Here is a 285,646-nt window from a genome sequence, read left to right on the forward strand (position 1 = left end):
CCGAAAAAAAGAAAAAAGAAAAAAAGAAAAAAAAAGAGTACTCTCACTAAGTCTGCTTAAAATAACCACAGCCTGGCTTATTAAATGTTAACATTCTTTCAAAAATGCAGGAGCTACACAAGGGCATTGGACTTTCACCTGAATATCCAGTCACTCCTTCCATTTGCTGGTATGCAATTAGGCCTTAATTGCATCAAACCTCAAGGTTTTTGTAGAAACTATGCTGTACAGGCTAAAACCTATTAACAGAGGAAGTGAGTTCACCTGTACAGCCTTGAGAAGGCTGTTAAAGGTACTGAGTATAGACCAATAAAAGTAGACTTGCCTACAGCCCCCTTAAGAAAAATGTTTTACCCCAGGATAGCTAAAACTATCCTCAACAATAAAAGGACTTCAGTGGGAGTCACTATCCCTGAACTCAAGCAGTATTACAGAGCAATAGTGATAAAAACTGCATGGTATTGGTACAGAGACAGACAGACAGACCAATGGGACAGAATTGAAGACCCAGAAATGAACCCACACACCTATGGACACGTGATTTTTGACAAAGGAGCCAAAACCATCCAATGGAAAAAAGATAGCATTTTCAGCAAATGGTGCTGGTTCAGCTGGAGGGCAACATGTAGAAGAATGCAGATCAATCCATGCTTATCACCCTGTACAAAGCTTCAGTCCAAGTGGATCAAGAACCTCCACATCAAACCACATACACTCAAACTAATAGAAGAAAAACTAGGGAAGCATCTGGAACACATGGGCACTGGAAAAAAATTTCCTGAACAAAACACCAATGGCTTATGCTCTAAGATCAAGAATCGACAAATGGGATCTCATAAAACTGCAAAGCTTCTGTAAGGCAAAGGACACTGTGGTTAGGACAAAACGCCAACCAACAGATTGGGAAAAGATCTTTACCAATCCTACAACAGATAGAGGCCTTATATCCAAAATATACAAAGAACTCAAGAAGTTAGACCGCAGGGAGACAAATAACCCTAGTAAAAAATGGGGTTCAGAGCTAAACAAAGAATTCACAGCTGAGGAATGCCGAATGACTGAGAAACACCTAAAGAAATGTTCAACATCTTTAGTCATAAGGGAAATGCAAATCAAAACAACCCTGAGATTTCACCTCACACCAGTGAGAATGGCTAAGATCAAAAACTCAGGTGACAGCAAATGCTGGCGAGGATGTGGAGAAAGAGGAACACTCCTCCATTGTTGGTGGGATTGCAGACTGGTACAACCATTCTGGAAATCAGTCTGGAGGTTCCTCAGAAAATTGGACATTGAACTACCTGAGGATCCAGCTATACCTCTCTTGGGCATATACCCAAAAGATGCCCCAACATATAAAAAAGACACGTGCTTCACTATGTTCATAGCAGCCTTATTTATAATAGCCAGAAGCTGGAAAGAACCCAGATGCCCTTCAACAGAGGAATGGATACAGAAAATGTGGTACATCTACACAATGGAATATTACTCAGCTATCAAAACAATGACTTTATGAAATTCGTAGGCAAATGGTTGGAACTGGAAAATATCATCCTGAGTGAGGTAACCCAATCACAGAAAAACACACATGGTATGCACTCATTGATAAGTGGCTATTAGCCCAAATGCTTGAATTACCCTAGATGCCTAGAACAAATGAAACTCAAGACGGATGATCAAAATGTGAATGCTTCACTCCTTCTTTAAAAGGGGAACAAGAATACCCTTGGCAGGGAAGAGAGAGGCAAAGATTAAAACAGACACAGAAGGAACACCCATTCAGAGCCTGCCCCACATGTGTCCCATACATATACAGCCATCCAATTAGACAAGATGGATGAAGCAAAGAAGTGCAGGCCGACAGGAGCCGGATGTAGATCTCTCCTGAGAGACATAGCCAGAATACAGCAAATACAGAGGCGAATGCCAGCAGCAAACCACTGAACTGAGAACAGGATCCCCGTTGAAGGAATCAGAGAAAGAACTGGAAGAGCTTGAAGGGGCTCGAGACCCCATATGAACAACAATGCCAAGCAACCAGAGCTTCCAGGGACTAAGCCACTACCTAAAGACTATACATGGACTGACCCTGGACTCTGACCTCATAGGTAGCAATGAATATCCTAGTAAGAGCACCAGTGGAAGGGGAAGCCCTGGGTCCTGCTAAGACTGAACTCCCAGTGAACTAGATTGTTGGGGGGAGGGCGGCAATGGGGAGAGGATGGGGAGGGGAACACCCATAAAGAAGGGGAGGGGGAGGGACTAGGGGGATGTTTGCCCGGAAACTGGGAAAGGGAATAACACTCGAACCGTAAATAAGAAATACTCAAGTTAATTAAAAAAAAGAAAAAAAAGAAAAATGTTTTACAAAAATGATAGATTTACCTGTTAGTACTTTTTTAAAGATTTATTTATTTATTTCATGTATATGAGTACACTGTAGCTGTCTTCAGACACAGCAGAAGAGGGCATCAGATCCCGTTACAGATGGTTGTGAGCCACCATGTGGTTGCTGGGATTTGAACTCAGGACCTCTGGAAGAGCAGCCAGTGCTCTTAACCCCTGAGCCATCTCTCTAGCCCTTGTTAGAATTTTTATGTGTAATGGTATTTAAAACTTTTAATCAAGAGAGATTTGTATATAAACATAAAGATGGCTAGATACAGTTACAGATGTTTAGCTCTCTGAATGCACACCCCACCCCTGCCTTTAGGTCTTGTTTACAAAAGATGTCCCTCATTCAAGGCCATTAATATCTTTGAGGCTCTTGTAAAAATGAAAACTTTCTTATTTTCAGGATCTGTAAGGCCATTGGAGTTGAGTGCTTAAAAACTGTACATTTCTCTGCCTGCACTCGGACCTGAACCAGTCCCACAGCTCTCTATACCCAAATCTCCTGTAGGAGAGAGCTGGACTTTCGGAAGAAGACATTCCTGAGAACTCAGGAGAGACCTCCATGTCTGCTCACATTCCTAGCCCAAGAGGAACCTCCCTCTGGGCACAGGAAGCTAGAAGCAGTCAGGGGCAGGCCCTGTCCACTCTCTGCCTGCACCGAGAGCTGAAAGCCAGTCCCCAAGGAGTGCTGACCTACCTGAGAGCAGACGTAAGATCAACACTTCTGCTACAACCAATCTGCCCGCAGGCCTCAGGACACACAAACCAAGAAGCAGTCTGGGAAAGGACTCTTCTTCCAGTTTGTGCCTGCACCCAAATCCAGCCATAAGAAAACAGGTCTATAGGAGAGCTGACACACAGGCTTATAGGAGAGTCAAGCCACTGTCAGAGACAGCAAGACAAGCTAACATCAGAGACAACCTGATGGCAAGAGGCAAGTGCAGGAACCTAAGCAACAGAAACCAAGACTACATGGCATCATCAGAGCCCAGTTCTCCCATGAAGCATATACTGGATATCCAAACACACTGGAAAAGCAAGATTTGGATTAAAAATCAGATCTCATGATGATGATAGAGGACTTTAAGAAGGACATAAATAACTCCCTCAGGAAATACAGGAAAACACAGGTAAACAAGTAGAAGCCCTTAAAGAGGAAACACAAAAATCCCTTAAAGAATTATAGGAAAACACAACCAAACAGGTGAAGGAATTGAACAAAACCATCCAGGATTTAAAAATGTAAACAGAAACAATAAAGAAATCACAAAGGGAGACATCTTTGGAGATAGAAAACCTAGGAAAGACATCAGGAGTGATAGATGCAAGCATCACCAACAGAATACACGAGATAGAAGAGAGAATCTCAGGGATATCAGGTATCTCAGAAGATACCATAGAAAATATTGACACAACCATCAAAGAAACTAAAACACAAAAGGCTCCCAACCCAAATCATCCAGGAAATCCAGACACAATGAGAAGGTCAAACTTAAGGAAAATAGGTATAGAAGACAGCGAAGACTCTCAACTTAAAGGACCAGTGAATATCTTCAACAAAATTATAGAAGAAAACTTCCCTAGCCTAAAGAAAGAGATGCCCATAATCATACAAGAAGCCTGCAGATCTCCAAATAGATTGGAATAGAAAAGAAATTCCTCCTGTCACGTAATAGTTAAAACACCAAACACACAAAACAAAGAAAGAATATTAAAAGTAGTAAGGAAAAGGTCAAGTATAAAGGCAGACCTATCAGAATTACACCAGACTTCTCACCATAGACTATGAAAGCCAGAAGATCCTGGACAGATGTCATACAGACCCTAAGAGAACACAAATGCCAGCCCAGGCTACTATATCCAGTAAAACTCTCAATTAACATAGATGGAGAAACCAAGATATTCCACAACAAAACCAAATTTACACAATATCTTTCAACAAATCCAGCCCTACAAAGGATAATAGATAGAAAACTCTAATGCAAGGAGGGAAACTACACCCTAGAAAAAGCAAGAAAGTAATCTTGCAACAAACTCAAAAGAAGAGAGGCACACAAACATAATTCCAACTCTAACAACAAAAATAACAGGAAACAACAATCACTATTCCTTATTATCTCTTAATATCAATGGACTCAATTCCCTAATAAAAAGACATAGACTAACAGACTGGATACGTAAAGAGGACCCAGCATTTTGCTGCATACAGGAAACACAAAGACAAAGACAGACACTACCCCAGAGTAAAAGCCTGGAAAACAATTTTCTAAGCAAATGGTCCCAAGAAACAAGCTGGAGTAGCCATTCTAATTGAATAAAATCAACCTTCAACCAAAAGTTATCAAAAAAGATAAGGAAGGACACTTCATATTCATCAAAGGAAAAATCCAAGATGAACTCTCAAACCTGAATATCTATGCTCCAAATGAAAGGCACCCACATTCAAAAAGAAAAAAACCTTACTAAGTTCAAAGCACACATTGCACCTCACACAATAATAGTGGGAGACATCAATATGCCACTCTCATCAATGAACACAACATGGAAACAGAAACTAAACAAAGACATTGAGAAACTAACAGAAGTTATGAACCAAATGGATTTAACAGATATCTATAGAACATTTCATCCTAAAACAAAAGAATATACCTTCCTCGCAGAACCACATGGAACCTTCTCCAAAACTGACCATATTAATAGGTCACAAAACAGGCCTCAACAGACACAAGAAGATTGAAATAATCCCATACATACTATCCAATCACCCTGGACTAAGGCTGCTCTTCAATAACAACATAAACAATAGAAAGTCCATATACACATGGAAGTTGAACAATGTTCTACTCAGTGATAACTTGGTCAAGGAAGAAAGAAAGAAAGAAATTAAACACTTTAGAATTTAATGAAAATGAAGGCACAGCATACCCAAACTTACAGGATACAATGAAAGCAGTGCTAAGAGGAAAACTCATAATCTGAGTGCCTGCAAAAAGAAACTGGAGAGAGCACACATTAGCAGCTTGACAGCACACCTAAAAGCTCTAGAACAAAAAGAAGCAAATACATCTGATAATAGAAAATAATAGGAAATAATCAAACTCTGGTCTGAAATCAACCAAGTAGAAACAAAAAGAACTATACAAAGACTCAACAAAACCAAGAGCTGGTTCTTTGAGAAAATCAACAAGATAGATAAACCCTTAGCCAGACTAACCAGAGGGCACAGAGACAGTATCCAAATTAACCAGATCAGAAAAGAAAAGGGAGACATAACAACAGAATCAGAGGAAATTCAAAAAATCATCAGATCCTACTACACAAGCCTATATTCAACAAAACTGGAAAATCTGGATGAAGTTGACAATTTTCTAGACAGATACCTCATAGCAAAGTTAAATCAGGATCCGATAAACCATCTAAACAGTCCCCTAACTCCTAAAGAAATAGAAGCAGTTATTAAAAGTCTCCCCCCCCCCAAAAAAAGAGCCCAGGTCCAGATATGGAGAATTCAGACCTTCATAGAAGACCTCATACCAATACTGTCCAAACTATTCCACAAAATAGAAACAGAAGGAGCACTACCCAATTCCTTCTATGAAGCCACAATTATGCTTATACCTAAACCACACAAAGACCCAACAAAGAAAGAGAACTTCAGACCAATTTCCCTTATGAATATCGATGCAAAAATACTCAATAAAATTCTGGCAAACCGAATCCAAGAACACATCAACACAATCATCCATCATGATCAAGTAGGCTTCATCCCAGGCATGCAGGGATGGCTGAATATACGAAAATCCATCAACGTAATCCATTATATAAACAAACTCCAAAAAAAAAAAAAAACCATAATCATCTCATTAGATGCCAAGAAAGCATTTGACAAAATTCAACACCCCTTCATTTTAAAAGTCTTGGCAAGATCAGGAATTTAAGGCCCACACCTAAACATAGTAAAAGCCATATACAGCAAACCAGTAGCCAACATTAAACTAAATGAAGAGAAATTTGAAGCAATCCCACTAAAATGAGGGACTAGACAAGGCTGCCCACTCTCTCCCTACTTATTCAATATAGTTCTTGAAGTTCTAGCCAGAGCAATCAGACAGAGAAAGGACGACAAAGGGATACAAATTAGAAGGGAAGAAGTCAAAATATCACTGTTTGCAGATGATATGATAGTATACTTAAGTGACCCCAAAAGTTCCACCAGAGAACTGATCAACAACTTCGGCAAAGTGTCTGGATATAAAATTAACTCAAACAAATCAGTAGCCTTCCTCTACTCAAAGGATAAACAGGCTGAGAAAAAAATTAGGGAAATGACACCCTTCACAATAGTCACGAATAACATAAAATACCTCAGTATGACTCTAACCAAGCAAGTGAAAAATCTGTATGACAAGAACTTCAAGTCTCTGAAGAGAGAAATTGAAGATCTCAGAAGATGGAAAGATTTCCCATGCTCATGGATTGGCAGGATTAATATAGTAAAAATGGCCATTTTCCAAAAGCAATCTACAGATTCCATGCAATCCCCATCAAAATTCCAACTCAATTCTTCATAGAGTTTGAAAGAGTAATTTGCAAATTCACTTGGAAAAACAAAAACCCAGGATAGTGAAAACTATACTCAACAATAAAAGAACTTCTGGGGGAATCACCATCCCTGACCTCAAGCAGTATTACAGAGCAATAGTGATTAAAAAAAACTTTATGTTATTGGTACAAAAACAGGCAGGTAGATCAATGGAATAGAATTGAAAACCCAGAAATGAACCCACACACCTATAGTCACTTGATCTTTGACAAAGGAGCTAAAACCATCCAATGGAAAAAAGATAATAATTTTCAACAAATGGTGCAGCTTTAACTGGAGGTCAGCATGTAGAAGAATGCAAATTGATTCATTCTTATCACCATGTCCAAAGCTTAAGTCCAAGTGGATCAAGGACCTCCACATCAAACCAGATACACTCAAACTAATAGAAAAAGTGGGGAAGAGACTCAATCACATGGGCACTGGGGAAAATTTCCTGAACAGAACACCAATGGCTTATTCTCTAAAACCAAGAATCGACAAACAGGACCTCGTAAAACTGCAAAGCTTCTGTAAGGCAAAGGACACTGCCATTAGGACAAAACGGCAACCAGCAGATTTGGAAAACAGCTTTATCAATTCTACATCTGAAAGAGGGCTAATATCCAATATATACAAAGAACTCAATAAGTTAGACTCCAGAGAGTCAAATAACCCTATTAAAAATGGGGTACAGAGCTAAACAAAAAATTCTCAGCTGAGGAATATCGAATGGCTGAGAAACACCTAAAGAAATGTTCAACATCTTTAGTCATAAGGGAAATGCAAATCAAAACAACCCTGAGATTTCACCTCACACCAGTGAGAATGGCTAAGATCAAAAACTCAGGTGACAGCAAATGCTGGCGAGGATGTGGAGAAAGAGGAACACTCCTCCATTGTTGGTGGGATTGCAGACTGGTACAACCATTCTGGAAATCAGTCTGGAGGTTCCTCAGAAAATTGGACATTGAACTACCTGAGGCCCCAGCTATACCTCTCTTGGGCATATACCCAAATGATGTTCCAACATATAACAAAGACGCATGCTCCACTATGTTCATAGCAGCCTTATTTATAATAGCCAGAACCTTGAAAGAACCCAGATGTCCTTCAACAGAGGAATGGATACAGAAAATGTGGTACATCTACACAATGGAATATTACTCAGCTATCAAAACAGTGACTTTATGAAATTCGTAGGCAAATGGAGGGAACTGGAAAATGTCATCCTGAGTGAGTAACCCAATCACAGAAAAACACTCATGGTATGCACTCATTGATAAGTGGATAAGCCCAAATGCTTGAATTACCCTAGATGCACAGAACACATGAAACTCAAGAAGGATGACCAAAATGCGAATGCTTCACTCCTTCTTTAAAAGGGGAACAAGAATACCCTTGGGAGGGAATAGGGAGACAAAGTTTAGAACAGAGACAGAAGGAACACCACTCAGAGCCTGCCCCACATGTGGCCCATACATATACAGCCACCAAACTAGATAAGATGGATGAAGCAAAGAAGTGCAGGCTGACAGGAACCGGATGTAGATCTCTCCTGAGAGACACAGCCAGAATACAGCAAATACATAGGCGAGTGCCAACAGCAAACCACTGAGAGTGGGACCCCCGTTGAAGGATTCAGAGAAAGGACTGAAAGAGCTTGAAGGGGCTTGAGACCCCATATGAACAACAATGCCAACCAACCAGAGCTTCCAGGGACTAAGCCACTACCCAAAGACTATACATGGACTGAGCCTGGGCTCCAACCTCATAGGTAGCAATGAATAGTCTAGTAAGAGCACCAGTGGAAGGAGAAGCCCTTGGTTCTGCAAAGACTGAACTCCCAGTGAATGTGATTGTTGGGGGGAGGGCGGTAATGGGGGGGAGGATGGGGAGGGGAACACCCATAAAGAAAGGGGGGGAGGGGCTAGGGGGATGTTGGCCCAGAAACCGGGAAGGGGAATAACAATCGAAATGTAAATAAGAAATACTCAAGTTAATAAAGATGAAAAAAAAAACACTTGCAAATAGAACACAAGCATACATTTAATAGAGCAATCTAGAGGGATTGCTTTGCAATTATGAGCACTTTTTGCTCTTGCAGAGGACTCGGGTTCAATTCCCAGCATGTTCTGGCTCACAACCATCTGTAACTCCATTTCCAGCATATCTGATGCCCTCTTCTGACCTCCAGGTGCACCAAACATGCCTGTGGTTCACAGACATATATGTCAGCAAAATACATATAAAATAAAATTAATTAGTCTAATAACAACTCTAAAAACATTTTCAAAAGATTATAATCTGAGTACATTGGCTTTATCCCTCAAATGTATCCAACACACACAAGTCAATAAATGTGATAAACACATAAATAGACTTACAGTCAAAAATCACATGATCATCTCAATAGGCACAAAAGAAAAAAAGTCTTTGACAAAATCCAACAGTCTTGAGTACTCTTAGGAGCCCTTTCTTGCCCTGTGTGTGAACTATCATCTTCGTGATTATTAGGTCTATACAAACAGCATTAATTTCCGCTGAACCACAGGCTAAGATTACATCTGATGTGTACAGTGGAGATTCTCTCCTTTTTCTGGAACAGACTTACCCGATGCTTCTACCAATGCATTTGAAGTGTTGTGCTTGTAGTGTGGTATCCACCCGAAAAGACTGCTCAGACATGACTTTAAGCCAATAAAGAGTGTTTATTAGCCGAGTTTTTATTACACTGGGTGTTCGGGATCCTAGTGTAGCGCTGAGCCTTCCTCAGGGTGCGCTTTTAGACACAAAAAACATATCCTGGCAACATACTTCAGTTAACAATCACAGTTAGCCAGGAGAGCTACAGAAGCCAAAAGGCAAGGTTAGTACATTTAAAGACTTTCCCAGAACTATGGACTTTGATGGATTAAGCCTTCGTTTTCATTTTGGCTGGCGGATCTGTCTATGTGCTGAGTTTTGTGGCATGAATGGTCCTTCCACCGTGAAGTCAGTTGTTCTAAGGTCTTGGAACATGTTTATGTTCTTCTTTGTTACTGTAATAACCTCATGAAGCAGTTACCATATTTGCATATGAAACTTGCAGTTCTAATCTGTATTCGTGGGCCACAGTCACTCATTTTGGCTCGAAAATATTCTCAATCTCTCTCCGACACAAATTCAGGCTAGCCCTGAATGCAGAGATCTGCCTGCCTCTGCCTTCTGAACGCTGAGACTAACGGCAGAGTGGCCCCACGCCTGCGCTAAGGCTAAAACAAGAAGGGTGAGGGAGGAAAGGAGGGAGAAATGGGAGAGAGGGATGAAAGGAGAGATAAATGGGAGGGAGAGAGGGAGGAATGGGAGGGAGGGGTGGGGTGAAGAAGACGGAGGATTAAGATTTAGGTCAGGCTTTGTGGACAACTGTGTGCAGCCATGCGGGTGCTGGGATCCAACCTAGGTCCTCTACAAGAACAACCACAGAGCCCTTTCTCCAGCTCCTAGGATTTTTCTCTCTGTCCCAGGTGGCTGGGACCCAAATCTCCCGGGCTTCACGCCAGGACGGAAGCGGAAGTGACGCCTACATAGGCCCGATTCTTTTCTTGCGATGCCTGCAGTTTTGTAGTTCGCAGTGCCTTTCTTCACCAGCGGTCCATCCTTACGTCTAGGGAGTCGCTGAGGCGGGGCTGGAGATGACGGCGGCCGCGGAGGGTCAGTTTAAGGCGTGGCTGTGTGAGCAGCTCGCTGAGAGGCGGTCCCTGTAGGCCCGAAGCCTGGGACGGGCGGGTCTCACGGGCACCCCGCCTCTCTCCGGCCGCTGTGAATGCTCTCTGAGCTCCCATCTGCTCGATCGCCCTCTGCAGAAGCCTCTCTAGCCGCCTTCCAGATTCCTTTTCCAGCACAGAACCCCGCCACGGGCCATCGCCCTGCAGCCGCCGCCTCCACTGCACAACCCAGCGATTGTGGAGCTCGGGTGAGCGCCCCAGGCTGTGATTTGTTCCTTGCAGAGTGTGGCTTTGTCTTTGACATCGTCTCATTAATTCCGCCACATGACATTCGGGTAAAAAAAAAAAAAAAGTATTCTTAAGTGTCCAGGAGTAAACATTTCTATTTGGAGGTGAATCTTCATTATTTGGCTCTTCCAGAACTCGCTATGTAGACCAGGCTGACCTCAACTTCTGGAGATCCGCCTGCCTCTGCTAGAATTGAAAAAGACTTTTGCCATCGCCACACCCTGCGAGACACACACACACACACACACACACACACACACACACACACACACACACACGCTTATTTCTTTAATCTTTCCTTTTTTCCTCTCTTTTCCGTGCCTTTCCTTTCTCTCTTTCTTCACCTCTCCTCTTGACTTTACTGCCAGTAAAACTGCTCATTCCGTAAGCTACTCACCCTTCCTCTAAACACTTTGTACATAAATGTACAGATACTGTGTGACTGTGGCTTTCTACAGGTGAAAAGAGTACCCTGCTCTCTTCATTTGAAGTTTCTAGGTCTGTACATCCTTAGAGATTCAACAACAACAACAACAACAAAAAAGGAATTTCCTGGCTCAGAGATCAGAGACCAATTTTCAGGAGTTGGTTCTCACTTTTCACCATCTGGGTGCTGGAGATCAGACTTTCTGGCTTGGCCTTTACTCACTGGTTCATCTCCATTGCCTCTGTTTGTTCTCTGAAGTAGGGTCTCATGTAGCCCAGGCTGGCCTATACCTTGCTATGTAATTGAGGCTGAGCCTGAACTCCTAATCCCCCAGCCTTTACCTCCCATGGGTTGGGATTTCTATTGTCTAGCATCATGACTGGCTCTATCGTAACTTTTGAAGAGTCTCAAATTCTTTAAGAAAGTCATATGTTTTGCTATTTCTGATTGAAATCAAATGGTATATTTAAACATTAGTATGTTTCTTTCCACTTCTGCCCCCATGAACTTAGAGAGCTCCCAAGGGGAGGTTTGAGAACTGCAGTCTGAGTTGACAGTAAGTACCGTATGCTTCCTGGCCACATGGTCCAGGCTTACTCAGTTACTTTAGTGACTTTGTCCATGGTTGTCCTGTGATGTCATGGTCACGAGTCAGCTCTTTCCAAAAGCAGAATACCTATCTTAAAAAGAGAGCATAGTGCCTTGAGTGTGTCGGGTAGCTCAGTGGCCGTGGACTTACTTGTCACGCATGAGGCTCTGAGTTTAGCTTCCGGTGGCAGATACACAAATGGCTTAGGTTTGCTTTAAAATACCAAGAAAGCTAAGCCGTTGTCTGGCACTTGGATTTCTTTGGATCTGCTGAATGATTCAGCAAGTGCTTGAAGACTTTATATTATATGCTTTAAAATGTTTTATTTACTATCTCTGTCTAGACATGTATGGTGGGTGTGGCTGTGCGTGTGCCACAGCCACACATATGAAGGCCAGAGGACAAGTTTGTGGACTCCATTCCTTCCTTCCGTGGCTTCTGGGGGGGGTGAATGCAGGTCTCTAGGCTTCTGGGACAAGTTCCTTTGCTTTCTGAACTCCCTTCTACCATAACTGTAACATTTCTGGCCCACACTTGACTGGAGATGGCCCTGTAGATGATTGTGTAGAAAAAGCACATTCAAATCTTAAAAATGTGGCATTCAAAATTCAAAAATAACTGTTAAGCATTATGCCCCGTTTTGGTTGGCGTAGAGAGCAGTGACCTGAATCAAGTCATGTGAATGTCTTTACATGGCCATCATGTCAATCTCAGCCCTACATCTCCACTATATATTTTTTAACTATACTTTCAGATTTGTGTGTGCACACAAAGATGCCACAACAGACATATGGAGGTCAGAGGACGACTTGCAGTTCCCTCCTGCTGTTTGAGTCCTGGGGAATGGAACTCAAGACAGCTATTTCACCAGTCTGTCTCCCACGGGGTGAGGGAGAAGGGGGCGATGCGATTGATTGGTTTTAGTTTTTTAGTAAGGTCTCTTTATCTAGCTTAGAGAGGTCTTGAATTCATAATCTTCCTCCTGTGGTTTCTTTAGTACTGAGATTACAGATGTGAATTACAGTGCTGGCAGGTTTTGTGTGTCAACTTGACACAAACTGGAGTTATCACAGAGAAAGGAGCCTCCTTTGAGGAAATGCCTCCATGAGATCCAGCTGTAAGGCATTTTCTCAGTTAGTGATCAAGGGTGGGAGGGCCCCTTGTGGGTGGTACCATCCCTGGGCTGGTGGTCTTGGTTCTATAAGAGAGCAAGCTGAGCAAGCCAGGGGAAGCAAGCCAGTAAGTAACATCCCTCCATGGCCTCTGCGTCAGCTCCTGCTTCCTGACCTGAATTCCAGTTCTGACTTCCTTTGGTGATGACCAGCAATGTGGAAGTGTAAGCTGAATAAACCCTTTCCTCCCCAGCTTCTTCTTGGTCATGATGTTTTGTGCAGGAATACAAACCTGACCAAGACAGTTACTCAGATTTTTTTTTTAAGTCAGGGTCTCACAGCATATCCCTGCCTGGCTCAGAACTGGATAGGTAGATAATGATTGCCTGAAACTCACAAAGATCTGCCTGCCTTTTCCTCCCCAGTCACAAAAAGGTTTTAGAGAATTTTGAAGACTTGAGTCCAGTCAATGCAAGGTTAACATAGTTTACCTGTAGCTGTTTTACAGTCCGTCAGGTCCTCTGGGGACTGTGTCATGGTATAGAAAGGGGAGGAGACAGATAAGAGGGGTAGTCCTTTCTCTGTCAGGTGAGCGCGGACTGCTTTCTGTTCCTTACAAACTAGAATGGAGACAGTGACACTAACTTTGTCAGTACATACCATATGGAAGACCAGTTGAAGCTGTGTGTGGTAACAGAGGCCAATAATTACAGCAACTCAGAAAGTGAGGCAGAGAGAACCATGAGGCTAGCCTGGGCTACATAATGATGTCTCAAAACAAAACAATTGTTGCGACCACCTGCCTGTGTTCGTTGCTGGTCATTTTACTTCAAGACTTAGGGAAGTTTGCACTGGCCAGTGAAACGTTCTGAAGTGTCAGTGCGGTAGGTCAGGGAAAGGCAGTGGTAAATTGTGTCAGATGCGTTAAGTGGCACGGTGGTTATACCAAGTTGGGGTTCATGTTTAAACTTCTCAGGAGCACTTTTGTTATGTGAATACAGACTTCCAAGACTCTGAAAGTGTTTCTTTTTGGTTCAATTTTTCTCTTTTATTTTTGAGATTATAATTACATCATTTCTCCTTTCTTTTTCCTCCCTCCAAACTCCCTGACATGCCACATCCTTGCTCTCTTTCAAATGCATCGCCTCTTGTTACATGGGTATCTAAAATTGTGTGGTGTCTCAGCAATAGGGACTTCCTGCCACCTCTGAGGGGCAAGCAAGGTGGATAGCAATAGCCTGTAAGTTTGGACAGCCCAACCAACATCAAAAGAAGGTTCTCATGCCTTGTCTTAGGTGGTCTTTGGTTCTCAGACGGAGCCTTGTCAGCCCAGATGAGAAATGTAGTACGGCCAATTTAAACTTACCTCCCACTAGCTTACAAATAAATGAGACTCAGATTATGGTTACTTTGGCTTTGACCCCTAATCTGTAACAAATACTAGCTGTTTTTCCTGGCCATGTGCTCACCGTCCATCTCCTCTCATGGTGCGTTCTCCTCTCTCTTCCTTGTTCTTCTTCCTTCTCCTTCTGTCACCCACCACCAGGTCACTCAAAACCGCCTGCCTCTCAAGCCTCCAGTAATTGGCTGTATCCATTTTTATTTAACCGATAGTTTTAAATTAAGGAACAAGGTGTACACAACGAAAGCTGGTAAATGTGAGAACTCACATGTAGGCCTAGATCTTTGGGTACAGAATTTGGCACTACAGTCCGTAGCAACAGATCAGATTTTTTGAGATCTCAAGAGAGAAATTTTCATTTTAACCATATATGTACATGTGAATACAGACTTACGTGTATTACAGGATCTTGTAGGTAAGTAGTTAATAGTATGATTCCTTATAACTTCTTTAGGCATCCTTTCTGCTATTTTGCCCTCCCTCCTTGTATATTTTCTCCCTCCCTCCTCCTGATTAAAGCCCTCCCCCATTTCTCCGTTTCCCATCTCCGATCACTCACACCCTGCGGTTCTCGTCTCTGTTACTGCCCCACGCTCCTGACTGTGGCAATGGTCCGTTCTCCGTTCCTGCTCTCTGCAGTTTCTCCGGGTTGTGTATTCACGTCTGGATGAGGTGTGGAGCGAGGAGCCTCAGGGAAGAGAGATCATGTGACCGCTGTCTTTCCGGGTCTTGTGCACCTCACTCCCTGTGACCCATCCTTCCCCTCCAAACGTCACGATTTCGTTTCTTTCTCCACAGCTGACTGGTATTACATAAGTCACGTGCACCACACTTTCGCCGTGCATTTGTTGGTTGAAGGACGTGTAGGGTGTTTCCAGTCCCCACAGTAGTGGGTAGAGCAGCAGTGAACATGGCTGAGCAGGTGTCTGGGGTAGGATTTTTAGGCACGTGCCAGGGAGTGGCGCAGCTGGGTCATGTGGGAGGTTAACGTTAGCTTTTGGAGAGTTCTCCATGCTTGAGCCTGCCAATGATGGCACACACCTTTAATCCCAGCACTTGGGTACCAGAGGTCAGCCTGGTCTACAGAGCACATTTTAGGATAGCCAGGACTATGCACAAAAGCCTTATCTCCAAAGGGGGAGCAAAACAGAGAGGGGGTGGATTCTCCACACTGATTCCATAGTGGCTCTACCAATTTGCAATCCCACCAACAGTCAAGGAGGGTCCCTCCTCCCACCTTCCTCCTTCCCCCTCCCCGCCTCAGCCTGTTCAGCGTTTGTTGTTGGTTGATCTTAGCCATCAAAGATGTTTTGATTTACTTTTCCCTAATTGCTAGTGATGATTAAAATTTTTGAGATGTTCCTTTCTTTTTTTCTTTCGAGAATACTGTTCAGATCTCAGATTCAGTTTTTGAATGGTGTCATTTGTTTCTTGTTTTGTTTTATTTGGTTTTTTTTTTTGGTTGTTGTTTTTCTTTTTATTTTAGTTCTTTATATATTCTGAATATTAATCCTTTGTCAGTTGTACAGCAGGCAAAGATTCTCTCCCATTCTGTGGACCATCTGGAGATAGTTTTGGGGCAGGTGGTAGATATGGATCTAATTTTATGATTCTGCATGTGGGCATGTAGTTTTCCCAGTACCATTTGTCGAAGATGCCTTCTTTCTCCTGCTTGTCAGTGGTTTTTTTTGTTTTTTGTTTTTGTTTTTTTTTTTACATTTTTATCAAATATTAAGTGGCTGAAGTTACTTGTGCTCATGTTCAGGTCTTTGCTTTTGTCCCACTGGTCTGAGTGCCTGTTTTTGGGCTGGTACCATATTATTTTTATGACAACCTCTGTAATATATCTTAAGATCTGGAATGGTAATCCCTCTTCTGTTCTTTATATTTAGAATTTCTTGGCTATCTTGGGTCTTTTGTGGTTTCATATAAACTTTAAGATAGCTTTTTTCTATTTCTGTGAAGAATGAAATGGGGATTCTTCTTCAGTTTTTGGGGCAGGCGCTTGCTGTTACCTCTAGTGTAACAGTCATACAATCGCCGAAGGACGACCCCAGGCTCAGACAGTACACAAAGACAAAGAGCGTTTATTCTGCAGAAACAACCAATATACAAGGGTCAACCATTACTTGAAATGGTGACCCTAGACAAAGGCAAAAAGGCCTTCTTAAAGAAAATTTGGGGAAATTTTTTAAAAGGATTAAGTAATCTAAAATTTCGTTGGTGGATGCGAGGGGGTCACAGGTGGTCAGTGGTCACATTCGTGTGTCATGAACATTCAGCCACAGGACGAGACGGGCTGTCCAGCATGGATGGCCCACTCTGAGATAAGGTATTTTCCCCAGGATGTTCTTTGGAGGGGAGCTGGTGTCTTATGGCCTTCTTTTCATAATCAGGCCTGGTCCTTAAATGGAGACAGAGGGGTTTATGTCGTCCTTTCACTGGTTGGCTTGGAACCTGTAGCAGTCCTTCTGCCTTTACCTCCCAAGTGTGTGGGTAGTATAGGCTACCATGCCCAGTTCTATTTGCTGCTTCTGCTTTCCATGCCAGACAGCAAATTGAAGGGATTCTGCCAATTGTCAAGAATGTCTATATTCTATTTACACATATAAAAAAATAGGAAAATGACCACAGAGTTGGCCTGCTCTTTAGTTAGTCCCTCTGTGAGTGAAGACTTGTTAAAGGTCAAGTGGAGACTGGTGCTAAAGTGCTCTCTCACACTCACATCCTTGGACTGCCTCACCCTCAGCTCCTGAACCAGCTATTGTGCTTCCTGGGCAAGACGCAGGGCTCTCTCCTGAGTACTACAGCTGGTGAGAGGTGGGGCCAGCTATGCACCACCCTTAGACATCAACATGGCCCCCAGCAGCAGTCCAGACCAGGGTGGTAACAGACCCCTGCTGCTGCAGGGCTACAGACCCAGGCCTCGCCCTTGATGGCAGCATGGGCCAGGACCTCACAATGGCCACAGGTGATTTCACAAGCTACACACATCAGGTTGACTCTCCGGTTCTGCCTCTTCTCGTTGTGCACACATCCTTCTGCTTCTCTTTCTCTTCCATCTCTCCACCACTCACTTGCTCCTCTCAGTGGCACCTGGGGCCTCTGAGTATCTGGGGTCATCTTAGGAAGGGGCACCAGGCAGGTGTTGTACATAGTCAGTCTGCTCACCTGGACCTATGTGGCCCCTGCTTAGGAGCTGTCTCCCATTCTGTCTTATAGCAAGTCCAAAGCCAGACTGGGCTACTTGAGTCTTTGTCTCTAAATAAATAAATAAATAAATAAATAACAGTACAGGTCTAGGCTGACTTCTGATCATGTTGGGGCATGAATTACAATCACAGAACATCAAAGGTATGGCTGCACATTCCTTTATCCCAGCACTTGGAAAACTGAGGCAGGAGAATCTCTGGTTGCAGTTTGAGAAATCAAAGTGTGACAGAAGATTAGAACTTTGCAACAACTTCCTGCATTCAATCTAAATTCACCGCTATGTAACTATCATATTGAAACAGTTACTTGGGAACTGGGGAGATGGCTCATCAGTTAAGAGCACCGACTGCCCTTCCAGAGGTCCTGAGTTCAATTCCCAGCAACCACATGGTGGCTCACAACCATCTGTAATGGGATCTGATGCCCTCTTCCGGTGTGTCTGAAGACAGCTACAGTGTACTCATATACATAAAATAAATAAATCTTTAAAAAAAGAGAGAGAGAGAGAGATTTACTTGTAGTGTCTAGACCTGTTTTTCTATCGTCTACTCTGGAGGGTTGGTAGGGTAATTAAATAGTTTTATATAGGATCATCAAGATGATTCAGCAGGTAAAGGGCATTTGCCCCAAACTAGCTAACCTGGGTTTAATCCCCAAATCCTTATGGTTGAAGGAAAGAACCAAGTTATTCTTTGAACTCTACATATATAAGGTGATCACCCCTCTATACACAAAATAAGATGTTTTAAGACATAAGAATGGGACTCAAGCATTTGTTCTCTCGTTCTCTCTCCTTTCCCTCCCCCTTCCCCTCTCTCATTCTCTCCCCCTCTTCTCTGTCCATCCCTCCTCCCCCTCCTCTCTCTCTCCCTCCCTCCCTCCCTCCATCTTCCTTCTTTCTCCCCCTCTCTTTTCTCTTCATCTCCATTTTCTCTCTTTTGCTCGCTCCCTATCCCTGTCTCTCTTCCTCCACCTTTCCTTTCTCGCTAGTAAACCTTCTGTATATTAAAAAAAATAAGAATGGGTTTATATATAAACAAATATATTGCATATTCATGCATTGGTCTTCAGTAAATGAGTGTTATTAGTAATGCCCCTATTACAAGGCCACTGTCTTTAGTGCGCTCTTCACTGAGCTCATGTGTGATAATGAACTGTTGCTTCTTGATGGTTCGGAGGAAGAGCCTCCTATAAACTCCTCATAGACGTGTAGTGTCTCTGTCCCTTGAGATACCTAAGCAAGGTTGCCTTAGCATGGAGAAAGGAGCATATGGGCAATTCCACCGTCAGCATGGCAACTGCTAGTGCTCTCCATGGCCAGACCTGCCCTTCCTTTTCAGAGACTCTGATCCAGTCCTGAACAGTCACACTTCCTGCTTGGTTTACTTTAGGGGCACATAGTACATTAATGAATTCGTGGGTTAGTTTTCTGTCTGTAATAAAGTGCCTGGCATTGGAGTTGGGGCTAGGGTCAGCTGGTAGGCTGGCTGCCTAGCACACCCAAAGACCCTGTTTCTGTCCAGCGCCACGTAAGCCAGGTAAAGTAGCACACACCTGTAATTCTATGACTTGGGAGGTAGAGGCAGGAAGATTAGGAATTCAGGTTTATCCTTGGCTACATATCAAGCTTGGGACCAGCCTAGACTACATGAGATCTTGTCTCAAAACGAAGAAAAACTTAACACCAGCATCTTTTTTTTTTTAACCCCAACCCCCAACACCAGCATCTTTAAAGGAAAAAAATATATTGCTCTGTGTTCCAGAGGTTTTAACCTAGGTTCCGCTGGCCATGTTTCTGGGCCTGTGGTGAGGCAGAACATCATTGTAGAAAAGGTACCACAAGGCAGAGCTGCTCACCCCACAGCAGCCAGGAAGCAGGAACACAGCAAGAGGAAGAACATAAGAAAAAACCACCTTCAGAGACCTACTTCCTCCATCTAGATCCCACACCCTGAACTGTGTCACCTCATAATAGCATATTAATGTCCTTCTTTGGTTTGATTAATTGCTGACAGACCTCTCAGTGTCACCTCCCAAAGGCTGCATCTCTCAACACTGCTGCATTACCAAGCTGTCAGCACATGAGTGTGAGAACATTCCAATATGCAAAGCTCAATAGTGTGGATTGTACATGAGGCCCCGGCATGTGTGTTTGAAAAAGTACCATTTAAGCCTCATGAGATATATTACTAGGACAAATAAAGAAAAAAGCGTCACCTCTCCGACTTGAAGACATTATAAATACAATACAATGAGACAGTTTCCCAGAGGGTAGCGTGGTTCGCCAGCTTGTCTCCTGGTCCTAGGCGAGACAGACTGCTCTAGCATCACACGTCTGTGTACGTGGGTGAGTTTTCTCTGGCGTGCAGGATTACATGGGTTCCACATTAGGGCCATGTGGTGGTGGTTATCCATTGTCAACCGGTTCTAATGTCACCTAGGGACACAGATCTCTGGGCACACCTTTAAGGTGCTATCTAGATTAAGGCTAGCCTCTGAGAATGCCCGAGAGGGATTATCTGGATTAGGTTACTTTATGGGAGAAGACCCATCTTAACTTTGGCTAGGATCCCGACTGTATAAAAGGGGGAGTGAGCTGAGCAATTATCCACTGCCTTTCTGCTTTCTGACTGGCTGTCATGTGACCTTAAGCTCCTTTGCTTCCCCACCATGATGCACTGTCACCTGAATCTGTGAACCAGAGTGAGCCCTTTCTCCTTCAGTTGCTTTTGTCAGAGTATTTTATCACAACAACAGGAAAGGAAATTATGGAGGGCAGAATGACATCACGGCAGAAGGACGTCACGCGAGTAGGAATTAATGGCAACTCTGACTTCTCTTGACTTCTGTCTTTTCCAGGAGCTCTGTGTCAGGACTCAGACCCCATTCTTGAAGAAAAGAGAAAGGTAGAAAAGATGGTGGCTGATTGCCTGACAAATTGTTACCAGGTATGAACTGCGTCTCCTTAGTGACGCACTTGCCTCTGCCTTGTAGATACACCTTCAGGACAGGCTCGATGTCCACAGCTTCTAAAACAAGTAGCAGCCCCTCAGGAACTCAGTACCCAGCCGGACTTCTGAGAGTGGGACCTCTGATATGGTTGAGGCATTGCCAGAAAATCATCCCAGGATTTCCGTAATCCTAATCTCGATACTCTTAATGTCAAAGGCACATGAATTCTGTCCAGTTCCGTCCTGTTGTTCTGACAGATGGTAAGGAAGACCTAGTGTTCTTGCAGTGTTCATCTGTTACTGTTGAGACAGTGTATGCAGCTTGGAAGTATATGTCAAAACACTGAGGGAGGGCTCCCAGCCTGGCTCTAACAAGGTCTGCTCACCTGTCAGAAGGGTTATTAGTAGTAAATGATGGAGCAGATTGACAAGTTGAGTGTAGATGGGGTTAGGGGGACCTCTCAGCTCTGGGGCAGTCACTGGAAGCTCTCAGATTTCTGTATGGGTATTGGTCCTCACCTCTTAAACTGTAGAGAACATTGGTGTGTATGACATTGTTACTCAAACAGTGTGTGTGTGTGTGTGTGTGTGTGTGTGTGTGTGTGTGTGTGTGTGTGTGACTTAGGTCTCAGTAACTTTTGATGATGTGGCTGTGGACTTCACCCAAGAAGAATGGATTTTATTGGATCAAGCTCACAGAGACCTCTACAGAGAGGTGATGCTGGAGAATTACCAGAACCTGGCCTCAGCAGGTAGGACTGCCACTACTCCTTATGGCTTCTGAGGGAGGAGAGGGATGGGATATTCTGGTATGCTGAGGGAATCAAAATACAAGTAAGAGGCACACAGACTTTGTCCTAATCCCATAACCCGTTTATGGAAAGTTCAAGAGATTCAAGATTTCCAGTGGATACCTAAACGTAGAAAGGACTGAACTATATACACAGTAGTAACTTTCTGAGTTACAACAAAACCTGCATGAATTCCTTTTTCATGATTTCACAGATTGGAGGTTTGTTTGTTTGTATTTTGGGATACAAAATCCAATCATAGTTATGGTTGACCTTGAATTCCCAATCCTCCTGTCCCCACCTCCCAAGTGCTGGGATTAAAGACATATACTACAATGTCTGGCTGGAGGCTGCTTGAGAGGGGAGATTAGCACTGGACTGGAGAAGTGGCCCAGCAATGGAGAGCACTTGCTGGTCATGCAAAGGACCCGGGCTTGGTTCCCTGGTCCAGGTGTGGCAGCTCGTAACTGCCTGTCATTCTGGTTGGAGAGAATGGCTCCCTCTCCTGGTCTCCGAGGCACTGTGTGCACATAGTACACATATCCATGAAGGCAAACACTCAAATAAGAAATGAAACGTCTCACATAAAATATCAAACAAAGAGAAAGAAAGAAATGAAACGTCTAAAAGTAGAGGTTAGCAACCTCAGCCTATAGGTTTCCCTCCCACGCCTCTCCTTATTGTCTAGAACTATCAACTTTTTGCTAAGTGAAGCACTTTATGACTTCTCTTTCCATATCTAACTTGCTGTCAGGACTACCCTGTTTGGGGCCATTAGTAACTGAGGGCAATATGAGCACACCTGTTGCCACTTTGGTTTTGTTTTGAGACAGGGTCTCTTATGTAGCCATAGCTTACGTACACATAACTCATTGTATAGATCAAGCTCCCCGAGTTCCCTGAAATCTGCTTCCCACATGCAAATGCTGGGATTAAAGGCTTTTGCCACCATGCCTGGCAAGTCTTGTGTATTGCGGCAAGCTGAGATGTAAGGGACCAGCGAGCAGGCAGCACGGCTAAGCCGGACGCGCAAAGGATGGTCAGCACCCAGGGAAGAGCAAAGGGTAGTGTGAGAGTCTGCGATTCCACTCAAAATGCTGTGCAATTGTAAATGAAACATTTCTGGAAATTTGCACTTACTATTTTCAGGATAGGGTAGGTAATATGTAACTAACCACAGACAGCAAAACCATGAATAAGTGGGGCTGTTGTGCATTTTAATTTTCTGTGGCAGTTCATAAAATACCATTCTGCATGAATGCCAGTCACCCTGTTGGAAACATAGATTACTGACTGGGCATGGTGGCGCATAGCTCTAAGCCTTGCACTTGGGAGGCAGAGGCAGATGTGCCTCTGCGAGTTTAAGGCCAGCTACATAGTGAGGTCCAGGATAGCTAGAGCTACATAGTAAGACCCTGTCTCAAAATAAATAAAAATTTTAAAACATATTTATTTATTTAACACATATGAGTATGCTGTCACTGACACACCAGGAGATAGCATTGAATCCCACTACAGATGGTTGTGAGCCACCATGTGGTTGCTGGGAATTGAACTCATGACCTCTGGAAGAGCAGACAATGTTCTTAACCACTGAGCCATCTCTCCAGCCCCCAAAATAAGTGAATTTTAAAAATTAAATTTATTGAGTTGGGATGTAGCTGGGTGTTCTTTGCAGGTTCCTATGTTTGATCTCCAGCGCTGCTGAGGGGCGGGGTGGTCCTTCTCTTCCTTTGGCCTACTGATTGGAAACTCAGAGAGCTAACTTTGACCCGGATGAGTCTAACACAGTGGCCTGCTGTTTGAGGGCGAAATCGTCTTTGTTTTGCTGTCCTTTCCATCTGACTTGAGTATTGGCGGTTTCTTAGAGTGTATATAATTATCAGACAGAGCGTCTCAAGACAGCAGTAACTCTTCACCAGCGCATAGTGGGCACGTCTTTAATTGAAGCATTCAGCGGCAGAAGGAGCTTTTTGTGAGTTTGAGACCAGGGTGGTCTACATATTGTGTTCCACAACAGCCAGCTACATGCGATGCCCTGTCCAAACCAAAATAAAACAACGAAAAAAACCAAGCAGCTGCTAAATTATACTGATTGTTTTTTTTCCCAGAGCTGGGGACCGAACCCAGGGCCTTGCGCTTGCTAGGCAAGCGCTCTACCACTGAGCTAAATCCCCAACCCCTATACTGATTGTTTTTTATACTCTTTTGCATGAATTCCTCCATGAATATACTTTGCCATGGATAAGGATGTGAGGTCATCAAACCCAGTCTGATCTCCTGGTTGGAGGAAGAGGATTTGCACAGAGAAGATCTCCAAGGTGAGTGTTTGTGGAGAATATGTTTGCAATTGGTATATGGACTCTTTGATGGCTCTTAAGTGCGGACCATGCACTGGAGGAGGAAGGAAATCCTCTGCTCTTACTCTTTGCCTTCTCAGGTTTCCGTGTAATTTTGCAGAATGGCCTATTGGGTTTTATGGTTATTGTCTGTTATGTATTTGTTTGTATCTTTGCTACCTTGCTGCCCTAATACGATTTTCATTCACTATGAGTTTTAATTTTCAAAGAGTCAGTTTGAAATAAAACACTGAAAACCACATCCTTAGTGTAGTCAATTTATTGACCTTGTCAAAATGGTCACACTTTACTTTCTTCCTAATGAGCTTCAGAAGAGCGATCAAAAAAAGCCCATGGTTGTTAACTTTGTAACTGACCATTTATTTTTCTCCAACCCTTAATTTTGCTTTTCTGTTTATCTTCAGAATGGGAAATGCCACTTGGCACCCAAGAGTCAACATTGCATCAGGATTTTTTGAGGGGACAGACTTCCAGTGGAGTACAAACAGTAAGACTGACCAGAGACACTTGTCATTTCCCTCACTCACAGAAACTTATGAATTCCATTGTAGGAAAGCAAATGGCACACAGGAGGGATAAGCAGTGTACCTGAGAAGTGTTTTGAATATAATAAATTTTGAGGTGTCCCAAACCTATCACAAAACCTGTTCTTTAAGAGATTCTTCTGCCCAGATGTCTTGGTGGGTAAAGACTCTTGATGCAAGGCCTGACAGCATGAGTTTGGCCCACAGTAGCCACACTGTAGAAGAGAGAGCTGACTGACCGGCTATTCTCTGACCTCTACACGCACACTCCCCTCCCAAGTAAATAAATGCAATCTTATTCGTGTATTGTATTTATTTGAGACAGGGTCTTACTTAAGTAGCCTTGGCTGGCCCAGTACTTGTTATCTAAATCAGAAAGACATCTAACTCAGTGAGTTCTGCCTACCTCACTCAGCATAAATTTTTTAAGAAAGGATATCACAAGTACATGGCCCCACCTATGTAACTAGATACTAGCTTTTACGGCAGTTTTGGATATATCTTAGTGATTCTTTGGAGCTTAGATCAAATAGCAACTACTATTACATCATTCAGTTTGAAAGAAAACATGGCAGAAAATCTAAACACACTACAAAAAAGTTAAACATACTTTATCATTCGTTCATTCATCAGCAGGAGAGAAAGAATAGTCTTAATAAATTATGAGATTACCCAGGAGATTTCTTATTTACTACACTCAGGAAAGGTTGGGAATTTTGTAGACAAATCAATATAAATGATAAATACATAAGAGAAGTAATATATACCTAACTAAGAGAAATGTCTTAAGAGTCTAGGTCAAACCTTGGGGTGATAAAGCCCTCCTGAGTACACATTCCTGCATAAATCACTGGTTTCTGAGATTCTTAAAATAATTTCATTAAAATACTGAAGCAAGCCCAGGTATGGTAGTGCATGCCTTTAATCCAGGCACTTGGGATGTATAACATACATACATACATACATACATACATACATACATACACACACACACACACACACACACACACACACACACACACACACACACACATGCACGCGGATAGATAGGAGGCTGAGGCAAGGGGCCAGGATTGGTGGCACACACCTTTATCCCAGCATACAGATTACAGGTGGATCTCTAGATTTGAAGCCAGCCTTCTCTACATAGAGCTTCAGACCAGCCATAGCTGCATAGTAAAACCCTTTTCAAAAACTAAAAAAAACTACTAAAATACTGAGACATCTTTCCAAGATTAGAACTCATGGTTCTGGACTTTAAAGAAGGAGTCTTGCATGTAGTCAAAATGGCAAAAATCGTTTTTGTGCCCTCACATAAGTGGAATCCTTTAATAAGTCTGAAAAACTGTCTAACCCCGACTCATCCCTTTATCAACAGGGCAGAAGCCACAGTGCACGAGAACTCTGTTACTATACACAATGTGGAGAAATTTTCAGTGAACACTCATATTTCAAGACACATGTGAAAACTCACAGTGCGTGGAACACCGGCCATCTCACCCACTCAGATCATGATGCCTCTGCTCAAGTACACACCATAAAAACGTACCCGTGTAAGATTTGTGGAAAAGCCTTTGGACGGTCTTCAAATCTCAACAGACACCTGCGAAGCCACACTGGAGAGAAACCCTATGAATGTAAGGAGTGTGGGAAAGCCTTCACTACCTACTCAAGGCTAGTGGAACACTTTAGAACTCACACTGGAGAGAAACCGTATAAATGCAAGGATTGTGGGAAAGCCTTTGCTAAGCGGTCAGGCCTTATAACACATATATCAACCCATGCTTCAGAGAAACCCTTTGCATGTAAAGAGTGTGGGAAAGCCTTTGCTTCATCCCCACGCCTTAGTCAGCATATAAGAATTCACAGTGGGGAGAGACCCTACATATGTAAGGAATGTGGGCGAGCCTTCCTCACTTCCTCATACCTGCGGAACCATGTAGGAAGAACTCACAGTGGAGAGAGACCCTATATATGTGGAGAATGTGGAAAAGCCTTCCATTCTTACTCAAATCTACGTAGACATGTAAGAACTCACAGTGGAGAAAGACCCTATATATGCAAGGAATGTGGAAAGGCCTTCCTCAATTCCTCATACCTACATAACCATATAAGAAAGACGCACAGTGGAGAGATGCCCCATATATGTGGTGAATGCGGGAAAGTCTTCCATGCTTCCTCGTACCTGCGCAGACACTTAAGAACTCACAGTGGAGAGAGACCATGCATATGTAAGGAATGTGGAAAAGCCTTCCTCAACTCCTCCTACTTACGTAAGCATCTAACCATTCACACTGGAGACAAACCCTACGAGTGTAAGGACTGTGGGAAAGCCTACCGGAGGTACAATCTGCTACACGACCATTTAAAAACTCATGAGGTTGAAAAGCCATTTGAATGTGATGTATGTGGAAAATCCTTTCAGTATTTCTCATACCTTACTAAACACATTCGTATTCACACTGGAACAAAACCGTATAAGTGTAAGTACTGTGGGAAAGATTTCACTACTTCCTCAAGCCGAACTGAACATATCCGAACTCACACTGGCGAGAGGCCCTATGAGTGTATGGAATGTGAGAAAACCTTCACTTCTTCATCCAACCTCATTCACCACGTAAAAATTCACGCTAGAGAGAAACCTTTTGTTGAGACTGTAGGGAAGGAAGCCTACGATAGATTTTCCCTACTAACTGAACACCAGTAACTCACGGTGAGCAGTCACTTCAGATAGACGGAATGCCAGAAACCCTTCATCCCCCACGTCTTGGTTTTGTCAGACTGGGACTTATACTACTAAGAAGCCAAGGAATGTGCAAAAGCCCCCAACTGTAACAGTTTACTCTGAAAACATGAAAAGAGCTCATACTCAAGATGTCCCATGAATTTAAGGAAATATTAAAGCCCTCGCTACTTACCAGGACCTTACTAAATGTGTGAGGCTTCACAGTGAGGGAATCACTGAGTAAGAGTGATTTACTACATAAAAGGTTGTAGTTCTCTTAAGTATTTTAAAATCACTTGTCCCAACACTTGAGAAAACCTTTATGAAGGTAAAGAATGTTAGAAAGTAACATGAACTTAATTCTCGGTGTTTAGTAGCATTATAATCCATACCCAAGGGAAATTAGCTATATGGAAATTGTATCCATGTGTCCGGAAGTGTGGTGTGCTGGCAGCAGTGAGGCCTGTTGGGTGATACTTATTTTGAACTTTTGTCCTGATTCCTGTCCTGATAGTCCTGGAGTTATGATACATTTTCTTTCCTTCAAACACCACCATTTCATCTTGGTTGCTACAGCTTCTGGGTAGTAAGCTGTGTTACGAGGACTTTTGGACTATAAACATTGTTTAAGTGGTGTAGAGTCTGTTCTTGGCTTGCCAACTATGAAACATGCTGCCCTCTAGTAGCTTGCAGAGCTGAGTTTCATAATACAGTCCCCACGGTCGTTAAGATGTCCTTGTTCCCTTTTCACAACATTTAGATGAAAGGTGACATAAATAAATAAGCAAATGAGCTAGCAGAGTCCTTCCCACAAACACAGTGAGCCAGGAATCCATAAATGCATCAGTCCTTGATGGAGCCGGAGCCCTCAAGATGCAGATAGCTCTCTCATCCTACCCTGTGAACGCTACAGCCCTAGGGGCCAAGCTTCCGTATGTGAGCTTTTGGGGTACCTTTCATATATAAATCATAATACAACCCCTCCTGGCTTCTGGTAATTCCTCAAAATTACAAATAACTCGAATGCTTGGGGACATGTTTTATAATCATAACTGGTGTGCGTGCGTGCGTGCGTGTGTGTGTTGGGAGTGGGTTAGGTGTCATGATGCATCTGAGATTAGACCATGTGCTGGAGTCTGACCCCTCCTCTCACCGTCTGGGTTCCATGGATAAAACTCGGGTTGTCAGGCACGGCCTGGCAGACCTTAACTCACTGAGACGTCTCGCTGACCCATACACTTCAGAGTCAGAACAATTAAGCGGGGACCAGAGAGATGGCTCTGTGGTTAAGAGCACTTTCCATCTCCGAGGACCAGAGTTTACTTCCAGCACTCACACTGAGGTATGCATAACTGCCTTTCCTCAAGCTCCAGGAGATCCGACTCCCTCTTCTAGTCTCTGGGTACCCACAGGCAAGTGCACATGCACTCACACAAATAAGTCAGCTAATAAGGAGACAGTTAATACGGAGTCCCAAACCCTGTCCTTTTCTGGGAACCCACTAAGCATTTATGTCCCATGTCCTTGATCAATCTAGACCAAAACTGAAGAGAAATAGAGACATCACCTATACACATATGCTCTTGCTTACTACAAATATTCAAAATTATTGATCTTAAATTTTTTTCCAGTCATACATTTCCTTCTTGGCAGAAATTTCAATAACCATTGTGGCTAAGGCTTTTCTTGCTTACATCCCAGCTTCCTGTCCCTGTGTTTTGCCTCTGGTAGACCTGGATGGTACGCCATACTGTGCCTTTTCTCAGTACTGTGCATAAGAAACTTCTTTTAGGCACTATTATGACTTCCCACAGAAACGCATAGCAGCCATTTCTTGGGAAGTGCCTAGGGTACAGTTGCCACTCTACTATGTTTTTGTTTTGTTGAAGGCAGAAAATGCAGGATTCACAGCAGAGGACAACTTGCAGTAGGCCATATGGATTCCAGGGACCCAACTCAGGCTGTCTGGCTTAGCAGCAAGTTCCCTTTCATGCTGAGCCATCTTGGGGTCCCCTTAGGTTTTTAATTGGTTTTTAAGACTCAGACATCCTAAGTTACTTCTTAACTGTAGGGTTTGGTTCTGTTTTATGTAGTTTTCATTTGTTCTGTTGGGTTTTGTTGTTGTTGTTTGCTTTTTGCTTTCTTTCCTTTTATTGGTAATCAGTAAGCTATGTCCCCACACAGCTCTCTGATAATATGGTTTTACTGTGTAGTCCCAGCTGCCCCAGAGCTCATGGTATCCAGATGGACGTGGTGGTGCACACCTTTAATCCCAGCACTCAGGAGGCAGAGGCAGGTGGATCTCTGAGTTGGAGACCAGCCTGGTCTACAGAGTAGTTGCAGGACAGCCAAGGCTACACAGAGAAACTCTGTCAAAGAGAGAGGGGGGTTAATAAAATCAAATAAGATATAAGAAAACATTCAGAAGAAAAAGTCAAAGGAGAAAACACAAGAAACAGACATAGAGAGACATGTTTGCACATATATAAATCCAATAAAACACAAAATCAGAAATTAATATAAATACAAAGACCTGTGAGGTGGGGAAACCCCCAATAATGCCATTAAATTTATTTTGTGTTGGCCATCTATCGCTGAGCATGGGAATCTGTTCTGAGAGTGGTTTGTATGCCCAGTGAGACCCCATTGGAGAAAACTAATTTTTCCTTTGGAAGTTGTCAATTGGAAATAGCTTCTGGGTTAGAGATGGGAACTTATGTCCACTTCCTCTTTAACCACTGGGCCAGACCCATCTGGCTTAGACCTGTGCAGGCCCTGTGAATGGTGCCACAGTCTGAGTTTATGTGTGTCATTCCTGCTGCCTTTAGAAGGCCTTGTTTCCTTGGTCTTCAATATCCTTAGGAGGAATTTGTTTAAGACTGAGCGTTCCAGGGTCTCTCCCCCTCTGCACATGGTACAGTTGTGGGTCTTTGTGTTTGTTCCCATCCACTGCAGGAGGGAGCTTCTCTGATGATGACTGAGCAAGACACTGGTCTGTGAGTGTAGCAGAATGTTGTTAGGAGTCTTTTATTGCTACATCCCTTTAGCAGAACAGTGGTATTTGGTTTTCCTCCAAGTCCATGGCCTATCTTGTCTCAGGTTCTTGGCCACCTGAGCAGTGCTGGGGCTGAGTCCCATCTCATGGAGTGGGCCTTACATCCAGTCAGATGTTGGTTGGTATCCCCACAGCTTTGTGCCACTCTTACACCAGTGTATCTTGCCGTAAGTCACCATTGTGCACTAAAAAGGGTTAGTAGCTGGGTCTCCTCTGATAGTGTGCATAGTATCTTCCAGCATCATGAACTAAGTAGGCACCAGCTCAACTTCTCCATGTCCAAGGAGTCATGTAGGTGTTGTCTGCAGCAATAAGTCCTTCCCATCAACTTGTGAAGATATATATATATATATATATATATATATATATATATATATATATGCTTCTACTGTACTAGGTTTCCATATTTTTTCCTTCAGTTTTCCTGTCTCATTGCAGTGGCTCCTCTCTCCTCCATCTACTCTATTTCCCCATCCCAGGGAGATCCATGTGCCCTACCTAATCTCTTCCTCCATATCTAAACTCTCTGGCTCTATAGATTGTAGCTTAATGTCCACATATAAGAGAAAACATAGCATATTTATCTTTCTGGGTTGACTCAGGATTTTTTTCTAGTTTTATCCATTTATTTACAAATTTCATGATTTATTTTTAGCAGCTGGGTATACTCCATTGTGTAAATGTTACACATTTATTTCTTTCTAGATGTTGAGAGACATCTAGATTGTTTCCAGTTTCTGGCTCTTATGGGTAGAGCAGCAGTGAACATGGTTGAGCAGGTGTCTCTGTAGTAGGGTAAGGCATCCTTTGGCTTCATGCCCAAGAGTGGTAAGGCTGAGTCTTGAAGTACTTATTTCCAGCTTCCTGAGGAAATGCCACCCTGATTTCCACGCAGCTATACAAGTTTGCATGTGACGGTATCTCAAGGATTTCTTAATTTTGGCATCCCAAGTTTCTCTAACTATTTCTGTGATTTCAGAAGCTTTCTCAATATCCTTAATTGTAAAGGTGTTTGTCTTCAAGCCTGTGAACCAGCGTTTAGTCTCTGAGACTCACATGGTGGAAAGAGAGCACCAACATCCTCAAGTGGTCCTCTGTCTCCCACATATGTGCTCCCTACCCTGGAAACAAAAACAAAAACCAGTAACAAAATGATGGGTTTTGTGGGGTATTTTCACACATGCTCACTGTGTGCTGAGCTCATACTTACTGTCACTCCTGTCTTCTCCCATCTCCCCTGCTTCTGGTTCCTGTCTTCTCCAAAATATTGCCCTAAAAAGGCTTTGAAGTTAGAGTTTACATCAAACCACAGCTCATAGAAAGTTCATTAAACTTGCATACTGAGGGATAGCTTAGTGCAGAGTTCCCAATCTTCCTAACGCTGCAACCCTTAAATACAGTTCCTCATGTTGTCGTGGCCCCAGCCATAACATTATTTTTGTTGCCATTTCATAACTAATGTTTCCACTGTTATGAATAGTAATGTAAATGTCTGAGGTGTAGGATATCTGATATGTGACCTCTGTGAAAGCCACCCCCAAAGGGGATACAACCACAGGTTGAGAACTAATGACTAAGTGGTTGAAGATCCATGCTGCCGAATCAGGAAGACGGAGTCCACTCCCAGAATCCACAAAATGGCAGAAGAGAATTGCCATGGCAATAAACAAGCATAATTTTAAAAATGAGAGAAACTTGCATAATGGATCCATAATTTCAAATTGGGGGTTGGGAGTCTCAGTCTCTCATGTTTGCTAACTCCTTCAAATGCCCTAGCTAAACTGATCTGCCTCAGTTTCATGATTAGGTAGAAGTATGTATGCACATCGACATTTTCATCTCCAAAACAGGATCCATAGCTCTGCATTGTGCCATACACCCATAATACTGGTGCTTGGGAAGCTGAGGCAGGGCATCCAGGTCAGCCTATGTGTGTACATGTATATATAATATGTATTATATATATACATACGTACATACATACATACATACATAATGTATACACACACACACACACACACACACACACACACACACACACACACACACACACACACACGATAGTAGCCAGGCCATTGCCTCACACCTGTAATCCTAACACTCAGGATGTGAGAGGAGGAGAGGTTATTTTTGGCTATATAGAGAGTTCAGTACCAGGAAGACAGGAGGCCCTTTCAAAAGTAAGAAGTGAGGGAGAAAATAAATACAGAAGCATGTATCAATTTTATCAATTAAAAGGATGGAGTCCACATCCCTTGTGCCTACCTAGGGCAAGGATTCTACATGTATCTCCGTCCAGCAAAATTCACTGTGCATCTGTAGAGACAGGCAGGACCTTGTGGTCTGAGTGGGGCTGCTCTGCAGTCTTATTCAAGTGTGTCTGGTGTCACACTCAAATAACTATTCAGAATATTTCTGTTGCCCAGAATCCAACCCAAACTGTCAGCTTCCTCATGATCTCCCTGTATAATCTGTACTGAAACACAACTTTATACCCCATCCTCTAAGTCTAAGACAGAGTTCACTGTGGCAGAGAACAAACAGCTATGTCAAATTTTTGAATTCTACACTTTATTTTGTTGACATAGAAAATGGTGAGAATCCAACTTTGGTTTGGAGAAAGGATAGGGAAAGGTTTGACCTATGATAAATTCTGTCACTGAATCTGCTAGAGTTAATTACAAAATGAGAGGCTTTGACAATCAAACATTCCTCAACTGTTTAAGAAAGGTGGACAATAAAAACTACCTGCCCAGGTGCCGTGTCACACAACTTTACTTCCTGCTCTGGAAGGCAGCAGAGGGTGAGTTTGAGGCCAGCCTGGCCCATGTAGGAAGTTCCAGACCAGCCAGGGCTGGAGAAATCCTACCTCAAAAACAAAACCAAACTCTATCTTGAATGTAAAAGGCTTTAGAGAATGAAGGGGCTATAAAGTCATGAAACAAGCAACAGACAAAGCTTCCAGGGCAAGTTAGATGATCATTGGGGAAAGGTGCTTGCCATCAAACCTGACTATCCAAGTTTGATCTTCTAAGACTTACAAGGTGGAAACAGCAAACCAGCTACCTAAGATTGTCCTCTGAACTCCACACAGGTACCATGGAAACACAATAAATAAAAAATAAAAAGCCTGTGAGCAGTGGTGGAGTACACCTTTAATTCCAGCACTGGGGAAGCAGCAGCAGGTAAATCTCTTGAGTTCCAGACAACCAGAGCTGTACAGTAGTGAGACCTTGTCTCAGAGAAAAAGAAAAACACCAGCAAGAACATCAAAACCAGCCATAATTACATGTATGTTAGAAGGGACTTTGAGGAGTTACTATAAAGCTTTATTTTTAAGATTTATTTTTTTTATTATATATGAGTTCACTTTAGCTGTCTTCAGACACACCAGAAGAGGGCATCAGATCTCTCACTACAGATGGTTGTGAGCCACCATGTGGTTGCTGGGAATTGAACTCAGGACCTCTGGAAGAGCAGTCAGTGCTCTTAACCACTGAGCCATCTCTCCAGCCCACTATAAAGCTTTAATTTGTTGTTTTCCTGGTACTAATTTAGTGTGGACAGCTTCTGCATAAAGTTACACATTGTTAAGCCATCACCGTTGTCTTGGAAACTGAACTCCTTTCCTCCGCAGGTCTGGATTTAACATTAACATTTGATCTTTACATTTTTTATGTGTATGCCTAGTTCTCATGGAGCCCAACCAGAAGAGGGTGTTGGATCCCCTGGAACTGGAATTACAAATGTTTGTGAGCCACCATATGGGTTCTGGGAATCAAACTCAGGGGTAGGGCTAAGTTAAGGAGGTTAAGTAGTCAGTGCTCTTAACCATTGAGCCAGCTCTCCAGCTCCTACATTTGACATTTTATGTAGTATTTGATATGTATCAGGCAATAATTGATTGAAATCTACTCTCAGATCTAAGCACCATGAATAAGTCTTAGCTTATAAAGTGAAGAGTAGGGCTGGGAGATGGCTCAGTGGATAAAGCACTTACCTCACAAATGTGGGGACCAAAGTTTGGATCTCCAGAATCCAAGTAAATGAGGCATGGGTATGTCTGCCCTCTATGTAATTTCAACACAGGTAGGATCTACAAAGCAATCTGGCTAGCAAGACCACTGAACACACCCTGCCTCAGTGAAAAGGGTAGAGAGTGAGTGCAAAGGACTCTGTATGCTAGCCTTGGACCTCCACATGCCCATTCAAACACGTACGTCATACACAACTATCACCTGATTTCATTAAACAAAAGGCGCAGCCCTCCTGAGACTCCAAAGAGTAGAAATGCATTGACTTCAGCTAACTTTAAAACTTTTAAATTTTCTGAATGTGTCAGATAGTTTCTCACTTAAAAAGTATAGCCCAACTTGGAAGTAAAATTACACATTTTGAAATTTGCAAAGGAGATATGTGGACGAAACTACTGGAGTTTGGTTATGTTGAACCCTGTAGGTCAGAGTAACTTCATTTGGAACCCTTTCTGTTAGGAATACTTTCAGGGGAAAAAGCCTAATGCAGAGTTTAAGAAGTGGGTTTCACTCTCCATTAGATATTTTGGGGTTTAGTTTTTTTGTTGTTTTATTCTTTTTTGTTTTTTGAGACAGGGTCTTACTATGTAGCTCTGGATGGCCTGGAACTCAACATTGTAGACCTGGCTGGCCTTGAACTCAGAGATCCACCTGCCTTTGCCTTCTGAGGGCCAGAATTAGTGTGTACGCCGCCACCCATGATTGCAGTAAATCTTTTTTTTTTTTTTTTGGTTTGGTTTTACTGTTTTTTGTTTTGTTTTGATTTTTGTTGACAGGATTTCTCTGTGTAGCCTTGGCTGTCCCAAAACTCACTCTGTAGACGAGGCTGGTTTTGAACTCAGAGATGCACTTGTCTCTGCCTACTTAGTGCTGGGATTAAAGGCATTGCCTCCACTGCCCAGCAGACTGGAGTAGATCTTTTCAAATTGCTTTGATACACTCAAAGCTGAGCACACTGCACAAGCCTAGAGTCCAGACTACTGTGGAGGCAGGAATATTACTTTAGCCCAGGAGTTCAAGTCAGCACAGGCAACATGGTGAGATTCCCATCTCAAAAAACCAGACTGCTCTGAAATCTTATTTTGCATGACCATGCATTGAACTTCCTCCATCTTTAAAATCAAATGTAGGCTGGGCATGGTGGCACGTGCCTTAAATCTTTCTTAGCATTTAGGAGGCAGAGGCAAGCAGATCTCTGTGCTTTCCAAGCCATCCAGGACTACCTTGCCTCTAAAAATAAAGAAAGGAAGGAAGGGAGGGGATGGAGGAGAGGGGAGGGGAGGAAGGAAGAGGAAAGGAAGGGAAGAGAGGAAAGAGGGAAGAAAGGAAGGAAAAAACCATAGGAGGTGCGTATGGTGATCAGTCCCTTATTCCTAGCACTCAGGAGGACAGGAGTTTGAGGCAATCCTAAAGTACATAGCAAGACTCAGAGACAGAAAAGCTAGGGATGGCTTAGTAGTAGAAGTGGTAGAAGGCCTCTAGCAAGCACAAGGCCCTGGCTTTGATCTCCAGCAGTGCCCAAAATCCACACAGGAGTAAACCAGGAGGTACCTCGTGTGTGAATGAGCACTGCCTTCAGCTTCATACTCGAAGGCCCTGCATCTGTTTGGAACAATCCAAACAGATTCTATTTGTGTTTATGCTCTGAGTCGTGGCAACTTCTCATGGAATGGATTTGCCTTGAACAAACTAAATAAAAAGATAAATGGCTGAAAGATGAAAGGATGAATACCATTTATCACTGAGAAGTATCTGTGACACAATTTTTGTTTGTTTTTTCAAGACAGGTTCCTCTGTATAGTCCTGGCTGACCCAGACTGTCCTTGCTTTGTAGACCAGAGATCTGCCTACTTTTGCCACTTGAGTGCTGGGATTAAAGGCCTGCACTACCATGCCAGGCTTGCGCACACACTTTATAACCGAGCCTCAGTGTACATGCAGTAGAAGAATGGCTGCACCCATCCACACCCACTCAGATTAAACCTCACCGATAATAAGAACTTGGGCTGATGAGAGGGCTCAAGGTGAGATGGATAAAGGTGCTTTCCAGAACTAATAGGAAGGAAAAGGGATTCCCACAGGCTGTTCTTGGATCTCCACATGGAAACTGGCACGGCATGCATGCATGTTGTGTGAGCATGGGCACATACAGACCACACATACAACAAAGCCTATAGAAATTTTAAAATAATTGAAGATGGAATTAGAAATCAAGAAGAGAACAAAAGAACAGACAAAATACTTACAAACTAACTTCAAAATAACTTACAGAGAACTTAAAATGGTGGACCAGAGAGAAGGTATGAGAAGAAATTGTGAAAATACTTTGAAGTAAACAAAAGGTGGGCAAAGCTAAGTGTATATGTAAGCTGTCAATCCTTATACCAGGAAGGCTGCTTGTGGGCGGGCTGTTGAGGCAGCTCAGTAGGTAAAAGAGTGCTTGCCACTAAGTCTGACAACCTGAGTTCCATTCCTGGAACCCACACAGTGAAAGGAAAGGACCATCTCCCAAAAGTTGTCCTCTAACCTGTAAGTGAGAAGCATGGCTTATATGGGCACGCAGATACATGCACACACATACAAACACAAATTTAAAGAAGAAGAAAAGTCATCCTCACAGCCAGACTCTGCCTCAAAACAGAACTGAGTTCAGATCCCCAGAACTCATGAAAAGCTAGATGTGGATGCCTGGCTCCATGTTCCTCAGAGACACAGTACCCCCGGGAAACTCAGGCCAGCTAGCCTGGTGTCCACAGCTGTGAGCACCAGCAGATCCTGTCTCACATAAAGGGGAAGGGTAAGACTGATACCAGACGTCCCCCCACCTCCCTCCATTTCTCTCTCTCTCTCTCTCTCTCACACACACACACACACACACACACACACACACACACACACACATGCACGGTGGTTATGTAGACACACAAAGATATTTTTAAAGGCCTCAAGTTGATAATCCAACTTGCTACAGCAAGGGACTAGAGAGGCTAAACCCAAAGCACTTAGAAGAAAACAAAGGGAACTGCTCACAACACAACAAATACCTGTAGAACCGGAGAGGTGAGAATAAGTAAATCAGTGCTCCAAATGCCTGTTTCTTTTAACTTTGTGTTAGCCTTTCTTACACATGTACTTTGTGAATGTGTGGCTCTGCCATGGCACACACATGCAGAACAACCCGCAGGAGTCAGTTTGTCCTCTCCACCTGTGGGTCCTGGGATCTATCTACCTCAGTAGTTAAGCTTGGCTGCAAGTCCCTTTCCCACACTGCTCGTCAGGCCAGCCCATTACTTTGTTGGTTTCGGGAGCTTGCTGACAAATCTGACTACCTGAGTCGAATCCCAGGAACCTACGTGGTGGAAGGAGAGAACCACCTCCAGCAAGTTGTCCTCTGACAGCTATGTGTACACACTGACCCACTGCACATACAAACTAAATAAACGTAAAGTAATAATCCCAAAGACCAGTTAAGCTGGTGTAGTAGTGCTCCAGACTAGAGGCAGATAGCTAGAGGCGGGTGGATCTCCATGAGATCCAGGTCAGCAAGGGCGACACACTGAGACAGACCGTGTCTCAAAAAAACAAAACCCATTAACCAAAATATTGTTGAATATTAACAAGCAGTGGAGTATACTTCTGGATGCATAAACACATTACATAATGTACATTAATATTTTTGGCTTTTAAAATATTTCACAGGGCATAGTATATATTATGTAAATATTTCCACACAACTATATAATATATTGATTATATTCTACCCCATAATTCTTTACCCTTCCTTCCCCCATATTCATCCCCTTTGTTTCCCTACACAGTTTCATTTCTACTCCATGTCATATTCTGAGACTACCTTAATTTGCTTGATAAGACTACCCCTGTGGGGGCTGGGGATTTAGCTCAGTGGTAGAGCACTTACCTAGGAAGCGCAAGGCCCTGGGTTCGGTCCCCAGCTCCGAAAAAAAGAACAAAAAAAAAAAAAAAAAGAAGAAGAAGAAGAAGACTACCCCTGTGTGCATCCATTTTCCTACAAATGGCATAACTTTTTTTAAAACATATATTATATGTACGTATTTGTGTGCATGTGTGTTCAGGCATGCATATGTGTACCACAGCATGTCTGTTGAAGTCAGAGGACAACTTGCAAAAGTTACTCTCTCTTTCCACCATGTGAGTCCCACAAATCAAACTCAGGTTGTTAGGATTGGCAGCAAGTGCCTTTACCCACTGAGTCATCTCCTGGCCATCCCTCTTTAATAAAGATTCCATTGTGAAACTGGCCAGCTGGCTCAGAGGTCAAAACTGCTTGCCACCATACCTGATAATCATATGTAAGTCAGTGACACATGCCTTCCTCATCCCCCAACAAAACAAGCACAAAAAAGGATTGTATTTTGTATCTATAGCATATTCTGTACATCCCGGTTGTTAGATACCCAGCATGGTTCTATAACACAGCTATTAATGAACGGTGCTACAATAAACACTGATGTTTAAGTCTCATGAGAAATCGGTTTTTACGAATGATCTTCATTCTCTTATGTGTACAGATATTTGCCTTCATGGATGTGTGTGTACCACATGAATGTCTGATGCCTGTGGAGGTCAGAAGAGGGCACAGGATCCCCTAGAACTGGAGTCCCAGACAGTTGTGAGCCATCATGTGCATTTTGGAAATGGAACCCAGGTCCTCTGGGAGAGCAACCAGTGCCCTTAAGTACTGAGCCATCTCCAGTCGCTCATGAGAATCCTTGATAAAATGTGTTGGTAAATCAGTGTTCAAAAATAATTTTTTGAAGTTAGAGAGATGACTTGGCAGTTAAGAGTTGATGGTTTTGCAGAGAATCAGAGTTTGGTTCCCAGCACCCACAAAGTGGCTTACAACTATCTGTAACTCCAGTTCCAGGGAATTTTGTGCCTTCTTCTGGCCTCTCTGGACATGCGTACAGTGCACATATGTAAAATTCCACAAAATTATGCAAAAGTTAACTAAGAACCTTAACACATGTGAGTGTACTAAGGCCAGAGCAATGGCTGCTCTTCGAGAGGACCTAGGTTTAATTCCTAGCACGCACACATTGGCTCACAAACCATCTTTTAACTCCAGTTCTATGGAATCTAAAACCTTTTTCTGTCCTCAGTGAGTACCCAGTACACAGTTGGTACAGACTTACATGCAAACAACCTCCTCTCAACACACACACAAAGAACCTTAACAAATGTGAATAAATTTGTAATCTTTAATTAATAAAGAATATCAGATGTCAATGCCATTTTACAAGCTACAAGAGGCTCTGAATCATTTGGTAAGAGCCTAAAAATAAAAACATTGATATTTGAAAAAAATGTTTAAAGAGTTGGTGAGATGGCTCAGTGGGCCAAGGTACTTGCCACCAATGACAACCTCAGTTGGATTCCTAAAGCCAACAAGGTGAAAGAGAAGAGCCGGTTTGCACAGGTTACCTTCTGGCCTCCATATATATGTCCCTTTTTAAGGACAGGAACTCATGGTGTAGCACTGCCTGGCCTTAAATTCAAAGACCCACCTGCCTCTGCTTATCAAGTGCCACCGTGAAAGGCCAGTGCTACCACATCCAAAGGGTATACATTGTCTTAACGTCTCAAAATTACACCATTGAGAGCTGGATGTATAGTTCAATAACAGTGTTTATCTAGGATGCACAAAACCCTGAGTTCATGTCTTCACACCTCCAAAACTTTATATATACATTTGCTCAGTCCTGTAATCAGGAAGATCTGGGATTTAAGGCCAGCCTAGGCTATATTGTGAGACACTGTCTCAAAAAAAAAAAATCTACAATAAAGTATTAAAATTGTGTGTAGTTGAAACTATAAAAGGCTGGGGACATACTCAGTAGTTCAACACTTGCCCATCTAACACACACACACACACACACACACACACACACACACACACACACACACTCAAAAAAATGTAAAGAAATCCAAACTAGTTTCTTAGGGCATTCAAATAAGAGGAAATCTACATGTTGGACTGAGTGCATGGAAGGAACGGATCATTTCATGAACTGCCAGATTTATCAACAAAACTGTGACTTAGGGATTTGGACAGAGGCTTAGATTTGTTAGTGGCTGGCTCGCGTGTAATACCAACACTTGAAATGTGGAGGCAAGAGTATCAGATATTCAAGGTTTTTCTCGGGTACAGAGCAAGTTCAAGAGCAGTCTGTGACGTCGTCTCAACACCAAGCAGAGACCTTTGGTAAGCATTTTCAGCATGGTACCCTCCACGCCCACTCCACTCTGGTCCCTTTATCAGCCTCATCTATCCCTGAGCTTGGTCGCGTGTGAATGAATCTCTACCACAGGCCATTCCCTTGAGGCCGTCTTTGGCCCTACCTTCTCTAAATGAGGCAATCTTTACCTATGGCGAGCGACTAAACTACAACCCCTCAGTCTTCTTAGGAGAGGCGCAGGTGAAGCCGGACTTCTGGAAGTCCGCACACCTCCGGAAGCAAAACAGGAAGTAACGTCATGCGGGCCGGCTTTCTAGTTCAATCTCCGCGAGCAATTCCGAGGCTTTATGGTTTCGGGCTGAGGTCCGCACAGGTAGTACGGACTCCTCTTGACAGAGAGGTCCTGAGGTGGACAGGGTCGTGGGAGAACGCGAGTAGCCCTTTACGCCTCGTCGCAGCTCGCCTGGCCCGGTCTGCGAGGAGAGAGAGGTCGGGAGCGTCGTAAAACTGTCGTAAAGTCCGTCTTAGCCGCACGTCAGCTATTGTTTTATCCACAAAGGCCTCCAAACCTTTACCATTTTCCTTTCTTCTTTTTCTTCTTCTCTTTTGAACCACAAAGGAATGATATATTCCCCGTTGGATACATGTTAAAGAGTGTACCCGAGTGTTCTTCCGCCTCATAGACCTGGCAACTGCCACATGCACGGATGAGCTCTGGGAGAAGAGATTAGGCTCAGGAGTGGGGATGTGGACTCTGCCTCTGCTGAGCCGTGAATTCCTCCCACAGCGTTAGGGGGGAAAAAACCTATAAATGTATATTGCATGTATATTTTTTATTTATATTGATTGTATGTACATATATGTACTTAAGTGAGTCAAGAGGACCTCTTCTTAGGCAAATGTTTTTGGTAATTTTTACATTTTAATTGAACCCTTACATGCAAAATACTAATATAGTCAATAGAAATAAGTAATGGGGGACAGAAGAGATAGGCGATGTGTAAGAGAGCTTGCTGCTCTTCCAGAGGGCCTGAAGTCAGTTCCCAGCACACACATTGAGGCTCACAACCAACTAAATCTCTCCTTGGAATCCAAGGACCTCTTTTGGCCCCTGAAAGTATCTGCACACACAGGGTGTATACACACACACACACACACACACACACACACACACACACACACACACACCTAAATAAAAAATTTTAAATGACTTTAAAAAATAGTGGTCCTTTTTTTTATTAATTTTTAAGAATCATATCATACCAAATACTAATTTCTGACTAGCTATACTTCAGTCTCAGTGATTTTTGTATACCTATCACAGTTTTATTTTTTAGTTTGTGTATTTGTGTGTATATGTACAAGATGCCAAGACATACTAGTGAAGGTCAGAGAACAACTTGCAAGTATTGGTTCTCTCCTACCACGTGGGTCCACTGTGTCAAACTCAACTCACCAGGCTTGGCTTTACCAGCTGAGCTGAACTATCTTACTGGTCCCATTTATTGTTTGTTTTGGTTTTCTGCTTTTTGCTCTTTTTTTTTTTCACTATGTAGGCTTGGCTGGCCTGGAACCTGCTATTTGGATGAAGCTGGCCTTGAACGCACAGAAATCTGACTGTATCCCAAATGCTAGGATTAAAGGCATGCACCATCACACATGACCCTATTTATTCTTTTACAATTTCATGCATAATGTACATCTTGCCTTTCTTCTTTGTGTGGTGCTGAGAGTTCATTGAACCTGGGGTGTTGCACATGACGGGCAGGTGCTCTGTCACTTAGCCAAATCATCAGTGCTTTATTTCTTAGTTTTGAGACAGGATCTCATTAAGTTGCCCTGCCTGCACTTGAACTTGTTCTGTAGCCAAAGCAGTCTGTTTTTGTGACTCTCTTGCAGCTGGGTCTACAGGGTTCTACTATTAGGCCCATTTTCTTATTTATTATTTTTGTTTTTATTTATTTTAAATTATATATATATATATGAGAGTGTCCATGTTTTTTGTGTGTGTGCACACATGCATGCACACATGTGCATGCAGGCGCCCATGAAAACCAAAAGAGGCTTCATATATCCTGGAACTGGAATGAGAGGTGGTTACTAGCTCCCCAATATGAGTGCTAGGAACTGAGCACAGCCTCTTCTGAAGTGTATCAAGCACTCTTAACCCCTGAGCCATCTCTCTAGCCCTCTCTTCTAACTTACTCATGTGCTTGATTGTGGGTGGGTGTGATATATGCCTGTGTATATGCATGCAGAGGCCAGAGGACAACCTCAGGTATAATCTATTAGGTGCTGACACCTGGTTTTGGAGTTAGAGCTTCTCCCAGGCCTGGAACTCACTATATAGGTTAGGGTGACTGTCAAAGAACCCCAGGGATCTACCTACCTCTACTTCACAGCACTGCTGTTATAAGCATGTACTGCCACCATACCCAAGTTTTCTTTTTAAAAAAATCTATTTTTTGTATTTTTATTCATATGTATGCCTGTGTTGAGTGTGTGCATCTGAGTACAGACACCTTTGGAGACCAGAGGTGTCTCATTCCCCTGAAGCTGGAGTTACAGGTGGCTGTGAGCCACCCATTGTGGGTGCTGGGGACCAAACCCAGATCTTCCTGTAGACCAGTATCCATTCTCAACCTCTAACCATGTCCCCAGGTTCCATGCCCAACTTTTCTTACCTTGGATCTGAAGATTGAACTTCGGTACTCCTACTTGTAGGCAGACACTTTACAAACAGGAGGTGTAGGGCTAACTCTCCAGCCCCCTTTTTAAGAGGGGAGAAGGAAAGGGAAGATTGGAGGAAGAGCAGAAAGGAGAAGAAACAGCCACCACCATACTAGCTAGTCTTCCTGGACCACAGACCAAGTTAGGTGGTAGCTGGAGGGGGGGTTGGACCAGAGAAATGGCAGGCATGCTTTGAGAGTAGAGTTGAGGAGATAGGCCAGGCAGTACAGTGCTGGCCATGCCAGCTTGAGGACCCAAATTCAGTCTCTGGCATCCACATAAAAGGGGATTCAGAGATAGATGGGTCCTTGGCCTGCTTGACAAGTTCTGTGCCATAAAGAGACCTTGTCAGATAAAACAAGATGGATACTCCTGAGGAACAACTCCTGAGATAGTTCTCTGGCCTTCTCAAGCATTGGAGCATGCGTGCACACAGACACACGGGGACACACACACACACACACACACACACACACACACACACACCACACACACACACACGGGGTGCACAGGGAGGTGAGGTAGGCATAGTTGAAAGTGTGGAGTTAGGGCCAGAGCTCATGATGATTATGTTTTATAGTATTATAAATAATATTGTAGTTACCTATGCTCAGGTCATTGGTAGAGAAAATAATTTTGAGAATCTTGAAGCTCATAAACAGAAAACTCATGTCTTGATGTGTTGATTTACTACAGAAAATAGTGTTCTTCGTAATGCTGAGATGATTGAGCCATAGTGGCCTTAGGATGCAAATGGGTATGCACACCCTCCCACCCTCACACATGTGTACACAGACACACCAACAGTTTTTAAAAGGTGGGGCTGCTGAGATGGTTCATTATGTAAAGGCTTCATAGGCATGAGAGCCTGAGTTCAGTTCCTGGGTCCCATGGTAGAAGGAGAGAAATAACTCCTAAAAGTTGTCCTCTGACCTCTACACAAGCACCAGGGGAAGTACATACCATCTTCTCAACAGACACACACACACACACAAATACATGCTAATTAAAAATTGTTTAATTATATTTTATATTTTATTATACATGTTTATTATATATAAGTACACTGTATCTGTCTTCAGACACACCAGAAGAGGGCATCAGATCTCATAACAGATGGTTGTGAGCCACCATGTGGTTGCTGGGATTTGAACTCAGGACCTCTGGAAGAGCAGTCAGTGCTCTTAACCTCTGAGCCATCTCTCCAGTCCTAATTAAAAAATTTCAAATCTTCACTTCTGACTTTTGTTACATTTGCAAAGTCTGAGAATATTCATCATATCCTATTATCTAGAAATAGGCCAGAGATTTTTTTTGAGCCTTCAAGAGAAAGGGGTTAGGAGGTAAGAGAAAGAGATGAAGAGGAGGGAGAAATTAGAAGGTGGAGCCCAGTGGAGTTACACATCATTCGAATCATAGTCATAGCCCACTCGATGATTGGGGGGTTACTCTGGACCTGAGCTGGCCTCTCTAGTCAGCAGTGAAGCAATGCTCAACTCAGATGTTCAAAATAGAGACCCCTTTCTGGATGGTACCCAGACAAATGGGGTGCTCCACTGGAACCAGACTTCTTTGAAATTATGGTATTTTCTTTGTTTAGAAATTACCTAAGATCTTCCTGGTTGCTGCAGCCGCGGAGAGCTCATAAGCAACACCCCACGAGCAAACTTGAGCCTCAGGACCACAGGTAAGACCAACTTTTCTGCTGCAAGCGACCTGCCTGGTGAACTCAGGACACACAGAGGCAAAATTCCTCTAGGACCAGACACTTCCGGTATTTAGCGGGAGTCCCAAACCGGCGGATCCCTGCCCGCAGCAGGTCTCTGCTCCCAAACCCCGTGGGAGAGAGACCTCACTGCCTGGTCAGGTGGGCACTCCTGAGGCTGCAGAGCGGAAGAGACCACCAACACTGCCCACCCCTGCCCACATCCCTGGCCCAAGAGGAAACTATATACGGCCTCTGGGTTCCCGTAGAGGAGGGCCCAGGAGCAGCAGGTCCGCTGTGTCTGAGACACCGCCAGAACCTGAAGGGACCGACCTGATAAACAGTTCTCTGCACCCAAATCCCGTGGGAGGGAGAGCTAAACCTTCAGAGAGGCAGGCACACCTGGGAAACCAGAAGAGACTGGACTCTGCACACATTACTGATTCCAGAGGAAAACACCAAACACCATCTGGAACCCTGGTGCACGGAAGCTCCCGGAAAGGGCGGTGCAGATCTTCCTGGTTGCTGCCGCCACAGAGAGCTCATAAGCAACACCCCACGAGCAAATTTGAGCCTCGGGACCACAGGTAAGACCAACTTTTATGCTGCAAGCGACCTGCCTGGTGAACTCAAGACACAGGCCCACAGGAACAGCTGAAGACATGTAGATAGGAAAAACTACACGCCCGAAAGCAGAACACTCCGTCCCCATAACTGGCTGAAAGAAAACAGGAAAACAGGTCTACAGCACTCCTGAAACACAGGCTTATAGGACAGTCTAGCCACTGTCAGAAATAGCAGAACACTAGAGATAATCTGATGGTGAGAGGCAAGCGCAGGAACCCAAGCAACAGAAACCAAGACTACATGGCATCATCAGAGCCCAATTCTCCCACCAAAGCAAACACGGAATATCCAAACACATCAGAAAAGCAAGATCTAGTTTCAAAATCACATTTGATCATGATAACGTGAAGAACTCCCTTAGAGAACAGGTAGAAGCCTACAGAGAGGAATGGCAAAAATCCCTAAAAGAATTCCAGGAAAACATAAATAAACAAGTAGAAGCCCATAGAGAGGAGTCACAAAAATCCCTGAAAGAATTCCAGGAAAACACAATCAAACTGAATTAAAAATGGAAAAAGAAGCAATCAAGAAAGAACACATGGAAACAACCCTGGATATAGAAAACCAAAAGAAGAGACAAGGAGCTGTAGATACGAGCGTCACCAACAGAATACAAGAGATGGCAGGGAGAATCTCAGGAGCAGAAGATTCCATAGAAATCATCGACTCAACTGTCAAAGATAATGTAAAGCGGAAAAAGCTACTGGTCCAAATCATACAGGAAATCCAGGACTCAATGAGAAGATCAAACCTAAGGATAATAGATATAGAAGAGAGTGAAGAATCCCAGCTCAAAGGACCAGTATATATCTTCAACGAAATCATAGAAGAAAACTTCCCTAACCTAAAGAAAGAGATACCCATAAGCATACAAGAAGCCTACAGAACTCCAAATAGATTGGACCAGAAAAGAAACTCCTCCCGTCACATAATAGTCAAAAACACCAAACGCACAAAATAAAGAAAGAATATTAAAAGCAGTAAGGGAAAAAGGTCAAGTAACATTTAAAGGCAGACCTATCAGAATAACACCAGACTTTTCGCCAGAAACTATGAAAGCCAGTAGATCCTGGACAGATGTCATACAGACCCTTAAGAGAACACAAATGCCTGCCCAGGTTACTGTATCCTGCAAAACTCTCAATTAACATAGATGGAGAAACCAAGATATTCCATGACAAAACCAAATTTACATAATATCTTTCTACAAATCCAGCACTACAAAGGATAATAAATGGTAAAGCCCAACATAAGGAGGCAAGCTATACCCTAGAAGAAGCAAGAAACTAATCGTCTTGGCAACAAAACAAAGAGAAGAAAAGCACACAATCATAACCTCATATCCAAATATGAATATAACGGGAAGCAATAATCACTATTCCTTAATATCTCTCAACATCAATGGTCTCAACTCCCCAATAAAAAGGCACAGATTAACAAACTGGATACGCAGTGAGGACCCTGCATTCTGCTACCTACAGGAAACACACCTCAGAGACAAAGACAGACATTACCTCAGAGTGAAAGGCTGGAAAACAACTTTCCAAGCAAATGGTTAGAAGAAGCAAGCTGGAGTAGCCATTCTAATATCAAATAAAATCAATTTTCAACTAAAAGTCATCAAAAAGATAAGGAAGGACACTTCATATTCATCAAAGGAAAAATCCACCAAGATGAACTCTCAATCCTAAATATCTATGCCCCAAATACAAGGGCACCTACATACGTAAAAGAAACCTTACTAAAGCTCAAAACACACATTGCACTTCACACAATAATAGTAGGAGATTTCAACACCCCACTCTCATCAATGGACAGATCATGGAAACAGAAATTAAACAGAGACATAGACAGACTAAGAGAAGTCATGAGCCAAATGGACTTAACAGATATTTATAGAACATTCTATCCTAAAGAAAAAGGATATACCTTCTTCTCAGCTCCTCATGGTACTTTCTCCAAAACTGACCATATAATTGGTCAAAAAATGGGCCTCAACAGGTACAGAAAGATAGAAATAATCCCATGCGTGCTATCAGACCACCATGGCCTAAAGCTGGTCTTCAATAACAATAAGGGAAGAATGCCCACGTATACGTGGAAATTGAACAATGCTCTACTCAATGATTACCTGGTCAAGGAAGAAATAAAGAAAGAAATTAAAGACTGTTTAGAATTTAATGAAAATGAAGGTACAACATACCCAAACTTATGAGACACAAGTCTAAAAAAAAAAGCTGTGCTAAGAGGAAAACTCATAGCGCTGAGTGCCTGCAGAAAGAAACAGGAAAGAGCATATGTCACCAGCTTGACAACACACCTAAAAGCTCTAGAACAAAAAGAAGCAAATACACCCAGGAGGAGTAGAAGGCAGGAAATAATCAAACTCAGAGCTGAAATCAACCAAGTAGAAACAAAAAGGGCCATAGAAAGAATCAACAGAATCAAAAGTTGGTTCTTTGAGAAAATCAACAAGATAGATAAACCCTTAGCCAGACTAACGAGAGGACACAGAGAGTGTGTCCAAATTAACAAAATCAGAAATGAAAAGGGAGACATAACTACAGATTCAGAGGAAATTCAAAAAAATCATCAGATCTTACTACAAAAGCCTATATTCAACAAAACTTGAAAATCTTCATGAAATGGACAATTTCCTAGACAGATACCAGGTATCAAAGTTAAATCAGGAACAGATAAACCAGTTAAACAACCCCATAACTCCTAAGGAAATAGAAGCAGTCATTAAAGGTCTCCCAACCAAAAAGAGCCCAGGTCCAGACGGGTTTAGTGCAGAATTCTATCAGACCTTCATAGAAGACCTCATACCAATATTATCCAAACTATTCCACAAAATTGAAACAGATGGAGCAATACCGAATTCCTACTATGAAGCCACAATTACTCTTATACCTAAACCACACAAAGACCCTACAAAGAAAGAGAACTTCAGACCAATTTCCCTTATGAATATCGACGCAAAAATACTCAATAAAATTCTGGCAAACCGAATCCAAGAGCACATCAAAACAATCATCCACCATGATCAAGTAGGCTTCATCCCAGGCATGCAGGGATGGTTTAATATACGGAAAACCATCAACATGATCCATTATATAAACAAACTGAAAGAACAAAACCACATGATCATTTCATTAGATGCTGAGAAAGCATTTGACAAAATTCAACACCCCTTCATGATAAAAGTCCTGGAAAGAATAGGAATTCAAGGCCCATACATAAACATAGTAAAAGCCATATACAGCAAACCAGTTGCTAACATTAAACTAAATGGAGAGAAACTTGAAGCAATCCCACTAAAATCAGGGACTAGACAAGGCTGCCCACTCTCTCCCTACTTATTCAATATACTTCTTGAACTTCTAGCCAGAGCAATCAGACAACAAAAGATCAAGGGGATACAGACTGGAAAAGAAGAAGTCAAAATATCACTATTTGCAGATGATATGATAGTATATTTAAGTGATCCCAAAAGTTCCACCAGAGAACTACTAAAACTGATAAACAACTTCAGCAAAGTGGCTGGGTATAAAATTAACTCAAATAAATCAGTTGCCTTCCTCTACACAAAAGAGAAACAAGCCGAGAAAGAAATTAGGGAAACGACACCCTTCATAATAGACCCAAATAATATAAAATACCTCAGTGTGACTTTAACCAAGCAAGTAAAAGATCTGTACAATAAGAACTTCAAGACTCTGAAGAAAGAAATTGAAGAAGACCTCAGAAGATGGAAAGATCTCCCATGCTCATGGATTGGCAGGATTAATATAGTAAAAATGGCCATTTTACCAAAAGCGATCTACAGATTCAATGCAATCCCCATCAAAATACCAATCCAATTCTTCAAAGAGTTAGACAGAACAATTTGCAAATTCATCTGGAATAACAAAAAACCCAGGATAGCTAAAACTATCCTCAGCAATAAAAGGACTTCAGGGGGAATCACTATCCCTGAACTCAAGCAGTATTACAGAGCAATAGTGATAAAAACTGCATGGTATTGGTACAGAGACAGACAGATAGACCAATGGGACAGAATTGAAGACCCAGAAATGAACCCACACACCTATGGGCACTTGATTTTTGACAAAGGAGCCAAAACCATCAAATGGAAAAAAGATAGCATTTTCAGCAAATGGTGCTGGTTCAACTGGAGGTCAACATGTAGAAGAATGCAGATCGATCCATGCTTATCACCCTGTACAAAGCTTAAGTCCAAGTGGATCAAGAACCTCCACATCAAACCACATACACTCAAACTAATAGAAGAAAAACTAGGGAAGCATCTGGAACACATGGGCACTGGAAAAAATTTCCTGAACAAAACACCAATGGCTTATGCTCTAAGATCAAGAATCGACAAATGGGATCTCATAAAACTGCAAAGCTTCTGTAAGGCAAAGGACACTGTGGTTAGGACAAAACGCCAACCAACAGATTGGGAAAAGATCTTTACCAATCCTACAACAGATAGAGGCCTTATATCCAAAATATACAAAGAACTCAAGAAGTTAGACCGCAGGGAGACAAATAACCCTAGTAAAAAATGGGGTTCAGAGCTAAACAAAGAATTCACAGCTGAGGAATGCCGAATGGCTGAGAAACACCTAAAGAAATGTTCAACATCTTTAGTCATAAGGGAAATGCAAATCAAAACAACCCTGAGATTTCACCTCACACCAGTGAGAATGGCTAAGATCAAAAACTCAGGTGACAGCAAATGCTGGCGAGGATGTGGAGAAAGAGGAACACTCCTCCATTGTTGGTGGGATTGCAGACTGGTACAACCATTCTGGAAATCAGTCTGGAGGTTCCTCAGAAAATTGGACATTGAACTGCCTGAGGATCCAGCTATACCTCTCTTGGGCATATACCCAAAAGATGCCTCAACATATAACAAAGACACATGCTCCACTATGTTCATAGCAGCCTTATTTATAATAGCCAGAAGCTGGAAAGAACCCAGATGCCCTTCAACAGAGGAATGGATACAGAAAATGTGGTACATCTACACAATGGAATATTACTCAGCTATCAAAACAATGACTTTATGAAATTCGTAGGCAAATGGTTGGAACTGGAAAATATCATCCTGAGTGAGGTAACCCAATCACAGAAAAACACACATGGTATGCACTCATTGATAAGTGGCTATTAGCCCAAATGCTTGGATTACCCTAGATCCCTAGAACAAACGAAACTCAAGACGGATGATCAAAATGTGAATGCTTCACTCCTTCTTTAAAAGGGGAACAAGAATACCCTTGGCAGGGAATAGAGAGGCAAAGATTAAAACAGACACAGAAGGAACACCCATTCAGAGCCTGCCCCACATGTGGCCCATACATATACAGCCATCCCATTAGACAAGATGGATGAAGCAAAGAAGTGCAGGCCGACAGGAGCCGGATGTAGATCTCTCCTGAGAGACACAGCCAGAATACAGCAAATACAGAGGCGAATGCCAGCAGCAAACCACTGAACTGAGAACGGGACCCTCGCTGAAGGAATCAGAGAAAGAACTCGAAGAGCTTGAAGGGGCTCGAGACCCCATATGAACAACAATGCCAAGCAACTAGAGCTTCCAGGGACTAAGCCACTACCTAAAGACTATACATGGACTGACCCTGGACTCTGACCTCATAGGTAGCAATGAATATCCTAGTAAGAGCACCAGTGGAAGGGGAAGCCCTGGGTCCTGCTAAGACTGAACCCCCAGTGAACGTGATTGTTGGGGGGAAGGTGGCAATGGGGGGGAGGATGGGGAGGGGAACACCCATGTAGAAGGGGAAAGGGAGGGGTTAAGGGGATATTGGCCCGGAAACCGGGAAAGGGAATAACACTCAAAATGTAAATAAGAAATACTCAATAAAAAAAAAAATCACCCAAAGGGGACACTTTGCTCCATCTGTGACTCGCAGCTTGCTGCCTTAAGATGGCTTCTGCAGGCAGTATCCTGCTGCATGTTTGAACAATGCAACTTGCTGGTGTTTTGCCATGCATTTGATGTTTCTCTCCATCTACTCTATACTAATTATATGTTTGCTTTTGCTTGATATATACTTAATAAACTCATTGGAAAGCAAAAATAGAGCTCTTGTATATCACTCTCTGGATGTAAAAATGGTGTGCTGCCTACTTACCATGAGGAGTGATTTCTCTCGAGAAAGAGAAGCTGGTTTCTCCAGGCTGATACTTGACATGTAAAGTGAGACCATTATAGAGTCTCGGTATGGCTTATGATTCTTTCCTGGCTCCAGGTGAGACAGAGCTGCTCTAATATCTGCCAGTCATGTGTATATCTAGGCAGGCACGGTAGAGTCTGCTTATAATCTCAGCACCAAGGAGATGAGGCAAAAGGATTAGGAGTTCAAGGCTAGCCTAGGCTATATAAGACTCTGTCTGAAAACAGGAAACAAATAGGGCCAGCAGGATGCTCCATGAGTAAAGCACTTGCTGCCAGCCCTGATGATCTTAGTCCAACTACTGAACCCGTGTGGTGGAAGGAGAGAACCAATTCTGCAATTTATCTTCCATGTGTGTATTATAGCACTTCTACACATATATACATACCATCAGTAAATATGAAATACATTGATTTTTTTAGATTTATTTTATGTGAGTGTTTTGCTTACATGAATCTCTGTATCATGTGCATCCTGGAACTGGAGGGATAGGTGGTTATGAACCATCACGTGGGTGCTAAGAATTGAACGCAGGTCTTCTGTAAGAACAGCAAGTGCTCTTAACCAGTGAGCCATGTCTCCAACCCTAACAGTATCATTAACAATAGTGTGCATGTCTGATTTTTCTCAAGTGTATAGGACTTGAGAAATCCTATGGAAATCCATGGATTTGATGCTATGACAGATGACACTGAAGAATGGATGACAAAGATAGGAATCTTTGGCTTCTCCCATCTTTTCTTTCTTGCAGGTGGTCTTTCTGTTGACTCACTCTGTGTGGAGGAAAAGAAGGAGGCAGCGAGCATGGGGGCCACTGGCTAGATGTTCATCAGGTATGCAGAGACTGTCACAAGATGCCCAGTGTGCCCCCTCCAGGAAGAGATGCTTCCACCTAGGTAGATGACACGGCACCGTCATAGAGCCGAGATATCAGACTGATACCCCAGATGAATTTCCACCATACTTACTGGTGAACTGCCTGAACTTCCACTCAGGATTACCTAATGTGAGATACTTCTCAAATAACAAGGGAAAACCCACAGAAGCTAGAGTAATGACTCGTTGCTTAAAAACGCTTGCCGCTCTTAGAGTTCCCAGCACCCAGATTGGGCAGCTCAAAACCACCTGTAACTCTAGTTCCTAGGGATCAGATGTCATCTTCTGGCCTCTAAGGGCACTTGTACAGAGGTGCACACACATAAACTGATACATACACACACATAAATAATAGCAATAAAATATATTTTTTGGTTTCTCAAGACAGGATTTTTCTGTGAAGCCCTGGCTGTCTTGGAATTCACTCTGTAGACCAGGGTAGCCTTGAACTCAGAGGTCTGCGTGCCTCTGCCTCCCAAGTGCTGGGAATAAAGGCATGCACCACCACCACCCAGCAAAAAAATAAAAATAAATAAATAAATAAATAACCGGTGGGGGTGAGGGGAGCGCTAAAGAGATGACTCAGCAGTTAAAAACACTGGCTGAGGGGCTGGAGAGATGGCTCAGTGGTTAAGAGCACTGACCGCTCTTCCAGAGGTCCTGAGTTCAAATCCCAGCAACCACGTGGTGCCTCACAACCATCTGTAATGAAATCTGATGCCCTCTTCTGGTGTGTCTGAAGACAGCTACAGTGTACTCACATCCATTAAATAAATAAATTTAAAAAAAAAAACAAAAACAAAAACAAAAAACACTGGCTGATCTTCCAGAAGACCAGAATTCAATTCCCAGGTAACTCCTGTTCCAGGGGAATCCAATGCCCTCTTCTGGCCTCCAAGGGTACTGCATGAATGTGGTAAACAGACATACATACAAGCAAAACACCATACACAAAATAAACTTTTCTTATCATTATTGAGATTAATTAGTTGCTTAGAGAAACAGCTTAGAGGTTAAGAGCACTTGTTGCTTCTGCCAAGGCCCTTAGTTCAATTCCTAGCACACATACTACAATCAACTATAACTCTAGTTCAGGAGTATGCTATACCCTCTTCTGACCACTGGCATCAAGTACACACATGGTGAACATACATACATACACGTAAAACACATGTAGAATAAAATGAATAAATCTAATAAAGAAATTAGAGGAGAAATGGGGGGATGGGGGCTCAAGTGGTAAAGTGCTTCTTCCCAGGCAAGCCTGAGGGTCTGGGTTCAGATCTCAGTACTATTTAAAATGTCAGGTGTAGCGGCTTCACCTGTAGTTCCTGTGGTGGGGGGAGGGAAATTGGAGGATCCCTGGGGACCTCCTTGGCCAATCTGTCTGAATTAGTGAGCTCCAGGTACAGTGTCAGTGTGTCTCGGAAAACTGGTGCCAGGAAAGTAGTGATTGATGCCTTTAACCTCAGCACGCAGGAGGCATAGTCAGAAGCTCTGTGAGTCTGAGGCCAGCTTGATCTACGTTGTCAGTTCTAGGCCAGCCAGAGATACACAGTGAGACCATCTCAGATTTAAAAACGACAAAAACAAAAAAACTGGAGGTGCCAACATACACTTCTAATCCCAGTGCTTGGAAGGAAGAAACGAGGATCTCAGGGGTCCTAGTCAGCCTAGCCTAGTTCCAGGGAGAGACCTTGTCTAACAAAACCCGGTAGGGGTAGGAGATGCCTCAGTGGATAAAGCACTTGCTTAAAGCACTTGCCTGTACCACCATGAGGATTGCAGTCTGGATCCCCAAAACCCAGGTGAAAAGTGGGCAGGCATAGTGACTGCTTGTAATCCCAAGCACTCGGAAGACAGAGACAGAAGATATCCTGAGAAGTTGTCAGCTACACTAGCTGGAGCGATGAGCCCTGTGTGTAGCAAGAAACCCTGTGTCCTGCTTCAGGACAAAAGGTGCAGAGTTGTTGAGAAAGACACCCGACACATCACATGCATACATACTTACATAACTTACATGGTATGTGCACATAAACACACAAAGGGAGAGGGGTCCTAAATTTATCCTTACCTTTTTTTTCCTGCAGAATGAACCACTTCCATGACTACATTTCCCCTATGTGTGGGATGTGAGATCCCGATCTGATCTCTTGGTTGGAAGAAGAGTTACAGTGGGAAGAGGTTTCCAGGATGAGTATTCACGAGAAATATTTGTGATCTGAAGTTCCTTCAGTCTAGAAATAGAATAAAGTTGTTTGCTTGTTTGTTTTTGTTTTCCCTCCCCTTTGATAGGGCCCTAGTGTGTAGCCCAGGCTGGCCTCTACCTATGTATTTCTGCTTTACCTTATGAGTACTGGGTGCACCCACACACCAAGCCATAATGAAAGTTTTTCTTTTCTTTCCACTACTGGGGATTGAACCTTGAGTTTACTTAGGTAAACACTCTTGCTACTAAGACATATCTTTAGTTCTACAATGAAACTGTAAGACACAGATCTGCCCTCAGTAGGTGCCAGTCCTTTATCTCAGAAGGAATTCTGAGTCCCTTACCCTTTGTGCACACTCTTCTACGATCCCACAAAATGGCCTGCTAAGTTTACTTTTTACATTTTTTCCTATGCTATGTCAAGATCTTTCCTTCTCCTCATCCTTGATAATGTTGTTTCCCATCAGTTTTCATTTTTAAAACGTGATTTAGTCTGGCAGTGGTGGTGCACACTTTAATCCCAGCACTCAGGAGGCAGAGGCAGACAGATAGATCTCTTGAGTTCAAGGCCAGCCTGGTCTACAGAGCCCCAGATCAGCCGAGGCTACACAGACAGACTCTGTCACTGGGGGGAAAAAGGAAAAAGAAAAGAGAGAGGGAGTTGGGAGAGGGAGAGAGAAAAGCAATTTGTAATAAACTGTTTAAAACTATGACTTGTAATTTTACCCTTGACAAGTTTTAACCTAATTAAAATGATCAAGATTTAGTTTCTTCTTTTTTATATTTTTATCTATTTATTTTGGTAGGCTTTCATACTGTGGCCTGGCTGGCCTTGAACTCAGTCATCCTGTTTCAGTCTCCTGCAGCTGTCCTGACACACAGGACTTCTTGCTTTCTACTCCTGCAACCCTCCTCAGTTCTGAACCTTCATTTTGTTATTATGGGGTTTTGTTTGTTTGTCTTTAGAGTGGAAATGCAAGATGCTTTGAGGGAGCAAACTTCCAACGTGGTGCAAATGGTAAGATTAATAACCAAGGATGTTCATTACTTTGCACATTCTGCAAAGATTATAGATTCTGCTGTAGAAAATCAGTAGCACTTACTCAGGATAAGGTACGGGGAGCAGCATTTTAAAACAGAAAAACAGAGTATAATAATGTGAAACCCATCATGAAACCAAATCCTTCAAGATTCCTAAGTACACATTTCCACATGTACACATTTTTTTTTGAATGTATTTCTTTATTTACATTTCAAATGCTATTCCCTTTCCTGGCTTCCTGTCCCTAAGCCCCCTATCCCCTCCCCCAAAAGTGTGCTCCTCCCCACAACCCCCCCACACCCTCCCCAACATTCTCCTGCACTGGGGTTCAACCTTGCCAGGACCAAGGGCTTCCCCCTCCACCGGTACCCAACAAGACCACTCTCTGCTACATATGCAGCTGGAGCCCTGGGTCAGTCCATGTACAGTCTTTTGGTAGTGGTCTAGTCCCTGGAAGCTCTGGTTGGCTGGCATTGTTCCCATGGGGTTGCAAGCCCCCCTCAACTCACCCAATCCCCGCTCCAATTCCCCCAAAGGGAGTCCCATTCTCAGTTTAGTTGTTTGCTGCTAGCGTTAGCCTCTGTATTTGACATAGACATCAAATTTTTAAAGCAATTAATTTATGTGGTGTTTTCTTTCTCTCTCCCTCTCCCTCTCCATGTCCCTCTCTCTTAGGCAAATGTCTGTATGTGTTCAACTAAAATATGCACCAATGGTATGAGCAATAGATTTGTGGATCTCTCAAAGTAAAACCTACAAAATATGATTGAATAATCCTTTAGATAAAATGAGTACAAGGGAATGGAAAACCAGACCATAACTGAAGATTTGGGCTTCAGGATTTCTACATCTATGCATCTACACATGTTTCTCAGTTTCGAGAGTCTTTAAGGAATTTTTATGAAGACATATAGGAACCATTTCAAAGATAGAACAGATGATAGATGATTCCTGCATTAGGGTTTTGTCATTCAATGTGGAAAAACCAGCAGAAGTTACATACATGTAATAAGAATGCCAAGGATCTAATATTTCTGTCTTCATAATAATCGAAACCCTTAATTTTAAATAATCCATTGATTTATTCTTTCTTCAACAGGCAGGAAGCCACAGTGCTTGGGAACTCTGTGATTGTATCAACATAAAGATACCTTCAGAGAGCATTTGTATTTTAAGAGGCATATGCAAATGGAAACTCAACACCGTGATTTCAGTCAGTGTGGAAGCACCTTCCCTCTCTAAGAGACATGAGCTTTCTCTGTTGATCAGCTTGTAGGGGACTTTAAGATGACCCCAAATGTTACTCACCAGAAAACAGGCTTGCAGGACAACTCTGTTGAATGCACCGACTTCCTTAATCAGTCATATTTTAAGGCATACATGAGAATCCATAATGGAAAAAATTCTATATGAATTGACTCAATTTTCAGGAGATTTTTACATGTTCCACAGTGGAGCTCTGCCTATTCAAGTGTACACCATAAAAGTCGAGGAGTGTAAGATTTGAGGGAAAGTTTTTGGGTATTCTTCAAATTTTAAGAGTCACATGCGAACCCACACTGGGGAGAAACTTTATGAATGTAAAATATATAAAGAATCCTTCACTGCTTCTTCAAGTCTAACTGGACATTTCAGAATTCACACTGGAAAAAACCCTATCAGTGTAAGGAGTGTGGAGAAGCTTTTACTAAGCCCTCAGGACTTTCTACACATGTACAAAGGATGTATGCAAGTTATGTGGGAGATCCTTCATGATTTCTTCAAATATGACTGGACGTTTAAGAATTCCCACTGGAGGGCTGGAGAGATGGCTCAGTGGCTAAGAGCACTGACTGCTTTTCCAGAGGTCCTGAGCTCAATTCCCAGCAACCACATGGTGGCTCACAACCACTTGTAATGGGATCTGATGCCCTCTTCTGGTGTGTCTGAAGAGAGCAAGCAACAGCGTACTCATAAAAATAAAAAAATTAAAAAAAAAAAAGAATTCCCATTGGAGAGAAACCCTATCAGTGTAAAATGTGGGAAAGCCTCCCATGCATCTTCCTACCTTCATAAACATCTAAGAACACATTCCAGAGGAAACCTTACATATGTGGTAAGTGTGGGAAGGCCTTTTGCCCCTCCTCCTGCCCTAGGAAGCGGGTAAGAACTCATGGTGCAGAGAAACCTTACAAATGTAGGGAATGTGGCAAAGCCTATAAAAGGTGTTATCTACTGAATGAACATTTAAAAACTCATGGTGGGGAAACCCTTTGATTGCAGGGCATGTAGGAAGTCTGAGAAGCTCTGCATGCCGTAATAAGCACATTCGTCATCACGCTGGAATCAAACCTTATGATGAAAGTACTGTGGGGAAGCCTTCACTGTTTCTTCAGGTCTAACTGAACTCATAAGATCTCACACTGGAGAGAGGCCCTATGAACCTAAGGCATGTGGGAAAGTATGAAGGTGTTACCTACTGATGTACTCAAGTGGGAAAGGCCTTTTGAATGTAAGGTGTGGGAAACTTTGGAAATCTGTCTTGCCTTAATAAGCACATTGGAACTCACACCAGGATAAAACCCTATAAATGTAAACACTGTGGAAAAGACTTCATGGTTTCTTCTAGCCTAGCTGAAGAAGTAAGGAAGCCGTCACACAACATCCTCAAACCTCTATCACCACGCACAGACTCACAATAGAGAGGTTTCCGCTAAGTATCAAGGGTGTGGGGAAAACACAGTGAGTTTTACCAACTGACTGAACATTTAGTAAATCAGTCTGGACAGAAACCCTTTGGTTGGAAAGAATGTCGAAAGCCCTTCAAGAATTCTCCATCATAATGGAATTTACATTGGAGAAGCCTTAATAATGTAAGAAATGTGGGTTAGCCTTCGAACCAGCTTGTTTGAAAACATGAAAGTTCTCTCATTCTCAAGATGCCCACGAATTTGAGAAGCACATGAGAGCCATTGGGATATCATTAAAGTGGACTAATATGTAAGCCCACCCTGGAGCTGTGACGTCATAGATATGAAAGCCCTACTTGCTGAGGACTTGCTAAATACATAAGATTTCACAGTGCAAGAACTGTTGTATGCAATGTGGAAATATTCTTTACATTCACTGTGATCTCACAGTGCATATGAAGGCAAGGAAGGTTGCAAACTCAGTGTTTTCTACATATTGTTCAACCTTTAATAAACATGGCAGTTTATAACCAAGAGAAAATGAGTGGTGACTATATGAGAATTATGGCTACATCATGAAATTAATCCTGACAGAGATAGGACCTTCTGACTTTTGTTGCTGTTTGAAGCAGTCAAAGTTGAACTAAATCTCTGTGTATCAGGGGATGGCCTTGAACTCCTCTTGATCCTGATGTGCAAACACATGCACACACACGCGCACACACACAGACACAGACACAGACACAGACACACACACACACACCTCCTGAGTGTTGTGCTTACAAGCATGTACTACCATCCCAGTTTTTATTCAGTACAAGAGAGTCAACCCAGGCCTTTGGGTATACTCGGTCCTCTACCAGGTACACCCTCAGCCCCTTTTGGGTAGTTCTTATATTTATTTTGAACACGTGTGATTCTGCCCTAAGCATTCCTCAAGTGATGTCTATTTTGCTATATTGCAGCACCATTCCCACTAAGTTACTGTGCCTTCCAGATTGCTCCAAAAAGAAGTAAACTTCCAGAATGTTAACTAATAAATTTGTTGTCTGGAGATTAAAGGACTTAGTATATACTATACTAAGCACGTGTTGTACCCTGGAGCTGTACTCACACCCTCAGATCCTATTTTAATAGTATATACTCTACAGTTGCCACACTTTAAGCATGATCCACCTCCAGTCGAAAACAGAAGCCAAGTTTAAAATTCAATAGTCCTCCTCCTCATCTTCCTCTTCCTCCTCCCCCTCCTTCTCCTCCTCCTCCTCTTCCTTGACTGAGTCTCACTGACCCCCAACCCATAGGGATCCACCTGCTGTTGCCTCCTGAGTGCTGGGATTAAAGATATATACCACCATGCCCAGCTATGACCAGCTCTTAAGTTGTTCAAATATCTTTTGGGTGGCTGGGAATATAGTTCAGCAGTAGATTGCCTGCCTGGCATGCATGAGTCCCTAGGTTTAGTCACAACAACAACAACAACAACAACACACACACACACACACACACACACACACACACACACAAGTTATGCTTTCATAGTTGATTTTTGCAGATAAAAAATGAGAGTTCAAAAGGGTAGGTAAGTGAAGAAAGGTAAGTGAGTGAGTACCAGAAGTGGGAAATGCCTGTTTCACAACCACCAGGCAGTCTTACACTGAGAAAGGAAATTCCTGTACCATCATGCAGTGTAGAGACAGTGAGAACCCTCTTCTTTTTTCTGTTTAGATCTACTCCACAGACTGGCAACAATCAGATTACATTGATAAGTCAAGCAACAATGAGACTGACAGTAGCCCTCTTTGGGATCTGTCCTTCTGTGTCCGTCATACTGTGGAAGCAAACACCTCTGGAACTTAATCACAATGAACATGGCTGACATCGTGTTCTGCTGTGTTGCAAATCCTATCCAGCAATTCCTGGGTATGACCTACAGGTGCACACACCAAGATCAGCACTAGCAGGTTTCAGTCTTGGGGATCCAACTTTGTGTTTTTCTGATGGTTCTACACCTGATGACTGAAACATTGGGGTTTGCCTGTAAGGCCATGAGGGCTGTGCCACCCAATGGCTCTTTCTGTGGTTCATATTCCAGCCAGAGTAGCAGTCATCTCAAACAAACTCAACAATAAGCCTCACACAGAAGAGAGCGTGCACCTGCAGGCTGTGAATTCGTAGTGAGGAGTATGCTATGGAGTCTGCTGGTGTGGTAGAGCCCCAGGGTAGAACTATGCTTAGAATAATATATACGAAGTCCTCTTTTAATCTCCAAACAAATTAATTAGTTAATATTTGAGAAGTTTACCATTTTTTTGGCGGGGGGACTTCCCATAAACATAATCTTCATATGTAAGCCAGACTGATCCCAAACCTGTAATCCTCCTGCCTTACCTCATCAGTGCTGGGAGTGCAAATATGTACCATACTATTCCCGGTTCGTCCCACATTGATTCAACCTGCTGACTGGATTAATAATTAATTTCCAAATGGAAACAACCAGGTCCTAATTCTGCCTAAATGTGATATAACTATCCCTTGTGTAACTGCAAACACATTATTAGAGTAGGTGGTACTGTTCCTTGAGCAACATTCTTTTAGTATCGCAACTTAAATATGATAACCATCGATACTCGATGCTCTCTTAATATCACATAATATGATGGAAAAAAGAAAACCCAAATACCTGTACAAAGGCTTTTTTCTTTCTTTCTTTCTTTCTTTCTTTTTTTTTTTTTGAGAAAGGATTTCTTTATCTAGCCCTGGCTGTCTAGGAACTCACACTGTAGATCAGAATGGCCTCAAACTCACAGAAATCTGCCTGCCTCTGCCTCCTGAGTGTTGTGATTAAAATTGTGCACTACCACCCAGCATTACAAATACATTTTAAATATGACAGAAACACTCATTATCAATTATAATCCTTGTGTCTGCAACTGCTTCCATGGCCTTAGCTAGTATTTATAACTACCTTCCTGCTACCCATTCTTTATTTCCAACCCAGCAAACATCCCAACAGGTCTTTTCCTGGAGGAGTGACCCACACCTTCATACCTGACAAGTGTGTGCTTGTTATCCTGCCTGGAAAGCTACTGTAGTTTCCTACTGCCTTTAATCACAGGACTTGGTAGCTCCAAGAGACTTCCTAAAACTGTGGTTCTCAAACTTTGTGGTGCAGAGGAGTGGAAGGGTCCTTTCACCCGGCATTCATTGCACATCAGATATCTGTATATCAGGCATTTACATTACTATTTATAACCGTAGCAAAATTACAGTCATAAAGTAACAAGGAAATAATTTTATAATTGATGGTCACCACAACATGAGGAAGTGCCACAACATTAGAAAGGTCTAGAGCCATGCCCTGGAGGTTCTCCTGTACTACAGGCATAACCCTCCTTACCTGCACCTGGAGAAGCGATCGATTCATTACCCCTAACACTAGGATTCCTCTCTTAGCCTGTTAAGTTCATCTGAAGACAAAGTGGTCAGGGGGACTCAGAACTTCCAGTTCAATGGAACATTTGCTGTGGTTCCTGGCATGATTGCCCCCCACACACCCCCTGGAACCAAAACTTCGAGGCCAGCAGAATCTAAAAGTTGTGGGAACAAGAAGCAAAATCTCTTCTAGAGGGTCCCCACTGGTGACAATGAGCACGACGATTCGCTTTTCTTCCTAGATTGACTTCTAGATCCCTTCTCCCTCCTGATTCCTAGAACCATGGTAACCGGCTCTCTCTCTCTCTCTCTCTCTCTCTCTCTCTCTCAGATAGATAGATATAGATAGATAGATAGATATATAGATAGATAGATAGATAGATAGATAGACAGACAGACAGACAGACAGACAGACAGACAGACAGACCGACCGACCGTATTATATATTGGGCGCTGATTCAAAGCACATACCTCCTTCTGGAGTACCCTGCCCCAGCCCTCCAGGCTGCTGCCACCTGATTGGTGTTGTAACTGTGTCTTCAAAAGGCTGTTCCTCCTTTCTCTGAGGCCAGCTGCTTCAGGATGGTGGGAAATATGGTGAAAACCAGTGGATTTAACTTTGGTAAGTGGTATCTATCAAGAAAATTGTCCATTTCTTTTAGATTTTCCAAAGTTGTAGAGTACAGGTTTTTGAAGTATAACCTACTGACTCTTTGGATTTCCTTGGTGTCTGTTGTTATGTCCCCCCTTTTTTGTTTCTGGTTTTGTTAATTTGGATTTTCTCTCTTTGCCTTTTAGTCTATCTTGTTAATTTTGTTTCACTGGTTCTATCATTCTCTTTGTTTCTATTTTGTTGATTTCGGCCCTGAGTTGGGTAATTTCCTGCCAGCTACTCCTCTTGGGTGAACTTCTTCATTGTTCTAGAGCTTTCAGGTGCTGTGACGCTGCTAGGATGGGATTCTGTTCTCTTTACGAAGGCCCTCAGTGCTGTGTATGATCTTTCCTTTTAGCACTGGTTTCGTTGTATCCCGTAAGTTTGGGTATGTTATGTCTTCATTTTCATTGAATTCTAGAAAGTATGTATGTATGTATGTATGTATGTATGTATGTATGTATGTATGTATTTATTTATTTATTTGCCTTAACCCAGAGGTTATTCAGTTTCCATGAGTTTGCTGGCTTTCTGTTGTTGTTGAAATCCACCTTTACTCCATGGTGGTCTGATAGGATGCAGGCAGTTATTTCAATTTTCTTGTATCTGTTAGACTTGCTTTGTGACCAAGTATTTTGGAGAAGGTTCCCTGAGGTGCTGAGAAGAGTGTATATTCTTTTATCTTTGGTTAAAATAAATGTCTGTAGAGATATAGAATTTGAGTCATACTAACAGCTCTGGATAACATTTCTCTGTTTAGTTTTTGTCTGGATGACCTATCCATTGGTATGAGTGGGGGGGGGGGTTGAAGTGTACTATGAATGTGTGGGGTTCAACATGTGATTTAAGCTTTAGAAACGTTTAGTGATATAGGTGCTCTTGAGTTTGAGGCATAGATGATCAGAATTTAGATACCGTCTTAGCGGATTTTCCTTTGATGAGTATGAAGTGTCGTCCTTCCCCATCTCTTTTGATGAATTTTGGTTGGAAGTCTATTCTGTTAGATAGTATAGTGCTGGCAGTAGCTTGGAGCTATGTCTCCAGGACCCACCCGACAGCTGCAGACCTCTTCACTTCACCCCAGCAAAATGCTGAAAGAGTTGAGAAAGAAAAAAAATATGAATTTCAAGGCCCAGAGGCAAAAGATGAGTTTCCCTCTGTGATCAGTGTGTAGGTCTGAGCAAGTCAGTAGGACAGAAAGCAATAAAGGTGTGAAGCAGCCATAGGGAGACCCCTCTCAGAAAAAAATAAAATAAGGCATAAGTGGAAGAGCGACACAACTGCACAGAGCTTTCTGGGAACTAGAACTGCAGGCCAAGGAGACAGCTCAGTGGACAAAGGCACCTGCCACCAAGACTGATGCCCAGGTTAGATCTCAGAACCCACAGGCTGAAAGGAGAGCACTGGTCCTCCAACCTCCACAGCCATTGTGACCCCTATGACTCTACACACACACACACACACACACACACACACACTCTTACAAACACTTTTTGTTTGTTTTTGAGTTTTGGTTTTGGAGACAGGGTTTCTCAGTGTAGTCTGGCTGCCCAGGAACTCACTCTGTAGACTAGGCTGGCCTCAAACTCTGATTGGCTTGCTCTGCCTCCTGGATGCGGTTATTAAAGGTGTGTGCCACCACTGGCCAGCCAAAGGTACTTTTAAAAAGAAACAATGTTGAGCCCTACTCAGGGCCTTCTGCACTAGGGAGTCACTAAAGGACCTAGAGCTCCAGAAGCAACATTATCCACACATACTGTTTTGGGGGGTGTATGAGTCAGGGTTCACAGAACTTATGTGTGGTCTCTATACAGTAAGGGCATTTGTTCATGACTTACAGTCTGTAGTCCAACTTCCCAACAATGGTCAGCAGCAACTGTGAATGGAAGCCCAAGGATCTAGCATTTGCTCAGTCCCACAAGGCAAGCAGGCGAAGAAGAGAGTCTTCCCTCTTCCAATGTCCTTATGTAGGTCTCCAGCAGAAGGTGTGGCCCAGATTAAAGGTGTGCACCACCACGCCTGGATCTGGGACCTGCTTTGTCCCAGATAAACTTGAACTTAAAGATTTCCTTGACTGGGATTCATAGCCACTTTGCCTCAAGATCTCCATGCCAAGATCCAGGTCAGGAACTTGTATCTTCCAGCCTCAAGATCAGGATCACAGGTGAGCCTTACAATTCTGGATTGTAGTTCATTGCAGATATAGTCAAGTTGACAAGCAGGAACAGCCACTGCAGGGGGCTGGAGAGATAGCTCAACAATTAAGACCAATTATTGTTTTCCCTGAAGACCAGATCAATTTCCAGCACCCACATCAGTCACCTTATAAGCACCTTAACTCCAGTTCCAGGAGATCCAATACCTTCTTCTAGTCCCCTAGGACTTCAAAGTGCTCACCCACACACACACATACACACATACACACACACACACACACACACACACACACACACACACACACACACACACGCACAAAGATAAATATTGCCCAAGCATGGTGGTGCGTACCTTTAATCCCAGCACAGGGAAAGCTGAATCAAAACATCAAGTTCAAGGCCAGCCTGGCCTATGTTAGTGGTCCTCAATCTATAAGTCTCAACTCCTTTGAGGGTCAAACAATCCTTTCACGGGGTCATCTAAGACCATTGGAAAACATATTTACAATTCAGATCAGTAGTAATATTATAGTTATGAGATAGCAACAGAAATAACTTTATAGTTGGAAGTCACCACAATATGAGGAACTGTATTAGTGGGTCATAGCATTAGGAATCATAGCATTAGGAACGTTGGAATCATAGTGAGTTCCACAACAGCCAGGGCTACATTGAAAGAGCTTGTCTCAGAAAAATTAAACGAAGAGGGATCAGTGGGCGCTCCACAAGCTTGACCACCTGGGTTTGATCCCACAGTGGAAAGATAGAACAGACTTCTAAACACTGGCCTCTGTCACATGCATGGCTGCACTTACAGACCGCCCTGCCCCTCTCCAACTAACCCCAGAAATGTATTGATAACAATCGTGGATGCTTCAGAGTCTAAGATCAAACTGTAGGTGTGGTATCTGCTGAGGATATCACAGGTTACATGTCTTTCCTGTGTCCTCACATGGTAACATAGTGGGATGGAAAGGGTCTTGAAAGCAAATTTTAATTATGTGTGGAAGAGGATTGCACCCATGTGCACATGCTAAGACATGTTGAGTTATGCTGCTCTGTCACTTTCTGCCCTATTTGCTTTTGACTGACCAGGCCTCTCATGGAAACAGGAGCTAGGCTAGCAGCCACCAAGCCCAGCAATCTCCCTGTCTCCACCCACAGTGCTGGGGCCTCACCTGGCTTTCTGATGCTGCTAGGAATTTGAACCCAGGACCTAATGCTCGTGCAAGTGCTCTCCCACACTGACCTAGGTCTCCAGCCTCTCAGAGGTATCTTTGATAGGGAGCACAAATCTCATTCACGAGGGCCCTAAAGTTCCATGTGGTAGAAATAAAAAATACCATGTCCCATGTGAATTGGCCACCTGAGTGGCTCTGAAGTCCCTTTGAAAGCTCACATGAAGGCTTTGTATTCTAAGACAAGAAGCGACCCTTCTGACTTTCTGACGGGTAAACCTGGAATAAGGAACTGAGCCATCTCCAGCTCAGCACCACCCCTCAGGGGGCTCCACCCACAGCAGGTGGAGAGACCACAGATGTGCACTGCCCCCAGCTCAGATCAAAGTGATACATCTGGCACCTGCATGATCAAACTGTCCCCATTCAAAACAGGAAGAGGCACCAGTTCAAGCCCCTTCGCCAGGCCCTGCCCCCACCCCTCTGACCTGACAGTCTCCATCTTTCCCCTTTGTTCACTTTGCTACAGAAATGTTTCTGGAAATGTCCAATTCATTCCCTGGGGTCTTTTTGTTGTTGCATTCGTGTGTGTGTGTGTGTGTGTGTGTGTGTGTGTGTGTGTGTGTGTGTGTGTGTGTGTGTGCAAAATGCAGGCATCCATCCACACAGCATACGTGTGGAGGTCAGAGAATAATTTTCAAGTGTCAGTTCTCTGTTTACTATGGGGATGAGGCTCAGATCAGCCTTGGTAGAAAGCACCTTCACCCACTGAGTCACCCCACCAGCCCCTCTTTATGATATTTTTAGTGCTGAGGACAGAACCTTAGGCATTCAAGGGAAGGGTTTTGCCACTGAGCCACATGCTGGGACCCCATCGCAGTCTGAGCCTTTCCTGCCATCCGTCCCCTAGCTGTTCTCACATTTTGACCCTTCACCTGTCCTACTTCTGAGGTCTATATCCTGTCATAACCATGACTCACCACCTGAGAGGCTCTGAAATGATCCCAAGGGCATGTTTTTGTTTTGGAAATGGAGTCTCCCTCGACTGTAGCCCAGGCTGACAAACCTGAGACTCCTTAGCGTCCTGGATACTGACGGGTCTGTGCCATATCTGACTCATAAATGTGCCTACTGCCTTTTTAGTGCCCTGCCACCCTTTGTTCACCATGCAGCTCAGTACCTAGAAAGGTGCCCTGACTTCCAGCCCTAGCATCCCATAAGGAAGAAGACGTGGTAGATACCAAAGCCTAGCCCTTTGGAGGTAGAGGCAGTTAAAGTAGGAGTTGAAAATCACCCTCAGCTACGAGGATGGCTCAGTGGGTACAGGCACTTGTCACCAAGCCTGACCACTTAAGTTTGATCCCCAGGACACACAGGATAGGAAAGAATGGACTCCCACAGCCACACATGTGCTCTAGCACACACACAGACAAACACAAATGAACAAATGTAAAGAAGATACGCAAATACATAATAAAAACTGCCTATAACAAGGAGAAGCCCTTGTTAAACAAGTTAAATAACACACTTTGAAAAACATCCTTTTTCTTTAATAGTAAAATAGTATATGCTGTAGAAAACATGAAAAAGGCAGGATATAAAACACAGTAAATATGATTGAGAACCTTTTAGAAAACTAGGACAGTCCAGCCACCTGGCTCCCCTGCCCGACCTCCATGCCTCTCAACCATGAAGGGAGAAACCAGACAGACCTTAGAGCCCTGAACCCCCTTCACCCTCACCTGACCATTCCTGAAATGACCCTCTATAAGGGTCTTGTGGGGTCTGTTAAGGCTTCCCAGGGCTCCAGTGTGGCTCAGCAGCACAATACTGCTTGTCTACCATACCTAAGGTCATGGGTTTGATCCTCAGGTACTGGGGGGAAAAAGGAGGGTAAGGACTTAAAAATGAATCATGAGGTAGCTATGATGCCTATTCCTAAATGTGTGAACTGGGCCTTCCAGACTCTTGTAAGACAAGTCTGAGGTCACCCAGATTACAGATAACCCCAGCTCAGGAAGCCCCAAGGTCCTAGCTTCCTTTCCTTGAGACCTCAGTCCCTCATTAATTTACATGCTTCAGTTTGCTTGGAAAGTCACTTTCAATGTTAGGATAGGTCCCAGAGACGGACGGGTGATGCCCTCACATCCACCAGTCCATGGATTCTTTGGGACAAGCTCTGACGATAACTAGGCAGTGGGGCAGGCCCTTGCACAGGACCTTCTCTGCTTCCTGGCCCTCCCAGCCCAGCCCCTGCACCTCAAGCACTCTGAGCTTAGGCATGGTGAGGCAGGAGGACACAATCTGAGCGGGTGTGGGCATTTCTGGGGTGATAAGGGGACCCTGGAAGCACAAACTCTCCAGGACCGGCATTCCCTCCAGGAACACCAGGCCCTGAGCTGAGAGGCCTCCAACGGTCAGCCGAATCTTGCGCACATCTCGGAGGTGGCGGCTGATGGCCAGCAAGGTGCTGTCTGCTGACAGGGTGCAGCCCAGCACCTCCAGCCTTTGCAGGTAGCTCAGCTCCTGCAGGCTGGAATCTAGCCCGGTCTCAGTGACCCGGTAGGTGCCACCCAGAACCAGCGAGCGCAGGGCTCGGAAGCGGGTAAGGCCCTGAAGGTGCTCATCACGGAAGGCCGGCACTCGGTCTAGCACGATGCATTCCAGCAGTGGCAGCACCGTGGGGTCCTGCTCTTTCTGCAACCAGATCATCGAGATTTCGCAGCTGTGCAGCTCCAGGGTCCTCAGTGTGCTAGGCAGGCTGGTGATAGGCACCATACTCAGGTCAGCCACATGCAAGCACAGGCGCTTCAGGTTGGGGCATTTCTGGCCCAGGGCCCGCATCAAGGCAGGGGACAGCTGTGGGGCCTGAGAGCCAGAGAATAGGTAGCCGCCCATGCGCAACGAGTGGAGCCGGGACGCCATGTACCGGCGCAGGAGGTGCCACATGACTTTCGGCCGCATCTGTAAGAGCCAGAGATTGGGATGGCTGGGTAAGAGATACGGGGGCTCCAAGAAGATCCATCTAGCTGGTGACAGGCATGCCTGGGACCTGGGTTCTGGTCTCTCTCTGGGATTTTGCTCTTCTCTGAGCGTTCTTCCCTAGAGCAAAGTGGTTTCTTTTGCTGGGTATCAAGACTTAATCCCAGCCAGCACACAGGGGAGGCTGAGACAAGAGGATCCAGAGTTGTGGCCAGCCTATCTAGTCAAGTGCAAAGCTCCCAAGTTCAGTGGAAGACCCTGTCTCAGGAACAAATAAGGCGGAGTCAGGGACTGCAGTGCACACCTCTGGGTTGGGTGGGGAACAGCACAGAAACAAGAGGATCTCTCTAAATCCCAGGCCAGTCTGATCTACACAGCAAATGAAGGCTACTTAATGAGATCCTGTTCCAAACAAAAGAAAATAAATAATTTACATTTACATATATGGGTACAAGCATGTGTGTGCATGTGCATGTATGTGTGTGTGTGTATGTGTGTGTGAGAGAGAGAGAGAGACAGAGAGACAGAGAGACAGAAAGACAAGGAAGCTGAGGAAGATAGATACCCTACACTGACCTATGGCCTCTACTTGCTCTTTTTTTTTTTTTTTTTTCCCCGAAGCTGGGGACCGAACCCAGGGCCTTGCGCTTCCTAGGCAAGCGCTCTACCACTGAGCTAAATCCCCAACCCCCTCTACTTGCTCTTGTACACATCTGTATTTGCACTCATGCATATACACACACATGTAGATGTAGGTACATGCACACAAAACTATGCAATCAAAAAAACAATACAGTGCATTTCATTGTATGTTCATTTTATCCAAAAGAAAAGAAGAGAAAAGAAAGCTGGGTAGAGCAAACGATTTGTTGCTTATGCTGGGATGGAATCCAGGACCTCGGGTATAGTAAGGACATGGCTGAGAACTCAGTTATAACCCAGTTCACAGCACACCCTTACTTTTAATGACACTGGGGAGTGAAATCCAGGGCCTCGTGCAGCCCAGGAAAACATTCTAGAGCTGAATCACAGTTCCAGGCCTTCTCTGAATTTGTACTTCAAGGCAGGGCAGAGGTAAATTGCCCAGGCTGGCCTTGAACTTATGATCTTCCTCTCTCAACCTCTGTAGTAACAAGTCTTTACTAGGCCCAGTCTTACGGTATAAAATTTCTTGACCACTTTTTAACAGAGAAAATAAATCTTTTAAAAAATAATCTGTTGCTAGAGAAATGGCTAACACTTTTTATGACTTTATTCTATTACTATAAAATTTCGCTGGACAGAGTTAGTGCACACACATCATTAGTCCCAGTAGGTGGAACTGGAGTTCAAGGCCCACCTGGTCTACAGACTGAGCTCCAGGACTGCCAGTGCCACACAGAGAAACCCAGTCTCAATAAAAATAATAATAAAGTAAAAAAAATTGTCATGGAATTATTCTATTTAAACACGTATTTGAGAAAACCCAACTCTGTATTCTCCGTACATGGTTAGTCACTCATATTTGGCTCCAGAGTAAATTCTTATCCACTCTGAGGTAACAGTTATATTTCGCATTGACAGATGCTGTCTCAAAAGACCAAAAAATAGAAATTGGGCACGAGGCTGTGTCAGTGAAGTGCTTGCCTAGCAAACCGGCGTGGATCTGGTTCTCAGCACCACATGGACTGTGTGATGGCACACACCTGTAATCCCAGCCCTCAGGAAAAGGCAAGAGGAGCAGAATCTTTGTCATCCCAGGCTGCATGGCCAGCTGGAAGCTACCGTGGGATACATGAGACCCATCTCAAAAACTAAAACAACAAACCCAGAACACTGAAAAGTTATGAGCTTGCATTTATTGAATGCTGGAGACCACACACTGGTCTAAATCATCTCTCTCTGCAACTGGCTAAGTTCTACAATATGCCAGACATGAAGGCACTTTTTTGTTTTTCTTGGTGCAAGAGATGGAGCCAAGGCTTCACCAGAGTCAAACACTCCGTCACCGATAGCTCCACAAGCATTATCTTTAATCCCCATATCTTGGATGAGAAACTGAGGTCTGAACGTTGCAGAGGAGGAGAAAAGGCTACTGCTAGGATAGACATGCAGAAAATTCCAAGCACGAACTCACTTAAAAACCAAACCAGTGGGGTGGTGGTGCACACCTTTAGTCCCAGCACTGGAGGAGGAGTTCCAGGCCAGCCAGGGCTACAGAGAAATTTTACTTGGAGGAAAAAAACAAATAAACAATACCCAAACACTTCCTGGGCCAGATAAGGTGGCCCACAGCTGTAATTTCAGCACTGAGCAGATTAACGGAGGGGGTGGTTAGTTGGAAACCAGTACATGACTCAGTCAGAAGAGTGCCTTCCTAGCATTCAAGAAACCTAAATTCCATCCCCAGTATTACAGAAATCAGGCATGGAGGCCGACTCTGGTAATCCCAATACTTAGAGGGCGAGGTAGATTAGAAATTCAAGCTCAGCCTCAGCTTCATAGGAAGCTGGAAGCCAGTTTGGGATAGAGATCCTGTCTCAAAACACCCCCCCTCCAAAAAAAATCAACAAAAATACAGAAAAATAAAAGCCTTTAGAAAGTATCAAAAATAAATAAATAAAACCAAGAGCAAACAAACACTAGAAAACAAAATAAAGCACAGGCCCCTCTATCCCAGGGCAGGAGGTTGGCTCTCCCCGCACCGCTCCCGGGTCCCGCGTACCGTGTAGAGCGTCAGGTCGACGTGTCGCCACAGCCACCGGTCATCCACTAGCCTCTTCCAGCGGTGACAGACCCTGGAGGAGTGGACCGGCCGTTAGAACGACCCGGCCCGCTGGGACCGGATCCGCCTCTCCTGCCGAGCCCATGCCCGGCTCTTTCTCCCGAGGAGCGGGGCCGCACCTGGAGATGCGGATCCGGTCCCGGACAGGGAGGTAAGAGAAGATCTCCAAGAGCACCAAGTCTGGGAGGTCAAACAGCGTCGCCATGGTCCAGCCGTCGCGCGCTTCCGTTTCCGGTGGCCGGGAGGCCGCGCTCCCTGGAGGGTGCTGAGGTGGCCGGACTGGCCAAACCGGCGCGACTTTCCGAGGCCTGCCGAGGATCCCTACCTTCCTAGGAAAGTGCCTGAGGCCCCAGGACTGTACTGGCGCGGCCTGACGACCGTTTGGAGGACCAGACTAGAGACTGACTAGGCCTGACTAGCTTGACTAGCGGATGGAACTGGAAATAGGAAAACCTAGATGTGGCTTGGGAGAGGAGGGGGCACGAGGCGTGGCCAGGCCAGGGGAAGACGAACAGCAAACCCGGAAAGCTGGGGGTGATGACCGCCTCGGAGGCGTGGCCATGAGGTGGCGCTAAGGATAAGCAAGCAAAGCCAGAGGGGGTCAGCAGACAAGCCAGGCGTGGCTCTGACAAGGAGGGGACTCAGGACGTAGCCGAGCGGTGAGACGTGACGAGCTCAGGCAGATAGACGCCTTGTAGGCCCGGCTGAGGAAAGCTACACGCCTAGAAGGCGTGGCTCCGGCGGGCAGGGAGTGGTCCTGGGGCGTGGCCAGGGGAGCCAAGGGACCAGGGGACCAGGGGACCAGGGGGCCAGGAGGCCAGGGGGCCAGGCTGAGGAAAAGCAGCAAACTCCCAAAGTTGAACTCCGGGAGAGAGGTAAAGAGACAGAGACTAAGAGCAGCGGGTGTCGCAAGCGAGACCAAAGTACTAGCATTTGAAAAAGCGCCGCCGAGTGGAGGGGTGTGGCCAGGGGCAGAGGAGCAAATTGGAGGCTGTCAGTAACAATGGAAGGCGTGGCTTCAGTAGGAAGAGACCAAGGCGCGCGTCTTTGTGGGACTAGAGCCGAGAAGGCTTGGCTTGAGCTGGAAAAGGTTTAGGGTTGTTGCTAAGCAAACATCATCCAAGGACCAGACCGCATATCCAGAAGAGATGACTTGAGCAGTGAAAAGCTAACAGAGCAGCAAACCCAGAAACCATGACTTGTGTGGGAAGGGGCTCAAGAACCAGGAGTCCTAGCTGGGCCTTAAGACCAAGTTTGTAAAAACCTAGCTTAGGCGTAACAGGGTCCGACATAGGGGATGGGTGGGCGGCAAAGGGAGAAGCTGGGGGACTTAGGACTGGAGTAATGATTAAGAGCAGGAACGAGGTCTAAAAAGCATCGCTGGAGACAGAAACAAGAGCTGAACCAGGAGCTACGTGTGCAGCTCAGTGAGAGAGCCCTTGGCTGCTAACATGCTAGAAGGTCCTAGGTTTGACCTCCGACACTAAAACAAATACCAAAACAAAACAAGAAAAACAAAGCTCACTCTCCAATATGGGAGTCGGGTAGAGCCTGGGAAGTCTTTTCGGAACGGAAACGAGGCATTGGAGAAGAGATATTGGAACAGGACTTCATTCGAAACTGAAAAGTGTGACTGGGATGGGGATGAGGAGCCAGCAGGACAGCCAAGCCAGGGAGGCGTGGCCACAAGCCGCAATAGAAAGCAAAAGTAATGCTTTTTGCTGCCTACGCATAAGGATAAGATTTTGTATAAGTCGTATTAGGTAAGCACAAGGCCCTGGGTAGACTCTTTCTTGAGTCAATATAAGCTTACCTTGCTAAAAGTCCTGTCTGCTCAATAGAGGCGAAACTGGTCAAATTTAAGGGATTCCTCTCCCTTCAGCTCTTGCGAGTCTGTAATCTGGAACAAAGTGTTCCTTGAAGATTAAAAACAAATGCAAAAGATCTTTCCCCGTATGCTGTTTCCAACATTTTCGCAGGCAGGACACGGATACGCGGAGTGGAACGCATCATGGCTTCCTGTCCAGAATACGACTTAGTTTTCATCATGCAGTCTGCACTCCTGAAGTCTCTGAAACGGTCACTACGGTCAGAGGGGAAAGACAAGCACGGGGTTTGAGGCTGAGCTTTGAATGAAAGCAGAAAGCCACAGGCCCTGCATGACTCCATTTCCGCACATCTGCAGCCGGGATTCTGCGGTAGGAGACTTGTCTAGCTTGGAAATGGTCGATCACGCCGCCGCTGAGATCCTTTAGGTCTCTTCCACAATTAAGGAATACCAGTTCTAGCGTCGGCTTAAATCCACTCTTAGCCAGTCTCAGCTCCTCCAGACTGCGCAACAGAATCGCAAATCTTTGCTAGCCCGGAACCCGGAAGCACCTAAGGGCCGGTGTTTCCGTTATATCACTTCCGCTTCCTGTTTCCAGCCCTAAATCCGGTCAGGATTCAGCGTTCGAGCTACAAGTTGTGTCGTCGCTAGGTTCGAGGACATTGGAGGTGAGAAGGCTAAACGGAGAGGCCGGAGATCGCGGGAAGCTGCCAAGACTTGGGAGCCTAGGGGTTGCGGGAGGCAAAGCCGGGTGAGTCTGGGGCTGGGCCTGCCGCAGTTAAGGGGCGGAGTCGCGACTGTCTGTGGTCCCCGCAATTGAAACTGTAGACTGGGGCTGCAGAGGATTTGCGTCGGGTGTTCGGGGAAGTGTGACCAGAGAACTTAACCCAGGAAGGGGCTTTGGGAACCTGGGCGACCCTGGAAGTCCTGACTGCTGCTTTTCATCCCTTTCTCCACCTGGTGTAGCTCCAGCCACAATGATTGAGGTGGTTTGCAACGACCGTCTAGGAAAGAAAGTCCGCGTTAAGTGCAAGTATCCACCGAGGGGTGACTGGCAGGGTCTCTGGGGCAGATGGTGGTATTGGATGATTTCAGTTAAATGACGCTTATGGGGAGGCCTGAAGTCGTCTTCCTCGGTCTATCTTTTCCTTTCATTTACCTTAACTCCTTCGTGCCCAGCACCGATGACACCATCGGCGACCTGAAGAAACTGATAGCGGCTCAAACTGGCACCCGCTGGAATAAGATCGTTCTTAAAAAGTGGTAAGTACGCGCTGGTCAGTATCAGGCTAGAGGGCGTTCGTTGGAGCGAGCACCTCAAGACAATCCCGAAGAGCTTGTTTTCAGGACAAAAAACACCCCACCCCTTATCAGCTTCTCTCTGAAAGCTATCTATCCCGTAGGTACACGATTTTTAAAGACCACGTGTCTCTGGGAGACTGTATCCTTTCAAGAAAGAATTCACGTATTTATCTCAAGTTCTGGTTCTGTGCTGAAACCTGTACAGAAATTAAGCAAGAGGGATGCTTAACTTAGAATATGCCCCATTATGACTACTGAGAAAATGGAAACTGTGGAAATTATTTTGCTGGTGAGAAGGATCGTTGGCGAAATATACTTGGTTCAAAATACTTATTTACTGAATGCCAACTTGAGTGTTGGACAGGAGGAGTGTGACTGTAGTTGAGGAGATGGATGGATGGATGGATTGATGGTTGGGTTTTTTTTTTTTTAATTTGGGGAGGGGAGGTCTGGATCTTTTGTCTGCAATTATGTCTGTGCACCGCATGTATGCCTGCTGCTGGCAGAGACCAGAAGGAAGCTTCAGATTCCCTGGAGCCACCACGGGAGCTCTGGGACGTAAAGCCAGGTCTCTGGGAGAGCAGGCCTGAGAGCTCTTCAGCTGCTGAGCTGTCTCCAGCCTGAATAACCATTGACAATGTATTGTTCTGTGTGTATGATGGGGTGGGGGCACTTGAGGATTTGACTCTGTACACCAGGCTTCAGTGGCAAACAACTTTGCCTTCTCAGTGGTCTTAAGGACCACTGAATATTATTTATAGTTTGGAGTTCTTAGATCAAAGTGTCCATTCCTTAACCCAGGGCTGGGTGTTGAGCCACAGGACCCAGCTGTGAGTAGATGGAAGGTAGATCAGCTCCCAGTGAAAGTTCCTTAATGCTTGCCCTTCAGATGAGATCCACGACGGGATGAACCTGGAGCTTTATTACCAGTAGAGGGGACTCCTCCCTCCTCCCCTCGTCTCCCTGCTCTGCCCTGCCTTCCCCTCCCTCCCTCATTTGACACTGGTATAGATGGTCATTTTTAACAGTTCACATGAATAAAATTTTGCTGCTGCTTTGCTGCTGTCATGCTTGTGTGAGAGCTGTGTCCTGAGGGAGAGCTGGTGTCTGCTGTTAGGTACTGCTCCTGAGGGGAACTCAGGACTGACCGAAAGCTGGTCCTGGCGGTGCACACCTAGCATCTCAACAAGAAAATTTTGTCTTGGAAGTCTTGTATAGACCAGGTTACCCTTGAACTGGCTGTGTACCACCAATGATCTTGACTCCTGCCTCCACTTCGCAAGTGCTGAGACTGAAAAGGGCCTGTACCACCATGGTCTCATTTTTGCTCTTAAGGAATTGCCAGGAGCTATGGGTGCCCCATGCATTATTTTCATCCACCCACTACATCTTCCCATTTCAAAAGACTCAGATTTAGGGTAGTCTTCCCACCTTAAATGATTCAGTGGAGAAAAAAGTCCTTCACAGGTGTGCCCAGCCTGCTTGGCTTTTAGTTAATTCCAGATGTAGTCAACTTGACAACCAAGAGTAGCTATTACACCCACATATATAAATAAGTACATATTTACGTATATACTACTTGGATTTGAATTTTTGTTAAATTTTTACTTATATGCATGTGTGTATGGAGTGGGGCCAGTCATCCATGTACCACAGTGCACATGTGAAAGTTAAAGGACAATTTACAGGAATCAGTTCTCCCCTCCTACTGTGACAGTCTGAAGGTTGGAACTCGGGTCATCAGGCTTGGCAGTAATACTCTTCTTACCCAATGAACCTTTAAGTATATATTGGCACAGTACTCTTGTGACTTTTTCTTTTCAATGCTGAGCTCAAACCCAGAGCCTTGCACAGTCTAAGCTGGTTATGCTCCTGAGCTAGCTTAGATAGCTTATATCTTAGTGTGCACGTTTGAGCTTTATGTGTGCACTCTGCCATGGCCTGCTTATGGAGATCAGAGGTCTACCCTGGATGTCAGTTCTAGCCTTGTTTGAGACATGTCTTTGTTTTCTCTGCTTGTACTTGAGGATATCTAGTCTGGTAGCCATATTAATTAAAGCTATAAGGAACAGAACTGATAGGATGGATATTTTATATGAGATTTATTCAAGTGACTTACAGACTTTGGTTTGAGTAGTCCAACAATGGGACTTCTGGAGGGAAAGAAAGATCAGGATCTGGTGGTTTGGTTCACTGGCTGTCGCAGCAGTCCAGATTGGTGTCAGAGGACTGAGAAGATCTAGAGGGCTGCCCGTTTCCATCTAGGGTGAAGTCCCACGAAGTAGGCACTAGCACCAGCACAAAGGATTCCCTCAGGAACAGGACACACGAACTTGTCAGTGAGGGTGAAGGCAAGCAGGCAAAGAGCAATGGCTTCCTTCTTCCATGTGGGCTGCCACCAGATGTGGCCAAGAGAAGCCTTCACAGGAGCTTTGAGGATTTCTGCTGTTGGCGCCTCCTCCTGGATGTGGAAATTGAGTTGCTGATGTTGGCTTGTTACTGCATGCAGCCTTATGTGGGTTCTTCATATTTAGACTCCGAGTCTCAATTGTGTATCAAGTGCGTTTCCCACTGAGACATCTCTCTAAGCTACATAGTCCCCCCTCCCTTTTTTTTTTTTAAAGAAAAGACAGTTAGGGAAACTGGACTGGTAGAGATGTTTCTACCTGAGCCTCAAGACCTAAGTTCCAGCCCTGCAACCCAATTGGAAAGAAAGAACCAGCTACAAGGTTTCTCCATCTTGTCTCAGGTATAGCTATCTTTGGTTTCTACCCCTTGCCCTGAAAAGTTCCACAGGAAAGCATCCAGTCCTGTTCTACAAATTCAGAGTCAAAATGTCCCAGATAACTGCATGTTCTTAGCTCTCACTGAGCTGCTTGTTTGCTTGCCCCTGCAACTGCTACCAGAATGCAGTTTTTCTGTGTTCTTTTAAGGTTAAAAAAAAAACAAAACAAAAAACAACTCCTTGTAATAACGCATTTGGGGCTGCTCTGGGAGAAGTGTTCCTTTCCAGGCAGTTGCTACATGGCTTAATACAGACTGTCAATTTGAAATTTGGTCAAGTGGAGTGGTCTCATAACAGAGCTGTCCACTGACCTCCACACATGCACTCAGGTTAATAATAAATATTATTTAGTTTTTGAGGTGAATTTTGTTGTTTATGAAACAAGCTCTCTCTATGTAGCCCTGGCCTGCCTGATACTTGAATGTAGATCTGGCTGGCACTGAACCCAGATAGTCACCTGACTATCTCCTGAGTTCTGAGATTAAAGGCAAGACCACCACCCTGCATAAAATAAAGTATTGTTGAGACAAGATTTCTCTGTGTAACAGCCCTATCTCTCCTGGAATTCCTTTTGTAAACCATGCTGGCCTCAAACTCAGATCCCTCTGTCTCTGCCTCCCCAGTGCTGGGATTAAAATCATGTGCTAGCACGTCCAGCAAGGTAGACATTTTTAATGGAACCTTATGTGAATGCATTGAGTGTTTCTGGCTCAGAAGAATGCAGAAGCTTTTTTATCTGGTCTATATACTTCTGTACTGGTTTGAAATAAAGTAGCCTTATTAAATCTGTCATGTAATTCTTTTACTACTATAGCTTGAACTCTAGGTCTGGACTATTCTACCATTCTACCCCACCTTTTTTTCTCTCTCTCTTCCCTTTTTTTTTTTTTAGACTTGTCTTTCTTTGTAGCCTTAGGTATCCTGGAACTCACTGTACAAACCAGGTTGGCTTCAAACTCACAAAGATGTTCGTGTGTCAATTGATCAGGCTTGGTTACCACTGAGCCCTTGGGCCCATGCTTTGCTATTGAAAGGCTATTGAAAATCATTAATTAGCTAGGGCCAGCAAGATGGGTAACTTGCCACCAAGCCTGACAACTTTAGTTTGACCTTCAGAACCCCATGGTGGAAGGAGAGAACAGATTGCCACAAATTGTCCTCTTGATTACACAGCTTTCATGGCGGTATCCCTTATAAATGTAATAGTTTTTTAAAGTGATTTTTTAAAAATTCTTGAAACAGGGATTCTCTGTGTAGCTCTGGCTGTCCTGGAACTCACTTTGTACACCAGGCTGGCCTCAAGCTCAGAGATCTGATTGCCTCTGCCTCCTAAGTGTAGGATTAAAGGCGTTTGCCACCAGCACTAGGCATAAAGTAACATTTTAAAATTCTTATATATATGAATTGCCTGCATGTATGTATGAATGTGTACCACATGCAGGTCTGGTGAATTGAAAGGTCTAATGGAAGGGCAGCTAGTGCTTTAACCACTGAGCCATCTCTCTAGCTGTCTTTTTTTTTTTTTTTTTTTTTTGATTCGTTCATTCGTTTGTTGAGACAAGTTTCCTGTGTAGCCTTAGCTGTGCTGAAATTCACTTTGTAGAGCAGGCTGGTCTCGAACTCAGAACTGCCTGCCTTTGCCTCCTGAGTACTAGGATTGAAGGTATACATTAACACACCGTTTTCCTCAGACTACCAGTTGACTAAAACCGGTCGTTGGAGCCGCCCACCCTCTCCTACCCCCTTTCCTCGGTCTAGTGGTAATGCTCTCACCCATCAGTCACCTGCCTAGAAGTCAGGAGGAGCCCATGGAGAAGGAATAAGTCGAAGTAGGTTCTAAAAAAGACATGGAAAGTGGGTGAATAAACCAGTGAAATGGTTCGCCTTGCAAAAACCGAAAAGGACTGGTTTCGCTTTGGACATCTGGAGGAAAAGGTGGGAAGAAGAACTCAAAAGCCAAATTTAGGCTCTGAATAGTTAGCCTTTTGTCACCAAGGCAACTGCATTGCTATGGCAACGGCAAAGTACAGCAAAAGCACCCATGTACCTTAGTTCCAGCTGGCCACTTCCGCGTGGATTCTGGCGGACCTCCGAGAAAGGCTTGAGAAGGCCGGATTGGCTGCCGCAGGAGCCAGTCAAATAAGCACTATTTTATCGGCTAAGCGCACCAAAAAGGGTGGAGCGCCCTTTTGACGCTTAAAGGGAGCCGCTTGCCGGGTTGGAGCATCCAATAGACGTAGCTTCCAGACGAGCCAATCAGTAGCGGTGTTGGGAAGGTGAGGGTAGTGGGTGGAGGGTGTGTGTAGGGGTGGTCCAGGAGGCCGCGGGAGAGCCCAATAAAAGGCTCGAGAGCTCGAGGCGTTGTGCTGCCGTCCAATTGGCGTCTCGATTGGATGAGCCAATCAACAGCGGCGCTGGTCTGGCGCGGGGTCAGAGCCGCGGAGGCGGAGCAGGCGCTGCGGCAGGAGGGAAGATGGCGGACGAGGAGAAGCTGCCGTCCGGGTGGGAGAAGCGTATGAGTCGCAGCTCAGGTACCTCTTAGGGGTCGCCCAGGGCCCGGGGCGAGGCCTGGAGGTTGCGGAAGTTGGGCTTGAGCTCGCCTGCACAGGCGAGTCGCATCACCGTCCTGCTTCGGGCATGGAGATCTGGCCTCCTCCGCGGCATAACGGGCCCGGAAAGCCAGATACTGAGGTAGGAGGTGGGGCAGGCACAGGCGCGCCCCGGTTCTCGCCCACCACTGGGCCCCGGTGCTCTGAGGCGACGAGTCTGCACCTCGGAGTTCCCTTGAGAGGAAGATCGGGATTCGGTGCAGAGGGCGTGGGCCGCCCTGCTCTGGTTTCTCGGGCAGCATCCGAGACACGTGCCCGCTCATCCCCCTATCGGGACCCAGGGACAGTGATGGCTCCTAACCAGGACAGTTCGTCTCTGGGTCAAGCATGGTGCCAAACTCTTTGAAAGACTTCAGTTCTTTTACAAGTCTACGCCGGTGTGTGCTCCCGCTTCCCCTCCCCCTCTCCCTCCTGCCTTCTCTCACTCTCTCCTTCCACCCCTCCCTCTCTCTCCCACCCACCTCTCCACTCTTCCTCTTCCTCCTATCCCCACCTCCACCTCTGTTCCTCCATCTCCCTCTCCCTCCTCCCTCGCTCCCTCTCTTTTCTTGGTTCATGCTCTCCTCCCCCCCACACCCCGGTTGCTACCATCTTTCAAGAAAGGAATTGCTCTCATATTTCAAGAGGGAGAAACTGAGGCCAGACATGGAAAGAACTCATCTGATAATGCAGTTCAGTCACTGGGAATGCCCTAGATTGCAATGATTTTTTTTTTTTTTTGATCTCAAATGTCCCCTTCCCAGTGTCAGTGGCAACGCCTAGAGTAGCCTACAAGCATTTCAGGTAGCCAGGGTCAATGCAACCTACAGAGCTCACTCAAAATTCTTAGTTATTAAGCATCAAGGTTCTGGACACTGCATATGTTAACTCTCTGAACCCAGCTAGGTTTAATGTCATTCACTTTCCACCTTTTTATCAAGAGTGGATGTGGAAAGGCATTAGACAGAGCCTCATAAAGACAGGTTACTCTTGAATTCCTGATCCCCCTGCTTCAGCTCCCCCAAGTGCTGAGATTACAGGCATGCACCACTTTGCCCAATTTATTTATTGAAACAATCTTTACTAATAATATTAGTAATACTGTATTTAATGTATGTGCATGTGAAGGTCAGACAATCTTAACTTGCAAGAGTTTTCTTCCTTCTACCATGAGTAGATTGTGAACTCCGTCAGATTTGGCTGCAAGCACTTACCCATTGAGCCATTTTCCTTTCTAAGATGTGTGTGTTTGTGTGTGTGTGAGAGAGAGAGAGAGAGAGAGAGAGAGAGAGAGAGAGAGAGAGAGAGAGAGAAAGAAAGAAAGAAAGAGTGCGCAAGAGCGAGCATGAGCGCTCAGACGATACTTATCCAAGGATGACCTTGAACCTCTGGTGTTCTGCTGGGATTACATCACACAGAGGTAAAGTCTTGCTGTGTAGCCCAAGCTTGCTTCCAACTCATGATCCTTGTGCTTCAGCCTCTCACGCACTGGGACTAAAGTTATAAGCCTTTATGCTCTGATGTCCTTATTCTCTTGTCCCAGTCTACAGATGAGAAAGCTGAGGTTCAGGGAAGGTGACCTGACAAAGGTTTTAGTTGGATTTATCCCCAGAGGCTTTGGGCTGCTCCATTCCTAGGGTGGGGTTGTGACCTCTAGCATAAACTTGTCTCTAACTGGGTGTGGTGGCACACAGCTGTATTTCCAGCACTTAGGCAGAAGCAGGAGGAGATCTGGTTCATGGTTGTCCTGGGCTACGTACACTTTTTTAAAAAATACATGTATGGGTATTAGGCTTGCATGTGTATTCCATATGCATGCAGTGCCCACCAAGAAGCCTGAAGAGACAGTTGTGAGCCTCCACATGGGTACTGGAAATTGAACTCCAGTCCAATAGAGGAGCAGATGGTGCTGTTAATCTCCGGGCCATCTATCCAGCCCCCATAGTGAAACTCTTTTACACACACACACCCCTATACCTGCCCCTCTGCTTAGTTATGCTTGTCATTTGTTCTCAGTAGGACTATGAAAAGCCCTTCCTTCATGGGTAACATCCAGCTCTTCTCCTATGCTAGATCAGCTGTGTAACCCAGGTAGACTCAGCCCTTGGAGTGACCCAGAATCTACTGGGTCCTTCCTTCAGGCTTCTGCCATACCCCTTCCTCCTCTTTTACCTTTCACTTTTTTGAGTCCGTCTTGCAAACTTACTTTTACTGGCTTCAATCTGCAGACATCCATCCTCTTGCCTCAGCCTCCCTAGTGCTAGGCAAACAGCATGTTCCACTAAGCCAGAGTTTTCCCTTGAGGTTTTGATTTTCCATCTGTCTCCTTTATGCCCTCACAGCCACTCAGATGACATCAGGCCCTGAGTAATGCTACCCCTTGCTCTCTGACTTAGGCTACCAGTGCAGGGGTTAAGACTGGAGCTTTGAGGGCTGGGGATTTAGCTCAGTGGTAGAGCGCTTACCTAGGAAGCACAAGGCCCTGGGTTCGGTCCCCAGCTCCGAAAAAAAAGAACCAAAAAAAAAAAAAAAAAAAAAAAAAGACTGGAGCTTTGGAGTAACTTTCTCTGTTTATGCACAAGACACAACTGCTGCTGCTGTGAGCAGAGGAGGGGGAGGTGCTGCCTGGGTTTTTGTGGAACGAAGCAATGGGTAAAAACAGTTATACTCTACCTTTTGGTGATATGTGATCCTGGGACTTGAACCTAGAACCTCACAATGCCATGCAAGCACTGATCCTCAGCCCATGCTGTCTGTTTGTTTATCTATGTTTGGAATTGGGTCCAGTGTAGCCAAGGCTATCTCAAACTATAGCTGAGGATGCTTTTGAAAATCTGGTCCTATTATTCTGTAAGGTGGCATTATGCCATGTGGAGGTCAGAGGACATCTTGAGACTGATGGGTTCTCTCCTTCCACTTGGCAAGTTCCTGGAGATCAAACTCAGGTTGTCAGACTTGGCAAGTTCCTTTATTTGCCGAGCCATCTAGAAGGCCTGGAAGCTGTTTTATCTGATTTACTGGTTTAGTGTCTGTCTGGTACCACCTAAAGCATTAGCATAGTCCTGACAGGTCCTATGGGGACAGCATCCTCCCAAGCCTATAGCATGGGGTAGACCAGGAAATGGATCTGTTAAAGAAGATACCTCCCAAGCCAGTCCTCATCCTAGCTTTTGGGATGGAGTCCTCCTCAGACCAGCCCCAGCTGAAGTAGGTGCTGCTCTCCCCCAGGCCGTGTCTACTACTTCAATCACATCACCAACGCCAGCCAGTGGGAGCGGCCCAGCGGAGGCAGCACCGTTGGAGGCGGCAGCAAGAATGGCCAGGGTGAGCCTGCCAGGGTGCGCTGCTCACACCTGCTGGTGAAGCACAGCCAATCTCGGAGGCCCTCATCCTGGCGGCAGGAAAAGATCACCAGGAGCAAAGAGGAGGCCTTGGAGCTGATCAATGGTGAGCAGGGGCAGGGGAGCAGGGGCTTGTTGGAAGGCCTCTTTCAGCTGGGCCAGAGGGCCTATCTCACTTTCTTTTCCTGTTCCTGTGACAAAGTACTCTTGACAAGGGCCAACAAGAGGGTTCAGCAGGCAAAGGCACTTGCTGCTAAAGCTGCGGGCCTAGGTTCCATTCCAGGATGCATGTGGTGGAGAGCCCACTCCTGGGAGTTCTCTCATCCCACCATGGAATGTATGCTTTCCTGCCCCAACAAATCAGTACAGTTTAACTGCTAAGCAGTTTAATAGAGAAAGGTTTGTTTGGGCTCATGTCACACACAGTTCCAGGTCACAGTTCACCACACAGGGAAGTCATAGTGAAGGAGCAGATCCTATCACAACCTTGTCAGGAACAAAGAATGATGTATTTGCTAGTTAGTGCTCAGCTTGCCTTCTCTGGATTTAAAAGAGAACCCCAGCCACTCTGGATTCGTCACGTGGACAATAAGCATTCCTCATCACGGACCGTGTAGAAGTCCCACCAGACCCTCACCCCGTCTGGTCAGCAGTCACTCCTGGAAAAGTGCTATACTGTATTAGGGTTGTGACTCAGTTGTTAACGTGCTTCCCCAACTCTCGGGAAACCTTGGCTTTAGTCCCTAGGACCCTGTGAACCTGGCATGATCATGCAAACCTGTAATCTCTGCATGGAGATAGAGACAGAGAATCAGAGGTTCAGGCTGGGGCTGGGAAGACACTTGCCACTAAACTTGAGGGCCTGAATTCAGTTCCTGGGACCTACATAGTGGAAGAAGAGAACCTACTCCCTCGGGCTGTATTCTGACTCAGTAGCATGTATGCACATATAAATGCATTCTTTTTAAGTCCTAGGTCCCACATACTGAGTTCAAGCCACGTGACGACCTTATCTTGAAAAGAAGTGCCTATATTGGGATGAGCTTGGCCCATGCAGGCCCTCGCTCTTTCTTTTCTGCTTGCCATTTGGAGTGGCCAGGTCTAGAAAGTCAGCACCCTTACTTGATAGTAGCAGTGTTTGATGAGCTCTGTGATCTAGGAGATTTGGAGCTTCACTCAAGACTCAGTTTTCTCTTGTGTGAAATGAGCACGGAGACATCCCAGAGGCCATTGCAGCAGTGCAGTGATAGAAGGCAGCCTTGGACAATGGGAGTCATCCTGAGTGATGATGTCATCAGGGAGAGGCCTGGGCAATAGACCAGGAACTGGTAAGCACAGAGCCGGCCCTGTAGAGTGAGGAGTCTGTTTTGATGAATATGTGTATAGGTGTTTGCCTGCATGTGTGTATGTATATGTAGCATGTGTGTGCCTGGTGTCAGAGGAGTTTAGAAGGCATCGAGTTAAAATTGTGTTAGGTTTTTTCAGCTACTACGTGGGTGCTGTAAACTAAACCCAGGTTTTTTGTAAACTTAGCCTGTGCTACAGGCATCTAATCTATCTTTTCAGCCGTGTGTGTATGGAAGTGTGGAAGTCAAAGGACAATTCTTAGGGGTGGACTTTCGCCCACTGTATGAGTCCCAGGGATTGAACTCAGATCAGTAGGCTTGGCAGCAAGTGCAGTCACCTGTTAGGCCATCTTGCCAGCCTTTTGTGTGATGTGTGTGTTTATTTTTATATACACTACATGAATGCCTGCTGCCCATACAGGCCATACATCAGATGCCCAGGAACTAGAGTTACAGGCACTTGTGAGCCGCCGTGTGTATGCTGTAACCCAAACCTGGGTCCTCAGGAAGAGCCAGCCAGGCTCCTAAGCACTGGCCCAGCTCTCCAGTTTGTGTGGTTTCATTGAGAACACTGGCTCACCTGGAACCTAGAGCTTATCGCAGGGGGATCAGGTGACAGTGTCAGGAGCAGTGTCTACCCCACTGCTAGCCTGGGCCTGGGGTGCCTCGAGGAAACAGACCCTCCGCATTCCTGCACTGGCTCCTCTACAGCTGCTGGACAGCAGCCAGAAGCCTGAGGCCCAGCTGTGTCGTTGCCATGTCCTTGTCTGGGACAGCCAAGCTGTGGACATACCCTGGCTCCCTGTTCCTGTTGCCTTGTCCCTGCTCATCCAGGTCCTGAGAGTCCAGGGAGACCAGAACCAGAGTGTGAGCAGCACCCTTTCCAGGCAGGCTTCCAAGATGAGCCACCTCCTCTGGCCGAGTGACGTCCACCCAGCCTGGGGGCCTGTGGCTGTGTCTCTGGCCCTCCCCAACCACACCCTTCCCCTGTTGGCAGCCTGTGATCTAAACATTTTCAGGTTGAGGAACCACCCTTTTGGTTCCTTATGTACCTTAGTCTGCAGCAACGCAATGCCTTAAGCTCTGTAGCTTAGTTTCCTTCTCACAGTTCCTCAAAAATCTATGCCTCATGTTTCCCCTAGAGTCACTCTCAAAAACCAGCCACCACCTTTCCCACTCTCCCCTGTACATTCCTAGAGAGATTGCTTTTCTGACTTGCAGGTAGCTCCTTCTGTCATGTCCTTTGGTGGCCTTGGCTGTCATTCGGCTTGGCTTGGTTTTTTAAGACAGGGTTTCTCTGTGTGGCCCTGGCTGTCCTGGAGCTCTCTGTGTAGACTATACTAGAGGTCCTCTGCTGCTGCCTCTCAGTGCTGGGATTAAAGGTGTGCACCTTGGCTCTCTTCATCTCCCTTTAAATTTAGAGCCTAGGCAGCCTGGTAATTCCCCATGTAGCCAACAGTGACCTTGAATTCTAACCTGCTCATCTCTGGCTCCTAAGTGCTGGGATTACAGGTTTGCACTGCTGTCCCTGATTTAGAGATGGAACCTGGGGCCTGGTGTAGGAAGAACAATCTACCAGTTGAGCTAAAGCCTGGCTGTACCTCTTCTTATGAATAGGTACTCATCGGATTATTCAGGGCCCACCCTTACAGACTCCTTGTCTCCCAGGATAGTCATACCAGGAACCATGGCTTCTTCATAATGATGTCAGGACACTGGCATGCAGCCCATAGCAGAGGAATAAGCATTTGCATCGTTGTCAAGGGTTTGTTCTACATCAGCCCTGACCATGGCAGTCATTCACTCATCCCTCAGAACAACCCTCTGAAGTGAGAGCTCCCATTAGCCCATTACATTTTTTTTCTTTTACACTTACTTATTTTTGTGTACAGGTATGGCAGGCATGTGCAGGCATGTGGAGGTTAGAGGATAACCTGCAGGAAGAGTTGGTTCTCTGTTCTTGAGCTCAAATAGTTAGGCATGGCACAAGCACCTTTACCCACTGAACCGTCTCCCTGGTTCCCACCCAGTGCATAGGCCGGTCCCTTCCCCGAGGCCATGGATATTGGATACTCAAAAGTCTGGGGAACCACAAAGCAGGGTCAGATCCCAGCAACTGGAGTCTAAAGCTGGGCCTGCCACTCTCCTGAACCTTAAGGACTGTTGAACCCACACATGTCTGCAGAGATTCAACTGTTATGCCTGCTGTGTAGAGGACTCCTGAACATCCTTGTCTTAGTCACTGCTCCATTGTTCCATTGCTGTGAAGAGACAGCATGATCAAGGCAACTCTCTTAAAAGGGGTGCATTTAATTGGGGCTGGCTTACCATTTCAGAGGTTAGTCCATTATCAGCTTATCAGGGAGCGTGGCGCCACAAATGGCACTGGGCAAGGAACCAAGAGCTTTACATCCTGATCCACAGACAGACAGGCAGAGAGAAACACTGGGCTTGGTGTGGCTGTTTGAAATCTCAGCCCATGCCTAGTGCCACGCTTCTTACAAGGCTATGCATACTATGCATTCAAATATATGAGCCTATGGGGCCATTTGTATTCAAGCTACTACAACCCCAAAGCAAGTACAGGGCCCTGTTCCAGTCTGGAAGCTCTGGAGAGGCTGCTTCAAGAGGCAGGCAGAGTTCTTCCCAGAGTCCTGGCTGGGGTGCTGTTGCCAAGGCATTCTCAGAGGAGTTGTTTCTTCCCCACATCCCGTTGAGGCTGCAAGTTGTCCTGTGAAGGCCCAGGGAGTCTGGCCTCAGCCCTGAATACAGAAATCCAGGTAACAAAAGGCGAGAGAGAACAGTGTCTCTTTCTAAAGAGTAGTGATAGTCCCATCTCCTTCCTCATGGATAGTTTCTGCTTCGTTCATCCACTAATCCCATGGCCACCAGGAATTCCTGTCCTGTACCCAGGTCTAGATATAGGAGTGGGAACAGTGGTAAATGAGGGCCCCTGGATAGGTTTATTTTTTGCGACAGTGTCTGTGCCTCGGAGTCCTGAGTGCTGGGATTGATTGTAGGGTTGTCTCGTGCAGCCCAGAGCTTTCTTTTTTTTTTTTTTTTTTTTTTTAAGATTTATTTATTTATTATATATGAGTACACTGTAGCTGTCTTCAGACACACCAGAAGAGGGCATCAGATCTCATTACAGATGGTTGTGAGCCACCATGTGGTTGCTGGGATTTGAACTCAGGACCTCTGGAAGAGCAGGCAGTGCTCTAACCACTGAGCCATCTCTCCAGCCACCAGAGCTTTCTTCATTAAATGGCTAGAGCTTGACTGTAAGAAGCCCTCTGACTATCCCATCTACATTTCCCTGTGGCCAGGCTACATCTGGGTGATACTGCCCTGGCTGGAACTGAACAGGATTCCTGAGTATATCCTTTGATCCCCACAGAAGAACACAACCAGACAGCCAGGGAAATGAGAATCAGGAGTTTACCAGGTCAAGGTCACTAATATGATTCATTCTGTACTAGGGGACTCTTGACACCAAGGCAGAACAGAGGGGAGTTGGGGAGCCCTTGATAGACAGGTATGCCCTAGCAGGTTGTAGACCAAACATCAAGGTAACTACCATGTAATACATTCAGATAGGGGTGACCCTTGGGCTGTCTGTCAAGTCATATGCCTGCCCCATGTGTCAGGCACTGGACCCTACCGAAGCATGAGGTCCAGAGCCCTTGGGAAGGGGCTGGGTCCTGGTCCACAAGGTGTTGGTTGTATCAGCTAGAAACCTCTATCCCCCAACAGCAGCTGTGTCAGGCCACCCTCCTGTCTGCAGAGATCACTGTGGGGCCTAATGCAGAATGCATGGCTGTGACCAGCACACAGTTGAAGCAGAAAGGTGAAGATTCAAGGGTAGCCTGAGCTGCATAGGATGCTCTGTCTCAGAAGTAAAAGGACAAGAGTCCTTTCCAGGCCAGCTGCTCAGGTCAGGGTGGCTACCCTGGGAGCCTCTGTGTGCCAGGGCTACAAGTTAGACAGAAGTTGGGGGCAGGATGGGCTGTCTTATGTCTGTGTCGAGGGCTTTCTTGTCCACCTTGGGTGCTACCTAGACCCAGGTGCCTGTCAATCTCCCCACCTAACACATGACTGAGTGTGCATAACACATGCACGTGCACTGTGCTCCCAAGACGTGAGTTACACATTCATGGTACTGTGGTCTCACTCCTTGGGGCCAGCTCCTTTAAACTTTCTTGTTGTTTGTCTGACTTTGTTTTGTTTTGGTGGGGTTTGGTGGTTGGTTGGTCAGAGTGTTTGAAAGGTCAGAGGACATAACTTGCAGAAGTTGATTCTTTCCTTCTACTGTTGTAAGTCCCAGGGATAGAACTCAGATGGAGACTTTGCGAGAAGTGTTTTTGTTGTGGTTGAGGCTTTGCTTCAGTCACTATTCACCTTTCTCCCAGCAGCCCTGGCTTCCTGACCCTGCAGGAGAGTCATGGCCCAGTATAGCCTCTTTAATGTCTCCTGGGCTCTGCCAATGCAGTGTGGTGCCCTGCCTGTGGGACCATTGTGCGGGCACTCACACACAGCCCTTACAGCCTCACCTCAAGGTCTTTTTAGAGTGTTCTAGTGAGTTCTCTGCTGTGCCTCCCATGTTGCACAGGTGGGGACTCCTGCTGCCCACGGCTGCAGATGCCGCCAGCTCCTGTGCAGAGCTTGGCTGCATGCTAACCCCCTGGGGGTCTCCAGAGCCTTGAGATTGCCCCAGGAATAGGGGCGGGCAGTCACCTGCTGTGGGATTGCAGCTCTGTGTCCAGGCCTGGGAAGAGTCACTGTGTGCGTGTGGGGTGCTAACGTTCTTGTGCACCTACAGATGACTAGCCTGGCTATTGAGGTCATGTGGCCATAGGTGCTTGGGGATGGGCGACGGGTTTGCACCCTAGGGACATGCGTGTAGGAAGACTGTCTTCATGGGTGCACATAACAAGAGCACATGGTAAGGGTGTGATTGCTTAGGCATGAGTGTATGTGGGTGCTGTCAGCATAACTTTGTAGGGAGCACGGTGCACAGGTCGGGCAGGTCTGGCCCAGCTCTTCCTGCAACCTGTCTGGCCTCTATGTATCTAATGTGGGGCTCTCCCCTTGTATCCCTACAGGCTACATCCAGAAGATTAAGTCAGGAGAGGAGGACTTTGAATCTCTGGCCTCACAGTTCAGTGACTGCAGCTCTGCCAAAGCCAGGGGAGACCTGGGTGCCTTCAGCAGAGGTGGGCAAGAGTAGACACCACCGCACTCCACACCTTCCCTACAGCGTCCTGGGTGGAAGGACCCCAAGAAGGGAGGGAAGCTCAGGAGGATTGACTCTCCTTCACAGGCCTTCCGGTCCACCAGGTGGCAGCATAGCTCTCCTCAGGCTTCCTGGCCTGTGTTTTTTGTACTGCAAAAGGAATATAAAACCTTATCTTTCCTCCCAGGATCATTGCCCCCTCACAGGTCCATCAAGGTGACTCTGTCTTGTCATTGGCATCTTCTGGAAGAGCTATAGGATGGGATCCCTGAGAACTCTAGCACCTGTCCCCCAGAATCAGACCCTTCCTGTTTGGCAGAGGGGAAATGGGCAAGGGAAGCAGCCCAGAGCTCAAACCTGTCTGCCAAGGGCAGAGGATGATAGATCCCATCTTCCTCTTTCCACCTTTTCCTCCTCCTCCCTCCTCTTCTCTCCTTCATCTCTTTGGCATGGGCTAGAAGTGTGAGGTTTGGGCACCTGCCTAGGAGAGGGGGTAGCAAACCTCTGCTCTCAGCCCTGGCTACCTCCCTGCAGGGCAGATAAAGTTTAGCTAGGAACCCGGAGAGTTCATCGTGCAGTGTGTCTAAATGTAGAGCACAGCTCTGCCTACTACCCCTCACGCTGTCCTTGGGCTTCCCAGAGCCTCCTTAATGGGCCTGTGGCCCTCAGCTGGGCTGCAGCTCAGCACTGCACAGTGACAGGGCTATAAACCCCGTGATGAATATGCTTGAGACTGAATGCAGGCAGGAGCCCCATCTGCTGTGCGGCCTGCGCCTGACCTCCACTCCTCTGCTGTCTCACAGGTCAGATGCAGAAACCGTTCGAAGATGCATCGTTTGCTCTACGGACCGGGGAAATGAGTGGGCCGGTGTTCACGGATTCAGGCATCCATATCATCCTACGCACAGAATGAGGGCAGGCACCTGGCCAGCCTGCTTGGGCTGCCACACATACAGCCCATGGACGCCCTTCCTGCTACTGTCACACAGTATTTATTGTTCCTAAAATGACTGGGAGGGGGGCTCTGAGAAGGGGACTCTGAGCATCCCGCTCCCTGTTTGCCCCCATTTGGGGCTGTCCTAGCTAGGCTCCTTCTGGAGGAATCGACTTCAGAAGGGCAGTGGAGGTGGGGAGGCCCCCAGGCTCAGGGGGTCAGAGGTGACCTGATCCCCCGGTCTCAGAGGCAGGCAGGAGGGCCTTTTTCTTGTTAGTTGTATGCTCAGTTCTTCTGTTCCGTTGCGAAAAGCAGACGCTCCATACCTGGCGCTGCAGCAGCTCGGCCTCAGGGTGCGAAGCAGCGCACCGTGCACCTTCCATTAAATCTGGAACCGCTGCGTGGTGGTCCTGTGTCACTACCTTCCTGTGAGGTGTGGGGCCCTGTCTCAGGGATGGCACTTTGCCCACCATGCCCTAAGCCCGGGTGTCCAAACTGTTCTCCCGTTCTAAGAAGCCTTCCTTTCCACAGCCTGGGGTGCTGGCAAGAATGCTTTCCACCAGCTCAACTCCCAGGGCAGCAAGCTACCTCCGAGCCCCACCAGTCCAGACCCAGTTGTGTAAGCCCCTGGGGATTGTTGAGGTCTGCGCACACCACCCCATCCCCCGCCCCGCCTCCAACTGTTAGGTCTGAAAGGCCCTGGGGGAGCCTGGCTCAGCATCTGCCTTGGCACACCCCAGTGCCCACCTCCCCCCAGCACAAGGCAGACTGCTTATTGGTGAGAACGAATCATATCCAGCACCTGCCACCCACTTCTGACTGGTTATTCCTGCGTTCAGCCTTCAGACCTAGCACTCTTCAGGTGTTGTTTCCATGGCAACAAAGGCCCCCTCAACTGGAGGAGAGGGGGCTGGGAAATGGAAGAGAAGAAGGGCTCTACCACCTTGGCTAGGGCCCTATGTCTCCTACAACTGCCTGAGCCTACGGACTGAGGACTGTGGGCTCAGATTCAATCAGGGTTTCTGCATATACCCACAGGGGACGGGGGGGGGGGAATCTGGGGTGTGTGTGTCTCTAACCAGCAAAGCTTGGAGACCAGAGCAATATTAAGCCTGTACCCCGAGAGAGCCCTCCCTCCCCTCAGGCTTGAGTCTCATGAGCAGTCACCTGAGCCTGTTCCCATCTGCTGTTTTCTGGAGCAATCGCTCTTTGCCAGCCGCCTGCTGGAGCATTTGTCATTAGGAAGGTTTAATGAGTTTCTCCCCAGCTCAGACTAGCACAGGCTGAGCTGAGTTGGCCATAGCTCCAGCAAGATGTTCTCTGGTGGGCTAGCGGGGACTCAAGGCAGACAGTCACAGTGTTGCTGTCTTGCAACAGTTGTTGGGTGGGCTCGGAAGCAGTGGCACGCTTCCAAGCGGGGCCTTTGGGGGACAGCAGTGGAGGGGAACCCTATCCAAGGACTCTAGAACATTCTCCCCGGGGCCGCTGCCACATCTTATCCACTGCCTGCAAGAAGCAGGTATTACCATAGGTGATTTGTGTATCCCTGTGTGTGGACATGAGACTTGGTGTCTGTGTTTTGTATGATCCCAACCCTGTCTAGGGTCTGTCCTTTGGACCCCTGCCAACTCCTTCTCATGTCTGTACAGTTGTAAAACCCTACAACTGAACATTGCTGTTAGATAAATGAGTCCCAGGAGCCCACTCAGTGTCCCCAGCATATATTATTAACTACCTGTGGTTTCCCTCACCTGCTCCAAGTTCCCACCCAGACCTGCTACTGGGAACTGGCTATAAATCCTGGGCCTTTAGGATGGCAACAGTGTAACAACCCCCTCCCCCAAGGGATGGAAACTTCTCTTTGTGCAGACTCCACTGCTCATTCTTAATGGGCTCTTCTTAGACCAGACACAGGGGATTCTGGGTTATTGCTGCAGTAGGGAATGGCAGCTTCCTGATTATAGCCAACCGTTCATCTATGATTTAGGGCAAGTTGGTTAATTCAGCACCACATAGCTCAAGACAGACAAATGAATGGAAGTGATGGATGGGTGAGGAGGGTAGGACCAATTGCTCATCCTTTGTGGTTGCAGTGTGCGCGCATGTGTTTGTCTGTACATTTAAGTGTATGTGCATCAAGTGTATGTACATGTGCACAGGTGTGCATGTGTTCATTGACTGTATACACTAAGTAATATGTGTAAGAGTGACACAGTGGGTAGGTGTGCTGTCAGATGCTCTGGCCCAAGTTAACACTCAGCACCCACACGTGACAGACATGTTCACATCAGTCCTGTCCTTATGGTAACATGGCTCTAGGCACGAGTGCACTCTGAGCAAAGGCTAGAATTCCACAGTTCAGCCTGGTTCTCTGAGTCTGAGACCATGACTGCCTTGAGCACAAGTCACAGGTAGGAGCCATGCAAACTCCTTTGCCTTATTCGGGATTCTGAAACAAGGTCTCACCCAGACAGCATCACAGCATCAGCCTCCCCTGAACTGGTATGTCTGGTGGGTTCCTCCATGCCAAGCCTTTACTGTCTTTGGTGGCATGAAGCCTGTCATGCTAATCTGGGGGCTCTCTATCTCTCTTTCTCTCTTGCGTGCGTGTGCGGGCACATATACATGCACACACACACACCCCGTGTCATGCTTGTTCACTTACATGGGAATTAATTGCTCTTTTCGAGGATGCCTTTAGAAATTGGTTTTAAATGAGTGCATTAGGCAGCCCCATTCATTATTCATGGGTTTCCTTCCCAATATGGCATCCAAGTCTGAGTTCCCGGAGATGATTTAATCACAGAGGCCATTAATTAGGGATGGGGACAGCAGCCTCCTGGTGGCCTCAGCCGGGTTGGGTCATGGCTGGTGGAGATCTGCACATGCTGTTCCTGCTGTGGGTTCAGTGGGCTGGTGTGGGAAGCAGCATGTGCCACTGCTCCATTTCAGATGAAAACCCCGCACATCTACTGAGTTGCCCCTCATTTTTGTTATGCCTTGGCCTCAGCCTTCCTGATGCTGTGACTTGAATATGGTTCCTCATGTTGTGGTGACCCTCCAACTATAAAACTATTTTGGTTGCTCTTTCATAACTGTAATTTTGCTAGTTATGAACCATAAACATTTTTGGAGATAGAAGTTTGTCAGAGGGATCCTGACCATGGTTGAAAACTACTGTGTCCTTGTACCTGGCTGACATGAAGCCCTCACACTGGCTCAGTTGGCAAAATAGTTGTGTAGCATGAATGAAGCCTTGGGGTCCAGCCTCAGCATCATTAAAAGCCAGGTGTGGTGCGGGGGCCAAGATCAGGAGGATCAAAAACTCAAGGTCACCTTTGCTATATAGAGCCCAGTCTGCTGTTTTGGACCACTTCCTAACCAATCCTTTATCTTAACCGTGCAGTGCCATGGCTGGGAGCAGCAGGCCTCTGATTGCCCAACCCTATCATGCCACCTGGTTTTTGTTAGGTTGTTTTGGTTGGTGCCTGTTTGTTTAGCATAGTGAATGGGAGACAGAAATGACTGCCAGGTGCAAGTTAACTAAGGAGGAGAATTTGATGGCTCCATTTCAGCCTGCCTGCCTCCAGGACTCCTGCCCCTACTACACTGGGCACATCCCTGTCCCAGCCTCTTAGAATGCAGTGGGTTTGCTCAAAACCTGGGTAGGTAAACTTTTTAAGTCGGTTTAGTCTTGCAGTTAACTAGTATGGCTTGTGTAAAAATGATTCCTGCAGTTACAAAACAGAAGAAATTGGGGGCCCTAACCTTTCTCAGAAGCAGCCAAATTGTTAAAAAGCCATTAGAACCAAACAGCAACATGCTGTTGTGATCAGTGAGTGAGTGCACTGGGGAATGGCCACTAAAGGCCAGTTCTTATCATCATAATAGAATTCTATGTTGTTCTGATCCAATTGCTTTTGATTGAAATGCCTTTGGACTGGGTGAGCTTCTCCAGGGGCTAACTAGCTCTGGGAAGGACTGTCACAGGACCCCACCTCAGGTCACACCAAAGCACAGGGAATAGAGACACTCAGTGGAACCAAGTCCAATGCAATTACCACTGGATACAGAGCAACCCAGGCACCAAATGTCAAAGGTCCAGTTTATTCTGGCAACCCGGAAAGAAAATGTGTAAATAATAAATTTAAAAAACAAAATCCATGCACTCAGATCCAGGGATAGGGTAGGAGTGAGGGATAAGGGATGTGGGAAACTAGGAAAGGAGGAGGGAGAGTGGACAGAGGGAGAGGAGAGAGATTCGATCAATAAGGAAGAGAAGAAGCATCCATAAAAAGGCAGAAAGAAGTGGAGTATCAAAAGCAGAGATCGATAAAATGGAGAAAATGCATGGGTACAGACACAGAACAGAAAGCTGGGCTGGGAAAGGGGAGAGAAGGTATCTAGGAAGGCAAGGGCATGACCAAGAGAAGGCTGGGGGAGGGGGGTGCGTCACAGGCGATGTGGGAAGGCTCCCCACAACCCTTGGAGGGTCTCCTAGGGGTCCCCGGCAGTGCTGATGACGTGGAAGAGGGTGACGTTGTACAGCACCTGGTGCCCGTTGTTCCAGGTATACAGGGCCCGCTCCCTGGGGTTGTAATCCAGCATGGAGATGTGCGAGTACTGGTTGTGGAAGGGCACATCCGTGTACTCATAGCTGGACGTGTTGGTGAAGTACGCAAAGTAGACCTTGGCTCCGGCCAGGTGAGAGTTGGTCACGTAGAGGACACCACAGATCATGAAGGCCTCACCGGCGCTGCGCTTAGGGTACCCAGTGTCCCAGGACCTCACGACCTCCAGGGTGTGAGGGTCCAGCCGGCTGACCACAATGTTGCCCGCGTTCTGGTTGGTGGTATACACAGCCCACAGCCCGCTCTCGTCTACCATGAAGTCCATGTCCGAGAAGCCGCCCCAGGAATAGGGGAAGGTGTTATTGTAACCAGCCCCCGGGAGGCTCCTCTGCACCAACACGGAGCGGGACCGGAAGTGGTACTTAACCACCACATTGCTCTGGTACTTGTTGTAGAACAGAGATCCATTGTATACCACATGGCCCGTACCTGCCCATGGCTGCGGCAGCAGGTGCTGGATGAAGTTCTGGCCTTTGATGAAGTCTCCCAAAGTACGGAACTCCAGCACTCGGCGGCCTTTGTAATAACCATCCATGTACCAGACCTGTAAGAGCAGCAGCCAGTCACTGGAGGGACTGGTCAACCAGGCAAGATCGACCTTTGATCATCAGGGTCAGCCATTATCAGCATGTCACTACTCAGACACAGTCCTTCCTATGACCTTTGTGACCCATTATAGTTCAATGATTGTGAGCATTAGTGGGCCTAGGGAGATGGCTCAAGTGCTTGCCACTCAAACATGAGGACCTGAGTTTGGATCCCAGCATCTGTAAAAGAGCTGGGTACAGTGGTGTAACACACTGCAGGGGAAGTCAGACAGATCTTTGGAGTTCATCAGCCAGCCAGCATAGCCATATTGATGAGCTGCAAATTCTGTGAGAGATCCTGACTAGGGGAAAGAAAGGTTTTAAAGGGCCAGGAATGGGATTGGGGATTTAGCTCAGTGGTAGAGCGCTTGCCTAGCAAGCACAAGGCCCTGGGTTCAGTCCCCAGCTCCAAAAAAAAAGAAAAGGAAAAAAAGAAAAAAGAAAAGAAAAGAAAGGGCCAGGAAGATGGCTCAATGGAGAAGTTCACCTGCTTTGCAAGCAGAGAGATTGAACCCAGAGCTAGCCAAGGTTATGTGTGCCTATAGCCCCAGTGCTCTTGAGAGCAGACAGGAGGCTTGCCTGGGGCATGCTGGTTGACAGACTAGCTCAGAGTTAGTGGGAGCCTATGTCAGGACTAAGACTGGGTGTGATAGAACACGGCTCCTGACAGCCCTTGCCTCTGTGAGCACACACACTCTCTCACACAAACCTGTGCACATCAAATCAAACACACACTAAAAGGAAAAGAGACGAGACACTGTGGAGAGCAATAGAGAAAAAACACGTTGACCACATGCAGGGGCCCACACCTGCCTATGAACATGCCTAATGATTGTGAGCATTAGTGGGCCTGGGAAGATGGCTCACTAATGAACACACAACAAAAGGACCCTAAATTAGTAGTGATGACCTGAAGGGAACGTTTTGCCTCTAGGAGACTTACTGGGATCACAGATTCACTGGACACTGGGCTAAGAATGTTCACTGAACACCTATTGGGTAATAAGGGGTTACTTTGATTTCACTATATTTTCTTTGGTTGGTTTGGTTTTAGTTTGTGAGTAGAGTCTAACTACGGTAGCCCGGGCTGATTTGGAACTCATTTTGTAGACCAAACTGGCCTTGAGTTCACTGAGATACACCCACATCTTCCTCTCGGTGCTGGGATTAAAGATTGCCACCTTGCCTAACCCTGATGTGTTGTCAGTGGCTAACTCCTATGAGCATGAGGTTGTCAGGCATGTCACTGAGCCCTCAGCAGTAGCACTGGCAGCACTGTGCTAAAATGCACCTGTGAGTGCCCTCAGTGTGGAGCTAAGGCCTAAGAAGTTCATTGTCGAAGGATAAGAAAATTACAAGAACGATACGAAGGCACCTGCCCAAGTGTTGGCTCAGAATGCACAGGACTGGTTAAGTTCAAATCCAACTCCAAACTAACCAGTTGGTTGGACCATCGTCATCTGTTGAGGTCCGTGATTACAGTGGAGTGGTGTGGAGTTACTGCCCTGCTCTGTGACACCGGATCCATTGTGATGGTTAGCTTTTAAAGATTTCTTTATTGTGCGTTTTATGCAGGAGTGCTCTATCTGCATGAACACCTGCACCCCAGAAGGCAGCATTGGATCCCATTACAGATGGATGTGAGCCACCATGTGGTTGCTGGGAATTGGAACTCAGGAGCTCTGGAAGAGCAGCCAGTGCTCTTAACCGCTGAGCCATCTCTCCAGCTTGTAGTTAGCTTCAGCTTGAAACAACTGGGAATTGCCTAGGAAGTGAGTCTCAATGAGAGATTGTCTACAGACAGTTGGGCTGTGGACATGTCTATAGGGAATTGTCTTAATTGTCCATTAATGTGGGGAGACCCAGCCCTTTGTGGGCAACACTATTCACTAGACAGGGAGTCCCGAACTGTATGAGACAGGAGAGACTGAGCTGAGCACAAGTAAGCAAGAACGCATGGATGCACTTTCTGATCCTGTCTGTGGTTGTGAGGTGACTAGCTGTTTGAAATTCCTGTCTTGACTTCTCTGCAATGATGGACTTTAACCTGGAATTACAAGTTAAACTAAGCCCTTTCTTCTCTAAGTTACTTTTTGTCAGTATTTCATCAACTACAGAAATGGAACAGGCAGAGGCCAGAGGAGGGCATCGGGTGTCCTGCTGTGTCGCCCTCCACCTCATTTCTTTGAGATAGGGTCTCAACCTTCACCTGGCGCTGGAACCAGTGAGCCCCAGTGATCCCGCTGTCTCTGCTCCTCACAGCAGTGGTGCACATGGCCACTTGTGGATCCCTGGGGTTTGAACTCAGGCCCTCATGTTTGTGCTATTTCCCTCCTTAGCCCTGTGCCAACTTAATTTCTGTTAAGTACTATATGATGTCTGCACCATGACCAGATCGCCTAACTGCAGTTCTCAGAACGCACCCCCTGGTGTCAGACACATGCATGCACCCTGCAACCATATTCTCTAGACAGATGACGTAGACTGACAAGGATGGGAGAACCGCAGCCTCCTGGTCACGAGGCAGTCAAGGGAAGGGCCAAAGACCCAGGATGATGATGGAGTAGAAGTCACCGGTGTGAGACTGCTTCCAAGCCCCACATGGTAGAAGGAGAGAAGTGACCCAGCAAGTTGTCCTCTGACCTATACACACATACTGTAGTGCACATATACACACATATCCATGTGCACACACACTAAATAAGTAAATGATAATGTAACTATCTTTAAACAGTGAGTGGCCTGGACATGGTAGTACACACCCTTCATCCCAGCACTGAAGAAGCAGAGACAGGCAGATCATAACTCTAGCTCTAGGGACATCCGGTGGCCTTTTCTCCTTCAAGTGCACTACCCACCTCCCTATATACACCCATTTTATTAGTTTATAAAAGTAATAAAAATGAAACCTAAATAAGAGACCCAAGTGTGGTTTCCCCGGCACCTGCAGGCAGTCACTGGAGTGGGGTCACTCACCCGACTGTCTGCACTGGGGGCCATCGTGTCAGTCATCCAGGAGCCGAAGCGGGATCCCATGGCTCGGATGGTAATGGGGTTACTGACGCCTGTCAGCTTCCCGCAGCCTGGGAAATGGGAACAGTGGGAGTGAGGATAGGATGTAGCGAAGCTCCGAGGAGGCAGGGCAGCACTGGGAAGGGCTGGGGGCCTAGGGTCAGGGAGGAAACCTGGGTGTGATCTCAGGATGTCAACATGGACATAGAGGATTGAAAATGAGCCAAAGCTGCTTCCAGCTTTGGGGCCTGAGGTGACCTCGGCTTGGGGAGATCGCAGAGGGAGGTTTAGCAGTTAGATGCCATGCCAAACTATACCTAGCTTTGGAGCACACGGCAGCATTAGGGTTGGGTGTGGAGATTGGGGTGGGGCAAGCTTCAGGGTCAAGGCATACCCAGCTTCTGCGCGCAGGCATGGAGTCGGGCCTCCAGGGCCATCACGCGCTGCTGCAAGTCCTCGTACCCGTAGGCACCCATTTCCTCCTGGATGGCAGCCAGGTTGCCTGAGAGGTTCCTCACCTCCTCCCGCAGGCGCACAATGGTCCGTGTGTCTGCTTTGTACTGCTCCAGCACTGAACTCAGGGGCAGCAGCTCTGTCATCCTGTCCTTCAGTTCCTGCTCACCAGGAGAAAATGGCCGCCGATCCGACCCCTTACACTTGACCCTTATCTTCATCCTAGCATCTTGGATACAATACTCATCCCTTGCCAATGGATGCCTTCAGGACCCCAGAGCCCAGCCAACTCCTCGTTTCTTCCCAGATACGGCCCCGCCCTTGGAACTCAGGTCCTCTGGCTTTCACAGCAGTCACTGTTACCGCAGCACCTCCCCCAAACCCTCCAACCACTCTCTAGACCCCAGAGCTGAACTCAGAAGAACCCACCTGAAAGCTTTTGGCTGAGACTGACCCATCGGCTGTCCTGAGCCTTGCATCCAGGCTCCGCATGAGGGTCTCCATGCTGCGAACATACTGGAGATCCCGGTATGTCCTTAGCTCAAGGACTTCCATGGACTGAGACACATTCTGGACCTAGAAGGAGAACCATTCAAGAAACAAGTTCCTTCTCCCAGCCACCGACAGAAACAGGTGGCCAGGACCAGCACAGATGGTCCCCTGATCTCACTAGCAGCCTCCAATATCAGGCTCTACAAAGTCCCATCCCTTTGCACCTGTCACCTCCTCCCCGGCGCTTGACTTCCTGACACAGAAAGGCGGAGGTAGGTTTCCCACAATGAAGACTAGAACCATGTGTGGTAGCAAACACCCGTAATTCCAGCACTTGGAGGTGTAGATGAAGGGTCAGAATTTCTAGGGTATCCTCACCTCTGCCTCCTAAGTGCTGGGATTAAAGGCAGGTGGATCTCTGTGAGTTCAAGGCCAGCCTGGTCTACAAAGTGAGTTTCAGGACAGCCAGGACTACACAGAGAAGTCCTGTCTTGAAAAACAAAAGTAGCCAGGAATGGAAGGTCACAGTTGTAATCCCAGCACTTGGGCTAAGACGTTCCAGCTCAGCCAAGGCTACAACGTGAGTTCCAGGTCAGTCTGGGTCAGAGTGTAACCTTGCCTCTAACAAAAACCAAATAAAACCAGCGATGGGAGGATCCTGGGGCTTCAGCTCAGCGAGAGAGTGGTTCTGCAGTACACAAAGCCCTGGATCCATCCCCAGCATAAACTGGGTGGTTCATACTTGTGTGCAAACCACTTGGGAAGTGGACCCAGGAGGATCTGAAGTTCAAGGTCCTCCTTGGATACACAGTGAGTTCAAGAGCAGCCTAGGCTCTACAAGACCCAGAGGTACGCATCAGTAGTCGTGCCATGACCTGTTTTTTCGGCCACTATGAACAATCAAAGGGCACTACGGGGAAGTCCACAGCTTTCGGGGAAAGCAGTTTCAGTAAGGGGTGTGCGCAAAGCAGGCTTCTGAGAGTGGGGGGGGGGGGGTGGGTTGCAGGTTGCCAGGTGCTCCCTGCCGTCAAGCCTCAGCTTCCTCCTCTCTTCTGTGAGGGGGGGGGGTGCAGGCATCACGGCTCACAAATGGGTGGTGACAGGGACTCCAGTCAGCAAAGAATCTGAAACATCCTGGAGACAGATGAAGTGGAGGCAGCCAGGGTGAAAAGGATTCTGCATGCAGGTATGTGTATGTGTATGTGTATGCGTGCGTGTGCGCGTGTAAATAAATATATGTGTGTTTGTACATATCTGTATGAAAGTGTGTATGTGTGTCCATACATATCTATGTATGTGTATGTGTATTGTGTGTACATACATATCCATGTATGTAAGCGTGTACATGTGTGTGCATACACATCTGCATAAGTATGTCTGGAGGCCAGAGATTGATGTTGCTGGTCTACAGAGTGGGTTCCAGGACAAGCAAAGCTACACAGAGAGACCCTATCTCAACAAAACCAAAGAAAAATGTTTTAATAAAAATGTAAATAGAAAAGAAAAGAAAGGGGCTGGAGAGATGGCTCAGTGGTTAAGAGCACTGACTGCTCTTCCAGAGGTCCTGAGTTCAATTCCCAGCAACCACATGGTGGCTCACAACCATCTGTAATGGGATCTGATGCCCTCTTCTGGTGTGTCTGAAGACAGCGACAGTGTACCTACATACATGACATAAATAAATCTTTAAAAAGAAAAGAAAGTTTGAACCTACCTAGATGGCATCTCAGTCATTGGCCACTTTACAACAAGCTACCTGTCTGGATCTTCTGTGGTTAGCCTAGATGGCGACAGGTTTAGTAGGAAGCAAAAAGGAAGGTCAGCCTTTCCCCGGTGCCTGCCAAGTCCCTACCTTCTCCATGAGCTGGCGAAGCTCTCTGCTCCGACCATCTCGGGCACAGGTGCTCTGTGCAGGAATCACAGCTGTGCAGATGCATTTGCCATCCGGCGCCTGCGCTGACGTGTACAGCTGCCAGCCCTCTTCTGGGCTCTGGAAGAGAGTCTGCAGAGGAAAGGGTGTAGTCAGAGAGTAGGAACCCAAAGAGGCTCCCTTCTATCTTGCTGGGAAGGGCAGAAGCCCTTTGCTGGGGAGATGGCCTTGAATGCATGACAGCCTCAGTTCAGATCCCCAGAGACCATGACAAAAGATAGAGATAAAGACTGGCTGGTCCTGGAGGCTCTCTGGCCTGACTGGACAATTGGACAACTTTGGAGGCCAGTGAGAGGCTCTGTCTCCAACAGAAGATGGGAAGTACCTGAGGAACATCACCAGCTGAGATCTGATCTCTGCACACGTGTACAAGTGCACACCAGCACACACATGCACACATACAAACTAGGGGGAAAGCCACAGTGAGGACCCAAGTAAAACCCACATAAAGCAGACCTCGGAGATCGTGTCTGTAACCCTAATGCTACATCAAGGCGGGAAGTGCAGCCAGAGAATCCCCAGAAGCTCTTGGACCTTCTAGACTGGCGTACACAGGAATAAACAAGACACTGTCTCAAACAAGGCGGACAGTGGGCACTGACACCCTAGATTTCTTTGGACTGCCACATGCATACTGTGTCTCATGAAGTCTCCTGACCTTGAGCTAACCATATGACTGAAGGTAACCTTGAACTTGTGATTCACCTACCCCAACCTCTTGTGTGTAACACCACCCCTGATTATTAGGCGATAAGAGTGGAACCCAGGGCCTCCTATATGATAGGCCAGCACTGTACCGACTGAGCCCCAGCCCCAGGAAGGGAAACCTTCAACCCTCTAAATATCAATGTGCAAAGGGACCTAAGAGTAGTCAATGAAAAATCAGAGACTTTGAGCTGGCTGTAGTATTGTATGCCTGATAACCCAGCACTTGGGGGCTGAGGCAGGAGGATTGCTTAACCGCAGGAGTTCTGTGTTGGAGTATGGTTTGCTGATTGTGTATCTACGCTAAGTTCAAATCAATATAGTGATTTCCCAGTAGTGCTTAAGTAAACCCTGTTTCAAAGGAAAGAAGGTACAATGAAGAGAAACAGATCAATTTTGTTCATTAGGTTTTTTTGAGGCAGAGTTTCACTGAATAGCCCTGGCTATCCTGGAATTTGCTCCATAGACTGACCAGGCTAGACTCAAGAGATCTGCCTGCCTCTGCTTCCCGCATGATGGGATTAAACCTATACTTCCCTACCACCTGGTTTAGCAACATCTTTAAAGAACAAACACCAGGGTCAGACAAGATGGCTCAGTGGGTAAAGTGCTTGCTGCATAAGCATGAGGACCCAAGTTCAGATCCCCAGCATGCACATAAAAACCCTGGTTCATGATGCAAGTTCTGGGGGCCATTGTTGCAGGAGGGTGTCTGTAGTGTCTAACCAGCCTAGTCCCTGGTGAGAGACCCGTCTCAAAATAGCTGAATGGCTCCTGATGAGCCATGCCTGAGGCTGTCCACTGGTCTCCACAGGCCTGTCGTGTGTACACATCCACAGACATTTCAAAAGTGGAGGAAACTCGTATACAGACGTAAATAAGTGCAGATCGGGTGTTTTGAGTTGTTTAGTATAGACGTAGAGAGAGCAGGGTCGTTCAGGGTGTGTCTTTGCCTATCTTTGCAGTGCAGACTGAAAGGAGAGGAGGAAGCACCGTGTGTATGGAAAGGTGTTCCAGGCAGGAGGAACAGCAAAGGCAAAGGCCTGAGGCAGGGCTGTGGACCTGGGTGACCAGAGCAGGGTGAGCCAGGCACTAAGTGAAGGGAGACAAGAGTGAGGAGGTGACAGCGTGACAAAGAAGGAGCTGGGGAGCAGCAGCCAGGACTTCGGCTTCTGGTGTGGATGAGGTAGGAGCCATGGCGGATCATCAGCAGAAGAGAGGTGCACACTGACTTGGGTGCTCAGTCCCAGCTCAGAGGGACTGCTGGGGTCCAGGCAAACACAGCGAGTTGAGACCGGAATTCCGGTCCTATCTAGCTTGCTTGTTTTTGTATTGAGACGGGAGCTCATGAAGTACATGCTGGCCTTAAACTCCCTATTGCAGCCACAGATGACAGTGAAATCCTGATCCTCCTGCCTCCACCTCCTGAGCCTAGGCTGACAGCCGTGACTGCCACACTGGTTCACGCAGTGCTGAGGAAGGAACGCAGGTCTTTGTACATGCCAGGAAAGCACTCCAGCCACTGAGCCGCTAATGTTTCTGGAGAGGCAAACCGTGCAAAATCCACTATTTGCACGGCTGTTACTGATCCCCAACAGAGGCCATGCCCAGGAGTGGAGGGTGGAGGTAAGCCAGGCTGAGTCAGAAGCAGCTGCGGAGACTCCTGCCGCACACCCCCGGTCTCTTCCCACTCAATACGTTCTTTTATTGAAATGTGAGCAAATGAGCTAGCTACACAGTGAGCCCCACACCTCCACTAATTTATAAGAAAAATAATCCATTCACAGAGGACAGCCGAGGCCATGGTAATGAGTCAGGCTGTGCTTCTGTACACCCTGCCTAAGCTGGGGACGCCCTCTGTGAGGGCCCATGTGACTTTCCTTGGATGAACTGCTCAAGCCTTTGTTTCCTTCCACAAATTACAACACTTACTTATTTACTTACTTAGAATGTGTGTGTGTGTGTGTGTGTGTGTGTGTGTGTGTGTGTGTGTGTGTGCGCGCGCGTGTACATGGACACAGTGTACCTCAGAGTGCATGTGGAAGCCAGAGGTCAACTGGCAGAAATTGGCTATTTCCACAATGTGGTTCCCAGGATTAGAACTCAGGTCATCAGGTTTGGTGGCCAGTGACTGGGCTGGAGAGATGGCTCAGCAGTTAGGAACACTGGCTGCTCTTCCAAAGGACTCAGGTTCAGTTCCCAGCACCCACATGGCAGTTCACAGCTGTCTGTAACTCCAGTTCTAGGGGATCTGACCCCCTCACACATGGAAGCAGAGAACCAATATACATAAAATATAAAATATAATTTAAAAAAGTTGAAAAAAGGGCTGGGGAGATGGCTCAGTGGTTAAGGGCACTGACTGCTCTTCCAGAGGTCCTGAGTTCAATTCCCAGCAACCACATGGTGGCTCACAACCATCTGTAAAGAGATCCGATGCCCTCTTCTGGTGTATCTGAAGACAGCTACAGTGTACTTATATATAATAAATGAATGAATCTTTAAAAAAAAAGATTCTTAAAAAAAAAGTTAAAAAAAAAAAAAGGATTAGGCAGAGCCAAGGCTCGAACAGCAGAAGCCTCCCTGAGGATTGACAGACAATTGATGGGTGCTGGAGTGTGCTAATGAGACCACAACCATATCTGAGGATTGATGGGCAGTTAATGGTAGCTGGGGGCAGGGGAGGTGCTCAAGGTTCTGTCCCTGCCTTAGGATTAACAGGCAGTAATGGTTGTTCAGGAGGAAGAGACATTTCCTCAGTGGTATGGCCACCGGTAAGGAGCCCACAGACCTTCACCCACACTCTGTAAGCAACCAACCCCCACAAAACCCACTGAGAAAAAGAAAAGAAAAGAAAATAGGGATAGGGGGTTGGGGATTTAGCTCAGTGGTAGAGCGCTTGCCTAGCAAGCACAAGGGTTCGGTCCCCAGCTCCGAAAAAAAGAAAAGAAAAAAAAAAAAGAAAAGAAAAGAAAATAGAAGGGCTGGCTGGGAAGAGGGAGGGGACAAGAGATGGGGACAGGAATACAATTAAGGTTCATCGTGTTCTATGAAAATGCCATAACCTTTATTATGCATATTGTGCTAATAAAAACTTAGGAAAGATCCAGCGCCCTGTATGCCCCCACCCAGGGCCCCAGAAGCTGTCACAATCTTCTCTGTGAACTCAGGAGAGACTCTCCTAAGATCCTCTGGCACACCCAGGTCTTAGTGAGCCATGAGTCACCCGTGCAAGAACTCCTGTCTTGTCTTATTCTGTGTGTGTGGGTGTTTTCAGTCCCCTGAAGCAGCAGACGCAGACAGTTGTTAGGGGCCATTTGGATGCTGGGAATCAAACCAAGGCCCTTTAGAAGAACAACAACCAATGCTCTTAATCCCTCAGACATCTCTCCAGTCCCTGTAAGGGAACTCTTAAAGGTTTGGTTTTGTTCCGTTTGGTTTGGATTTTCCAGAAAATCCTATAACTTGCTCTGTAGACCAGGCTTGCCTTGAACTCACAGAGATCCTACTGCCTTTCTAGGATGGGTACCAAAGGTGTGTGCCACCACAACCAGCAACCTAGTGTAGAAGAATTCCTTGTGTTCGTTCTGCTTAGTTTTGTTTGAGACAGAATTTCACATAGCCCAGGCTGGCCTTAAACGCACTATGTAGCCAAGGATGACCTGGTCAGATACTTCTGCCTACACCGTTGGAGTTCTGGGATGACAAGCGAGTGTCACCATGGCTGGTTTCCATTAGAGAACTCCTGGCTACTCCAGGATGTCTGACAGAGCCAGGAGGTCAGGGGCTGCCTCAACTCTGGGTGCACAGGCTCATTTTTCTGCACTCCCTCAAGTGACTCCAGTAAGCGAAGCCGTTCCACACCAGATTAGTTCCAAGGATGCCTGTGTGCCTGGACACTGCATTCTGTGAAGCCGAGTACAGTGGCCTACATTTGCCTCCATGTATATCTGTACATTAATGCATGCCTGGGAAGATCAGAAGAGGGCGTAGGATCCCATGGAAGGTTACAGTTATGAGCTGCCATGGTGGTGCTGGGAACTGAACCCAGGTCTGAGCAGCCAGTGCTCTTAACTGCTAAGCCATCCCTCACTTTTTCTTTTGAGGTAGAGTCTCGTTAAGTTACCCAGGCTGGTCTTGGACCCTCCCTGTGTCCAGGAAGCTGGTATTACAGGCTTGGTCCACCAGGCTCAGCCAGGAGCTCAGTCTAGCACAGGAAAAATGGCCCACAAGGATTTCCCCTTGCTCCCTGAAGAAAGCACAATTGCTTAAGCCTCCTTTCAGAGCAAATCCAATTCTTTCAAAGCTGAACAATGAACAGGAGCCCAAATGTCCCTGCTTGTATATCCTCCCACTAGCTCAGGTCCCCAAGCAATTAGGCTAGAACTCCCCTCAAAGATTCTTATTATGCAAAAACAAAGCAGCCCGGTCCACATAATTAGCATCTCCGGCCTGTGTTTCCTGGCATGTCCTTTGAAGCAAACAAGACACTTCTCCCAACATATGAAATATTGAATTGTAAAAGAGAAGTGATATCTAAGCACCATGAAGAGACAGCTTCTGTGGCTTTCCTAAAATAATTGTCTGTATGGCATGCGCCCTGCCGGAGCGTTCTCTGCAGCCGTGTAATTAAATGCCTCCGGTTTGTCCTCCAGGTCTCAGCACACTAAGATCTGAGTTTTGCCCTGCAGGGTTAAGTTCTAATGTTCGGTTGAGTTCACTTCTACAGGAGGTGAGGGGATGACCCACAAAGAAGGCTTGACGTTAAACAGTCTAAATGCCATTTCCAGACTGGAGTCTATGTAGCTTGGTACCAAGGTCCCTAACTCCCGGAGGGTCTTAACCTGAGGGGCACAATGGTCTATCTCAGGAAAATGCATAAAGTGACAGTGTGGAGTCAGCAAGATGGTCCGACTGGTAAAAGTGCTTACCACCAAGCCTGGCAATATGAGTTCAACTCCTGGGCACCCACAGAGTGGAGCAAACGAGCTCTCGCAAGTCGTCCTCTGACCTCACACGAGCCAAGTCATTCAATGCCTTCACATTAACACACAAATAAATATATGCAAAAAGAAACTTACAAACAGGGAAATCTTGGGCACATGAGAAGATCGAGGAGCCAGTTGAAGCCTGTCTGGCAGAGTCGAGGGTCCCACACCGCAACCTGTCCGTCCCAGTCCTGCAGTCTTGTAGGAGTCTTGCCAGAAAACCCATTTACAGGAAAGCGTGAGTCCTAAACTCCTGTGCAACCAGTGGCTTCTGGTTCTACCTTACCCAATACAACTCCACCTGAGGCACCCCCTGAGCCACCCCAATCTCACCAAAGGACAGGGAGATTCTTTTCAAATACTCTATTTTAACTGGGGGGGGGGGGGGGGGGGGAGGGGGAAGTGCGCACATGCATGCAGTGCCCTTAGAGGCCAGAAGAGGGCGTTTGTGCCCCTGGAGCTTGAGTTACATGTTCTTGTGGGCTACCTCTCATGGGTGCTGAGCATTGAACTCGGGTTCTCTGTAAAGGAGGGTCATCTCTCCAGCCTCACAGGCACTCTCTTTTCCTGAGTTCTGGTTCCCGTCTTAATACTCCGGCTAATGGGCTCTAAGAGGATAAGCTACGTCCTCAAGTAGCTCTTCTTCAAATCGCATTCTGTGAGCTGGAGCTTTCAAATACTTCCATGGAAGCTGCTGCCCCAATTAAACACAGGTCTCCATAACAGACTCAGGGTTAATTAAACCCGGGACACACAGGGCAATGGTAGAGCTCCTTTCTAGAATCCCCCAGTGAGGGGCTGGGACCTGTCTCAGTGGTAGTGACCCTGCTTAGAATCCCCCAGTGAGAAGCTGGGGACACATTTAAGCTCTGGCCTTAGTAGTCATGGCAGCCTTGAGTTTTATCCCCAACTCTGCTAAAATGAAGAAAAGAAAAAAGCTTCCTGAGACAGAGGGATTGCGGCTGGGTCCCCCGGGGGGGCAGCCACCCCCTGAGCACTGGCTGTGCGGAGGATTAGCCAACTGGTGGAGAGCAAGCAGCTGCCTCTTAATAAAATGAGGATGGAATGAATTTGAGACTGGGTAATTTAATCAGCAAGCTGAGGTGGCTTGGGGCTTATATATTTATTTGGACTTTTCTTCCTTCCAGAAAAGCATCTAAGTGGTTTACAAGGATATGTAAAACACCACACAATGGTTCCAATTAAATTTGAGAGTGGGATCAGACACTCTGGGAGGGCGGGCTGCCAACCCACAGCCGAGGTGGTCAAATGTCTGTTCTTGCACTTTACCCAGCCAATTCGAGACTAAGAATCCAGCCCACACAAATCATAAGGATCATGTGGCCAAGTACCAGGCTGCTGCAGTGATTCTTTCTTAAAAAAGAATTTAAAATTACAGTTTAGGGTGTGTGCGCACAAGCACACAGGCTCACACAGGTGCCATGATATCAGTGTGTCAGTTAGAGGACAGCTTGCAATTCTCTTCTACTGTATGAGTTCTGGGGGTTCTCTCAGTTTACCTACCGAGCCCTCTTACTGGCCCCTAAAAGGATTTTATTAGGCACTGCCTAAAACTAGACAGGTAGGAGTGTTTCCTTTTTAAGTTTCTAATTATATAATAGTTGGTATAATAACTTAGCATTATGGGATGCATCCACAGAAGGGAACATTATACGGCAATAAAAACCAGGGACTCTGGGCCCCAGAGTGCTTACTTAGGCATATGTAGGAATTGGAGTCCATCCTCACATCACACAAAAATATCGCATGTACATATGGAACTCAGAACTTCAGAACTTCTAGAAAACGGCTGTACCAACCAGCCCTACTCGTATCTCTAGGTCAGACATTCTTTTTTTTTTTTTTCCCCCCGGGGCTGGGGACCGAACCCAGGACCTTGCGCTTCCTAGGCAAGCACTCTACCACTGAGCCAAAGCCCCAACCCCAGGTCAGACATTCTTATCACTGGCTTCTCAGTGTGTGTGGTGTGTGTGTGTGTGTGTGTGTGTGTGTGTGTGTGTGTGTGTGTGTACTTGCACACACATATGCACAAAGAATGAATGTGGAGACCAGAGGACAATGTTGGGCTTCAGTCCTCAAGCCCCAAGAGTCAAGTGTTGTCCACCTTGGGTTGTTTTTTGTTGTTTTGTTGTTGTTGTTGTTGTTGTTGTTGTTGTTGTTGTGTCTGACATAGGCTCTCTCTATGTAGCCCTGGCTGTCCTGGAACTCACTGTATAGACTGGTCTGGTCTGGATCTGTCTGCCTCTACATACTACTGGGATGGATTATGGGCATGTAACAGCACACCCAGCCCTCCACCTTGTGTCTTAAGAACCTGCTGCTCATCGATTCCACTGAGCTGGCTGTCCAGGGAGCTGCAGAATAGTCCTGCCTCTTCCTTGCCAGCACTGGGATTAGAACCATGACCACCACACCAGACGTTTTAAAACCGTGAGTGTTCTGGGGGTGGGACTCCAGATTCTATGATTGCAAAGAAGGTGGCAAGCTCTTCAACAGCTATCACCCAACCCAAGCTTAACTTCTTCCCCAAATTTCTTCCCTATTTTAAAACAATGTATGGGTGGGGGGAGCTGTGGGGTGATTAACAGTTCAGAGCTCTAACTTCCCTTCCGGAAGTCTCAGGTTGTATCCCCAGGACCTACATGGTTGCCACTCACAACTCTCTGTAACTCCAGTTCCAGGACATTCGACACCATCTTCTGGCCTCTACAATCATACGTGCAGGCAAATCACCCGCACAAAAACATTATTTTTTAATTTAATGCATTTCATTTTATTTATTTTGTGTGTTTCTCTGTCTCTGTCTCTGTCTCTGTCTCTGTCTCTCTCTCTGTCTCTCTCTCTCTGTCTCTCTCTCTCTCTCTCTCTCTCTCTCTCTCTCTCTCTCTTTCTGTTATGTTGTGTTATTTGGGGGTGGGGGAATAGAAGACAACTTGTAGGAGTTGGTTCTTTCCATCATGGGGATCCCTGAAGTCCATCCCAGGTAGGCAGGCTTGGTAGCAAGAGCAGTCACCTACCGACCACCTCACCATTTAAACAATGCACATAGATCCCTCTGTAAGGAGATGCAGATGGACCAAGTCATGCCCCAGCCCAGGCCTCCTGTAACCCTTCTACCCTAACGCCTTGTTTTGTTTGAGAAAAGGACTCATTGAGCCCAGGCTGGCCTCTAACTTGATGTAGTTAAGGATGACGATGACCCAGTGCTGGGATTACAGGCTTGTGACACCACACCCAGTTTTATGCCCAGGACTTCCTATGTGCTGGACACTCGCTCAACCAACTGGTACCCAGTCCCAGCTCTAAAACCTGTTTAAATTCTTTTTTTTTTTTTTAAATTTTGGCAAAGGAGTAAGAGGAGCATAAGCAGAAAGGAGACCAAGAAAAACGAATGTGTTAAAACCCAGCCCCGACAGCATATGGTTGGCCAAGAACTTGGCTTGTAGTTCCTCAGCACAAAACTCAAAAAGAGAAAGCTGGTCACTTCTGCTGTCCCCAGTGTCCTGAAAGCAAAGTACGCCAGATGCTCCCAAGAAGCAGCGACTATTTTTGGTACTGAGAACAGGCAGGGATTTCTCCCACGGCCTCCCAAAAAGGATTCTGTGATGTCACCCACGTCTTTCCGGGCAAAATCCAAAATCCTAACGGTTAGGAGCTGCCCCTCCCCCTCCCCCCTCGCTGCCCCTCCCCCTCCCCCTTCGCTGCCCCTCCCCCTTCCCTTCGCTGCCCCTCCCTCCCCCTTCGCTGCCCCTCCCCCTCCCCTCTCGCTGCCCCTCCCCCTTCGCTGCCCCTCCCCCTCCCCTTCTCTGCCCCTCCCCTCCCCCTTCGCTGCCCCTCCCCCTCCCCCTCTCTGCCCATCCCCCATCTTGTGCTGCCTCAGGCTTTTCTTTTTCTCATCCCTTTATTTCCACCCTTCCTCTCCTTCTTTCCCCTTCTCTTTTTCTTTCTTGTCTCTCCTTCTCTCCTCTCATTTTTTTTCTTCAGACAAATTCTTGGTCTGCAGCCCAGGCTGGCTCAAACTCACAGCCTTCCCACCTCCGCCTTCAGAGCCTGGGACTCCAGGTAAACGCTCGCACACCTGGCCCCTAGATGTTTTTCACTCCTATTCCATCAGAGTAGAGACTACTCCACAAGGTCCTGCCTGGATTTGTGTTCTCGGTTGACAATTTGAATGCTGTGTAACACAGGAAACTTGGTTAACTGATCTGAGTCTCACCCTCCGCATCTGTAAAACTGACAGGTTAACTGTTCCTACCTCACAAGGATCTCTGGGGGATGCAATGGTTTAAAAAGATAGCCAATAGCATATGCATTTAGAATTAGAATAGCCCTAGACTGATGGGGTTAGAGAAGCTGGTCACGATCACCACTAGGCTGTATAGTTTTCTTGATGGCACTGGTGACAGAGCCCGGGGTCTCATACATTCTAGACAGGCACTCTACCACTGAGCCCCACACCAGCCCTGAGGCTATTATTAAAATTGCTACCCTCATAATACCCAAAGGCCAATTAAGTAGAGTGTGTGCGTGCGCGTATGTGTGTGTGTGTGTGTGTGTGTTTGTGTGTGTGTGTGTGTGTGTGTGTGTGTGTTCTCGAGCATGGGCATGGGGGGGACTGGGGTCAGGGCGGGCTCGGGAGTCAGCGGTAGGCCAGAGGACAGCCTCGGGTATCATTCTTCAGGAGTCGTCCACCTCTTTACAGATACTTTTATCACTTTGTACGCCAGCATGTGGAGGTCGGAAAGACAACTTTGGGGAGTCCTCTCCTTACATCTTTATGTGGGCACTGGGGATGAAGCTCGGGTCACCAGGCTTCCATAGAAAGCACCGGTACCCACTGAACCGTCTTGCCAGCCCCACCTTCTGTTTAGACAGAGTCTCTCCCCGGCCTGAAGCTCTCAGTTCAGCCAGGCTGGCTGCCAGTGAAGCCGGGAAATCCTCCTGTCCCTCCCTCCCCAGTATTGGGTTACAAGCATGAACCACCAGGCTCAGTATCTTCAAAATGGAGTCTTCATGCTTGCAACGCAAGCCCTTGACCAACTCAACCATCTCCCAGACCTGCACTCGTCTATATATCAAACCTAATTTTATTATCATTACTATTTATATTGTATGTGCATCTGTGTACACATGTAATCACAGGCAAGCCATGTGCACGTGGAGGCCATATGACAGGCTGTAGGAATAGGTTCGCCTTCCCCCGTGTGGGTTCTGGGACTCACTCAGGCAGGTCTTCAGGTATTTTATTCCCTGTGCCTCCTTGCCAGCCCCCGGATGTTAGTTGGTTTGTTTATCACTATACTGACATACCTGACTCCTTTGGAAGAAAAGGGGTTTAGTTAGCCCTCCACTCTAGAGATACAAGGACATAGTGCTAGCATGGAGGTGGCCCTAGTGATGCCACATGGTGGACCAGCTCACATCAGAAGTGTAAACGTTCCTCAAGGGCAGCGCTAATTACCAATTTGACAGGATCTAGAATCTCCGGGGAAATGGGTATGCCTGTGCCGGGTTATTTTGATGACATTAATTGATATGGAGAGACCTATCGTAGTTGTGGGTGGGACCATTCTCAGGGGTTAACTTGACACACCAAGAGTGACCTGGAAAGATGGGTCCTCAACTGAGAAAATGCCTCCATCAGAGTGGCCTGTGGGAAAGCCTGTGGGTCATTTTCTTGATTGATGGTTGAGGCGGAAGGACCCGCCCACTGTGAGCAGAGCTACCCCGGGATGCCTAAGAAAACAGGTTGAGGCTGCTTTGGTTACAAATGCCTTTGATCCCAGCACTCCAGAGGCAGGAGTGGGATCTGAGGCCAGCTTGGTCTACGGAGCGAATTCCAGGATAGCCAAGGCTACACAGAGAAACCCTGTCTCGAAAAACAAACGAAAAAGCTGAACAAGCCATGAGGAACGAGCCAGCCAGGAGCGCGCTCTGGGGCCTCCGCTTCAGTTCCTGCCTCTGGGTCTCTACCTTGAGTTCCTGCCCTGACTCCCTGTCTATTAGTCAAATAAACCTAACCCAGTCACTGTGCTACTACATGACTGAAATGAAACTAACACACTTGGGTGATGAGTGTCACAAAAAACGGAGTCAGCCGGCTGAGCAGCGGCGGCCATTGCTCTCGGCTATGACTACGGTGCCACACGACCAGCTGCATTAGCTCTTGTTGGCTTGACCTCCCCGCAATGAAGGACTGAATCCCTGAACTGTGAGTCAGAATTAGGTGGGGTTTTGCCAGGCACTCAGGAGGAGGCAGAGGTAAGTGGATCTCTGTGAGTTTGAGGCCTGATCTACAGAGTAAATTCTGGGATAGCCAAGGCTATCGAGAGAAACTCTGTCTCAAAACAAACAAAGAAAAACAAAAACAAAAAAGAATATGTGTTTTATTTGTTTTAATTAAAAGTATTTTATTTTATTGGTGTTCCCCTCCATGTATGTACCACAAGTCCACAGCGACCAGAAGACAGTGTTGGATCCTCTGGGGCTGGAGTTATAGACAGTTGTGAGATCCTCTGGAAGAGCAGTAAGTGTTAACCACTGAGCTACCTCTCCAGTCCTGCTGCTTGGCCATCCTTGTAGGGAGGGACATGTGTACCACAGCATGCATGTGGAGATCAGAGGACAACTCAATGGAGTCTGTTCTCTCCACCTTCATGTAGGTTCCAGGAATCTAACTCAGGTGCCCAGGTTTGCACAGCAAGCCCCTTTACCAGGTGAGCCCTTTCATTGGCCCCATGAGCCAAAATAGATCCTTTGTGTCTTTTTTTAAACTTTTTTTAAAAAAAGATTTATTTATTTATTTATTATATATGAGTACACTGTAGCTGTCTTCAGATACACCAGAAGAGGGCATCAGATCCCATTACAGATAGTTGTGAGCCACCATGTGGTTGCTGGGATTTGAACTCAGGGCCTCTGGAAGAGCAGTCAGTGCTCTTAACCACTGAGCCATCTCTGCAGCCTGATCCTTTGTGTCTTAAGTTGCTTTTGTCAGAGTGTTTTTGTCACAGCAACAGGGAAGATACTATGACACATCCCCAGGTCAAAAGTAAGGGAGGCCCACAGTCCATCCCAAACATGTTAATAATCTATCAGGCCACACCGATTTTTTATTTGTCTCATTGTGTAGACCAAGCTGGCCTTGAACTCACAGAAATCTACCTGCCTCTAGCTCTGGGATCAAAAGTTTCAGAATCAAAACCACATACTGCCATCCCAGCTGGTCCCACCTCCTAAAGAACCCACTGACAAGGCCTGGGGTGCACCTCAGTTAGAGAGGGCTAGTTTAGCATTTATTAGCAAGCTCCATCCTCAAGAAGAGAGGGGGGCTGGGGATTTAGCTCAGTGGTAGAGCGCTTACCTAGGAAGCGCAAGGCCCTGGGTTCGGTCCCCAGCTCCGGGAAAAAAAAAGAACCAAAAAAAAAAAAAAAAGAAGAAGAAGAGAGGGAGGGAGAGGGGAGGAGGAGAGGAAAAGAGGGGGAGGGGAGGGGGAAGGAGTGGGGGAAGGAGAGGGAGAGGGACAGGGACAGGGAGAGGGACAGGGACAGGGACAGGGACAGGGACAGGGAGAGGGATCCCAGCATCACACTTACTTGGAACCCAGGAATACAGGATACTGAAGCCCCAGCAGTAGCTATGCATCTGACAGGGGCTCTGAGGACATAGCATCTGCTAACAGGTTTAATCCTCATTACAAGGCTGAGAGGTGCCACTTTTCCCTAGGGCAGAGAAAAGCCGAGACTCTTGGCCACAGTGACACAGCCTGTAAGTAGTGGAGCCAGGGTTCAAACATGATCTCCCTTCAGGCTAACGTGGTCACAGCAAACATGACCTCAATGCCCTTCCTCTGTCCCTCTCTTCTAAACCTGGGTCCCATGACCATTCAGGCCTTAGGGAGTGATCAGGACAGACCTCTGCTGAAGACAGAAGAAAGTGGTATGAGGGTGGGGAGTTCTGTCTGTCTGTCAGAGGTTTATGGAATGGCTGAATGTTGGTGAGCTGGTAGGTTAGAGACCAAGTGTCTTCACACACTCACAGTGAATAGTCCCTGCCTCCCTCCTCCTCCCCCCACCCCCAGAAGGGCTGTCTGAGCTCAGGCTGACATGGGCTCCTGGCCGGCTCGGAAGCAGTCCTGGAAGAGGGGCTGTGATAAATGCTTCAGGGACACGCCTGGCTGCTGCATCTGAACCGTGTCAGCAGCCAACCCTTTGGAGAGCTTGAGATAATAGCCAGCTGCCTTTGTCAGACCTGGAGGTGCTGAGCAAATCCCAACTGAGTGATAAGCTTGTCAGGCTTTAAAAAAGATGTCCGCTCACCTGGCCAGGCTGAAGGGCAGGGAATTGTTTGAGCCACAGTGGCTGTGCCTGAGAGAGCTGGGAGGCAGAGTGGGTAAGACTGCGAGAATGCCCACTCCCTCACCCATTCACATATCCAGTCATTCACTCACTTACCATTCATTCCCCATCCATAATCCATCCATCCATATGTATACTCATTCATTCATTCATTCATTTCTTCATCCATCCATTTATTATCCATCCACCCATTGATCTACTAATCTATCTGTTCCTCTGTCCATGCATTCAAACATCCATCTCATTCATTCATTCATTTCTTCATCCATCCATTTATTATCCATCCACCCATTGATCTACTAATCTATCTGTTCCTCTGTCCATGCATTCAAATATCCATCTCATTCATTCATTCATTTCTTCATCCATCCATTTATTATCCATCCACCTATTGATCTACTAATCTATCTGTTCCTCTGTCCATGCATTCAAACATCCATCTCATTCATTCATTCATTTCTTCATCCATCCATTTATTATCCATCCACCTATTGATCTACTAATCTATCTGTTCCTCTGTCCATGCATTCAAACATCCATCTCATTCATTCATTCATTTCTTCATCCATCCATTTATTATCCATCCACCCATTGATCTACTAATCTATCTGTTCCTCTGCCCATGCATTCAAATATCCATCTCATTCATTCATTCATTTCTTCATCCATCCATTTATTATCCATCCACCCATTGATCTACTAATCTATCTGTTCCTCTGTCCATGCATTCAAATATCCATCTCATTCATTCATTCATTTCTTCATCCATCCATTTATTATCCATCCACCTATTGATCTACTAATCTATCTGTTCCTCTGTCCATGCATTCAAACATCCATCTCATTCATTCATTCATTTCTTCATCCATCCACTTATTATCCATCCACCCATTGATCTACTAATCTATCTGTTCCTCTGTCTGTGCATTCAAACATCCATCCATCTATTCATCTATTATTTCTCCGTCTTTCCATCTATTAATTTATCTATCCATCTCTTCATCTACCCATTCACCTATGAATCTGTTCACCCCTCTGTCTATCCATCCTTCCATTTGTGTATTCATTCATTCATTCACCTATCAACCACTAGACTTCTTTTGTATATGTATGTATGTGTACATATTTTTATGTAGATGCTGTGTGAGCATGCATGTGTGGAGGTCCAAGGTTAACACAGGCGTTTTCCTCTATCTATTTATTTGTTATTTATTTTTGAGTGTCTACTGAGGAATTTAATGACTCACTAGGATTGCTGGCCAAGGATCTCCAAGGATCCCCCTGTCTCTACATTTCCAGAGCTGAGGTCACAGGCTCATGCTGCCAAATGTGAGGTTTTTACATGGGTTCTGAGGTTCCTAACTCAAATCTGCATATTTATACAGCAAGTGCTTCACCAACCACGCCATCTCCCCAGTCCCAGTGTTTTTTTGGTTCAGTTTAGAAGGGTCTTATATAGTCTGAGCTGGCCTTGAACTCCTGAGCCTCCTGTTTCTAGCTGAGTACTGGAATAGAGGAATGCCTGCTGTGTCTGGGCGTTTGCAGATCCCTGTCCCTGTCATGTCATGTCCCTCCTAGTTCATGTGCAGAAGCCTGCTCTTCAGGCTAGCTCCCTAGTTCTTAGCTGAACCAAGAGGGCATCAGATCCCATTACAGATGGTCGTGAGCCACCATGTGGTTGCTGGGAATTGAACTCAGGACCTCTGGAAGGGCAGTCAGTGCTGTTAACCACTGAGCCATCTCTCCAGCCCTTATTGTTTTTTTTGTTTTGTTTTGGTTTTTTTTGTTTTTGTTTTTGTTTTTGTTTGCTTTTTAAGAGAAGTAAAACAACAGGATATTTTAGTGCAGGATTTTTATCAGGAAATGAAACAAGAAGATGTTGTAAGGCAGCAGTTCTCAACCTGTGGGTCATGACCCCTTTTTGGGTTAAAATGACCCTTTCACAGGGAGTCACATATCAGATTCTGCGTATCAGATATTTATATTACAGTGCAAATTACAGTTATGAAGTAGCAACAAAATAATTTTATGGCTGGAGGAATCACCACAACATGAGGAGTTGTATTAAAGGGTCACAGCATCAGAAAAATTGAGAACCACTGTTGTAAGGGGAGGTGAAACAGACCATATGGCAGGGACGCTCCTTAAGACAGAAACCCACAGGTTGGGGATTTGGCTCAGTGGTAGAGCGCTTGCCTAGCAAGCGCAAGGCCCTGAGTTTGGTCCCCAGCTCCGAAAAAAAGAATAGAAAAAAAAAAAAAAAGACAGAAACCCACGGGCTAGAGAGATGGCTCAGTGGTTAAGAGCACTGGCTGTGGGCTGGAGAGATGGCTCAGCGGTTAAGAGCCCTGACTGCTCTCCCAGAGGTCCTGAGTTCAATTCCCAGCAACCACATGGTGGCTCACAACCATCTGTAAAGAGATCTGATGCCCTCTTCTGGTGTGTCTGAAGACAGCTACAGTGTACTTATATATAATAAATGAATAAATCTTTAAAAAAAAAAAGAGCACTGGCTGCTCTTCCAGAGTTCCTGAGTTCAAATCCTAGCAACCACATGGTGGCTCACAACCATCTGAAATGAGATCTGGAGCCCTCTTCTGATGTGTCTGAAGACAGCTATAGTATGCTCATATATAATAAAAAAAAAAAAAAAAAGACAGCAACCCAACCACTCAAAACAGCTTCAGGAAGTCTCTGAAACTGAGCAGATGCACTAGGCCCTCCCTGTCCGAGAGTACACAAGCAGTAAAGACTCTCAGAAGCTTTACTAAGAGTAAAGCTGCAAAAGAAAACCTGAAGACAAGCCCAGCTGCCTGGAAGAGCTTTGGACCAGAATCCCTTGAAAAGGCCACTGTTCAACTTGTTGAGCAGCCTGCAGTGTGCTCCGGGGTCCCAGCTTTGAGTGCTGTTTCCCATGGGCTTTGATGATGCAGCTGTCTTTGAGTGGTTTCTGCCCCTGTAAGTAAGCCAACTGAAGCACGTTGGTTCTCCAAGTTTGACTTTGGTGTTATTTGTACTTTGGTTTCTCCTCAGTCCCTCTCTGAGGTGAGTAGATATTTTTTTCTCACACACCAGGCACCAATGCTGGCTCATGGAATGAGCTATTGCCCACAAGAATGTCACTATAAAAACAGCCTAAAACTAAGAACATAAATAATAAAATAAATAATAAAATAAATACCAGACATGTTGGCTCACACCTGCAATCCCAGCACTTGGGAGGCCGAGACAGGACAGTTGTAAGTTCAGGGCCAGTCGGGGGCTACATACAGAAGAAGCCCTGACTAACATCAACTAGTAGGAGACTATCGGAAGTGAGCCTGCCTCCTGAATAGCCCTGGCTTCCTGTCACATATTGTGGCACTGTTGTAGCTATTCCCGGCACTGTGATGACATCCATCGCAAGCCCCTTACCAGAGGATAAAGTCATAGGGACACCCAATCTTGGACTCTCAGCCTCCAAACATTTCTTCTTTGTACATGACCCAGTCTCTGGAATTTCATTACAGTCAGAGAAAATAGACTAATCCAGCCCTCCTCCCCTGCTTAAATGTTCCCATAGTATTTAGGGCGCATGCACACATACACACACATATATGCACAGTGTTCTGTGACAGTGCAGTGTGACAGCCCTATGCTAGAAATCCTTTAATAATTAATAATAAATACCGGCGGACATTTATTTCACTCCTCCGAGCAGTGCCCTGTGCTAAATGCTTGGCAGCTAGTTTCTCACAAGATTAAGTGAGATTAAGCCATAATGAATGTTCGAGTCCTGGATCTGCTCCCTTTCTCCTGCTTGGTAGGTTTCCAAGCACATCACTTGGTCAGTGTCATCTAAAAAATGACAACAAAACTAATCTACCTCACAGCACACACAAACCACAAATACATACCACAAACACACACATACACACACTCACACACATATACACACACACAGACACAGATAAATAAAATGAAAAAACAAAGGCAGTGGACGAACACAGAAAATCCTGGGTATTGGCGCTGACCTCTGACCTCACGCACACATGTGCCGACTCCACCCACATCACTAGTGTAGGAACCCGGGGACGGGCTGCCTTGCACCACATCTGAACCAATGTGGGTGTCACCGGCGAGCTTCAGGGATGTCATCAATTGCTATCCACAATGTGCTGATCACAGTGCTGAGCATGTGGTCCACACGGTCCCAGGCTCTTATCACACACAAGACCTGAGAGCTTCTGGAATGCCTTTGAGCGCCCTGCTGATTCTTTTCTAACAAAGGTCTTCTTTGAAGTAAGTTTAGGTTTGCAGGAAATTTACACAAGACAGCCCAGGGTGCACCCGCCTGGTCCCGACTCCCTCTCTTGCATTGTTAATGTCTTACATAACCCCAGTACATTGATCACAACTGAGCCCCCATCACTACTAACTGAATTCAGACTTGCCCAGTTTCTCCAGTTTTCCCACTCAAGTCCTTTTTTGGGTCCAGAATCCAATCCAAGATCCCACACTGCACTGAGTCATCTCATCTCCTTACTTTGCTCTGCTCTGGGACAATGTCCACTCTTTCCTGTGACCTTGACGGCCTTCAGGGACACGACTCAGAGATTCTGTAAAATGCCCATTAGCGTTTTGATTTTCGGAGCCCATGATTGCCCAGTTTTTTATATGGAGCCTCATTCTCAGATCATCCTTTTTATACTCAGCTGTAGAGCCCCCACCTAGAATCCCTCAGTGAGGGCTGGGGGCATGGCTCTGCTGTAGAGTCCCCGCCTAGAATCTCCCATTTAGGGCTGGGGGCGTGGCTCAGCTATAGAGAAGCCCCACCCCCAGGATCCCCCAGTGAGGCCTGGGGGTGTGGCTCAGTTATAGAGCTCCACCCCCTTCCCTCCCACCCCACCCCCGCCTAGAATCCCTCAAGACCACGACCACCACCATCACCACCACCACCACCCAGGGCTGGGGCTTGGCTCAATGATAAAACCCTTGCCTAGATTCCCCAGAGAGGCTGGGGGCATGGCTCAGGGATAGAACAGTTCTGAGGATACACAAGGCCACAGGTTCCAGAACCACCACTAAACAACCCCCAAAAACGTAAAACAAGAGGGGACCAGGACCCACGTCCCTACGCCCTTCTCATCCGTCGGCAGGTTCTTCCAGGTGCCTGCTGTCTTCCTGCAGTAACTGTAGCTGAATTACTGAATGAACAAATCTTGGATCCAAGTCATTTAGCTCTCGGCCCACAGATCGGCTTGTTCTGTCTGCCTCCCTGCCAGAGGCCAGATCTAGCGAAGTTCAGAGAGACATAAAAAACGCCTGTCTTCTCAGAAAGATTCCTTTTTGGTCCTTTTTGTGTTGACATCAAGGACTCATTTCTTTAATACTTAGCCGCTTTTGAACGAAGGACGGGAGCGGCTAGCCAAATTTGCATCAGACAGCTGGTTTTCCAGTCAAGCTGGAGGTGCCTTTTCTGGTGGCTTTTCCTTCTTCCTTCTCCCAACCTGTTACTGCTCTCTCTGCTTCTTCCTCCCTGGGCCCCTGGCACTGGTGGGGCAGTTAGACTGACGGCTCTGGAATTATCTGGACTGAGATCTTCCTTGCTATAGCCGGGAGATGCTTAATGAGAACCACTCAAGGCCCAGGTTGCTGCAGCCTGTATAAAATGAGTGTTTAAAAATTCTTTTAAAGATTTTTGTTATTTTTAAGTGTGTGTGCTGTGGTGTATGTGCGTGCGTGCGTGCGTGCGTGCGTGTGTGTGTGTGTGTGTGTGTGTAACTTAGGTCCTCTACAAGAACAGTGTGGACTCAATCTCTGAGACATCTCTTCAGCTATTTATCTATCTATCTATTTACTGGGGATGTCATGATGACTGTTTAGAGGACAGCAGATAACTTTTGGAGGCGGTTTTGGCCTTCTGACATGTGGGTCCCAGGGATGGAACTCAAGTCCTCATGCTTAGAGGCAAGAGAGCTTACCCCTTTTAGGGACCCAAATGAGCGGTTTCAAGTCGCATCATTGTGAATGTCTCCATATTTGCAATGGGGACCAAGAAACCCGCAGAGCAGGTGTCCTTGCTAGTAGGCAATGGGAACCCGCCTCCTTAACTGCTCAGAGCAGGTCCAGTTGCTTTCTCAGCCCTGGAAGGCTCAGCTCCAGGCAGGGGCTGGAAGACAAATAGTGATTTTTCAGTCTCTGCAGGGTCCTTGCTGCTGGAAACCTGACTCGGGTTTAATCTCTCACCTGAAGTTTGTCAGAAGTAAAAATGAGCCCGGATGAGCTTTTTAGACACTTCCCTCAACTTACAGGAATTCAATTTCTGGCCAAGGTATAAATCTGCAGCCCTTGGTACTCAGCGGTGGGGGCTGGGCCCGAGCTGCGGCTGGGGCTGGAGTTCGGAAATCAATCCCGCTGTGCGGAGAGGTCGGTGCGGGAGAAATTTATCTTCCGTGCTGGCGGAGGCGTTTGTACCGATAGCCAGGGACACCCTGGCACAAAATGAAACGTTTGCTGCAAGGAGGCTCCCGGGCAGGCTGGAGACAGACGGTGGAGGCTGCACACGGATTGGGATATGAGGGTGCGGGAGCTACCTGCTGCCCAAGGAGCCCAGGCCAGCAGCTGCCAGCTCTGCCGTGCCCCTGGAAGTCCAGGATAACAGCTGGTTTGCCAACCCTTCTTCCTTGCTCTCCCGCACTCTTTGTTTGTTTGTTTCGTTCTTTCATTCTTTCTGTGCTGTTCATCAAACACAGGTCTTGAGCATGCTAGGTCAGAGCTCTGCCACTGAGTCCCAGCCCCTCACTGGGGGATTCTAGGGATCTACCGCTGAGCTACATCTCTAGGGTGGTGACTTCATGTATGTGTCCAGACCATTCTTCACTTGGCTGTACCTCTGGACATAGGTTCCAGGGTTTCAAACAAATGTCCAAATGCATTCCTCCTCTCAGCTGATTCTGGATCCAAGTTTTCTGTGTTCAAATCTTAGTTCTGCTATGTGCTGTTGAACTGGTAGTAACTTCACCACTCTGGACCTCAGTAGTCCAGCTATAACCAGGGAGCTTAGAATAGCCCCGGTCTCATGATCTCTGAATAAGCTGGGGCCTGTGACGCTTTACCTGATGACATGACAGGAGACCCTATGATCCTGGGACATGGATGGCAGAGGTGAGGTGATCCGGAGTCCAAGAGCAGCCTAGGCACTATAGAAAGACTCGGTCTCCATATAAGCAAACAGAGCGTCCCTGTGCAGTGTGGCACACAGGATAGGCCCAGCAGGGTGGCACATGTCTTGAATCCCAGCACTCAGTAGGTAAAGGCAAACGGGGTCTCTATAAGTTGGCAGTTAGCCTGGTCTACAAAGTGAGCTTCAGGCAGCTAGAGCTACATAGAGAGATCCAACATAAACAAGTATATAAATAAATACTAGTGGGGGCCTGCAGTACCAAAATGGGGGGGGGAGGTTGTTACACAGTCAGAACTTTTTTTCCAACTACACTTTGTGTGTGTGTGTGTGTGTGTGTGTGTGTGTGCACATGTTATGTCATGGTAAGCTTGTAGAGGTCAGAGGACAATTTTCTGTGGTCAGTTGTGCCCTTTCGCCGGTATGGGCTTGGCGGTAAGGGCCTTTACTGAGCCATCTCGCAGGCCCCAGCCTAGGCTCTGTAAGACCAAAAGTGAGCAAGTTGTTTACTGTCTGTGAGCCTCGGGCTCCTCATTTCCCAAACAGGGAAGCTGGTGACAGCACAGTTGATGGTTTGCGGATGCAGGGAGCTAATGTATTCTGAGTGCTTAAAGTCACAGTTCAGAGAGAGCTCTTGAGATGCCCGAGGCTGTTTTCTTCACAAAGGGGGCTAGGACAGCGGCTCCCAAGCTCCCCAAATTCACACACCAGCCAAAAAAGAGACAAGTGAGGAGGCAATTATAAAAGGGCGTGACAAGGGCTGTGTGAGGAAAGCTGACTGAGCGAGGCTGGTGCAGGACAGAAGCTGCAGTAACTGAACAGAACGAGCGAGCAGATGAGTAGGAGGCCGTGGGGTAGGAAGGACTGGTTCCTGGCAGAGGGAACTGCACCAAGGGCCAGGTAGGCACAGGGCACCTGCTCCTCCCAGCAGTTCACTAAGCATCTGCTACGCCCTGGGTGCAGACCAGGCTCCAGGAATGCAGCCATGACTGAGGTCCTTGCCTTCCTAAAGGTTCTGCCCTGGTAGAGCATTTCAAAAGCTGTAAATGAGAGGCTGAAGATTAAACTAGGGGTGAGTGTGGGAGTGGGGTCTGGGAGGTGAGCTAGAACGTTCTCCATTTTGCCTCCAAATCTAATTTTCCCTCTGTTCCATTCTCCTTGTGCAAGAGGTTTGTGTAGTCATCACTTCTATTACTGTAACAGAATGCCTGAGGCTGGTTAATTTATAAAGAAAACAGATGTTTATTTAATTTTACAGTTGGGGAAGATGAAAAGGCAAAAATCAGATGGGTAGTTGGGTTAGCCGCCGATCCGCACCATCACCACCACCACCACCACACCATACTAACCCTGAACTCATTATGTAGGCCAGGCTGGTCTCGAACTCATGACAATCCTCCTGTTTCAGCCTCCCAAGCACTGGGGTTACAAGCATCACCACTCCACCCAGCTCGTTATCAATTATTTTTGAGCTGCTCTTGGTTGACTGGCTTTGGCGCCTGCATCAGCTCCCTTCTGAAGGCTCTCTCTCCACACACAGCCAGACTCTGAGACACTGGAGTTAAGACATATATGCTTCGGGGAGAGGTGCGCACAGTTTATTTCATAATTGAACTGAGCAGAGGCAGCCAGAGAAATAACATGAAATTCCATGCATCCTTCGGATATTCCCAGGTTTCCCAAAGAAATTCATGTCCAAGGTCGAAAGCTGTGGCCCAGCATTTGCCTAGCATGCGTGAGGCCTTAGGTTCCATCCCCTGGACCCAGAGAAAACTGCAAAAAGACAGAACGCACTTGCAGGAGAGTGGGCGGTGATGGCCACCTGGGTCACTGAGCCCTTTGTTAATAAGAATGGGCCACTTGAAGGGAAGATCGATCCTGGCAGAGCTGGGGCGCAGCTGCTCGCAGGCAGGCAGAGGAGCCCTTTGCCCCTCTGCTCCTTTGCGGGTGACAGTCAGCAGGGGCCTGTCATTGTCTTGCCAGGTGGCTGAGCTCAGAAGGGCCTTCAATCAGCAGGCATTGTGGCCGGCTGCACCTGTGTCCAGCCTGCTGAAGGAGCTCTGACGGGCACCTCCAGCCTCAGCATTCGGAAGACCAGTTTTCAAGTGGTGATTGCCAGAGGCGCGCCACACTCGAGGCTCGTGCACTTTACCTTGCCCAGTGTGCGGCGAAGCACTTAGCATAGTGCTGCTCTCTAGCCCTGTTACTTTGGGCGAGTGACTTGAACCTCATGGTGCCTCAGTTTCCCCGTTTGTAAGACGGAGCTATTGGTACATCTTAGTCTCCACTGCTGGGGGCAGGATGCTAGACTGTGCCTTAGAGGGAAGTCTCAGCGGCAGAGCCTGCTGGGTCCTCCCAGACCGGAGAAGGAACAGCAGTGGCCCTGGGAGGGACTTGAAAATGAGGAGACAGATGGTTAAAGAGGATTGGCAACTGTCAGATGTCGCCAGGGGCTGTAATCCTGGCTTGGCAGTCAGAACTCAGGGCTCTTGCAGAGGACCTGTGCTCAGTTCCCAGCACCCACACTCATAGCTACACAACTGCCTGTAACTGCAGCTCCAGGGACACAGCGCCCTCCTCTAGCCTCTGTTGGCACCCCACTGCACATTCTCACACACAGACACACACCCATGCACAGAAAATAACAACATTAATTTTCAAAACAACAACAACAACCCAGCTACCACCCCAAGCTTTGGCAGGGAAAGTATGCTGTGCTGGATAGTTTTATGTCAACCTGACACAAGCTAAAGTCATCTGCGACGAGGGCCCTTCAATTAAGAAAATTCTTCTAGTTCTGGGGACGTGGCTCAGAGGCTAAGAGCATTGGCTGCTCTTCTAGAGGTCTGAATTCAATTCCTGGCATGGTGGCTCATAGCCAGCTATAATGAGGTCTTGTGCCCTCTTCTGGTGTGCAGGCAAACATTCAGGCAGAACACTGTACTAAATAAATAAATAAATAAATAAATAAATAAATAAATAAATAAATAAAAAATTTTTTAAAAAGGAGAAAGATTGGTTGATGCTTTTATAAGACGGGCTGTAGGCAAGCCTGTAGGGCCCTTAACTCAAATAGTGATTGATGTGGGAGGGCCCAGCCTGTTGTGGGTGGGGTCATACCCTGGCCTCTACAGCAGCTCCTGCCTCCAGGATCCTGTCCTGTTTGAGTTCCTGTCCTGACTTCCTGTGATGATGAACTGATGTGTGGAATAGGCTGAAATAACCCTTCCCTCCCCACTTGCTTTGATCATAGAGCTTCGTCACAGCAACGGTTACCCTAAGGAAGATGGTGTGGACAGAGTGCAAAAATTGGAATCCCATGTAGGTTGCTTGGAAGTGGAAGATGGGAAATGGGGAGAAGGAAGGGTCACCAGATGCCCTCTCTGTTCCCCTTTCTCCAGTCTGCAAGCACCCTCTGCAGCTTTCTATTTGCCAGAAGCAAGCAGAAAGCTATGGAGCAAAGACACTTGGGAAATGTAGTTTTCACAGGTCTATCCTACAGAGCAGTACAGGAAAAGGTCTGGCATGGACACCAGATATCTAATCAGCACTCAGGGCCAGATTCCTGCTCTCCACAGTCACCTAAACCAAACTAATCATGGTGGGATGTTCACTCTTGTTCACAGCCCCAGTTCATCTCTAAAACAAGGAGGAGAAAGGATAATGTTCCATTTTGTTATTTCTTTGTTATTTATCTATTTAGCGGTTGTTTTTAAGATTTGTCTTTCTTTGCATCCCTGGCTGTCTTAGAACTCTCTCTGTAGACCAGGCTAGCCTCAAACTCAGAGCTCTGCCTGTCTCTGCCCTCCCAGTGCTGGGATTAAAGATGTGAGTCACCACACCCACAGTTCTCTTTAAATACATTTCCTCTTTACTTATAGGTGTGTGTGTGTGTGTGTGTGTGTGTGTGTGTGTGTGTGTGTGTGCCACATGAGTGCAGGTGCCTATGGAGACCAGAAGGGGTGTGAGGTACATCAGAACTAATGTTATAGGCAGTTTTGGGTGCTGGAAACCAGACTTGGGTCCTTGGCAGAAGCAGCAAGCACTCTTAGCTGCTGACCCATATTTCCAGGCCCCATTCTTTTTGTCCATAGTGAAGAATGAGGTAGAAAAGTCACCACCACTGAGAAGTCCTTCATAATTGCTCCCTGAAAGTAGATCTTAAAAACTGTTTGCTTGCTGTGTGCGCGCACACACACACACACGGTCCATGGGTGTGGTCACACATTCCCACGTTGCCTATGGAGATCAGAGGACAAGCTTGCAGCTCTGCTTCTCTGCTTCCACCATCTCAGTAGCCCGGACCTTCTCATCTCCTTCTTGCAGACCCTCATCATGATGGAAACCTTATGATCACAGTGGTTGGTGAGTGTGATAGATGAACTATGCTCCAGCTCAGATGTGGCTTCTCCCTAAACATTTCGGGGTTCCCAGTATGGCAATCTCAGAGGGTGGTGGGTCCTATAAGAGAGGGGGCTAGGAATAGGTCATTAAGACCAGTCTCCCAGCCCCCCAACCCCTTACCAGGGAGTATGGTCATTCTGAGGAGAGGACCCCCTCCTGTTTATTCTCTACACACGGTTGTAACAGTGAGCTTAGAAGTGGGAGTGTGGCTCAGTGGTACAGCCCCTCTGCCTTAGAATCCTCCAGTAAGGGGCTGGGAGCACATGGTAGCACATATGTGTTTATAACAGTTCCCACCACAAAGTCCTTATTCGAGCCTGTCTGATACCAAACCCATACCCTTGAACTTGTTACACTGTGTGCTAAACCTTTCTGCTTTATGAAGTCATCCAACCTCAGGCATTTCATTATAAGCCATGAGAAAGTAATGCAACTAATCAGAAGGGAAGTGGTCAAGGACAAGAACATCTGTCTCCACCATCTCTGTGTCTAAATCGATCCTTAGAACCTGGTAGATGACAGATAAACATCTGTATAGTGTTCCAGAAAAGAGAACCTGAGAACAGCCAGGCTGTTTGCTCTCTGTTAAGCGCCAGAGCTAGGGCTAAGAGCACAGGGCTGGGGAACTCTGACAGGCTGCGTCTCTCCTGGGCTGCCCTCCCCCATCTGGCCCTAAACCATCCTAGTTCCACAAATACCCCCAGGCTTAAAGAAAAAGTCACCACTTCCAGGAAAACCCTCTCATTCCCTAGGACAGGTGAGGGTCGCTCTCGGTGTTCATCCCTGCATACGCCAGGCTAGCTGTCCATAATTTCCAGGGATTCTCCTGTCCCTGCCCCCACCTCTACGAGAAAGCACTGGCATTAAAGATCCTTGCTAGTGTGGCTGTCTTTATGTGGGTCCTGGGGATTTGAACTCATGACCTCATGGCTGGCAGACCATGGGAGCACAAAGGAATCAAGCGCATGCCTGTTTCTTTCTTAAGACTTCACTGGCCCTTTCTTCCTCTCCCTCTATCTGTCTGTCCTGCTGTCAGCCGTCTCTTCTTCCTCTCTCCTCTTAAAGTGTATGAACTACCCCACTCCCGTGTTTTTTTCTTTTCTTTTCTTTTCTTTTCTTTTTTTCGGAGCTGTCCCGTGCTTTTTGAGGTAGGATCTCACTATGCGTATAGGTTGAGCTGTCCTCAAATTCTCAGCCACGTTCCAGAGTCAGCTGACTTGAGTTCAAATCTTGGCTCCTCCACTTTCTGGCTATGTGACCTTGGGCAAATAATTTAACCTCTTTGAGCCACACTTTCCCCATTTGCAAAGCAAGAACAGTGGCAATGCTTCCCATCAGTGTCAAGAGAACTGAGTGAGCTCTGTGTTTGTTCGGGTCAACGTCTTCCTCAAGGATCCATTTTGAAATTTCCAGGCAGGATCAGGGAGGCAGAGGACTGAGTCTCCAGCAGTGAGCTAATGAATCCAAAAGGGCCCACAGCTGTGTCATGGGATGGTCAATGCCAAGTTGGCCTGATTTTCAGCCCCAGGGAACTGAGAACAAGGACTAGTGTCAGACAACCATGCTGGAGTTGCACAAATGTTTAGTGGCCCTGTGACCTCACTGGTAATGCTCAGGGAGTATAGGAGCTGCTCTTGAGGTTCTCCCTGAACCCCATGCGGATGAGATATGCCCACCATACAGCTGTAACCTCCGTATCCCTGGCCTTGGTTGAGAAGCATCGCACTCTGGAGAAGACTAGAAGACATCATCAGCTCCACAGACAGCACGTGACAGATGGCTAGTGTGAGCGCCCACCCGTGATCATCTAGAGGGAGGACTCTCTAATGCAATTTGTATTCCAAAGTGCCCCACCCCCACACTCATGTGAGGGAGGAGAGAGGTCTTCCTCAATTGCTTCATTCTCTCTCTCTCTCTCTCTCTCTCTCTCTCTCTCTCTCTCTCTCTCACACACACACACACACACACACACGCTTTGTGTGTGTGTGTGTGTGTGTGTGTGTGTGTGTGTGTGTGTGTGTGTGTGTGTGTCAGGGTTTCTCACTGAACCTGGAGCTCACTGATTGGCTTCAGACTGGCCAATCAGCCATAGGCATCCTCTTGTCTCTGCCTCCCCAGCACTAGTCCTGGGAGTGCACTATGACATCTGGCTTTTTTATGTGGGTTCTGGGAGATTAAACTCACAGCCTCAGACTTTCATGGAAAGCACTTACCCAAGTCAGTCCTCTCTCCAACCATGGACTAAATTTTATTAATTAATTTTGGGACAGGGTCTCATAAAACTGAAGCTGACTTCCGTGAAGATAGGACTGACCTTGAACATATCTGTTCCTCTTGAGATTACAGGTGTGTGCCACCATGACTGGGTCATTTGTTTGTTTGTTTTTTGTGGTACTGGGGACAAAACTCAGGATGTTGAGCAAACTAGACCAGAGCTCTACCACTGAACCACACCCCCAACCCCTCACTGGGGGATCCTAGGCAGGGGCTCTACCACTGAGCCATGTCTCAGGCCTCTACTGTGCAGATTTTAAAATATAATAAATATGTTGTAGGGTGGCTGGGCCATAGAATGTTAACAGGCATGAGATTCTGGTTTTAAACCTTTGATTTACACACACACACACACACACACACACACACACACACACACACACACAATCCAAACATCACTTGCAAAAGATAACATTCTCAGCATGTCCTTTACTCAGATGGGAAAACTGAGGCCCAGAAAAGGGATTGTGGGTTTCAGTCATGAGTCAGGAAGGGGTTCATGAGCTGGGGTGTGGCCTTTCTACAATTCATGCCAGTGTGTAAGTGTGTGTGGCTGCCTTTGTCCAAGTGTGAACAGAGAAGACGACTTAGACAGATTCTGGTCCACATTGAACAGCTCGGTGTTTGTAAGAGTATGTGCAAGCGAGGCAGACCTTGGCGGGTGTGAATGCATGTCTCTTTCTTCACCCAGGAATGAACGTGTGTGCCATGAACAGAAGAACGATAAGTTGTGTGTCCCAAGGTCAAGGGGAGGGATGTGAGGGTAAGGGCTGGGGCAAGCGCAAGGACCTGAGTTCGAATCCCAAGCATCCATGTAAACATTGGGTTCCTGTAACCCCAGCACTGTGGGAGGCAGAGACCCGAAGACATAGGTGTGGGGTGGGGGTGCTGCTGCCAGCCTGGCTCATTTCAGTGAAAGACCTTGTCTCAAGGAGTAAGCTGGAGAGTGATGGAGCAGGACCCCAGTGTTCTCTGGCTTCTGTGTGGACATGGGTGTGTGCACTCCTATACACACATGTGTATACATCACACATACATGCATACAGAACTGTGTATTCACAGTGAAGCTCTGTGTGTCCGTGCACACATGTGTTCGCAGAGGGACGGCTCTGTGAGACTCCACTAGGTCTGGTACTGAACTCGAAGCCCTCAGTAGGTGAGGGAGGTACCCCATCAGCCACGGCCTGTTATTTATACATAGATCCAGCTTCATAAATTTCAAATGTTTTTTTTTTATCTCCCTCACTGCCAGGCCCTTATAAATATTCATGAGTTTCCTGCCTTGGAATATCTGAGTAGTTGGGAGGAAGGGGGGCTGGCCAATAGAGGGCAAGGAGAGGGTCCCTGGTGGCATCAGGCGGGTGAACCAGTGGGGAGAGCGGGGGTCCCTTTGGGTTTGTTCTCTCTCCTCCAGGCTTTCCTTCCAAGCCGCAGCTGGCGAGATGGAGAAGGCTGGCGGCCAGGATGGAGTTCTTCCAGCGTCTGGTTTTATTCTTCCCTGGTGACTGTGGAAAAATACCGCCCACTCTGGGGCAGAGAAGGTGTCCACCCTGCTTCTCAGCTCTAGCGGAGGCTCTGGGTGGAATCTTGCTACTCTCCAATCCCTGGCTACAGACGAACAGGGAGGCCCCTCAAGAAAGCATGTGTGACTCCCAGCTGCTTCCCATTGTTGGGAAGAAAGGGGTGATAAGACTGGGAAGGCGGCCCAGCAGCATGGCTCAAGAGGGAAAATGGTGCTTGTGGCCAAGCCCTAAAGCAGAGTTCAATTCTTCAGATCTACAAGGTGGAAGAAGAGAACCGACTCCCCCAGGTTGTTCTCTGACCTCTTTACATGGAGTCTAGCTCACGCACACACGCACACACACACACACACACACACACACACCATGTGTGTGCAGAAACACAGAATAAAACCTATGAAGAAGTAAAGCATATGTGTATGTATGTGTATGTATGTAAATGTTTAATGTCACCATGCACGTGTAAGAGAGACACTAAATTTTTGGCAAATATCCAGTCCCAGGACCAGTGAGATGGCTCAGTGGGTAAAGGCGCTTGCTCCAAAGCAGGCTGGTCTGAGTGTCTTCTCAGGACCCACATAGAGGAAGGAGAGAACTGACCCCCCCCGCCCCAGACTCTCCTCTGCTTCCACATGCACTTGCCTCCCACATAAATAAGTACAACATTTTAAAAATATATTCAAATCTTTTCTTCTTGGATGTTCAATAGGATACGCTTCCCCACCACGGCCATGTGATTCCCTTCAGCCAGTGCTGTGCCTGAAGACATGAGTTGTAGAAGAAATTTTCAAAAGCTGAGAAATTGGGCTGTGATGTTCAGTGGTACAGCACGTGCCATGCAAGCATGAGGACCTGAGTTCAAATCTCCAGAGCCTACATAAAGCTGCACACAGTACTGTATATCTGTAATCCAATTGCTTCTACAGTGAGACAGAGAATCCCATCCACCCTGACATAAATGGTGAACAACAAAATGGAGGCCCTGTCTCAAAAAGGTGGAAGGCAAGGACCGACAGCCGATGTTGTCCTATGCCCTCTGTCGTGCATGTGTCATGGCCCATGTAAGAGGTCAGAACACACACACATTAGACTCACACACACACACACACACACACTCACATCCACATAATCACATACATATACTCACACACACATTCATACACTTACATGCTCACACACTCACATCCACACTCACATCCACACACACTCACACACTCACATCCACACCTACTCACACATTCTCACACACTCACACACATCCACATACTCACACCCTCACATTCACATACTCATTCACATACATACACCACACACGTGAGTGCACTTACACACACAGTCACATTCACACATACACATCTATAGACTCACAAAACTAACACACACACACTCACACACTCACATCCACATACTCACATACATATACTCACATACACATTCACACTCTCACATCCACACACTCACACACTCACACACTCACATTCACACACTCACACACATCCAAATACTCACTCACACACTCACATTCACATACTCATTCACACACACATACACACATGCATGCACTTATACACACACAGTCACATTTACACATGCACATACACACTCACAAGACTCACACATTCACACACACATGCTCACACAGTCACATCCACACACACTCACATGCTCACACACTCATTCACACACATACACACCAAATACACTAGCTCACATACAAACTCATGCACTCACACACAACTCACACACAACTCACACACTCACACACAACACACACTCACACACAAAACACATGCACTCACAAAACACATGCACTCACAAACTCACATATACATATACATATACACATTCACACTTACACATACACAACACACCCATTCACACACACTCATACCTACACACACTCACAATACACTCTCATACAACACTCACACAACACACACTCAACATGCACACAATACGCACTCACACACATACTCTCGCAACTCACACACACTCAAACACATAGTCACACACACACACACACACACACACACACACACACACTAAAAGAAAATCAATTAGAAGAGGAAAGATTGTTTTGCTTCGTGGCTTCAGAGCTTTCAGCCCATTGCTTTGGGTCTGAGATAAGATCAAACATGGCCGTGGGAAGGAATGTGTGCCACGGAAAAGCTATTCACTTAATGGCAACCAGAAATCAGAGAAAGAGAGGAAGGCACCAGACACAGGAGATCCACCTCTAAACAAGACCCCACTGGTCTACTTCCTTCATGCAGGCCCACCTACTAACAACCCAGTCAGCTATAAACACATCGCGGGGTGGGGTTAGCACCTTCACGATCCAGTGATCACTCAGTAGCCCCGTCTGCTGGGGAACAAGCCTTTAACACACAAATCTTTGGGGGGCATTTTATATCCAAATTATGTAGCCTAGTCTGGCCTTGAGCTCCATATCCTCTTGCCTCCAGGAGTGTGTGTGTGTGTGTGTGTGTGTGTGTGTGTGTGTGTGCGTGTGTGTGTGTGTGTTGTAGTATAATGTGGTTCCAAGCCAGACTGTCATCCCAGCACTTGGGAAGTGGAGGTGGAGGCAGAAGGATATGGAGCTCAAGGTCAACCTCGGCTACATAGAGAGTGTGATAGACTGGATGATGTGAGGTCCTATCTCAAAGACACAAAACAAACAAACAACAACAAAAACAGTTTAAAAATCTAGACTCTCAACAGTTGGTCAACAACTAGGGAGAGAACACAGGGGCCCCATCAGTTTCCCCAATGAATACCTTTTCTGATTTAGAGGAGGGTTAGCCTCATGTTTTAGCTACACTTAACTCATCTTGGCACAGCCTCGGGTCACTGGACAGAGCTCAGCCTGCCTGTGGAAATGTCTGTAGGGACTATCTAGATTGATGTTGATGTAAGACAGTACAGCCCAGCCAGGCACAATGGAACACACCTCTGATCCCAGCACTTAGGAGACAGAGGATCTCTGTGCGTTACACAGTGAGTTCTAGAATAGTCAAGGCTACAAAACAAAGCAAAACAAAAAAACACAAAAAGGAAGGAAGGAAGGAAGGAAGGAAGGAAGGAAGGAAGGAAGGAAAGAAGGAAGGAAGGAAGGGGGGAGAGAGAGAGAGAGAGGAAGGAAGGAAGGAAGGGGAAGAGAAAGAGAGAGAGAGAGAGAAAGAAAAAAGAAAGAAAGAAAGAAAGAAAGAAAGAAAGAAAGAAAGAAAGAAAGAAAGAAGAGTGAATCCTGCCTACTGTGGGCAGTGCCATCACTGGGTGGGTGGGCCTGGGCAAAACCTTCAAGTTAGCCAGGTAGCAGCATTCCCCTCATATCTGCTTCAAGTCCTTGCTTGAATCCTTGCCCTAACTTCTCTCAATGATGAACTGTGACCTGGAAGTGTAAATCAAATAAACCCTTCTTCTTCAAGTTCATTTGGCCAATGTGTATTATCACAGCAATAGAAAAGCAGCTAGAACATCTGGTCTACCTCAGCACTTGGTTCTAACCTGCTGTAGACAGAGCTCAGTTTCAACCATGGGCTATCTCAAGACTCAGGTTAACCCTAGTTTATGCCAATTCTCAGTTACCCCCTGTTGTATTTCAGGATCTGGGCGGGGCTCCTTCCTCTGGAGTCCACAGCACTCCTCTGATCTGTTGAAATGAGTTTGTTTCTAGTCTAAGTTGCAAGGGTCTGGAGTCTAGCCTTCGATGCATGCTTAGCCTTTATGTACACATGGTTTGTGCTTGACTAGAATCTGGCAGTCAACTTTGGATCATCTATAGACCCCAGAGTTGTCTTTCAGGTTGTTGTCTGATCAGAGCTTGGCCTATCTCACAACATGGATCCAAGTGACTCCATAGTCACAGTACCCTAGTTTCTCAGCATCCTGTCACATATGGAGCCCACCCTTCACATGCCCAGGGCAGGGCCCAGGACCTCTCAGATGAGCATCCCCCACAAATGACTGCTGTGTTCCAGGATGAGTGAAGGCAAGGCCATTTCATTTCCCAGCATGGTTATCTAAAGATCATTCTTTCCTTAAAAATTATGAGCCCCCTCTTTTTTAATATTTATTTAATTATTATATATAAGTACACTGTCACTGTCTTCAGACACACCAGAAGAGGGCATCAGATCTCATTACAGATGGTTGTGAGCCACCATGTGGTTGCTGGGAATTGAACTCAGGACCTCTGGAAGAGCAGTGAATGCTCTTAACCACTGAGCCATCTCTCCAGCCCATGAGACCCCCCCCTCTGACTGAGTACCCTAGGATGGCCTTGAATTCCTGATCCTCCTGTCTCCACTTCTATGCAGTGATGGTAGCTGTGCACCTCCATACCTCAATTTTATCCCCCCAAGACTTCTCCCTGGTTTATGTTTATTACTTTTAAATATCTTATTTATTTTTATGGTGTGCATGATGTCTTTCTGTACGTATGCATGCTCGTGTGTGCTCATGCATGCATGAGTGCCACAGCACGTGTATGGAGGTCAGAGAACACCTCTGAGAGTTGATTCTTTCACCATGTGGATCCCAGAGATCAAAGTCAGCTTTCAAACACCTCTCTCCACTGAGCCATCCTGTTGGCCCTGCCTGGGGCTTCCGTAACAGAGCCTGTGGTTCCAGACACTCGGTCACAGAACACAAGAGTGAGTACTGTCACTGCCTCTACCTCAGCACCACTCCCCAAGGGGATGCTCTGACCTGTGGTCCATCCTGAGAGGAGACCTTGGGAACAGGCACTTCTAAATCCCCAGGGCTCCAGTCTCTGCTAGCTGGTAGGAGACAGACACCCCATTGTGGTTTCAATGTGGAGTAGTTCCCAGAGGCTCACACACTTGAACCCGTGGTCCCAGGTGGCAGTGCTGTGTGGGAAGGGTGAGGAGATGAACATCAGTGGAGGAAGTGGTCACTGGGAACAGGCCTTGAGATTTCTCATGTGTACACATGTGTGCATGTGGGTATACGTGTGTGCTTGAGTACGTAGAAGCCAGAGGTCAGCTTCAGGTGTTGTTTCTTAGGAGCCATCTACCTTGATTTGGGGAGACAGTGCCTCTCACCAGCCACCAGCCTGGGACTCACGAGACAGGCTAAGCTCGCCTAGTTTAGTTAGCAAGCCAGAGGAGCTCCCCTGCTTTCCCAGCACTGGGACTGCACACACGAACAACCCACACCTGACATTTGACATGGGCCCTCACACATGTGTACCCAGCTGTATACTGAGTGAGCTCTCTCTCCAACCCAGACTTCATGATGATGATAGATCCCAGAGATTTTAGGATCAATGTCTGCTTTCTTACTTCAGGGATTCAGTATGACCTGCACCACAGTCTCCTACAGCCATGCCTTCCTCACCATGCCCTACATCCCCAAACGTGAAGCACAAACAAGCCTTTTGATGACTAACAATAATGGTCAAGCTGACACGGCTTAGAATCTTCTGGGAGAAAAGCCTCTGAGCATGTCTGTGTGAGATTATTGCGATGGCACTGTGGTGGTGGCAAGACGCTGCTCGTTGTGTGGGGCCATTTCCAGGCTGTGATTCTGGCGTGTGAGAGTGGAGAGGGAGGTTTGATCACTCATCACCATCTGCCTCCTAGCTCTGGGCGCTATGTGACCAGCTGCTTCCAACCCCACTATGAAGGACTGTACCCAGGAACTGTGAGTCAGAGTCAGAAGAAAGCCTTCTCCCTCAAGTTGCCCTTCTTAGCGCATTTGTCACATGACAGAAAGACAGGAAATAAGCACTAGTTTCCCAGAAATTGCTTCTTAGTGAGCATGTGGTCCCAGCAAGAAAAAAACCAGCCAATATATGTCCCAAGGTACCAGGGTAAGGAGACGAACTTGGGGTGCAGAGTCAAGAGGGTTAAAGCTGCAGACTCAGGGGGGAAAGTGCTGACCGTGCGATCATGAGGTGATGAAGTCAAATTCCCAGCACCCAGGTAAAAGCCAGATGTGGAGATGTGCATTTGTAACCTTAATGATGGGGAGGCAGAGACAGCGTGGTCCTGGGGCTCCCTAGATGGTCAGCCGAGTCAAAAGATGAGCTCTAAGTTCACTGACTCTGTCTCAGAAAATAAGGTAGACCTAGCCATGGTGGCCCACAACTTGACCCAGTGTCAGAAGGCGGAAACAGGTGTATCCAAGACCAGCCTGGTCTACATAGTGATTTCTAGGTCATCCAGAGCTACATATGAAAACCTTGTCACGATGATGATGGTGATGGTGGTGGTGGTGGTGGTGGTGTAATGATGACATCACGATGCCGACAATGATGTGATGATGATGTCATGATGATGCAATATGATGATGGTGGTGATGGTGATGACGACAATGACGATGATGACATCATGATGATGATATGGAGATTGATAGAGAAAGGCACCTGACTTGACCACTGGGTTCTACACGTGTGACCCACATACTCTAGCACACACAGGTAAGCTGCAGGGCTATGGAGCTGAAGATCCACAGGGATTGGAAGCTGCAGAAACTCAGAGCTATAGATAAGCTAGAAGAAAGGCATGGAGATGAGGGGCCTGCAAAGGACAGTTGGGAACAGGTCAGGAGGAGCTGCATGGCCGCCTGAGTTACCTCTCCAGTCACAGCTTGGATATACCATGACTCATTCCAGACATATCTGCAACAGCGGCCACATCATGAGCAGTGCTGGACACACGTGCAGAACAGCATGACTCCAAGATAAACCATGTTTGTGCTAGTGGATGTGTACGATGATATATGAAACTGCATGTAATTCTCTGTGGCTGTGAGCTTTCCTTTTCTTCATGAACCTCCTATTCTCAGACGCTCCTTGACATATGTTGCAGCCAGATAAACACGCTGTAAATAGAAAATGCATTGAGGGAGGAGTTGAGACTGGGGCTCTGTAGCTCTAACTGGCCTCAAACTCCATATGTAGCTGAGGCTGACCTTGAACTCCCGATCCTTTTACATGCTGGGGTCTCAGGTGTGTGCTGCCACAGTCAGTTTATCCAATGCTGGGGATGGAGCCCAAGGTCTGGTGCATGCTAGACAAGTGCTCTGTCAAGTGAGCCACATCACCAGCCCCAGCCTTTGGAACTTGCTATGTAGCTGAGGCTGGCCTTGAAGTCTTTTTTTTTTCTTTTCTTTTCTTTTCTTTTTTTTTTTTCAGGGCTGGGGACCGAACCCAGGGCCTTGCGCTTGGTAGGCAAGCACTCTACCACTGAGCCAAATCCCCAATCCTTTGAAGTCTTCATCTTCCTCCCACCATCCCCCGATGCTGAGATCGCAAGGCTATGATGTGCTGCAGAACTCAGCTCTCCATGCTCCTGACCTGAGTGATAACAAAACCGACCAAATGAACTTGGGGAGAAGGGGTTTATTTGGTTGCATTTCCATGATTGAGAGATGGTTCCCATACACTCACGGTGGGAAATGACACCTGTAGACACAGTGTCACTGGACTTCTTGGGTCTCCAGCTAGCTCATTAGCAGTGCAGTGCAGTCACTATTGGAATAGCCGGAGAACACGCTCTCCAACACCAGTTCCCCTGACCACATGCCTCAACAGGAGATGATCAGTAGACCTGGATAACATGGAGAATGATTCATAATGGCTCAGCCATTAAAGTGCTCAATACCAAGTGTTAGGACTGGAGTTAGGATCCCCAGAACCCACCTAAATGCTGCATGGGTGTGGCAGCCCACCTGTAATTCCAGCCTTGGAAACCAGAGACAGGATCCTCAAAGTAGGCTGGCTAGCAAGACCAGCATTATCAATGAGCTCTGGGTTTGATTAAGAGACCCTGCCTCAATGGATATAGTTGATGAAGGATGATTCCTGACATCAACTCCAAGCCTCTTCATGTGCCAGCACCCATGTGCACCCCGACACATACAATCTGCACATGTATCACAGAGAGAGAGAGAGAGAGAGAGAGAGAGAGAGAGAGAGAGAGAGAGAGAGAGAAATGAATATGGGGGTAAAGAATTGCTACAGTCCCCAAATTACCCAGTTATTGAGCTAACAGCCACACCCTGGGATACACGGTGGCTCCAGACTGAGTTCTGTGCCCTATATGTTATAGTAAGGACTGAGTGACATCTTTGGTCCTCACATCAAGGCTTGTGTCATCAGGTCTGTCTTAACTGAAGACATAGTCACTTCCTCCATCCAATCCCAAGAGCCCTAATTATTCTAAAGGCTCTGTATAGCTAGGAATTAGCATTGAGAAGGGATATACATTCTCTGTTCTTGTAAGTCTTGTGTGTGCAGTGCAAAGACAGAGGCAGACATTGTGTTAAGAAGTTACCTAAAGGGTGGTGGTAGCGTGTGCCTTTAACCCCAGCACACAGGAGGCAGAGGCAGGCGGATCTCTGTGAGTTCAAGGCCAGCGTGGTCTACAGAGTGAGTTTCAGGTCAGCCAGGGCTACACTGAGAAACCCTGCCTTGAAAAACCAAAAACAACAACAAAAAGTTACCTAAAGCTGGTTGGTGGATAGCTCAGTGGGTAAAGGCACTTTCCTGATGCCCTGAGTTGAACCCCTGGGACCTACATGGTAGATGGGGAGAGACCAACTCCTGGAAGTTGTCCTTTGTCCTACACACACACACACACACACACACACACACACACACACACACACACGAGAGAGAGAGAGAGAGAGAGAGAGAGAGAGAGAGAGAGAGAGAGAGAGAGAGAGAGTGGGGGACAGGCATATACAACACACACAAGAAAAACGGAAAAACAACTGCAGCTCAGTCCTTTTGACTCACAGTGAGGCAGGGCAGGGTTTGTGGTATGAGATTTATCCAGTGTTAGTTGCCTTCCCTTGCTGGACCTTCTAGAAGCCATGTCTCTGCCTGCCCTGTTATACCCTTGGTAGAATACTTTACCGGCAAGCACAGGAATACACAGCTAGCTGGTGGTATGGTGCAGTGGATAAAAGATTGGCCTAACATAGCAGAGGCCCTGGGTTCGATCCCCAGCATCACCTAAAATGGGATGGTGAGGTAGGGGCCCAGGCTGTCATCTAGGCTACTCCAGAGCCAGAGGCTGAAATTCAAGCTCCTCTTTGGTTTCAGGCAGCTGCAGACCCAAGGTTGCACGTGACCCTGTCTCAGAGCAGCACAAGGACTCCACAGAGCATGACCACCTCACTGAGCTGCATCCATACTCAGCTGTGTCTCAGCGCACCGACACACCTGGAGATACACAGACATTCCCTGAGGGAGTGGCACGCTCGGAACACTTCAACGTGTCCTGGAGCCTCGTGCTAGTCAGGCGACATTGTATTTCACTTCCATGTTCTCTGGGGATGGGTGGGTCAGGCATCCTCCCATGGCCACTTTGCCTTTCTGTTTTTATTTTTTAGACAGGGTCTCACAGGGTAGCCCCGGCTGACCTGGAACTCACTGAAATCCTTCCTGCCTCTGCCTCCTAGGTGCAAGGATTAAAGGCCTGTGCCTGCCTATCTTTCTGGCTGGATTGATGAGGTAGCCAGGAGCAGGCTGTGATAAACTAGACATCCAAGCAGTCAGAGCTGGACTCTCTGCCAAGCACTCACTGGCTGGTTCCTCCTGGGAGACTGAGAGGACTGCAGGGTTGGGGAGAGGGCAGGCCAAGTGGCTCGCTTAATTAATTAGTCCTAATTGAGATATCTCTGCAAATACCCCTGTATTGAAGGTCATGGTTCATCGGTTTCCTGGGAAATCGTGCTGTCTATGTGTCTGCGTGCTGGAGTATCGCAAAAATAAGGAGAGGGAGCTGCCTTGCATCTTGGCCCTGCTTCTGGTAAGAACAGTGGTGTCTGGGGCCAGGCGGGGAGTGAGGGGGGTGATCAGGCTCAGAGATATGCAGAAATGCAGGTAGAGAGAAATGTCAGTAGGAAGGTGGGGACTGGTAGAGACAGAGTCCTCTTCGAATCACAGGGAGAGACACAGTCAGGGAAACTGCACAAGAGGGAGGACCAGAAGTAGGGACAGATGGACTGGCAGTATGGGCAGACAAATGTCCCCCTGCCTTTTCCTGCCTCGCTTGCCTGGCCCTCTCATCTCCTGGGCACACGCCACCCCACCTGCTACCCGCCCTCCCTCCCTCCCGCAGCAGCAGCAGTAGCAGCAGCAGCAGTGATAATCAAGCTGATTCCTCTTTGGCCCCATCACCCTCCTCCCCTCTCCCTTCTCCCCTCTCCCTCCTCCCCTCTCCCTTCTCCCCTCTCCCTCCTCCCATCGTTCCCTGCAATCATCTCACTTGTTCAAAATGAGCCTCAGAGGCTGAAGCCAGACAGCTGTTCCATACTGGAGCTGGTGCTGGGCAGCCTCGGGATAGTGGGAGGCAAGGGTGAGGGGCACGGGGTGGACAGGAGCCCTGGGAGGGACGACCAGACATCCTGAGCGTCTACCTGTCTTGGGCTCAGGTCTGACTTCTTCACACACTGCATCCTGCTTGGGAGGCCTGGAGAGTACTGAGTTCTAATCTCATCTCCACATTGTCCACTGCTATCAAGATTCTATGGTCCCAGGGAGACACAACCAGTCAGACAGCCACTAAAGAGACACAGAGGGGCTAGGAATGTAGAGACAGGTGGATCCCTGGGCTCACTGGCCAGCCAGATAAGACCAGTCAGTGAGTTCAAGGTTAAAGATGGGAGACCTTGTCTTAAAAGACCAAGGCCGAGCCATCAAGATGGCTCAGTGAACAGAGGTGTATGCCACCGAGCCTAAACACCTGAGTTTGATCCCTGTGACCCTCACAGTAGGAGAGAACCCAACCCTACAAATTCTCTCTGACTTTCACATGTATATTGTAGCATGAGCCCCATGAGCCCCACCCTATACCTCAAATAAAAATACACACATGTGTACATGCACGCATGCATGCATACTTACATACATACGTGTCATTTAAAAACAAACAGCCCTGGGGGGTACCTTTAATCCCAGCACTCAGGATGCAGAGGCAGGTGGATCCCTATGAGTTCGAGACCAGCCTGGTCTAAAGAGTGAGTTAGCTAGCCAAGGCTATACAGAGTAACACAGTCTGGGAGTACAGACAAACAAATGTAAATTTTGTTCTGAGGAATGACAGCTGAGGTTGACCTCAGGTCTAACACAAACACACACACACACACGGAACGGAAGAGATAGGAATAAGAGACAGAAGCCAGAGAGACACAAGAAGATAAGGCAGAGACACACCAGATTTGGAGACACGGGGGAGAGAGGACAGACACAAACACACCCAGATAGAGTCTCACACACAGTCAACAAACATTCACAAAGAATTTACAGTGGGTAATGGACACACAAGGAAGTTAAGGAGGAAGAAAAGCAGTCAATGAACCATGCAGTACGGCATGGGCAGATAGTTCTGGATACTACTGAGGAAGCTGAGGCAGGAGCATTGCTTAAGCTCAAGCATTCAGGGCCAGGATAAGCAACACACAGACCCCTGGGGATAAAGGGAGGGAAAGAGGAAACCAGAGAGAGCTCTAAGGAGAGAGCAACAGTTGTGTAGAAAGTTTAAAAGTAGGCAAGCAAGGTGGTTCAGCAAGGAAGAGAGCCTGCTGCTCACACCTGATAGCATCCATCTCCAGAAGCCTCAGAATAAAACAGATGTGGAGCTGGGCAGCGTCCCACCAGTCCTACAGTAAGGTGCAGGGAGGAAATGGGAAGCCTGGGCATTCCTAAACCAACTCTCTGGAGTGTGAAGGGCAGAGAGCACAAAGCAGACCTTGCCTCACAATGAGGTGGACAGGAGTGGGGAGGTGTTGCAACGTGAAGAGCACTTGTTACTCTTTCTGGGGTTTTGTGTCTTTGCGTTTCTGAGACAGGATCTCACTGTGTAGCCCAGGCTGGCCTGGAACTAGCATTGCAGCCCAGGCTGGCCGGAAACTTACAGATGGCTTTGACTGGCAGCCTAGTGCTGGAACTAAAGGGTGCACCACCAAGCCTGGCTGCACTGTCACTCTTGCAGAGGACTACTAGGTCACGGGCAGCTTACGAACATCTAAAATTCAGTTCCAAGGCATCCGCCCTCTTCTGGCCTCCGTGGGTATTGTACAAACATTCAGGCAAACTATACATACATATAAAAACAATAAATGAATAAAATATTCAAAAATATTTAAAACATAAAAAAGATTTTTTAAAAACAAACAAGCAAAAATGTATTCATTAAAAGGGGAGGTAATGGTGGGGAAGGACTGGGAGGAGAAGAGGGAGGGGAAAGTGTTTTCGGGTGTTATTTATTTATTTATTTATTTATTTATTTATTTATTTATTTAAAGAGGAGGTTATGGGTAAAGATGGGGCCTCCCGAAGTGTACGTGTGTGAATGGTTCATGTGTGTACTTCCCATTTCCTACCCCATACCACTTTCTCTTGTTTTTCCTATTTTATTTTGTTTTGTATTTTTGAGATGAGGTTTCACTATGAGCCCTGACAGGCCTGGAACTCGCTCTGTAGACCAAGGTAGCTCGTAACTCACAGAGATGCTCCTGCCTCTGCCTCCCAAACACTGGGATTAAAGGCATGCTCCTGGCCCTGGAGAGGTGTACAAGAAGAAAAACAAAGAGAAAACAGGAGAGACCACAGGCAGACCCCTCCCTCCCCACACAGACGGACATTCATATCAAGCCCACAAACTGCCCTGGCCTTCTCACAGCCAGGTAGGTACAGGCATGCTCACTTCCTTATTCCACAGCCTACAAAAGAAACCCACGCTACCAGACTCTCCTGCAGCTGCCTTTCTCCTTCCCTGCCTTCTTCCTCCTTTCCATTCTTTCCATCTTCCCTTCCTCCTTCCTCCTCTCCCTCCCTCCTCCCTCCCTCCTTCTTCCCCTCCCTCCCTTCCTCCTCCCCTCCTCCCCCCTCCTCCCCACTCCCTCCCTCCTTTCTTCCCTTTTGTTTGTTGAGACAGGGTCTCATGTAGTCCAGATTTCCTGTGTCTGAGGGTGGCCTTAAACTCCTGATTCTCCTTCCTCCCCCCTCTAATTGCTGGAAATACAGATGTGTACTGTTTTTGCAGCTCAAGATGGATTTTTAAACTACTGAATTTTTAAACTGTTGAAACTCATCACGAACAGCCTTGCCTTTCTTTCCTGCACCAGGATCCCATCCGAAGGTAATCAAGATAGACCTCCCTGAGCTCTTAGGGACATCCACACAGGTCCCAGAGCCTCTGCTTGCAGTTCTCTCAGAGCATGTAGAGTGAGTGGCCCCTCACTTCTCAGCCTTCCTTCTTGATACCCCTTCACTCAAATGATTTCTTCAAGATTTCAAATCTCAGTTCATGGGCCAGAGATATGCAAGGTGTTTGCCGTGCGCGCGCGCGCGCACACACACACACACACACACACACACACACACACACACACGGCTCACTTTGGGGTCTGAAGGTGAAACTCCATGGTATGCTGTAGGCCAGCAAAGCAAGAACACACAGACACAAAAGCTTAATTTAGGCATTACTGCCTCCAGAAAGCCCAGTCCCATCAGGGCTGGCTTCATTATCTCTCCTCTGTCACAACATTCCAGAAGTAGTCCTGCCACCATGCATGCCAGGTCATGTCACAAGGGCTGCAGATCTGATAGCGGAGACCCTGGAGAATGTGCAAACCTGCCCTCCCCTTTTCCTCCCTCCCTCCCCTCCCTCCTTCTTCCCTCCCTCCTTGCCTCCTTCCTCCTCCTCTTGAGACAGGGTCTTGCTGTGTAGAAAGGCTGGGCTTAAACTTACTGTGCTCCAGTCCTGACTTCCCAAGGGCTGGAATCACAGAGGTGCATCATCATTTGTGGACCCCCCCTTTTTAAACAGTGTTGGGGATGGAACCCAGAGCCTCCAGCACCCGTTTCTGTGCTCTGCTGCTGAGCTACCCCAACAGCCCTTCACTGGGGGATTCTAGGCAGGGGTTCCACCTCTGAGCCATGCCCCAACACCTCACTGGACATGGTGGCTTGAATAACAAGGCCTCCAATAGGCTCAGATGTTTGAATAATTGCTCCCCAGTGGCTGGAACTGTTTGGGAAGGATGAGGAGGTCTTGTGGACCAGACGTGAGCTCTCAGCTATTGCTCCAGGGCCATGCCTCCTGACTACCACTGTGCCTCTCATCATGATGACCATAGACTAACTCTCTGAAATTCTAAGCAGGCCCCCAATTAAATGCTTTCTCTTATAAGTTGCCTTGATCACGGTGTCTCTTCACAGCAATAGAACAATATCTAAGGCACAGGGGGGATTCAAGTCTGGGACTCTATCACTGAGGCACAGCCCTAGTTCCTCACTGAGGGGATCTAAGCAGGGGCTCTTACTCTCCTCCTCTCTGGTATTCAGAACCCTCTCTAAAGCATCAGGTCCCCATCCCCATTCTCTCTCACATCTTGGGTATCTAAGCAGAATCAAGTGGCCCGCAACCAAGCCACGCTTTTTAAAGCGGCTCCGCCCTCTCCCTGTCTGTCCACCTCTTTGACATTTACATTGGTTCAGCTCCCATCGTTACCCCACTTGGATGGTGTAGTCCCTTTTGTCATGCTTTCCTGATCCCCAGCCTGTGTACCCAAAAGTCAGGAGGAAACCACTAACCCTGAGTAAAGTTTCCTCCCTCCCCTGCTCAAAACCCTTCACATCCTCTCATTTGGTCACCCCTGTAGTCTCCTATCAAGTGTTTAGTGAACACTTACTGTGGGCTGCTAGACTAGTGCTGAGACTTCATAGTCAACAAAAACTCCTTTAAATGTCAAATCAAGGTTCAGCTTGCCACCAAACCTAACAACTTGTATTTAATCCCCAGAGCCCACAGGGTAGGAGGAGAGACACAACTCCCACAATGATCACTCTTACCATCTGGCGCTATAGACAAGTTGTGGCACACATACCCCATAAGATGCACACACACACACACACACACACACACACACACACACACACTCATACACCATGCACACAATGTTTAGGGATGTGATGTGGCTCCTGTCACACTCTGCTCTCACTTCCTCTTACTCTCCCTGACACCCACTTTGTTCCAATCACACTGCCTCTCTTGGTGTCTTCCCAACATTTCAAGTATATTCTTGCCTCAGGACTTTATTCTTGCTATTCCCTCTACCCATAATGCTTTTCTTCTGAATAGCTTGCCTCAATCTCTTCAGATTTTGTTCAGATGTTAACTAATCAAAGAGGCTCCTCAAGCCAAAAATAACAGGTGCATGTCATGTGGTGCCTGTGTGGAAGTCAAAAGACAACTTGCAGGAATTGGTTCCTTCCTTCTACCATGAGGTCCTGGGGCTTGAACTCGGGTCATCAAGCTTGGTGGTGAACACCGTCATTCACTGAGTCATGTAATGTCACTGGCCCTGTTGATATAACACTTCCAGTCACCTACCATAGGGTCATCAATATATTTGTTACCACCCTGCTTAGAATGTCAGTCTGCCATAGAAAAAGTACAAGGGCATGAGCACATGTCCATGTGCACGCGTGCACTGCACACTATGGTCCTGGGGATGGAACCAGGGGTCTTTGTGCATGCTAAGTAAGTGATATATTATTGAACCATATCCTCAGCTCAAAATCGGGTGAATGAGTAAAGACTTTCTCCCTCCTTCCCTAAGTCTGAAATCCTTAAACTATAGTACCCAGATCTCTTGCAGCTACATTCCTCCCTATTTAGCTCCCTCCCATCTCCTTCCTTATTTCCTTCCCACCTTCCTTGCTTTATTTTAGACAGGTTCTCATATAGCTCAGGCTAACCTTCAACTTGCTATATAGTTAATGATGATCTTGAACTTCTGATCTTCCTGCCTCTACCTCTGAGTATTGGGATTCCAATCATGTGCCATTATGCCCAGTCTTTTCAATGCAGGAGATGAAACCTGGGTCTCTGTAGAGGCAAAGCAAGCACTCTGACTGAGCCCCAGCCAGAACTGAAGCCCCTTAGTCTCTAAGAACTCTCATTTGGGTTGAGAGGAAGGTTTGACAGAGTGAGCAGTAAACAGCTTTGGAAAGCCCTCTGCTTCCCCAAGTCATGGGCCCTGTGACTCCTTTGACCACATAGACTGTGATCAGTAGCAAGCAATCTATGCCATATCATGGCATAGCTTTGGAAGCTGTGCCCCTCTTCTGGGTCCTGCTTCCATGATGGTTTAACTGGAGAGCATCCATCATTTGGGGTTCCAGGAGACCACCTGGGGCAGAACTCTCCCACCAGAGCCAGATGGAGACATCTCAGAAGCAAGAAATAAATCTGATCTGAGCTCAGTGGCTGAGCGATGGGTGCTGGTTACCATGCATTGCAGGACATCTCTAGACTGGTTTTAGGGACTTACTCCTCCTGTGAATCTGTCAAGAAAAGACATAGACTCAGGGCATCTTCAGCACCCAAAGAGCCTTCTGCTTGCTCCTTCTGAGGCCCTCCCTTTTCTTCTTGGGGGCAAAAGGTCCTCCTTGAATGCAACCCTTTCACTGATATCCCCTCTGTCCTTCCGCTCTTCAGAGAAGGAAATGGGACCAGTGAAATGACTCAGGGTAAATAACACTTGCTGTCAAGCCTGACACATGGCAGAATTTCTGCAAGCTGTTCTGTGATTTACACACACACACACACACATATATACACACACACACACACACGCACACGCACTGTTCACATAGACAACAAATAAATTAAAACATAATAAAACAATAAAAATAAAACACAACAGGCTGGGTGTGGCGACATATGCCTTTTGTCCCTGCACTCAGGAGGCAGAGGCAGGCAGATCTACAGAGAGGTCCAGGACAGCCAGAGCCACACACAGAAAGCCTGTCTAGAAGAACCAATAAGTAAATAAATAAATCACAACAATTTGGGTATTGCCTGAGAAATAACATCTGAGGGTGGCTGCTGGCTTGAACACACACACACACACACACACACACACACACACACACACACACAGGCGCACTCGAGCACATGTGCACTTGGGGAGGAAGGGGGATCAGACTAGAGCTGAACATACAAGATGCAGGAAGTTCACTCCAGGCCCTCCATGACAGCAGCCATTGGCAACAGAGGTGTCAGCTTTTAGCCTGAGTCTGGATTTATGGTCCCTAGGTGAGGAGCTGTTAGGCTCAAGGCTCCTATCTCCTGGGGATGGTTTATGGCTGGGAGCCAGCCAAAGGAAGTGGGGGGTGGGGGAGCTTCCCTCCTCTCCTTCACAGAGATAGTTTATGAGTACAAGGCTGTGTTGCTTCTGTGTGTGGGGAGGTTGGGGAGGGGGTAGGACCCACAGAAAAGCCCATCCCACATCTGGGCTCACTGTCATGTTATTGAGGCACAGCCCCCAAGTCCTGAGCCAGAACCTAGGCGCCCCCACTATGAATGCACTTACCCTCTTAGCCTCCCTCTCTGGTGTCTACCTCTTTCCCACAACCCATTATTGAGCACCTACTGTGTGTTTTCAGGTTTTCCCTCCAACCCTCGGGGTGGAAGGATGACAGGGTGGATAAAGAGAGAAATAAAGGACAGAGGGGTGGAGGGTGATGGGGAGAAGGCAATATGGCTATAAAGGTGGATGGGTGAAGAGCAGGGATCAGCCTCCGTTATCTACAACAGTTCAATGGGGGTGAGAATGATCATTCCCGGGCCGGCAAGATGGCTCAGTTGGTGAAGCCACTTGACATCATCCCTGATGATCTGAGTCCTCTCTCCAGAATCCACCTGGAGGAAGAAGAGAACTGACTTTGCCCTTTGACCTCTACAGGTGCTCTGAAGCACACACTCACCCCGTGAGCAAACACAAACTAAATAAATAGATCTTTGCTTTTGGTTTGTTTGTTTGGTTGGTTTGGTTTGGTTGGTTTTTCAAGACAGGGTTTCTCTGTGTAGCCCTGGCTGTCCTGGAACCTGCTCTGTAGACCAGGCTGGCCTCAAACTCAGAGATTCACCTGCCTCTGCCCCGGGAGGGCTGGAGTTAAAGGCTTGTGCCACTACTGCCTGGCTTAATAAATATAATTTTAAAAACAATTATTATTCTCATTTTATAAACAAATTGATTTAAAAACTTGAAAAATATATTTAATCTTTTTTTTTTTATTCTTTTTTTCGGAGCTGGGGACCGAACCCAGGGCCTTGCGCTTCCTAGGTAAGCGCTCTACCACTGAGCTAAATCCCCAGCCCCAATATATTTAATTTTAATGTGCCTTTGTGTGTATGTGAGTGTGACAATGTGTGTGCATGTACAATCATGTATGTGCAGGAGCGTTCCCATTATGGTGCACACGTGGAGCTCAGAGGACAATCTCGGTGTCTGTCCTTGTACTCTAACTTGTTCACCACTGTATACACCAGACTAGCTGGATCCCCGAGCCTCCAGGGATTCTCCAGCCTCCATCTCGCCTTAGGCGTGCTGGTATTACACACGTGCACTACTACTGTGTTCAACATCCTGGGTTCAGGGGTCTAAGTCAGCTCCCCACTTTTGCAAGGCAAATGCTGTACCCATTCAGCCATCTCCTCCGGCCCCAGAAACATTCTAAACTCTCTCTACACTGCCTGTGACAGATAGGCACTGTGCACCAGCCACTGGCTTCCGTTTGAAGGTAGAATGTAATTGCAGAGTCAGCTGCATTACAAATATCTATTGTGAGTCGGCTACATCAGGCCACAGGGGGCAGCAGTGAGCAAAACATAGACTTCCTTGTAGATATTGTTGGTTGTCTTTGTGGTGCTGGGGTTGAACATAAGGCTGAGTACCAGGCAAGCACTCTAGCTCTGAGCTCCAACACCAGCCTCTGCATGGATCTTCCAGTCTAATAGAGACATTGAACGCTCTTTACCTAAGAAGGAAATTGGTGTTCAGGAAGATTCGATGATTTTCTCCAAGGTCACGTGGTCCGTTAAGTTGCAGGGGCCAGAATTAAAATTCATATATCCAAATATAAATCGTACCACTGACAGAGCGTATGTTCTGAAAGACTCAGGGCAGGGAGGATTGTTTCAGTGCAGACACGCTTGCATAGCAGAGGTAATTGGTAGTATTGTTAAGTAAATTCAATTAAATGAATAAAGGGATGAATTAATGAGCTGAAAGATGTTGGAGGCACAGATTTGTGGATAGTAGCGTAACAGATGAATAGATGCGGGGTAATGGATGGAAAGAGGGATTGGAGGATGCACGGATGTGTGTGTATGTGTGTGTGTGTGAGAGAGAGGGAGAGAGAGAGGGAGAGAGAGAAGGATGAAGGGATGGAAAGATGGAGCATGGATGAAAGAAAAGGTTAGATGGATTGATAAAATGACATGGCCGGCTGGGTAGATGGAAGGAAAGATGGCAGGCTGGCTAGCTGATAAATGAGTAGAAGGAAAGATGGATGAAAGGGTGGACGAATGGATGAACAGAAAGATAGATGGAAAGATAGGAGAGCAGATGAATGGCTAGAAGGATGAATGGGTGAATGAGTAGTGGTGGATAGAGTGCTAGATGGATGAGTGGATGGATGGATAGACAGATGGACAGATGGATGGGTGGATGGATGGACAAAGAATGAATGGAAGGATGGACAGACATGAATGGATGGATGAATGGACAGACATGAATGGATGGATGGATGGACAGATGGACTGATGGACTGACAAAGAGTGGATGGGTGGATGGACAGATGGGGAATCTAAAGAGATCCCTGTTGTCTGCAGTTCTGTGACACAGGACTTACTACTGACTTTCTCAGTGGCAGTGGCTTGGAAGGCTGCTGCCACTCACCAGAGTTGAAGAACAAGTTGGAGGAGTCTAGATGCTATACAGACCTAAATAACTTTTATTTTTTTGTTTTTCTCTCCTTTCATTTTTCATAGGTGTGTGGATGTTTTGCCGACATGCATGGCTGTTCACCACATGCATGCCTAGTGCCTTCAAGGGTCAGAAGAAGCTACTGGTGGCCCTGGAGTTGGAATTACAGACAATTCTGAGCTACCAAATGGATGCTGGTAACTGTCTGAACTTGGTGCTCTTCATGCTAAACTCCCTCCAGCCTCCAACTCTCCCTCTTTGAGAAAGACACCTGGAACTTGTGGCTACTCCCCTGCCTCACCCTCCCAATTGCTGAGATCATAGTAGTTAGGAGTCTCCCAACTACATGACCCTTGTTGAGCACCCGTAATACCACAGTCCCCTCCCGGGCTTCACCTTCACAGCCCTAGCAGCTCATGCTGTGATGCACTATGGCAAGTCATGGGAAGACTGCAGGCTGGGCAGGGATGAGAGTACTGGGGGACACCAAGGGACCATTAGCTGCAGAGGAGTCAGGTCTGTCTGGGTTCACAAACAGCGCCCCCTCCCAGCTTGTAGAAACATACAATGAAAAGCAACACACATGTATACCAGCTAAGCATACACAAACATATGCACATATAAACACGAACATACAAAATTTCAACGTATGAACACCCAAAATCATACCTCAAGGCTGGGTTAAGTCATTTGCCACCAAGGCTGGAGGCCTGCGTTGGATCCCTGGGATCCAGACGGTGGGAGAAGAGAACTGACTCCTGCAAGCTGTCCTCTGATCTTCACATGTGCACTATGACATGCATGCATGCACACGCACACACACATGTGCAGAACACAAACAGAAATCCTAACTCAGAATTCTTACAAACCCTGCACATGTCCCCCAGATGTCAAAGGCTCTTGTGTACACAGACACTTTCACACAGCACACAGGCGCTCACACAGACTTCCACTCAGGAAAGGTAAATTTGGCTTCTGAATTCAATGACACCATCATCGTCCCCTCTGTGATAGCAACACTCAGAAGGCTCTGTCACCTGTACATGTCACATAATGAATCCACACCCATAGTCAGGGATAAACAACTGCAGACACACGTCCATCCAAAAACAATCACACAGGGACACACCCACACTGGGAAGAATACACCTGCACCCTTATGCCAGAGACACACTAAAGTTTCTCTTCACTGCCCACCCCAACCTCCCAAACCATGGGCTGTGACAGACACAACAAGATATACCTGTGACACTTGATGTCACAGACACTCACAAAAAGACACCATGTTTCACAGAACTGCAGGTTTAAGGACCTGGGCTGAAAGCTTGCTTTGTGTCAAGTGCCATATGTCCCCTGGACCCCCGAGGTGGGCCATGCCCTGGACTCAGTGAGCTGCAGTTCCCACCCCTTCATACCCTATAGCTGTTGCTTTTAGGAGCAATGTCCTTTTTTGGCCAGGAGGAGAGGGGTTATTGTGGATGCATAAAGGATTGTAACAATATGAAAGGGAAGACCAGAGGGAGTCAGATGGGTGGAATTGAGGGGTGTCCCACAAACAGACTGAAGATCAGAGGGGCTCCCATAGGGACTGGAGCAGGGCATGAGGGAAGTTTTCAATAGAAGAGCATTTCCCCCTCTCAACAGGACAGAGCCATCATGATTAATGGGACTGAATGGGCCCCTCTCCCTCCCAGGAAACTATGGGGGGGGGGTGATGATAAAACAGAAGGGAGGCTGAGGAGCTTTTGAAGGGAGGCTGAGGAGCTTTTGCCGGGGTTTGAGCCCCCCTCCCCCATTCCAAAGGTGAGGAGTTAGGGAGATCAATATTCAGTACTCCAGGAGACAAATCATGGGAAGGGAGACGCTGGTACCAGATGCAGGGGAGAGAGCCAGGCAAAAAAAGAAAAAGAAAAAAAGAAACACCAAGTCAAAAAAAAGACAAAAATAGAAGGGAGGGAGGAAAGATTCAGGGAAGGAGAGAGAGCACACAACTCAGCGACACTTAGACACAGTCAGAGTCCCACAGGCTGAAGATACATGGAGACTTTGAGATGTCCCCTAATCACTCCAATATAGCAGAACACCCTCTTGGCTCCCCCAAACCGCCCAGCTCCGCCCCACTCTGCCGGGATCTGGTTCAATTCCGCAGCCCTGCCGCCTCCGCCTGGGGTTGGAGCCAGCTTGGTACCCCGGTGACACTAGCTGGTCCCCTCAGAGAGGACTCTAGCCCAGCAAATGCAACCATCAAACCCAGAACTATGCCGGGCGCGGGGCTCCCTTGTGCCTCAGGGTCTAGCCCGGGACCCCCAAGAGACCACGTCCCCTCGAGATGACATCCCTGCCTGTACCCGGGGTTCTGTCACTTTGGGGCTGTGAGGGTCCCTTTCCCAGGATCTGCCGCGGGGTCTGTGGGCACCACGCCCCCCCAGCCGGAGTGCCCCCCAGCCGGCTGGCCACTCACGATTTTCTCTGAGGAGCCCGCGCGGGACACGGTGCTGTTGAGTCCCACGAGCGAGGGCAGCGTCTGCGACATCCAGTTAGTGACCATGGCCATGGTGCTCAGCACCGCCCCGATCTTGAGCAGCGGCACCGACATCGCGCCCCTCGCCTCATGCCCCGCACCACCACCCTAAAAGAGCAGGTGTTCCGTCCCCTTTCCTCGGCACTCAAGATGTCGCTATCCACCCCAGTGGGGTGGAGGGGTCGGGGTCCCGATGGCGAGATGACCGGGTCCAAGGGGGCGGTGGCCGGTGGGATGGGGATGGGGTGACACTGGGGACGCGCGCGGCTGCGGCTCCGCGCGCCTCGCGGGCTCAGCTTTATAAGGCGCCGGCTCGGCCACCCCCTCCCGCGCCACCGCCGGGCACTTCCAGCCGCCGTGACGTCACGGCTCCGGCCCTAGAGCCAGCGGGGCTCGCGGGGAGAATGGGGTGCACCCACCCCGCCCCCCACTTCCCCGCAGAGCCTCTGGCGGACCTTCCCCCACCTGCAGAAGTGGGGACATCCCCTGCCAGCGACACCATCGCCACCTCGCCCCCAACCCCTGCCGCCGCGGCATCCCCGGCCCCGCCCCCCAGCCTCATTCTCCATCCTCGCTCGAGTCCCCTCTGTACCCTAGTGGTGATCCCCGGGCTCCCCTGCACACAACATCCCCTCTCCAAAACCCCTACGTGTCAGGCCGAAGAAAATTCACATCTTCTACCCAAAACTGACAGGGGGTGGAAGTCGGATGTCCCCACCCACCTGCTCGGTCGGGTGCAGTGCCCGGTCCCGAGCCCGCGACGTACAGAGAGCAGTGAGGGACGGACTTCGGTACTCTCTCGAGCTCCGAGACTCTTTTCTCCTGGCTTCCCGGGTCCCCAGATAACCCTGAAGGGGATCCCTCTGTGGATTCGGGACCAGGGAAGCCCAGGGTGGCGGGTACAGACTCTGGAATGCGGGTGACATGGGGAGTGGGAGGGTTTCCCCCTGCGCATCCGAGGGCGGCGGTGTCACTCAGGACTGTCGCGAACCCAGACAGTTCGTTTTGCAGACAAGTCCCAACGCATGGTTTGACTCACAACTTGAACTTGGGGTGGGAGGCGGGGAACTTAGACCTCCCCAGGGACCTGCACTGAGCCGGTCCCTGGTGAGTGAGGTTGGAAAGCGCGGCGGGCCGCAGGGCCGGGTGAGGAGTGCCCGTGCGGTCGCCTCTCTTCGGTTTTGCACTCACGCCCCCTCCTGGCGTCCCCGCATCACCTCCCGCCGCCGCCGCCGCCGTCGCCCTCGGCCGGCGGCCGCCGCCGTCTGGAGGCGGCGATGACTCAGGCCTTTGCCGCGCCGGCCGCTTGAGGAGCCGGAAACTCCCAACCTCGGGGTGCTGGGGGGTCCTGAACAGTCTCGATTCCGCTACAAGGCAGGTTCTGCCCCTACGTGGTCTCCAGCAATAGCTATTCCAGTCTGTCTCAGTTTTCTCATCTGTAAAGTGGTTCTGGGAACCTGATGGGTCAGGTATGCGTAAGAGGCTGGAGGTAGCCTGCCACTCAACCTCGGACCAAAGCTCAACACTGCATGATGAAGACAGACAGGGACTTGAGGAAGGGTTGGGGATGTAGCTCAGTGGTAGAGGCTTGCCTAACACCTCAGAAGCCCCGGTCTCCATCTCCACCACCATCCAAAAAGGGCGCGCGGGGGGGGAGGGGGGACGGCTCAGTGGGTAAAACTGTTTACCACAAAGTTCTCTAAGATCCAGGAGAGGAAAGACGATAACGACTCCCCCAAAGTGTCCTCTCACCTCTACTTGAATGCTCTGGCCACGCAGCCACCCACCGCACATTGTTAGCACATTAAATAAGTGTAAAAAGAAATTTGATTGGCACAGGAAATAAAGGAAGGAAAGTACAAATAGATATCAGAAGGGGGTGGGTGGAGACTAAAGGAGAGAAGACTGCATGCGTGAAGAGGCCAGAGGTACACGTGGAGTGATTTCCTCCGTCCCTCTCTATTAGTTAATCGATTTTATTTAGTCTTTTCAGTAAGTTAGTTTTGAGACACAGTCTCACTGTGTAGCTCTGACCCAGACTAAAGGCATGGGCTAACACACCCACCTACACCTTTATTTTTGACAAGGTCTATCACTGAACTCAGAGCTCTCTAATTTGGCTAAGCTGGCCAGACTGGCCCCAGAGAGCCTGTCTCAGCCTCCCCCGCGATGGAGCGCAGGCACACCACATCTGACTTCCGATTTAGATATTGGGGATCTGAACTCAAACTTGAATGGCATGTATCCTACTGAATCATGTCTCCAGCCCTTAAACACGGTGACCGTGGTGACGTGGTGACCAGGGAAGGTAACTGTTAAGCTGCACCAGATGGTGAAGGAAGGAACCATTTCAGTACCAGATTTTCAAACAGTGGAGGAACAGCAGTGCAGAGGACCTGGGGCAAGCACAAGTCACTTGGACTGGAACAAGCTGTTTAACCAAGAAAGGAAGACCCCACTGTGGTTCATAACCAGATCTATCTGACACCGGATTCTAAGATCACTGGGCTGTGGTGGGCCTCCAAGATGACAGACAGGCCTTTTCAACTCCTCACACTGGGTGCTTGGAAACAGGCCTAGTTCACACAGCCAGGCTTCTGTAAGGATGGCGAGCACTTATAAGGCACGCCCCTTATCCCTCCTCCATGCCTTCCAAATTTTTCTCACTAAAGACATAGTAGCCTCCTCAGGTTGGCAAGATTGCCCAGTAGATAAGGATAAAAGCCCGAAATCCTGAGTTTGATCAACAGGACACACATGATGTTAGGAGAGAACTGACTCCCTCCAATTATTACCTAATCTCCACATGCTTGCCATAGCTCTCGTGCACGAGCACACACATGTACATGCACACATGTGCACACACACAAACACACCACACACACCACACACAACACATGTGCATGCTCTCTCTTGCACTCTCTCTCTCACACACACACACCACACACACCCTACATGTGCATGCTCATACACACACACAAACACACACACCACATACCACACACACCTCACACCACACACACACAACACACAACACATGTGCATGCACACACACACATACACCACACACACACCACACACACACACACACACACACACACACACACACACGCGCGCGCGTGCGCGTACCAGAGCTGGACTGTCTGTCTCTGTTAGTAAAGTGCTTCCCTGCATGCATGAAGTCCTGGGTTCCATACCCAGCGCTGCATGAGCCAGGTATAAACACACCTGTAATCCCAGATATAGATAGAGAGAGGCAGGAGCATCAAGAGTTCAAGACCAGCCTCAGCTACATAGTGCAGCTCTATAGTGAGTTGGAGACCCTGACTGAAAAGAGTACTAAGCATCCATGAGAGTTTGATGTCTGGTACCCCTAGATCCACCACTAGGACTGTAAAGTGTTTCCACTGCTCTGAGATGTGTAACTTTTCAGAAGGTGAGTAGGAACTTGTCAGAAAACCCAAGGGGGTTGGGGATTTAGCTCAGTGGTAGAGCGCTTGCCTAGCAAGCGCAAGGCCCTGGGTTCGGTCCCCAGCTCCGGGAAAAAAAAAAAAAAAAAAAAAAAGCTGGGGGCTGGGGATTTAGCTCAGTGGTAGAGCACTTGCCTAGGAAGCACAAGGCCCTGGGTTGGTCCCCAGCTCCGAAAAAAAGAACCAAAAAAAAAAAAAAAGCTAAAGAATTTTTTGGGGGCTGGAGAGGTGGCACAGTGGTTAAGAGCACTGACTGCTCTTCCAAAGGTCCTGAGTTCAATTCCCAGCAACCACATGGTGGCTCACAACCATCTGTAACGGGATCTGATGCCCTCTTCTGTGTGTCTGAAGACAGCGACAGTGTAACTCACATAAAATAAATAAATATTAAAAAAAAAATAAGAAAACCCAAGGACCTGTCTAACCCAGAGAGTGATCAAAGGTGAGTTTGCAGAAAGACACACAGGTGACATTCACAGCAGTGGGTTTTCCAATAACGAATAAGCCAACTGTCCTGGCTAATGTGCAAACAGACAGAGACGCTGATCTAACTGACCTTTCAGCCCCACACAGGCGGGACCATCAACACCCACTCCAGCCTGCCCTGACCACACAAGCATCGTCCTAAGGAAAAGAAGCTGGAGAGAGACAACCATAGAGTTTATGATCCCATTTACATAAAATGTCCAAGGAAAGGTAAGTCCATAGAGGCAGGGAAGGTAAATTCTGGAATGAACACGGGAAAGCAGAGCAAAGCGAGGAGCATCAGCCCATCCCCCGACTGGATGGAGGCCCTGGCTCCACACTTAGGCAGGGTATGTACTGCCTGCCTGTATGAAACAGCTTTACTTGTATTTTACTCTTTGAGACAAAGTCTCATAGCCTAGGACTTGAAATCACTGTGCAACCAAGGAAGTCTGGCCCTGAACTCCTGATTGTTCTGCATCCACTCCCTGAGTTGGGGATAATAGGTCTGCACCACTACCCCTAATCTGTCCGGTGCTGTAGATGAAACCCAGGGCTTTGTGCAAGCTAGGCAAAGCACTCTACCCACTGGGTCCGTCTCCTTTTATGAGGTCTCACTGTGAAGTCTTGCCTCTCCTGGAACTGGCTACAGAGCCCTCACTGGTTTTGAACTTGCAACAATCCTTATACCTCTACATCCAAGTGCTAGGAGGAAGCCTCATGGCCGCCACAAACATAGCATTCTTATCTTTGCTCACGGCGATGGTTCTTCTCAGTGGTCAACTTGACTACATCTAGAATTAACTAAAATTCAAGAGATCGGGCACACCTGTGAGGAATTTTTTTTCTTAATTCAGTTTTAATCCAGATCCGTTGAGGTGGGAAGATACACCTTTAATCTGGTGGCAGCCTATGTAAAGGACAGAGGAGGAGGAAGGTTTTGCTCTTTGCCTTTGCTCTTGCCAGCAAGTCCATTCCTTCACTGGCATTAGAGCTACTTCTCTGGGATTCCAGCATACTCTGAAGACCAGCTGAGACATCCAGCCTCATAGACTGAACAAATATTAGATTCTTGGACTTTCCATTGGTATATAGTCATTGTTGGACTAGCTGGACCACAGCCTGCAAGACACTCTGATAAACCTGAATAAATGAATTTATATGTACATGTATATGTGTATATATGTATATATGTATATATGTATGTATGTATATATGTATATATATTCATCCTATCAGCTCTGTTCCTCTAGAGAACTCTGACTAGTATACACACAGCAAAGAATTCTGGCTTCATCCCATAGCCTAGGCTTGTCCCTAACAGGCCCACAGAAACTAGAACTTATGGCATCTCAACCCTTCATCACCTTCCACAGTCAAGTTCTTCAAGACAACACCAAAGCCAGCTCTTATGTGTGATACATGCATGTTCAAATGTGAGTATGGATACACATGTGCACTTGTTCAAGTAGATAGGACAGGTGTCTTCCTGCATGGGTGTCCAACTTATGGTTTGTTTTGTTTTGTTGGGTTTCTAGATGGGGTTTCTCCATAGAGTCATGGCTGTCCTGGAACTTCTTTATAGACCAGGCTGGCGTCAAACTCAGAGTTCTGCCTGCCTCTGCCTCCTAAATGCTGGGATTAAAGGTGTGTGCACCACTATTACCTGGCTTTCCTGTTTTGAAAGAGGGCTCCTCATTGAATATAGAGCCCATCAATTTGCCAGAGGTTCCACAGATGCTTCCAATTCTGCATCCCATAGGATAAAGTGCACACAGTGGTACCTCAGGCCCTCATGCTTGCATGATAAGCGCTTTATTGACTGAGCCATCTCCTCTTTGAGTCAGGGTCTCACTGTGTAGCTTTGGTAAGGATAGAACTCTCCATGTAGCGCAGTCTGCCCTTGAACTCACAGAGATTTACCTGCCTCTGCCTCCAAATACTGGAACTAAAGGCATGCAGCGATAACCCCCATTTTAAAAATGAGTCAACACGACTGGGAATGGAGCTTAGTGCTGTCCCATCATGCATTAGGCTGGACATTCAATTCCCAGAACAGCTTAGAAGCACAGAGATACTGAGAATCTTTCCCAAAGTCACCCAGCATTTGGTCACAGAGTCTATGGAGCTGATTCATTTGGACTGGTTCATAGTGGGGAAGAGTGGGAGTGGACTCCTACCTCACATTATACAAAAATCAATCCTCTGGGATCTGGGAAGACAGTGTCCATGTCAGTGGGCAAAGTGCTTGCTGTGTAAGCATGAGCATTGATCCCTAGAACCCAAAAAAAGCACTGATGTCTTACTCAGTGCAGATCCTACTAACCTGCCTGACAAGCTATGGCCACTGGTGCACTAGTGGAACGACAGTTACAGAGGTAACCAACCATCTTCTGTCGGATTTGAAGTCTACTCCCCAGAAGGGAGCTCCTGCCTGCTATGTAAACCTGGTCAGAAGCCTGTGGCCTGGGAGCTCATGGCCTCTAGAGGGCAACTTCCACCGTAGCATTGCTGAGTGGACAAGTATTTGCCTTTCTACCCATAGATCATTGCGGCTCTCCACCTTATCCACAGAAGCATCCTCTGCAGACAAATGCTGAACATATGACTGAGTTCTCAGCACTGAGGGAACATCTCAAATCTCCCGACCCAGCCCAGACACACAAGGCTCAGGGCTCATCATGGCAGAGGGGATGTAAAGACAGAGCATTGGGAGGAATACTGTGACATACTGCTCTCTGGACATGACCCGGCCATTGCATTCAGGAGCTTATTATAGGTGCAGTTACCCACACAAGACCTAAACAAGGTCAACAGGAAGCACTGATGGGTTTCTGTCGGGGGTCGGGTGGGGACAGGAAAGAACATAAAGGTGGAAAGGAAATGTGTTGGAGCATTTCCGGGAAAGTGGGAGTGGACATGAACAAGATATGTTGCATACAAGCATGAAGTTGTCAGGGGATAAATAAAAGATAGTTTTTAAAAGAAGAGGAAAAGGCTAGGCGTGCTTACATCCCTGAGTCTCAGGGCTGAGGAGACAGGACATTCCTGCAGTTCACTAGTCAGTCAGGCTAGCCTACTGGGTAAACTCCAGGTCAGTGAGAGACTGTCGGAGGTCGACTTCCAACCTCTGCACTAACAGAGAGAGAGAAGGGGGGCGGGGGGAATCAACCAATTCTGGACAGTAAAGTTTTGGAAGAAATTACAGAAAGGTTATCTTCATTTTGTGAGTAGGATGTCAGCTCTGATTGTGAACTTGGTACAGTCTAGTTCACATAGTAAGCAGATCTCAATGAGGAATTGTCTAGATTAGGCTGGCCTGTTGATGTCTGTGGGAGACTGTCTTGATTACATTAACTGGATGGGAAGACCCAGCCCACTATGGGCAGCACCATCCCTTTGAACTGCCCAAAAGTGAAGGAAGTCAGCTAAGCATTAGATTGCATTCCTCTCTCTGTGTCTCTATGAACTCAGTGCAACCAGTGCCTACAAGCTCTGGTCACCTTGACTTCTGTCCTGGACCATGGCCTGAAGCAGTGAGCAAACGCTTTCACCCCTAACTACTTTTCTTCAACAATTTGATATAAGGCAGACACTGGAAAAGTCCTATTTTTCTCAAACATTGCTGGGCCTGGATCTGTAACTTCAGCTGCTTGGGAAACTGAGGCAGAAAGTCCGAGAATGAGAAGTAAAAAGAGGGCTGGGAATTTGTGTTGTTGGGTAGAAAGCTTTCTTAGTGTGAAGCTCCGGTTTCACTCACGCGCGCGCGCACACACACACACACACACACACACACAGGACCAGACATTTAGTACGTGTGGAATATCTACATGCCAATAACAGGTACTTGACATTATGAACTCTCAAGGAGAACCTAGTTTGTGGCTATCAGAATATCCTGAGAAGGAAAAAGAAAAAAAAACAAACAAACAAACAAAAAACAAGACTACACCAGGAATCCAAAGGATGTGAGATGGCTGGAGTTGGAGTCAGCCTAGTAGAAAGATTAATTTGCAAATCTGCCAGAAACTAACTTATTTATTTATTTATTCATTTATTTATTTATTTATTTATTTATTTATTTATTTATTTATTTGATGTATGCCACAGCATGGGTATAAGGGTCAGAGGCAATCATGAAGCAAGCAGGGTTTTTCTCCCCCTTGGTTTTTGGGTTTGTTTTTTTTTTTGTTTTGTTTTTTTGTTTTTTGTTTTTTTGAGCCCTGGCTGTTTTGGAACTTGCTGTGTAAACAAGGCTGGCCTTCAGCTCAAAGAGAAAGAGCCAGAGTTGGGGTCAATCTAAGGCCAGTGGGAAAATTCCACCACAAACCTCTGAGCACAAGGACCCCTCCCTTCCAGGAAGAAAAAAAAGCTGGCTTAGTTCCTGGCACAGCTGCAAGCCAAACTGTCACACAAAGCTACCTGTGACTCTCAACTAACCCCCTCCTCAGAAAGTCCTGAAAGGTACACTGAGCCAATGTGAAAGTTGTTTCGCTCCATCAAACGCACATAGTACCTAGTTACCATTGTGTAAATTCTGCCACGCTTGTTTGAATTATGCCCCAATTGTTTGAATCCTGCCCCAATTGTTTGCAAGGTATATAATCCCCTGCTAAAATCTGCTTTGGGTCATCCTTCCCTTAAAGTGGGAGGGCCCCACATGTTGGAATGATTAAATTCCTCTTGCTTTTGCATCGATCATCACCTCTGTGAGTCTCATTTCAGGAGGTCCCAGTAGAACCTCACAACAGAGATCCACCTACTTCTGTCTCCTGAATATTGGGATCATGAGCCATTACACCCAGCCTTCCCAGAAACTTTTTCAACACTGGAAAACTTCAGCAGGATTTCCTACATAACCCAGCAACCCCACTTCTGGTCATGCATAGTCGATTGTCACAGTTCATACATTCTTTTATTTGTTTGTTTATTGATTGCCTGTTTGTTTGAGACAGGTTTTCTCTGCTTAATTGCCTAGGCTGTCCTGGAATTTGATTGTAGACCAGGCTGGCCTTGAACTCACAGAGATCTGCCTGTCTCTGCCTCTGGAGTTCTAGGATTAAAGGTGTGTGCCACCAGGCCTGGCTCTTTTATTTATTTTTATTTATGAATGTGTGTATATCTGCATATATGTATGTGCACCTGTGAATGTAATCCCCACAAAGGCCAGAAAGGTGTGCCCTGGAACTGTAATAATAGGTAGCTGTGAGCTGCCCCATGTCGGTTCTGGAAACCAAACTTGGGTTCCCCAAAAGAGGAACAAAACCTTAATTGCTGAACCATGATTCCCAGACTCTGTGGGCAAATGCATCTACTCCATATGGTTTATTTATCTCCAGGGCAACTTGCAGAGCTCTCTGTAGTCTCAATATTGAGTGAGACATGTGTGAGTTCCTAGCTGGGGTTGAACCAGGTTTTGCTGGGTTTTCTAATTTCATAATTCTGTACTAGAAATGATGAACTTTTGGTGTACTTAGGACCAAGTTTTGACACTTCTGTGCTTTTTTTTTTTTTTTGGTTGCTCTTTTAAAACATTGTCTCACGTAGCCCCAGATAGTCTCAAAATTGCTACATAGCCAAACATGACTTTGAACTCTGATCCTTCTCCCCAGTGCTGGCATCATGGGAGTGCTCTGTAATGCCCAGTTTCTGCGGTGCTGGGGTTGGAACACAGGGCTTTGTGTGTGCTAGGCCAGCACTCGACCAAAGAGCCATCCCCACATCCAACACTGAGCTTTATTTGTTTTGATTCCAAGAAACAGGATCTTGTTATAGCCTCGAACTCATAGTGATCCTTCCTTATTAGAGTTGTTTATCTGTGTCTCTCTGTCTGTCTCTCTGTCTGTCTGTGATTGACTTATTTTATGTGTATGTGTGTTTTGCCTGGTGCTTGTGGTGGTCAGAAAAGGGCATCTGTCTCTCCAAAGCTGTAGTTACATGTGGTCTCTATTTGCCATGTAAGTGCTGGTAACCAAACCTGGGTTCTATGGAAGAGCAGCCAATGCTCTTAACCACTGAGTTAATCTCCCCTGGCCTGTGACCGCTTACTGGCAACTCAATAAATTCTGAAATCCTTAACTTAGAATCCAAGGTCTTTCTAGCCAGATCACAACCATCCCCTGCATTCACCTCTAACCTCACCTCTCATCCATACCCAACCAGAGTTCCCTTTCCCAGAAGCCATGTATTTCCAGTTCATGTCGTTTTGGAAACCGATCCTCTGCATACTATGTGAGGCACTGAGCCTTGTCCCCAGCCCCTAACCCCACCCCGATTCTAGGCTGGGACTCTACAGCTGAGCCACGCCCCCAAGCACTCACTGAAGGATGGGGGTGGACTCTACAGCTGAGCCACGCCCCCAAGCACTCACTGAAGGATGGGGGTGGGACTCTACAGCTGAGCCACGCCCCCAAGCACTCACTGAAGGATGAGGGTGGGACTCTACAGCTGAGCCACGCCCCCAAGCACTCACTGAAGGATGGGGGTGGGCTCTACAGCTGCCACGCTCCCAGCCTTGTATGGGGGATTCTAGGCAGGGCTGAGCCACTCCCCTAGCCTCCTTTTGTTTTATTTTAAAACAAAGTCTTGTTAAGTTGCCCACACCAGTCTTCTACTTCAAGTTCTGTGCCTGAGCCTTCAGAGCTCTAAGATGGCGGGCCCACCATGTCCAGCTTGCATCAGTCTCTTGGACTTGTAGACTCTCAGGCACTCTGAAGCAAGCTGTGCCTCATCTCTCTGTGACACCACTGTGTCACTCTGAAATTACCAGAGAAACAAGGGGGGAAAGTATTCATCTCTTTGTGTGTTTGCTGTGTTTTTCTCTTTTTCTTTCTTTCCTTTTTTTTTTTTTAAGATTTATGTTTTTATTTTATGTGTATGAGCGCTCTATCAGCATGAACACCTGCAGGCCAGAAGAGGGCATCAGATCACACTGTAGATGGTCGTGAGCCACCATGTGGGTGCTGGGAATTGAACCCAGGACCTCTGGAAGAGCAGCCAGTGCTGTTAACCTCTGAGCCATCTCTCCAGTTCTTTTATATTAAATATGATTTGTTTATTTTTATTTCATGTGGATTGGTGTTTTGCCTACATGCATGTCTGTATGAGGTGGAGTTACAGACAATTGTGAGCTGCCACATGGGTGCTGGGGACTGAACCCAGGTCCTCTGGAAGGGCAGCCAGTGCTCTTAACTGTGAAGCCATCTCTCCAGCCTTCCTGTGTTTTTCTGGAGGACAGTGGGATCTCTGGGCCTCAGGGACGAGGAGTTGTGTATCCTCTCCATGGCCTCAACAGATTCTACTTTTGGCTTTCTTTATTTTGGTGCAGTGATATTTTATAGTTCGGTCTTCAAAGTAGGACTTAGCACCCAGGAGAGCATTAGATATGACTAGTAATAATTAGTACATCATTAACACTGTATGTAAAGGGACTGTCAAGATGGCTTAGCAGGTAAAAGCTGCTGAGAATAGTGACCTGAGTTCTAACCCGGCACCCATGTGGGAAAAGGAGAGAACCCGCTCCTGCGAGCTGTCCTCTGGCCTCCAGGATCAGACACATGCTCACACTAAGATAAATAAATGAAATGGTTCATCGGGCCAAGGGCTTGCCACATGAAGCATGAAGACCGGACTTCTGGTTCCCAAAGCCCATGGAAGTGTCAGGTGGGCATGGGCCGGGTGGACTCTCAGTACTCGCATGGTGGAAACAGGATCTTCACAGAAAGCCATCTTGCTAGACTAACTGAGTCGGCATGCTCCAAGTTCACAGACAGATCATGCCGCAACACGAAGCAAAAAGCAACCCAGGAAGACAGCAAATGCCAACCTCCGGCCAGCCTTCACATGCACATGCAACCACACACATGCTGACATATACCCTCATACACATGGGGGTGGGAGTGGAGGAGCAGGAGACGCCAGGGTTCACTGGCGTTAAGGTGAATAGCTTGCTAAACACACCTCGTCCATGCAGTCTCTTAGCCCTACCCAGATGCTTCCTGCTTCCTCTCAGATTGGCCTGAGGCACAGATGTGCTAAGTGTATCAGGGGCTGCCACCCTGGGGATCAGTGTGGATTCTTGGCTCTCTGAATGTGGGAGCATAATCTGTCCCCCCACTATGGTGACCGTACCCAGTCCTGAACGTGGTAAGCTCAGGCCAGTGAGAGATCCTCTCTCAAAATCACAGTGAGGCTGGTGAGAGAAGGTCCAGAGACTGAGGTGGCTTGGTGCCAAACCTGAAGAGCTGAGTTCCATCCCCGGCTCCCAAACAGTGAAAGAGAGAATTGGCTCCTTGAAGCTGTCTTCTGACCTTCATGTGCTCTGACTTCCACGTGGGTACCAGGCCAAGAACTCTCTTCTTCACAAATAAATAAATGTGATTAAAATTTACAAACAAAAATAAAGCCAGATGGTGGCGGCGCATGCCTTTAATCCCAGCACTACAGAGGCAGAGGCAGACAGATCTCTGAGTTTGAAGCCAGCCTGGTCTACAGAGTGAGTTCCTAGACAGTTAGGGCTACCCAGAGAAAACCTGTCTTGGAAAACCAAAACCAAACAGCAACAACAACAAAACTAAGTGGGGGTGCTTCTGAGGAGCTCCCCAACTGAGGTACGTCTGTTAAATGTATGCCTGCACAGGCACACGCGCGCGCGCACACACACATGCTTGTATAAACTCAAGCACACACACTAACGTCCTGCACAAACCTCACTCTACCACTAGGTGTCGCCCCAACACCTCAGTTTTGGACGCAGCCCCAGGAGGCTCCTCTCGCAGTTTGTCCTGATTTCCCCCGCCCCTAGTCAAGCTGGGATGTTAACACCTTGGAAAAGTTGAGGAAGTTCAGCTTGGCTCAAAGTAGCAGCAGCACTCCTCCGCGGAATTCCAGCCCCGGTTTGACACCTATGATCTCAGGCACCTCCCTTGGCACAGGGGTTCCCACTTCCCCAATGGTTTGCTTTCTGACGTTTCCGATAACAGCAACAGAATATATTCTACGGAAAAGTCCAGAACTCTGTGAATCATACATTTTGTTTTGTTGTGACAGGGTCTCATTTTGTAACCCAGGCAGGCCCCAAAATAGTGGCAATCGTCTGTCAGTGTCTTCTGAGAGTTGGGATTCTGGGTGTGCACCACCACACCTACACTGTGTACTGCTTGGGATGGAATCCAAGGCTTTGGATGTGAGCTATACATCAGCCTGATTTGTTTTGTTTTTATAGCTGGGGGTCGGGTTGGGGGAGGGTCTATGTAGCGTAAGCTAGACTCAAACACTATGCCATGTAATCAGAGCAGTGGTTCTCAACCTTCCTAATGTTAGACCTTTTAATGCAGCTCCTCATCTGTGGCCACCACAACCACAAAATTATTTTGTTGCTACTTCATTACTGTATTTCGCCACTGTTATGGGCGTATGAATTATAATGTATATATCTGATATGCAGGATATCTGATATGTGACCCCCAGGTGTCTTAACACGCAGACTGAGAACTTCTGTTGTAGAGGTTGACCTTGAACTCCTGATCCTTACACATTCAATTGATCTCCCAAGTGCTAGAATTATAGGCATTTGGCACCATAGTCGGGTGCTGAGGATTGGGACTCAGAGCTTCATATAAATCGGGCTAGAATCTTGTCCACTGGTTACACAACTGGTTACACACCTCCAGCCCTGATCAGCTCAATCCTGAAGTTTCCTTCGCTCCCTGTCGGGCCTGGGGAGGAAGCTTCGCTCTGTGCAGCGTTTCCACTGTCTATCTGCTCCTCCCCCTCTAGGTACTCAGAGCCCCTCAGTCCTCGGACTGGCTGCTGTGACAGTGCAGCGTGCACGTGTGCAAGCAGCTCTTGTCTCGCCTCAGAACTGCCTCGAATAGATGACTTTAGATGGCCGATCACAGCAGCCTTCTGAGAGTAAGTGATTTAAGCAGAAAGAAGAGCAAGGGGTTCCGAGGGGAACAGTACCCAGGTAAACGGAAGGGAGTGGAAAGTGCAAAGACCCTGGAGCTCATGGCTAAATTGAACTAGTCATTCCTATCCTGCGGGGACCCCTAAAGCATTGGCCCTACGCCCAGACAAGACTAAGATAAAGCTAATGCGGGTGTGGGGTGCACACCTGTTGCCCCAGCACTTGAGAGGTGAAGGAGGAAAGTCAGGTGTACAAGGCCATCCTTGGCTACATGGTGAGTCCATCCTGGTCTATGAGTAAGCTTGTCTCAATAAAAACTAAAATTTTGGGGGTGGAGAGATGGCTCAGTGATTAAGAGCACTGTCTGCTCTTCCAGAGATCCTGAGTTCAAATCCCAGAAACCACATGGTGGCTCACGACCATCCGTAATTGGATCTTCTGGTTTGTCAGCAACAGGATGCTCATAAACATTTTAAACTAAAATATTTTAAAGTTAGACCTAAGGAAGGACTTTCAGGTGTTGGGAAGAGGACAACTGCTCAAGGGGAGATGGCAGGCTTAGGACTGTCAGGGTCCCTGTGGCTCTAGGCCACTTAAGAATCTTGTACTTTGGCCAGAGCTGACTCAATGGGTGGAGAATTTGTAGCACAAACATGGGAACCAGACTCCAGATCCCTGGCGCCCACATAAACGCCAAGCACAGCTGAACACACTGCAATCCCAGACTATGAAGACGGAGACAAAGGTCCCCTGGAGCTCAGGGGTAGCCAGTCAAAGTGAGAGTTCTGTGTCTGTGAGAAAGGGCCTCAAAAGCTAAAGTAGAAGGGCACATGAGACGGCTCTACAGAAAAGGGCACTAGAACTGGGCATGGTGGTGTAAACCTTTTGTCTCAGCACTCAGGAGGCAGAGGCAGGAGGATCTCTGTGTTTGAAGCCAGCCTGCTCAACAGAGCAAATTCTAGGACAGCCAGGGCCATATAGAGAAACTCTGTCTTAAAAAACAACAAAAAAAAAACAAAACACCAATGGCCACCAAAAAATCTTAAATTGGGGTCTGGAGAGAGATCTCAGTGGCTAAGAGCCCTGGCTGCAAATGGTGCCTCCCACAAAAAAAAAAAAAAAGCTAAGACATACCAAACAATTAAAATTTCAAAATCATTTCTAAAACAAGGAAAAGAACAATTGAAGGTGATACCCAGGTGGACTTCTGGCCTCCACATGTACACAAACATACATGAGCACGCACACACACACACACATACACACACACACACACACACACAAATATTTACACACTCTCACACAGAACTGTGTAGTGGCCAGGACCTAGAGTGAGAGGCAAATCCTAGCAAGGTGGGAAAATGCCCCTGGCAGGTGCAATTCCTCCTCGACCACAGACCCCTGACCACTCACACTCACAAGCTCCTAGCACTTCCACCTTGCTGGGCTTTGATCTCACCCAGCCCCGAATTTATCTTTCCTCACCCTGTGGGTCCACAGCAGCCTCACAGGGCCCCCTGATCTCAGGCCCTCTGCACGTGCTGACTCTTCCTCCAGCCTTAGCCACCCTTCACCCGAAAGCCATTCTCACTAACTCTTTCTTACATTGCTTCTAATTCCACTCTTTCAAGACACCTCTTGGACCACACCAGCCCAAATAGTCCCTAGGAAAATCCCTGTCTCCACCCTCATTTCCTTGAGACTTACTTTTATGAGTCACGTGTTCAATAAGGAGGCACTGAAATAAATGTTCCGAGGGGAACCGTATCCGGGTAGATAGAACAGAGCGGGAAGTGCAAAGACCCTGAGGTATATGGTTAAATCAAACTAGTCATTCCCATGCCGTAGAGCATTGGCCTCAAGCCCAGATAAGACTAAAATGAAGCTAAGTAAGTGTGGGGTACACCCCTGTTGACCCAGAAGCAGGCAGAACTCTGTGAGTTCAAGGCCAGGCTGGTCCACAGAGTTCCAGGACAGCCAGAAAACGGAGAAACCCTGTCTTGACTAAGACAACAACAATCACAAAAAGGTTTCCCCTTATTAGCTTACATGCTTGTGCTGTGTGTGCCTGTTTGTGGAGGCCGGGAGAGTGGATTAGGTCCCATGGAGCTGTGAGAGGTGGTTTTGATTGACATGGGAAGGCCTCGCCCAGTGTGGGCAAGAATACAGGCAGGTGGGCCAGGGCTGTATAAGAAAGCTGACTGTTAGCCAGTGAAGAGTGTTCCTCAGTGCTCCCTGCTTGCCTAGAGCCCCATCGGTGATGGACTTCACCTGAAGTGTAAGCCAAACCCTCCTCCTCTAGGCTGTTTTTGTCAGTTCCATATCACAGCACCGAGAGCTAACTAGAACAAACGCCAGGCCCTCCTGACCTCTGAGCTGTTGCTCCAGATCCTCACCCCCATTTCCACTCTTTAATCTCCGTGGGGGGAGGGCTTGAACTCACAATGTGATGGAGAACGACCTTGAATTTCTGATCCCGTCCCCACACACACACACACCCTGGATTACAGGTGTGGGTCACCAGGACTAGCTTCTACTTGTGATTTTTTTTTTCCCTATTTGCCCAGGATTATATATAGATTTGGCTCTTGGAGCTGATGTATACATTTTTTTTTTTTTTTTTTTTTTTGGTTTCATCTGTCTGCTACACCTGAAGGTCAGCTCCAGGAGGGCTGGGCCTCGCTGCTTCATCAAATCTGGTGATTGAATGACTGAGGAAATGATTTCCCGGGAAGGGCTCTGCTGGGATTGAGGAGAGGTGTCTGGGATTAGACAGAGAATTAAGAGGGGCAGGGCCGCCTTCTCAGAACCCCGCCCTTCTCTCTTCTGTTCCTGTCCTCTTTTGCCCTCCTCCTCTCCTTCCCCTTGTGCAGGCAGACCGCGTTAACCACTGGGCATTACCTTTTAGCCGTCACGTGGTGCCCCCTAGTGGCCACCTGAAGCAGTGCAGCCAGTGACTGCTGCCCCCAAAGAATCGCGGCTCATATTTCCTCGCTTCAGCCTCTGCACACTCTGGCATGTGGCCCCTCCCTTGCTCTCCAAGTAGCACCATCCCCAATCAGGCCCGCCGTAAGTCCCCTCCCTCCATTCCTGGGGTTTCTCTGCAAACTGGCCTTGGGACTGGAAACCTAAGGGTGACTCAATTACCTCAGAAACTAAAGTCGTTTTCCCTCCTGGTTCGTTTTTTTCCCAGCCATTTTTCGGGTTTATGTTTTTCTCTTTTTGTCTCCTTCACACGTGGTGTGCCTAGTTCCTTTTGGGCTTGCATGTTGAGTGCTCACCGTGTGCACCCGGCTACACCTTCCCTACTCAACATGTTTGTGCTGAGATGGGCGGAGTGCAGGGAACCCCGCAACCTCTCCTTGTGGAAATCCTTCACGGACCCGTCTCTGCCAGCAGGAGAGACTGGGGTGTAAACTACAGCTGGTTGCCCACTTGTCTTAATCAGAAAAGGGAAGGTGTTCAGACCCTTATTGTGAGTTTCTACCTAGAAACCCCACCTAGTCATGTCTACCCAGGCAGTGTAGACCCTGGAGTGGATTATTTTTCAAATGCTAAGTGTGTAGGTTCAGGAGAGACCTGCCTGGGTTCTATCTTGTCTTTGCTACTTCTGGGCTGTCTGGTCTTAAGCAAATGACCTAACTTCTGTGCCTCAGTATCCCTATCTCTTAAATGAGGGTAACCCTGCCACCCTACCATCCTCAGACACCCAGAGGATTAAGCACCTTGGCTCCTGCTGTGTTTGTAATACAACCTTGACTCTTAGCCCTTCTACAGTGGTTGCTATTATGTTACTGTTTTATTGATAGCAGCTTCCTAACTCCCCACATGAGATCTTGGGGGGGGGGTATTCCCATCCCCAAGATGGAGGAGGAATAAGGTTTCTCAACAGTAGGAGAGAGCTTGGCCCCTCCACATTTTGCAAAGCTTTCCCAGCTTCCGCAAAGGATGGGGTGCCACAGGGAGCCACCTGCATCTGCCAGACCAGGAATGGGGCATGAACAGAGCCAATACACACAGGGCCTGGCTGACACGTTTGCACACACAGCCTGTCACCCTGAACAGCCCGTTTTAGAGTGATTTATCCAACCAAAGGCACAGACTGCCCTCACATGGCCACACACCTGACTGTCACTCGAGTTTTGGACAACCCAGGCATCTGGGCACAGCCATGAGGACAATTGTCACACCCCGTTATTGACATATAGCGGGAGCCGATGAACACACCACAGAGATTCACAGGTCCTCATGCCGGGTCACACAGCCAGTCACAGACAGATCCACAAACTCCTATCTATCATCACACTGGTCCCCGGGTCACCCTGCCCCCACTGTCACTCATACAGTCTCCCACACGTACACACACCCTCTCCCAGTCACACCCCAATTCACTCACATCTGAACACACGCACACACACACAAACTCCCCTGGGTCACACCCAGCCACAACACAAAGACACACGTTTCCCTGGCACCCAGGAGCAGCAAGCACCTGGCACACATTCCTGTCAGTCATTCACACGTGAGTCCCGCCCCCTTCCCCACTATAGGGGTTCAGGCAATAAATATGGGGAGCTTTAGAAGCTAAACACCCTAGCCCCATGATGGGCAAGTGACAGGAAACACCCCAAAGCCCCCCGAAGTTTCCCTCCCCAATCTCACAGCTAGATGGAGGGATGTAAGCTGTGGATCATCGAGGGGGGCTGGAACCCCAAAAGGAGTGTCTTCCCCCAATCTCCCCACATTAAGGTTGCATTGGGTGTCCCCAGGGTTTCCCTAAACAAGGGTGGATGTTCCAACCCCTCCTTTGCTGCGACCTTCCCCATATGCCCCTCGCCATCCTGCAGCTGTTAGAAGGGGAGGCTCGTGGACCCCAAAGCTCTTGTTCTTGGGACCCCTCTGAGGCCGCGTCCCTTCCAGGGCTCCCCAGCGCCCACACCTGCCCGCGGGGCCCCTACCTGTCCGGCGAGGCCTGGGCAGAGCAGCCACAGCAGCAGCGACAGCCGCGGGACCGTGAGCGGCCACATGACGCGCCCCCCGCCCGACAGGCGCCTGGGTAATGGGGACCCGCCGCCAGGCGCGACCCCGCCCGCCCGCCCGGGCGACCCGAGCGCCTCCTCCCCGCCTCGCCCGCGGCCGGGATTCCACCCCACCCCCGCCCCGCGCCCAGCCTTTGTCGCGGGCTCCGCCCCCAGCCCCGCCCCCAACCCGGTTCTGGGCGACAGCCCCATTGAGTGGGGCCCCTGCCAGCAGGTGGGGTGCTGACAAGGGTGAGCAAGAGGGGCCAGGGACCAGACCCGGCAGACCTGCACTCGCCATCCCCGTAAACCTAGGTGTGAAAGGTCATGAGATGGGGGAGGGGGACTGTCACGTGCTTGTCAATTTCACCCTCCTAGAATTTTCCCACGATGAGGATAGAGGAGAGGGATGAGGGGCGGGGACCAAAGGGAGGATCATCATCCTAACCTGAAAAAGGGCGAATAATCCACAGGGAAACTGAGGCACAGACTGGAAAATTAGAAATTGGGCAAGTGGGGAATATCGGAGGGAAGGTGGGTCAGAGGTGGGCGCGTGGAGTCATGGGGCGGCGCATACCTGTTACCCAGTACTAGGGAGGCAGAGGAAAGGGGATCGGAAGTTTGCGGCTGGTCTGAGCTGTAGGATAGGTATCCATCCATCCAAGACTGCAGAATAAGACACACACACACACACACACACACACACACACACACAGAGAGAGAGAGAGAGAGAGAGAGAGAGAGAGAGAGAGAGAGAGCGCCCAGTCATGGTGGAACACACCTGTCATTCCAGCACTTGGGAGTTAGGAGGTAAAGGCAGCAGGATCTAGAATCCGATGTCATCTGGGTGTGGTGCACACACCTTCAATCCCAGCACTAAGGGATCTCTGTGACTTCAAAACCGGCAAGTTCTACATAGCCAGTGCCAAGCCAGGCAAAGCTGTAAAGCAGTGGTTCTCCACCTTCCTAACGGTAAAGCACTTTAACACAGTTCATCGTGCCATGCTGACCCCCAATCATAAAATCATCCTATTGCTACATCAGAACTAATTTTTCTACTGTTGTGAATTGTGATGTAAATACATGTGTGTTCAGATGGCCTTAGGACCCAAAGCATTTGTGACCCACAGATGCGTAGTATAAAGGGAAACCATATAAAAATAAAAATAAAAATTAGTGAGTGTGAGGACCTTCTCAGCAAATATGAGGCTAACTGGGATTACGTGCGACCCTGTCTCAAAACCAAACAAAAGGCAGAGACGGCTCAGTGGGTAACAGTGCTCGCTGCTAACCCAGTGACCTGAGTTCAATCCCCAGGACCCACGTGGAAGTCGTCCCCTGACCTACACACACATATGCATGTACATGGAAAAATAAAGTTTTATAAATTCATAAGAAAAAATTAAGAGATGGGAATGGAGGATGAAGATGATGCCAAGGCAAACCCGTGGAATGAGCAGGTGGTGACCCGTCCCTCAGCAAAGGGGCACCCATGTCCCCTTTCTCAGGTCACCCATTTCCCACAGGTCTCCTCCCCCAATCCCTTTTCTCTCTCCTGCTTTCATGGTGCAAATGACAGGCTGGATTCTCAAGAGAATCAAAATATTAGCAAAGCCTCGAGTCTCATTTGCATATGAATAGCATCCCTGTCCTGCCTTCTCTGGGAGACTCTGCAGTCTTTGTCTGGTTCTCAGTACTGGCCAGGAGCGTCCTCACTCACCTTCCCTTCCTGAAGCCTCGATGGCATCATCCTCCTTCCCTCCTTCCCTCCCTCCCTCCTTCCCTCCCTCCCTCCTTCCCTCCTCCCCTCCTTCTCTCCCTCCTTCCCTCCCTCCCTCCTTCCCTCCCTCCCTCCTTCCCTCCCTCCCTCCTTCCCTCCCTCCCTCCTTCCCTCCTTCCCTCCCTCCCTCCTTCCCTCCTCCCCTCCTTCTCTCCCTCCTTCCCTCCTTCCCTTCTTCCTTCCTTCCCCCTCCTTCCCTCCTCCCCTCCTTCTCCCCCTCCTTCCCTCCTCCCCTCCTTCTCTCCCTCCTTCCCTCCTTCCCTTCTTCCTTCCTTCCCTCCCTCCTTCCCTCCTTCCCTCCCTCCTTCCCTTACTCCCTCCTTCCCTCCTTCTTTCTTTCCTTCCCTCCCTCCTTCTTTCCCTCCCTCCTTTCTTCCTTCCTTCTCTCTCTCTCCTTTCCCTCCTTCCCTCTTCCTTACTTCCCTCCCTTCCTTCCCTCATTCCCTTCCTCCTTCCCTCCTTCCTTCCCTTCCTCCCTCCTTCCCTCCTTCTCTCCTTCCCTCCTTCTCTCCCTCCTTCCCTCTTTCCTTCCCTCCCTCCTTCCTTCCCCCTCCTTCCCTCCTCCCCTCCTTCTCCCCCTCCTTCCCTCCCTCTTTCCCTCCTCCCCTCCTTCTCTCCCCGCTTCCCTCCTTCCCTTCTTCCTTCCCTCCCTCCTTCCCTCCCTCTTTCCCTCCCTCCCTCCTTCCCTCCTCCCCTCCTTCCTTCCTTCCCTCTCTCCTTCCTTACCTCCTTCCCTCCCTCCCTCCCTCCCTCCTTCCCTCCTTCCCTCCTTCCCTCCACCCTTTGTGGGGTACTGTAGGGTGGATGTTGAGGTAGGAAGAGGGACATAGTTGGATTACAGGGAATTTGGCCATGAAAGATAAAGGGAGGTGGAGGTTTGGGAGATGCATGTAAGTGTTGGGGAACAGAGACAAGTAAGCAGAACCTGAGAGCTGGCTGGCAGCCAGCCTAGCTGAAAACCAGAGTGTTGGGGTTAGTGGGATCTTGTCTCAGGTAACCAGACAGGCAGAGATAGAGGAAGACACCAATGTCCTGCTCTGGTGTCTGCATGCCTGACTGTGCACACGAACCCACACTTATTCACACATGCATCACACTCTATAAGGTAGAGAATGACTGAGGAACGCATACTTGAGGTGAATCTCTCTCTCTCTCTCTCTCTCTCTCTCTCTCTCTCTCTCACACACACACACACACACACACACACACACACACACACGCACTGCATGCAAACCCACAAAAAGATGCAGAAGGCCTTATCTAGCAGATTCTAGTGGGTGCACAGGCAAAGAGGAAGATGTAGTCCTGGTACCAATGCCTCGCAGGTTCCTGTTTGGTAAGACACCTTTTCCTGGGCAGGGGAGAGGGCTCAGTGGATGGGAGTGTTTCTCATGAAAACAGGAGGACTTGAGTTCAAATTCTAAGAACATACATGAAAACTGGGCTTGGCTTTGTGTGACTGTAACCCTAGACCTTGGGGCAGAGACAGGTGGATGCTGGCAGCTTGCTGGCTAGCCAACCTAGGGGAGATGTCAACACTTGGGATCAGTGGGCCACCCTGCCTCGAGGCGGTAAGCTGGCAAGTGATAAAGGCACCTGTCGTCCTTCTCTGCCCACCTTGTGTGTACCCCACCATCACCACACACACAAAGACACCTGTTTCTTCACCCAAGTTGTCTGTCAAGAGGCATCGGTGACACATAGGTAGATACTTGGTTGCTTAGTCCCCAGAGCCTGTTACCGGAGCCCTTGCAAACTCAAGACAGAATCTGTTTTTTAGGCAGAACCTTAGCCTTAGAAGGCATCTCCATCAATCCTGTAGCCCGTTGTCCCCAGAAGGGGACGGACGGTGCTTTGAGGGCTCCTCGGGGTGGGAGGACAGTAGCTGAACTGTAAAATGGTGCCAGACGGGATCTGGGAGGGGACGCCTTTGCTCAGTCTGGATTTCTGGACCGTGACCCCTGCTGGATCTTCTTCTCAGCCGTAGGAGTAAGTACCAAAAGCAATTTGAGGGAGAGGATATTCATGGAAAATTTTACTTCAGTTCCGGGTGCGTGTGTATGTACACCTGTTCACATGCACTCCAATGCATACGCTGGGAAAAAAAATCCCAACGATTTTTATTCTAATCAGGCAGTGACCATGTCTCAACTCATTGGTTGGAGTTCGACCTCACAGTCTGATGTGATTGGTAAGTCCATAATCAGCAGGAAGGAGAAGGGTGTGACAGAGTCCAGTCAAGAATTAGGCAACCAGGTCCCCACTCACAGGAGTTTCCCATGGAGAGGGTTTTGGATATTGGCTCTGCTTCTCACAGGCAGCTGTGTGTGGAGCCCACAGGTCTGTGTTGTCTCCCGTCACTGCCCACCTTACTCTTGACACAGGAGCTCTCACTAACCCTGGAGTCATTGATCCAGTTAGAGGCAGGTCAGTGTGCTGCAGGGTCCTCCCGTCTGTTTCCCCAGCACTGGGGTTGTTCAAGCCTGTGCATGTGCGTGTGCGTGTGTGTGTGCATGTGTGTGTGTGTGTGTGTGTCCTCGTGTGTGCATCTGTGCGTGTTCTAGTTTGCTGCTGTGCTAAAACTCTGACAAAACAGCGTGGGTGAAGAAAGGTTTGCTTGGCTGTGGGTCACATCCATCCCTGAATGAAGCCAAGCCAGGACTCAAGGCAGGGGACCTGGGAGGAGAGCTGCTCATTGGCTTGCTTTCCATGACATCCTCAGCCTGCTTTCTTACACAGGCCAGGACCACCTGCCTATGGATTCCACTGCTCATAGTAAGCCGGCTCCTTCCATATCAACCAACAATTTAAAAACGCCCTGGAGTAACGCCTACAGGCCGGCCGGTCAGTCTGATGAAGGCAGTCCCGTGAGTGTAATTCCTGCTTTCCCAAGTATGCTTGGTTTGTGTCAAGTGGACAAAAACTAACCAGCACAACACTAGACCCACTTTTGTTTGGTGAGACTGGGTCTTACTATGTAGCTCTGGATGGCCCCTAGAACTCTCTATATAGACCAGGCTGGCCTCAATCTCACAGAGATCCACCTGCCTGTGCCCACTCTAGGATTAAAGGCAGAATAAGAGGAAGGTGTGTGTGTGTGTGTGTGTGTGTGTGTGTGTGTGTGTGTGTGTGTGTGTGTGTGTGTATGTGTATGTATGAGTGTGTGAGTGTGTTGTGTGTATGTGTGTGTGAGAGAGAGTGTGTGTGTGTGCGGGTGTGAGTATGTATGAGTGTGTGTGTGTGTGTGTGTGAGAGAGAGAGAGAGAGAGAGAGTGTGTGTGTGTGTGTGTGTGTGTGTGTGTGTGTGTGTTTTCCCATGAAAAACGGGCCAGAAAAGGGTCAGATCTGTTAGATCTGGAGTTCACAACCTGACATGGTTGCTGGGAGTGGAACTCCTGTCTTCTAAAAGAAGAGTCTGTGTTCTTAACAACCGAGCAGTCTCCTTGGCTTTGTACCTGGCTTTTTATGTGTGTGCTGAGGATCCAAACTCAGGCCCCCAAGCTTGTTTAGCAAGCACTGTACCCACTGAGCTATGTCTCCAGCCCCAGTGCAGGACAGTTAGATCACCCTCCATCATGGTGGGAAAGTATGGCAGTCAGAGAGTATGGTGGAGGCTCCTGACATCTTTCAGATGAGGAAGGAGAGAGCCCAGACCAAGCTGATACTGGTTTTAGGGCCCAGCTCCAACCATGCAGTTCTTCTAGGTAGTTCTCAGATTTACTAAAAAACACTATCAGGTAAGGACCAAGAGCTCAAACCTACCAACATATGAGGGCCATTTTATCCAGATCATAACAATTGTCCTTCCTGAACAGTGTCAGGGAAAAGGCCACTACCACAAATAACCTATGGCTTCTGTGGCACAGTTAACTTTTGGTGCTTGAGTCCTCAGTTCTTCTATTTACCTGTCTCTCTAGCCTCTTTCTCAAACAAACCTTATAAACTACATTTCCCAGGCACCCTTTGCACACTGTAAACTACATCTCCCAGGTTCCCTTGCTTATAGCCAGGTTCAGACACTAGAAGGTGAAAGGAAAATAGAGGACAGGAAGAAAGGCAAAACCAGAATATCTCTCTCCCTCCCTCTCTCCCTCTCCATCCTCCTCTCATGTAGGTGTGTCTAGATGTGGCTATTGTCACCTCTGTGGTCTCAGTCCCTTTAGAAAGTTCCCTCTGTGGCTTAGCATCTGTCACTTGGACCTTTCATAACTAATCCTTCCCTAGTTCCTGTGTCTTTGGGAAGTTGGGGGCTTGACCCTTCCTCGTGTGGAAGTCCCTATAGTGTACTGTGGTAGATCTCTTTTAATTAATATTTTACTTTTAAAAGATGTAACCCAGGTTGACCTCCAACGCAAGCTTCTGACCCTCCTGTGTAGTGGGATGACAGGCACGTGTCCTTGTACCGAGTTAAAAGGGCCCCCAGGGCCTTGTGCATGCTGGGCTAGCATCCTCTCGGCAGAGCCATGCCCAGCCCAGGGCTGTTGTTATTAATGCTGGGAGCCAGGCAGATACAGTTAATGCCAAGGCAGCAGCCACATCTGTGGTCAGTGCTGGTGTGAGGGGTATCCTGCCGAAAGGTGCCCCATGCCACCATCAGTACACTCACAAGCCTGGGCCCGCACTGTGCCTTTGCTGTCCTTGGTTGTCTCAAGGTTCTCAGAGTCAAGATTTGTTTTATTTTGCTTGAGACGCAGCCTTGATAAGTGGTCGAGGTAAGCCTGGAACTCAAGGCTGCACTTGCCTTAGCCTTCTGAGCTCTGGCCTTGAGAAGAGATGGAAAGAAAGAGAAATCTTGTTGAAGCCTGTGGGACTGGTTGTGGCAGTCGAGAGTCCCACACCGTCACTTGTCTCTCAGTCTTGCAGTCTTCTAGGAATCTTACCACCCAAGGCGCCACCCCGTCATCTCATTTTACACACACACACACACATTGTATGTATGTATGTATGTATGTATGTATGTATGTATGTATGTATGTATGTGTATATATACACATGGGGGGGTGAGAGAGAGAAAGGAAAGGAGGAGGGATGTCTTAATGACCCTTTGACTAGAGCCACTGAGGGGTTTACACGGCTGACGCTAAGACAGTTCACTGAGACCTGTCTTGAGAGGTCTGTACCATCGCTTGGGTAAACCTTTCTCTCCGTGACTCACGACTCTTCTTTGAGAAGCCAACATTTAAACTTCCAGGCTTCGTCTTTTTTTCCCCTGAATGCCTTTTTCTCTTAAATCTTGTACACCAGCTTACCTTAAAATACCTTGAGGGGAACCGGAGAGATGGCTCAGAGGTTGAGGGCACAGGCTGCTCTTTCAGAGGACCCAGGTTCAATTCCCCAAAACTCATTTGGTGGTTCACAGCCATCTCTAAGTCCAGTTCCAGAGGACAAGGCGCCCTCTTCTGGCCTCCTCAGGGACCACATGTTGCACAGACATACAGACAGGCAGGCATGCAATAGGGGCAGGCAAAACAACCATGTACACAAAAAGAAACTGTATACACAATAATAAGGTAATATTAACAAATAAATAATATCAAAAAATATATTGAACTGGGCAGTGGTGGTGCACTCCTTTAATCCCAGTATTCCAGAGGCAGAGGCAGGCAGATCTCTGAGTTTGAGGGTAGCCTGGTCTACAAAATGAGTCCTAACATAGCCTGGGTGGGCTACACAGAGAAATTCCATCGTAAAGATACATACATATACGTATATATGATGTGTATACATATATATAATGTGTATATATGTATCTATTACATGATATACTTACATATAATATATATGTATTTATGTTTTTAATTTTTTGTTTATTTTAATAATGAATGTTTATATTAATAAATATATTAAAACATAATACTTATCATATTAACATAATATATAAAATGCAATATGATAATATAAATATATAATGTAATAAACTATATCAATATATAACATAGCATATATGATCTATTAATTATGTATTAACTATTAAAATTAATCATAACATTAATAATTAAAATAAAATAAAATGATAATATATCAATTATACATAAAGTATTTTATAATGTATATAAAATATAAAGTATATTTTAATATCAAATATAAGTAAAATAGAATATATAAATTATAATAACTATAATAAATGTATTACTGATATTAACATAGTTAACATTTATTTAAAATAATATTTAATTTGTATATTATTTATAATGCAATTATCTTATTATAGGTTATATACTTCATAATGTGTTGTATATTATTACATAATAGATCATATATTTTATATATGTACATATATAAAAAATTGAGGCCTAGAGAGATGGCTCAGTAGCAGTTAAAAGCGCAGTCTACTCTTACAGAGGTCGTGAGTCCAGTTTCCAGCACCCGTGTGGGGCAGCTCACAATTGCCCGTAACTCCAGCTTCAAGGGTAGGAAGCCCTCTTCTGGCCTCTGGCTACCTACATACACACATAAATAAATAAAAATAAATTTCAAAAAATTCTGTATTTGGAAGCTTTGCATGGATCTCAGAGTACCCCATGTCCGCCTGCTGTCCCAGAAGACCAGAAACGGGCATGGGGTACCCCGGGACAGGGACTACAGATAGCTGTGAGCCACCAATCATCAGTACACAGTTGTGTGCTGGAGATAAAAGTCTTCAAGAGCAACCAGTGATCTCAACCATTGAGCCATCTCTCCAGCTCTCCAAAATAAATACATATAAAAAAGGAAAATGTGCACCTTAAATTCACGTGCTCACCAGGCAGAGGCAGGCGGACCTCTTGAGTTCAAGGCCAGCCTGGTCTATAAAGAGAGTTTCAGGACAGTCAGGACTGTATAGAGAAACCCTGTCTCAAAAACAAAACAAAACAAAAAAACCCAACAAAGTACAAAAGAGCCATCTTTAATAAAACCTCCAATTCTGTTTCATAAACCAAAATTCTCTTCTGTGTCAAAGCCACAAATCTCAGTGTGACCTGCACTGGAGTCCCCAGATATCCAGGGGAAGTTCTTGGGCCGCTGAGGCTGGCTGTGCACACCTGTGCTCTGCCCCTCATTGTGAACAGGACGTGTGGCTTTACGATGAGTTCCTTGACTCTCCTGTGTGGGGGAGCCAGCAAGACCATCTCCATCTGTAGCCTGCTGCCAATTGGTACTACCAAGTTCCCTGGGGTCTCACCTCACTTTATGTTGCTGTAATACAAAACCCAAGGCTGTCCTTCACCAGTCATCAGAGAGATCCACATCAAAACTGTGCTCACCAGGTCAGAATGGTAGCAATTAAAGAAAGACATGAGACTCACTGAGCACTTGCTGCCCCAGAACCCACCGGTGGGAGGAGAAAAACAGCTCTACAAGTTGTCCCTTGACCTCTGCGTGTGTGCCATGACAAATGGGAATACACACACACACACACACACACACACACACACACACACACACACATTTTTTTTTAATTTAAAAGAACGGAGGTCTAGAGGCCTGCCCGCTGCCACACAGTAACAAAAGACACCCAAAGCCTTGACAACCATGTGACCCAACCATAGTGGGAGCCACCAAGATGTTCAAGAATGTGGTAGATACATGGGAGAGAACGAGAAACTGAATGGTTGGAACAGGAAGAAGAGACATGGGACTGGAGATTTGAGGTGTGAGTAGTCTGCCCTGCTACCTAAGGCCATGGTGAAGTCCTAGCCTGTGCTGCGTGTGAGGGCTGGTGAGGGCCATGTTTGGGTCCATGGTCATACAGCAATGGGACTGTGTTGATGTCTGTGGCTCATCTTATAATCAAAGGCCATGCAGACGTCGCTGGTCTGGACTGGGACCAAGCTAATATTCAAGGGCTGTGCAGAGCTGACTACTACCCCAAGCTGTGGCACTCAGGAGATCTGGCCCCACCCCTTTCAGGCTGTACTTGGGACAGCAGTCCCTGCCTGCACTATGCCTGGGCAACACAGTAGAACTGGCCCTGGTGGTGGTAGGAGCCAGACAAGCTGACCGCAGGGTGTGATCGTGAGCTGGCCCTGGCTACTTGTCTGCCATGAGGTAGTGTGGGTGCTGGGGAGATGCTCTCCCCTCCTCCTCCCCTCCCCCTCCTCTACCACCTCCACCACCACCATCACCACCACCTCAGACCACCTGTGGCTGGCTGGAGAGCTGGCCTCCAGTCCCCTGCCCCTCACCAGCTGCAACACTCTGGAAAGCACCCCTACACACACACACACACACACACACACACACACACACACAGTTTAGCTGGCCCTCGTAGCATGACCAAAGGTTTGAAAGCATGAGAGCTGGCCCTTCCCTTGCTGGCTGCAGCATTAGGTGAACTAGCCCAGGCAGTGCTGGAGAGCTCACCTTGATGTAGGTGTGCGAGAGCTGCAGGCTGACACCTCAGACACCACCCAAGCCCAAATCCAAGACTTTGAGTTGCCCCAGCCCATGGATGGACTGCTGGACTGCTGCAGATCCTCCATGACACAGAGCAACAACAGGATGTCCGAGAGGAGCCCTGCTGAGGATCCAGTACTGATAGCACAGCCTCGAACCAGACCAATGGCTCCTTATAATGAACATTTGCAAGCAAAGAAGTGTGGGAAAGGTACTGTGGGATGCACGGTGACCCTATAGCTTCCACGCGAGGTGGGTTTGGTTTTGTTTTATTTTTTATTTTTTAATTTTCTTTTGGGGTGAGGTTACAAGGGTGGAAGGCAAATATGAAGGGATGGGGGAGATGTGTGGAACCAGGGTGCATGATGTGAAATTCACAAAAGAATCATCAAAAAGTTTAAAAAAACAAAAAAATCCAGAGGTCTATCTGGAGGTTCAAGAGCAGAACACTTGCATCTCTTAGACTCTAGATAGACTCTCACGGTGGTGGTGGTGGTGGTGGAGGTGAGGGGGTGGGGATGCTTGTAGTGGGCTTGTAGGGAAGAGATCAGAGAGCCAGAGGGTGCAGAAGCCAACCTGATCTGTGCATGACGCAGGTTTCAGGGCACGGTGGTGCTGGCTCTTCATACCAGCACTCGAGGCAGAGGCTGGCAGAATCCTCGTGTGTTCAGGACCTGCCCGGTCTACATTGAGCTAGAGGCACACAGTGTGACTCTGTCTCGAAACACACGAACACCCAGAGCGCGCGCGCGGCGTGGATTGGGGGAGAGGGGGAGCCATCTAGTGCTTACTTCTAGTGGGAAGTAAGCAGGATCTCATAACATCGCGGTGCCCTTAGGAAGTCCTCTTCAAGAGTAGCCCGTGCTCTTTACTGAGCTGTCTCTCAGCGCCCCCTAATGGTTGCATCTCCTTTCACTAAGCCCCGCCTTTTAAAGGTTCCATTAACCTCTAGACCAAGCTTCCACTATTTAAACTTTAGTGAGGGGAGAGAGGAAAGCGACATCACACCCTAGCTACCGGTGTAGTTCTTGCTTCTCCGAGATAAACCCTAAAGATGTGTTTGAGGTGGGTGTGGAGTGAGGTTTCACTTGATAAAGAGCCTGCTTCTTTAGCATGAGGAATGAATTCAGATCCCGGCACCCATAAGAAAACGGGGGGGGGGGGGGGGGGGTAGGACGGACAGGCAGGTTCCCTGGCCAAATCTCTGCCCTTGTTGCATTTGGGGCAGAGTTATGTGGCTCCCCGAAGCTCCATCAGCTGAACCAATGAGGAAGCTCAGTGAGAGGCCCCGACTCCAAACCAAACCAAACCAAAAGAGCACGGAGAAAGCATTCAACATCAGCCTCTCTCCACGTGTGCACACGTATGTGCATGAACCTGTACACGGACCCACACTGACAAGCATACGCCATCACAACAAACACTGTGCACCACACACAGCACAGCACATATGTAACATAAAACACAAAACAGACAGCACGATATTACATTAAACACATCACATACCATTGCATAGACAGAGCACAGCATACCCAACACTCAACATAACATACCCAATACAAAATACATAACACACTGCACACAGCACACAGAACAATCCAAACATAGGACACAAGCTGACACACCATACACAAAACACTCAGCATACGTGCAAACACCATTTACACACATTGTTTTTAAAGCTGTTGTTGTTTGGTTTTAGAACAGAGCATCCTATAGCACAGGCTGGCCTAGGGCTTGCTATGTAACCAGATACAACTTTGCCTCTGCCTCACAGGAAATATTCAGGAATATTTCCAGCAGACAAGAGCCTCCTGTGCAGCCTGGTACCTCAGGCCTGTGAGCAACCATCTGCCCTCCTCCTACGCCAGAAACACCCTTTAATTTAAACTACCTTCTGGCTTGACTCCAGATAAACAGCACTGAGCTAAGTCCCTTTACACTTTTCTTCCTTAAATTCTCTCTCTCTCTCTCTCTCTCTCTCTCTCTCTCTCTCTCTCTCTCTCCACACACACCACACACACACACACACACACACACACACACACACACACTCATGCCGTGTAGACCGTTTTGTGTATAACTTACAGGAAGGAGTTGGTTCTCTTTTTCACCATGTGAGTACCAGGAATTGAGCTCAGGTCATCAGGCTTAGTGGTAAGTAGCTTTAACTCTGAGCCATCTCATTAGTCCCTGTCTTTTCTCTCTTCCTCATCAGCATTCTCTCCTGTCTTTCCTCCCTCCTATCCCTCTTTCCTGCTATGCTAAGACTGAAACTCCAGCCTCAGGCATGTTAGGCGAGCCTGAACTATATATACCCCAGTCCTAGTCCCGTAAATTCTTGCAAGTACCCTGTGAGGATGACCTTGAACTCCTGACCCTCTTGTTTCCACGGCTTAGGCGCTGGGTGGTATGTATGTGTTCTAGTTTATATGGTGCTGGAAGAGGAATCCAGAGCTTGCAGGGTAGGAGAGTGCTCTACCAACACAGCCCCAGCTCCAGCCCTTGACTTATGTCCAACTCCAAATTTGGAGGTAGCAGGGGTGTCCGTGTCCTCTCACCACTCCCACCTGACATCTCCTCAGGATCCTGCCAGATAGCTTCCACATCAGTCTCCCAGTCCCCCCTGCCTAGCAAGGAGAACAGGCCTCATCTGTGTCCCTAAAGGGGTTCTCAAGGGAGGCTAGAGTTTCACCCAGGCCCTTGGGCTCACCACAGACTTCTTCCTCCCTTTAGTCATTTGTCAGTGTCTAGCCACTGCTGCCTGAGAACTGGGGGACCTGCCAGCGTCAGGCACATGCATGAGTTGGTTGACCCAGTTACAGAGATGGGAACTTGGCCTCCAGCTGCTCTGGCAGGATCTTAAGCAACTGATGTGCAAACATCACAGCGTAGGCAGTCACAGTGAGGGTGGTAGTGCGTGCCTGTCTTACGGCACTCAGAAGGTGGAAGCGGGAGGATCAGGAGTTCAAGGTCATCCTCAGCCAAGGAGTGAATTTGAGGTCAGGCTGAACTTCGAGACCCAGTCTTGAAAACAAAACAACAGGTCTGGCAGTGATGGCACACACTTTTAGTCCCAGCACTTGGGTGGCAGAGACAGGAAGATCTCTGTGAGTTCAAGGCCAGCCCGGTCTATTTAGTAAGTTCCAGGACAGCCAGGGCTACACAGAGAAACCCTGTCTGGAAAAACCAAAGCAAAGCAAAAAACAGAAAACAAAAACAAAAACCAGGAGTTGGGGAGATGGCTCAGTCAGTAGACTGATCACTGCAGAAGTGTGAAGGCCTAAATTCAATCCTCAAGACTGGGTGTGGTGACAGTCACCTGTAATCCCAGCACCACGGAGGCAGGGACATAGGCTCCCTGGGACTCAGTCTCCAGCCAGCATGACTGGATCAGTGAGTTCCCAGTTCAGTGAGGGACCATGTCTAATAATTAAAAAAAAAAAAAAAAGGCTCAGTGCTTAAGAGCACTGACTGCTCTTCCAGAGGTCCTGAGTTCAAATCCCAGCAACCACATGGTGGCTCACAACCATCTATAATGGGATCTGATGCCCTCTTCTGGAATGTCTGAAGACAGCTACAGTGTACTTACATATAATAAGTAAAATAAATCTTTTTTTAAAGGTAGTAAAAGTAGGAGGAGGTCTTGTTGGAAACGAACGAGGGGTTCAGCAGAAGGCACAGGGGTACTCATGATCCGAATATATTTACATAAGTGACACAACCAAAGGGTAACTACGAAATCAACAAAGCAGTGAGGCAACTGTCTCCACACCTGTGCTCACACACCGCCCCGCCCCACATGTGTGCACAGGTTAACACGTATACAGAAAGTTCAAGAACAAACAAACAAACCATAAGAGGGTCTAAGAGATGGTTCAGTGGATAAAAAGGCTTGCTGTACATGCACAAGGAGACTGGGTTCGAAACCACAGGACCCCAGTAAAAAACTGGGCCTGTAACCCTAGCATTTGGGGGCTGAGACGAGCAGATCTGGAGAGCATACTGGCCAGACAACATGAGCTTCAGTCCAGTGATAGACTTTGTCTCAAGTTAAGAAGATGAGGAGCAAGAGGGGAGACCTTCTGATGTCTTACATGCAGCAGGCAGGTGCACACTCCCTCAAATGCACACACGCACACATATACCCTCTACACATATGCACAAAGCACACATCACATGCACACAGAAGCCAGGACAGGCGAAAGGGCTCCGCATGGAAAGGGGCTTGCCTGTAAACCTAACCTCCTGAATTTGATTCCTGGAACTCTCACGGTAGAAGGAGAAAACCGAATCCTGCAGGTTGTTCTCTGACCTGCACAGCCATGCTGTGGACAAGAATGAGCCACCACCCACAGAATAAATAAAATGTAACGACTGAAAAAATTCAGGGTCTGGCATGGTGTGTCGTGGTTTAAATCCCAGTACTAGGACGCAGAAGCAGGAGGATCTCTGTGAGTTCAAGGCCAGCCTGGTTTACACAGTTTCGGGATTATCTAAAAAAAAAAAAAAAAAGCCGGGGGGCTGGGGGGGTGTTAAATCTCCAAGAGTCATGGTTAACATGTGAACTCACTTGCACAGTTAATGCAGAGCACACCACAGAAGCACAGTTAGGGCGCAGTCACCCCCGAGTTCCCATCGCTGGCAGGGAAACCATACACACACCCATGGAACCACACTAACACCCTCTGACACACAAGCAGCCGCCCCAGAGGCGTGGGAATGAGCCTGGGAGAAGGGGCCATGGAGGCCAGGATGACTCAGGAAGCCTCAGTGGGAGCAGAGGAGGGGAGGAGAGAGGGCCGCAGGCCAGAGCATGTGCTTTCCATCACAGGCCTGGGAATTGAGGTCCGAGCTGGCGGGACAAAGAGACCCAGTAAGGCTCCCTGGCTCTGCCAAGACAGGAAACAGAGCCCTCGTCTGTGGTCACGGGGAGCTTGGAACTCCGCTTACAAGCTGAGCAGTTCCTACCACTGAGGAGTCAGACTTCCGCCCCCTCCCTAGCTGGGGATGGGGGTGGGGGTGGGGGGTCCGTGTTTATTTCCACTTCTGCAGTAATGGTTTCAGCAGAGACTAGAGTGAAGCTCAGAGAGGCTAAGCTGCTTGTCCGAGGTCACACAGCTAAGAAGGGCTGGTGCAGGGCTTCTAGCTCGGATGAATAAGCAAGCGTGGATGCTGTGTGAGCCACAAGGAGTGACAGAGAGCATCCCAGGCTCGACTGCGCTGGTTTGTAGGAACATGAAAAGGCCACTGTCAGCTGGGTGTGGTAATACATGCCTGTCATTCTAGCACAAGCAAAGGCAAGAGGAGCCTGAGGCCCGAATGGCACAGGGTCTCCTGTCTACAGCTCAGTGGCTAGAGCACTTCCTTAGCGTCCACAAAGCCCCGAGTTCCATCCCCAGCACCACAAAGACCACTGCAGTGAGGCTTGCCATCCAGATCCCTGGGAGATGAAGAGTTAGCTGACTTCCTTTTATTTTATTGGGGGGTGGGGTCAGGGAGGGGCAAGGCTTAGACCAAGTTTCACAGGTAACCCAAGCTAGCCTCAAATTACGTAGCCGGGGTGTCCTTAAACTTGTGGGTTACATGAGATTCTGTCAAAAATTCAAGAAAGGAAGGTAGAGGGGTTGGGGATTTAGCTCAGTGGTAGAGCGCTTACCTAGGAAGCGCAAGGCCCTGGGTTCGGTCCCCAGCTCCGGAAAAAAAGAACCAAAAAAAAAAAAAAAAAAAAAAAAAGAAAGGAAGATAGAGAGGGAGGAAAGGAGGGAAGAAGGGAGGGAGGGAAAGAGGGACAAAGCAAGACAGAAAGAATGGGAAAGAAGGGAGGAAGACAAGCTGGGGAGGCCGGGGCAACATCTGTTGACAAGCGCATCTTTAGGGCAGGCAGACCTGAGTTCAGAGTTCCAGGAGCCACAGGTATGATCCTGTGCACTGTAATGCAGTGGCCAGCACTGCTGGGCTGCAAGCAGGAAGCTGGGGCTTGCTCCAGTACAGCTCCAAGGTCGGTGAGATCCTGTCTGATGGGAAGAAGACAGGGTAGGGGATGCCGAGAGAGCAGGGACCTTGACATCCTTCTTCCTGTGTGAACAAGGGCGACACACACACACACACACACACACACACACACACACACAGAGAGAGAGAGAGAGAAAGGGGGGGTGGAGTCAAGAAGAGAAGGGAAGGGGTAAGAGGAGAGGAAGAAAGGATGGACGGACAGACAGACAGGCTGCAACAATGACAAGCAAGAGTTGGATGTGTTCTAGCTCCATGAAGAGCCTGCTTCAGCTCTGCCTGCCGGGGTGCACAATCCCGGCTGGGCATCCCCACAAATGGTTCCCTATGCAGTCCAGGCAGCCCCTTGTTGGCCTCTGCACCTCAGCTGGGAGCAAGGGCTATCAGTAGACGCTGAGGAAACAGAACAATTCATTAGAGCTGCTGAATATGCAAATCAGCTGGGGTCTTTCCCGACAGCCACCAGAGTGCTGGCAATGACGATGGGTAAAAGCTGAGCCGAGCTCAGGATGGAATTCCCTCCTCACACCTTTGTCAATTAACCTGAAATTTACAGGGTTGAGTCGCTCGTTCATTAACAAGCTCCTGGCTAATTAAAGCATCCTCATTAAGCTATATACTAATCATCCCTTCTATCCAAAGGCAAGCCTTGGGGTATGTGAGGTGGAAATGCAGAACCAAGGAAGATCCGCACTCAGACCCCGGGGCCACAGGAGTGGAGACCTGGCTCGCTAGGTAGAGAGCTTGCCTTGCATACACAAGACTGGGTTCTGTTTCCAGCCCTGAATTAAACTAGACATGGTGGCTTATGACTGTTACCAGACCCTGGGAAGCACAGGTGGGAAAATCAGGAGTTCAAAGACATACTTAGCTACATAGTGAGTTTGAGACTGTCTAGAAACGAGAGAAAGTATGTACTTGGGGCATGGCAACTTCCTATCTTTGACCCAGCTCCTTCCCTAATCTTCCGTGAACTATGATAATTAAAGAAGAGAACATGACTGGGGATGTGGCTCACTGGGTAGAGAGCTCGCCTAGCATGCACAGACTCAAGGAGCACTGAATAAAACCACGAAGAGATGGGGGTAGAACAACCAAAGCAAGGAAGATCAGAAAATCAGAGAAGCACATAGCTGTAATCCCAGCACGGGGGAGGTAGAGTCAGGAGGATCAGGAGTTCAAGGTTATCATCCTCAGCAAGTATAAGGCTAGCCTGGGCTACATGAGACTCTCAAATAGGATAGAGTGTTCATGAAGTGTTGAGCCCAGATGAGGTAGTTGTACTTCTTTTTTGTGTGCTGGCAGGTTTAAGTGTGTGTATGAAGCCCATGTATTCACACACACCTTAGTGTGAAGGCCTGAGGACAACCTCCATGGACAGTCCTCAATCATCCGTCTTGCTTTCTGTGTCAGGGTCTCTCATTGGTTGGCTTGGAGACTGCCAAGGAGGCTGGACTAGCTGGCCATCAAGTTCCAGAAATCCACCCGTCTCCACATCCTCCACTCTGAAGTTACAAGCACAAACCATCACAGCTTCTGGACATCCAACAGAGTTCTTCACGCTTGCTATCCAAGCACTGTCCTGACTAAGCTAGGGCCTGGCCTGGTTATTGTTTTATGGAGATAGGGTCTTGTAGAGCCCAGGCTAGCCCCCAACTGAATTTGTAGCTGAGGAGTATGCTGAAGTCCTGATCTCCCTGCCTCTGTCACCCAGGTGCTGGGAATCGAACCAGGTCTTTGTGCACGCTAGGCAAGACCTTTGCCAGCTGAGACCCAGCCCCAGAAAATGTGCTTATCATTATTCTACTAAGCAATGACTATTCGCACAACACGTGCATTGTATCAGGTACTGTAAGTTATCAAGACACAACTCATTCATTTCTATTTGTTTATTTGTGGTTCTTGGTATGGAACCCAGAGTCTTGTATATGCCAGATGACAGTCATACCACAGAGCCATACTCCAGCCCCTATTGCATGGTGGAGAATTCAAGGTAGAGGCTGTGTCCACAAGTCTGTACCTAACCCTTAAAAATAATATTTTTTAAGATTAGAGAGATGATTCAGCAGGTAAGAGCAATGATTTATCTTCCAAAAGATTTGGGTTTGATCTCCAACACCACATGGTGGCTTCCAAATGTCTGTAGCTTCAGCTCCAGTGGATTGGTCACCCTCTCCTGGCCTGTGTGGGACTGAATGTGCATGGTGTACAAACACACAGGCAGTCACACATACCCCATCTCCACCAACTCCTGTTACACACACACACACACACACACACACACACACACACTGTCTCACATGGTGTACAGACACACAAGCAGGCACACACACCCCATCTCCCCAACTCCTATCACACACACACACACACACACACACACACACACAGTCTCACTGTGCATCCCTGCTGGCCTGGAACCCGCTATATTGACCACACCAGCTTTGAACTCACAGAAGAGAACCACTTGCCTCTACCTCCCAAGTGCTAGCATTAAAATCATGTACCACCATGCCTAGCCAACAAGATTGTTAGTTGTTCATTTCATTGAGTGCCCATAGTGAGGACAGCAGAAGATAACTTGCAGGAACTGGTTCTCTCCTTCCACCAAGCATGTTCCGGGGATGAAACACAAGTCATCAGCTTAGCAGAGGCAAGCATTTACCCATCACGTCATGCCCAAGCCCTTTAATTCCATGTCTATAACATGTCCAAAGAAAGTGGATCTTTGGATCAAAGAATAGTGAGGCTGCCTAGGGCTCACTGTTATAGGAGAACAGGCAGTCGCTTATAGAACATTTCTTCCGGGTTAATGTGAACATCCTAAAACTGTGGTAATGGTAAGACAAGATTTGAATTTACTAAAAACCACTTAATTGTGTCTTTTAAATGAGTGAATTACATGTTGCATAAACCATAACTCCACCATGCTGTTTTAAAAAGCCCCACCTTGAAATCCACTTCACCTCAATTGGCTCTGTACTGAGTCTTGAGTTTTTCATGCTCATCTCAAGTCCCAGAAGCCCCCATGGCAGCACATCCCCCCCTCCCCGTGAGATTGGTCTCACTGCATCTGAGAGAGGTCTTGCTACATGGCCCAGGCTGGTGTCAATCATAATCCTCTTGCTTGGCTTGGTCTCTCTAACAGACTTCCAGACCTCAGCAAAACTGAAGCCATTCCAACTGTGAGTAAAGCCACAATGAGAGCAAAGACCTAATCCATCAAAGACCTGGTCGATAGTTGCAGGAACCAGGAAAGCCCCTAAATGTACCAACACTACTTTTTGCCTTCTGTAGTTTTGCTTCTTGCTAATTCAAATGTGTCAAACAGGATTGTTTTTTTGTGTGAAAAATCAAAGACAAAAATCCCCAAAGAACTGAACTGTGAGGACAGGACTGCATGTGTGTGGTGTGTGGTGTGTGTGTGTGTGTGTGTGTGTGTGTGTGTGTGTGTGTGTGTGAGAGAGAGAGAGAGAGAGAGAGAGAGAGAGAGCGCACATGAGTGTGTGTGGTATAGTAATAGAAGTAGTCATAGATGTGTCTGTATGGATGTTTGCATCTGTGTGGGCACATGTGTGTGGGAATCATCCTCCAACGCTTTTCCTCCTTATTGGTTAAAGAAGAATCTCTCGGGCAAACTCAGAGCTTCCCCAGATACCTAGTCCTACTTGTCAGCTTGCTCTGACGAGTCCATCCATCTCTGCATTCCAGGCTGAAATTACAAGTGGGACACCATGCCCACCCAGAGTTAAATGGGTTCTGGGGGGTCCCAGACTCTACCACTCATACTTTTGAGGCAAATGTTTAATTACTGAACCAGCCCAGCCCCAACACCTTGCTTTTTCTGGGGGGGGGGTGGGGAGTAGAAAGTTGGAGACAGAGTCTCATTGTGTAGAGCTCTGGCTGTCCTGAAATTAGAGATTCATCTGTCAATGCCTTCCAAATGCTGGGACTAAAGGTGTGTGCCACTGTGCTGGGTCTCTGGCCTTTTCTGGTTCTGGGGCCTTAAAGCAAAGAATTTTATGCCTGAGTCATATCTGCAGTCCTCCATATAATTCTCTTTCTCTGTCTCTGTCTCTCTGTCTCTGTCTCTCTCTGTCTCTCTCTCTCTGTCTCTCTCTGTCTGTCTGTCTCTCTCTCTCTCTCTTTCTCTCTCTCTCTCTCTCTCTCTCTCTCTGTGTGTGTGTGGCATGGGTGGGGGCGAAAGCACAACTCTGTGAAGTCAATTCTCTCCTTCCTCTGTTACCCGGGTCCCAGGATTTAAGCTCAGCTTCTAAGCTGTTTGCCAAGGGCCTTTGCCCTTCTCCCTAGTCCCCCAAGTCTATCCCTCCCCACTCAGCACTCTGACTGTAACTCAAATAAACCCATCCTTAATCCACAGCCACAGGTCCATGCAATGTACAGGAAGCCAGTCTCCAACTCCGATCATCTCTCATTCGTACTTTTTTTGAGGTGGTAGGATTGGAACCCAAAATCTTGCATATGCTGGGTAAGCTCTGTCTCTGAGCTACAGCCTGGCCCTCGGTTTCAGGTGAAGTCACCCAGCCTCTAGCTTCCAACTTCCAAATCACAGCAAACTTCAACTCCTGGTTCAATTTTTTTTCCACTCGATTCACCCTCAACTGGCACCCAGACCTCACCCTCGGTTCATTTCACCTCCCACTATCACCATGTCCAATGGGAACCTCTGGAACCATCCTCCCAGGCAATTCGGAGACTTGGGGACCTAATTATTGTCAACCTGGATAACTGGGGCTCAGCTGCAGAGTGCGGACCTAACATGCACGAAGCCCGGGTCCCACCTCCAGCAAGGGATTATCCAGTTGTGGAGGGGATGCCTATGCTCCCAGCACTGGGAAGGGGGAAACAGGGAGATCAGGAATTCAAGATCATCTCTGGCTATCTAAGGATTTCAAGACAGGCTGGGCTACATGACTATCTTTGGGGGGCAGGGATGTATTTTTAACCTCTACAGTTGGCCCCTGGATGTTTGAGTCTTTAAGTCAGGGTCTTTCTATGTAACCCTGGCTATCCTGGAACTTGCTATGTAGGTAGACCATGCAGACCTTAAACTTCCTGAGATCTTCCTGCCTCTGCCTCCCAAGGACTAAAGGCATCTGCCATCATCCCTGGCCTGGTTTAAATTTTAAACTTTTTTTTTCTTTTTTCTTTTTTTCGGAGCTGGGGACCGAACCCAGGGCCTTGCGCTTGCTAGGCAAGCGCTCTACCACTGAGCTAAATCCCCAACCCGAAATCTTAAACTTTTACTCTTACATTTATTTATTGGGAGAAAAGAGCTCACAAGCATACGGAGGTCAGAGAATAGCTTGCAGGTTCTCCTTCCACCATGTGATTTCTGAAGACTGAACTCAGGTTACCAGTAGGGGTGGCAAGCACCTTTGGCGGCTGAGCTGTGCTGGTTTGAATGTGATTGGCCTATAGAGAGTGGCACTATTAGGAGGTGTGGCCTTGTAGGAGTGGGCGTTGCCTTATTGGAGGAAGTGCATCACTGAGGGAGGGGGGGCTTTGAAGCTCTGCCCAGTGCCGAGGAGTCAGCCCTCTCCTGGCTACAGTTGGATCGAGATGTAGAACTCTCAGCTCCTCCTGCACCATGACTGCCTAGACGCTGCCATGCTCCTGCCCTGACGATAATAGACTGAACCTCTGAACCTGTAAGCCGGTCCTAATTAAATGTTGTCCTTTATAGAAGTTGTCTTGTTCATGGTGTCTGTTCACAGCAATGGAAACCCTGAGGCAGGAGCCATCTTGCCAGTCCCATGAATTGAATCTTAAATGTCCCCAAAGCAAGCCAAGTTTGGTGGTACACATCTTTAATCCTGGCACTCGGGAAGCAGAGGCAGGTGGATCTATGAGTTTGAGACCAGCCTTGTCTACAGAATGCATTTTGGGACACACACACAAAAAAAACCCTGTCTTTAAAAAAACAAAATAAAACAAAAAAGAAGAGGAAGAAGAGGAGGAAGAAAAAAAAGAGGAGGAAGAAGAAGGGAAAGGGGAGGGGGAGGAGGAGATGGAGAAGAAAGAAAGAAAGAAGAAAGAAAGAAAGAAAGAAAGAAAGAAAGAAAGAAAGGAAGGAAGGAAGGAAGGAAGGAAGGAAGAAAAGTAAGGTATTGCTGCCACACCTGAGAACTGGAGTCTAATCTGTGGAATGGAACCCACTTAAAGGAGAGAACCAACTCCTGAAAGTTGTCCTTTAACCTCCACACACATGGTCTGACCTCCACACACATGCGGTGGCATGCCCCCCTCCCAACAAATGAAACATTTTAAAGAGAAAAAGAGAAGAGGAGCACAGTTCCTTGGTTTATTCTTGAGATGGCAGTTTTGCCCTGTGTCCTTGGGAGGAGGGCAGCACAGGGGAGGGAGAGTAGAGACCCTTCTGGAATCTCTCATCATATCCCAGACTTCCTTCAGAAGGAAGCAGATTAAATAGACCACAAACCATTCATTCCCCATTTCATACAGTTCCCAGTTACGAGCAGGGCAGCACCATTTAGGATCCTGATTTGTGCCCAACATCTTGGTCCCCAGAAGGCTTGGGGACATGGGAATGGGGCAGAGTGGGGAGAGGGAATTGTGCGGAGCTGGGTCAAGGAAGCAGAAGGAAGGCGCGTCTCAGGGGAGGGCGTCCCACGTTGATCTTGTTTACCTCTTTACTCAAAGAAAGAATAGGAATGAGAGGGAAAGGTCCTAGCCAGGGACCAGGAGGTATCCAGTGCTTAACTATGGAAAGGGATAGCACCAAAGGGCCTGGTGGAGGGGTGGAGAGGCAGGGGTGGGGCTTCATCAGCTCTGAGTTATAAGTCTATACTGTATGGAGGTCTGGGGGTGGGAGTAGGCAATGAATGGTTGGGTGGAGGGAAGAAGCCAGCGGACAGTTGGGTGTGCCACCCGGGATGAATAGACAGAAGAAGCTGGGCTCTCCACCCTCACCCCTACAAGGGAGGAAGAATACTCAGAGTCACACAACCCTGGATCTAGAGTTCCCTGGTGATAAATAGAATGGCCTCAAAGCCTCAGCACCACATAGCCCCACATGGGGCTCCCTTTAGCTTCCTTCCCACCTCCAAAACTCAGCTGCTAAAGCAGACGGAGCCAAGTTCAAACCCAAACTTCTGGTTCGTCTGGCCAAAGTCAACGGCGGCCACATCCCACAGAGGCAGAAAGCCCACAGAAGAGCTGAATTCAAAGAGGGTCTTCGCCTGTCCCTTCCGGACCTGGAGAGGGCATGGAGAGTCAGTTAGAGGAGGGTGAGGCGAGGGTTCCCCACTCCATACCCACCAGCCCCCCTAGTTCCACGGCCTTACCCGGCAGCCATCATGGGGGACCTTGATGGTGGCTGCTGTTGTCTGGTTGAAGGACAACTCTTCCCAGTTGGTCCCTTGGAAGCGGATAGAGTGCCTGTGGTCACCTGAAGCTTCGTCCAGCCATGCTGCGGAGTTCTGGCAGGTGTAAGTGAACCTCTGATGGGCTGCAGCGCTCAACAACTTCAGGAAGGTCAACTGGACCACATTCACCGGGGAGCCGTCAGCATCCACATAGGAGAACTGTGGCAGGGCAAGGTAGGGTGAGGGGCTTCATCAGCCCACGCTCCTGCTGAGGAAGATGCTTCCCAGTCCACCTGCAGTCTACCAACAGGCCTGACACTTCTGCCAAGTCTCAAGTAGCCCAAATTGGTCTTGGATTCATGATGTAGTTGAGGATGGCCTTGAACACCTGAAGTTCCCATTTATGCAGTGCTAGGAATGGAGCCCAGGGCTTCGTAGAGAAGTGCATGTTCTTATCTGACTACCTTGTTTATACCTCACACCCCAAATTCCCACACCAGTTCCCACCAATTCTCACGCCATCCTCCATGTCAACATTTGAACCCACCTTCTTCCCTCGGCGGAAGGTGCTGTACCAACCTCCAGGCTTTTCTCGGGACCAGGAGGCCAGTTTCACCTGAGGGTGGATGGGAAGGTCACTAGCTACCAACCCGAGTCCCCTCTGCCTCTTCACACTGGACATTGTGGATCATGGGTGGCATAGGCTGTGTCCTTGGTAAGGGCACAGCAAAGGGTGCTGTGAATGGGTCCACAGCTCTCTCACCCTCACACGCAGCAACACCCAGGATTCTCTGTGGTGACTGGGCACACTCAAGTACAGGGGACAAGACTTGGTACCACTAGGGAATGGAGCCTGGGGTTGTGCATGCTCTTTGAGGTTGGGGATGGGATCCAATCACCCAACCCTCACTCTCCCCTGTGCATGTATGGCAAGCACTGGGGATGAACCCATGCTCAGGAATTCTGAGCAAGTGCTCTATTGCTGTGCAGTACTCTTGCCTTGAGGGACTGTTGGATTTAGGTTCTGTACTATAGGATATGACTTGACATAGACAGAAGGGTTACATGTCATTTGAAGGCAGAATAAGGTCTCCCAGTTGGCAAAAGATGGCAGAGTAAGAAAAAGACAAGAAGGTTTCTTTCACTCACCGTCTCAAACTTCTTGTCTGGGTAGAGACAGGTCTCACCTCCGGCAGTGAAGTTGCAGAAGACCTTGAAGGCGTCCCGTGCACAGCCCTGATTGGGGTCAATCCAGTACTCTCCTGCCACAGAACCGGGCCCAATGAATCAGTGGGTATGAGTGTTGCAGTGTTCACCTGCCCTTCCCAGAGGGGACCTGGACCTCACCGTCCGGCAGGTGTGGGTGGTTTCGATGAAGCTCGTGGCATATGAGGCCTGGGCTCTCGGCTGTGCCTGGGGGTCGCTGCAACTGCTCCAGCTCCAAGCTCAGTGAATTGAGTGAGGCCATCACTTCCTCCAGGCCACCTTCTGGGGTGTCCAACACAGAGCGGCGCCTACGCAGGCCGTGCACCTCAGCAGGGGAACCCTGAACTCACAAGGGAATGGGAACCGAAGAAGGATGGGGGAGAGAAAAGGACAAGACAATGGGAGGCAGAGAGAGTCAGAAGAGGAAGAAGAAGGGCAAGGAGAGGGGGAGGTCGGTGGGGAGAAGCAGAGAGAAGTGAAAGAGAGATTGAGAGAATGATGGGTAAACCAGATGGAGGTGCAGGGAGGGAGAGCCAGGACAGAGCAGACAGAGCCCAGAGAGAGAAGCTCAGGTCAGACTCCATAAGTGGTTCCACTGGGACTGCCAAAACCCTCAAACCCAGACTGTCTTCCCAGGTCTCTTTTGGATGTTTGTTTTGAGACAGGGCCTCATGGACCCCAGGCTAACCTCAAACTCTCTATGTAGCTGAGGATAACCTTGAACTCCAATCCTCTTGTCTCCACCCCCCCAGTGCCTGAATGACAGGTGGGCAGCACAACCCTGCAGTTCCCTCCTCTCGAAGCTTTCAGGGAACTGCATTTCTGAGCCACAGACCTAAACACTGGACTGGGTTCTGGGGGGACCTGATGAGACCACCTGAAGCCTGACTCCTGCCCTCCTCCAGAGTCTGGGAACTCACCGGGGGACCAGGAGGACCTGCTGGTCCAGGGTCTCCACGAGGTCCAAGAGATCCCTATGAGAGAGGTCACTTTAAAGTGAATCCTGTCTATGGAGACCTGTTTCTACCAATGCAAACTCATGTATGAACAACATGCACACACATACACCTGAACACATAGATTCACTTGCACATATGTGTGTGGATACACATCTACACACATGCACAAACATACACGTACATGTGCATGCATACATGACTGTGCATACATATACCCATGTATACATACAGACATATACACACGCTCCTCTAGAGGCTTTCCAAGGCCCCAGACAAAGTCTCCCACATTAAAATTCCCATTATAGACTCTCACTTTCCCAATACAGCCCCACTCATTCCTGACCCCTATCCCCCTGTAAGCCAGCCCCCTTTGAACATTCTTCTCGCTGCCCAGGGCAGGGCACACACATGTATACTTGTATCCATACATTCACATACAAGTGCACACACGCAGGGCCCCAGAAGAGCTCCCAGTATCCTATGCTAAACCTCAATTGTGTGTTTCTGTCCCTAATCCTCTGAAACCAACACACAGTCTTCCGCAAGCCACAACTTACTCAGCAGACCTTTTACAGTAGTTCAAACAAAACACAGCATCTTAGACCCCAAGAATGCAGCAGTGGGTGCTGAACACGAGGTGAGTGAAGGATACAAAGGAAGGGGACTGGAGGGGGAGGGGAGCTGGGACGTGGAGGCCCAGGGGGCAGTGCCACTTACCGGGGACCCCTTGGAACCCTTCTGTCCCAGAGGGCCCTGTGGGAAGAGGTAGGGAAGGTTAGGGTCTTCAACCCCACCCGTCATGGTGACCTCCCCATCCCTCCAATATTCCCACACTCACCACCACACCTGGGGGCCCAGGGTGACCTAAGGAGCCAACAGGACCAGGAAGACCCTAAAGGAGGGACACTGGGGTCAGTCTTAATAGGGTCCAGCACTGTTATACACTCAAAAGAATTCCTGAAGCAATTCACAGACTCCCAACTCCTCTATAAGACCCCCAAGTGCCCAGACAGCTTCTTACATGACAGTCCCCAGTGACAGGCCCCATTCTCCTAACACGGCCCTCCCCCATTCCAACCTCCCCCCACTCCAATCCTCCCCCTTTGAACACCCCCCCCGTGCCCCAACAGTGCACACACTCACAGGGTCTCCCTGAAGGCCTGGAGGGCCCTGCACACCTGGCAACCCCTGATCGCCTTTTTCCCCAGCCTCCCCTGGGGGACCAATGAGGCCGATTAGCCCAATGTGGCCCTGAAAGAGAAAGGCACACAGAACAGACACGTTGGGATTTTTTTTTTTTTTTCTGCTGGAGGCTTGGGAGAGCCTCGGGAGCAGTAAACACCCAGTTCTCCTTGGCCAGGGCAGGTCGAGGGAAACATAGGGGATACTAGGAGGCAGGCTCACCTTTTCCCCCTTGAGGCCAGCGTCTCCCTTCAGGCCAGGGAGGCCAGGTGGGCCCTGAAAAGATGAAGTTCAGCTTGTGATTCCTTGAAAGCTGAGGAAGGGAAGATTTACCAGGGAACCACCCAGCTTTCAAATACACAGAGCTGGGGCCACCAGACCAGAGACAGGAGGGGTGGTGAGAAAAATGGGGGTGGGAGGGAGGGCGCTGAGGATACTAGGTGTCAGGAGCAGAGGGAGTGAGTGGTCAGTGTAGACATCAAGGTGGCGGTCAGCACAGACCATCAAGATAGGAGCCAATGTGGAGCACCAGGATGGGGGTTGCTGTAGAAGGTGAGTGTAGGCCGTCTATGTGAAGGCTTGGTGCGTGGTGTGACTAATACAGGTCATGAAGACAGGGTCCCAGTAAGTTAGAAGGGGAGTCAGTATGGATAGACAGATGGCAGTGAGGGGCTAGCCTGTACCATCAGCACCATGGCCCACTCAGTGTCCCTGGATGCCTAGTGTGGCTTTAAGAGTTGTGACCACAAGGATAGAGAAGTCTCTTACCAGGGGCCCTGGAGGGCCGATTAGCCCAGGAGGTCCCAGGAGACCTGGTTCACCCTGAGGAGGAGACAGAATAAGGGTGTCTGGTCTCTACCAGCACCCAGTGTGAACATTTCACCATCCCCCAAGGTCGGCTCCTCAACTATGATGAGGTCCTAAGCCAGGAGGCCATCCCTGCTCCCCTCCCCCACTTACCACAGGACCAGGGATCCCTGGAAGACCATCAGGCCCAACCCGTCCAGGGGGCCCCCGAGCCCCAATGGGGCCTGTTCTGCCTGGGGGGCCATCGGGACCAGCATCTCCCTGAAATGGACAGGGGTGGGGGAAAGCAGTCTCAAGGGCCAGCCTGCAACAACTGAAGAAACCTCAGGGGGAGTGCAGGCCTTTTCTTTTGGTCAGGTAGCACAGGGACCCATCCCAAGGGAGAATGCTTACCTTGGCGCCTTTCTCTCCCTCTTTTCCTTCTGGACCCATGCGGCCAGGGGAACCCTGAGGAGGGAGAGTGTGAATGTCCGGAGTGGAAATTCCAGGTTTATGTCAAGAGTGGGCTGGCAAGTTGGCTGGGCAGGTAAAGGACCTTGCCTGAGACCCGCATGGTGGAAGGAGAGAACAAACTCCCACAAATTGTCCTCTGAACTATAAATCACTTTGTGGTACATCGTATGTTAGCATTCTGTCTAAGCTCCACCCCCACAGTTACCTGGCAACACCCAGGTATGCCTGACACTATAAGAGGGGCTGCTTGCCCCCTCCTCTCTCTCTCTTGCTCTCTCTTGTTCTCTTGCTCTTCCTCTCTTCCCCTTTGTCCCTTTTCTCCCCATTCCCTCCCCCCTTCTCTCCATGTGCTCATAGCTGGCCTCTACTCTTCTACTTCTCTACTCTCTCTCTGCCCCAACTACCCTCTTAACTCCCCTCCCCATGTCCTGAATAAACTCTGTTCTATACTATACCGTCCTATGGCTGGTTCCTCAGGGGAAGGGATGTCCCAGCATGGGCCTGCTGAGGCACCCCCTTTCCCATACCTCACCACACCTCCAAAGACCATAACCTCCCCCTTTATCGTTTTATAAACACAACATTGGTGCCAGAACCTGGGATATATCCTCTCTTTATCTTTTTATAAACACATCATACACACACACTCACACACACACACACACGCACCACATGCACACACACAAGCACACATGCACACAAGTAAGTAGTAAATAAATAAATAAATATAACTTTAAAATTCTAAGAGTGGATACATATGGAGAGCAGGGCTATTGCATTGCTGAAGACAAGGTGGACATAAGACCCTCAGGCCATGGAACATCACTCACCCTCTTGCCAGGGAGCCCACGGGCACCAGGTTCCCCTGAAGCTCCAGGTGGCCCCTGTTCAGTCAAGAGCAGCCACAGCATCAGCTCACAGTTGAAGACAGTTCCATAGACTCCACCCAGCACCTCCCTTTCCCTGTAACCACTCACAGTCATGGGGTCAGGGACACCACAGGGGCCCCAGCAGATGCCCTGGGTACCCAACTCTCCCATCACCAACTCTACTCAGTTTCCATGCACTACAGCCCCTTGCTATCCACTCACCGGTCCCCCAATATCACCAGCATTCCCCTTCTCCCCTGGGATGCCATCCGTACCCTAGGGAGGAGAGACAGTGGGAGAATCTTGAGATTGCTGAGATAGAGATGGGGCTGGAGGGGAGTGAGGGTCATCCACTCCTCTTAGCTTGTCAAGGTTTAGGGGGGGATGGGGTTAAGTGGAGATACACTGATACATTTAGGGCTGGGCTTCAGGGAGTTTACACTCACCGGAACTCCAGGGTCTCCTGGGGGTCCTAGATCTCCAGGGAGTCCTGTGGGACCCTAGAATAAAAACTGGTTGCTGATCACATCTCACCAAGTGAGGCGTCGCCCCCTCACACACCAGATAGTGTCCCCAGACCAGCTACAGGGGACATGTCACAACCAAAACACAAAACACTAGGATTTATATTCAGGCAGCCAAGCGTTCGCTGTGTGCCTAAGAGGCTGGGCGTGGGCCAGCAGGAGGGCTCAGCTTCTCCACTGTGTTTTCATATTTCATTCATTCATTGTTTCTTCTATTTGTCTGGTCCTTATCTGGGTGGCTCAGATAATTAGCAAACAGGAAGAAGTGGGGGCTGGAGAGATGGCTCAGAGGTTGAGAGCACTGGCTGCTCTTCCAGGGGTCCTGAGTTCAAATCCCAGCAACCATATGGTGGCTCACAACCATCTGTAACTGCAGGTACTGTAATGCCAGAGGAGCTGACATTCTCTTCCGACCTCTGCAGCCATCAGGCATATGTGGTGCACAGACATATGTGTAGGCAAAATACACACACACACACACACACACACACACACACACACACACTACACATACAATTGTTTTTAAGGAAAAAAGTAAAAACAAACAGGAAGAAGAAATGTCTGGTCTACCTTAGGGCCCAGGTTTTAGTGTAACAAAGGCTTGTCTCCTCCCAGGACTTACCATGTTCCCCTTAGCTCCGTCCTCTCCAGGAGGTCCCTTTTTGCCTGGAGGACCAGCAGCCCCTGATGGACCCGAATCCCCCTTTTCACCAATTTCACCTTTGGGCCCCTTCGCAGAAACAGAGGTCAGAAGTCAAAGGTCAGAGTGTCATAGTCTCTTCAGGGAACAAAGACGAGCACACCGTGGATAAAGGCACTTGCCCGGGAAGTCTGACAGTCTGGGTTCCATCCCCAGAACCCATGATTTACAAGAACTGACCTGTGAAAGCTGTCCTCTGACCTCCACAGACATGCCACAATCACACACGCATAAACATATACTATAGGTATTTTAAAAGATTAACAGGGCTAGAAAGCGTCTCAGTGGTTAAGAGAATGTGGTGGTTTGAATATGCTTGGCCCTTAGGGACTGTTACTGTTAGGAGGTGTGGCCTTGTTGGAGGAAGTGTGTCACTGTGGGGGTGGCTTGGAAGCTCCACCCAGTACAGAAGAATCAGTCTGCTCCTGACTTCCTTTGGATGAAGATGTAGAGTTCTCAGCTCCTCCAGAGCCATTCCTGCCTGGGCACTGTCAGGCTTTCTGCCTTGATGATAATGGACTGAACCTCTGAACCTGTAAGCCAGTCCCAGTGAAATGTTGTGTTTATGAGAGTTGCCCTGGTCATGGGGTCTGTTCACAGCAGTGGAGCGCATGTCTAACTACTCATGCAGAGGCCCCAAGCAGAGTTCCAAGCACTCGCACCGGGCATCATACAACCTCCTGTAATTCCAGCTCCAGGGGAATCCAGAGTCGGGTAGCCTAGGTAACCCAAGTGTTAGAGGTCACAGAGAACTAGAACTAGCTGGGTCAGGGGTGATGGCTCTGTTAGCCATGCCGCCCTTGGGTGCATTAGAAAATGGTCCCCCTTTGGACAGCTTTACTCCCAATTCCAGGTTTGTCGCTTTGATTTAGACCCCCAGCTGTCTCCTCAGCCCTGTATGCTTGTGCAGTGGGCAACGTGTGGGACAGTACAGCACCCCTGAGATCTTCTCAGGAGGAGCGAGCGGCTTTCATATCTCTCATCGAGACAACCAGGGATATCCACTGCCTGATGGTGATGTCAGCACATGCTCCAGGTCAGCGGTTCCCTACGGTGAGTTCAAGGGCAATGCTCTACGGACTCACAGGGATGCCTGGAACTCCTGGGGGTCCAGCGTCTCCAGCATTCCCTGGCTCACCCTGTGAGAAGCAACAAACATAGAAAGAGATCATCTCACTGGTCAGCAGAGAGGAGGGTCTCCATACAGCTGTAGCCAAGGGGACAGACCTTATCCCCTCCATCCAGCGCAAGTCTGAGCCCTCCTCTTACCTTCTCGCCCACAGCGCCAGGCTGCCCTACTCCTCCAGGCAGCCCTGGGGAACCCTGGAGAGACAACAAGGAGACTGTGAGTCCCTAGAAGTGTGGCAGACCCATAGAGGCATTCTGCCAACCCCAGAATTCTTACCGCTGATCCACTGGGCCCAGGGGGACCCCGAGGGCCTGGAGCTCCGTGGGGACCCTGTCAAAGAACCAAATAGTGTGCAATTAAATCCCCATGACTCCACAGAAAGGCTACAGTAGTCACAGATAGTCTGTAAGGTATGTGTGACCAATGGTCATTCCTATTCCACCTATCTTCCATATCCCCAGGGAGTTCATACCATGGATCCCACGTCTCCAACCTCGCCTTTCTCCCCAGGAGGGCCCGGCAGCCCCTGTGAAATAAAGAGTAAATTGTAGTATAGACAGCTGGTGAGATGGTCATGCACCTCTTGTACAAGTGTGAGGGTTTGAGTCTGGATCCCTAGAACCCATTCTCAAAAGGCCAGACACAGCAGAGCTTTCCTGTAACCCCAGCGCTGGGAGGCAGTGACAAGAGGTCCCCTAGAGCTTGCTGGCAGCCAGTGACCAAATCAAGGAACACCAGGTTCAGCGAGAGATATAGCCTCAAAAATAAGGTAAGGAGGGCCATTGGAATGTCTTAGTAGGTAAAGGTGATTGCCTGAGTTTGAGCCCCAGGACCCATGTGGTAGAAGTAGAGAACTAACTCCTGCAAACTGTCTTCTGACTGTCACACACATGTGCCATGGTATGAATGAGAATGTATTCATGCACACATGAATACATGCACACACGAATATATGCACATATGAATATATGCACGCATGAATACATGCAAACATGAATATATGCACGCATGAATACATGCAAACAGGAATATATGCACGCATGAATATATGCACACATGAGTACACGCTCACATGCGTGCATGCCTTTAATGTGTTAGTTCGCTTCTTTGTTTTGAGATAGACTCTCACTATGTAGCCCTGGCTGGCCTGGAACTCTCTACAAAGACCAGGCTGGCCCCAAACTCACAGTATCCACCTGCCTCTCTCTCTCTTGAGTTCCGGGACTAAAGGCATCCACCATTACATCCAGACTTCTGAGATTTTCATCTTTAATAAGTCACTAAGACACAGGGATAGCAACACACGTGCAAACACACACACACACACACACACACACACACACACCACAAACATTAGAGCCCAGGGCAAGGACATTAGGAGGGAGTGTTACCCCTAAACTCACACACCTACCTGCAGGCCTGGAGGACCAATTACACCTACAAAGCCTCGGACTCCATCATCACCTTTCTGCCCAAAGAGGCCAGGGGGTCCCCGGCGACCCTGAGCACCATCAGCACCCTGTAAAAAGGTTGGGGACAGCATGGTTGGTGTCCAGGTCAAAGGTTGCAGACAGGGTCAAAGGTTGGGATTGAGGCTGGGGATGGAATCAAGTTTGGTGAGAGTCAGGTCTTAGTTTGGTGTAAAGTTCAGGTGATGTTTTTGAGTTAATGACACATGATGAGTCAGGTCTGTGGCTCAGGTGAGGTTATGAGCAGGGTTTGTAGGAGGTTGAGGTAGATTTTAGGGCTAGGTTGGAAGTTATGACCTAATATGCTTTGGTGACACTCTGACCCGGACCAGCAGGTCATTCTTAAATGACAGGGTTCCTAAGGGGAAAGTGGCCAGGGGATGAGAAGCTAAGACAGAGAGCTGGGGTAGGGGGTCTTGCACGAGCTATGTCTTATGCCAAGCAAACGTATTAAGATATATAGCCTCTTATATACAGTTGTTTCTGAAAGGGGAAATGGGACGAGGTCAACAGAAAGCAAACGGTGTTGCAAAAGGGAGCATAAGGTTTCTCAGGGGCATCAAAGACCAGGACACAGCAGCCTCTTAAGATGAGAAGAATTGGGTTCTCAGGATCTGAAGCCACAATTCCCCCATGCTCCACATATCAGGGCCTCAGGGAAAGCCTTGGATTAGCTAACTCAACAACACATAACACTTGAAAGTTCCTGTGTTAGAACCGTGATCCTAGAATTCATATGTTGTTTTAAGGCAGGCGCTGGTGGAGCACAGGCAGATGTCAAACTTACTTTGTAGCTGAGGATGACCTTGAACTCATGATCTTTCTGCTTCCACTTCCCCAGTGCTGGGATTACAGGCACTGACTACTATGCCTTGGCTATGGAGTGCTAGGGTAGGAACCCAGGATTTTGTGCATGATGGGCAAGCACTGTGCCAACTAAATCACACTGGCAGCCTGCTTCCGAGTTCATATGTTGACAGTATTTGGAGGTAGGGCCTTACAGAAGTACTTAAGATCAGATGCAGTCATGAGAGTGGTGCCAAGATGGTATATTAGTGGCTTCATAAGAAGATGAAGAACCAACATCACATAATTGTTATTAACGCACTGTGCTGTGATAAAGCAAGGAAACCCTGGTCAGATGCCAACACCACTATTAGGGACTTCCCAGACTCCCAACCATGAGTCATTCAGATAAATCATTTAGCTTCAGATATTGTAACAGTAACAGAAAATTAAGGCAAGGCTGGAGTCTTATTAAAAGTTCAAGTCTCCATTTGAGGCCAGCAGTGGAGGGGACCCTGTTGGGGTAGATGGTAGAGTAAGCTAGGATCTGGGTATTTGAGTTGGATGAAGATCAAAGCAGCAAACAGTGAGTTTGAGCTGAGATAGGATTCAAGGTCAGAGTTGGGTTCATCATGGGCGTTGTTGGCACTGAGGCGAAACCAAGGCTGGGCGAGGTTTCATTCAGAAGAGTGGTACACTGTCTTCACTTCAAGGACCCAGGGTACGGTCACCAAGTTGGGAAGACTCACCGGGGGGCCTGGATGGCCCGCTGGACCCCTTATTCCTGTTGGTCCAGGTGGGCCCTGAAGGGGAAAACAAAACAGAAAATTCTATCAGAGTTGAACATGATGGTACATACCTATGATCCCAGCACTCGAGAGGTTCAGGAGTCAAGGTCACCTCAACTACATAGCATGTTTGGGGACAGCCTAGGTTACATGATGAACTCTTTTATCTGAAAAAAAAACTCTCCTTTGGAGCTTAGTTCTTGGGAAAAGCTGCTGGCCCCAGACCAAGGTAGATTATTGCCATGGAGAAGAAATAGGGGATTTTTGCAGCCCCGAGGGCCCTTTCTCTGAATTTTTTATTACAGTTATGTATTTTGTGTGTGTGCATGTGTGTGGCAACTTATGAGAGTCAATTGTTTTCTTCCACCATGAAGGTTCTAGGCATGGAATTCAGGTCATTGAGTTCAGTGGCAAACACCTTTACCAACTAAACCCTCTCACCAGCTCTAGGGCTCTCAGGGCTCAGTGTTCATATAGGGTCTTTAGCCCTTCAGTTCCAGTTAATGGGGTGTCAAGATTGGGCTAAGAGAACCAAAACAAATCTAGGGTACCCCATATCTCCTCCCAGGAGCATCACACCTTCCCTGGAGGTCCCCACTCACCGCATCTCCTTTATCCCCTTTGCTTCCCTTGTGTCCAGGCATCCCTACTTCCCCCTGCAGGACAAACATATTAGGAAGCGTCCAGCCCCAGCATACCCAATATCTCTGTGCACCATCTCTCTCCCTGGTCCTCTCACCTTGTCTCCTTCCTCACCAGAAGGCCCTGCAGCTCCAGGGGGCCCCTGAAGTCCCGGGGGCCCTGGAATACCATCTTTGCCAGTAGGACCAGGCACACCCCGTTCTCCCTTATGGAGGAAGAGGAAGGACAGATGTCAGAATCAGGGAACACAGGAGAGAACATCTGTGTGGCAATTTCTTTAAAATTGAAACTATCCATCCTGAAAAGAGCTCCTTAAAGCTCAAATATATACAACTCACAAGTCTTAGAAGGTTCCTGAAACTTACAGAATTCACCAACCACCCCAAAGCTGTAAAAGCAGTTCACAACTGTGGGGAAGAGAGTCTTTGACTTTCAAGCTGACTTCAAATTGTACAGAGAGCTCCAGGAATGCAGCTCTTCAGAGCTATGAGCCAGGCTCAAATGGCCATTCAGTGATGCAGCTATCTTTGAGACAGCCTTGATTTGTAAGTCACTCCTCACCCATACTCTTGTAAGTAATCCTAATAAACTCACAGCTTCATTAAGCTGGACTTGGGAAAGATAATTTTAAGAATTGATTTTTTAAATTTTATTTTATTTTTAATTATGTATGTGTACGTGAATGAGTGGCTATGTGCATGTGAGTGCAATTGCCCATGGAAGCCAGATGAGGGTGAGAGATCACCTGGAGCTGGAATTACAGGCAGATGTGAAACTACTCATGTGGATGCTGGGAACTAATCTCAGGTACTCAGCAAGAGCAGTATGTGCTTTTACCCACTGAGCCATCATCTCTCCAAACCACAGAAATAGAAGTTCTTTGGTAAGCAGCTGATGTCCTATCTGGAATGAATTGACGCTTATTCACATCTCCCCAGAAAAAGTCAACCAACAGACACTTACCGGGGACCCCTTCTCACCAGCAGGACCAATAGGGCCTTGCCCACCACTCTGGCCAGGAAGCCCAATGCCTCCAGAGGGGCCCACAGGACCACGCTCACCTGGGGAGCCCTGGAAAAGGGGCAAAGGACCAGGAATGATAAAGGTGACAGGGCTTTTGGCACCAGTATCATATTTATTCACAGTCAGAGGGCATCCTTTCACAGTCCTACCTCTTCAGCTGCCCACACATCAGGGGACAGTCTTGCACACCCACATGCAGCCTGTATAGTATTTTTCTTTTTGCATTTGTGTGTGCATGTGTGGTTTGGTATATGTGGACACATGTGTGGGTAAATGTGCACATGTGTGCATATGGAGTCCTGAGGTTGATGTCAGGAATCATCCTCAATCTTCCACTGTGTCTGTTGAGTCAGGGTCTCTTAGTCAAATCCAGAGCTTGCTGATATGGCTAGTCCCACTAACCAGCTTCCTCTGGAGACCCCTTGTCTCTGGCTTCCCAGGCTGGAATTAAAGGTGAGCCACTATGCCCACTGCATTCACTAGGGATCTGAACTCAGGTCCTCATGCTTGCACAGCCAGCATTTTACTCACTGAGCCAGCTCCCCAGGCAGTCCTATGACAACTATTCTAAAGGAGGAAGCTTTCTGGCTGATTCATGGGGGTCAGAACTGAGTCTGCTCCAGGCTCACCTTCCCCAAAGCACAAGCTCTACCCTGAGGATAGCAAGCTCTGAAGACACAGCCCTCTCCAGCCCTCTCTCTTCCCCCCAACCAGTGTGTTGATACTTACATTTGCCCCAAGAGGGCCCGGGGGACCCTTGTCACCCTTCAAACCAATGGGTCCCTGGGGGAAGAAATGACCAATCAGAAAATCTCCCAAGGACCCCCAAGGATTTGCCTTCACTTTTGGGGACTCTCACCATCCCTAGCCCTATCTGAAGATGATCCCTGAGTTCTGTAGATCTGGCCACTCCAGGTCTCTGCCACTACCATGTCTTGGTGTGTGTGTGTTTGTGTGTGTGTGTGTGTGTGTGTGCTCACACCTCCCACAGCATACATGTCAAGGTGAGAGGACAACTAGCAAGAGTTAGTTCTCTCCTATCATGTAGGTCCTGGGGATTGAACTCAGTTACCAGGCTCAGCAGCAAGCCTCTCCACCTTCTGACCTCTCCCACTGGCCACCACTAACTACTCTCTACCCAGGCCCTTCTCCTGTCTGCTGTCACCATGCCCGATCTTGAAGAGCCCCCAACAGCCCCACACTCCAGTGGACTCTCCAAAGATACTCACTGGGTCTCCGGGGGCTCCTTGTGGGCCAGGGAAGCCCATGGGCCCAGGTGGCCCCTCCTTTCCGAGGGACCCCAGGGGTCCTAGCTCACCCTACAGAGAGCCAAGGAGGGGAAGTTAGCCTCAGGAATGGGGTGTGTCCTCCTGACTACTTCCCCGGTTGTTCCCCACACAATGTGAGGCTCATGGGTTGAGTGATGACTTTGAGGCGATCTATCCAAGCTCTTACCTTGGCCCCTTCTCTGCCTTCTATGCCTGGCAGACCTGGTTCACCAGGCGGTCCAGGAGGCCCTGGGGGGCCTCTCTCGCCTAGAGGACCCACATCCCCTACCTTTCCCTGGAAACAAACAAGAAACATCTTGAGCAGCCTGATGGTGGGAATTAAGTCAGACTTCCAGCTCCATGTGTTCCTTGGGTAATAAAAAAACGGGGAAGGCTGAAGGGATCCACTCTGACCTGAGGACCAAGGACACCAGCTGGTCCAGGGGGGCCTGTCTGACCTTGGAAGCCCTAAGGAGAGAAACAGAAAGAGGTCCCACCTGAGAAGAAGAAAAAGAGAGCCCAAGGGACTGGGGAGACAACGCAGTGTGCTCCATGCAAGCATGAACCGAGTTCAGCTTCCCCGCATCCGTGCAGAAAGCCACACGTGCTGTGGCACAGTCCCCATCCCAGTGCCGAGGAGGCAGAACCATGACTCTCTGGGCTCACTGGCCAGCCTGTTTAACCTAATCCATGAGGCCCATTCGAGACAGTGAGAGGCCCTGTCTCAAAAAATAAGGTGGGGGCCAGAGAGCTGGCCAAGTGAGTGAGAGCACTTGCTATTCAAGCAAAAGATCCTGAGTTTGAATCCCCAGCACCCACGCGAAAGCCAGGCACAGTTCTTATCATTGTAACCCCAGAGCGGAAACAGGTGGATTGTGGGAATTGTGGGCCAGCCAGCCTAGCCAAAAGCTCAGTCCTAAAATGTAAGATGGAGAGAGACAGAGGAAGATACCCAGCATCCTTTTCTGGCTTCCACATGTACACGCACATGCATCCCACGCTATATACAAGGGCCCAACATAGTCAGGAGTCAGAGGTCAGAGGTCACTTACCAATTCTCCTCTTTGTCCAGGGTGTCCGGGTATCCCATCTTTCCCCTGAGGACCCTGGGAAACAAAGTAAAAAGGAATGAAGACTTAGAACTGGAGCCACCCAACCCTGTACCCTTCCCCCACCAACTCAGAGTCAGGGTGACGTCACTCACTGGGGGGCCTTTTGGCCCAGGGAATCCTGGGGGACCTTGCAGACCGGGTAGACCCTGAAATGGAACCAGAAACTATTACCTCAACCCTCCTGAGTATCTTGCACAAAAGTCCTACAAGAATGACCTTAAAAGCTAGTATAGTGCTGGCAGGATGGCTCAGTGGCTAAAACCCGTGACCTGAGTTTCATTCCCAGATCCCACATGGTGGATGGACTGAATCAACGCCTTCAAATTGTTCTCTCAACTCCAAAACACAGAGGGTTTTGTTGTTGTTGTTTTCTTTAAAGCAAACACACACTGAGTACCTACTCCACACGAGTAGATACTGAGCACTCACTCATAGTGTATATCTTTTTTTTTTTCTTTTTTTCGGAGCTGGGGACTGAACCCAGGGCCTTGCTCTTGCTAGGCAAGCGCTCTACCACTGAGCTAAATCCCCAACCCCTCATGGTGTATATCTTAATCTCCACTGTAGCCCACTGAGGCAGGGGCCATGGCTAGCCTATTTCATAAGAGAGGAAACTGAAGCCAAGAGAAGTTAAGCCAGCTGCTCGAGGTCACACAGCAGGCAAGTGGCAGCAGGCAACTGGGATTGAACTTGGCAGACCTCTAGTCTTGGAGGCTGAGTTCTTTCTATTGCTTTTATATAGGATGTGCTGCCAGTTCATGGCTGGTTCTCCTTCAGTGCACATGTACACATACACTCATACACACTCATACATGCACTCACATGCAAACACACACACACTCTCTTACCTTTTCTCCGGGGGCCCCAGGAGACCCGTTCTGGCCCACATCTCCCTAGAACAGATGAAATGAGCTTCAATACCAGAACACATTCACCTGGGAGGACTAAGCAGGTAGCCAGGTTAGCCTGAGATAGACAAGGGGCCCTTTGGTCATCCCCCATCCTCTACTCACTCCCATACCTTAGGGCCAGGCTGGCCTGTGGCCCCTGGCTGTCCTCTGTCTCCTCTGGTGCCCTGCATAGAAATTTTTTTTAAAAAGAAAAAAGCAAAGAACAGAAGTGAGTGGGTGGGTGGGCCTGGGAGAGGACACCACACACAGGTTCCTTCCTCCAAAATCCCCTCTAACTTCATTAGGGACAGAGATAGGACCTGTCCTTCTCTGCCCACTCAACTTCACTACCCCATCGCCCCTCGGCCCAGTGCCCTGTGTGGGGCAGCCATCATCTCCTCACCGGTGTGCCACGTTCTCCTTCCTCCCCTGGCTGCCCTGCTTTGCCCTGGAAAGCAAGTCAGAAGCAGAGAGGGTTAGAATTGCCTCACGCTTCAGGAGACACACATGCGCATGTGCATTCACAAGTGGGAATGTTTACATACAAGAATGTCTGCAGAAAAGAGATGCATGCAGAGAGTGATCCAGCCCAAAGGAGAGATCTATGTTGTGGGCAGCAATACTAGAGGGCAGAGCCTTCTAAACTGAAACTGAAGCCCCAGACACCAGGCACAGAGCAATAGAATTTGGCATTGTCCTGCCAGGTTTCAGTCTTGCTTTGGTCCAGTATTTCCTCACCGTGTCACCATTCTTCCCTTGTGGAATGGAAGTTACATTCTATGGCATTTTAAATATTGCTTTTAAAGCACTGGAATTTTGAAAGACTACAGGTTTTTTTTTTTTTATGTTAGATTATACTTTATATTCAGAAATGAGGGGAATAGGAAGTAGGTTACAGTTTTAAGTCGATGTGTTTATGTGTCCAGTGGACAAGGGGTGGAGCTGTGCCAGATGGGTTTTCTTTTCCTAAGGCTTATTTCTATTTGTGTACATGTCTGTGCTGAGTTGATACACAAACGTGCAGGTGTTCCCGGTGCCAGAAGTGGGCGCTGGATCCCCTGGATCCAGACCTGCAGATGGTTGTGAGCCACCTGATGGCGTACTGGGAACCAAACTCCAGCCCTCTGGGAGAGCAGACAGGGCTCTTAACTGCTGAGCCAGCTCTCCCGCCCTGTGATAGCTCATTGTCAGCTTGAAGCAGTCTAGAAGCATCCAAAATGAGAGTCTCAGTGAGGGACTGTATAGATCAGGTTACTCTGTAGGCGTGTCTAGGGGATTGTCTTGATTGCCTTGAGAAAGACTTACCAAACAAGCACGGACAAAACATCCCAATACCCACCTCTGGTATGTGTGAGCACAGGCTGCCCGCCTTGGGCCGTGCCACCCCCTCCCCATAACCTCTGACACACAACTCACCCGCTTGCCTTTCTCCCCCAGTGGTCCAAGGGGCCCAGGAAATCCAATAGATCCCTGAACAAAGAGATTCAGACATGAGACTCAGGAACAGTGAGCATTGGGCAGAATTGGTTCCTAGCTCCATCCTTTGAGGCTTCTTTAGGCTACTGAACCTGATGGCTTTCTGTCATCCCCTCCAGCCCCAACCTCTGCACCATCCTCCTCACCTCATTCTGGTTCTCACCCCACAGCAGCCATACTACCTGCCTCCAGGTACGGAAGCATGTTCCTGCCAGGGAGCCTTTGCACAGGTCCCTTCCTTCACCTTAAAAGCTCTTCTCTCAGGTCACCCACCATTCATCATCCTTATGTGCATGTGTATGTAATATGTGTATACACACACACACACAGATACACACACGTACAGACACACACAGAGACACACACAGAGACACACACAGAGAGACACAGACACACACACACACACACACAGAGAGAGAGAGAGAGAGAGAGAGAGAGAGAGAGAGAGAGAGAGAGAGAGGCCACAGGGGAATGTCAGGTAGCCTATTCTATTATTGTCCAATCTCAGCTGGTAAAGCACTTGCCTAGCAAGCAGGAATTCCCCGGCTCTACCCGCAGTACCACATCACACAGGCGTGATATCTGCCTGTGGTTCCAGTTTTCAAGGTGAAACACAAGGATCAGGAGTTCAAGTTCAGCCTCATCTACATACCAAGTGTGAGGCTAGCCTGGGCTACATAAAACCCTGTCTCAACAAAAAACCAGAGGGGCGGGCTGGTGGGCGGGTGTGACAGCCCACCTGTATTCCCAGCACTCTGGAAGCAGAGGCGGGGAGTCCCCAACTGACTAAGAAGATAACTAGAATGGTGAGCTCTGGGTTCAAGTGAAGGAGCCTCCCTCCATATATGAGGTAGAAAAGATGGAGGATACTGGACGTCAGCCTCCAGTTTCCATGCTCAGGTATACCTGCAAACATGGGGGACGACGCACATCTGAACATCAGTGCATGCACACAAAACCAGCAACTCAAAGGCCGTCAAAAGGAGCTGGGAACTCAAGGGAGGTTGTTAGGTTATGGGAGTCCTTGAATGGGATTGGGTGTGGAGGTCTCTGTCCTCTCTCTACAGCTCCCTTCTCTCTGCATCCTCTTTTGTTCTCTTTTTCTTCTTCTTCCTCTCCCTTTCTCAGCTGCCTCTTCTCCTCCCACCCTCTCCTCTACCCACCCTGACGAGAGTGGCTCCTGTCTGCCCCCAGAAGCTGGAAGTCAAAGGTCCACTCAAGACCATGAGCCAAATACAAATTGGCCTGCAAAAGCTGATCTACAGTGAGTGTTAGGCGAGACAACCATGTCAGCTCCAAAGAGCAAAGACCGAAACTCAGGAAGAATTGTTTCTGGTGGGATGGCTCAGTGGTAAGGGCGCTTGCTGCCAAAGTTTGATCTGCAGTATCCACAAGGCGGAAGAAGAGAACTGAGTTTTAGCCTTTATGTGGATGTTGGGAACTGAACCCAGGTTCTCTGAAAGAGCTTTTAACCTCTGAGCATTTCTCCAACCTATAATCATAATTTAAAAAAAAAAAAAGAATTCTGCACTCAAATTTTCTCCTATGCATCCTTAAGATCCCAAGTGACTTTACATAAACAGACATGCTCAGTCACCCATGATGCAGTCCGGGGTGCGGCTCAGACAGAGAGCACGCTCTCGCACGCACTCCTATCCCTTACAACACTGGCACATGTGTTTCCGCATAGCCACATTTCTGCATAAGTACACTGTGTTGGGTTATAATGAATTCAAGATTGGAAAGATCTCAGCTTTGTGAGTTTCCTCTGTTAGGATTCCAACATCTTTGTGCGTCTCCCCTCCCCCCAACCCCTACCCCCTGTCTGTGCTGGCAGCCTAGTGTGGGATTATGGATGAGGTACCTTTAAGGAGCATAGTGTAGTGAGAGGTCTTTAGGTCATTAGGACTAAGAGGAAGGGATTAACATAGTTCTCATGGGACTCGGTTAGATCCCACGGGAAGGTTTCTAAAGCAGACTGGAGAGATGGCTCAGAGGATAAGAGCGCACCGGCTGTTCCTCCAAACACTGGGGTTGCTTCTCCCAGCACCCACAACTCCAGTTCTACAGAATCTGAAATCCTCTTCTAGCCTCTTCAGGCATTACATGCATCTTACATGCCGGCAAAACACCCATCCACATAAAATAAAATCTCAAAAAACATTTAGAAGAGTTTTGGGTTTTTTTGTTTTTTCCTGCCATCCCCTTTGCCCCTGAGTTTTGGGGGTTTTTTTTGTTTGTTTGTTTGTTTTTTTTTAAGCATTTTGATGACCAGCACTCGGGAGGTGCAGGCAGGTAGATCTGTGTTCTCAGCCAGTCTGACCTACACAGTGAGATTCTGTCTCTGTAAAACCAAGACACCTTTATTGTATTTACTTATGTTCTGTGTGCCTATGTGCCACAGCATGCATGTGGAGGTTAGAGGACAGCTTGCAGGAGTCACCTCTCTCTTTCCACCACTTGGGTGGCAGGGATCTAACTCATGTCATCGGGCTTAGAGGAAGGGACCTTCATCTGCCGAGTTCTTACTCATGCAAGAGGATTTCTGTTGAGTGTATATGTGTCCCTGTGTGCGCACATGCATGTGAAAGCCAGAAGTCAGTCTGGGTGTGTCCTTTGTACTTCACTTTAACGTTGTACACACATGTTCTTGGGTGTGTGTAGGGTATGAACACGTGTCCGAGCAGAAGCCAGAACAGAATGCCGTACACCCTCCTCCATTGTCATTCCTTTGAGACAGGGTCTCTCTCCAAACATGGAGTTAGCCTGCTGTCTGGCAAGGCCCAGGGTTTCTCCTGTTTCAGCCTCCACAGCCCTGGGGTTACAGGAACTCAAGACCTTGACTGACTTTTTTCTCCTTCATATTTAAAGGAGTTTTGTTTGGGGGTGTGTGCACACGGCGTGCTGGCCAAGGACAATACCTTGAGAGATCCTTGGAGCCTAAGTTAGAGCCGGTTGTGGGCTGGCAGTGTGGGTATGGTGTCCAGAGCTCTGAAGGGCAGCAAGGGTTCTCAGCTGCTGAGCCATTTCTCCAGCATGGGAAGTGGGTACAGAAATTTGAACTCAGGTTCAAACTCAGCAAGCACTCTCTCCCCTGATCTATCTCCTTGGCCCCTCGTCCTTAACTCTTTGAGATAAAGTCTCCACTGAAGCCAGAGCTTGGTCAAGGGCGAGACTTTCTGGCCATTGACCCCGGGAACCCTCCGGTCCCCAATGCCAAGGCTCCGAATGTATACCACACAGGGCTTTTCACATGCGTGCTGGGACTCAAATTCAGGGCTTCATGCCTGCATAGCAAGCACTGTACTGACAGCAATCTTGCCAGTCTCTGGTGGGTTATTATTAAGGAAGGGGTGTGGCCATCCCATCCCTGGCTTCCAGTGCTGTTGTGGGATCTAAGTCATACCTGCTTCTGTAGGACACATTCCCTAATACAGTAACTCAGTCAGGGAGGGACCTGAACTAGGGCTAAATCAGTGGTGTCCTCTGAGTTTAAGTTATTGGCCTTCAAAGCTATGCTAACAAAACCTCTTTTCTTCATAAAATATCCAGCTTCAAATGTTTTCGTTATAGCAATAGAAAACAGTCTAGCACAGCCCTCTGGTTGATGAACCAAACAACCACACCAAAAGTCATCATCAAGAGAATAAAGGCAGACGTCACAGGAACCTCCACTTTTAGCACCTGGGAGAATGGGTTCAAGAACTCACTCAAGGTCATGGCGGCCATAAGCACTTCTGAGAATGAGGCTACGATGCCCATGTCCTGCATAATCCTCTCTCAATGACATGAACTTTCCAGTCGACAACCCCTGCCCCCCAGGTCACAGCTTGGACCAACAGGCATCAGTCTCTCTACCTTTCTCCTGCCCACCTCCAATTCCATGGCCTCTTACCTTAGGTCCTGGGCGTCCTGGATAACCTGGGAGACCTGGCACCCCAAGCTTGCCCTACAGAAAAAAAAAAGATGTGGAACAAAGGTCACAGGTTGAAGCTGGAGACCAGATGGGGAGCAGAGTGAGAACCAAGGAAACTGAGTTCCTACTCGGTGCCTGTGCGGAGCTCATTCACCAGAACCAACCAGTGTCCTCATCTGTACGGTGGGGATAAAATGTTTGCTTCCCAGAGCCCTATCAGGTAGCTCACAACCACCTGTGGCTTTGGCTCCAGGGATTGACCTCTGGAGGCATCTGTACTTGCACCGAGAGACACAGAATTAAAAATAAAAATCAGGGGGCTGGGGATTTAGCTCAGTGGTAGAGCGCTTACCTAGGAAGCGCAAGGCCCTGGGTTCGGTCCCCAGCTCCGAAAAAAAGAACCAAAAAAAAAAATAAATAAATAAAATAAAAATCAGTTCCCCGCCCCCTTTTTAAAATCTCATTGTGTAGCTCTGCCTGTCCTAGAACTCACTAAGTAGACATGGCTGGCCTCAGGCTCAAAAAGATTCACGTACCTTTGTCCCACCCCCAACCCACCTAGCTCTGGAATTAAAGGAAGGCACCACCATGACATAAAATAAATCTTTTTAAATGTCTATTACATAGAGTCGCTGTGGGGATTAAAATGAAGGTACGTGCAAGTAATTGCTCTACAGTGCTCAGCAAATGAATTAAATATGACAGGGGTTAGCCCAGCCTTACATCTCTGTCCAGAATCCCCCCAGTGAGGGGCTGGGGTGTGGCTCTCTCCACAGTATAACTGTTTTCTAGCAAGTGAGACTTCTGGTTCCATCTACAGATTGGATGGTGAGACAGCAGCCTGACACAGAAATAGGCAGTAAACAAAGCAAGTGAACCCTGTCAAATCACCTTCTCCCCTGCTGCTCCTGGGGGGCCCTCATCACCAGGCAGTCCCTCAGGCCCCTTTTGTCCTTCTGGGCCATCCTCTCCTCTGGGACCTGGGAGTCCCGGGTTTCCCTGAGATAGAAAAGAAAAGGACAGAAATCAGTCCCTTGGCCTTCCTACTGTTTACTCATAGCCCATACCCCTGTGTTTACCCCACACAGTCCTCATATGAAGCTGGTCTTACCCGGTCGCCTTTTGGTCCCTCATCACCCTTGAAGCCTGGAAAACCATCCTCTCCCTGGGGAGGAGATACAGAAATGGAGACAGAGAAGGTGGAGAAGTGAGAAAGGGAGGAATAGAAGAAGGGACAGAAGCAGGCAGAAAGCATAGGGCCTTAGGGAAGGGACACAGCCAGGGCCTCTTGGTGGGAATGCCCTCTCCCTCCCCTCCAATGAACCCCTTCCTTCTCACCCTTTCTCCTTTCTCTCCTTGGAGGCCCCGGTTACCAGAGGTACCCTAAGAAAAATTTTAGAGAGCTCTCAGTCCCCTTCCCTCTTAAGGAAGGTTTCAGACTTCCTCCCTTGACCTAAAATTGTGAGAACATTTCCAAGTGTGGCGGCCAGCCTTAGAGGAAGCAGTCCTGTCTCCTCAGAACCCCTCAGTGTACTTGCTCAGCTTCCCCTCCCCATCGCGTGCCTGGTTAGCCACCCCGTCCCCCGCCCTCACAAAGTTCAGAAGCATGGGGAGAAGCAGGAGCGCCAAATCTCTACACCATTCATCTCTACTTCCTGAGGATACAGTGTCTACAGTTCCTTCTGGCAGCAGAACGAACATTCCAGAGGCCAACCTCATTCCAAAGGCAGGGGAGAGCTTCCCCATTGTGCTGGCCACAAGGAGACTCTGTGCCTGGTGACAGCATGCCCATCCCGTGCAGAGTGCATGCCCTGGACTGACTTCCTGCCTGTACCACACTGACAAACTGCACTTGGCTCAGACGGGAACTGAGCTCAACTGAAGAATGAACAAGCAGTTGGAGCTGATGCAACTATGTGCTTGGAAACAGCAGGGCCTTCTGCAGCCCCGCGGTAATTCACTGGACCACAGTAAAGAAAGCTTTCCGCTGCTGCCTCCCCCTCCCTTGGCTACAAAGTAACTGGATTCAGATACAACACAGGCTGCAGCCACAGCCCTCCACTATCTGCAAAATAAGACGCGGCACTCCCCACCCTCCACGACCCACACCCCCAACCCCTAGGGAAGGGATTAGATTCAGTTCTTATCTATGTTGCCTCCTCTATGCATACACCAAACTATGATAAAATCCAATTTATAAATTAAGCAAAGAAAAAGATGAAAAAAGAAACTAACAATGAAATAGAACTAGATACTGTTCTATTATACTAGATAGGATACTGTTTTTTCATTTGTTGATTTTCTGTTTTGTTTTGTTTTGTTTTGTTTTGTTTTGTTTTTGGTTCTTTTTTTTTCGGAGCTGGGGACCGAACCCAGGGCCTTGCGCTTGCTAGGTAAGCGCTCTACCACTGAGCTAAATCCCCAGCCCCTTTCTGTTTTGTTTTTGAGACAGTGTATATATCTCAAAATATAACATATATCTCAAAATATAACAGTGCAATGGACCCCTCCCTGGCAGAATTCACTACATAGCTCAGGCTAGCCTCAAACTTGCAGCAATTTTCTCACCTCTGCCTCCCAAATACTGGGACCACAGACAGGCGCACAATGCCTGGAACTAAGCTGGTCTTCTGATACCAACACCAATCAACTATCCCACCCTCAAGCCCTCAGGCGTTCCCTACCTTCACACCACGAGGTCCAGGATAGCCCTGAGGGCCTGCTGACCCTGGTGGGCCCTGAAAGGAAAATAAGGTGAGTGCTCTCTTAAAAATTTTTTTTTAAGATTTTATTTATTGTATATGAGTACACTGTAGCTGTCTTCAGACACCAGGAGAGGGCATCAGATCTCATTACAGATGGCTGTGAACCACCATGTGGTTGCTGGGATTTGAACTCAGGACCTCAGGAAGAGCAGTCGGTGCTTTTAACCGCTGAGCCATCTCTCCAGCCCAAGGTGAGTGCTCTCTTGTTCCACCTCTTCCCTGTCCCCAGTATCCTGTCTCCTCAGTAGCTACTTGCTACTCCTCTTCCCAGCCACCCTCCTGGTCACTCACCTGAGCCCCCTTTTCTCCGGTGGGACCCTCATGGCCTGGGTGGCCCTGATGGAGAAACACATCAACTCATCAAAGACCAAAATTTGCCATGCAAATACCCAAACCTTCCCCTTCCCCTTCCCCTCATCCCAGCTCCTGGTTCTCACCGGGGGGCCCTCAGATCCTGGGACACCTGGAATTCCGGGGTTTCCAGGAGGACCCTGGAAAAAGAGGAACAATAAGAGTAGCCTGAGAGTCTCAGTGCCTGGACTGGGGAGTTTACCCAGGCAACACAGGGCAAGCATACAATACCAGCTCTGCCGGGGGTTTTCTATGTGACTCTGGGACACCAGTTTGCCCTCTCTGATCTTCAAAAATCTCCCGCATCAGGGAGAGATACAAAAGCAATATGAGAGCCTGGGTGGTGGTGGCATGCGCCTTTAATCCCACCACTCAGAGGCAGAGGCAGGCACATCTCTGAGTTCAAGGCCAACCTGGTCTACAGAGTGAGTTCTAGGACACTAGGGCTACAGAGAGAAACCCTGTCTTGAAAACAAACAAACAAACAAAACAATATGAGAAGGGTCATGACGTGGCTCAGTGGTAGATCTCCTTTCTAGAATCCTTGAGTGACAAGCTGGGGTGCTGCTCCAGGGTAGAGTGCTTGCCTATCACGCACAAGGCCCCAGGTTCTATGCTGAATATCACAAAAAGAACAGGAACAGTACGAAATATGCTGGGGTTGGGAGCTTCTCACCCACACCCTTTTGACTTGTTTCTTTGTTTCATTTCATTTATTTATTTACTTATTTGTTGAGACAAAGTTCTAAAGTAAGGTCCAGTCTGGGGCCATTGCTGGTTCTGCAGAGGTGTGTCCAGACCTGGTAAGACACCTTTCTTTGAAAGTGCATCCTACCCACAGCTCCATCTGCAGAAGGACGGGCTTGGGCAGATGTGAAAGCTCTCTAGTTCTGGTTTCCCAGCCTCTTAGCTACCTTTGGGCCTATCAGATGTTTGCAGAATGTGAAGCTTTTTTTTTTTTTTTTTTGATTAATGATTGCTATGGCAGGGTCCAGCCCGCTGAGGGTGGTGTCACCCTGGGCAGGTAGTCTTGGGTTGTATAAGAAACAGGCTGAGCAAAGCCAGTTAGCAGCATTTCTCCATAGCCTCTGCTTCAGTTCCTGCCTCTAGGTTCCTGCGTTTCCTCAGTTACATGGACTCATAGGTCCTTTCCTCCTCGAGCTGGCTTTGGTCAGTGTTTTATCTCAACAACAGAAAAGCAAACTAGGACACATACACATAGGTGTACACGCACAGGTAGGTATGCACACACTACATGTGAACACACACACACACACACACACACACACACACACACACACACACAATTGTATCTGCCAAGGAAGCAGAGACACAGCTGAGTGCTCTGGTTCCTGAGAAAGGCCTGTCCTTCATTAGCATCCTGGGATTCCCTTCTGTGAGGGCTTCTTTCTGTACTAACAACATCTCCTCTGTCTGCCAGCCTCCCGCAACAATGCCACTCTGTCACTCGGGATTGGCTTCTGGAATGTAACTATTCATCAGCAGGAAGTCCCTCAAAGGGACCCTTGAGTGAAGCTTCTGATGACAAGAGGAAGTCCCTTACCTTCTCCCCGGGTGTGCCAATGGGCCCCTGGGGGCCTGGGATTCCCTGGGAGAGAAAAAGAAGGCGAAGGAGTCATGAGAAGAGAGAGGGACAATAAAACTGGACAAGGGAGGACAGTGGCTCAACCCCACCACACCCCATTGTCAAGACAGAGGGCTTGAACCTGGGAGCCGTGGTTTCCTTGCTGTCCTGGGGGGCCTGGTTCTCCGGGAGGACCCTGTGGGGAAAGGGTGGGTTCAGTGAAGCCAGAAGGGGTCGGAATGTGGAGGGTAAGGAGAGTTCCAGGTAGACAAGGCTAGAATGGCCGTGGGTTTGGAGGGTCAGAAGGCGAGAGCAGGTGGTAGGACACTTACCACGTTGCCTTTGGCACCCGGTGCGCCATCACTCCCTGTCACACCCTGTGAGGACAGAGGATGTGAGACCAGGACAGATCATGACCTGGGTACGAGCTGCTGAGGAACATGTAGGAAAGAGAACGCCAGCAGCAGAGAGTATGTTCCAGCTTGGCAGATGCTCAGTGGGGAAGCATGAAGCTCCGAGTTCGAATCCCCAGAACCCATGCAAAAGCCTAACTAGTGGCATCAGCATTTGTAATCCCTACAGGGACAAGAAAGGCTGAGACTGATTTCCCTAGAAAACTTGAAGGCCACCAAAGTGGAAAAACAACAGAAAAACCCTGACACAAGCCCACGGGCTTTTAATCCCACCACCCAGGAGGCAGCAGAGGCAGAAGGGTCTCTAAGTTCGAGGCTAGCCTGGTCTACAAAGTGAGTTCCAGGACTGCCAGGGCTACACAGAGATACCTTGCCTTAAAAAAACAAACAAAAAAACCCTCAAACAAGGTGGGAGAAGACCTACTCTGCAGCTGTCCTCTGACTTTCAGTTGCACACTTGCACTGTTGTGCAGGCAATCACAGTAAGGACAAGAGGGGGTGGGAGAGAAAGGAGGCCAGGGGGTTACTCAGTGGATAATGGCACTTGCTGCTAAGACTGATGTCCTGAGTTTGATTCCAGGGACCCACATGGTGAAAGAAAGGATCTGATCTCCACATGTGGGCCGTGCAAACACACACACACACACACACACACACACACACACACACACACACACACTAAATAGGGGCGGGGAGTAGCTTACAAGGGGAAGACAGGTAAGAATAAAACACAGACAGGGAGCCAACACGATTCTCACCGGGCGTCCTAAAGGACCAGGGGGGCCTCTGGGGCCAATCAGACCTCGGGGACCCTGCAAAGAGGAGGCCACATAATTCCAGCATCAGAGATATATATACTCCTGCAAGTTTCATGGCCCAAGGGGATCCTTCCCTCCCCTCAACAAGTAAAGGAGTCTGGTGTCTTCCAATACCTACCGGCTCTCCAGCCTGGCCAGTGGGGCCTGGAGGTCCCTGCAGGCCCTGTGGAAAGTGACAGCATTATTTGCAGTGGGCAAGTACAGCCCGGGGATACAACCTCCCCTCATCTAGAAGCCCCTTTAAGAGTCAGCTTGGTGTCTCCACACTGTCTCCAGGCCTCAACTTAACCTCCCACATCCTAACCCTGAAGCTAGCTTTCAGCTCCAACACAGCCTTTTAGAGGACCCTGGGGCTTCCTGCTCCTCCAGAGCAGACCCCAGTCCCCAGACACCATTCAGCCTATGTCTGACTTTGTTTGTTTGTTTGTTTGTTTGTTTGTTTGTTTTGATGTCAGGGACTGAAGCCAGGGCTTCATATACATGGTAGGCAAATGCTCCGCCCCCCCACCCCCACCTCTAGGCCAGTCTCTTTCCCACACCTCCTCCCAGCTTACCTTTATACCATCTTCTCCTGGGGGACCAGGTTGTCCTACAGGTCCAAAGTCACCCTGGCACAGAGAAGGAGGGGGACATCTGAACAGATTAGCATATGCAGGAGCCCCTCACTTCAGAAAAGAAGCTCTGTGCGGGGACATGAAGGCTGGGAAAGGGTATGAAGCTCTGAAGTTAGTGAAGCTTTGTACACTGAAACAAGGGCGTGGGTGTGGGAGGGGCACTCACCCTCTGGCCCTTCTCACCAGGCAGTCCAGGCAGGCCATCAAAGCCCCGGTCACCCTGTAGGAAGAGAGGGCAGCTGCCTCGAATCCTTGACCTTGACGGCTCACGCCCCTGCACCCTCCCCACTTCAAACAGCCCTGGCCCCACCACCCACCTTAGGTCCTGTGTCTCCCGGAAGACCCCGAGCCCCATCTGCTCCAGCTCGGCCCTATGAAGAAAGTGAGGCTAAAGTCAAGGGTTAAAGTTAATGTTTTGATTTGTCGTTGTCGTTGTCGAGTCTCACTGTGTAGCCCTGCTTGGCCTGGTACTCACTATTCATGCTAGGACTACAGGCCTGCCCAGAGATCTGCCTGCCTCTGACTCCTGAGTGCTAGCATTAAAGTCATCAAATCTGGCTAGTGTACTTAGTGTGCATGTGTGCATGAGTGCGTGCATGTGCGTGTGCATGTATAGGCCACGGCACACACGTGGAGGTCAGAAGACAACTTGTGGAAGTCAATTCTCTTCTCCCGTGAGGTGACTCTCAGGACTGGACTCCAGTCAACAGAACTGACAGCAAGTACTTTACCCTATGCAGACTTTAAAGAACGACCTGAATTTCTAATTCTCCTGCCTCGTCTCCCAGGATCACAGGCACATACTGGCACGCACGGCTCCAGGGGGTCTTTTTCATATGTTGTGCTGTTAGGTGGTTCTTCACCGGCTCCTGACTACACTTCAGACCCCAGGCCAAGCACTGTCCCTGTTCTCAAGTCCTGCCGCCTGCCACACCCCTTCATTGTACACCCAGCAGACCACCACCGCAGCCTTCAATGCTCAGGTCCCTCTGATAACACAAGAAGACCTGAGAGAACGAAGCCAGGGTTTTTGTTTGGTGCTGGTGGCGAACAAAGCACAACTTAAGAACCTAGAAGTTACTCACTGTCTTGCCTTCCCGTCCAGGAGGCCCAGGAGGGCCCTGCAATCCTCGGGGGCCCTAGAGTGGGAAAGAGAAGAATTAAACGAAAAGGTTTACGCTTTTTTCTTTGTCCATCTTTTGTTTTGGTTGGTTGGTTTGGTTGGTTTGTTTTGACAAGGTCTTACCATGTGACTCTGGCTGGCCTAGAGCTCATTATACAGACCAGGCTGGCCTTGAATTCAGAGATCCCCTTGCGTCTGCCTCCTGAGTGCTGAGACTAAAGATGGCCGCCGCCTCAGTGGAGGCGCACACCTTCAGTCCCAGTGTTTGGAAGGCAGAGGCAGGTGGATCTTTGAGTTTTAGGCTAGGCCTTGCCCTCCTGGTCAGCCTCTACCTCGCCAAGGGCTAGGATGACAGGCGTGTACCCCACACCTGGTCATGTGATGCTGGAGCTGGGACTCAGGCTCTCAGGCACAAGAGTCAAGTGCTTTACCAGCTGAGCCCAGCCCCAAGCCCAGGACCTATTTTATTTACTTTTATTTATGTGCGTTGGTGTTTTGCTGCAGGTATTGTATTGTGAGGGTACCTATGGAGATGGAATTACCGACAATCATGGACCACTATATGGGCACCGGGAATTAAGCCAGGTTCCCTGGAAGAGCAGTCAGTGCTTCTAACCACTCTCTTCAATTCCCCAGGAGAGGCAGAAATTTCAAAGGAATATTTCTGCTTCATGTGTTATTTTCCCCAGCTGGCATTTTATCCTGGAACCTTTGGAGGAAACGTTTCCCGTCTAATCCATTCCCCCCCATATCCACCCCTTCCCCAAACTCACCTGAGGCCCTGCTTCTCCCAATTCACCTTTCAGACCTGGATATCCAGGGAGGCCCTTGGAGGAGGAGAGATGGGGAGGGGCACAGCTTAAGCAATGAGGCATTTGGCATGGATGCATTCTCTCCCCAAGGCAGATCCCTTACTCACCACAGGGCCTGGGCGCCCAGTGAGCCCTACTGGACCAGGGGGCCCTTTCATGGACAGCTGGAAAGACAGACAGAGCAAGAGTCCCCCATAAGACCACAGAAGCAGGGTTGGGGATTTAGTTCAGTGGTAAAACGCTTGCCTAGGAAGCGCAAGGCCCTGGGTTCGGTCCCCAGCTCCGAAAAAAAGAACAAAAAAAAAAAAAAAAAAAAAAAGACCACAGAAGCACTACTAGAATTAGGAGTGTGCCCCCTTCACAGGTTGCAAATGTCTTCCCCGATTCCCGTGTTGACAATGCTTTGAGGGGAGCCTTTTGGAAGATGATTGGAACTCGGTGAAATCAGAAGGGCGGGTCCCCATACTGACAATCAGTACCTTTAAAAGAGTAGTGGCTCGTCCTCGTGCATTACTATCCTGCCTTGCACGGCCGGCCACCAGTTATGACACACCCAGCTAGGTGGCAGCTCGCTGCTCTGGTATTCCCCAGCCTCTAGAATCTTTAGCCCAAATCCTCTGTTCTCCTTATAAACCACCCAGGCTCCAGATTTTACAATAGCAACAGAAACTCACAGCAAGCCTGAGATGTCCTCAGTCTCCCAGCCAGTCCTGCATGAACCTTTATTTCTGCTGTCCCTTGTCCCTTATCCCACTCACCTGAGCCTGTTGCAGTACTGCCTGGGCCTGTGCCTGTTGAAAGGAGACTGGGGGTCCTTTCATCGAGCCGCTTGCAAAATGGAACTAAGGAACAACTATGGATGAGTAGAGATCCACAAGGAGGCAAGCCCAGGGGTCAGGACTCCACTGCCCAGGGGTGGGACTCCGCCTCCTTACCGGCATCATGATCACTGTGCCTGGCAGGCCCCGGACGCCATCAATGCCTGGGATTCCTGGGAGGCCAGCAGGGCCCTGAGAGAAGGAGCGAGACAGAGGGGTGGATGGAGGAGGGAAGAAACAGAGGTGAGGACAAGAGGTGGAAGAGGAGAGGGGACAGAGAGGGAGAGAGACTGGGAAGGAGCCTGATGGCCTCAGCTTGATCGCCTGAGATCCACATGTTAGAAGGAGAGGACTGAGTCCTGAAAGGTGTCCTTTGACCTCTGCTCAGGCGCCAGGGTACATGGCACTACCCCAAAATGTGTGCACACACACACAGAATAGATAAGACGTCATGAAAATTTTAAAGATGCCCCAAAACAGGCACGAGAAGAAAAATGGGGTGAGAGGTCAGAGTTCACAGAGTTCACAGACGGGGGTGATATTGCTTCTGGGGTGGTGTTTCCTAATCCCAGCCCCACACAGCCACATTCAAATCTCCATACTCCCAACCAGAAATCCCACCCCAGCACAGGGGTACACTCCAGTGGGGAGTCTCTTACCGGTAGGCCACGGTCCCCAGGGAAGCCCGGAGGCCCAGGAGGGCCTGAAGGACCAGATATTCCCTGTGGAGACCGAAATCAGAGGTCACAGGAGATGCGGAACTTGAGCCCTGCTGGCTTCTGGCTCGCCTATGACCTTGACTTCAGGCACACCTCCTGACTCTGCCTCTTAGCCAGCTCGGCTCCCACCATGGTCTTTTGACCTCTAAACTTTGCACCCTACATCTTTTTTGACACATCTTTTGGGTATTGAACATCCGATGACCTTCAGGCAACACTATAACCCAAATCTTCTCTCCAACTAGAGGAGAGTCAGGCCCCATGGTGCACACCTGTAATCCCAATGTTCAGGAGGCTGAGGCAGAAGCATCAGTCTAGGCTACATAGTGAGGTGGAGACCAGCCTGGGCTACGTACGAGGAAAGGAATGGAGATAGCTATGCGAGTGTCTAGTGTGATAGCTGTTCTGTGCATGGGCTCCAGAAGGCCAGACGTGGGGGAAAGAGGTTGCAATGTGGGACTAGAACCAATACTCACCCGGGGTCCTGGAGCTCCTGCAGGTCCCTCAAACTGCTGTCCCTGGAGGTGGGAAAAGGTGTGACCCCTGTTCTCTGGAGGTCCCTCGACCTCCTCACAGCCTCCCCTCCTCTCACCTGCTCTATAGTCGCAGGTTCTCCTTTCGCTCCCTTTTCTCCAGCACCCTGGGAACAGTGTGAGGAGAGAGGAGACATGAGGGCAGAGACACAGACAGGAGGGCAGAAAGACTGCTCTCTGTGAACACAGATCATACAAATTCTGAATCCAATCTCTGCACTCTATGGTGGAAGGAGAGGACTGACTCCTGAAAGTCATCCAAGGTGAAGGGCATGAACTCCAAAGTCCTTATCATGACTCTGCCTCTTACCCATTGATGCTGGGACCTTATTCGAACCTGCGGCCCTCCACAGGTAACTCATGAAGTCGTTTAGTGTGTGATACCCATATGGCAAATGAGTTGCAACCCTCGACACATGATGACTTATCCTCATCGCTAACCTGACTGGATTTGAAGCTGCCTAGAAGAAACCAAGTGCGGTAGCTCACGCTTTAATCCCAGCTCTCAGAGGCAGAGGCAGGCAGATCTTTGGGAGTTCGAGGCCAGCTGGGTCTACATAGCAAATTCCAGATAACCAACCAGGGCTACACAATAAGAGACTGTCTCAATGAATGAATGCATGCATATATGAATGAATGAATGGATGGATGGATGAATGAATGAATGAACGAACGAATCCAGAAGCACAACAAAATGAAATCACCTAAGTAATTGGTGAGCTGGAACTGTGGGTGTGTCTGGATGTTTCCAGAGAGAATTTACTGAAGGAGGCACCCAGAGGGGCGGTCGTGCTTCACCAGATAGAATTAAAGGAGAGGAGAGTGCTGGACCAGCAGAGACAGGCTTTCCCTACTCACTGCTTCCCCTTCCCCAAGAACTGAAACCTCCCACCACATGCTCCTGTCTCCATGATGATGCTCAATCCTGTGGGGCAACTGCTGCAACCCCTTGCAATTCGAGCAAAGCAACCCCTCCTCCCGCAAGTCGTCTCCACCAGGTATTTCCTCCTAGCACAAGAAAAGTAACAGAGCAGGAAGTCAGTGCCCATCTCAAGTCTGACTCTGACTCTGCCAGCACCAAGGAGAACCAGGGCTGCCTGTCCCGATAGCTTCGTCCACCCAAGGCTTTATGACTAAGGACACCGTCTCTCTGCTTAAGAGTCAGCCCCAAGTCTTTCTTCCCAGCCTGGATGGGCTCCCCTGGATTCTAGAATCTTCTAGCTGTCCCTAGTTTGAAATCTCACTTGAAGGTCAAACAGATGTCATAAATTCAAGACACCGCCAGGAGGAGACAACCATCAGATCCATCTCCAGCAACAAGAACAAAAGGAACCAGGTCCCCCAACTGGAGTATTCTCCCTCCTGTTGCTTGCTAACTCTCCAAGCTTCCCCACTGACTCTCTGGCTCCCCCTACTGCCCATTCAGCAGGCAGGGCACACAGAGAGCCAGAAGTAGGGTTCCACTGGAAGTCAAGTGACTTCTCCCCTGCTTAGACTAAAGGCCCCTTGCATCACCAGTCCCTGTCACACTGTAAGTGCTTGGTAAACATTTTGCAGCTGCAACTGTGCCAGGGTCACACAACGGAAGTTGGCACAAAACAAATACAGTCAAGAAAGAGAATGTACGCATATCTACAGCCCATCTACTGATCCAGCCCCTCCAGACTCACAGGAAAGATCTGGAACTCAGTCTGTAAAGACTGTTCTGCTGCCCGGAACTCGGGGCCCATGGTCGGGCCACCTCCTTCACTCTCTTCAGTAGCGTCCATCTCTGGAGTCATCTGCTCAGTTTCAGTACTGGAGTCCAACCCCTGCAGAGGACAGTGGTAATGTCAAGGTTTGCTCTTGGCCATCACCTTCACCGCCCCGCCCCTGGCCCAGCACCATCCACTTCCTGCCAACCTGCAAAACTGTGGCATTTCCTCCCATCGTGACAGTGGTGGTGATGGCCAAAGGTGTGGGAGTTGGAGGCAGATGGGGCGATGGCTTCTCTGTCTCAGGGGTGTGGAGGGAGGTCTGCAGCAGAAATGGAAGGAGTGTCAGATCTGGGATGAGGCCAATCAAGACAGAGGAAACAAAGGAGGAGCCAGGGCTCTCCCTTAGGGGAATCCCCAGCTCAGGGGTGGGTAGACAGAGGTAGCTTCCCACCAAGTTCAGAGGCTGGTGGGGGAAAGGCAAGTGACCCGTACAACTGGTCCAAGGTGGCCAGAGGGGAAACCTCCTCAGATACAGGAGGAACACAGCAGGGCCAAGCCTCCCAGGCCTGGGAGCAAAACTGGATTGGCTCCAGGGCCCAGTGGTTAAAGTCAAATCCAGCACTCGGGGCCAGACTCCCGGAAGCCCAGCCCCACATGTCTTCTCCCCTGATAGCTCAGCGGTCAGCCAGCCGGGTTGCAGTTCCTCCAGCCTAGACAGCTGCAAAAGAACTGGGTCAGGCAGAGGAAGAAAGCCACAGGGGTTTAGGTCAGAACCTTGGTAGTCATACTATGGGACAGAAAGATCTAGAACTGATATCTAATCAGAACCAATGACTCCTCCAACCAAGGACTTTAAGCAATGACCCAACTATTGAGTGGGACCCTTTCCTAGTAATTTACCAGCCAATAACCTACAAAATTAACCCAAATTATTCCAAGCACCAATGACTACTAGGTGAGCCCTGCCTTTATGATTCCCACAATGGCTCCAAACAGAAAGCCTCTATCCAAGGACCCCACATATGCCCCCAAGTAGTGGAATCATCCAACAAAAATCACTATTTAGTGATTCCCCCAAATACTGAACCCTCTCCAGGATCCTCAGCCAATTATTCCACTAACAGTGATCCCATTGTGTCTTCTAACAATCTCCCTAATAAGTAACCCTTGACCTCTAACCTTCAAATAGTGCACTGGCTTATTTTAACGTCAACCCAACACAGCTTACGGTCACCCGGGAAGGGCGTCTTTGAGTGTTTGGATCAGGTGGACTAGTGGGATGTCTCTGGGAGGTTGTCAGATGGAAAGATCCGGCCCACTGCAGTTGGCCCTCCCTAGGCGGGAGGTTCTGAGCAGTATAAGAAAGGCACATGCTAGCTGAGAGCAAGCAAGCAGGAATCCTGGGCTTTCTCTGCTTTTAATTCTGGACGAAATGCTTTAAGGATAGGGGGTTTTTTGCTGATTTGATTTTGATTTTTGGTTTTGTTCTTTTTTTAATCCGTATGTATGTGTGCATGCGTGCACACTCACACACGTGTCACGTGAACGCAGGTCCCCTGAAGGGGGAAAGTGTCAGATTCCTTTGAACTGGAATCACAGGCTGTTGTGACCACATAAGGGGACAGTGTTGTCAACTTCATCAAAGGCAACTGTAACTATGAAAGACCCTCAAGGCCCAGCCTGTGCCATTCCCTTGTAGAAGGAGGTCGGGGCGGGCACTGGCTCCTCATCTGAGATTCCAGCCACTCTCCCAACTACCTGTACGCACGTGGTTTCCTGATCTCCGGGAAGGCAAGAATAGTGAATGTGAAGGCTAACTGTGGGCCCTCCATTTGTGTCCACCGTTAGGGGTCATCCATGCCCTAGAGACCTCCAACTAGGAACTCCTTGTTCATTCACCTTAATGAACAACCTCCTCAACCAGCAATCCTAATTAGTTCCCTCAAGAAGTGAGGGTGGGGCTGGAGAGATGGCTCAGTGGTTAAGAGCACTGGATGCTCTTTCAGAAGTCCTGAGTTCAATTCCCAGCAACCACACGGTGGCTCACCACCATCTACAACAAGATCTGATGTCCTCTTCTGGCATGCACCATATATACACAAAGAATACTCAAACGTACATAAATAAAATTTTAAAAAAGAAGTGATGAGAGTGATCAGGATGTGACATCTGTCATCCCACTGGTCTCCAGGACTGACTTGGCTGGTCTAGCTTGCTAGGCAGCTGTCCCCTTCCTCCCTTCATGCATCACTCCCAGAGGTGCAAGCTCTAAGAGGATTACCTTCCCTGGCAGGGGTCGGGATTATTCGTGCTTCCCTGCTAGAACCTCCAGATGAATTTCCAAACAGCGCCACAGTCAAAGGAAAATGTCCCACCAGTGGCCCCCACAGTGAACCCCACATACAGACACAATAACCAGTGCACCTGTAACCAGTTACCCTGGCTGACAGTCCCCTCATTAAAACTCCACTATGACCCTTCTAATCATGGCGTCCTCGTGTTCAGAGGTGGCTCCTCCAGCTCCCCGTGAGTACAGAGTGTGGAACGGACATGAAAGAGCCTCTTACACAGGACCTGACATCCCCTTTGGCTGAGAGAATCAGACCTCAGGAGTCAGGCCCTGAGGACCAACACAAAGATGGGGGCTAGAGGTGAATGGGCACCAGGCAGCCAAGAGCGAAGCAGGAGGTTCCAGGTTCTTACCTGGTTCTCAGGGGCACCTGGGGTTGGACTCAGTCTTGAGGTCTTGTTTTTCTTTCTTCCCTTGCCCTTGCGACCCCGATCTTTTTTCTTTCCTTTGCCCTTTCGTCGACGAGGGGCAGGTGTTTCTGGTTCTTCTTTAGTGACCTGAGGAAAGGGTTCTAGTGAGGGCCACGATCTCTCCCCATTGGAAATGCCATCACTTGAGTCACTGAGGGTGAGGACCTGGTTATTGTTATCACTCAGCCTGTGGTTCACTTGGCTGTGTGTGAGTGTGAGTGTGTGTGTGTGTGTGTGAGAGAGAGAGAGAGAGTGTGAGTGTGGTATGAGTGTGAGTGTGTGTCAGAGTGTGAGTGTGAGTGTGGTGTGTGTATGAGTGTGTGAGAGTGTGAGTGTGGAATGTGTGTGAGTGAGTGTGTGAGTGTAGTATGTGTGAGTATGAGTGTGTGTGTATGAGTGTGTGTGAGTGTGTGTGAGTGTGGTTTGTGTGAGTGTGAATGTGGTGCGTGTAAGTGTGTGTGAATGTGTGTGTGAGTGTAGTGTGTGTGAGTGTGTGTGAGTGTGTGTATGAGTGTGAGTGTATGTGAGTGTGAGTGTAAATGTGATATGTATGTGAATGTGTGTGTGAATGTGTGTGTGAGTATGTGTTTACATAAGTGTGTGCACATAAATGTGGAAGCAAGAGGTTAACCTGGGATGTCATTCCTCAGACACCGTCTATCTCAACATGTTGGCTGGCCAGTGAACCCCAGGATCCTCCTGCCTCTACCTTCTCAGCACTAGGATTACAAATGTCCCACCATGCTCAGTGTTTTTCCACACAGAGGAAATGCTCTTGACTGAATGAGCCATCTCTCCATGCCCGGGGAGGCGGAGGGGGGAAGGGGAGGGGAGGAGGAGAATTGTTGTTGTTTTGGAGACCTATGTAGCCTAGGCTGGCCTCAGAGTCATAGTGCTCGGCATCAGCGTCCTGAGCACAGAGAAGACTGAGATGCCTCACCACATCTGGCTTGTTGTGTCACGTCTTCTGTGATCTGCCCTGTGTTTACAGTCTAAAGTTGTCCAGCTCCTCGTTTCTGAGTCATCATCCACTCTTGACACCTACAGCCAGGGAAGCCTCACCTGCCACCTGGAACCCCCTACTCACCCCTGTGGTTGTGGAATCGGGGGTCTCACAGTCAGGCAGGTAGAGCTCACAGGCCTGGAGAGCAGCCTGAGGGTCTGGAATTAACAGCAGCTCCTGGATGTCTCCCTAGACGAAGGAAAAGGAGCCACAGGATGATTCTGGCCTAGTTTCCCAACATGTCTCTGCCCATCTCCAGTCATGAAGCATCGATACCTCCCACCCAGACCACCCTAGGGCCCGGAAGGAGGGCCTGCAGCATCTGCAGGTAGCAGCAAAGAAGCAAAGATACAGAGAAGCGAAGATCTCACCAGACTGGTGACGCCACAAGACAAAACACACCCAGTGTGATGGTTAAGATTGTCAACTTTTAACAAACACACTTATTTCCTTAAAGTGTATGTATGCACATGCACAGGTATGCTGGGTCACTCCTGTGTGGAGCCGAGAGGACAACCTACAGTCTTTAACTCCCTCCTTCCGCCACGTACATTTCAGGTTCAAACTCAGGGCAACAGACTTAGCAGCAAGCACCTTTGCTGACTGAGCCATCCTGTGGGCCCCTAGGTAGTCAAGTCATCTAGAGTTACCTCTGAGCATGCCCAGGAGGGATTATCTACATTAAGTTAATTGAGGTGCAAAGACCCATCTTAAATGGGGATGGCACTATTCCACAGGCTGGCGTCCTGGACTAGTTAAAACGAGAAAGTGAGATAGCTGAGTGCCAGCATCTGTCTCTGTTTCCTGACTTCAGATGCACACTGACTTGACACCTCCCACTCTTTGCCATGATGGGCCATGCCCTCAATCTGCAAGCCCAAGTCAACCTTCACGCTTCTGCCTTGCATTTTGTCACAGCAATGAAAATCTGTGAGTACTACACTCAGGATCTGCCCCCTGGAGCTCAGTCCCTTTCCTCTCAGGCCACCTCCTACGCCAGGTACTAGATACCAGGTGGCTCACTAGAGAGAGGAGGACCCCACACGGTCACACATTAACCTGACCACCAGCACTGCATCCTGTGGTGCTCTCAGCCATCTGTCACAAGCATTTACTCCAGCAGGGACCTGACATCTTGTTGATTTACTGACACTCTCTTGTGTGATGCTCCCTTCCTTCAGTTCTGTGGGCTGGGTGGGAACTGGGCACTTCCCTTCTCTGTTCTCTTATAGTTTAGGTTGGGGTCAAAGCTCCCCACCCTCTGCCTCAGCTTCCCCTGCCACTGAACTGCATACCTCAAAAGACTCCTCCCCGAGCTCCTGGGTTCCCATCACCGTGAGTCCAGCTGTACTTATAACCCGAGGCCCCTGACCAAACATGGGGGGCTGAGGTTCACAGTCAACCACCAGGGTCACCTTGTCACCGCTGATGCTGACCGCCACCCGGTGCCACCTGCAAGAAAGGAGCAAGTCTCAGTGAAGGGATTTCCACAGGGCACCCCCTTCCCTTCCCCCATACTCACCTGCCATCCATAAGGTTGATCTGCTTGGGAAGAGACCTGAAAGAGTCACCAAGGAGACCCAGAGCTGGCCCCAGTGCCAGCCCCATCTGCCGGACACCATTCTCGTCATATATAGACAGAAGGACAGATTGATTGGCTGGCTGGGCCCGCAGAGTGAGCAGCACAGAAAAGTTCTCAGGAAAATGTCCATCTGTGTGGGCAGAGGTAAAGGTAGCGGGTTAGACAACCAGGGTGACTTTACCCTTCCCACCCCAGCCTTCCAGTTCTGACTCACCTGGAAAGAGCTGCCATGTGGGGACGCTGAGAAGGCTGGACTTGCCCACCCTGAATGCTCGGTCACCCTGTGGAATCCTCTGGGGGCAGAAGCCAGGCCCTTTGGTCACCCCAGCCTTGTCCCTATGCACACCCAAGGTTTCCAATACATCCACAGGTTCTGCTGCAGAGAGACACCGGGGTGAGGGGGTGTGAGCAGAACCAGCGCGGGGAATTGGGCCTGACTGTACAGTCCCCAGTCCTGGTAGCTACTCAGAAGGCTGAGGCAGAAGGCTCTTCCACCTGCTCTACAGTGAGTTCAAGGCCAGCCTGAGAAACTTAATGAGATTCTGTCTGAAAAATAGAGACTTTAAAAAAAAAAAGGCCCTAAACTCCACAATGCTTGCTCAGGCTTTGGGGGCTCCTCTCCTCACAGTCCAGGAAGAGGCCAGTGGCCTGAGACCAGCAGCACCTCCCCCACTGCCCCACACATGTTCCTGGTACATCAGTCTGTTTTCTGATTGTTTCTTTCCCCCTAAGTTTTCGGTGAGAGAAAAAAAAAAAGCTGACCTAGTTCTAGGATGAATCAAATCTTCCTGGCTGGAGCCCCAGAGCCAAGCCTTCCCCCTCTCCCTACACCCCCACACTGGTTCCCTGGGCAGCTTCCCGGCATGGAACCCCCTTGCAAGGGAAAACTCACAAGGGAAAAAGGGGTGTGTGGGGGTGCACTCTTCTTAGACCGCATAGCCTCCTCCCTGTGACTCCCAGGACCCACAGCCTTCTCCCTCTTATTCCTTCATCTAACTCCTTCTGACCTCCTCCCTCTGACTCTCCATCTAACTCTTCTCACCTCTTCCCTCTGACTCCCCATCTAACTCCCCCTGACCTCCTCCCTCTGATGCCCCCACCTAACTCACCCTGACTTCCCCATCTTACTCTCCTTGACTTCCTCTGACTCCCCATCTAACTCTCACTGACCTCCTCCCTCTGACCTGGACTGGTTTTATCACCTTCTAACCATCTATTCCTGATAACCCCCTGATCTTCTCCCTCTCTCATCCCAGAAAAGAAAGAATAAGTCTGGCCCCACAGGCCCCTAATCCAAGCCATCTTTGCAGCCCCACCCAGGCAGCTTGGCCAGTGTTAACTGAATCCACATGGTTTGTGCAGGGCGGGTGAGGGCTTCCTCTGGGCCCAAAACCCCTGGCCTGTCCTTTCCCCTAGCAAACTGTCCCACTAACCCCCTGACCCAGACTCTTGGAAGAGCCAGGTCCTGCTAAATCTGCCAAGACCTCATTCAGAGTGACCTCACCACTGAAAACTGGGTTGGGGGACTAGACTTTGGGAGGAAGAGACTTGGATGAAGACCCCCCGCCCCAGCTACCCCTTTTACCCTCCGAACTTTGTAGAGACCGGTTTGTTCAGGTCCCTGCATCCTCACCTCTGTCCATTCTACCTTCTATCTGGCCCACTCCATGGCTCAGGTCTGAAATCAGTCAACAATCAATCTTGCTTTCTTGGTGTTCTCTCTTCCATCTGTTCCCCCACCCCACCCCCCAATCTGTAATTGTCTCTTCAGTGGCCAGGCTGTCATTAAGAAGTATTTGGATTACAATTCCCCACCCGCCCTGGGGCTGAATTTGAGCTCCCAGGCTCTGTAACCACAAAGTCATTCCCCCTCGGACCATCCCAGTTATCCCTCTGGACTGGGAGTCGGGGAAGAGTTAGATCCACCACATCATCCGGTAGAAGGACTTTTCCCCGCTCAGTTTATTGTTTTTGTTTCCAAGATAAGGTCTACAGTCGGCCAGGCTGGTCTTGAACTCCTGACCCTCCGTTGTTCACCTCCAGATTGCTAAGATTACAGACATGCACCACCATGCCCCATTTATGCAGCACTGGGGTGGAACACAGGATTTGTGCATGCTACGATACTTGTGAACACTTTACCAACTGAGCTGCATCCTAACGCAGATCCCAGCTTCTGTGCAGGAGGAGAAGGGGTCTCCCCTTGGTCACTGCTCACTCCCATTTCAAAAGTCCTCCCTGCCATCTAACCCAAATGATGCTTGGGTCCTCTTGGCAATGACCTTTCAATAGCTGACTGACCTTTCCCCCCATGGCTCCAAGACAAGGAAACACACAGAGACCATTGAGCCCGTGCGGGAGGGGTCAGGAGCCGCCCAAACTCCCCCCAACCCCGCCTCTCCCTGCCTTGGTCAGGGCCTCTAGGGAGATGCCTGGTAGGGTCTGAGATGTGGGGATTCTAAGCAGGTAGGATTCAGCTGGATCAGGGATGGAATTCCCCAAAAATGCGTACAGGAAAATTTGCAAGCATGGGACTTGCCACTGGTTGAAGTATAGGCAGTTAATTAGATGAAAAGTTTTGCCAAGATGGCTCAGTGGGTAAAAGCAGAGAATATAAGCTTGAGCCCAGTAACCCACATGCTGAAAGGAGAGAACTGGTTCCTTCAGGTTGTCTGACTTCCACACGTGAGCTCCCGTGCTCGCACACACACAAAATGAAGAAATGTAAAAAAAGAAAAAAATGTAAATCTGATGCCATGGTTCAGCATGAGTAGGGGTCCTGGCAGCAAGATCTCCACACCGTATAACCCACAGGCCAGACTTGTAACTGGAGATGGAGGCTTTAACCCCCAGATTTCTCCCACGCAATGCAAGGGAAACTATGACAGTCACTGAGTGGGCGACTGCTTGTGGAAGATGACAGCATTTGTCTGTGGACCATAGAGAAACATGTGTGAGAATCTGAAAACACCGAAGGGTCCTGTCTGGGTGGCAGATGGGGTTGCCTGGGTGTGGCCATGAGTTGCACATTCCTGGAGTCCCAGGAGTCTTGTATTCTGAATGAATGCCTGAGGTTGCATGACCCTGAGGTTGTGTGAGCGTGGGAATGGGGCATAGGCCAACGCGGAGTTCTGCACGTGGTCTGCAACTTCCCCAGACTCAGCAGAAATTGGGAAAGTAGAGGCAGTGTGTGCGTGTAACCTCTGGGGACAGAACGCATCTTCCTTTCCTTCTGGGAGGTGATCTAGGTCATAGAAGCCCTGGTCATCCATCACTTGGAGAGTCATTGTGTCCTCTCACCATTGCCATCCGCAGAACCCCCGAGGGGCGTGGCTGGGGCACCAGGCCACATGCTCACAGCTGGGCATGCGTCAGCGGTGACTCACCAGTCCCTTAGCCCTGGGGACCCCCTTGGGGGCCCTGAGAAATTCTTCAGGAAAAATCACCCCAGGATTATGCAGCTGGGGTGCGATATAACTTCAACTTGGCCGCCCCCGCGGGCGCTCAGCCCCACCCCGCCTCGTGCCGCACCCCGCCTCGCCCCTCAATGCAGCCCTCCCGTGGGCCCTGTCCATGGTGCTGATGCTGTGGCTCTAGGGAGAATGGGGGTGGGGTTGGGGAGGGGGAAGGAGGGGTGGGAGCCAGTTTCAGGCAAAAAAGGAGAAGATAATAATGTAAAGCCCTCAAGAGAAGTGCAGGAGGGAACTGTGCAGGTCAGTGAAATGACTGGAGCGGGGTGCTTGCTGCAAAGTCTAATGACCTGAGTTCAATTCCCGGGACCTACATGGTGGAAGGAGAGACTGGCCCTCAAAAAGTTAGTTGTTCATCTGACCTCCACACTCACTCAGTGGCACAAGTGTATAACACACACACACACACACACACACACACAGAGAGAGAGAGAGAGAGAGAGAGAGAGAGAGAGAGAGATGTAATTTTTAAAAGAAAACTGAGTTCCTGATTTGTCCATCCCACTCACCACCAACCTCAGAATCAAACACTCATGTTCCCATGGGCAATAATATAAACCCCTAAATCCCAAGTACAGACAACCAAAGACAAATAAACACATCTGTAACACATGATTACTCTCAAAATCATCCTGATGGGCTTAGGGCTGAAACTCGGTAGAGAGGGTGCTTGCCTAGTGTGCTGGAAGCCCTAGGTTCCACCCCCAGTACCACATGACCTGTCATCCAAGCACTTGGAGGATAGAGGAGAAAGTTCAAAGCTACAGCCTACATTACATAGTAAGTTTGAGGCCAGCCTGAGCCACATGAGACCCTATTTCATACAACAGAGAAGAAAGAGGAGGGAAAGAATTACAGCTCCTCAGACACATTGAACTCTCGCATCTGACCACACACACCCTCCCAAGAACTGCCCTGTCACCCACACTTCACTGTCCCAATCAACCATCATACCCAAGGGCACACATATGCACACACTTCTCTAAAATATAGTTGGTTTTGGTGGCGGCGGGGTTGTTTTATTTGTGTCTCTTTGAGACAGTGTAACCAGCCCTGGCTGTCCTGGACTCACTTTGTAGACCAAGCTATCCTCACACTCACTCACCTGCCTCTACCTCCCCAGTGCTGAGATTAAAGGCGTGTGCCACAACACCCGGCTTAAAATAAGTTTGTTTGTTTTTTTTTTTCAAAGACAAGCTCTCATATAGCCCATGCTGGCCTCAAATTCACTGTGTACTTCAGATCGGCTCTGAACACTTCACACTCCTGCTCCCACAGTCCCAGTCCTGGGGTTGTGGGTATGTACCATTGTGGTTTTCTGTAGTCGTGAGGATGAAATCCAGAGCTTGAGATGTGTTAGAAAAGCCATTTACCAACTGAGCTACAGCCCTATGTCTCGCACACCACACTTTTTAGAGACAGGGTCTGCTTATGCATCCCAAGATGCCCTTGAATTCAGTAAGTAGCCCAGACTAATCTCGAACATGCAAACGCTGCCTCTTGAGTGTTGGGATTGCACTATGCACGGAAGTATTCATCTTCACACGCCAGCTTGTAAACACAGCCCACACTTTTCCTGGCAACACCCCCCTCCTCACATGCATGCATCAGCTACAGCTAGACCCTAGGGTCTCCACATCACCATGGCACCCAATATGAACGACCTGTCCCTTGCATATGCGTTTTGGGGTCTCCCTCGCACCCTCAAGTGCTGTTCCAGCCCTTAGTCCTTGCTCACCAGCCAGCGTCCAGGACACGAGTTGTAGGGAGGCCAGGAGCAGGCAGAGGCCGGCCTGAAGCTGGTCCAGTCTCCGGCAGCTTCTCATCCCAGCGGGGCCTGGTGCACCAAGGCCAAGGGGGATGTGGACTGGTCTTCCCGGGAGCAGTCACTCTGGACAGCTGGAGGCTGTGAGGATCTGCCGGAGACTGCCCGAGACCCCGCCCTGGCCGCGCCCTGCGCTCTAGAGCTCTGGCCGGGCGGGGCCCGGGAAGGAGGCGGGGGCGGGAGGGGGGACCCACAGCTGCACGGAAAGTTTGCGAAGTGTGCACCACGCGCTGATTGGCTGGCTAAGGTCGGGACCATTCTTGCCGGACATCACCACGGGGATGTTGGGCCACGCCCACCAGCCCTAGAATGTCTCTCTCAGACTGGCTTTCTCAAAGGCTGTCTTCGCCTGATCAAACCTTCAACTTCAGAGTAGAGAGATAGCTCAGCAAGAAGAGGCACTTAACCACCAAGACTGATGACCTGGGTTCTGTCCCGGACCCCAGAGGATGCAAGGAGAGAACCAACACCCAAAAGTCCACATATAAAAGCATCTAAATTAAAGGCATAGTGGTCCATGCTTTTAATCCCAGCATTCAGAAAGCATAGGCAGACAGATCCCTGAGTTTGAGACCAATCTTGTCTACATAGTGAGTTCCAGGATAGTCAGAGCTACATAGTGAGACCCATCTCATAGATAGATAGATGGATGGATAGATAGATAGATAGATAGATAGATAGATAGATAGATAGATAGATAGATGATTGATAGACAGACAGACAGACAGACAGACGCATCTTCAGCCTCCCCCTCAGACATGGGACTAAAGGGATTAGGGTTAGGTTTAATTAAAGCAATACCTGACAATGTCTGTCTGGAGCCCTGCAAAGGAAGGGTTCCAGCATCATCCCAAAGCCGGCCCTTTGAGAACCCACTTTCCCACAATCCTCACCCTAGATCCCCAAACTCTCCACCATTCTCTAACCCTCCATTAATCTACATAAGCCTTGAAATTTGGAATTTGATGTTTGGTACCATCTTTAAACTCTGACCATTGACTCCAAAAATGCACTTCTAACCCTCTGTCCAACTTCTGTGTAAATGCCTGTTTGTGTGTGTGCATGGAACAGGGGTGCGTACATGCATGACGGATCCATGTCTGAAGATGAGACAGACCTTGGCCGGCTTTCTCTATCACTCCTCCCCCTTATCTATGGTGGTAATGTCTCTCGTAGAACCTGGAGCTCTCCAGTTTGGCTAGTCTGGCTGGACACTGAGCCCCAGGGAGCCTCCTGTCTCTCCCTCAAGAGTGACTAGATTCTAGGTGTGGGCTGAGGCACTGTGCTGTTTATATGGGTGCTGGGGATTTGAACTCAGGTCCTTGGATTCATATCCTCATTCTTGTACAACAAGCACTCGAGTGACTGAGCCATCTGCAGCCCTCAAAGTTTTTTTTTCCTTCAATTTTATGGAGTAGGGATGGAACCCAGTGCCTCCTATTATGTGAGCACTGCCACTGAGCCACACCCCAGACTGTCCCCCAAGCTCTTCATCTCCAAAGAAAGGAATTGTCCTCCATCCCTCCATTCCTTCTGCCTCATCCTCAGATCATTCAAGGGAGACACCCACCCAACCCAACCCTGAGAGAGAGACCTCCCAAGGTGCCCACCCCAGCAGGTCAGGGGACACCCTGCTCTGTAGTTGGCTGGGGCAGACAAATAGGACTCAGGGGACTTTGCCCAGGGAGAAATCAAAGTGGTGTGTCTGTTCCCAAGTGCCCCTCCTGGGCAAGGGAAAGGTGGTGCCAAACTGCTCCCTCCCAGCCTGGGTTCCCAGACAAAGAATCTCTGTCCCTGGAGAGAGGGGGTGGAGCCCATGTAGCTGGAAAAGATTGGGTTCCCTAGGGTGAAGGGAAAACAGAGAATCTCCTCTCCCCAAGAGATAGTATTCTCTAAACAGAAGGTTATCACAAAGTCTTATCCCTGGCCACCTTACTAGGAAGTTCTTCTGGCGGTCTAACTACCTTCTTTTTTTAACATTTACTTATTCATTATATGTATGTGTGCGTGCATTCCTGAACAAACCTCTCAGCTTTCTAGGAGAGTCAGAAGACTTCTTTTTCTCCTTCTCCTTCTCCTTCTCCTTCCCCTTCTCCTTCTCCTTCTCCTCCTCCTCTTCTTCCTCCTCCTCCTTCTTCTGCTTCTGCTTCTTCCTCTTCTTTCTTCTTCTGCTTCTGCTTTTTCCTCTTCTTTTTTCTTCCTCTCCCTCTCCTTTATCTTCTTTTTCTTCTTCTTTATCATCTTCTTCCTCTTATTTTCTTCTTCCTCTTCTTCCTCTTCCTCTTTTTTATCTTCCTTTTTATCCTCTTTTTTATGTCCTCCTCCTCCTTCTTTACTACTACTACTACTACTACTACTACTACTACTACTACTACTACTATTACTACTACTACTATCACCACCATTGGAGTCCCTGGAATTGAACTTAGGTCACTGGGCTTAGTAATAGGTACCTTTATCTACTGAGACATCTGTCTGTCCCTAGACTAACTTCTTGACATCTGACTTTTTGAGGGGAGGGGACGTTGGGACAGAAACCAGGCCTTGTGCATGATGGGAAAGGGTTCTAACGGCCAGTTATATCCCCACTATGCTCTGACTAGCTTTTATCAGGAAAGACTTGCAGCAACACACTTCCTGTCTATTCCCCTGTGAACCAGACCTTTTATATGCAAAGTCAGGAAGGGAAAGAATGCCCACTCCCTCTTTAAATGCGCTGACACACCGGAGTAAAACATTCAGAGTAACTTACAAGCCAAGCAATGGAGCTATGACCCGGAGCCCAGCACCTGAGAGGCTGACAGCCTCAAATTCAAGCCCACCTGGATTACAGAGGGTGGCCATGTCTCAAAAAAAGACAAAATGTTGGAGAACTGGTGACACTCTCCACAGGGTGAAGATGCTTGCTGCCTGCCAAGGACACCAACCTAAACTGGATCCTTGGAACCCACAAGGTGGAAGGAGAGAATTGACCATCACGAGATGTCCTCTGACCCTCATGTGCATGACATGTGGACACAGAGAGAGAGAGAGAGAGAGAGAGACAGACAGACAGACAGACAGACAGACAGACAAATGTAGTTTTTAAAAAAGAAAGAGTCTGATCACAGCGGCTGAAGAGAGAATGTTTGCTCACTATCAGGGTTGGGCCTTGAACTGCATCTCCATTTATTTATTTGTTTGTTTGTTTGTTTTAGTTGAGACAGACTAAGTTGCCAGCCTTAAAGAAAACCACTAAGCATGGTGGCACCCCACTTTAACCCAGCACTCTGGAGGCAGAGACAGGTGGATTTCTGTGAGTTTGAAACCAGCAGGTGAACAGTCTCCGAGGCTGCCTAGCCTCAGCCAGGTCCTCCCTGGGAGTCCCTGCTCTGCAGCGGAGGGATCAGGTGGCTGGGGTTTAGGAGAGATGAGCTGAGGCAGTAGGCCCAGTGGGGGTAGGGCAGGGACTGAGCAGGTGATGTCACAGGTTCCTGAGAGGATCAGCATGGCCTCTCAGCCTCAGAGGGTGCTCATCTCTGGCTGCTCTTCAGGGATCGGCCTTGAACTCGCTGTTCAGCTGGCTCATGACCCCAGACAACGTTACCAGGGTAAGGGTCACAGCCTCTGGCACTCTTATCACAGCCTCCTGGGTGTAGGTTGAATACACGGGGCTGGGGAAGACCCTGGATACACAGAGGAAGCTCCCTGCTACACTCTCAGCTCATACACATTTCTTTTTTTAAGAGTTGTTTATTTTTGTTTTATGTGCGGGGGTGTCTTACCTGCAAGTGTATCTGTATACCATTTACTACCTGGTGCCCAAAGAGATCAGAGAGGACGTCAGATCCCCTGGAGCTGGGGTTAAAGACAGCCGTGAGCCAGGTTGTGAGTGCTAATAACTAAACCTCAGTCCTCCGGGCAGTCATCCAACTCCTCACATGCATTCTTGAGTACTGAATGACCAGCAGAAAAAAGCCATTAGCAAGAAACAGGGTGGGGGGTGTGAATGTGTGTGTGCACACGCATGTGCCAAGATTTAGACCAACTGGTAGTATGTTTGCCTAGCATATATAAATCCCTGGGTTTAATAGAACACAGTTGTGGTGGCACATATCTATAATCCCAGCATTCAAGAGGTGGCCAGGAGGATCAGAAATCTATGGTCAGCATCAGTTACGTAGCAAATTCAAGACTAGCCTGAGTTACATGAGACCCCATCTGAGGAGAGAAAAAACAAACACAAACAAACAAACATAACAGGCCCACGATGGCCCACATCTGAAACTCTACTATTCAAGAAGTTGAGGGGTTGGGGATTTAGCTCAGCGGTAGAGCACTTGCCTAGCGAGCACAAGTCCCTGGGTTCGGTCCCCAGCTCCAAAAAAAAGGAAAGAAAAAAAAAAAGAAGTTGAGGCAGGAGGACTCTGAATTCAAGGTCTGCCTAGGCCACATAGTGATACCTGCCTCAAAATAAAATAGGCAAGCAAACAAAAAAATTTGAGCTCTGGGTAATACACAGAGGCAGAGGCAGGCAAATCTCCGTGATTTTGACACCAGCCTGGTCTACAGTGCAAGCCAGGGCAACCAGGGCTACACAGAGGGACCCTGTTAAAGAAAGAAAGAAAGAAAGAAAGAAAGAAAGAAAGAAAGAAAGAAAGAAAGAAAGAAAGAAAGAAAGAGAGAGAGAGAAAGAGAGAAAGAGAGAAAGGGAGAAAGAGAGAAAGGGAGAAAGGGAGAAAGAGAGAAAGAGAGAAAGAGAGAAAGGGAGAAAGGGAGAAAGAAGGAGAGGGGAGAGGAGGGTGCTGATACTGATCTGTAATCCTAGCATTCAGGAGCTGAGGAAAGAGGACTATGGTAAACTCAAGGCCAGCCTGGGCTACAAAAAGATCTTGTCTAAAAAAAACAGAAAGAAAGAAAGAAAGAAAGAAAGAAAGAAAGAAAGAAAGAAAGAAAGAAAGAGAGAGAGAAAGAAAGAGAGAGAGAGAGAGAGAGAGAGAGAGAGAGAGAGAAAGAAAGAAAGAAAGAAGAAAAGAAAAAGAAAAACAATCGAGGGAGGGAGAATTGGTGGGGGACTAAGCATGTCCAGTGGTTAAAAAAAAGTTAAAGTAATAAAGTGAAGTATTTGGAGCGAGGTGTGCTGGCACACACTTGTAGTCCCAGCTCCCAGGAGGCAGAGTTCAAGACCAGCCTGGTCTATATAATGACTTCCAAGACAGCCAGGGTTACAGAGCAAGACCCTGTCTCAAAAAAAAAAAAAAAAAAAAAAAAAAAAAAAAAAAAAAAAAAAAAAAAGTAGGGGCTGGAGAGACAGTTCTGTGTTCTGTGATTAAGAGCAGAATCCCAGTTCACACAACCTCCGGAACCCCAGTTCAGAGCATCCAACAAGCAATGCACACAGACAAAACACTCACACACAAAAAGCAAATTATAAATCCTGGGGAGAAGTGTGGAGTGTGGGGGAGCAAGTGTCCCAGAAAGCGTCTCAGAGAAGGCTGGCTCCAGCATCCCTGAGGTGGACTCCTGACAATGCCCATTAAGCTGATTACAGCTCCAAGATGAAGCTCTTACTGTATTACGGTGCACCTGAACTTGAAGCCTCAGAGGGACCGTTAGCCACTACAGCTATGCAGGCCATCCCTGAATCCTCTGACCCAGAGAGGAAGCTGGCAGACACTGTCACGTTGAAGCCAGCTGCCGGGGTGAGAACATCACCCCAGTTGGCAGAGCCGATTCTCCCAGTCCTCTGGGTTAGAGGTGGGCAGAGCTGTGAGTGTGGAAGCATAAATTCCCCTGCGAGCATCCCTGTGGGAGAGCACACACACTGCTGAGGGGCTGCGGCAGCAGGGCTCAGAGGGAAGTCAGTGCTCTGAGGCAGTCCTGGGATCACGTGGTAAAGGAAGAAAACCAATTACTACAAATTGTCCTCTGAGCTACACACACACACACACAGAGAGAGAGAGAGAGAGAGAGAGAGAGAGAGGGAGGGAGGGAGGGAGGGAGGGAGAGGGAGGGAGGGAGGGAGGGAGGGAGGGAGGGAGGGAGGGAGGGAGAGAGAGAGAGAGAGAGAAATATACAAAATAAAAGTAAAACATTTTTTAAAAATAATATTGCTAAAGGAGGTTGTCGTTGGTTGCAATGTGTGTGTGTGTGTGTGTGTGTGTGTGTGTGTGCATGTGAGTGTGTTTGTGTATCCCGAAGACAGACCTCCCAGCCAGTTGCTTGCTAGGCAACACTTCTACCACTGAGCTACACTCCTAGTCTTTTGCTATGTTTTGAGACATCACCTCACTGTACAGCTCATACTAACCTCGAACACAAGATCCTCCTGACTCAACCTCCTGAATGTTGGGGTGAGAGGCATGTGCCCAGCTAACTCTATCGAGACCATTCTAAACGAATCTCCTGTGCCGTTTAATCCCACCCACTCATTCTCTTCTTCACCATTTTAAAAATGGGGAAACTGGAGGATCTAAGGCTGAAGCCCAGTGGCTTAGCACAGAAGAAGTCCTGGAGATACAGATCTGCCACTCTAGCACTCAGGATCTGGAGGCAGGAAGACCAGTAGTACAAGTTCAACCTTGGTCATACAGTGAGTTTGAGACCAGCCTGGGCTACATAAAGAGTCTACCTCTGTGTGTATACACACACACACACACACACACACACACACACACACACTTGCCTCTCAAGCCTGACAACCTGAGCTCACTCTCCAGAACTCACAGTGTAAGAAAAGACTGCCTCAGGGTTAGGGATTTGGCTCAGTGGTAGAGTGCTTGCCTAGGAAGCGCAAGGTCCTGGGTTCGATCCCCAGCCCCGGAAAAAAAAAAAAAGAAAGAAAAGACTGCCTCCTCACTTGACCTCTGGCTTCCATGCATGTGCCACGGCACACACACACACACAAAGCTGGAGTATGTGAACATACATGTATAAGTGTGGATTTGTTAGATTGGTTCTAAATGCAAGTGTGCAAACACATGGGTCTCCATCTGTGACTGTTCTTGTTAGATCATAGAAATAGTTGGGCATAGTAGCTCACGTCTGTCATCCCAACCCTCAGGAAACTGAGACAGGAGGATCTCCACAAGTTCAAAGCCAGTTTGGTCTACACACCTAGCTGAGGCTACATAACAAGACCCTGTCTTTAAACAGAAATAGGAGGGCTAGAAAGATGGCTCAGTGGTTAAGAGCACTTGCTTTTCTTGCAGAGGACATGGGTTCAGTTCCCATCCTCCACATGATGGCTCCCAAATCAGGCACGTGGTGCATACACATACTTACAGACAAAATACACATTAAAAAATTAAAATGAACTTTAAAATTAAAAAAAAAAACAATTATCGTGCTTCCCACACGAGCATGAGGACTAGAACTCAATTCCCACACCCAAATAAAAAGCCAGGCTTGATAGCCTATCCTTGTAATCTCAGCACTTGAGAGGCAGAGGGAGGAGGAGCCCCTAGAACTCACCTGAACAGTTAATCTACCCTGTCTGGTGAGTTCCAAATTCAGGGAGAGACTGTCTCAAAAAAAAAAGGTGGGGCTGGCAGTGAGATGGCTCATTAGGTAAAAGCATTTGCCTCCCAAGCCTGACAACCTGAGCTCACTCCCCAAAACCCAGAGTGTAAGAAAAAACTGCCTCCTCACTTGACCTCTGGCTTCCATGCATGTGCCATGGTGTGCACACACATGTGCACACACACACACTTAATTTGTGTGTGGGAGGCAGTTATCTCCTAAGGAATGACACTCAGGATTATCCTGAGGCCTGGACACATACATGAATGGGGACACACACACACACACACACACACACACACACACACACACATGCAGCAAAGGAGCCCAGCACCCTGTTCAGCTCTGTTTTCTGCTTCCAGTGGTGGCCACCATGAGGGACTTGGGGAAGAAGGAGCCATTGGAGGCAGCTGCTGGAGAGGCTCTTGGAAAGACCCTCAGCGTGGCCCAGCTGGACGTGTGCAGTGATGAGTCAGTGACTAACTGTCTCAGCCACATCGAGGGAGGACAAGTGGACATACTGGGTGAGACTTGGTAGCCCCTGGGGTCACACACACACACACGCACACACACACACACACAACTTTTAAGTATATACCATCAGCAAGATGACAACTTCTGGCCCTGGATAGAGGGGTAGACCAGTTGGCCAAGAGTCAGGAGTACCAATCTGTTAATTAGAGATGCCAGACTTTGGGGGAGGGCTGCATGGGAAAGACATTCACTCATAAGGAGAAAAGCATATGTGGTTGGGAAAATTACTTCAGTGAGTCATTCAAAGACAGGAGGATGATGAAGCAGCCACTAATGTCCTCACAGAGCCTGCAAAGGGTGGGTGGGTCTGGCCATCTTGGTGCAGTTTGGGGGCAGATGGGAATTGCTCATACATGTATGACCAAGATTCGTTTTCCAGTAGCTCTTCCATCCACTCTCCCAGGCCCAGAGGCTTGTACAAAACCCAAGCTGCTTAATCCAACCTAGGTTCCACATGTCTCCGCCTAGACTGGTTCTGAGGACTCAGGTCCTTGGGATGGCTTCAAGCAACACTCTGTACTACCCCTTAGTGAACAACGCAGGAGTAGGCCTTGTGGGGCCCCTGGAGGACCTCAGCCTAGCCACCATGCAGAATGTGTTCAACACCAACTTTTTTGGGGCTGTCCGTCTGGTCAAAGCTGTGCTTCCAGGCATGAAGAGGAGGCGCCAGGGTCACATCGTGGTGGTCAGCAGTGTTATGGGGCTCCAGGGTAAGTCTGGGGACACACTCCCTGCATCCAGGATTAGAAGGCTGTCAAAAAGGTTTTAGCTCATAGTTCAAATGAATTTGTGTTGAGAAGGACTCTGAATGGGATTGATTTATCTTGTCTGTCCTGGTGAAGGAGTAGGCAGCGGTGGGATGCATGTCATCAACAGCCATCTACAGCCCAGAATCAACCCCACTTCTGGATATCCTAGAAACACCCTTTCATTCACACCCGTGAAATCCAGTGCTGCCTCGGTGCTCCTCCTCCTTGTCAAAAGCCCCCTCAAGCCCCAGGGATGTAAACAGGGTTGGGACTCCAAGACTCAACAGAAAAGACAACGGAGATCTATGCAGGACATCTGCTATGGACCTATTCTAAAAGCTTCCTACTTGCCATCTGTGTTTCTGGGATCTTCCTTCTCAAATCCTTCTAGATGCTCATCCACATCCTGAACATACTCTGTGATCTGACTCCTTCCTCAGCCACCCTCTAATTGCATTTGCTATGGAGAAGCATTAACAAGCCACTGTGCCCATGGACCCTGGGGATGCCATAAGTAAATGAACCATAGATGCAGATGGAGGGAAATAGGGGACTTTCCTAGGAGTAGGATGACCTTGTCCTGATGCTATGTGTGCCCATAGCACAGTCCCATACACCCTGTGACTCTGGGGCCCTGAGCATCCCTTCATTCAAATGCCCAAATCCTCCTCGTTCCAAAGACCTTATTACCCTGGGACCCACAAAGTCTATCACTGACACATACACCTGAGTGGCCCTCTCTCCTCCACTTCCAGGCGTCATGTTCAATGATGTCTATGCAGCCTCCAAGTTTGCCCTGGAAGGGTTCTTCGAGAGCCTCGCGATCCAGCTGCGACAATTCAATATCTTGTGAGTTGGGCACCTGGGTAGCCAGAGGGGAGATGGTGATTTAGGGGACAGTGAAGGAGAGGGAATGGAAGGCAAGTTAATAGAGAAGGGGCTCGTGAGGCTGCAAAATAATGAGCAGAGTGGGCTACAGCTTAGCAGAGAGTTCCAGCCATCTCAGCACTGCAAAATAACGACAACAATAATCATAAATACTAAGGAAGGTCCAGGCTTTGTGGCACACAACATCCCCCCCAGCACTCGGGAGGCAGAGGCAGGCAGATCTCTGTAAACTCTAGGCCAGCCTGAGCTACACAGTGAGTTCTAGGACAGCCAGGGCTACACAGTGAGACCCTGTCTCAAAAGAGTAACAACAAAAATAATGACACCTGGAGTAGGGGGAGGATAAGGGAGGGAGTTGGCTGAAGCCCAACAGCCAAACCTGGCCCTCTTCCCAGCATCTCAATGGTGGAGCCAGGCCCAGTCATCACTGACTTTGAAGGAAAACTCCTGGCTCAGGTTTCCAAGACGGAGTTCCCAGACACTGACCCGGAAACCCTGGGCTACTTCCGGGACTTGTACCTCCCAGCCTCCAGGGAGCTCTTCCGCTCTGTGGGACAGAGCCCGCGGGATGTGGCCCAGGTAGGTGGACAAGTATATGGCTCAGGATGTTGGAGAGCTCTGTAAGTCCCAGAACTCAAAGTCCCCTTCCACAGGTCATTGCCAAGGTCATCGGTTCCACCAGACCCCCACTCCGCAGACAGACCAACGCTCGCTACTTCCCACTGACGGCGCTTAAGGCCCTGGACCCCTCTGGAAGCCTGTATGTGAGAACTACCCACAGGCTCCTTTTTCGCTGGCCTCACCTTCTCAGCCTTGGTCTCCGATGTCTGGCTTGTGGCTGCCTCCCAACACGTGTGGGGCCTACATGAACAGGGCAGAACTGACCCGTCCCACCCGGAACAGCAGGGCTCTGCTTGGAAACCGTACAGACACATTCCCATTCAGGCCCGTGGGGGAAAAATTTTTTTTTACAAAGTCTTACTATGTAGCCCTGGAACTTACTATGTAGACCAGGCTGGCCTCCAACTCACAGGCGTCGAGCTGACTCAGCCTTCCTAGTGCTGAAATTAAAGGCCTGTACCACCACACCCATACTAATGTACTAACGTTTGTACACGTACCCGGGGTGCCCTCAGGGGCCAGAAACAAGCATTAATTACCCCGGGGCTGGACTACAGTTTGTGTGAGCTCTCCAACATGGGTAACAGGAACTGAGCCACACCTCCATACTTTTTTTGGCATGGGTGGTGTGTATGTGAGTGTGTGTGTCTGTCTGTCTGTGTCTGTCTGTGTCTGTGTCTGTCTGTGTGTCTATCTGTGTGTTTAGACATGTCTGTCTGTGTGTATGTGTGTCAGTGTACATGTGTGACTATATGTGAATATACATGCATGGGCACCTGGGTGCATGTGTAAATGGAGGCCAGAGGCTGACACTAAGCATCTTCCTAGATTGCTCTCCACCTCATACATTGAGGCAGGTCTCCCAGGAGCACTTAGGTCAGGTGTGGTGCACATCTACAATCACAGCTCTCCAGAATGAGAGGCAGGGGGACCAGAAATAATACCATTTCTATGGTCTTTAGGCTTAAAGATGGAGGTGAGACCTCCATCACTGTCTTCTTAAGAGTTCCTTCACTTGATCTCAACATCCACACATTACCCATGTCCAGTGCACGGAGTCTTTCTTTCCTCCTGAGACCCTAAATGACAGTCGGGAGCAGGTAGAGAGCCATCCAGATGACTCTGGGGGCAAGGGTACTTAGTGACAATCCTGACCACCCAATTCCTGGGACCTCCGTGGTAGAAGGAGACCAACTCCTATAAGAAGTTCTCTGACATGCACTGTGCATGTGCACTGTGGTGTACATACGAGAGAGAGAGAGAGAGAGAGAGAGAGAGAGAGAGAGAGAGAGAGAGAGAGAGAGAAGGGAGGAGGAAGGAAGAGAACTCCTTGCCGTTTGGGGTCCAGTGGGAGGCAGAGGGAGTCGAGGAAGTTCAGGCTATGGCTTTACATCCCTCTGGATTTCCCGAGGCTGAGGCCATGATCCCCTGAACTCACCATACATTCCTATGCAGCTGAAATCACACTGAGTCAGACTCAGCTGCATTAAGACAGAATCCTCATCGCTAAGAGTGGTAACTATACAAACAAACACAGTAAGGGGAGGCCGGTGTTAGACACTGGCTGGATATTACTGCTGACCTGACAGGGAGCCTGGCCCAAACTCAGATGATGCTGGAGACAGGCCCATGCTTGGTTCTGCATTGCTGCAGTCTGGACGTCTCCAGCTCAGCCAGGACAAACCTGTCCTGCAGCTGCTCAGGCTAAAAATCACCTGAATTTCTCTCCTGACAGTGCAGCTATGGCTTCCACCCACCCTCCCTCCCTCCCTCCCTCCCTCCCTCCCTCCCTCCCTTCCTTCCTTCCTTTTTTCCATCTTCCTTCCTTTCCCCTACTCTTTTTTCTCCTCTCCCGCCCCCAGGAGATACCAGCATGCCAATCCTGTGTTCTAACACTGCACAGAACTCTACCAGCCTTTATTATTTACTTTTTGTTTAGATGGGTTTTGTTGTTGGTTTGGGGATGTGTGCATGTGAGTGTGTGTGTGAGTGTGTGTGTATGAGTGTGTGTGTGTGTGTGTGTGTGTTTATTGTTGTATTGTTTGTTTTGAGACAGGATTTCTCTGGGTAGCCCTTGCTGTCCTGTCTCACTCTAGACCAGGCTGGTTTGCCTCCTTTTGCCCCCCAAATGCTGGAATTAAACCCTTGCACCACCACCACCACCACCACCCAACAATTATTTACTTTTTAAATTCTCCCGTGTTTGAGTGTATGTAAGCGTGTCTGGTCATCAACTGCATGCAGTGCCTGAGGAGGCCAGAATAGGGTGCCACATCCCCCGAAACTAGAGTTACAAATGGTTGCTGAGCCAAGGCAAGGGTGCTGGGAATCTGACCAGGTCCTTGGTAAGAGTTGCAAGAACTTTTACCGCTGGGCCATCACTCCAGCCTAGTGGTATGAACTGTTTGCATCAATATAGAAGTTTCCCAACACCCATAGCCATGTTCCAGGGAAGCAAACAAGACAACACGTACACAGCCCTGCAGGATGGGGATGGGTTTGAGGATGTTCACACAGCAATTCCAAAGGCACAGAGTGTGGCCAAGTTATCTCATGAACTCTGGCACACGTGCGAAATGATGTATTCATTCTAGAGTTTATATAACAGCAAAAAAACACCCTAGAGACGGCCCAAGGATCTGTCAGTAGCAGACCAGCCCCAGAAATGATGATTCCTGTACAACACAGAATGCATTGTGGGTTTGAAAGAGAATGAGGAAGCCTGATTGGGCCTCTGCAGAAAACCTCTCCAAGGTGCAGTACTCAAGAAAAGAACCCAGTCAACAGAGCGGCAAGATGGCTGCTCTCATGAAAAGGATTAAAAGAATCATATACTTGCTTTTTCCCCCACTGAAACCTTGTCTTTTTATATACATACATTCATATATGTGTGTGTGTGTGTGCGTGCATGTGTGTGTGTGTGTGTGTGTGATGGAATATGCACAGTGTAAAATTTACCATTTTAGTCTTCTTTTCTGAGTTCAGGGTCTCACAGAGCTGCAGCTGTTCTCCAGTTGCTGACCCCCCAACATCTACCTATAAGTGTTAGAAGGATTATAGTCCTGAGCCACCACATCCAGTGTTAGCCAATTTTATAGTTATTATTTTACATGTGTTGGTGTTCTGCCTGATAACTGTGTGTGTACGAGTGTGTGTGTGCATGAGTGTGTGTGAGTGTGAGTGTGTGTGTGAGTGTATGTGCATGAGTGAGTGTGTGTGTGTGTGTGTGTGTGTGTCAGATCCCCTGGAACTGAAGTGACAGACAGTTGTGAGCTGCCATGTGGTTGCTGGGAATTGAACCCAGGTCCTCTGGAAGAGCAGCCAGTGCTCTTTGTCATTACTGAGCCATCTTCTCATCCCCCCAGCTTTAGTCATTTTTAAAAATTAAAAACAAGGGGCTGGAGAGATGGCACGGCAGTTAAGAACAGGGCTGCCCATCAGTTAGGAGCACTCAACTGCTCGTGCAGAGGAGACATCCACGTTAGGACTCAGAGCCAACTGTAATTCTGTCTTCGCCGACTGCCACCCTCTTCTAACCACCAAGGAACCGCACCACATGTGCACACACAAAGAAAACAAATCTTTTATTTAAAAAAAAAAGAAGATGGGGCTGGAGAGATGGCTCAGAGGTTAAGAGCACTGACTGCTCTTTAAGAGGTCCTGAGTTCGGGGTTGGGGATTTAGCTCAGTGGTAGAGCACTTGCCTAGCAAACGCAAGGCCCTGGGTTCGGTCCCCAGCTCCGAAAAAAAGAAAAGAAAAAAAAAAAGAGGTCCTGAGTTCAATTCCCAGCAACCACATGGTGGCTCACAACCATCTGTAATGAGATCTGATGCCCTCTTCTGGTGTGTCTGAAGACAGTGACAGTGTACTTATATATAATAAATAAATCTTACCATCCCTGTTTAAAAAATAAAGAAAGAATATCACAGAATAGAGTTATTTTTCATTTATTGTCCTTTAGATTTGTGTGTGTACATGAGTGTGAGTGTTCATGTAATTGTGTGTGTGAATGTGTGTGGCTGTATGTATATATGTGCATGTGAGTGTGTGTGTGCATGTGAGTGTGTGTGCATGTAATTATGTGTGTGAATGTGTGTGACTGTATGTATATATGTGCATGTGAGATTGTGTGTGTGAGAGAGAGAGTGTGTGTGAGTGTGTGTGTGCGTGTGTGTGCATGTGTGTGTCTGTGTGAGTGTGTGTGCGTGTGCATGTGTGTGTGCATGTAATTGTGTGTGTGCATGTGTGTGAGTGTATGTATATATGTTCATGTGAGATTGTGAGTGTGTGTGTGAGTGTGTGTGAGTGTGTGTGTGGCTTTGAACAGCTTCGGGCGTCTCTTCTCTCCTTCCACCGTGTTGAGGCAGGATCTGTCTTCTGTGATGCTGCATACTCCATGCTAGCTGCCCCATGAGCTTCTGGATGATTCTCTAGTCTCCACCTCCTACCTCACATAGAAGTGCTGAGATTACAGGTGGGTAACAGTGCCTCTGGCTTTTCACCTCGGCTCTGGGGATCGAACTTAGGTCTTCAGGCTTGCAAGGCAAGCACTTTTCCCCATTTGGCCCTACAGTTGGTTTTGTTTGTTTGTTTGTTTGTTTGTTTGTTGTTTTCAAGTCAGAATTTCTCTATGAAAATATGTTTCCCTGACTGTCCTGGAACTCACTCTGTAGACCAGGCTGACCTCAAACCCAGAGAGCCACCTGCCTCTGTTTCCCACATGTTAGGATCAAAGTGCGCACCACAGCACTGGATCTTTTTTTTTTTTTAAACTTGGTCTTAGGTTTGTTGGTGTGTTTGTTTGTTCATTTAATTTGTAAGACAGGGTTACACATGCAGCCCAGGTTGGCCTTGGTATTACTATATAATTGAGGATAACCTTAAACTCCTGCTTCCGTCTCCAGAGCGCCAGGTGTGCGTAACGATACCTGGTTTATTCAGAGCTGAGATTAGAACCCATCACTTCGTGCATGCTAGGCAAGCTCTCTGCCAACTGAGCCGTAGCCTCACCTGCTTTGAGACAGGGTCCCACTGTGTAACTTAAGCCGACCTTGCTCTCACTGTGACCACACTCAGCCTTTTCCTGGCCTTTCTGTAGGCAGTCACCTCTGTGAAACAGCGCCATCTTTCTTCCTCTCCAACCCACCGTCCCTTCACGTGTTGCACTTGCTAGCGTCTTAGTCTGCATGTGTGTAGTACTGACTCACAGACAGAAGACACTGCGTCTGACTCGATGACAATTCTGGGGATTCAAACTCAGGTCCTCACACTGTGCGACAAGCCCTTCCCACTAAGCATCTTCTCATTCCCCAGATGTCTCCCACCCCACCCCCACCTCCTACCTTTTTTATTTATTTATTTATTTATTTATTTATTTTTGGTTACAAGGCCTGTGCATGTTGCCCAGGTTAGCCTTGACATCCTCGGTTCAGGGGATTCTCCTGCCTCAGCCTTCCCAAATAGTTGGGCCCACAACTACTTGTGCCACCTTGCCTGTTAATGACTTTCTGATCTCAGCTAAATCTACTTCCTCCGAGAGGCGCTGTAAGCTGGTAGACCTTCCCTGTCCTCACTGCTTTGTCTCTCACAGCAGCCCTGGACTATCAGGTTGGAAACTCTGTTCAAATGCGGCGAGAATCTCTGTCATCCTGCCTGGCTATTAGACAAAGTCAGCTTCTGAATTCTCTCTCCCTCCCAGCAGCAGGCAGCACAGGAATGTCCTCGCTGCCCAGATTCCCAGAGAGGTGAGGAAGTCGGGCCAGCGCCTCAGGGAAATTAAAGGCCGAAGCCCTCTGGGAACTGGGTACATACCTGCTCATCCAGCTGTGGGAGCTGAGGCAGGAGAATCGTATGTTTGAAGCTAGCCTGGGCTTTACAGTGACTTTAAGGCCAGCCTAGGCTACAAGGTACAAACCGAACTGCAGAGATAGCTCAGAAAGCCCTTGCTGAAATCCTGCAGACCGGCGTTCAGATCCCAGAAGTCACACGACGCAGGAAGCAGTAGGAGAAGCGACTGCAATTCCTAGTCCTCGGAAGAGATGGAAGTCAGATTCAAGAACAAGAGACTCAGTCTGAAGCAAGCTGGAAGGCGTGGTCCCACACCATGGGTAACACTCTGACCTCCACAGACATGCCAAAGCCCTTGCTCATGTGCGGGCATGCACAGACACACAGAAAATTTTGAAAATCAAAAATGAAGCAGGTACAGCGTCCATAACTGTAAACCCAGCGCTCAGTAAGTAGAGGCAGAAGAATAAGAAGTTCAAGGTCTTCCGTGGCTAACATAAACAGAAGCCAACCTGAGGTATGCCCTTGGAACAACAGGGCTGGAGCTGGGAGTGACTACACTTGGTACCTTTCGTTGAGGCACTCTTGCCGGGGTCCACTTGGACAGAAACAGCGCCTTTCTGCCTTTCCAGGGAGACTCAGTTCCTCATCTGTAAACTCAGAGTTGCTAGGGAAGACTTTGCTGCTCTGTGCTAGACCGACTAGGTATTTAATCAATTATCGGCCCTTGCCAGTTACATGCACATTGGTAATGGACGTGCAGCCTGCCTAGCCTTTCCCGAGAAGCCCTGGGCCGAGTGCCCTGGAGGCGGTGGGAGCTCCAGGCCACTCATCTTTGCTCAGATGAGTCCTTGCAAGTCCACTCCTCCCGCCTGTGCCTCTGAGCTTCAAATCCCCAGGTCCCAGGGAGGGGAGGGCAAGCTGGATGGCCGCCGCCACAGCAGCTGCTCTGGGATGGAGGCCAACGCCGCCGCCTCCGCCAACAGCATTCCTTCGGGACCTGAGAGTGAGGAGCCCTGCCACTTACCAGCTCCTAGCGCCCCCTGGTCGCCAGAGTGAGAAGTGGGCCTTGACCATTCTACAAGTCTGTAGATCCCTGCCTGTCCTGCCCACCTTAAAGAGGCTGAGGCTGGAGAATTACTTGGAGTTTCAGGCCAGCCTGCTCTAAATTGTGACACCTTTTCTTGCAAATCAAAGCACCAGCGACTTGGTTGTAGGGGAGGTAGCTCAGTTGGTATTCAACCTGCCTAGAAGGTTGGAAGTCTTGGGTTTCATGCTCAGTACCATGTAAATGGAGCGTGTTATTCCACTTTTGATCATGTGAAGGCAGGGGAATCAGGAGTTCAAAATCATCCCAAGATACATAGTGAGTTTTGAGGCTTCAAAACAAAAACTAGGGTTGGTGAGATAGCCACGGGGGTGAGAGCATCCACTGGTCAGCCTGAGGACCTGGGTCTGATCTCTGGATCCACATGCTGGAAGGAAAGACATCTCCTGCAAGCTTCCTCTGACCCTCACATGAATGTGGTGAGTGCACGCGCATGCACACACACACACATACACATACACACATACACATACATACACACACATACACATACACACACTGCTCCAGTGTTGTGCTTGTCTGCTTTTTTGCCTGGTTCCCTGGCTGCCTGCTGCCTGCCTGTCACCTACTACCTGTCATGTGTCTGCTGCGTGCTCTCCACCATGATGGTCCTGGACTGAAACTGTGAGCCTCCAACAAACTCTTTCTTCTATTCATTGCTTCGGCCACAGTGTCTCACCACAGCAATAGAAAGGTAAGTAAGGAACTTCTTGTCAGTTATTTTACCACAGTAAGACAGGCAACTAAGACACCAGTTTTGAGTCCTTGAACAGCACTGAACGAGGCAGAAATAAAGGACCCCGTGGCACAGGTATTTCTGCCACAGACATGGCTTCTTTTTTCTTTTAGTTGTTCAAGCAACCCAGTGAATGGGGACAGCATTACATACTCAGTTTTCCCAGAGTGGAGGAAGTACTTGCCATACACTGTGTCTGTAAGAAACTGGGTACAGAGAGGCTGAACACCTTGCACAGGGCCACGCATCATGCTTGACGATAGACTGAGCTTCAGATCCTGGGTTGAGGTGGGAATTCATGGCGTCAAGGTGGGCAGGTGTCCTAGTTTGTTTTCTGTTGCTGTGGTAAGTGCCGAGACCAAAAGCATCATCGGGGAGTGGAGGGGAAGGCTTACTTAGTCTTACAGTGTGCAGTCCCTTAGGATGGGAACCCAGGACAGGAACTCGAAGCAGGAACCTGGAGGCAGGAACTGAAGAAATGGAGAAACTCTGCTTAATGGCTCGAGGAAAGAGGGTTTAATTTAGCTCACAGGTCAAGGGTGTGAGCTACAGTCAGTCATGGCAGACCTGTGGCTGCAGGAGCATGAGGTCACACAGTATCCACAGTCGGGAGTTGAGGGAGACGGATGCTGGTGCTCATCTTGCCTCCTCTTTTGTTCATTCCAGGACTCCAGCTCATAGCACAGCACTTTCCACATTCAGAGTGGGTCCTCCCACCTAGATTAACCCAATCTGGAAACCCTAATCTCCTAGATGATTCCAGATCCTGTCATAATGGGCTGGAGAGGTGCTGGTGAGCACGAGGACCCGTATTTAACCACAGGCACCCACTTAAAAAGCTACAAACGTCCGTAAGCCCAGCCTGTGGAACCAGAGACAGGGTGTATGTAGTTGAGTTCTTGCCTAATTGAATGGGTGAGCCCTGGGTTAGTGAGAGAAGCTGCCTCCAAGAGTCTGGTGGAGATGAAAGGCGTGATGATGATGTCTTTAGTCCTAGCACTCAGAAGACCATGGCAGGTAGAGAAACTCTGTGAGTTTCAGGTCACCCAGGGCTATATAATAAGAGCCTATCAGAAAGAAACAAAGAAACAGGACTGGAGAGATGGCTCAGCGGTTAAGAGCACTGACCTCCTCTCCCAGAGGTTCTGAGTTCAATTCCCAGCAACCACATGGTGGCTCACAACCATCTGTAATGGGATCTGATGCCCTCTTCTGGTGTGTCTGAAGACAGCGACAGTGTACTCACATACATAAAATAAATAAATAAATCTTTAAAAAGGAAGGAAGGAAGGAGGCCCAGGGAGGCAGCTCAGTGAGTAAAGGCATTTGCCGCCAAGGTTGATGACCTGAGCTCCATTCCTGAAGCCCACAGGGTAGAAGGAGAGAACTGACTCCTGCAGGCTGTCCTCTGACTTCCACATGCATATACACACAAGTGCAATACACCATCTTCACACACGCACACAGACGTACACATCCCCCACCACACTGGACACCTCAGTCTCTAGGTATTGGTAGAATACTTTTCATTGTAATCTGCTGGACCTGAGGTGTGGGTGATGGGAGCTGACTGTGGGGAACCAAATTAAAGAAAAAAGTGACAGGGACAGAGCTTACAGCCCCAGACACTTTCACTGTTGGTCTGTCTGCCATCCTGGCCTCCTTAGCATCACCTTCCACACAGAGAAACACTTAGTGGGGGGCAAAGATCAAACCGCCTAACCAGCAGTGATTCCTTGAGAGCCTAAGACTCTAAATGGACATTAGTGTTCTAGAACCTGCTTTCAACATCAACAAACAATCCCCAAGATGTACATGAACGGAGAGATGAGGTCCAGCATGTTGTTCCCTGACCTGTAGAACTGTATATGTGATACATGTATAACTTGATGTGCACAGAGAGAGAGAGAGAGAGAGAGAGAGAGAGAGAGAGAGAGAGAGAGAGAGAATGAATGCATGCTAGCTGGGTCTGCCTGTAATCCCAGCACCAAGAAACCTGAAGTAGGCGGCTCCTGAGTTCCAGGCCAGCCTGCCCACAGGCCACCTTCCTCATTAGATTCTAACTTGCCATGAAGATGTGATTTCACAGAGGGCTGTTGAGCCCCAGTCCCCCAAAGCAGCAGTTTCTTAGTTCCTCAGTTTTGTCTCTGTGGTGTGTGAAGGTATGTGTGTAGGTGTGTGCAGGTGTGCACATAGGTAGAGGCCTGCAGGGAAGTGCACTGGGTTCCTCTAGTGCATTCTACTTTACTTTAAAACTGTATCTATGGCCAGGCAGTGGGGGTGCTGTTCGGGTCCAGGGATCACTGAAGAATGATACCCCAAGACTCACACAGTATGCAAAAGCAAAGAGCGTTTAGTCAGCTGAATTTCCTGCATGCAGGGCTCTCCCCATTCGGGAATGCGGACCCCTGGTGGACTCGCAGGCCCAGCTTTTATTGTCAGTTAGGGGAATTCCAGGGAGGGGTGTGTGCTGTGATTGGTCATCTCTATCTCCCAGGGTCTGACTGATTCTACAGTTGGTTAGGCTCTGGAGACTGCCCGGGGGTGGCTTACTCATTCTAGCTACCTAGTCTTACTTCAGGCCAGATGACAAGGTGTCCTCAGATTGGCCGCCCGCGGCTGTGGTTGTCTGACCACAGGTTTCCCAGATCTGGGTTCTCATTTCTGGGAAACAAATGTTGGCCTAGTCGCCCAGACTGCCAGTTTGCAGCCTGTCATGGAGTCGGTCTGGCTCTGGCTAACTCGGTCCACACCCTTCATCCAGCACTGGGGAGGCAGAGGCAGAGGGATCTCTGAGTTCGAGGGTGGCTAGGGCCACACAAAAACCCAGTCTCAAAAAAAATGCATTAATGCATTTATTTCACATGCATACCTGGGTGAAGGTCAGAGGACAGCTTATGGGAGGTTCTCAAGGACAGAACTCAGCTTGTCAGTCAAACACCTTTATCTACTGAGGCCTCTTGCTGGCCCACAAACATGGAGGTCAGAGGAGGCCTTTAAGAGTCCATTCTCCCTTTAACTTGTGGGTCTCAGGGACCAAGCTTTAGTTCACTAGTCTTGCTGATGAGTGACTGACCTGATGAACCATCTCACCATCCCATGTTTTATGTGTGTGCTGGGGGTTTGAACTTGGGTCCTCTTGCTTTTACAGCAAGCCACTCTTACCAACCAGGCCATCTTTTCAGCTCCCTGTTTATAGGTGCTTTAACCTGTTTGCTTGCTCACTTGTTTGCTTCTGTGTTTGAGGCAGGGTCTCACCACATGGACTGGGGAACCTTGAACTCACAGAGATCTACCGGCATCTGGTTCTTGAGTGCTGGGACTAAAGGCGTGCTCCACCATGAAGATACCTGGGGTTTTTTTGTTTTTTTTTTGTTTGTTTTTATGGTGAAAAAGGTGAATATTTAGAATTAGCCATCTGGACTCGATTTAGATGATCCCAGTCTTGTTGGCATCATAACCAGGAGCCAAGCGAACTTGTCTTCTCTCTGTCAGGCCTTATCAGGGCATTGACTTTGGCCACATCAAGGTAAGAGTTTCTTCATGGCCTGTTTGATCTGGTGCTTGTTGGCCTTGACATCCACAATGAACACAAGCGTGTCCTTGTCCTCTATTTTCTTCATGGCTGACTCAGTGGTCAGTGGAATTTGACGATAGCATAACAGTCAAGCTTGTTTCTCCTGGGTGCACTCTTTCCAGGATATTTTGGCTGCTTCCGGATCCACAGGGTCTTGGGCCACTGGAAAGTGGGTGACGTTCGGATCTCCATCTTTTCATGGCTGTGGAAGCCTTTGGCACAGCCTTCTTGGCTTTCGAGGCCTTCGCTTTGGTTTGGCTTTGTGTGTTTGTTTCTAAGTAGGGACTTACGCTGCTCAGACTGGCCTGCCTTCAGCTCCCCGAGTGCCAGGATTTCGGGCACGCATCACCACACCCGGTTCACTGTGAGCTGTCAAGTTTAAGGAAGAATACATCGTGGGCTTTTAAGTTCTCAAGAAATGTTCACACTCACAGGAGTGAGTCACAGACTCACTGGACAAATGAACATTAGAGTCATTACGGACATTAGATGCCATGCAAGAGGCAAGACTGTCCAAGCCGAGACAAGGCTGTAGCTCAGTTGGTAGTGATCACCCACCACGATGGAAGCCCTGGGTTCCATCCCCAGCACCACAAAGCCTCTGTAGTGGATATACCTCAGGGCTAAAGGCAGAAGGATCAGAAGTTCAAGGTCATCCTCAGCTACATAGTTAGTTCAAGGGTGGCCTGAGCTAACATGACAGGCTATTTCAAAACTAAAGCGATAATAATAATAAAATAATAGTAAAATTATAAATTGTCCAAGCTGGCAGACAAAACCTCAGAAAGAATTTCTCTGCAACTCTGGCTGTGTCCAAGCAAGAATGACATTCTCTGTAACACACACACCAGCCAGCAAGACTTACTGGGAACAAAGCAAGCCTTCTTCCAGGAATGTGCCCAGTGTGCTGTGCCCCCCCCCCACTCCCCAGCTTTAATATATATCCTTTCTTTCTGGAAATGGAGGCTGGTGCAGGTCAGGAACAATGGACAATGGACCTGATTTACCAAAAGCCATCATTGCCTGCAAGGAGGGGGAGCCTAGTGGGAGCTTACTTGGTACAGAAACCAAAGGCCAGCTCAGTAAGAGCTGGAGGGGTGGGATAGAGGGGAGCATGTGTGCATGTGTGTGTATGCATCTGCATCTGTGTGAGTGTGTGTGTTCATGTATGTGTGTGCATGTGTGTGTATGTGTGTGTGTATGTATGTGTGCATGTGTGTGCATGTTATTTATGACCTGCCTGTTCTCCACCTCATTCTTTGATATACGGTCTCTCACTGAACCTGAGACTTGGTGGTGAGTTTAAATTACCTACATGGCCAGTGTGAGCCCTGGGGATCAGTCACCTGTCTATCCCCCAGCACTGGGTCTACATGTACATACCACACATCGATAGTGGGGATCTGGAGTCAGATCTTCAGTTTCTACAAGAAGTACATTACTGACTCAGCCATCTTCTTAACTCCCCCAACCCTTTTTTTTGAAACAGCTCTCAGTCCCCTCCTGCCCCTGGACTTTTGCACACACCACCATCTTCGACACCTGGAGTCTTCCTCACTCCCTTCAATCTGAGGCTCTCCCTCTTCTCGTCAATTCCTGGTTTTTCCTCTCTTTCTTTCCTTTCTTTAAAAATGTAGTTTCATGTAGGCCAGGCTGGCCTGGAACTCCAGATATAACCAAGGATGGTTTTAAACTCTTTTTATTTTATTTTTCATTGTGAGACATTCTCCACATGTGAACCAGTATGGCCTTGAACTTATAAAGATCCACTGGCTTGCCTCTACCTTACATTGTTGAGAGTACAGGTGTGAGCCAGCACACCACTTCCTGTGTCCCTAAGGAAGCCCAGCCCTTTCTGTGCGTATACAACGCTCTACCCATCAAGCTGACTCCCCAGCCTGCAAGAGGAGTTTTTAAAAGTTTTTTATTACACTTGTTAATAATTTGCGTGTGCTGGAGGGCACTCATGTGGAGATCAGAGGGCAACTTTCAGAAGTCAGTTCTCTCTCTCCATTACGTGGGCTCTGGGGATGGAACTTGGGGCCTCAGGCTTGGTGGCGCCTGCACTTACTGCTGAACCCTCTCATCAGCCTTGGAGAAGATTTTGATCCATGTTTCTAAAACAGCTCCATGTCTGAAGCTCCTGGGCCAGGCAGGTTGAGCGCCAAAAGGTTGCTCATGCCTGGAACTGGGAGCCTGGATAAAATGCTTACTGTGCCCTGTGGCAACAGTTATCGCAGAAACACAACAGCCATCCAGACTGGGGGTGAGGGGAAGTGTCACCTGTCACTAGCAGATGAGCCCAAGATAGCCCTGGTACCAGATGGCCCCTGCCAGCAGAGGGGATAGACATCTGTGGTTCTCCTCATGCCACTCTGACCCCCAAGACTGGGTCTTATCTCAAGGCAACTGTCTCCAGCACCCCTGGAAGGTCTGGCTGAGGTTGAGGAGCATCTTCTAGGCCCCTTCTGTTGGATTTACAGTAATTCCCCTCCCAAGTTGCTTAGACATTAACTCTGCCAAGATGAGCCAACAGTCCTGGGCCGTATCTCAGCCACACCATGGACCAGCCCTGGATCCTGGGCTTCTTCCTGGCCCTCATTAGCAGCCCCTTGGGCCAGGCTAAGCCACTGTGAGTCACCTGGGCAGGGCTCCCTGATCTGACTCTCCCATCACTGAGTTCCTCTTGTGTCTCTTTTCTGGACTCTAACAGTTACCTCCTGGTGATACCCTCAGCCACCACACACACACTGAGTCATGAAGGTTGGCAGTTCTAAGAAGACCAGTATCTGTGCCCACTTAGACTCCACGAGATACCTCTTAAGGTAACCATCACAGTGTGGGACTCTCTGGTGAAGAGGACAGTGTTGTCCAGAAGCCTGATCATTGTCAGTGGAAAATGGCTTCATGGTTCAGATGCCTGGATGTTCCTGCCTGTCTACTTGCCTACGTCTGAAATTAACTAAAACCCAAAATGGCTGGGCACACCTATGAGGGTTTTTTTCTTCATTAAATAATTTGAAGTGGGAAGGCCAACTTCTCTCTAATCTGGATCTTCTCCGTGGGAAAAAGATCCACATTTAATTTAGGTCACACCTTCTGGTGGCAGCCTCTATAGGGGACAGGGAGGGAGGAAGCTCTTGCTCTGCCTGCTTGCTCTTAATAGCTAGTCCGTGCCTTCACTGATATTACAGCCTAACTCTTCAGAATTCCAGTGTACGCTGAAGACGGGCTGAGACAACCAGCCTCATGGACTGAACAACTTGAACCTTGAACCCTCCATTTATAGGCGGCCCTTGTTGGATTAGCTGGACCACAGCCTGCAGTGCTAGTAAACTCCCTTTCTACGTAGATTCATCATGTAAGTTCTATTACTCTAGAGAACTAACAAGCCTGTGACGGTGGGTGACAGGAGATGACAAGTGACCACAAAATGTGGCTCTAGGTCAGCAGGAAAAGCGGAGAAGCAGACACTGGAGGGGGCTTCCCACAAGGGGCACTGTAGTGTCCATGCTGGACCCGGATGGATTTGCAATGACTCATGTCCTGTCCACTTAGAAATAAGAAGTCCCGAGACCTTGAAAGGCTAGTCCATTTTTAGACGCCTGTGAAAACAATAGACGATGCCCTCTGCTGTCCGCTTGGGATGCCGAGCATGGGCTGGACTCCTTCCTCCTTTGACAGAGTGTCCTTGTGCAATGAGCAGCCTGCACAACTCTGCCTAGCAAACTTGTTTCCCGCGTTGGCTAATTGTGTATCCATTTGACACGAGCCAGAGTCATCAAGAAGAGGGAGCCTTAACTGAGAACATGCCTCCATGAGATCGGGTGAGCAAACCCGGAGGGTGTTTTCTTAGTGATTGACAGGGGAGAGCCCAGCCCATTGTGGGTGGGGCTATCTCTGAGACAGCGGTCTTGGGATCGAGAAGAAAGCAAGCTAAGCAAGACACGAGGAGCAAGATGGTCAGGAGCACCCCTCCATGGCCTCTGCATCAGCTCCTGCCTCCTGGTTCCTGTTCTGACTTCCTTGGATGACAATGAGGTGGAAGTGTGAGCTGAATAAACCCTTTCCTCTCCAACTTGCTTTTTGGTCATGGTGTTTCACTACAGCAGTGGAAACCCTAAGACACCCGCAAAGACAGAACAGTCAAACGCTTCTTTGGCTTTCAGTAGATAGTGTGTGTGTGTTCGGTGTACGTGGATAGAGGGAGGGAGCTGCGTGCACACGCGGAGGCCAAAGTGCCAAGCATCATCTATTACTCTCCAGAATGTTTTGTTATTATAGTTGGCTTCCGACACAGGGTCTTGCTGGCCTGGCTGGCCTGAAATCCACCATGTAGACCAGGCTGCCGTTGAACCCAAAGAGATCTGCCTGCCTCCTCCGTGCTGAAATTACAGGCCTAGCTTTCCCATTTTGTTTGCACTAAGAAAGGTTTTTTAAATTTTTAATTATATGAGTATGAGAGTATGGGCACATGAGTGCAGTTGCCCTCAGAGGCCAGAAGGGGGCATTGGATGCCTTGGAACTGGAGTTACAGGGGGTCGTGACTACCAGATGCAGGTGCTGGGAACCGAACTCAAGTCGTCTATAAGAGAGAGCATGGAGCCATCTCTCCGGCCCTTCCACCTTAGGTTATGAGATGGGATCGCTCACTGAGCCTGGAGCTCGCTGATTGGCTAGACCGTCTGGCCAGTGATTCCTTCCAGCACCGGTGTTACAGGTGTGTGCCACCATGCTTGCCCGTTACATGCATTCCGCAGATCTGAGCTCAGGTCCTGGCACCTGTACAGCAGGCACTTTACCTGCTGGGTCCTCTTCAGTTGCTTCTCTTCCAAAAATATGGCCAAAGCTTTACCCCTAGAGTTGGAGAACCCCCAACAGAGCCTGGGTATTTCTCTCCAGCTCCCCAAGAGCGTGGGTATAACCTCCAGTAAAACAAGGACAGCAACGTGTTATCACCTGGGTGACCTGCACGCCCGGCTCTGGATCCTCATCCACAGACAAGAAGGGGCTGGAGTTCCTGCACACTGACGGGCAGATGAGACAGTCATTTTTGGACACAGAAGCTCTGTCTTAGGGTTTCTGTTGCTGTGAACAGACACCATGACCACAGCAGCTCTTATAAAGGAAAGCATTTAACTGGGGCTGGCTTACGGTTCAGAGGTTTAGTCCATTATTGCCATGGCCGGAAGCATGGCAGCCTGCAGGCAGACATGGTGCTGGAGAAGGAGGTGAGAGTTCTACATCTGTATCTGCAGGCAGCAAGAGGAGACAGTGAGACACTAGGCCTGGCTTGAGCCTCTGAAACCTCAAAGCCCATCCCCAGGGACGCACTTCCTCCAACAGAACCATGCCTAGTTACCAAGACCACATGCCCTAATCCTTTCAAAAAGTGCCACTCCCTATGAATCTATGGGGGCCATTTTAGTCAAACTAATTTAGTCTGCAAACTCTTACCTCAAATACCCTAAAAGGCTCACCAGCTCCCAAGGCCTCCCTTCTCTGCCCACAGCTGCTTTTATCTCCCTGAGGCCTCTCTCCCTCCTGTCCTGTGTCAAATGATCAGGGTCTTCCAATCTCTCTTAGTTCAGTACCTTGTGCTTACTGTGAACCACAGTTTCCAGTATCAAGATATTTCACACTAGACATCAAGGTGGACCCTGTGTATCAGACAGGGAGGACTTGTGAACTGGAGTTGAGTTGTGTACTGGAGGCACAGACCACCAAGACCCTTTCTGAGGACAGTTACAACCCCTGCTCCTTGTATCAGCAGAACCCAGACAGAGTCTGTGACCAGTCAGAGCCTGATACCCGATGAAGGCTTCTTCCCACCTACAGAAACTGGTTAGGCAGGAAGCGCCCTCTGCTGGTATTTTAGGAAACTGCGTGCAGACTGTACCTGGTTCCTCTACCTGGGAATCTGCTGGTGTGATAAGCGACCTACACACGGCAGCCTTGATCCCAACAACAGACACCCTCAACTGCTTCTTTTTTTTTTTTCCTTTCTTTTTTTCAGAGCTGGGGACTGAACCCAGGGCCTTGTGCTTGCTAGGCAAGTGCTCTACCACTGAGCTAAATCCCCAACCCCCAAATGCTTCTTTTGCCAAGGTCTGGTCCCGGGACTTACTCCTAGGGAGGGAGACCTCAAGAAAACCTGAGGAACATGGGCATCTTTACCCAGGTCCCCAAAAGGTACCCTGGTGTACCCCTCGAAACCAGGCAGCATAGGAAGTCATGTCTACTTTTCTATGTCCCAACTTTCTGTTACAGTTTAGGGGCCTGGACCATGGGGGCCAATTAGCAAAGCACAGACAAACAGAATTTCAAGGCTCCCTCTGACGTGAAGGGGTCCAGTGAGGAGAGTGTGGACGCCAGGAGGGGGATCAAGTGGAAACCGTAGAGCAGAACCAGCAAGGAACATCTGGGGGTCCCATTGCTTGGATCACGTCCAGCGCTCCCGCCTTGTGCGACCAGACTGAAGTCCAACAGGACAGTCTTCCACCTCAGCAATGAGGCACTGAGTGTTGGCATCCAGGCCTGGTGGGACTCACCTTGATCCCCAGCCCTCACAGAGGACCAGGGACACCGAGAAACTGGACAGACGGAGGACATGCTACTGTTACAGCGTGACCCTGGAATGTTCCCCATGCTGGAATGCTGGACTCTGGCACAGGGTGCTACTGGGGCTCTTGCAGGGCCTTGTAGAGGTGGAGCCTGTCTGAAGGAAGTGGGTCACTGCAGACAAGTGGTTCCGAAGGTTAAGGCTCTGTGCTGCTCCCTGCTGGTTCTCTTCAACCTGTCTACCATGAGCGTCTGTTCCACACTCCCAAGGCCTTGAAGTACATCATGTCTTTCTCAACATGATGGAGTGAAATACCCCTAAACCTATGAATCAAATCAACCTGTTCTTTAAGTAGCTTCTGTCAGGCGTTCTGTGACAATTGAAAAAAAAAAAGATGATATCTGATTTCTGTTGCTGTGACGAAGAAAGACTGTAGGGAGGAAAGTGTTAGTTGCCGAGCCATCCCTCTGGCCCTGTCACCCCCATATTCATTTTTAAAAGCCACCTTGGCCTCTCCCAAAGCTGTGCTGCTGCCAGGTAGCCCTCCTGCCTCCTCCCCGTGGATGCTGGGGTCACAGGCTTCTGCCTGTTTTAGTCAGTGTTAGTGATGGCTCCCAAGGCTCTGTGCACTCCAGGCAAGCACTCTCCCCAGGGAGCCCCAGCCCAGTCCAAGGCTCACGTTCTGAATGCAGTAAGGCCCAAGTATCACCCTCCAAAATCATGATAACCTAGGTGTCTCCAGGCTACTGTGAGACCCTACATTCTCCAGGTATGTCTTCAATAAGCTGATGGATGACGATGAATGCTGGCTGTCTTCAAGGTCAGACGGATTCCCATCAGGTTAGTATCCAGGGCTCACTGCAGAGGATGCAGGGGACTGAGTCCTGGACCCTCTCCAGCCTCCACCTCTCAATCCACAACTCACTCCAATCCCTCTACTCCCCTGTCCTAACTGGTTCCTGGAGGCCTGGGCTATGTCTCCCTGCAGACGAATATGGTGTTCGACAGTCCTGAAAATCTTCATCAAGGCCTCCATCTCCCTCGGGTGAAATTAGCACCCAGGGATCCTACAGTGGTCAGGGTGCTGCTCTGTTCCAGTCATGAGACCTCGGGATCAGAGTGAGTTTCCTTATCCAAGAAATGAGGGAGGGCTGGGAAGATGGTCTTGTGTGTGATGTGCTTGCTATGCAAGCACAAGGATTCCTCCCCAGAGCCTATATAAAGAGCTGGGCAGAGGCTAGAAAGATGGCTCAGAGGTTAAGAGGTCTGACTGCTCTTCCAGAGTTCAAGTCCTAGCAACCCCATGGTGGCTCACAACCATCTGTAACGAGATCTGGCGCCCTCTTCTGGCTGCAGGCATACATGCAGGCAGAACACGACATAATAAATAACTCTTAAACCTTAGCAGAGACTCACAGCCTAGGGGATATGGAACCTGAAGAGGTCACCACCTGTAGCCACGCAGGAGCAATAGGGACACTAACTCACCCACAAAACTTTCAACCCAAAATGTATTGTTTACAAGAAACACAGAGATGGGGATGGAGCAGAGACTGAGGGAACAGCCATCCAACAACCAGCCCAACTTGAGACCCATCCCATGGGCAAGCACAATCCCTGACACTATTAGTGATCTCTGCTGTGCTTGCAGAGGAGTCTAGCATGGCTGTCCTCTGAGAGGCTCCATCCAGCAGCTGACTCAGACAGATGCAGACATCCACAGTCAAACAGTGGATGGAGCTTGGGGACTCTACGGAAGAATAGAAGGAAGGGTTGCAGGCCCCAAAGGGGGACAGGAACTCCACAGGAAGACCAACAGAGTCAGCTAACCTGGACCCTTGGGCTCTTAGAGTCTGAACCACGAACTAAAGAACACACACAGGGTGGACCTTGGCCTCCCCACACATATGTAGCAGTTATGCAGCTTGGTCTTCACGTGAGTCCTGAACGACTGGAGCAGGCGCTATCCCAAAAGCTGTTGCCTGTCCCTGGGATATTTTCTTCTAGCTGGGCTGCCTTGTCTGCCCTCAGTGGGAGAGGGTGCACCGAGCCTCAAAGACTTGATGTGCCAGGGTGGGAGGGTACTCGGGGGCCTCCTGCCCACTCAGGGGGGGCTCCCGCCCACTCAGAGGAGAAGGGGGGAGGAGATCCAGGAAGTATTGTGGGAGGGGTTGGTCAGGAGGGGACCAGTGAGTAGGATATAAAGTAAATGAGTAAAAAAGAAAGAAAGAAGGAAAGAAAGAAAGAAAGCCAGCAAGCAAGCTGAGCATCTTGGCTCATGGCTCATGCCTGTGATCCCAGCACTGAAGAGGTAGAGACAGGAGGGTATAAATAAATAAATAAATATAAATAAATAAATAAATAAATAAATAAATAAATAAATAAAATGGTTTGCTCACAGGATAGCAAGCCAGATGACCTGAGTTCCACTCGGTACCTATGGAAAGGAGAGAACCTACTCTCATGAGCTATTCTCTGATGTCCACACATGTGTATGCACATGCACACCTGCACCTGTGCACCTGTGCACGTGTACGTAATCACACCTGCACACGCATGTATAAACATAAAAGAAAAACTTGAGGTGAATTGGGCCTGAGGACTAGCAGCTGAATTCACCTTCAGGCTTCCACACACATGTACACATATGTACATGTGCCAACACACACACACACACACACACACATATGAGACAGAGACAGAGACAGAGACAGAGACACAGAGAGAGAGCGAGAACAGTGTGACCAGGAAGGAGAGAAAACTGTAATTTCCCTCTTTCTTTCTCCATTCTCCCTAGTAAAGATGCCTACCTGCCTGAGACACTGAGCCTGAGACAGAGAATGGCCTCTCTGACTCCACAGGGAGTGAGATTGTCCAAGCAGAGACCTCAGGAGCAAAGATTGTTGTGACTCCATGAGGCTCCATACAGCATCAAGTTAACCAGCATGCCGGGGCTGCCGGTCCATGTTTGTCAGACACTAGGCACGCTGCACCCAGGGACTCGGCGTTCCCTCCCCAAAACAGACCTCGTGAGTGGGCTCAAGCCAAAGTTGAACCCATGACACTGTGTGAATGAATCCCAAGGTCACTCCTAACTAATCCTTCTCTCTTTTAGACTAAGTCTCAAACCCAGGTTACCCTTGAACTCACTAGGAGTCAAGGACAATCTTGAACTTCTGATCTTCCTGCCTCTGCCTCCCAAGCGCTTGGAATAACAGATCACACTACAGTGTGCCCAGTTTACACCGTGCTGAGATGGGAAGCCAGGGCTTTGTGTATGCTATGCATGCTCAACCTACTAAGCCATTGCCCCAGCTCCCTCCAGACCAAGTCCTAAGCTGGTGAACGTCACGAAACCTGATCTTTAAAGCAAGTCTACTTCAAGCTTCCCCCAAGCCCCGGGATCTCCTACCCTCTCCACTCTGCATTTCCCATTTCAGCCAGCAAGCTAACACTCAGGAGACCACGTGTGATGAGAAAAGGCCACATGTTCATCCTTCACAAAGACTCGGGTGAACCGTGCCCTGACTCTGTGATTGTACCAGGTGGTCCTGCAAAAGATCTTGGCTTCCATTTCTCGCTCTGTCTCAAATCCGTGTGGCTCCCCAGCATCCAGGGTCCTTGTCCATTGCTAGAGCCACAGAGCATGCACCTCAGAAGATGGAGTGGCTTGCTCTGGCATTCAGCACAAATGCAGATCTGAAAAGGCTGCCCATTTTGGTATAGCTTCAGCAGGGACAGGTGGGTGGCATTGGGACCTTGTGGCTAGAAGTGCTAGCCTGTCTCCCTGGGCACTCCACAGGTACAGACAGATGACCCCTCTGACCTAAGGCTTCAGACAACATGAGAGCTTGGCCTTACTCAACCCAAGAGGACTCTGGGAACTGTATACCCATCAAGGCAAAGATACTGGGCATGGGGCAGCATCCTACAATTGGAAGGCAGAGGCAGGAGAACTCTAGGAGCTCACTGGCCAGGTGCCCAGATGAATTAGCAAGTTCCAGGCCAAAGAGACACCCTGTCCAAAATAGGAAACTGATGCATGGCTGAGAAAATTGCTCTGTGAGTAAAGTGCTTGCACCACAAGCATGAGGATTTGAGTTCAGACACTCCCCACCCCAGTACCCATGTAAAACTATGTAAAACTATGCTCACTTGTAACCCAGTACTGGGAGGCAAAAGGTTCCAGAAGCTGTCTGGCCAGCCAGCCTAGCCAATCATTGAAATTCAAATTCAGTGAGAAATCTTGTTTAAAAATGTAAGGGGGTTGGGGAGGGGCTGGAGAGATGGCTCAGCAGTTAAGAGCACTGACTGCTCTTCTAAGTTCCCAGGTTCAATTCTCAGCATCCACATGGCAGCTCACAACTATCTGTAACTTCAGTTCCAGAGGCTCCAATGCCCTTACATAGGCATTACTTACACGCAGGCAAAACACCAATGCACGTGAAATTTCTTTAAAAAATATATAAGTAAGCTAAAGATAGATAGAAGGCACCATCATTGACCTCTGGCCTTCACAGAAGCACACACAAAAACACACACCAACAACAACAACTAGTAGTAGTAGTAAAATCACCCATGCTGGGTATCAACTAAGCAATGAGACCCAAGTTGTCCGCTAGCCTCCACATGCACCTGTACACATACATAAACGTGCACACACACTCGCACATAGACGAAAGGGCGGAGGCACGGAGGCCCCAGACCACATGGACTGGAGGTTTCCATCGAAGGAAAAGACTGCTTCATCAGAGATTTGGAAGTTCCCTTGTCAAGGCCAGCCTGGTCTACATAGCAAACTCTGAGACAGCCAGGACTATACAGAGAGAGCTTGTCTTTTTAAAAAAGAAAAAAAATAGTAGGTTGATGTCTTTACGCAGGTGAGGGCTGGCACAAGTTAGGTCCAGGCCATGATTGGACTGTAAAAAAATAAGGTGGGGGACAAAGATTTGTAAAGGGGGAGAGAGGAAGAAGGAAGGAGAATCAAGATGGACGCAGAGAAGGATGACCCAGATCCAGGCAGTCTTGAATTGCCAAGGTAGCTGGGATGGATTTTCTGTAGACAAATTTATCTAGGAGGGCAGTTTATATCCTTATAATTGGTTGTGAGTTTGTTGTGAGGATGTATTATGGGTTGAGAATTTAACAGATAAATCTGCTTGATTAAAAAAATAAAAAATAGGGGAGGAGAATGTTTGCCCGGAAACCGAAAAGGGAATAACACTCGAAATGTATATAAGAAATACTCAAGTTAATAAAAAATAAAAAATAAAAATAAAATAAAATAAAAAATAGGAGTTGGGGATTTAGCTCAGTGGTAGAGGACCTGGGTTCGGTCCTCAGCTCCGAAAAAAAAGGAAAAAAATAAAATAAAAAATAAAATAAAAATAAATAGTTCCCCTTGTCAGCCTTGGAGTCTCTGTCCCCAAGGTCCTAAAGGAAAGGCTGAATTGTGAGCTCCAAGCAGCAGCTAGCGAGCCCAGATGGTGTCTGCACACCCAGCATTATTGAAGTGACCCCAGAGATGCTGCTTTCCTCCTGAACTCTCATCACTAAAGAGGAGAAAAGGGATAGAAGGGAGACAGAGATAGAAATCTGTGAATCTAGTTTCTTCTTGTTTATTCTTTGAGCACAACTACTGACAAACCACAACCAACCCCTGAACAACCGCCCTGCCCCTCAGGGCCCTGGCCTTTATGTACCCTCTGAAAAATTCCCAGAATTCCAAACATCACACAATCGCAGAAATTATCCGCAGCTGGCAAAACCACGCTTCCTCTAGAGCACGAGGCCAATCACAGTCAGCTGCTGCAGACAGTCTGAAGCAGCCCCACATCGGAGATGGAAAAAAAAACGTATTTCTTATAATATTTCTGTGCTTTTTTTTTTAACATTTATTTATTATGTATACATCATACAGCTTTCTGCCTGCATGTATGCAGCTACAGGCCAGAAGAGGGCACCAGACCTGATTATAGGTGGTTGTGAGCCACCATGTGGTTGCTGGGATTTGAACTCAGGACCTCCGGAAGAGCAGTCAGTGCTCTTAACCTCTGAGCCATCTCTCCAGCCCGCTTTTTTGTTTTTTAAAGAAACCAAAATTCTAGAATTCTCACTGCACAGGGGGATCCAACTCCCCTCTCCTGGCTCCTGCAGACGCCACACTGCGTTCATGTCACTCGCACACACAGCCCTAAGTCTTTTTTAAACGAAGCTTTAGGGAGGTGGGTCAATCAGTAAAGAACTTCCCTTACAAGCACAAGGAGCTGAGTTCAATCCCCAGAATCCATGTAAATAAATTTTTAAAAATCCAGATATGGGGGTTGGGGATTTAGCTCAGTGGTAAAGCACTTGCCTAGGAAGCGCAAGGCCCTGGGTTCGGTCCCCAGCTCCAAAAAAAAGAACCAAAAAAAAAAAAAATCCAGATATGGTGGCATGGTCCCAAACCTTCTGGGCTCCAGCAAACACTGATTGTGACATGGCCTCAGCAGTGATGTGCAGTCTCAGGCTAGACCCAAGAGAGATCAATGAGGCTGGGCTGTACCTTAGTACTTGTATAGCATACGTGGAGCCCTGGGCTCCATCCCCAGCACCATGTGAAGCGGGTGGTGCTTGCTGAATGCTCTCTCCGTTGTTTAATAAATAACAGGTGTCCACTGGACCCCACAGCTCACACCTTCAATCCCAGCACTCAGGACGCAGGACTCAGGACTCTGTGAGTTCTGAGTCTCTGTGACAAGTGGGCTAAAAAGAGCAAGCCTGTCTGTCTCAAAATAACAAAAAATAAATAATGTTTTAAAAGTTAGGCATGGTGATGCATACCCTTAGTCCTAAGGCCTGGGAAGTAGAGACAGGAGGAGCAGAGGTTTGAGGCCATCCTTACCTACTTACTTAGAGAATTCAACGAGTCAGGCAGCCAGCTGAGGCTGTAGTTAGGGAGTAGAACAAGGCCTGGCGTGCAGAAAGTCCCGGGTCTTGTCCACTGCATTGACCAAGTGAGATGACGCAAACCTGCCATTCCAGCACGTGGGAGATAGAGGCAGGAAGATCAGTAGTGCAAGATCATCCTCAGATACATGGGAGAGACAGCCTGGGCTACATGAGACACTGTCTCAGACCAAAAGAAGGAGGAAAAATCCTAATATGTCCCCCCAAAGATCATGATCAGTGGTGTGGCTAATGGGGTGAACCGTCACCCCACAAAGTGACCCCAGCCTTCCACAACACAAAGCCCTATCCAGGCAGCCAGAACTCACCACGGCTCCCTCTTCTACAAGCCTGTCTGAGCACACTGTCCCTGTGCAGTGCTGGACTCTGTCAGTCTCAAGGAAGAGAGAGAAGGCGACTCCAGAGATCCCAGCCATGGGGAAGGAGATGAACTCAGCCTCCCCTTGCTGGGTGCTCAGGCCTCTTCACTAATTCACTGCAGCTCCTGGGCCTCTGGCATCACCATCTCTGACCTGCCGGAGCCCACGGACGCAAAATCATTCTTTGTGGGTCTGAAGGCGCCTCCATCTGAGATGAGAAATGAGCAGGTGCAGGGCCAGGTGCAGGACCAGGTGCAGAGCCAGGTGCAGGGCCAGGTGCAGGGTCAGGTGCAGGGTCAGGTGCAGGGCCAGGTGCAGGTACTTCATAATTTCAGAAACTAATCAAGTGGTTGAAAATGTGGTAGTAGCTTACATTTTTAATCCCAGCACTCAGGAGGCAGAGACAGGTAGATTTCTGAGTTTGCGGTCAGCCTGGTCTACAAAGAGAGTTCCAGGACAGCCAGGGCTACACTAAGAAACACTGTCTCAAAAACCCAAAATAATTAATAACTCTAATCATCATCATCATCATCATCATCATCATCACCACCACCACCACCACCACCACCACCTCATAAACCTCCAGGTGAGAGAAAAGCAACTCTCAAAAACTCTTGTGAACATTTATTTTCTAGTTTTTTAAATTGTATGTGTATGTGCATGTGTACATACGTGTGTGTGTGTGTGTGTGTGTGTGTGTGTGTGTGTGTGTACCTTGTAAGTTCAGTGTCCTCAGAGGCCAGAGGCATCAAATTCCCTATAGCTAGAGTTGCAGATGGTTGTGAGCCACCATGTGGTTGCTGGGATTTGAACTCAGGACCTTTGGAAGAGCAGCCAGTGCTCTTAACCGCTGAGCCATCTCTCCAGCCCATATTATCTCACTTAAATGTCACACTACCTCCAACCAACAGGCACAATGATTCGGGTTTGAGTTGAGGAATTGAAGGCAGAAAGCATGACACAGCGGAAGCAGACCTACACCAAGCGGTACACTGAGAGTGTATATGACACTTGTGAGCTCACTCCTGCCCTAGGACCGTGTGGAATTCCCCCACAAGGAGTCACCATGCATCCAAGCCAGGAGCCCCCATTCAACCAAGTGGTGGCTGTGCCCCACACCTCCACCAGGACTGTGCCCTTCACTCATGTGATGTGGGGGTTGAGACCACGGACCCTGGGGCCCAGGACTGCGTGAAGATTGTCTGGGTCTGACTGGTAAATCCCACTGCTGCGGAATTCCCTGTTTAAGGGATGGACAGCAGGGTTTCCACATGTCACAGACTCTGTGATGGATCTGAGATGTGGGAGGAGGATGGGAAGGTTGTCAATGGGCTGGCTTGAGGCCATGAAGCTCCATCTCGAAGCCGTGAGTTCAAATGTTACCTTTGCTGTGTGATGTTGGGTGACTTACAGTATTTCTCTGAGCCCCCATTTCCTCACTTATAAGACCAGGTTAATCAAGTGATCCACAGAAAGGTCAGAGAGCTATGGGTCAAATCAAGCTAAATTTAATGCCAGCAAGTAGAAATTTAGATTTTTTTTTTATTGCACTGATGATGTTGGGAATCGAACCCAGAGCCCTCTGCATGCAAAGCAAAAATACTCTACTACTGTACCCCTGAGCTACACACAGCCCAGTCTTTGATTTAAGAATAAATAAATAACGGTATTTCTGTTTTGTTTTGTATTTTAGCCTGGCCTTGAACTCACATAGCCAAGATGACCTCTGCCTCTGCCTCCCAGATGTGAGCTGGGTCACACCCAGTGCTCTGGGTCAGATCTGCAGCTCAAACCAGGCAGACCCTACTATAACACACACATCTACTTAAGCACATGTAAAATACAAGCACTGGCCACCGCATGTCCCTCTCCTCACTTCCCAGCAGTAGACACGTGATCCCTAAACCTCTGACACCATGCCTTCTTTACCTAGGCCAGCCGAATCTCCCTAAATAAACCCTTCCTTCATGGGGAGGTAGGAGGGGATAGGGGGCTTGTGGAGGGGAAACTGGGAAGGGGGATTTGAAAGGTAAATAAATAAAATTTCCAATTAAAAAAAAAAAACAGGCTGGAGAGATGGCTCAGCGGTTAAGAGCACCCAACTGCTCTTCCAGAGGTCCTGAGTTCAATTCCCAGCAACCACATGGTGGCTCACAACCATCTGTAAAGAGATCTGATGCCTTCTTCTGGTGTATCTGAAGACAGCTACAGTGTACTTATATATAATAAATGAATAAATCTTTAAAAAAAAAAAAAACTTCCTTTAGTACCAGCAGACAGGTACGGTTGTCCTTGTCCTAAGGTGTCATCTCTGGGCTGGGCAGATGCTTGCTGGGTAAGTGCACTGACTGCTCTTGCATTGGAGCAGAGTTCCAGCCCCAGGACCCACATCAGACATTTATGTTGTAAGTCCCCAGGGGCTCTGACACCCTCTTCTGACCTCCTCATCTGGATCTCCACACAGTCACACACATAAATAAAAATAAAAACAAATAATTCTTTAAGTATATCAACTCCGGCTGGGGAGACGTGTTGTGGTTTGCCCTGAAGCTATCTGTATTTTGATGCTAATTCCACTGCCCCAAGGACAGCTGCCTAGTCACCTGTACTCAGGACTCAGGTGACTTCACCAGGACCTTCTCCCCATTGAATTTGTAAAGTACAGGTGAGGGGCAGGTACAGGATAAAAGGAGGCCTGCCATTGGAGAAGAAGGAAGGATGGGCGGGGGGGGGGGGGGGAGAGAGAGAGAGAGAGAGAGAGAGAGAGAGAGAAGCCTTGGCAGGACAATGGAGGATGACTTAAATATTCTGCTCTGTGTATTTACAGGTTGTTATTAATGTCCTCAAGGGATGGATGGCACCAGGCTTTGTATGTTTAAGAGGGTAATTATATCTTATCAATTAGGTCAAAGATTATTGTGTTATGTGTTCTTTTATGTGACGGTTTGAGTGTAAGAAAGTGTGCGCTGGCTGAAGACACTGGGATGTGTTTCTGCAGAGATATCTAGCAGACATCTTGGGACACCGTGGTGCCAACCCAGAGAGGTAAAAGACAACTATACTTTTTTTTATTTTTATATTTTTACAACAACAGAGATGGCTCAGCGGTTAAGAGCACTGGCTGCTTTTCCAGAAGTCCTTAGTTCAATTCTCAGCAACCTCATGGTGGCTCACAACCATCTGTAATGGGATCTGATGTCCTCTTCTGGTGTCTGAAGGGAGTGGCATTGTGTTCATATAAATAAAATAAATAAATTTTTTTTTCTTTTTTTCGGAGCTGGGGACCGAACCCAGGGCCTTGCGCTTGCTAGGCAAGCACTCTACCACTGAGCTAAATCCCCAACCCCAATAGATCTCTTTTTAAAAAACATGGTGAAAAGGAAAGGGAGGGAGAGAAAGACAGAGATAGAAATAGAGACAACTTGTGGGGCCGTAGACCCTGCCAGGAAACTTGGTAAGGTAGAGTGGGTCTGAGTCCCTGGAAACCCAGGGGACACACCTGAGACGGTAGATGGCTCCCTGCTCCCTGCCAGACTCCTGGCCTGGAGCATGTACCATGCCACACTTCCCACATAAGGAAATGTGACCTATCGTCATGTAGGCCCAGAACAGAGTTCTTCATGCTAATCAGGTACCTAGCAACCCTGAGGGCTTAGCCAATAAGCTCCCATCCCTCCCCGCAAAAGTTTTTAATCTCTGATTCACCCTGAGAACTGGGTAAACATCCATCTTCTACGATGAACAGTCAATGAACAGCTTAGAACCGAGGACTCTCTTTCATCAAGAACCACTGTGGGGAGCATGGGGAAGGCCTTTGACTACCACAGCTTAAGCCTCCTGAAGAAGGCCTCTCTGCACTTCCAGACAAACTTCACCAAGCTAAGGATGTCACCCGCCCCCTGGCCCCAGGCTCATCTTCAGCTCGTTGGGCCTCTTCCGTTCTGAGCTCTTCCTTGACGCCCATTTGGACCCGGATGTCAAGAAGTCTGAGAACAACCACTGCCCTGGCCACATCTCAGGCCCGGGGACCCCTGACACTTCGTTCCTGACTTCTCAGTGTGGTTCTCCAGCAACGACTGGAGGCTAGAAGAGAATACCAGCGTTGGCTTTTCCCACGCCTTAGACTGCATTTTCCCACCCCCTGAACAGCATCTCGGTGCTTCTCTGAAACCCAGCAGGAGCCTGACAGGAGACACAGTCAAACTCACCTCATTTCATGCCCTCAGTGGCTGTGCCCAGTGGTGGGGGAGGAACTTGGATCCACACCACTTCATGGAGAGAGGCCCTGTGAATCTCTGAATCTGAATGGGACCACACAAGATGAGACATAGAAGGTGGAGGTCAACGTCAAGGATACTAGCTCAACTTTTCTCCCTAGTTTTGGGGCAACAGGTGTGTGCCGACATTTTTATGGAACTGGAGATAGTCTCCTACATGGTAGGCAGGTGCTCTAGCCAAGGTCCCACCCCTTCACTGGGGACTTCCATGCAGGGCACTACCACCAAGCCATGCTTTCTAGCCCCTCTCTGGTAGACTGCAGGCCCGTACTTTACCTCTGAGCCACACACCAGCCCTTACAACCCTTCTCATAAGAATGCCAGATGTTGGCTCTGCATCCACAGAATCGTGTATGACTTCTAACTCCACCTGCAGAAACTCTACTTCCAAATAAAGGCTTCTGGGGTGAATGGGAATCCACTGGGGGCATATTGAATTCGGTTCAGGCTGAGGACTAAAGCTGGTACCAAAGAGGAGTTTGAAACTTAGGCTCTCCACTTACAAACTGTACTGAGCTTTGGCTCTCTAGCCCTCAGTGTCCTGATCAAATATGGTTGTGTTAAGGATGCTGTGAGATTGTATAGAGAGCTGAGAAGGACCCTAAGACCTTTGCACATGCTAGGCACTTGTCACCATGAAGTTACACACCCAGCCAGCCATTAGTACTTTGTTTAGAATGACAGACTCCAGCCAAGCACACCCTGAGTGCACTCTTTCTCTCTGTGTGTGTCTGTGTGTGTGTGTGTGTGTGTGTGTGTGTGTGTGTGTGTGTGTGTCCCCCTCTCTCTTTATCTCCTTCTTTCTCTCTATCTGAAATGCTCTGGGGATGATGTGTGATTCTCCTTACACAGGACGGGTACCAGGGCTCAGAAGCAGATGTGTCCCTCACAGCCTTCATTCTGGTTGCCCTGAATCGATTGGGATCAATTTGGGAAGCCCAAAAATGGCAGTAGGCATCGCAACCCAACTTCTAGGCCCTCTGGATCTCCTTCTCTCTCCAGGGACCTCTTCTAACCTCCTCCCTCTGACTCTAGGACTTGATCGGCAACATCCAGAGAGTCGATGGCTTCCTGGACACACAGCTCCCCGTCACTCAAATGACCTTTACTGCGGTTATAGCCTCATGCCTGGTGCTCACCTACAGCCCCCAAGCCAGCTGCCACCTGGACAGCCATGGCGGGTGACTATCCATGCTAGAAGTCACAGGCTGGACACAAACATGACCTCAAGTACAGCAGTGTGTGAGCTGTCAGTGCTCACCAAGGAACTTCTACGCTCCAACTCCTGAGCTCAGACACTGAGAGAGAGAAACGAGCATGACAGATGGGGTGCCAGTCCTCTGAGGTCCCAGTTTCTCCAGGGGAAGCAAGCCAGGGACCAAGTCATCAGTGAATAATTTCAAACTGAGATAAACACTGGTAAGGTGGTGAACAGAGTGGCTGAGAGGGATAACATGGAGGGGTGTAAAGACTGGAAGCCGAGTGACTATTAAACTCACAGACGTGGCCAGGCACAATCGCAGACACCAGCCATCTCAGCATACGGGAGGCTGAAGCAAGAAGAGTATGAGTCTAAAGCTAGCCTGGGCTATATAGTGATGCCCTATCAAAGTGAGGGAATGAAAGGGAGTAGAGAGAAATATAAGTGAGAAGGAAGGGAGATAAGAGAGGGAAGAAAAGGGGAAAGGAGAAATGTGGAATGTTGTAAAAATATAAAAATAAGCGGTTGGGGATTTAGCTCAGTGGTAGAGCGCTTGCTTAGCAAGCACAAGGCCCTGGGTTCGGTCCCCAGCTCCGAAAAAAAAGAAAAGAAAAAAATATAAAAATAAGGGGTTGGGGATTTAGCTCAGTGGTAGAGCGCTTGCCTAGCAAGCGCAAGGCCCTGGGTTCGGTCCCCAGCTCCGAAAAAAAGAATAGAAAAAAATAAAAATAAATAAAAATAAAAGAGTAGTAGTCTTTTACCCCACTAGGTCCGCACCGTGGTGCCCCAAGATATCTGCTAGATATCTTGGCAGAAACACATCCCCACTCCTCAGAGGCCCAGTGTCTCTTGCCGCAACACACACTTTCCTACACTCAAACCCTCACATTTTGAACACACAACACAATAATCTTTGATCCAATTGGTAAGATATAATTGCCCACTTAAACATACAAAGCCCACTACCATCCATCCCTTGAGAACATTAATAACAACCTGTAAATACACAGAGCAGAATCTTTTTTTTTTTTTTTGGTTCTTTTTTTCGGAGCTGGGGACCGAACCCAGGGCCTTGCGCTTCCTAGGTAAGCGCTCTACCACTGAGCTAAATCCCCAGCCCCCACAGAGCAGAATCTTAACATCACCTGCCATGGCTTCTCTCCCTCTCTCTCCCTCCTGTCTCTCCTTTCTCTTCTCGTCTCCTCCTCTTCCTTCAAACTTCTCTCCCGCCCATCCTTCCTTCTCCTCCAATGACAGGCCTCCTTCTATCGTGTACCTGCTCCTCACCTGTACTTTACAAATTCAATGGGGAAAAGGTTCTGGTGAAGTCACCTGATTCCTGAGTAGTGATTAGGCAGCTGTCCTTGGGGCAGTGGAATTAGCATCAAAATACAGTAACTTCTTGGCAAACCACAACAGTGGAAAGGAAAAAATATGATACAGTCAAACGTAGACTGCAAGCCATGAAATACAGGTTGTCCAGATGCACCGGTCCCCATGACCCCTAAATATCTACTTCTTGTCTCCATACTCATGTCCAGGGTGAAATGGGACGCATGCTTTCATTGGAATGAAGGAACTTCAAGAATCTCTGTTGAACCTCAGCCTAAGTCCTTGGAGCCCTGTCTCTTGGTATGATCTGTTGTTGAGCAACGGGATTTTGGTTGCTTGGTAGATCACGCCTATTATCCCAGTCTCAAGAGGCTGAGGCAGGAGGAGCACTGTGAACTCAAGGCCAGCCTGGGTTATGCAGAGAGTCCCAGGACAGCCTGAGCTACATGGTGAAACCTTGTCTCATAAACATCGTAAAAACATATAAACTGTTACGGTAAATAATTAAAAACTGATCCTGGGTACCAACACCACACCACACTGCCTCCTGTCACTCTCTGTCTTGGCGGTCTCTCTGCCTCCATGGTAGCCCCACATGGGCGCCAGCTACTCTCTGGGCCCTGCAGCAGCTGCCCTCTTGTGACTCTCTGCTGTGAGTCTCAATCTGTTCACAATACCAGCATCTGACCCCTGTGGTTATAGTCACAACTCCCAGTAGCCAGTTAAAAATCAAAACTCAATAAGTTTGTGATTTATCAATCAGATTTATATCAGTAAATTCTCACTCCACAAAACATCCACACAATAAACTCACAACCATTTGCTGTTGATATAAACTGCCCACCTGAGATAATTGTCCTATAAAAATCCATCCCTTATGAAATATTCATAGCTACCTGTGGCCACTTAAAACCACACAGATCTTCCTTCTCTGCCTCTATCTTGGTTCTTCTTCTTCCTTCTCATCTCTCCTACCTTACAAAAACTCTGTCCCTGCCTTTCTTTTTCACTGCCCAATCACAGGCCTTGCCTTATCTTGTGCCCGCCCTCACCTGCATATAGACGTCAATCCACATGTCACCCTTTCTGTCTAATTAAAACAAGAACTTTTCTCTCAAATGTAAACTGAGCACAGCTGTTACCATTCTGTAATTATAAAATATAAAATATACCGTACATACATCATTCTTGTCAATTAAATAGAACACTCTGTTATTCTAATTTAAGAAAGGCTAAAACTCTATATGTTGTGTCTTGGCTAGCTTGTATACTGCCTGAAAACCATCTAATTAAGTATATGTTCTCAATGTTAAATAGCCTGGGTAGGATATGAGACTATAATTAGTCTTCAACCCTGTCAGAAATCTAAGAATGACCAATATTATCTGAAAATATAGGAAGCCTAACATGGCTCCCCAAACTGAGACAAGTTGTAGAGAAAACTGCTTGCCTATACAATCCCCTATTAGCAGCACATAATAACATCAGTCTTCAGCCTTCTGGCCCAGGGCCATCTGATGGACCTTTTTTTTTCTTTTCTTTTCTTTTTTTTTTCAGAGCTGGGGACCGAACCCAGGGCCTTGCGCTTGCTAGGCAAGCGCTCTACCACTGAGCTAAATCCCCAAACCCCTGACGGACACAGAATTTTGAAGGACTGATTATTCTGACTTGGCAGAGATTATCAACCGTCTATTCTGCCTACTGTGTCCTTTTCTGGACGGTATTTTGTCTGTAGATGAAATAGGCAATTTCTGCCCAGTGGCTACCTAGCCACAACATATTACCTCACCTGGAGGTAGAGATGTTTAGTTTCTTCTTTGAATCCACAAAAGGGGAACTGCTAGAAGCAGATATGTCTCAACAACAAAAGAATAAATGTCGAGGGCTGGAGAGATGGCTCAGTGGTTAAGAGCACCCGACTACTCTTCCAGAGGTCCTGAGTTCAATTCCCAGCAACCACATGGTGGCTCACAACCATCTGTAAAGAGATCTGATGCCCTCTTCTGGTGTATCTGAAGACAGGTACAGTGTACTTATATATAATAAATGAATAAATCTTTAAAAAAAGAAAAAAGAATAAATGTCACAATAAATTACCTGTCACATTTTGTGGACTTCTAACATTTCTGAAAAACATCTATGTAAAGTAATCTGGACTGTTGTCCGTTAACTATTTTTAGCTATTTCTAATAAAATTATCTTGAAAACACCCTAACAGTAAACTCAAACTCATGAATTTGTTATCTGGCCCTTAACTCATAAGTTTAATCGTCTCAGGTCAGTTTATAATAGCAGTTATAGGATTGGGTCTAAGCCTTGTATTCTTAGATGTGTTGTATAGGCACAATGTCTATATGAGAGAAACAGTATCAATCCCAATTTTATATCAATAAGAAATTTATATCAATGAAAACCTTAAATTTGTATCATATAAATTCTGTAACAGTGTAAGATTATAACTTCAACTTAGTAACAAATATAAGGATTTCTACAAAATGAGATTCTGGCTGCACAATCAATTCTAGCTAATTCCTCCCTGTTAAATTATGACTATTTCTAAATTTCCCAGAAAGACAACCTCAGAACAACCACCCTTAGTCCCCCAAGTTCAGGACATTGGGCCAATGACTCTTCACAACTTCTTCAGACTGAATATGGGCATTGGGATATCTTGGGGTTGGGGGTAGGAAAAGTAAGGTTGAGCCTTAAGAAGGCCACACCAATGATCACTGTGGTCTCTGATGTTTGTCCTGACTGGATCCGGCCAAAAGTCCCTGAGATCAGGAGTTCAAGCAGGTCAGTTCAGCGTGTCTGACAATGAGACTCACAGAAGCTGTACGTTCTGTAATATACAAATCTCAAAACAAAATTTTAGTATCATCAAGAGATCTGAGCTCAGTGGTAGAGCGCTTGCCTAGCAAGCACAAGGCCCTGGGTTTGGTCCCCAGCTCCGAAAAAAAGAAAAGGAAAAAAAAGAGAGAGAGAGATAAATCTGTATGGATTGTATCGGTGTACAGTCTGGTTAGGATGAAATTCTTTTCTTTGTTTTATTCTCTTTATTTGTTTATGTTCTTCTGGGGGTCTCCCTCTATCAAATCTGACCCATTTAGCTCTGGAAGATGTCCAGAGCCTAACCACCTTTTCTAAAAACTCAGAGACAAAACCTTTCTCCCAAATCAGCATATCCTTTAGTTGGCAACCAGAAAAGCTTGGATCTTGTATTCTCT

General features: G+C 48.0%; 7 protein-coding genes and 1 long non-coding RNA gene across 23 annotated transcripts; 5 read left to right on the forward strand and 3 right to left on the reverse strand.

Moving 5' to 3' along the window:
- Window positions 1-9,672: 9,672 nt before the first annotated feature.
- On the forward strand, window positions 9,673-28,047 carry Zfp846 (zinc finger protein 846). Of its 4 annotated transcripts, XM_006242647.5 has the most exons (7): window positions 9,673-10,931; window positions 20,574-20,620; window positions 20,709-20,926; window positions 21,291-21,417; window positions 23,706-23,777; window positions 24,221-24,303; window positions 25,719-28,047. In XM_006242647.5, the coding sequence occupies exons 3-7, from the start codon at window positions 20,924-20,926 to the stop codon at window positions 27,045-27,047; spliced, it is 1,614 nt and encodes a 537-aa protein (XP_006242709.1). In that variant the 5' UTR covers window positions 9,673-10,931; window positions 20,574-20,620; window positions 20,709-20,923; the 3' UTR covers window positions 27,048-28,047. The 4 variants fall into 4 exon arrangements, with proteins under 4 accessions (XP_006242709.1, XP_063121796.1, XP_063121797.1 ...); XM_063265726.1 differs by having other exon boundaries at window positions 20,574-20,926; NM_001134585.2 differs by lacking the exon at window positions 20,709-20,926 and having other exon boundaries at window positions 10,658-10,931; window positions 20,574-20,662; window positions 25,719-27,700.
- Window positions 28,048-51,530: 23,483 nt separating this feature from the next.
- On the forward strand, window positions 51,531-66,508 carry LOC134480143 (uncharacterized). Its single transcript, XR_010054325.1, has 2 exons — window positions 51,531-52,476; window positions 54,610-66,508. It is a non-coding gene; the product is annotated as an uncharacterized LOC134480143 (long non-coding RNA).
- An 880-nt stretch (window positions 66,509-67,388) lies between these two features.
- Window positions 67,389-73,483, reverse strand: Fbxl12 (F-box and leucine-rich repeat protein 12). Of its 3 annotated transcripts, none has more exons than XM_017595608.3 (3): window positions 73,420-73,483; window positions 71,547-71,619; window positions 67,389-68,824 (listed from the first exon to the last, which is right to left on the reverse strand). In XM_017595608.3, exon 3 carries the CDS (start codon window positions 68,822-68,824, stop codon window positions 68,003-68,005), a length of 822 nt encoding a protein of 273 aa, XP_017451097.1. In that variant the 5' UTR covers window positions 71,547-71,619; window positions 73,420-73,483; the 3' UTR covers window positions 67,389-68,002. The 3 variants fall into 3 exon arrangements, with proteins under 3 accessions (XP_017451097.1, NP_001386748.1, NP_001020871.1); NM_001399819.2 differs by lacking the exon at window positions 73,420-73,483 and adding an exon at window positions 71,726-72,119; NM_001025700.3 differs by lacking the exon at window positions 73,420-73,483 and having other exon boundaries at window positions 71,547-72,119.
- Ubl5 (ubiquitin-like 5) lies at window positions 72,085-75,805 on the forward strand. 4 transcript variants are annotated; one of them, NM_001393883.1, is made up of 6 exons: window positions 72,085-72,094; window positions 74,071-74,185; window positions 74,401-74,467; window positions 74,614-74,697; window positions 74,838-74,875; window positions 75,626-75,805. In NM_001393883.1, exons 3-6 carry the CDS (start codon window positions 74,412-74,414, stop codon window positions 75,667-75,669), a joined length of 222 nt encoding a protein of 73 aa, NP_001380812.1. In that variant the 5' UTR covers window positions 72,085-72,094; window positions 74,071-74,185; window positions 74,401-74,411; the 3' UTR covers window positions 75,670-75,805. The 4 variants fall into 4 exon arrangements, with proteins under 4 accessions (NP_001380812.1, NP_001041708.2, NP_001380811.1 ...); NM_001048243.3 differs by lacking the exon at window positions 72,085-72,094 and having other exon boundaries at window positions 74,012-74,185; NM_001393882.1 differs by lacking the exon at window positions 72,085-72,094 and having other exon boundaries at window positions 74,012-74,102.
- Window positions 75,806-79,884: 4,079 nt separating this feature from the next.
- Window positions 79,885-91,363, forward strand: Pin1 (peptidylprolyl cis/trans isomerase, NIMA-interacting 1). 2 transcript variants are annotated; one of them, NM_001106701.2, is made up of 4 exons: window positions 79,989-80,052; window positions 83,338-83,556; window positions 89,899-90,009; window positions 90,833-91,363. In NM_001106701.2, the coding sequence occupies exons 1-4, from the start codon at window positions 79,995-79,997 to the stop codon at window positions 90,940-90,942; spliced, it is 498 nt and encodes a 165-aa protein (NP_001100171.1). In that variant the 5' UTR covers window positions 79,989-79,994; the 3' UTR covers window positions 90,943-91,363. The 2 variants fall into 2 exon arrangements, with proteins under 2 accessions (XP_063121107.1, NP_001100171.1); XM_063265037.1 differs by lacking the exon at window positions 83,338-83,556 and having other exon boundaries at window positions 79,885-80,052.
- A 3,686-nt stretch (window positions 91,364-95,049) lies between these two features.
- Olfm2 (olfactomedin 2) lies at window positions 95,050-172,763 on the reverse strand. 2 transcript variants are annotated; one of them, XM_006242643.4, is made up of 6 exons: window positions 172,579-172,763; window positions 101,991-102,140; window positions 100,076-100,222; window positions 99,588-99,807; window positions 99,158-99,264; window positions 95,050-96,138 (listed from the first exon to the last, which is right to left on the reverse strand). In XM_006242643.4, the coding sequence occupies exons 1-6, from the start codon at window positions 172,645-172,647 to the stop codon at window positions 95,461-95,463; spliced, it is 1,371 nt and encodes a 456-aa protein (XP_006242705.1). In that variant the 5' UTR covers window positions 172,648-172,763; the 3' UTR covers window positions 95,050-95,460. The 2 variants fall into 2 exon arrangements, with proteins under 2 accessions (XP_006242705.1, NP_001015017.1); NM_001015017.1 differs by lacking the exon at window positions 172,579-172,763 and adding an exon at window positions 153,719-154,008 and having other exon boundaries at window positions 95,055-96,138.
- Window positions 172,764-195,114: 22,351 nt separating this feature from the next.
- On the reverse strand, window positions 195,115-240,349 carry Col5a3 (collagen type V alpha 3 chain). 6 transcript variants are annotated; one of them, XM_039082051.2, is made up of 67 exons: window positions 240,153-240,349; window positions 235,159-235,317; window positions 234,885-235,074; window positions 234,658-234,814; window positions 233,447-233,551; window positions 232,303-232,446; window positions 229,805-229,918; window positions 229,573-229,713; window positions 227,962-228,009; window positions 227,846-227,887; window positions 227,310-227,372; window positions 226,768-226,842; window positions 226,591-226,674; window positions 225,940-225,996; window positions 225,794-225,847; window positions 224,983-225,036; window positions 224,215-224,268; window positions 224,064-224,117; window positions 223,838-223,891; window positions 223,402-223,446; window positions 223,224-223,277; window positions 222,385-222,429; window positions 222,195-222,248; window positions 222,032-222,076; window positions 220,554-220,607; window positions 220,408-220,452; window positions 220,036-220,089; window positions 218,690-218,734; window positions 218,463-218,516; window positions 218,243-218,350; window positions 217,331-217,384; window positions 213,376-213,429; window positions 212,363-212,407; window positions 212,091-212,144; window positions 211,918-211,962; window positions 211,162-211,215; window positions 211,010-211,063; window positions 210,372-210,425; window positions 210,145-210,252; window positions 209,919-210,008; window positions 209,419-209,472; window positions 208,630-208,737; window positions 207,764-207,871; window positions 207,627-207,680; window positions 206,986-207,039; window positions 205,393-205,500; window positions 204,454-204,507; window positions 204,258-204,311; window positions 204,122-204,175; window positions 203,938-203,991; window positions 202,775-202,882; window positions 202,075-202,128; window positions 201,851-201,904; window positions 201,590-201,643; window positions 200,700-200,753; window positions 200,460-200,567; window positions 200,268-200,321; window positions 199,722-199,775; window positions 199,461-199,568; window positions 199,156-199,209; window positions 199,035-199,070; window positions 198,279-198,332; window positions 197,500-197,698; window positions 197,302-197,414; window positions 196,700-196,768; window positions 196,132-196,371; window positions 195,115-196,041 (listed from the first exon to the last, which is right to left on the reverse strand). In XM_039082051.2, exons 1-67 carry the CDS (start codon window positions 240,238-240,240, stop codon window positions 195,898-195,900), a joined length of 5,211 nt encoding a protein of 1,736 aa, XP_038937979.1. In that variant the 5' UTR covers window positions 240,241-240,349; the 3' UTR covers window positions 195,115-195,897. The 6 variants fall into 6 exon arrangements, with proteins under 6 accessions (XP_038937979.1, NP_068528.1, XP_038937980.1 ...); NM_021760.1 differs by having other exon boundaries at window positions 235,159-235,320; window positions 240,153-240,295; XM_039082052.2 differs by lacking the exons at window positions 232,303-232,446; window positions 233,447-233,551; window positions 234,658-234,814; ... (1 more) ...; window positions 235,159-235,317; window positions 240,153-240,349 and adding an exon at window positions 230,051-230,380.
- Window positions 240,350-243,726: 3,377 nt separating this feature from the next.
- Window positions 243,727-250,998, forward strand: Rdh8 (retinol dehydrogenase 8). The gene is made up of 6 exons (NM_001168593.1): window positions 243,727-243,829; window positions 248,102-248,263; window positions 248,804-248,983; window positions 249,778-249,871; window positions 250,306-250,489; window positions 250,564-250,998. The coding sequence occupies exons 1-6, from the start codon at window positions 243,727-243,729 to the stop codon at window positions 250,777-250,779; spliced, it is 939 nt and encodes a 312-aa protein (NP_001162065.1). The 3' UTR covers window positions 250,780-250,998.
- The last annotated feature ends 34,648 nt before the right edge of the window (window positions 250,999-285,646 follow it).

Source organism: Rattus norvegicus, chromosome 8, assembly GCF_036323735.1.
Source record: "Rattus norvegicus strain BN/NHsdMcwi chromosome 8, GRCr8, whole genome shotgun sequence".
Classification (NCBI taxonomy): Eukaryota; Metazoa; Chordata; class Mammalia; order Rodentia; family Muridae; genus Rattus; species Rattus norvegicus.

What these genes read in the sequence shown, in the direction of transcription:
- Ubl5 (NM_001393883.1), top strand. Translation starts at nt 74,412, where the DNA reads ATGATTGAGGTGGTTTGCAACGACCGTCTAGGAAAGAAAGTCCGCGTT. An exon ending in AAAGTCCGCGTTAAGTGCAA is followed by an intron (nt 74,468 to 74,613) that starts GTATCCACCGAG and finishes CTTCGTGCCCAG; the next exon opens with CACCGATGACACCATCGGCG. An exon ending in AAGATCGTTCTTAAAAAGTG is followed by an intron (nt 74,698 to 74,837) that starts GTAAGTACGCGC and finishes TCTATCCCGTAG; the next exon opens with GTACACGATTTTTAAAGACC.
- Fbxl12 (NM_001399819.2), bottom strand. Translation starts at nt 71,811, where the DNA reads ATGGCGACGCTGTTTGACCTCCCAGACTTGGTGCTCTTGGAGATCTTC. An exon ending in GACCGGATCCGCATCTCCAG is followed by an intron (nt 71,620 to 71,725) that starts GTGCGGCCCCGC and finishes CCACTCCTCCAG; the next exon opens with GGTCTGTCACCGCTGGAAGA. An exon ending in TCGACCTGACGCTCTACACG is followed by an intron (nt 68,825 to 71,546) that starts GTACGCGGGACC and finishes TGGCTCTTACAG; the next exon opens with ATGCGGCCGAAAGTCATGTG.
- Col5a3 (NM_021760.1), bottom strand. Translation starts at nt 240,240, where the DNA reads ATGAGAAGCTGCCGGAGACTGGACCAGCTTCAGGCCGGCCTCTGCCTG. An exon ending in CCACCCACACCTGCCGGACG is followed by an intron (nt 197,415 to 197,499) that starts GTGAGGTCCAGG and finishes GTTCTGTGGCAG; the next exon opens with GAGAGTACTGGATTGACCCC. An exon ending in TCCCCCATGATGGCTGCCGG is followed by an intron (nt 196,042 to 196,131) that starts GTAAGGCCGTGG and finishes TGCCCTCTCCAG; the next exon opens with GTCCGGAAGGGACAGGCGAA.
- Zfp846 (NM_001134585.2), top strand. Translation starts at nt 20,630, where the DNA reads ATGGTGGCTGATTGCCTGACAAATTGTTACCAG. An exon ending in GCCTGACAAATTGTTACCAG is followed by an intron (nt 20,663 to 21,290) that starts GTATGAACTGCG and finishes TGTGTGACTTAG; the next exon opens with GTCTCAGTAACTTTTGATGA. An exon ending in CTTCCAGTGGAGTACAAACA is followed by an intron (nt 24,304 to 25,718) that starts GTAAGACTGACC and finishes CTTTATCAACAG; the next exon opens with GGCAGAAGCCACAGTGCACG.
- Olfm2 (NM_001015017.1), bottom strand. Translation starts at nt 153,853, where the DNA reads ATGTCGGTGCCGCTGCTCAAGATCGGGGCGGTGCTGAGCACCATGGCC. An exon ending in TTCGCCAGCTCATGGAGAAG is followed by an intron (nt 100,223 to 101,990) that starts GTAGGGACTTGG and finishes TTCTCCTTCTAG; the next exon opens with GTCCAGAATGTGTCTCAGTC. An exon ending in CCCCCAGTGCAGACAGTCGG is followed by an intron (nt 96,139 to 99,157) that starts GTGAGTGACCCC and finishes CTGCTCTTACAG; the next exon opens with GTCTGGTACATGGATGGTTA.
- Pin1 (NM_001106701.2), top strand. Translation starts at nt 79,995, where the DNA reads ATGGCGGACGAGGAGAAGCTGCCGTCCGGGTGGGAGAAGCGTATGAGT. An exon ending in GGCCTTGGAGCTGATCAATG is followed by an intron (nt 83,557 to 89,898) that starts GTGAGCAGGGGC and finishes GTATCCCTACAG; the next exon opens with GCTACATCCAGAAGATTAAG. An exon ending in CCTGGGTGCCTTCAGCAGAG is followed by an intron (nt 90,010 to 90,832) that starts GTGGGCAAGAGT and finishes GCTGTCTCACAG; the next exon opens with GTCAGATGCAGAAACCGTTC.
- Rdh8 (NM_001168593.1), top strand. Translation starts at nt 243,727, where the DNA reads ATGGCCTCTCAGCCTCAGAGGGTGCTCATCTCTGGCTGCTCTTCAGGG. An exon ending in CAGTGTTATGGGGCTCCAGG is followed by an intron (nt 248,984 to 249,777) that starts GTAAGTCTGGGG and finishes CTCCACTTCCAG; the next exon opens with GCGTCATGTTCAATGATGTC. An exon ending in CTGCGACAATTCAATATCTT is followed by an intron (nt 249,872 to 250,305) that starts GTGAGTTGGGCA and finishes CCCTCTTCCCAG; the next exon opens with CATCTCAATGGTGGAGCCAG.